Source organism: Heptranchias perlo, chromosome 2 (assembly GCF_035084215.1).
Source record: "Heptranchias perlo isolate sHepPer1 chromosome 2, sHepPer1.hap1, whole genome shotgun sequence".
Classification (NCBI taxonomy): domain Eukaryota; kingdom Metazoa; phylum Chordata; class Chondrichthyes; order Hexanchiformes; family Hexanchidae; genus Heptranchias; species Heptranchias perlo.
This window is the reverse complement of record NC_090326.1, coordinates 156,036,883-156,273,157: the sequence shown is the minus strand read 5'-3', so window position 1 is coordinate 156,273,157 and position 236,275 is coordinate 156,036,883. Positions and strand designations below refer to the sequence as shown.

General features: G+C 45.9%; 1 protein-coding gene across 1 annotated transcript; it reads right to left on the bottom strand.

The window, feature by feature from the left end:
• Positions 1–19,272: 19,272 nt before the first annotated feature.
• On the bottom strand, positions 19,273–230,907 carry acvr2ba (activin A receptor type 2Ba). The gene is made up of 11 exons (XM_067999328.1): positions 230,789–230,907; positions 81,199–81,406; positions 72,026–72,132; positions 68,768–68,919; positions 65,040–65,183; positions 55,267–55,410; positions 52,026–52,174; positions 32,537–32,651; positions 25,625–25,763; positions 23,625–23,755; positions 19,273–20,070 (listed from the first exon to the last, which is right to left on the bottom strand). The coding sequence occupies exons 1-11, from the start codon at positions 230,835–230,837 to the stop codon at positions 19,876–19,878; spliced, it is 1,533 nt and encodes a 510-aa protein (XP_067855429.1). The 5' UTR covers positions 230,838–230,907; the 3' UTR covers positions 19,273–19,875.
• Between the last annotated feature and the right edge of the window lie 5,368 nt (positions 230,908–236,275).

The following is a 236,275-nucleotide window of genomic DNA, read 5'->3' as shown; positions in this document are numbered from 1 at the left end:
CGACGATTTTGCGTTGTCGTGTGTCTCGAAGGCCGCCTTGGAGTACGCTTACCCGAAGGTCGGTGGCTGAATGTCCATGACTGCTGAAGTGTTCCCCGACAGGGAGAGAACCCTCCTGTTTGGCGATTGTTGCGCGGTGTCCGTTCATCCGTTGTTGCAGCGTCTGCATGGTCTCGCCGATGTACCATGCTCTGGGGCATCCTTTCCTGCAACGTATGAGGTAGACAACGTTGGCTGAGTCACAGGAGTATGAACCGTGCACCTGGTGGGTGGTGTCCTCTCGTGTGATGGTGGTATCTGTGTCGATGATCTGGCATGTCTTGCAGAGGTTACCGTGGCAGGGTTGTGTGGTGTCGTGGACGCTGTTCTCCTGAAGGCTGGGTAATTTGCTGCGAACGATGGTTTGTTTGAGGTTGGGTGGCTGTTTAAAGGCGAGTAGTGGAGGTGTGGGGATGGCCATAGCGAGGTGTTCATCATCATTGATGACATGTTGAAGGCTGCGGAGAACATGGCGTAGTTTCTCCGCTCCGGGGAAGTACTGGACGACGAAGGGTACTCTGTTGGTTGCGTCCCGTGTTAGTCTTCTGAGGAGGTCTACGCGATTTTTCGCTGTGGCCCGTCGGAACTGTCGATCGATGAGTCGAGCATCATATCCCGTTCTTACTAGGGCGTCTTTCAGCGTCTGTAGGTGTCCATCGCGTTCCTCCTCGTCTGAGCAGACCCTGTGTATTCGCAGGGCCTGTCCATAGTGGATGGCCTCTTTGACGTAGTTAGGGTGGAAGCTGGAAAAGTGGAGCATCGTGAGGTTGTCCGTGGGCTTGCGGTAGAGTGAGGTGCTGAGGTGCCCGTCTTTGATGGAGATTCGTGTGTCCAAGAAAGAAACTGATTCTGAGGAGTAGTCCATGGTGAGCTTGATGGTGGGATGGAACTTGTTGATGTTATCGTGTAGTCTCTTTAGTGATTCCTTGCCGTGGGTCCATAGAAAGAAAATGTCGTCGATGTATCTGGTGTATAGTGTTGGTTGGAGGTCCTGTGCAGTGAAGAAGTCCTGCTCGAACTTGTGCATGAAAATGTTGGCGTATTGGGGTGCGAATTTGGTCCCCATGGCTGTTCCGTGTGTTTGGGTAAAGAACTGGTTATTGAAGGTGAAGACATTGTGATCCAGGATGAAGCGGATGAGTTGTAGGATGGCGTCTGGAGATTGGCTGTTGTTGGTGTTGAGTATTGATGCTGTCGCAGCGATGCCGTCATCGTGGGGGATACTGGTGTAGAGTGCCGAGACGTCCATCGTGGTGAGAAGTGTTCCTGGTTCAACTGGTCCGTGGGTACTGAGTTTTTGTAGAAAGTCTGTAGTGTCGCGACAGAAGCTGGGGGTTCCCTGCACGATGGGTTTCAGGATGCCCTCGATGTATCCAGAGAGGTTCTCACACAGGGTTCCATTGCCTGATATGATAGGACGTCCGGGTGTGTTGGCTTTGTGTATCTTTGGGAGGCAGTAGAAGTCTCCCACGCGGGGAGTACGTGGGATGAGAGTGCGTAGGATGTTTTGAAGGTCTGGATCGAAGGTCTTGATCAGTTTGTTGAGCTGATGGGTGTGTTCTTTGGTCGGGTCTGTGGGTAACCGTCTGTAGTGTTCCTGGTTGTCCAGTTGTCGGTATGCTTCTTTGCAATAGTCCGTTCTGTTCTGTATGACGATGGCTCCTCCTTTGTCCGCTGGTTTGATGACGATGTTGCGGTTGGTCTTGAGAGCTTTGATGGCGTTGCGTTGTGCTCGGGTGACATTCTGGACTGTCTTCCGAGTGCGGCTGATGAATCTGGCATAGATGCATTTCCTGACAGCTTGAGCATACATGTCAAGCTGAGGGCAGCGACCCTCTGGAGGAGTCCAGTGAGACTCTTTCCTCTTCGGTTGCTGTACCGCGGATCCCTCTGTCTGCTGTTCCGGATCGTCGATTGTCTCATTGGGTTCGCTGCTGAAATTTTGTGGTTTGTGGTAGAATTCCCGGAGCCTCATTCTCCTGATGAATTCCTCTGTGTCTGCCGCGAGACTAGTGGGGTCCATTTTGGTAGTGGGGCAGAAATTGAGCCCTCGGCTGAGAACTTCGATTTCGTCTGGTTGAAGGGTGTGGTCGGACAAATTGACAATAGACTTCCCTGTGGATTCCTGGTTAATACAGTCCAGATCTAATTAGGTTTCCTAATTGTCGGAGACTGATTGTTAAAGGAGCATCTCTAAATTATATACACAAGCTAATCCGTAAAACTTTAGAAACCATCTATAAATAAATACTAGTAAGCAAGTGCAATGGTATTAAAGCCATTTAAAATTTCCAAGTTTTGCAACATGTCTTCAATCAATTGGAGCCACCTACACCTGACCATTGGTTGAATTGGGAGTTTAAGATTACCAATGGGATTTGTGCATTAATCCAACATCAAAATATGCAGAGAGGTCTTTATAACTGGGCAAGTATTGTTCGCTGGTACTAAATCAGCATAAAAATGCCCAAGCCTCGGATTATCAGCTTCATGTGATCCTACATGAAATCTATATTCTTATTTTTAGAATCATAGCAGTGCATCTGAATCAATCATTGGCTGTCATTACCAGCATTCTGCGTCATAATCTCTGTGCGTCATTGCCTTGCTAAAAGGTGCCAGTCACCTAACAGTGAATCGAACTCTTCAATCTCCATAGTGATTCAGGATGGTAGAGGCTGCAAAGTCCCAAAAGACAGACGTGAGCTTTGTTATATTGCAGCCTGTTTGGATGTAAATGTGAGATTTCCCCATTCTCTATGCTGCCAGGTTGAATATCAAGGCAAGCGGTTTTATTTTTGAAACCTGCAGTGAATGAAGTGGATGGAGTCCGTTTCCGAGGCCTAGGTCGATGATGAGAAGTGCACAGAAGCCGTGGAATAGCTGTTAACCCAACTGGACTGCTTTAAATGGAAAACCTCCACCAACCAGTGGTCGGGGTAGGATGGATTCCATTGATCGAAGACATTTTGCAATATTTGGAATTTTTAACTGGCTTTAATACCATAGCACTTGCTTAATAGCAAAATAGGAACAGGAGTAGGCCATTCAGCCCCTCGAGCCTGTTCCGACATTCAACTAGATCATGGCTGAATTATATCTTAATTCCATCTACCCGCCTTGGTTCCGTAACCCTTAATACCCTCGACTAACAAAAACCTATCAATCTTAGGTAGGGAGTTCCAGGATTTTGACCCAGCGACGATGAAGGAACGGCGATATATTTCCAAGTCGGGATGGTGTGTGACTTGGAGGGGAACTTGCAGGTGGTGTTGTTCCCATGTGCCTGCTGCTCTTGTCCTTCTAGATGGTAGAGGTCGCGGGTTTTGAAGGTGCTGTCGAAGAAGCCTTGGCGAGTTGCTGCAGTGCATCCTGTGGATGGTACACACTGCAGCCACAGTGCGCCGGTGGTGAAGGGAGTGAATGTTTAGGGTGGTGGATGGGGTGCCAATCAAGCGGGCTTCTTTATCTTGGATGGTGTCGAGCTTCTTGATTACCTTATATTTATGATCCCTAGCTTTGATCTCCCCCACAAGCAGAAACATTTTCTCTACGTCTACCCTATCAAACCCCTTCGTCATTTTAAAAACCCCTATCAGGTCACCCTTCAGCCTTCTCCTGGGTGAACTGCATTTATGGCCCATACTTGGTTGCTCTGGGAAGATGATGGCTCTTCTGTGCACTTTATAGCGATCATTATAGGATTGTTAAGAGAATACCTTGCTAGGCCACTTCAGAGGGTATCGAGAGTCAACTAGGTAGAGTGAGACTGGATCACACGCAGGGTAGGTGTGGTGAGTTCCCTTCCCTGAAGGGCGTTAGTGAACCAGTTGGGTTTTTACGACAAGCCCCCAGCTCTGCGTGGCCATTCGTTCTGGTACCAGCTACAAATGATCAGAATAATTGAATTAAATTTCACAATTGACCACGGTGGGATTTGCATTCATGATCTCTGGGTTGTTAATACAGTGCCGTAACTACTGCTTTACTGTATCCATACTAAGCCAGTGACTTAGGACTAATTCATCACCTGAATACATTCACCCCTTAAAGTTTACCTCGAAAGGAACAATAAATCTACAAAAACTGGGCTAAGTGAAGTGCGTGGTAAAGATACATTACAAGATTAAATTTCTACAGGATACGGTTACATTTTCACGAAGCCAAAATTGTGAAATGTAATGGATATTTTGAAGCCGTCTGGACCACTTACAGTTTCACCCTACCAGTTAGATGAGATGATGTCATGGGTTCAACGGGTGGTCAAATTGCTACAAGGAAGAGGAGGTTAAGGAGATGCACCACCCATGCCTGGCTCATTAATGTCATTGGATCCCAGGATGAAAATGCCTACGGCAACGTACAAGGATTTTTAATTAACAATACTCTGACAGTCTGGCTCAGAGATGCTGGAGAGATAGGCAGTTTAGGGGATGAAGGTGCTTCTTTTCACACTATAGGTTTGATCTTGACTTTGTGCGATAAGAGTAGACTGGTTGAAAGCGAGTCAGCAGCCCGTTTTACATCTCTCCTGATTTTTATTTCCATTGACTGGCCATCACCCGTTTTACACTATCGCACAAAGTCAAGATCTACCCCTTATATGTCAGTGTTGCCCAACAGAAATTGCTGACCAGCCACAGGTGTGGTTACGACAACACCATTTTAACCAAATGCACTAACTTTAGTAGAAAACGCTTTATACACACTAATACGGGTAAATTTTTTTAAAAATTCGTTCATGGGATGTGGGCGTCGCTGGCGAGGCCGGCATTTATTGCCCATCCCTAATTGCCCTTGAGAAAGTGGTGGTGAGCCGCCTTCTTGAACCGCTGCAATCCGTGTACTGCACACGTGTATATTTACTTAACGTCGACCGCCATTCAGTAACCAAGGAAGTAAAGGACAGAAACACTCGTGCACTCTGCTTTTCATCTTACCGTTTTACCAAGAAACGGAATAAAAGGTTAAAGTTCACATGCGTACGCCATGCAAATATGCACATTGAGATCACATGCCCAACGACGGTGTCTATTACTCATCCTTTATTTACAAATCAAAAATGCAATAAGCCACATCTGGATTCCCAATTAGCCACATGTGTCTCTGTGGCTAACGTAATGGACAGCACTGCAACATGACCTGATCACAGCTAACTTGAAGCTCTAGTATTAGGGGTTTTTTTTTGGGAGTGTCATTTTTGTGTATTTCTATCCTGTTTCTCAGTCTCCTCCTGCTCCCTTGCTGCATCTCTCTCTCTCTCTCTTCTCTCCTCTCATCAATCCAAAACTTGAGATGCCTGTTCTTTGTAAGCAGGCAGGTAACAGGGCCCCACTGACCCCTGTACAATGGCAGACTGGTAATGTGGGCAAGAAAACTCACAACAGTGACTACACTTCAATAATACTTCATTGGCTGTGAAGCACTTTGGAACATCCCGAGGTCACGAAAGGCACGATTTAAATGCAAGTTCTTTCTTTCTTTCACCTGATTTTACAGGGAGCTCCTGTTAAGTTCGAGGCTCCCTCTAGATAAAGGATTACCAAGAAGGGTTTATTTTTAAATTGTGAAAACACTCGGTATTGAGCGTTGCAGGTTTGTCACGCCCTCAAATGATTTAGCCAGCAATTAATGTGAGTCCCAGAAGAATTTTTTAAAAAAGCACTATTTGTCTAGAAAATTCTACCAAAGGTTCAAATTGGCCTGTCCAGCAGATGAAATCTGTCAAGCAGCCAGTACGTTTCAAATTAAAACATACGTTTTTAGTTGGATGGCCTGCGAAGGGATAATTTGGCCTAAACCATTTAATTTTCCTTATTTTCTGCTATTCCTTGCCGTCTTCACCAACCGAGATGGTAGCTAGCCAGCTGGGCAGACGTCAACAGAAAATCATGCATGTTGTAAAACAGGCTGCCAATTCCCCAGCGCCCATTTCGCACTTTCCACAGAGACCAATTTCACCCCCAGTTTCTCCACATCCGCCCTATCGAACCCCATCGTAACTTTATAAGACCTCTATCAGGTCTCCTCTCAGTCTTCTCTTTTCCAGAGCAAAGAATCCCAGTCTGTTCAATCTTTCCTGATAGTTGTGTCCTCTCAATTCTGGTAACATTCTTGTAAATCTTTTTTTGTACTTTCTCCAATGGTTCAATATCCTTTTTGTAGTTATGGAGACCAGAACTGGACACAGTACTCCAAGTGTGGTCTAACCAAGATTATATATAAATTTAATGTTACCTGCCTACTTTTGTATTTTATGCCTCTAGAAACGAACCCCAGTATTTTGTCTGCACTCTTTACGGCTTTATCAACTTGTGTTGCTACTTCTAGCGATTTATGTATCTGTATTCCCAGATCTCTCTGCTCCTCCACCCCATTTAATTTCTTACCTTCTAAAGACTGAGTGGCCTCCTTATTCCTTCAACAAAATGAACCACCTCACACTTCACTATATTGAATTTATCCGCCCATTCTGTAAGCCTGTTTCTGTCTTCCTGTATTTTGGTGAAGTCCTCCAAATTATTAGCTATACCTCCCTAATTTGGTATCATCTGCAAATTTTTACGCCATACCTCCAATTTCTGAGTCCAAATCATTTATGTATATGGTGGACGAGTGATCCCAGAACGGATCCCTTGGGGGGGGGGGGGGGTGCGGGCAGGGATCCCAGCACGGATCCCTTGGGGGAACAACAGTGATCCCAGCACGGATCCCTGGGAGACACCACCTCCCACTGGGGGAACTTTCAAAAGGCATGTACTTGCAAAAGACTACTTTGCAGGGTTATGGGGAAAAAAAGCTGGTGTGTGGGACTAAATTAGATCGGTCTTTCAAAGAGCCAGCACAGGCACGACAGGCCAAATGGCCTCCTTCTGTGCTGCAAGATTCTACGATACTGTTGACATTTCCTCTTCGTTAGCCACTTCAGTGAAAACCGAGGCAAGATATCCATTCAGTATTTCTGCCATTTCGCTATCACCTGCTGGGTTTGTCTTGCTCATCCCTTAGTGGCCCTATCCCTATCTTAATTCTCCTTTAGTTACTTACGTGCCCTATAGAATACTTTCCCGTTTCTTTTTATATTCTTTGATAGAGTCATTGTCAACGAGGACAAGGATTTTGAATTTGGTGCACTGGGGGATCAGGGAACCAGCGGAGGTCAGTGAGGACAGGGGTGATGCACAAGCCAGACTTGGTACAGGACAGGACGCAATTGGAAGACTTCTGGATAAATTGCAGTCTGTGTAGGGTGGAGTTCAGAAGACTGGCAAAAGCAGAGAGAGAAGAGATTCAGGGTGAGGCAAGATGTTGGAGAGATGGAACTAAGTGGTCCTGGTGATGGATAAGAAGTGGAATTTGAAGCTCAGCTGATGGGCCAAACGAGAGATTACGGTAGTGCACCATCTGGTTCAACCCGAGTGAAAAGCCAAAGAGGTGAAAGAATCGGGAGGAAGGGGACATAGTTTTTTTTTTTGGCAGAAGCAGAATAAGGTGGCTTGGTTTTCTCAACGTTCAAGCTGGAGAAAGTTCGGCGGCTTCCGTAACTGGATGTCAGACAGCCCAGTTCCGGTAGCAAGCGTTCTTCAGTGCTGCCTCAACCTTTCGTAGAATCACGATACACCACAGAAGGAGGCCATTTGGCCCATCGTGCCACGGCCCTGCAAATTTTTCTCCTGCAGGAATTTATCCAAATTCCCTTTTGAAAGTTATTATTGAACCTGCTTCCACCGCCCTTTCATGCAGTGCATTCCAGATCATCACAACTCGCTGTGTTAAAAACATGTCTCCTCATCTCGCCTCTGGTTCTTTTGCCGATTACCTTAAATCTGTGTCCTCTGGAGCCTTCTGCCCACTGAAACAGTTTCTCATTTACTCTACCTTTACTCTTTTTGCTCTTTCCTTGGGGAAAGGCAAGGTTCAGGTCAAATAACATGCTAACGCACCAACAATGATATCACCCAGATCCAGTGCTCTGAACTGGTATCTAGGGTAGGACCAAACTTGCTTGATTGGGAAAAGCTCTCCATACTCAATCTCTTCAGTACAGAACAAGTCTGAACTCAAGGTCTTGCGGAGTCAGGTTCCATTTTTGGTCCCACTAAAATCTAGTTCATCCAAACCAATTGTAACTCTTCTTCTTTTTCAAAAAGCAGCAGTGGAGCACTACAATCTGCCTTTATGCCCCTGGGTGAGGGGAGAGATGGGGGGGGGGGGGGGGGGGGGTGGAAGGGGGGAGTATGGAAATTCATCCAGGCAACCCCTCACGCTCACTAGCCACCAACCCCCAATTACAAGTGGATATCAGGTGCGGGCAGAGTCGAGCTCAGTTATGGTACCATCCGCAGTTGAACAGGCTGTAGAAAGTCAGAGATGATGAAGAATGTTTACTTAATGATGCTTGGGGCAGACTGCTTCCCATGCAACCAGTCCAGCAAGAAATCTTACCATAACAAGAATAGCAGGGAGTACAAACGGGTAAAGAGATATGAAAACAAGCAAGAACTCCTGACTGCTGACGTGAGAATTTAGATGGTTCAAGGCTGATCAGCTCATGTTCAATTTACTTAAATGCATGACTGGTCGGCCCAGCCATGGACCAACCTTTATTTTTTTCCTGCCCTTCATCTCCTGAAGGCACTGACAAGTTGGCCTTCCTCCGTGCATGTCAGCAGACTATTTGACCATGGGGGCATAACTACAACAACTTGCATTTATGTAGCAGCTATAAAGCAGTAAAACGTCCCAAGGCGCTTCACAGGAGCGGTTATCAAACAAAATTTGACACCGAGCCACCTAAGGAGATATTAGGACAGGTGACCAAAAGCTTGGGCAAAGTTGTAGGTTTTAAGGAGTGTCTTAAATGTCTAGAGGGGTAGAGAGGCGGAGAGGTTTAGGGAGGGAATTCCAGAGCTTAGGGCCTCTACACAACTGAAGGCACAGCCGCCAATGGTGCAGCGATTAAAATTGAGGATGTGTAAGAGGCCAGATTTAGAGGGCGGCAGATATCTCAGAAGGTTGTAGGGCTGGAGGAGGTTACAAAGATAGGGTGTGGCGAGGCCATGGAGGGATTTGAAAATAAGGATGACAATTTTAAGAACAGCCAAGCCATGTCCTCGACGGGCATCCAGAGGTGAACATGTTCCAGTACGGAGGGAGTCACCGAATGGTGGAACCTTGGAGAACTTTTCGTCATGCCTAACCTGGGAGATCGACCGACCGACTCAGTGCAGACTGGGTATTGAACCAGTCACCTCTTGATCTGTTTGGCTCAGTCTGCACCTTGTGGTACATGTACCCACTGAGTTGTCTTGTGAAGCAACAAGCAACCGTGCAGAATTCTTTCAAGAGGATAAAAAAATAACACTAGGAATCCATGGTTTATCAGTTTTTTATTGTTTATTTTCATATACAAAAAGATAAAGTTGAAATAATCCTTTCTAGTTTCTCCTACTATTGTGGTGTTGCTGCTTCAACATGGGGTGATACTACATTCATACTGGTTTATTCTGGCACCCGGTCCAGAAACCCGAAACAGCAACACCCCAACATAGCATCTAGTCAAACGTTTGATACTCATTTCTAAAATTACCACAGTAAAAAGAACAAAGATCACTGCAAATTGTATGAAGTATGTTACAATGATTGTTAAGTGTTCTGCCTAAAATGTAGTCCTTTCGGAACTGCAATACAATGGATGGATTGTTTCAGGGCGTTTAATTTTTTAAAAATCAACATACTCTTTTTTTTCCAATTCAAAGGGGTTACATCAAAGAGCCTAACTCTCTGTATATTTTTTTTTACAGTTTTTCTTTTTTTTTTAAGTATAATTTCTGTTAAATCAGTAGTACAAGCTATCACTGTCCTACAATTTCAACTACAATAGTGAATTATAACCTACACATTTACAACTCACATCCTGGTAAAAAGAACAGTACTTGAGTTTGGCCCAAAGATCAAGAAACCTTTCAAAATCTTTTCCAGCATCAATTTTCAGAGCATTGCAATAAATTCCTCCTTTAAACTGTTCAGATCTCATGACTATTTTTTTTTCCTTCATCCTAAGTCACTTCCTTTCAATATACTCTTTCTTAAAAAAAAAATCCAAGTTCATTCTGGCAAATTCACCATCATCTTACCATTGCTCTGGTAAATAAATACAATTACTAAAAACAGAATTAAATATCGTAAATCAAAAAAACAAAATTTAAAATGCAAAAAAAAAAGCTCCATGTTTTTGTTTTCCTTGAGAATTTTGACAATGGCATTGTGTGGAATTATGGCATAGAATAAGGGGATTCCTGGCTATGTGAAGAAGTCAGAAATACCAAAGAGATTCATGTCACAGCTCTCAAGAGTCTGCTTTACAAGGCATCCCAAGGCCAAAAAAAGGTTATTGGCATCAGTCCAGCCCCATTTGGAACAGCTAATACTATTTGTAACAGTAGGCCAATGTAGGCTTGTCCTAGTCCCATTGGCTGAACAGTATTTAAATTTTTTTTTTTGACACTTGCTTGAAATACTGAAAGGTTCTCCATGTAGTGAGTTACGAGACAGTACTAATGAGTTCCCGGCAAACCACACAGCGTTTACATCCTTTGATTGTGCACGTTTTGAGCATGTGACAAACAAGTTGCCTCCAGATTAACCCCTTCCTACAGAGATGGTGGGCCACAGCGTAGGGTCGAGAATCACTCAATGCTACAATAGACTTGCTTCTCATATTTTCTTTTGCGTTTAGTTTTCTACAATCATGATGCAGCAATCTTAACGTTTAAGCACAACCGTTTCACTGTTCATTAAATTCTGATTTTTTTTTGGACTCTGCACTGGCAGTGAGATGAGGCAGCGTCTTTTGGGAAACAATGAAGCCATATTTAAAACCGATTACATGGATAGAACTAAGGAAAAGAGCCTCGGCTTTTACTAATAACCCCAGGGTCAGAAACCACTCTGTTACTATGGGCCCCATCCAGACATTAGTTCCGTGACAGTGACACAGGCTCCAGGAGAGCCCAGAATGTGGATTAAAAGCAGTGACTAGCTGAACTTGATATGTGCCACTGAAAAGATAAAACCACAATTTCACTAAAAGGTCTGAACAACTTCACAAGTTTTATGGCACTGCAGCCTTGAATAATTCACCTTAAAGAACCAAATAATTTATCCACTGCACTAAATCACTATCAAAATGCATTGGTCCACATTACCTCTCTTATATACACAATCAATTTTTAAAAAACATGAATTACCAAGGTCAGGGAAACGACAGGAACATTCAATGCATTAAAGGAGCTACGCTGCTTGAAACAAAAAAAAAAGAAAAATCTCTTCGGCAAATTTACAATTGAATTAATAGCTTTCAGAGTGGGGCATCCTCCAGTACCTGGTCCCAGCAACACGGAAAGGTCTGTCTGGGTCATTAACAATGACAAACGGTGGCGAGTTCATAAGGCATCACAGACATATTGCCACTACATCCATGAACATAGTTCACCCGATGGGCTGGTCTCTGCTTTTCAGAACCTCAACAGAAAGAACGTTTAGAATTGTTCAAATTCTATTTTAACAATTCCATTGCTAATAACTAAACCTGAAAAGGGTGACATTTAAAAAAAAATAAAACTTTCTGCCTTCAGCATAATTGGCTTACACAGACTTACAATGTGTTCATCTATCCTCTTGTATGCAGGTAAGCAAAGTTTAGTCCACAGGATAATACTGACTTCAATCTGTATTTACAAAACCCATGCAGACTTACTTAATGTAAATTCCATTGACAATAAATGGGCTTCACACAACACAACTGGGCTATGTATTTTGTGAATGCAGATTCCGTGATTCTCCAAATTCACGTGGGCAACATCAACTTTTCCTATTTCATTTCTTAAAGATGAATGTAGGCGATCTTTAACTCCTTCCTGGGCTCCTTTTTATGTTATTGGAAATTGAATAGGGTTGGGAGGAAAGTGGGTTCTCTAGGCATTGCTTAATCCCAATTTCTCTGCAGGGTTCCTACGTTGGGACCAGACTGATGGGATTCTGCATTTTGTTTTGTCTGTGGGAGTGGGATGTTATCTCACCCGTGTCCTGGATACTGGCTTCTCCTGCTTTGTTCGTATTTGGGTGTCTCTGTGCTCTCTCTCTCTCTCTCTCAGCCCTAACGTCGGACGCTTTAGCTTTCAGTTCTCAGCACTGGCATCTCTTCTCTGTCTGTACCTAATCATTTATTCACATACTTGGGCAGTTTATTGTCCTTTACTTACAATTATTCTGTTTTTGTGTCTTTGTTCTAATCTGTTTCAGGTTACCATTTGGTTTTTGCATTTGGGCTGTGGCACACACTGACATTTAAATATGTTACGTCCCGAGATAAGAATTTAGGCCCATTCGGGGCCAACTGCTGTGTGGTTTCCCAAAGGTCCCCCAAAAGCAACTTCTAATACAAAAATGACAGGGCTACGTAACAATCCAAAAATGGGAATAACACATCCCAGGAAACACATTTAGTCATCACTGCCCTCAAAAAATAACACTTTCAACACAATGCCATTTCAGAGCTTAGCAAAGCTCTTTGGTTTTTTGATGCTGGACCTATGAGAAAGGATTTTTCAATCCCTGGGGAGTGTTTTACAAGTGACAATCCAGAGAGGTTCTCGTTTGTTTACATTTGTGGTATCAAGGAGTTCCAGCTAGCAACACTGTTTAATGAGGTTTGAGGTAATTAGTTCCTGAAATACCTGGATCACAAACTGCATCCAGACAAAATGGCTGGCCAATGGAAAAAAATACAAAAGATGTTGGTTTCAGTTAGACCAAACACAAGCTAAGAGACACACAGCAGTTGCTCGTAACGCAAAGAAAAAGCAAAAAAAGGAGGAGGAAAGTAAAGGAAAGGCACAATATCTGATTACTCTTCACCTTTCCATCGGTCATATAAGTGTTGGCATATGGAGAACACTAAATTAAAATTAGCCAGAGATGAGCGTTTCCTTTCAAGGGTACGGTCCAAGTATGGATTGGTTCCAAACACTTTACATAATGTACAGTTGTTTTGTGAAAGACTTTAGAAGAAGCCAATCTGCATGGTCTGAACATTTTAAACCTATCGATGGATTAGATAGAGCAGTGTAAAAATCCACTAGTGGTCGTGATCAATTAGCATCACCCAAAAATTTCTCTGTTTGGACTTGCTGGATCAGTTTGCAATACTAATGCAACACCGCAGTCTGATTTGCACAGAGGGTGGATCAGATAAAGTTTCATACGAACGAGCCCTTGACTGAGATTGGCACAACCATACATGTGTGTGTGTGTATATATATATATATATATTATATATAAAATATACACATACACACGCAGATGCATACTGTGCATGTCTTGCTTCAGCAACTGAAGGGTCTGTCCAAAAAAGAATTGCACAAGACAAACCAGCCTCATTCCACTGATAAACCATGACCAGTGCCAACATGTAGTCTGAAAGTTGCTGCCCCACTGCAGCTGCAATTCTGGAACCACCCACCAGGTGGCGGCTGTGTGCAGCATATCAACATGCAACACAGTCCTGGTCATGGAGGCTATTCTGGATTAAAAATAGCTGGAGCTAATTTAGCCGTTCGGCTGTCGAATTCAACCACTGGTCATTTTGAGCAATTCTCTTCCAAAGCAGATTCTGACGCTGGTCATGGTTTATATTGGAAGTATTAAAAAAAAATCAAACTGGTTCCAATGGGTGTGAAACCTGCAGTCTTTGAAATGAAAATCTCTCGGGACCTCTGTCAATTGGAGAGGAGGCCTGTGCCCAAATAAGACTTTAACTTACAAGGTGAACGTGGAAGGGAAAGGTGCACGATTAGAACAGGACCTTCCAACTCACCCTCGATTTCTGAAAAAAAAAATCACCCGCATCTTTTAATATACATTCACTTATCTCATTGTTCATTTTACTGGTACGTCCTGTATCAAACTGAATAAACGAAAGGGGGTTTTTGTGACGACCCAAAGCTACTGGAGGCCTTACAGCAGCCCCTGAAACCCCAGCAAATTCAATTACCACCTCGCACCGACGGCACTTGGCGGAGTCTTCACCATGGTAACATTTACCCCTTGGGGTCAGGTGGTCTGTTGGGAGTGAAGCACTGGAATTGGTTCCTAGATCTAGAAAGCGTCTTTGAAGAATGACTGCCACTGCTTTACAGGCAGGAGTTTCAGTAGGAAGCTCCATGGAGTCAGTCGGGCTGGTCATTGTTGGCGAAACACACACACACACAGTGTCCCCACTGTTGCCGGGTCTTCTTTAATAATGTACTCTTGGTAAAACTTGGAATACGTGACTTACGGTTTCACACCCAAAACCCATCTTGGACAGTTATTTCTCGACTGGTACAATAAAAACTAAAATTCAGAACCTTTCTGGGATGTTGATTAGGTCCAACGGTTACGTTCCTTTTTCACCTGTTTTCGAAACACATCATCAGCTAGTAGCTGTTAACCCAGTCCACAACTTGTCCCTTGCAGCAACGTAGCACTTGGCTGACTTTTTCCAATTGCAGTACAGAAAAAGGACTAGAGAAAGGAATTCATTCGTTCCCATCAAAACGAGATGGTCAGGAACTGACCCACCGAACATGTTAAAATACAAAAAGCTCCCGGGCTCCATTGTTACCCCTGGTCTGGGTGTCATCTCCAGAGTTTTATTTCATCGTTTCAAGATCAGATTAGCATAAAGTCGATTTTAAAACTTGAAAAAAAAACGTTTGGCGGCATAAATGAAACACCTTCCATGTTGCAAGTACTTTATTAGTTAACACTATTGGTGATGACCAGAGGTACTTAAAAAGGAGCCGACTCTCGCTGCATGCCTGCCTGTAACAACCTGACCAGGGCCGAGAGTTACAGAGATGTCAGAACTAATCTGGGTTTCCTTTAATGGGGAAAAAGGATCCCCCTTCTACCACGTTAATCTTACGACCCAAGACTTTGATGCATTTATTTTTCTGCCCCACCTTTTCCACCAATGTATTCAGTTCCTTCCTCAATTCGTGGCTTCTTACCCATCGCTAGTCTGGACTCAATTTTGGATCTTGGCCTGCAAAAAAGGCCAAGACTACCGGAAAGGCTATGTACAGCGCTCCAAACCTTGCCACGTGTTGCTTTGATATTTCTACTTTTAAATACAGTAAAAACGAGACCGTGAATATTTACAGTACCATACAGTGACAGAAGAATAGGACGAGAGACTTCTGAAAACACCAGCCGGACTGGTAAAGCCGGTGCCTGTTTTTTTTTTCCCCCAAAAGGTCCCCAAGACACAGTTACATTTTTGCCAATTTTCAACGTACACTTGTTGTATTAAACTTTTACTCTTGTGAAAAAATAAAGAAGAGATCTTTTAAAACAACAGAAAAATCTAAAATGGAACCACAACCAGCAAAATGCCACATGACTGTTGTATCGCCTCATGTCAAAAAAAGGTACGGTTTTAAATTAAAATCAGTAACACATCTGCATAGTCTTGTGGTAGTGTGGATCATTAGTTACGTCTACTGACATGTTGGAATTCAAGTCAATCATATTCCAATGCACAGCACTGAGAATTAAAAGAAATGATTCTTAACACAGTTGATGCGATATCCCGAACGGTGCTGTTGTAAGTTGGGCCTCTTTGTGTCGAGTGCCATTTCAGTATTACAGTGGCACACAAGAGCTTTGGACAATTTAGCACCTGCTTTATACAGAAGGAAGCACAGTCAGGCATGACTCAGCAAAGCATTCCGTACAAATAGGCTCAAACACTAGTCTGATTTTCCTACAAGAGGTCGAATTTAATCGAGATTTAAATGCAAAGGCTGAAGTATCTGGGCTGATTTTTGCACTTCCTTCCTCCTCCCCCCTCTCTCTCTCTCTCTCTCTTTTAAGACGTTATCTCCTCTCCTTTCTGCCTCCTGAAAACTCAAAGTCGGATATACACAATTCTGTCTTGAGGGACAAGCCGGGAAATAAAGTGAAACAGAAGTTGGCTGGTGAAGGAATACTGTACCGGTTGCTGGGCAGAACAACACTGCTTAGGCTCTACCTTGTGAAAGGGTTGTTATTGCCACAATCCAGGCAGTGCTGCCAACTCCCACTCCTTTCTGCTTCCCCAAGAGGGTCTCCCCACCACCACCACCCCCCCCCCCCACCCATCTTTCCATACTACAGACCCGGCTCCATTTCTCAATCGCCAATGAAACACTCTCAGTCCTTGTGTGAGAATGCAACAGCAGAGTAACGAACAAAACACAGCAAGTTGTTCCTATCTGGGAGAAGCACAGTCGTCTTCTGATCTCTGCCTCGCCTTTGTTTGTAATATTCAATCCAGGGACTGTGTAATTGTATACCCACACGGCCACGCAGAAGACACACACAAATCAGAAAGCCTGCATGATCCACTCAACAACTGGCCTATAAACACATCTGTTAACAGCTGGCTATTTAAATATATATCAAAATCAACACAAAAAAAAAAATTAGCAAACTGAGCTTATTAGTCACAAAGGAAAGAAAATGGAAAAAAAAATCAGAAATTTCTTTGTAAATCTCCATGATGTACAAAGAAAGTCTGAGTCGAGGTTTTGTATCAATGGTGCTCAATAATTCCATTCAAACGTACAATTTTTGGTGCTACAGCATCTTACTCATGAGATTTTCTTTCGTTTAAAATTATCCTACAATGTTCACAGAAACAAATACAACTTTGTGGGTTTTTTTTTGTCTACTTCAGGTGTGCATGTCCTTTATATTTAAAACGTATCCTTTTAACGTTCGAAAACTTAGTTTTAAACTTTCAGAGAACTGCGCCCGCATTAAATTTAATTAAAAAATTACCCTTAAATATACACAAGAAAGTGTCCTAACTCGAAACAGGACACTGCAAAAATACCTGAAAGTTACTACTCCGATACACGGTCCAGTGTTGCTGTAAAAAAGGGAAGGAATGAAGAGGGTCAATTAAGATGGAGGCCAGAACAAATGAAGGCTGTGAGCAGGCCGAGAGGTGAGTCAAGGCATATTGGTGCCACTGACTAAAGGCTCGGAACATCCTTCAGAAAATGGAACTGACAGGTCAGTGGCTTTCCCCCGATTCTCAAAAGGCAGCAGCGTGCAAAGAGCCCTGCTGCCGATGTGGGATCTTCGGCTAATTCTAGCAAACTGCACTGAGCTACTCAGCCCTAAACATTTACCCGACTGTATCATCAGCTGGAAGTGAGCAGCACGGGCTATATCCGAGAGAGAGAGAGAGAGAGAGAGAGAGAGAGAGGGGACAAAGCTTTCGTAGGGAGCCAGGGACACCCCTGCAGCAATGTCCAAATCGCCAAGCACAAAAACTTAGACTTCATTGTTCGCCATCTCTAAACTACACAGGAGTTAGGGCGAGCACAGTACAGTAACCAGCATATAATGTTTACAATGAGGAGTTGAACTTTCCCTCTTCGTCCTATCACCCCCTTCCCACCGTCACCTCTCCAGCTTTCTCCTTCAGCACAGCGATAGGATATCCCGGGATATCCTGTCACAGCCGGGAAATATGCTACTGTGAGACTAGCTGAAAAGACACGTGGTCCTGCAAGGCTGGTCCGGCCAGTTTCTCCATCCCCCTCGGAGTTGGAGCGCTTCAGTGTCATGTCGGGTTTTTTTTCTTAAAAAAAAAGCACATTTGCTTAATTTGAAAAAGAAAACTCAAGTCAATGCACTGCCTGAAAGGCCGGTGGAAGCAGACTCAATTATAACTTTCAAAAGGGAATTGGATAAATACTTAAAAAATAAAAATGTGCAGGGCTACGGGGGAAAGAGCAGGGGGAGCGGGACTAATTGGATAGCTCTTTCAGAGAGCCGGCACAGGCACGAAGGGCCGAACGGCCTCCTGCTGTGCTGTATGATTCCGTAGTTCGATCGTGTCCTGCCTCTGTCGCAGATTATAAAATCCGTAACTAAACCTACACATTTCTTTGCCTGAAAATTACACTACTGGACCACACCTGTATCTGCATTCGCCAATTTTAAAATGAATTAAAACAAAGTGTTGTAAAAAATTGACCTGAAAGTACACGCATAGAATGAAGAACTAAAGGCTGCAGTTTTCGAGATCTATTTGACAGCGCTTGCCCCTCAGTAGACAAACATTTGTTTTAAAAAAAACAGTAGCTTAGTATTGGCATTTTTGTGAACATTTAGCACAAAGAGATCACGCTCAATAAAACCTCACTGATCAATTTTTAAAAATATAAATCTCACACCAGCCTCACGTTGCCTTTGTGATTCTTCCTGTTAGTTAACAATATGGCACCTAGGGAAGGAGGAGGGGAATAAAGAGAAAGACTTAAAAAGCTTCTGGAAAAAAAAGGAAGATTTTCCAAACTTGTGTTGAGAAGGCAACTGCTGCACAGCGAGATTTAACCACGAGGGAAAAAAATTATTATTTGTTTTTTTTTTAAGAAAAGAGAGAAATTAAAACCTTCACAAGAGCGAAATATTCACGAGTTCATAAGAGTTACAAAAGTAGAAGGAGCAGAAGTAACAGGAGGAGAAGCTAGCACAAAAAATGAGACAAATAATGCCCAAGTACCTTATAGCCAATATTCTACAACTGTATACAGTTATTTACAATGGTGCTTTACAAGGTAAATGGTAGCACTTCCTAAGAATTTGGAACTTATTAAACTCCCTTGTCATAAAAAGCCAACTTACATTAAAATAGCACTACAAAGACAACACAACTAACAAAATATATAATAAAATCATACAGGTAGAAAAAATCTGAGGTATTTCTGGTTTTGAGGTGGTTTGTGGTCGTGAATTTTTTTTTTCTCGTTAAAACCTCGGAAGCCACGTTATTTATGCGTTTTTTTTTTGTTGCGTGTGTTTTCGTCTTCTGAGCGTTGCATGTCGCAAATTAAAACTTGAGTTGAAAGAGCAGCATTAGGGACATTCACTGACTAAAACTGCTTATGGCATACATAAATGCGGCCATAAAATATGCACCTCTTTTTTTTTTATTAAGACAAAATAAACTAATTTTTGTGGTTGTGGATGATGACGCACCCCGCCTCTCAAAAAAAAACCCTCCCCAATTTACCGGTTACCTGAGAAGTACTTTCGTAGCTATTTAAATTTTTGTTTTGTCCAAATGCTGCAAAGTTTGTTAACTCCACCCGCCCCGTTTCTCTCTTTCCCCCCTCAAAAACCACCCACTGAAGAGCTCATTACAACCTCTTCCTCCGTGTGTGTGCGTGTGTGTGTGTGTGTGTGTGTGTGTGTGTGTGTGCGTGCGTGTACAGTGACACCCGTTCAATCCGTAAAAGACATGTTTACCATTTAAGCACTCACTGTCAAAATGTAGATCCCTTGAGGAAGGTAAATCACGTGTAACAGTCTAAAAATTTCCTCCTATAATTGCAGCATTTTTTTTTTGTTGTTTTTTTTTGCAGGTGGTACAGGTTTCGTATTTGTTTTTTTTTATATAAATGTCACAAACATGCTGTCGAGAAGACAGAAAAGCTACAAATGAGTGGGAAAAAAAAACTCACACGGCTGAAATGGACTCGAGTCTCTGAGGTACCTGCACCTTGTTTTTTTTTTTGCTGCATTCACTGGTCGGCTCCTGAATGCTTTTTGCTGAGATGTCCATTAAATACAGTAGAGTAGTGTGCTGGTAAATTGTTCCGAATCCAAAAGAACAACAAAAAAAGTCAGGTTAAAATAGCAGCTGTGTTGTGTGTGGTTCGATTTTTCCACTGAGTCTGGGAAAGACACAGATCGTTATTATTCATTTTTTTTTCTTCTTCTTTTAAATGAGACTCAGATACTGGACTCTTTGGGTGGCAGGTCCACGTTTGTGACGGCTGTTACCATTGTCACCAGGCAGTCAGAGGTAGTGCCATTGATCAGTCTGCGGGTCTGTGAAATGCGCTCAACAACGCAGCCCGCCGAGAGCCGAGCCTCTGCATCGTGGTCCCAGCATTCTTCAATTGTCTCACAAAACAGCGCCAACCCCTGTAGGGAAAGTGGGGGGGAAGAGAGAAAGAACACAATGTACATTTAGCAGATTGAAGAACAAACACATGAACCATTTGCCTTACGGTAGTACATGCACAGCACAGGAGGCTGCCATTCGGCCCATCGTGCCTGTGCCGGCTCTTTGAAAGAGCTATCGAATTAGTCCCACATTCCCCCTGGTCTTTCCCACCACCCCCCCTTTTCAAGTATTTATCCAATTCCCCTTTTGAAAGTTATTATTGAATCTGCTTCCACCGCCCTTTCAGGCAGTGCATTCCAGATCATAACAACTCGCTGCATAAAAAAATTTCTCATCATCTCCCCTCGGTTCTTTTGCCAATTACCTTAAAATTAAATTCAAATTCCCAATCTGCTACGGTGGGATTTGAAGTCATGTTCTCTGGATTACTAGGCCAGTAACATAACCACTAGACTAGGCCCAAGACGTTCCAATTTCAGAACGATTACTCGGTTAATATTAACCAAGAACTCTGGGCTCCTTCAATTCTGGCCTCCTGTTCATCCCCGATTTCCTTTGCCCCCTCCATTGGCGGCCGTGCCTTCAGCTGCCTGGGCCCTAAGCTCTGGAATTCCCTCTCTAAACCTCTCCCCCTCTCTCTCCTCCTTTAAGACTCTCCTTAAAACCCACCTCTTTGACCAGGCTTTTGTTCACCTGTCCTAATATCTCCTTATGTGGCTCGGTGTCAACTTTTGTCCGATAAAACTCCTGTGAAGCGTCTTGGGATGTTTGACTACATTAAAGGCGTTATATAAATGCAAGTTGTTGTTGACACAAAGTCTGCTATCTTTGTCACATTTTAACAACGAGGAGGTGACTTCCTCAAAAAATATTCACCACAGGCATGGCTCCATTTTCCAGAGTAAGATCAACAAGTTATTTTTCGTTAATGTTTTAAGTCGACGACCTTTCATCAGAAAGGTCATCGACCTGAAACGTTACATCCGTTTCTCCCTCCACAGACGCTGCCTGACCTGCTGAGTGTTTCCAGCATTTTCTGTTTTTATTTCAGATTTCCAGCATCTGCAGTATTTTGCTGTAGTTTAAGTTATTTCTCGTGTTAGGCCTAGCACTCTGGGTTCATCTTTAGTGTCAGCTTGGCTCCGCCGGTAGCACTCTCGCCTCGGAGTCAGGAGGTTGTGAGCTTAAGCCCCGTTCCTGGACTTGAGCGCATGAACCTAGGCTGACATTTCAGTGCAGCGCTGAGGGAGCGCTGCACTGTCTGAGGTGCCGCCTTTTGGATGAGATGTTAAAGTGAGGTCCTGTCTAATAGGATCAGGTGGACATGAAAGATCCCACGCCACGTCTTGGAGAAGAGCAGGGATTGCTTCTGGTGTCCAGCGACCTTGCTGTGTGCAAACTGGCTGCCGTATTCACCTACAAAACAGCAGAACCTCACTGGATACTAAATGTTTTAGGACATCTTGAGGACACGAAAGATGCTTTAAAAATGCAAGTTCTTTCTTCCTCTTCCTTTACTGGGACCTAGATTGTCACTTGTTTCTCTCATTTAAAAAAAAAATTCTGAAACCAAGGTGAACAATCACCGCCACTGCACAGAACCTCGACTGAAAAGCAAAGAGGCAAATCAGGAACCAGCGATGAGGTGATGCCTCACTTGATTTACACACTCGAAGACTTAAGAGAAACAAAGGACTGAGGGAGGTAAGGGGTTACAGAGCTTTGATATCCTGCGAAAGAGTTAATTTTTTTTTCTTCGTTCATGGGATGTGGGTGTCGCTGGCAAGGCCAGCATTTATTGCCCATCCCTAATTGCCCTCGAGAAAGTGATGGTGAGCCGCCTTCTTGAACAACTGAGTGGCTTGCTAGGCCATTACAGAGGGCGATTAAGAATCAACCACAGTGCTGTGGGTCTGGAGTCACATATAGGCCAGGCTGGGTAAGGGCGGCAGGTTTCCTTCCCTAAAGGACATTAGTGAACCAGATGGGTTTTTACAACAATCTGGTAGTTTCATGGCCACCATTACTGATACTAGTATTTTTGTATTCCAGATTTTATTTAATTAATTGAATTTAAATTCCCCAGCTGCCACGGTGGAGATTTGAACTCATGACTCTGGAATATTAGTCCAGGCCTCTAGATGACTAGTCCAATAACATAACCACTATGCTACCGTACCCAACTTAAGTTTGAGTAAGAGACAATGTGAAGAGTCTTGATTTGGGAACATGAAAACAGGAGTAGGCCATTCAGCCCCTCGAGCCCGTTCCGCCATTCACTTCGATCACGGCTGATCTGCACCTCAACTCAATTTACCCACCTTTGCTCCATATCCCTTGCTGACAAAAATCTATTGGAACGCAGTCTTGGAAGTTCCAATTATCCCAACATCCACAGCCTTTTGGGGGTAGAGTTTTCCAGATTTCTACTACCCTCTGTGTGGAAAAAGTGCTTCCTGATTTCACTTCCGAACAGCCTAGTTCTAATTTTAAGATGATGTCGCCTTTGAACACAGTTGGGATAGAGAGAGGAAGAATGGTCTGTTTGATGGTGTACTTGGAGTTTAGAAGGAATCAGAGAGGAATGCGGCATTCATAATGCCCTTTTGCTGCTTGCCGAATCTCCCCCGGCGGCAGCAAGCCAGCAATATCAACGAAGAAGTGGACTGTGGCCACGCACCTGCTGGCAGTGCCGCCATCACCACGGCAACAAGGTGGGCTGGCCATCGGGGGCGGCCATGTTTGGCTGTCAGATGGCCGAGTGCGCTTGATCCTGCTACGTACAGCCCAGTGAAGTGATCCTGTGATCGCCGTTCTGTACACGGACCATCCCCAGCAGTGGAGGGAAGTACCGCGTGGGAAACTTAAAATAGTTGCAGTGGCCAAGCAAGTCACTCAGTTGTATCCAACTGCTACAGCGGCAGTTCAAGAAGAAGGCATGCCCCATCGCTTTCTCGGGGCCATAAATCCTTGCCTGCGACACCCACATCCCGCGAGTTAAGAGCGTTTACCCACTAAACCATCGGGGCGAGCTGACCGAATATGTTAAAAGAGCACAGGATAGCTCGTATAAATCGGTAGCACCTGTCCAGTCGTGGGTAGCACCCCTGCAGTGAAATATAGTTAAGAGATAGTTCAGCAAGATCCAAGAGGTTTAGGATATCAGAGTAGTGGCAGTCGGGCGGAATCCTCACAAAATTAAACCTGAAGTTTAGGGTTAAACCCATGAATTCAACATCTATAGCATAACAGTATATAAAAAAAAACTTTAAAATAACTTTTTTTTTAAAAAAAGCTTTGCTGGAGAATTCGATAGGGAACCATTAATATTGGAGGGAAATGCTTTAGCTTCCTTTAGTTTGAATATGCACGCACAGCTGCATCCAGACAGATGTTCGGCCCCCAGGATTAACAAGCTGAGAGTCACAAACCCTGGTCAGAGGTCATTTCCTTTCTATTTTTAAAATAAGTATAGTTAGCCTTTTTCCCACTGAAGTTATCATTGCGTGACATGGCTGAACAAATCCTTTATCAGGCAGCAATCAAGCAACAAAGGGCTCTCGATACGTACAGGATGCTTATACCAGCATTCTTTCAGGACAGGCCTCAGCTTTTTGTGGACGACCACATCCTGCAGGTCCTCCAGCGTTGGGTGTTGGCCAATCTCTTCTTCAAATGGCAAAATGTACTCGTCAACGGGCCCTGTACAGACAGAGAGGTAAGAAAAGATTACTTATCTTTGAAGGGTCCAGCACTGCAGTGGTTATGTTACTGGACAGAGAACACAAATCCGAACCCCGTCACCATGGCAGTTCGAGAGTTTGAATTCCGTTCAAAAAAAAAAAGTCTGGAGTTAAAATAGTGACCGTGTAGCAGTCGGGTTGTCGTAAAAACCCAACTAGTTCACTAATGTCCTTTAGGGAAAGAAATCTGCCGTTCCTTACCCAGTCTGGCCGATATGTGACTCCACAGCAACGTGGTTGACTCTTAACTGCCCTGTGAAGTGGCCTAGCGAACCATTCAGTTTTATCAAACCGCTACCAGCGGCTCAAGAAGTAGGTTCATCGCCACCACCACCACCACCGCCGCCTTCTCAGGACAACTCGGGATGGGCAATAAATGCCGGCCTTGCCAGCGACTTCCACATCCAGAGAATAAGTTTTTTTTTAAAACTCCAGGACAGTGCCTTTTTAGGACAGGCACGGTCTAGAGCAAAGCTGGCCTCACGATCCAGGTCGTTTCTGCTCTTAAGTAATCAAAATGGGCGGTTTGACCCCCGTGGATTGCACATGGAACCTGCGACCCATGAACTCACAATCGAGGCCTAATTCCTGAACCAGCCACTCGATTCCTTCCAATTTCGACCTCGCAGTTGCGTTAGGTCGGTGTCAAAATAGTTAGGCTCCGATAATTGTTTTTAAAAAGAAGAAGCAGACATCTTCCCCAGGAACTCCCCGTCATGAGAATGAATACCTTCTGGATACAAATTAAAGTACGAGGAAAGCTGCCATGGCCCTGCATGTCTCCACAGCGGCTGGCAGATCTCCCAGTCACTCCGCACGCAGCAGACAGATGAGCAGGTGGGGGCCCTGACCGCAGCAAATAAATCGCCAGCCTCCCTGAAAACCAGAGGCGGAATCCAAAACGGTGGCTCCAGTTGTGAAGCCAGTGGCTGATGCTGAAGACGTTTCAGCTGGAAACACTAACTCCAGGATTCGGTCACGATCGAACCGTATCCTGGAGAATTCTTGCTAAAAAGGCACAAGTGCAACCAGAATTAACAAACCAGAAGGAGAACGAACTCGCATTTATATAGCGCCTTACACTGCCTTGGGACGTCCCAAAGTGCTTTACAGCCAATGAAGTACTTTCGAAGTCTAGTCACTGTTATAATGTAGGAAACGTCCAGCAGCCAATTTGCGCACAGCAAGCTCCCACAAACAACAATGAAATAAATGACTAGATCATCTGTTTTTGGTGATGTTGGTTGAGGGATAAATATTGATGTGGAGATGCCGGTGATGGACTGGGGTGGACAAATGTAAGGAGTCTTACAACACCAGGTTATAGTCCAACAGTTTTATTTGAAATCACAAGCTTTCGGAGATTATCTCCTTCGTCAGGAGGAGGAAGCCTCCGAAAGCTTGCGATTTCAAATAAAGCTGTTGGACTATAACCTGGTGTTGTAAGACTCCTTACGGATAAATATTGGCCAGGGCACTGGGGAGAACTCCCCTGCTCTTCTTCAAAATAGTACCATGGGATCTTTTATGTCACCCTGAGAGGGCAGACGGGACCTCGGTTTAACGTCTCATCCAAAAGACGGCACTTCAGACCGTGCAGCACTCCCTCAGTACTGCACTGGAGTGTCAGCTTGGATTTTGTGCTGAAGTCTCTGGAGTGGGACTTGAACCCACCACCTTCTGACTTAGAGGCGAGCGTGCTACCCACTGAGTCACAGCTGACACTGGAGCATAAAATGAAGCAGAGATCTAAGCAATGAGGCATCAAATTACTCGTCAAGTTGAACATGGACGGTCTTTTAATCAAGTAGTGGAATCAAACACTTGCCGTCAGCTGCGGTGCATCTCATTATCAGCTCCCAGAGCACCAGCCCCACGGCATACATGTCTATCCTGAGGAAGGCATCTCGCTGGAAGTTAATTGCCCCTTCCAGTACTTCGGGGGCCATGTATCTTCGTGTCCCGACCTGTGGACAGAGGAAGGTCCTCGTTTAACAAATTGTAGGCTGTGTGAAGGTGCCACACTGGCATACAGCTCCCTTTCTACTAAATTAACTGGTGGCCTGTTTGTGCCACTGTTTCACCCCACCCAACAGGGCACGCCAATGGTATGGTAACTGTCCAATCTGATGCCGCAGTAGCCCGTCTCAAACCATCTTTCTATTCTTGCCCCCACCCCCCCCCGAAGGTGCTGCTCTTGGCGGCGGGACAGTTCTGCAGACAGCTCTCCAGCCTCTTATCCAAGTTGCCATTTCGTATACGTGTCTGGACAGTGAGTGCAAACGAGGTATTCGCCACAGGAGATCGCAGTAAGACTCTCACACATGCACCGTCCGACAGGGTATTCACCACAGGAGATCGCAGTAACACTCTCACACATGCACCGTCCGACAGGGTATTCACCACAGGAGATCGCAGTAACACTCTCACACATGCACCGTCCCACAGGGTATTCACTCACCACAGGAGATCGCAGTAACGTTCTCACACATACACCGTCCGACAGGGTATTCACCACAGGAGATCGCAGTAACGCTCTCACACATGCACCGTCCCACAGGGTATTCACCACAGGAGATCGCAGTAACGCTCTCACACATGCACCGTCCGACAGGGTATTCACCACAGGAGATCGCAGTAACGCTCTCACACATGCACCGTCCCACAGGGTATTCACCACAGGAGATCGCAGTAACGCTCTCACACATGCACCGTCCAATGGGGTATTCACCACAGGAGATTGCAGTAACGCTCTCACACATGCACCGTCCAATGGGGTATTCACCACAGGAGATCGCAGTAACGCTCTCACACATGCACCGTCCAATGGGGTATTCACCACAGGAGATCGCAGTAACGCTCTCACACATGCACCGTCCAATGGGGTATTCACCACAGGAGATCGCAGTAACGTTCTCACACATACACCGTCCGACAGGGTATTCACCACAGGAGATCGCAGTAACGTTCTCACACATACACCGTCCGACAGGTTATTCACCACAGGAGATCGCAGTAACGTTCTCACACATGCACCGTCCAATGGGGTATTCACCACAGGAGATCGCAGTAACGCTCTCACACATGCACCGTCCGACAGGGTATTCACCACAGGAGATCGCAGTAACGCTCTCACACATGCACCGTCCAATGGGGTATTCACCACTGGAGATCGCAGTAACGCTCTCACACATGCACCGTCCAACAGGGTATTCACCACAGGAGATCGCAGTAACGCTCTCACACATGCACCGTCCAATGGGGTATTCACCACAGGAGATCGCAGTAACGCTCTCACACATGCACCGTCCAATGGGGTATTCACCACAGGAGATCACAGTAACGCTCTCACACATGCACCGTCCAATGGGGTATTCACCACAGCAGATCGCAGTAACGCTCTCACACATGCACCGTCCGACAGGGTATTCACCACAGGAGATCGCAGTAACGCTCTCACACATGCACCGTCCAATGGGGTATTCACCACTGGAGATCGCAGTAACACTCTCACACATGCACCGTCCAATGGGGTATTCACCACAGGAGATCGCAGTAACACTCTCACACATGCACCGTCCGACAGGGTATTCACCACAGGAGATCGCAGTAACACTCTCACACATGCACCGTCCGACAGGGTATTCACCACAGGAGATCGCAGTAACACTCTCACACATGCACCGTCCGACAGGGTATTCACCACAGGAGATCACAGTAACACTCTCACACATGCACCGTCCGACAGGGTATTCACCACAGGAGATCGCAGTAACACTCTCACACATGCACCGTCCAATGGGGTATTCACCACAGGAGATCACAGTAACACTCTCACACATGCACCGTCCGACAGGGTATTCACCACAGGAGATCGCAGTAACACTCTCACACATGCACCGTCCAATGGGGTATTCACCACAGGAGATCGCAGTAACGCTCTCACACATGCACCGTCCAATGGGGTATTCACCACAGGAGATCGCAGTAACGCTCTCACACATGCACCGTCCAATGGGGTATTCACCACAGGAGATCGCAGTAACGTTCTCACACATACACCGTCCGACAGGGTATTCACCACAGGAGATCGCAGTAACGTTCTCACACATACACCGTCCGACAGGTTATTCACCACAGGAGATCGCAGTAACGTTCTCACACATGCACCGTCCAATGGGGTATTCACCACAGGAGATCGCAGTAACGCTCTCACACATGCACCGTCCGACAGGGTATTCACCACAGGAGATCGCAGTAACGCTCTCACACATGCACCGTCCAATGGGGTATTCACCACTGGAGATCGCAGTAACGCTCTCACACATGCACCGTCCAACAGGGTATTCACCACAGGAGATCGCAGTAACGCTCTCACACATGCACCGTCCAATGGGGTATTCACCACAGGAGATCGCAGTAACGCTCTCACACATGCACCGTCCAATGGGGTATTCACCACAGGAGATCACAGTAACGCTCTCACACATGCACCGTCCAATGGGGTATTCACCACAGGAGATCGCAGTAACGCTCTCACACATGCACCGTCCGACAGGGTATTCACCACAGGAGATCGCAGTAACGCTCTCACACATGCACCGTCCAATGGGGTATTCACCACTGGAGATCGCAGTAACACTCTCACACATGCACCGTCCAATGGGGTATTCACCACAGGAGATCGCAGTAACACTCTCACACATGCACCGTCCGACAGGGTATTCACCACAGGAGATCGCAGTAACACTCTCACACATGCACCGTCCGACAGGGTATTCACCACAGGAGATCGCAGTAACACTCTCACACATGCACCGTCCGACAGGGTATTCACCACAGGAGATCACAGTAACACTCTCACACATGCACCGTCCGACAGGGTATTCACCACAGGAGATCGCAGTAACACTCTCACACATGCACCGTCCGACAGGGTATTCACCACAGGAGATCACAGTAACACTCTCACACATGCACCGTCCGACAGGGTATTCACCACAGGAGATCGCAGTAACGCTCTCACACATGCACCGTCCAATGGGGTATTCACCACAGGAGATCGCAGTAACGCTCTCACACATGCACCGTCCAATGGGGTATTCACCACAGGAGATCGCAGTAACGCTCTCACACATGCACCGTCCCACAGGGTATTCACCACAGGAGATCACAGTAACACTCTCACACATGCACCGTCCAATGGGGTATTCACCACAGGAGATCGCAGTAACGTTCTCACACATGCACCGTCCAATGGGGTATTCACCACAGGAGATCGCAGTAACGCTCTCACACATGCACCGTCCAATGGGGTATTCGCCACAGGAGATCGCAGTAACGCTCTCACACATGCACCGTCCGACAGGGTATTCACCACAGGAGATCACAGTAACGCTCTCACACATGCACCGTCCAATGGGGTATTCACCACAGGAGATCGCAGTAACGCTCTCACACATGCACCGTCCAAAGGGGTATTCACCACAGGAGATCGCAGTAACACTCTCACACATGCACCGTCCGACAGGGTATTCACCACAGGAGATCGCAGTAACACTCTCACACATGCACCGTCCGACAGGGTATTCACCACAGGAGATCGCAGTAACGCTCTCACACATACACTGTCCGACAGGGTATTCACCACAGGAGATCGCAGTAACACTCTCACACATGCACCGTCCCACAGGGTATTCACCACAGGAGATCGCAGTTACGCTCTCACACATGCACCGTCCAATGGGGTATTCACCACAGGAGATTGCAGTAACGCTCTCACACATGCACCGTCCGACAGGGTATTCACTCACCACAGGAGATCGCAGTAACGCTCTCACACATACACCGTCCGACAGGGTATTCACCACAGGAGATCGCAGTAACGCTCTCACACATGCACCGTCCGACAGGGTATTCACCACAGGAGATCGCAGTAACGCTCTCACACATGCACCGTCCAATGGGGTATTCACCACAGGAGATCGCAGTAACGTTCTCACACATGCACCGTCCAATGGGGTATTCACCACAGGAGATCGCAGTAACGCTCTCACACATGCACCGTCCAATGGGGTATTCACCACAGGAGATCGCAGTAACGCTCTCACACATGCACCGTCCAATGGGGTATTCACCACAGGAGATCGCAGTAACGTTCTCACACATGCACCGTCCAATGGGGTATTCTCCACAGGAGATCGCAGTAACGCTCTCACACATGCACCGTCCAACAGGGTATTCACCACAGGAGATCGCAGTAACGCTCTCACACATGCACCGTCCAACAGGGTATTCACCACAGGAGATCGCAGTAACGCTCTCACACATGCACCGTCCAATGGGGTATTCACCACAGGAGATCACAGTAACGCTCTCACACATGCACCGTCCCACAGGGTATTCACCACAGGAGATCACAGTAACACTCTCACACATGCACCGTCCAATGGGGTATTCACCACAGGAGATCACAGTAACACTCTCACACATGCACCGTCCAATGGGGTATTCACCACAGGAGATCACAGTAACGCTCTCACACATGCACCGTCCAATGGGGTATTCACCACAGGAGATCACAGTAACACTCTCACACATGCACCGTCCGACAGGGTATTCACCACAGGAGATCACAGTAACACTCTCACACATGCACCGTCCGACAGGGTATTCACCACAGGAGATCACAGTAACACTCTCACACATGCACCGTCCAATGGGGTATTCACCACAGGAGATCGCAGTAACACTCTCACACATGCACCGTCCAATGGGGTATTCACCACAGGAGATCGCAGTAACACTCTCACACATGCACCGTCCGACAGGGTATTCACCACAGGAGATCGCAGTAACGCTCTCACACATGCACCGTCCAATGGGGTATTCACCACTGGAGATCGCAGTAACGCTCTCACACATGCACCGTCCAATGGGGTATTCACCACAGGAGATCGCAGTAACGCTCTCACACATGCACCGTCCAATGGGGTATTCACCACAGGAGATCACAGTAACACTCTCACACATGCACCGTCCAACAGCGGTCACCAGGAAAGGGAATCCTGATCGATTTTCCTCTACTTTGCCCAGATTGCTCAGACCAATTGCATCATCCCAACTGCTGCCCTAGCTAAGATTTGTTAATTCAGCAAAGACGGGGCGGCGGGGGGGAAATCGAAACTTGGGACATTCTGCGGTTTGAAAGGACACCGGATAATGTTTTCCCCTTTACGATACAGAGGAGCTGTGTCTTTCAACACCACCCTCCCTCCGCTTTCTGCATTTCTCTCCCTTCCTCATACTAATACACTATCTTGCAGATCCACCTTCCTTTCCTCTCGTCAAATCTTTTGACCTACCACATAGCTTAACAGCGCAACAATCTAGGAAAGCTACGTGCAGCATCTTTAAACATGTATACCGCAAACTAGGCAACAAGGGGGCCTGGATTGAACTCTGACCTTAACGCTCTCATGACAAGGCTCCCCCACACCTCACCACACAGCTCCCCAGAGCTGGACGCATCATACGGTGCAGGCAAAAAAAAGCAGGTCCTGGCCAGTCACATCTGCGAGCAACCAGTGAACTGTGCTGCTAGCAAATCACTCAAACAGTGAGCGTGGGGCCAGCACTGTGCTGCTGAACAAACAAGCAGAAACTGCAACACGGCTTAACTCAGAGTTCCCAAATGCCCCATTCAGCTTCAAAAACATAACAGAGAATTTACATTGCTAGACCACCGGGCTTCTGTGCTGCTAAGTGGCCACTTTTAAAAATTTATTTATTTATTTTTTCTTAAATAAAAAGAGCTGCATCTGGTACATATCGGCCAAGACAGCCCTCGTGTCTTCTGTACGAGTACTTGATCCTCTGCTGTTGCTACACAGATGACTTTACTGGACTGGGTTGAATTGCTTGGCAGTTACATTGAGAAACGATCCTGGCAGGTACCCACATCGAGTCTCCTCCAATATTTATTACGCATTCAGTATCTGGCTGGAGTACCTCGTTTCTTTCGTGTAGCACAATTGTGTTTTTATTTTCTGAAACAGATGGATGGGCCTTGCAGTCAGAGCTGAGGGGTGGGGGGTGGTAGTCGCTGCTTCTGTGTCCTATACAGATGCCTTTTTGCACTGCAGGGACCGAGAGATTCCCATTATACAGGAGTGAAAGTATTAATCACTATGTCACTGCACCTATTCACCAGTCTCACAATGGGGGTTTCGAACAATGCAACCCTTCCAACTCTTCCATCACAAGCCCTCAACATGATGAGCTTGGTGCGAAGGGGAGGACGACCATATGGTAGATGTAAAAAGACTCTCTATATTCAATGGGTGTCAATGAAGGAGGGTGAAACCACAAAAGGTTGTCGGGGGTGGGGGGCAAGATTTATTTCGAAATTAAAGATCTTCATTGCACTGTCAATGTGCACCCCCAGTGAAAAAATTATAAATTCCAGTTTCATGTTTCCCTTTTACTTATCTGATTATCTTTGGATGGATACTCCAAGGGTATTACTGCTAGTTAAGATTTAATGCCTTGATTTCTTTATTCTTGGTACCTTTAATAACACGGCTGTGCTCCTGTAAGAAACTAGTAAAGGTTTCGACCCCGAGAACTGAAACAAGGGTCACGATTTCACCCGTTGACCTTCGACCCTTTTAACTACGTGGCACGTCCCATAGCGTCCGACAGTGCCCACAACCAACATCCCTCCCAGCCTTTACATTACCTGGCCGTGCGTGTCCCCAGGAGGCTTTCCGGGTTCAAACCTGACGGCCAGTCCGAAGTCGGCTATGCACGCCGACAAATCGGTCTTCAGTAGCACGTTCTTACTTTTAAAATCCCTGCAAAAAGGAAGAGGCAGGTTTTTAGGGCAATTCTCCACACTCCTCGCACAGCATGCTGCACTCTGTATCCTAGGAGACGCAATGTGAAGCAAGAAAACGCAAGGCCATCACTAACGCAGCCGTCAGCACCTTAAATCGAGCTCCTCGACCAAATGCAGCTGCAAATCTTTTTCTACATTTATACTGACCACCTCGGCCAAAAAGCATAAACCTGGAGAAGAGGTTCTGTGAGACGAACCAAGGACAACAAAAATATACATTAATGTAATGCCTTTAACATAGATAAACAACCCCAGGGTGCTTTACAGAGGTGAGAGAGGATGGAAGTGGACAGTGAGCCTAAGGAGGAGAGATTAGGAGGGGACAACCAAAAACTTGGCTTTGTAGGTAGGCACGGCATAGAATTATCAGGGACAGAGTGATCTCGTGGTCTAGTTTCGATTGCCAGGGGGGGGAAGGGGGATTGGCAGAGGAATTTCCCAGATTTTCCCCCAAATTGGCCTGGGTTTTTTTTCAAATCTGGTTTCTCACCTCTCCCAAGAGATGGTTTTGGGTGGGGTGGAGAGTGTATGTATGTATATATATATATATATATAGGGTATCACAATTGTGTGGGACAGGCCAGATGGACCAGAGGGTCTTTTCCTGTCCGTCATTGTTCGTATGTCTTAAAGGAGGTGGAGAAGCAGAGGAGCTTGCAGAGGGAATTCCAGAGAGCGGGGCCTTGGCAGCCGAAGGCACAGTTGCCAAGGGTTGAGATGAAAGGAATGGGGACGTCACAAGAGGCTGGAGTCAGAGGAACAGAGCGGGGGAGGGGGGTGGGAAAAGAGGAGCTGGAGGAGATTACAGGGATGGGTTGGGAGCAGGGCTACGAAAGGATTTAAACGGCGAGAATTAAAAAATTTGAGGCATCGGGGGACTGGATTGTCAATGTGCATCGGCAAGGACAGGGGAGATTGGGACTTGGTGTGAGATGGGATACAGTCAGCAGAGTTTTGATGAGCTAAAAGTTTATCACATTATCAAAAAGACATTCTGAGATTGGGGAACTGCTTTGTCAAACTGAACATATGGCCTGGCAAAATTAATAAAAGGCAAATGGGGACAGTAGCTCAGTCGCTGAAGGGAGATCCAGAGAGAAAAAAATAAAATCACCTCATACTTTAAGTGATACAAACCAATATATCTGGTGGTCCCTCCAGCAAACAACCATCAAGCGTTACAGCACAGCAGTTGTTTGAAGTGCAGTCGTGATAACTGGTGTTTAAAAAAAATGGTGACATGATCTTTTAACTCATCTTCCCTCCTCCTCCAACTCCATTTTCTTATTTATTTACTTTCCTCTGCAGGTCCCAAATCCACTATTTCCCGATTGGTAACTAGAAATCTAACAAAGTCACTGTACACCTGTCCAGCAGGGGGTAGTAAGTGTCTGATTTCCCCCATGCTTCCTTTTCCAGCTGGGGCCCCACCTAGTCTTGCCTACAATGTTTTGATCCTAGATTTCAGGAAGGCATTTGACAAAGTTCCACATGAAAGTCTGTTAAACTCAAAGCTGTGGGGATTTAGGGTAAAACTTGCATATGGATAATACATTTGATGAAAGGTAGAAAACAACCTGTACTTGTTAGAGGAGTACTGAGTGGGATGTCCCAGGGATTGGTGTTGGGACCACTACTGTCTCTAATGACTTGGACTCGGAAACTCAATGTAAATCCGTCAAATTTGCAGATGATTTGAAATAGGAGGGGCAGTGAAATCGGAGCAAGTGGCAAGGAAATTACAGAATGAGTTGGACAAGATATGTGAGTGAGCAGAACAAATTTATTGCAGACCAATGTACGCAGGAAGGAAAATGGGCAGCACTTGTATTCCATGAATGGTGTTGAAATAGCGAAGGAAAAAGTTAGAAAAAGGCCCAACAGCCCTGGTAGACTCAACGATCCATCTTTGTTCAATGCTTCTCTGTATTGATCGTAAAACGATCAATACAGAGAAGCAATAAGCAAAGCTAACTGAGTGTTGAACAGTACAGCCAAAAAAATAGAATACAAGTCTGAGAATGTGGTCTGGTCAGTCTCCAGTGCTGCAGATACAAGTCTGAGAAAGTGGTCTGGTCAGTCTCCAGTGCTGGAGATACAAGTCTGAGAAAGTGGTCTGGTCAGTCTCCAGTGCTGCAGATACAAGTCTAAGAACGTGGTCTGGTCAGTCTCCAGTGCTGCAGATACAAGTCTGAGAAAGTGGTCTGGTCAGTCTCCAGTGCTGCAGATACAAGTCTGAGAAAGTGGTCTGGTCAGTCTCCAGTGCTGCAGATACAAGTCTGAGAAAGTGGTCTGGTCAGTCTCCAGTACTGGAGATACAAGTCTGAGAAAGTGGTCTGGTCAGTCTCCAGTGCTGCAGATACAAGTCTGAGAAAGTGGTCTGGTCAGTCTCCAGTGCTGGAGATACAAGTCTGAGAAAGTGGTCTGGTCAGTCTCCAGTGCTGCAGATACAAGTCTGAGAAAGTGGTCTGGTCAGTCTCCAGTACTGGAGATACAAGTCTGAGAAAGTGGTCTGGTCAGTCTCCAGTGCTGGAGATACAAGTCTGAGAAAGTGGTCTGGTCAGTCTCCAGTGCTGGAGATACAAGTCTGAGAAAGTGGTCTGGTCAGTCTCCAGTGCTGCAGATACAAGTCTGAGAAAGTGGTCTGGTCAGTCTCCAGTGCTGGAGATACAAGTGCTGGATGCAAAACAGAGAAAGGCCACAGGGCAGATCCCTAAGTTTCAGAAATCTGATTTATGAAAAGATCTTAGAGGCAAACAAGATTGTAAATGGTATGGACAAGGTAAATCCAATAAATTACTTCAAATTGAACTGCAGGAGTAGGACGGGGGCCACAGGTTCAAACTCGTAAAGGGTACATTTAGGACCGATATCAGGAAGCTTTTCTTCACAGGGATCAATACGTGGAATGGAGTTCCATACAGAATAATGGAGAAAACCCTAGAATCATTTAAGGACCAATTGGATGCTGCAATGGAGTGATTTTCGAGTCACTCTGGAGGGACGAACTAAGATGGACCCAACGGCCTTCCTCATCTGTAATTATCTTGTGATTTAAAGTGGTATTACCACTAGGAATGCCCAGCAGCCTGGCAGAAGTGACAAACTCGGAGGACTAGGAATTATAAGCGAGTGTCCACATTACATAGAATTATATAGAATGTACAGCACAGATACAGGCCATTCGGCCCAACAGGTCCATGCTGGTGTTTATGCTCCACATGAGCCTCCTCCCTCCCTACTTCATCTAATCCGAGCAGCGTTTCCTTCTATTCCTTTCTCCCTCGAATAACTAGGGAGGTAGATAGGGCTTTAAACTAAATAAGTGGGGGGGGGGGGGGGGAGCGGGGGAGGGTCCCGGTGGAGAGAAATCTAGAATGCTAAAGAGAAAAGACAAGGAAGCAGTGCAGGAAAGTGATTGGGGTAAGGATAACCAGATTGTGTCAGGAAGGGACAGAGCGTACAAGCAAAAGACAACAAATAGTGTCCGGGTAAGAAAAAATGGTAATAAGACAAATAGGGCCATTGTACAAAAAAATGTTGAGATGTCTAAAAATGTTTAAAAAGACAGATCTAAAGACACTATATGTGAATGCAGGAAGCATTTGTAATAAGGTAGACGAATTAACAGCGCAAATAGATATAAACGGATATGATATAATTGCGATTACGGAGACAGGGTATTCGATATTTAGGAAGGACAGACAAAAAGGAAAAGGAGGTGGGGTGGCGTTGTTAGTAAAGGATGAAATCAGAGCAATAGTGAGAAAGGATATTGGCTCAGAAAATCAAAATGTAGCATCAGTCTGGGTGGAGTTAAGAAGCACCAAGGGGCAGAAAACACTGGTGGGAGTTGTCTATAGGCCTCCAAACAGTACTGGTAATGTAGGGGATGGGATCAAACAGGAAATTAGAGATGCATGTAACAAGGGTGCTACAGTAATCATGGGTGACTTTAATCTACATATAGACTGGCCAAACCAAATTAGCAATAACACTGTGGAGGATGAATTCCTGGAGTGTGCACGAGATGGTTTTTTTAGACCAGTACGTTGAGGAGCCAACCAGGGAACAGGCTATCCTACATTGGGTACTGTGCAGTGAGAAGGGGTTAATTAATAATCTTGTTGTGCGGGGTCCTTTAGGGAAGAGTGACCGTAACATGATAGAATTCTTCATTAAGATGGAAAGTGATGTAGTCCAATCCGAAACTAGGGTCCTAAATCTAAACAAAAGGAAACTATGAAGGTATGAGGAGTGAGTTGGCTATGATAGACTGGGGAGCTTCATTAAAAGGCATGATGGTGGATAGGCAATGGCCAAAATTTGAGGAACAAATGCATGAATTTCAACGGTTATACATTCCTTTCTGGCACAAAAACACAAAAGGAAAAATGACCCAACCATGGCTAATAAAAGAAATTAAGGATAGTATTAGATCCAAAGAGGAGTCATATAAAGTTGCCAGAAAAAGTAGCAAGCCTGAGGATTAGGAGCAGTTTAGAATTCAGCAAAAAAGGACCTAGACATTGATTTAAGAGGGGAAATATAGAGTATGAGAGTAAATTTGCAAGGAACATAAAAGTGGACTTTAAAAGCTTTTGCAAGTATGTAAAAAGAAAAAGATTATTGAAGACAAATGTAGGTCCCTCACAGTCAGAAACGGGAGAATTTATAATGGGGAACAGGGAAATGGCAGAGCAATTAAACAAATACTTTGGTTCTGTCTTCACCGAAGAGGATAAAAATAACTTCCCAGAAATACTAGGGAACCAAGGGACTAGTGAGAAGGAGCAATTATAGGAAATTAGTATTAGTAAAAAAAAGTGCTGGAGAAATTAATGGGACTGAAAGCCAATAAATCCCCAGGGCCTGATAATCTGCATCCCAGAGTACTAAAAGAGGTAGCCATGGAAATAGTGGATGCATTAGTTGTCATCTTCCAAAATTCTATAGATTATGGAACAGTTCCTGCAGATTGGAGGGTGGCAAATGTAACCCCACTATTTAAAAAAGGAGGGAGAGAAAACAGGGAACTACAGACCAGTTAGCCTAACATCAGTAGTAGGGAAAATGCTAGAGTCTAATATAAAGGATGTGATAACAGAACACTTAGAAAACATCAACAGGATTAGACAAAGTCAACATGGATTTATGAAAGGGAAATCATGTTTGACAAACCTACTGGAGTTTTTTGAGGATGTAACTGGTAGAATAGATAAGGGAGAACCAGTGGATATGGTGTATTTGGATTTGGATTTTCAGAAGGCCTTTGATAAAGTCCCACATAAGAGGTTAGTGTGCAAAATTAAAGCACATGGGATTGGTGGTAATATACTGGCATGGATTGAAAATTGGTTAACAGACAGCAAACAGAGTAGGAATAAATGGGTCTTTTTCGGGGTGGCAGGCAGCGACTAGTGGGGTACCACAGGGATCAGTGCTCGGGCCCCAGCTATTCACAATGTATATCAACGATTTGGTTGAGGGAACCAAATGTAATATTTCCAAGTTTGCTGATGTCACAAAACTAGGTGGGATTGTGAGTTGTGAGGAGGATGCAAAGAGGCTCCAAGGCGATTTAGACAAGTTGAGTGAGTGGGCAAATACATGGCAGATGCAGTATATCATGGATAAATGTGAAGTTATCCACTTCGGAAGGAAAAACAGAAATGCAGAGTATTATTTAAATAGTGATAAATTGGGAAATGTTGATGTACAAAGGACTGAAAGCAAACATGCAGGTGCAGCAAGCAGCTAGGAAGGCAAATGGTATGTTGGCCTTCAATGCAAGAGGATTTGAGTACAGGAGCAAGGATGTCTTATTGCAGTTATACAGGGCATTGATGAGACCACATCTGGGAGTACTGTGTGCAGTTTTGGTCTCCTTATCTAAGAAAGGATACACTTGCCATAGAGGGAGTGCAGCAAAGGTTCACCAGACTGATTCCTGGGATGGCAGGACTGTCGTATGAGGAGAGATTGGGTTGACTCGGCCTGTATTCACTCGAGTTTAGAAGAATGAGAGGTGATCTCATTGAAACGTATAAAATTCTGACCGGGCTAGACAGACTGGATGCAGGGAGGATGTTTCCCCTGGCTGGGGGTTCCAGAACTAGGGGCCACAGTCTCAGGATACGGGGTAGGATATTTAGGACTGAGATGAGGAGAAATTTCTTCATTCAGAGGGTGGTGAACCTGTGGAATTCTCTACCACAGAAGGCTGTGGAGGCCAAGTCACTGAATATATTTAAGAAGGAGATAGATAGATTTCTAGACACAGAAGGCATCAATGAGTACGGGGAGGGAACGGGAATATGGTATTGAGATAGAGGATCAGCCATGATCATATTGAATGGCGGAGCAGGCTCGAAGGGCCAAATAGCCTACTCCTGCTCCCATTTTCTATGTCAATGTCTATGATTCTAGCTTCCCCTTAAATGCATCGATGCGAGGTGCCTCAACTACTCCTTGTGGTAGTGAGCTCCACATTCTAACCACTCTCTGGGTAAGGAAGTTTCTCCTGAATTTCTTATTGGACTATCTTATATTTACAGCTACCTTAGCACTCAAAGGCACAGCATTAAACCGTGGCCAGTTTGGAACAGTAGAAAAAGCTTAACCACGAAGGTCACACTTTTGGAAATGATCCTCAGGAGGTATTTTGTAACAACTCGGATGATTACAGCTATCCGTAGTTCGAGGACTGGGACAGGGACGTCTGCCCTCCGAGCCAGAATTCCAGTTAAAAAGGGGAGAAAATCCCTGTAGTATCTACTCGCGCAGAGCCAATCATAGAATCATAGAAGTTTACAACATGGAAACAGGCCCTTCGGCCCAACATGTCCATGTCGCCCAGTTTATACCACTAAGCTAGTCCCAGTTGCCTGCACTTGGCCCATATCCCTCTATACCCATCTTACCCATGTAACTGTCCAAATGCTTTTTAAAAGACAAAATTGTACCCGCCTCTACTACTGCCTCTAGCAGCTCGTTCCAGACACTCACCACCCTTTGAGTGAATAAATTGCCCCTCTGGACCCTTTTGTATCTCTCCCCTCTCACCTTAAATCTATGCCCCCTCGTTATAGACTCCCCTACCTTTGGGAAAAGATTTTGACTATCTACCTTATCTATGCCCCTCATTATTTTATAGACTTCTATAAGATCACCCCTAAACCTCCTACTCTCCAGGGAAAAAAGTCCCAGTCTGTCTAACCTCTCCCTGTAAGTCAAACCATCAAGTCCCGGTAGCATCCTAGTAAATCTTTTCTGCACTCTTTCTAGTTTAATAATATCCTTTCTATAATAGGGTGACCAGAACTGTACACAGTATTCCAAGTGTGGCCTTACTAATGTCTTGTACAACTTCAAGACATCCCAACTCCTGTATTCAATGTTCTGACCAATGAAACCAAGCATGCCGAATGCCTTCTTCACCACCCTATCCACCTGTGACTCCACTTTCAAGGAGCTATGAACCTGTACTCCTAGATCTCTTTGTTCTATAACTCTCCCCAACGCCCTACAATCAGCACTTCTTTAACAGAACTGCAGCACCAGTTTTGGTTGTCAGTTCCCTTTAACTCCTTTCTGCTTTGCCAGTTCCTCCGTCAATTAAAAGATATGTAACATCCATATTCATGAGGCTTTGAGGTCAATTGTTGTCTGTGGGAAATTTCAGCTTATATGCTTAAACACTTCCCAAAATGAAGTCTAACCTTTTGCTGGGCGTCTGTAAATAGTGCAATTACGTTTCAGGCCAAAAGGGCCAGATGGCTTCGCTAACTGGATTGGGTATTACAATCACATCGCCTGCAAAGTATTTAATCACGCCACTGATGAGGAGCATGATGCAAGGCCTGTATTACATAATTAACAAAGGCAGGCTGGGTCATCATTCAGCAGCCCTCACCCCCACCCCGAGTAGATGGGAAGATGATCAACCATGTTGACAGTAAGATTTTCATTCCGGCCTTGTGCTGGTGTCAGCTGAAACGCTAGCTGCAGATAATGGGATAGGTGGATATTTTGACCCCCTCTGATACAATAAAGAATTCTAATTACAACCTACACTGCTCACATAAGCTGTTTCTACCACCCCCCACCCCCACCCCCAAACATCCAGCTCTATCTGATCTGGCTAACTGAGATGCCATTTTAAATTCCTTTTACCCCTACTGTTAGTCTGCGTAAGTGGAAAATCATAGAACGAGCTTGCTCTGACACGGAAGCCCCCAGAATGTAGATAACAGCACCTCGCTGACATAGACTCGCTCAGCCTTTGTTAAGCCCAGAAAAAACGGGAAACAAGCCACCATGTTTTAAATGCAGTTAGCTGCTAACAATTTCACTTTTTTTGACTTGTCAAAACAGGCGCTCACGGTAGACAAATGGAAGGGGGCGGCCACAAAGTGCAGCACTCGGGATTTGTACGATAACGGCAACAAGCCCCGAGAAAGGCCGCGTTATTCCAATCCCGAAACTTGAGGCTCCAACCAGCTTTTTATTCCAGGTAATTGCATGTTTGACCAAGCTTTGAGTCACCTGTCCCAATACCTCCTCCTTCACAAAATCTAGGCTGACACTCCCAGTGCAGTACTGAGGGAGTGCTGCACTGTCGAAGTTGCCGTCTTCTGGACAGGCTGGCAATGCAAAAACTGTCCACGATTAGACGAAAATACGTCAACGTTTATATTTGGCTCCAGGACCTATTAGAAACCTCCCTCCGCTTATGGGGATGCGTCTAAGAGGCTTCCAGCGACTTTAACTTAGGAAAACATCTCACGGTGCTTCAGAGGAGCGTAATCAGATAAAAACTGACAATGAGCAGAAGAAAGAGAGAACTTTCATTTATAATAGCGCCTTTCACAACCTCAGGATGCCCTAAAGTGCTTTACAGCCAATGAGGTACTTTTGAAATGTAGTCATTGTTGTAATGTAGGAAACATGGTAGCCAACTGACGCACAGCAAGATTCCACCCCGATCCTGCTACTTTAACAACTTGTACTTCTATCGCCATGCTCACGTGCAGGAAGAAACCTCAAAGATCTTTACATTAAGGAGGGCAAAACAAATAAGTGCCGAGCAGAAGGGGAAACATTAAAAGGAAGATGTTTGGGGTGGGAGACCAAAGAAAGGGGCTTTGAAGTATTAAGGTGGAGGGTAGTACAGGAGCATAGTGACTGACAAATTAATATATGCAACTTGGGGTCCTGGATAGCATTTTAATGGCCTACTGAGCAGGGTATCCACTGTGGACACTCCGTTCAGTGAAACCTGGAGGGGAAGAAGAGGAGGCCCTCCACGGAATGTCAGGAGTGTTTGTCTCGGCCACACCTGGAAAGTCTGGGCCTCTGCTCCCCTTCACCCTCTCCCTCCTCCAGCGAAACAGCCCTGATTTCACCCACCCCCCCACCCCACCCAAAACAATAACTTACCTTGGGGCCCATTGGCAGCCCCCATGATTCTGACCTGCCAGAAGCCGGCCAGCTGCCTCTTTCCCCCCGCCCCCCCCCCCCGCCCGATTTGGGCGGCCAGCTGGCCGGCAGGATGCAAATGAAGCCCGGGAGTTAAAGAAAAAAAAAATGCCCAGGCCTCAAACTGATGATATCAGGCAGGTTTGACGCTCGCCCCGTCCACCCCCAAAATCCGCTCCGAATTAAAATTACCCCCCAAAAGTGGAGAGACTAGAGAAGCTGGGATTGCTCTCCTTAAAGCAGAGAAGGTTATGGGGAGTCATATCGAGTTACATCAAAACTATAGCACAGATATGGGCCATTCAGCCCAACTGGTCTATGCCGGTGTTTATGCTCCACACGAGGCACCTCCCTCCCTATTTCATCCTTTCTTAGAATCATAAAAAGGTCACAGCACGGAAGGAGGCAATTCGGCCCATTGAGTCCGCGCCAGCTCTATGCAAGAGCAATCCAGCAAGTCCCACTCCCCCGCCCTATCCCCCTAGCCCTGCAAATTTTTTCCTTTTAAGTACTTATCCAGTTCCCTTTTGAAAGCCATGATTGAATCTGCCTCCACCACCCCCTCTGGCAGTGCATTCCAGATCTTAACCACTCGCCGTGTAAAAAAGTTTTTCCTCATGTCACCTTTGGTTCTTTTGCCAATCACCTTAAATCTATGTCCTCTGGTTCTTGACCCTTCTGCTAGTGGGAACAGTTTCTCTCTATCTACTCTGTCGAGACCCTTCGTGATTTTGAATACCTCTATAAAATCTCCTCGCGACCGTCTCTGTTCCAAGGAGAACAACCCCAGCTTCTCCAGTCTATCCACGTAACTGAAGTCCCTCATCCCTGGAATTATTCTAGTAAATCTCTTCTGCACCCTCTCTATGGCCTTCACCATCTTTTCTAAAGTGCGGTGCCCAGAACTGGACACAATATTTCAGTTGTGGCTGAACCAGTGTTTTATAAAAGGTTCATCATGATTTCCATACTTTTGTACTCTATGCCTCTATTTATAAAGGCCAGGACCCCTATGCTTTTTTAACTGCTTTCTCAACCAGCCCTGCCAACTTCAATGATTTGTGTACAGATACCCCCAGATCTCTCTGTTCCTGTATTCCTTTTAGAATTGTGCCCTTTAGTTTATATTGCCTCCCCTTGTTCTTCCTACCGAAATGTATCACTCCGCATTTTTCTGCGTTAAATTTCACCTGTCACATGTCTGCCCATGCCACCAGCCAGTCTATATCCTCTTGAAGTCTATCACTATCCTCCTCGCTGTTCACTACCCTTCCAAGTTTCGTGTCATCTGCAAATTTTGAAATTGTGCCCTGTACACCCAAGTCCAAGTCATTAATATATATCAAGAAAAGCAGTGGTCCCGGCACCGACCCCGGGTAACACTACTGTACACCTCCCTCCAGTCTGAAAAACAACCATTCACCACTACACTCTGTTTCCTGTCCCTTAGCCAATCCTGTAATCATATTGCTACTGCCCCCTTTATTCCCTGGGCCGCAGTCTTGACGATAAGCCCACCATGTTGCTCTTTATCAAATGCCTTTTGAAAGTCCATATACACCACATCAACTGCATTGCCCTCATCTACCCTCTCTGTTACCTCATGAAAAAACTCTATATCAGGTTAATTAAACATGATTTGCCTTTAACAAATCCGTGCTGGCTTTCCCTAATCAATCCACACTCGTCCTAGTGACTGTTAATTCTGACCCGGATTATCGTTTTTAAAAAAGTTTCCCCACCACTGAGGTTAAACTGACTGGCCTATAGTTGCTGGGTTTATCCTTACCCTTTTTTGAACGAGGGTATAACATTTGCAATTATCCAGTCCTCTGGCACCACCCCTGTATCTACAGATGCTTGGAAGATTATGGTCAGCACCTCCGCAATTTCCACCCTTACTTCCCTCAGCAACCTAGGATGCATCCCATCCGGACCGGCTGACTTATCTACTTGAAGTACAGCTGGCCTTTCAAGTACCTCTTCTTTATCAATTTTTAGCCCATCCAGTATCTCAACTATATCTTCCTTTACTGAGACTCTGGCAGCATTTTCCTCCTAGGTAAAGATGCAAAGTACTCATTTAGTACCTTGGTCATGCCCTCTGCATACATGAGTAGCTCTCCTTTATGTTCACTAATTGGCCCCACCCCCTCCTCTTACTACCTGTTCACTGTTTACATGCCTGTAGAAGACTTTTGGATTCCCTTTTATGTTGGCTGCCAGTCTATTCTCATATTCTCTCTTTGCCCCTCTTAGGGTGGATAAAGGGGAACCAGTGGACGTAGTGTATTTAGACTTTCAGAAGGCATTCGACAAGGTGCCACATAAAAGATTATTGCTCAAGATGAAGAATCACTGGATTGGGGGTAATATTCTGGCATGGGTGGAGGATTGGTTATCTAACAGGAAGCAGAGAGTTGGGATAAATGGTTCATTCTCGGACTGGCAACCAGTAGCCAGTGGTGTTCCGCAGGGGTCAGTGCTGGGTCCCCAACTCTTTACAATCTATATTAACAATTTGGAGGAGGGGACCGAGTGTAACATATCAAAGTTTGCAGATGATACAAAGATGGGAGGGAAAGTAGAGAGTGAGGAGGACTTAAAAAACCTACAAGGGGATATAGACAGGCTGGGTGAGTGGGCGGAGATTTGGCAGATGCAATACAATATTGGAAAATGTGAGGTTATGCACTTTGGCAGGAAAAATCAGAGAGCAAGTTATTATCTTAATGGCGAGAAACTGGAAAGTACTGCAGTACAAAGGGATCTGGGGGTCCTAGTGCAAGAAAATCAAAAAGTTAGTATGCAGGTGCAGCAGGTGATCAAGAAGGCCAACGGAATGTTGGCTTTTATTGCGAGGGGGATAGAATATAAAAACAGGGAGGTATTCCTGCAGTTATATAAGGTATTGATGAGACCGCACCTGGAATACTGCATACAGTTTTGGTGTCCATACTAAAGAAAAGACATACTTGCTCTCGAGGCAGTACAAAGAAGGTTCACTCGGTTAATCCCGGGGATGAGGGGGTGGACATATGAGGAGAGGTTGAGTAGATTGGGACTCTACTCATTGGAGTTCAGAAGAATGAGAGGCGATCTTATTGAAACATATAAGATTGTGAAGGGGCTTGATCGGGTGGATGCGGTAAGGATGTTCCCAAGGATGGGTGAAACTAGAATTAGGGGGCATAATCTTAGAATAAGGGGCTGCTCTTTCAAAACTGAGATGAGGAGAAACTTCTTCACTCAGAGGGTAGTAGGTCTGTGGAATTTGCTGCCCCAGGAAGCTGTGGAAGCTACATCATTAAATAAATTTAAAACAGAAATCGACAGTTTCCTAGAAGTAAAGGGAATTAGGGGTTACGGGGAGTGGGCAGGAAATTGGACATGAATTTAGATTTGAGGTTAGGATCAGATCAGCCATGATCTTATTGAATGGCGGAGCAGGTTCGAGGGGCCGATTGGCCTACTCCTGCTCCTATTTCTTACATACGACCCTTTTTTCTGTTCCATCTTACTCACTATCTCTTTTGTCATCCAGGGAGCTCTGGCTTTAGTTGCCCAACCTTTCTGCCTCGTGGGAATGTACCTAGACTGTACCTGAACCATCTCCTCTTTAAAGCTGCCCATTGTTCAATTACAGTTTTGCCTGCTAATCTTTGATTCCAATTTACCCAGGCCAGATCTCCCTCATGTGCTTATCTAGCTTCCCCTTAAATGTATCTATGCTATTTGTCTCAACCACTCCTTGTGGTAGTGAGTTCCACATTCATACCACTCTCTGGGCAAAGAAGTTTCTCCTGAATTCCCTATTGTATTTATTAGCGACTATTTTATATGGATGACCTCTAGTTTTGGACTCCCCCACAAGTGGAAACATTTTCTCTACGTCTACCCTATCAACCCTTTCATAATCGTAAAAGACCTCTATCAGGTCACCCCTCAGCCTTCTCTTTACTACAGAAAAGAGCCCCAGCCTGTTCAGCCTTTCCTGATAAGAATATCCTCTCCGTTCTGAGCCAGGAGATTTAACAGGTATTAAAAACCATTAAGGGTTTTGATAGAGTAAATAAGGAGAAACTATTTCCACTGGCATGGGGTCAGTAACCAGAGGACACAGATTTAAGATAATTGGCAAAAGAACCAGAGGGGAGATGAGGAGAATTTTTTTTATGCAGCGATCTGGAATGCACTGCCTGAAAGGGCGGTGGAAGCAGATTCAATAATAACTTTCAAAAGGGAATTGGATAAATACTTGAAAAGGGAAAATTTGCAGGGCTATGGGGAAAGAGCAGGAGAGGGGAACTAATTGGACAGTTCTTTCAAAGAGCTGGCACAGACATGATGGGCCGAATTGCCTTCTTCTGTGCTGTACGATTCTATGAAAATGCATCTAGCCTGCACTTCAAAACAGCAACAAGGTCAAAACAATGAACACACAAGTGGTCATAAGAACAGAAAAACATTTAAGTATAAGGAAAAGCCACTGGGCACTCTGTATCTCAATCACACCTCAACCACATCTTTCAACCAGTTCCCTCTTCCTAAAAATGCATCTCTAAGTTGCCTCTTGAAAATATAAATACAAGTTTATTTCTTTGAAACCATTTACACTGCCTCCCCATGTAACTTACTCTACAAGACGGCTACCCTAGTTGTATAAAAAAGTTCATGTCCCATCTTACTCTCAACTCGCTCATTTGAAATTTTTAAAAAAAAAGACACAACCATCCAGCCCAATGAAACCTCTATCACAGTCAACAACTTGCCTGGGTCAACTTTTCGTCAATTCCCTTCAAAAATTTTCCTTTATAATATTAATCATAGGACAATTCAGTGGAGCGTACTTCCCCTTTAAGTGGCCTTTCGGAATTTATACACGTATAAATCGGATGCTTTTAGGATGGTTTTGTAATAGGACTCTTTGTACTTTTGCGAAAAACGCAATTATAGATTATCTCTAAAGTGCCTCATGCCATTGCACTTTGTGCCATTTTCCTTCAAGAGCAGAAACATAAATATTAACAGCACAGGGACTGCCACGACACACTCGTTTCAACAAGAGATCACTTAACCACCTAACCCTGCTCGCTTGTAGTCAGGTCTCCAGTGTCGCCATTGTGCAATTAAGAGAGGGAGGAACTGGACTGTAATCTGATTGATGTCACCGGGGGTGTCGAGAAGAAATATCAGGGGTCGAGAGTTTTATTGTCCAAATTACTCTCAAAGGCACAGGCGCAAAAAAAATAATAATTACGAGTTTGGTTAGCAGCACACACAGTGATTGGGTGGAGGAACTTAACTGCAGACAGATATGAAACATCTCATCTCTCTGATGAAAAAAAAAATTGTGCTTTAATCAATAACCAATGGCAATGAACAGCACTTTCCACTTTGCTGGAGGATTCTATTTTTAATCTTTGTCGGGTTGGAACGAAGATCAGAGGTTCTTCGATTGGAACATTTTCACCTTTTAACGCTCCGTTACTGCAAGCTGCACTGAACTTTGCAAAGTGTTGCCTCCAGCTCAAAATATCCTTTTACCCTTATCGAGGCTGGCGTACTGCACAGACTGAAGCAACCAGCTCGAGGAGGGAAAGACTGTTAAAGGTAAGGCTACAGTGTTTAGTAATCTGAGAGATAAGAAAGAAAAAAAAAACCCTGAAAATTCTCAAACGATGATGGAAGACACTGGAGCTCCAAGAGCATTGTCCGGGGGGGGGAAGGACAGGGGGTAAACACATTTTGCGTAGGGACCCTTCCTCATAACCGTTCTGAGGAGGAGACTCCACTGCCCCCAAAAACATTAACCCGCCCTTTCCCTTTTCAGATGCTGATGGGCTCCTGCTGTGTATTTCCAGCACTTCCTGTTTTTATTTTAGTAATTCCAGTTCAGCTCCTTAGCAACGTACGAAATTGACGGGCAGGAAAAGACCAGCTGGTCCATCTAGCCTGCCCCACCCCTCACGATGGCCGCAGCATCCTGACTATAGACTTCTAGGTTGATTCCTGAGGTGAGAGGGTTGTCCTATGAGGAGGGATTGAGTAGAACGGGCCTATACTCTCTGGAGTTTAGAAGAATGAGAGGTGATCTCATTGAAACATATAACATTCTTAGGGGCCTTGACAAGGTAGATGCTGAGAGGTTGTTTCCTCTGGCTGGAGGGTCTAGAACTGGGGGGCATAGTCTCAGGATAAGGGATCGGACATTTAAGACTGAGATGAGGAGGAATTTCTTCACTCAGAGGGTTGTGATCTTTGGAATTCTCTACTCCAGAGGGCAGTAGATGCTTCGTTGAGTATATTCAAGACTGAGATCGATAGATTTTTGGACTCTAAAGAAACCAAGGGATACGGGATCGGGCGGGAAAATGGAGTTGAGGTCGAAGATCAGCCATGATCCGAATGAATGGCGGAGCAGGCTCAAAGGGATGTAAGGCCTATTCCTGCTCCTATTTCTTATGTTCTTCTGTTCCTCCCTCCTCTCCCCCCCGCAGCCATGTAATTTCCTGGGAAATGCAAAAAAAAGAGGAAAAAACCCAGGGCCAACAAGGGAAAATACACTCTGGAAAATTCCTCTCCGACCCCCTCAGGCAATCAAACAACTTTTTGTTTAAAACTAGAAAATGCCACAAACATAGGGTGAGTCGACGGGCATTTGAAAGAGAAAGAAACGCCAACGATTTGGTTCTGAGAAATACTATTTGGTTCTGAGAAATACTATTTTATTCTTCTCCGATGACGGTAGACTCGTTGGGCATTTCCAGCCATACTTGTTATTTTACTCCAAACTTCCAGCAATCTTTTCCCCTCTGATATTCTGCAGATATAATTTTTTAAAATACAATCTGTGAAAATCTCAGGAGGGCTCTGCCAGAGACAATATTCTGGCCCAAAATGGTAAGAGTGCAGAACAAGGCTCAAAAGAAAGAAAAAAGATTTGCATTTAAATCACGTCTTCAACAACCTCAGGATGTCACAAGGCGCTTTACAGCCAATGAAGTACCATTAAAATAATGCAATCACTGTTGTAATGTAGGAAACACGGCAATCAATTTGCGCACAGCAAGCTCCCACAAACAGCCACGTGATAAGGACCAGATAATCTGTTTTTAGTGATGTTGGTTGAAGGATAAATATTGGCCAGGACATCAGGGAGAACCCCCCTGCTCTTCTTCAAATAGTGCCATGGGATCTTTTATATCCACCCGAGAGGGCAGACGGGGCCTTGGTTTAATGTCTCATTCGACAATGCAGCACCCCCTCAGTGCTGCACTGGAGTGCAAGTCTAGATTGTGTCCCTGGAGTGGGACTTGAACCCACAACCTTCTGACCGAGCCACGGCTGACACCATAAGAGCTCTCGGAGGAGGTAGCTTGGTAGGTCTTCAGCAGACTGCACCTCAATAGACAGAGCATCAGGTGATACAAGGCATAAATAACAAAGTTCCAGGGAGGTTATCCCTCCCATAGATGCATCCAAGGGGTATGCTGTGGTTTTGGAGAAGGGTCACTTGAGCACTGATGTAACTTAGTAACATGGTGCCTGTGTGTGGGATCTGTAATTACACTAAATCTCCTCTAGGAGGTACCATTTCACTGTCCAAAAAAAATTCCATTTTCTGTTACCCCGTATAATCAGCAAAGCCACTTGCTTGCGGCTTTCATGGGAAATTGCACAAAATTACTGAATGCAATCCCTCAAAACACCAGCCGGAATTACTTCCTATGTAACAATAACAGAATTTAAAACTTAAGTCAGTTGCTGTGTAGCAGTGACCCCAATTGTAAAAGGACAGGAATCCTGGAATGCAATCCCAAAACACTGGTTAAAAAGCCACAGAATTATATCCTACGTACCAGCGACCCCAGTTATAAAAGGACAGGAATCCTCAAATTCAATGCCCAAGAACACTGGCAAAAATCAACGGAACTATATTATATCCCGTGTCACAGAAACAGAATTGAAGAGTCATTCAGTCTTTGTGTACCAGTCTTTGATCCTCAGGCACTGTCAAAAGAAACCTCCCCAAATCAGAGTCCTAGTTATTGGGGGAAAATACAAGCCAGGTTAGGAAAAAAAAAGAGGGGGGGAAAATAAACTGAAGCAGGTCTATTCCTTGTAATCCGAAGTACTGGATCGTTCAAACTTGTGTTTTTTTATTTTTTGCACGATTGCCATTTTAATTACATTATTTAATTCGAATTACTCGATAATTCAACTTTTTTTTTTGCATGCAAACCCCGCTGGAATGATCATTGGTAGACTGTGGCAGTTTAATATTGGATAACACTCTCAATTTATGACAGGATACTTGATATTTTAACCTGTTGCCAATCTCCTGCTGAGCTGACACATGAAAGAAACATTTGCAGAAAATAGACCGATCTCGTCAAAAAAAAACCCTGTGTAATTTGAAACCTCGGAATGCAGAGCTCCCTCCTCGAGTTCACATGCTTGCAGGCCCTGGGTGGAAAGCTCTTTAGATTTGCTTCATTCAGTGAATGTTTCTATGCACCCGATTCTCACAGTGGGACTTTGCCCAAGGATCAGAACTGAAATTAGTTTTATCATGAGGCTTTTTAAAAAAACGTATTACATTTTTTAAATTTAAAAAAAAAGACTCTTCATAAGTGACTTACCATTGCAATGCTAAGAATGTGGAACTTGCTACCACATGGAGTAGTTGAGGCGAATAGCATAGATGCATTTAAGGGGAAGCTAGATAAACACACGAGGGAGAAAGGAATAGAAGGATATGCTGATAGGGTGAGATGAAGTAGGGTGGGAGGGGGCTCGTGTGGAGTATAAATACTAGCATGGACCTGTTGGGCCAAAAGGCCTGTTTCTGTGCTGCAAATACTACGTAATATATCCGATAAGCTAGGTATTAAGCAAGTCTAGTACTTTCTAGGGTAGTACAAATCTGCAACTCTCCCCTCCGAAAAGCCTATAGATGGTGGGACAGTTGGAGCTTTTGAGACTGAGATCGATAGATTTTTGTTAGGTATGAAGGTATCAAGAGATATGGAGCAACGGCAGGTAATTGGAGTTAAGATATAGGCCAGCCACGATCTAATTGAAGGGCAGAACAGGCTCGTGGGGCTAAATGGCCTATTCCTGTTCCTATCTTCCTAATGTTCCTATAACATTTAATGAAACAAGTCGGGAGGTTGCAACACGAATTGTCTCCTCGCCTTGCCACAGGCCCTAGCTATCCCTCAGGTATTTCACCCAAGTGACCACTGTGTGTCTCTAAGCCTTTGAAAGTGAAGAGTGGCAGGCTGGTCCCAACTGTGGCACAGTCATCACAGATGGGCGAAAGGATTAGAGGGGACATGAGGGAAAACTTCTTTACCCAGAGGGTGGTGGGCGTATGGAATTTGCTGCCCGAATTGGTGGTAGAGGCAGGGACCCTCAACTCTTTTTAAAAAGTACCTGGACCTGCACCTAAAGTGCTGTAAGCTGCAGGGCTACGGACCGGGTGCTGGAAGGCGAGATTAGAATGGGCACCTGGTTGTTCTTTGAGCCGGCACGGACACGATGGGCCGAATGGCCTCCTTCTGTGCTGTATCCTTTCTATGGTTTCTATGGATAGGCCGCACGCTCTGACCTCACCTGGCACCCACATACCGTGCCCTGTCAGCAGGGGGTGCTAATGGGCGCCACAGCTGAAGATTCCTTCCTTAACCCAGGGCACTGAGACCTATCGTGGTGCCCCTACCACCCCTCTGGATGATGACCTCCCTGCACTGCATTGCTGAGCAACTCACTGGATAAACTCACAAAACCAATCCCCCCACCCTCAGTGGATCCTTAAAACGACAGTACGTCCCTCGCTCAGTACCTGTGGGCGATTGCAGGTTTCGGCCCTTCTCCTTTGCATCGGGGAACGTCTTCATGAAGGAAGGCCAGTCCGCAAGACATCGTCTCAGCAATGTGGCCGAGTTCGTTCCAGCTGATCACGTTCCCCTTCAGGTAGTCAGACAACGAGCCCTGGGTTTAAAAAAAATAGAAGAGACCAAAGTCAGTGGATTGGGGTTTTTGCTCATCACTCAGACTGACAGCAGTATTTACCAAATCAATCTTGAAGGTTTCGCCATAGTTTATTTATGCCCCCCTCTACCCAACTTTGGGGAAACAAATATCGCCCAGTGTTCCTGTTCCCGATCGTGGGTCGAGTGACTCCTGCTGCCGAGAGCAGGCGTCAGGCGAGGGCAGAGTCAGTCTCGGCGCCTGCAATGGCCTCTCTGTGCTGGAACACTCTGCCAATGCTCTCTGCCAGAGCTCACACATGAATAGTGACCACTTGGATGAGTTACTGGGGGCGGGAGGGGGAAGGAATTGGAATGGAATCAGAATCGGTCCCTGAAGCTCCTTTAGGAGGCAACAGGAGAAAAACCGGGGTGGGAGGGGAGTCTTTGCAAAGAGACGCGAGGGAGGGAAGAGTGAACCCAAGGAAAATCAAGCTGTTTAAAAACATGTACGGCAGGAATATCTGCCGTTTGGGGGGAGGGGGGGTGGGGGGGGTGGGGGGGGGGAGATAGGGGCTCACAAGATCTCCTGCCCCTAACATCAGCACAAAAATCGACCGAAACAGTTTCTCTGCTGTTTACGCCATTTCTCCGGAGTTTCTACCAGGAGATCAGGGAATCCTCCCTCCCGCGGAAATTCAATATGCAAAATAACATTTCTTAAACGTAAAGGGAAAAAAAAAAAGATATTCCTGCCGTATATGTTTTTAAACGGCTTGATTTTCATTGGGTTCACTCTTTCCCCCCTCGCGTCTCTTTGCAAAGACTCCCCTCCCACGCTGTTCGAGGATTCTCACATTTTTAGGCACCGTGCCGTATTTCAAGCAAATTAGCCATTTGCAAGTCATTTGCAAACTGCAGTCGGTGATATGAAGCCTCACCCACCCACTCGGGGACACCCCTCTTGTGGGGTCTGGTTCACAGGCACTTTCCCACTTCATTATAAAGGTATTTTGAGGAGTACAAGGCAGAGGTCCCAGCGTGGGCCTCCGCAGCACAACACTTGGCTTCTAAGTTTGCCTTTCTTTTAAAAATTCATTCGGTCGGCACCACTGGCAAGGCGGGCATTTATTGCTCATCCCCAGTTACCCCGACAAAGTGACGATGGGCCTACTTCTTGAACTGTTAAGGTTACAGATCAGCCATGAACTAATTGAATGGCAGAACAGGCTCGAGGGGCTGAATGGCCTCCTCCTGTTCCTACGTTCCTAACCGTTGCAGACTGTGTGGTGATTCTGGTTATTCTTTGTGGCGGTTTCATTCAACTGAGTGGCTTCACTGAGCGACCACTTCAGAGGGCAGTTAAGAGTCACACTGGAGTCACATCTAGGCCAGACCGGATAAGGACGGCAGGTTTCGTTCCCTAAAAGTGAACCAGTTGGTGTTTCCCACTCCTATTTCTTATGTTCTCATAGGCCGCAGATCAGCCATGATCTCGTTGAATGGCGGAGCAGGCTCGAGGGGCCGTATGGCCTACTCCTGCTCCTATTTCTTATGTTGTTCTTATGCTTTGCGGTCACTCTTACCGATACCAGCTTTTTATTTCCACATTTTTAAGACTGAATTCACATTCTCACAACTACCATAGTGGCATTTGAAGTCACGCTCTCTGGATTATTAGTCCAGTAACATAACCACCACTCCACCGTGCCCGACTTATATCACAACATGGAGATCCTCGTCTACTTCAGGGCTATCGTTAATATGTTCAGACTTCATATTTACAACCATGGCGATTGTATTACAAACGTACAAAGTTGACGGGCACGAAAAGACCAGCTGATCCATCAAGCCATGTAGGGTACGGTAGCGTAGTGGTTATGTTACTGGGCTAGTAATCCAGAGGCCTGGACTAAAATCCAGAGTCACGAGTTCAAATCCCGCCACGGCGGCTGGCGAATTTAAATTCAATTAAATAAAAAATCTGGAATTAAAATACTAGTATCAGTAATGATAGCCATGAAACTACCGGATTGTCGTAAAAACCCATCTGGTTCACTAATGTCCTTTAGGGAAGGAAACCTGCCGTCCTTACCCGGTCTGGCCTATATGTGACTCCAGACCCACAGCAATGTGGTTGATTCTTAATTGCCCTCTTAGGGATGGGCAATAAATGCCGGCCTTGCCAGCGACACCCACATCCCGTGAACGAATAAAAATTTTTTTAAAAAGCCTGCCCCACACCTCATGATGGCCAGAGTATCCTGACTAAAGACATCCCCCCTCTCCCGCCCCACCATATAATCTTCTGGGAGAGGCAAGAACATAGGAACAGGAGTAGGCCATTCAGCCCCTCGTGCCTGCTCCGCCATTTGATAAGATCATGGATGATCTGTGATCTAACTCCATATACCTGCCTTTGGCCCATATCCCTTAATACCTTTGGTTGCCAAAAAGCTATCTATCTCAGATTTAAATTTAGCAATTGAGCTAGTATCAATTGCCGTTTGCGGAAGAGAGTTCCAAACTTCTACCACCCTTTGTGTGCAGAAATAAAGAGAAGAAAAAAAAAATCACAACATGGACACATCCATTTACTGTAAAATGGTCTGTTTTACACTGGCTGCTTTGAATGTTTTTACATGTGAAAGAGAGGCTCGTGTAAGTACTGTGTCGAATCCCCCCCATGTCAGTTTGAGAATTTGAAATCAGTTTAAAAAATCTGGATATAAAAAGCTGGTTATCAGTAAAAGTGACCATGAAACTGCTGGACTGTAATGAAAACTTGGTTCACTAATGTCCTTTAGGGAAGGAAACCTGCCGTCCTTACCCGGTCTGGCCAATAGGTGACTCCAGACCCACGCCAACATGGTTGACTCTTAAATGCCCTCTGAAGTGGCCTAACAAGCCAGTCAGTAGGGCAACTAGGGGATGGGCAATAAATGCCGGCCTTGCCTGTGACGCTCGCGTCCCGAGAATTAATTTAAAATATATACTTTTCCCTTCCTGGACTCGGGTGCTAATGAGCATTTTCAGACAGATCTTCTGGTGGTCACATAATGCATCGATGGGCCCGCGGTATCCAAGTGCTGACAGTGCCTACATTGCCCCTACCCACTCATGGAAGGAAGAGATGAGCCAGAGCTCCATCTCAAGGTTTGATCCACGTTTTTCAGATCCAATGTAGCGCAGGACGTTCTCGTGTTTCATCCCGGGCGTGGTGTAAATATCCCGTTCGTTCTGCCAGGATAGCTTATCCTTGTTTAAAAAAAAAACATGAAACATTAAGTACTTCAAATATCCAGTCAATAATCCAGTCCTTCTATAAACTAGCGTGGAGGCAGGATCTCTGAGCAAGACCACGGCAACCACATGTGGTGATTGCGTCCTGCGGTATAGGCAGGAATTCCTCCACCTCACCTTCGGTTATCTCCCCATCTCTCCTGGAGAGGCCAGCTTGTGGTGGAGTATGGATCCACCGTTACCGGCTGCTCCCCCCGCCCACCCCCCAGAAACTCACCCAAATGGCCGTTGTTCATTCGCGTTTGGCACAGGTGGTGAGTGTCGGCAGGCTATTCGACTGTGGGTGGAATGACAGCCCAGCTCACCAGACATGCATTTTGCAAAAGGGCTCACCAGATAGCGATGGCTGGTTTTCTCCTTCCCTAGCACGGGGGCACTGAGCCTATTTTAGCTCCCCCCACCCCACTGCCGCTCCCCCTCCCTCACCACAACTGCTGCCTTGGCTGACATCAGCTAGTTCAAAACGGACTGAAGATCAAAACTGCCATCTTCCTGGTCTCTATGGGTTTGTATCACACCAGACGGCACATTTACCCATGCAGCACCGGCAGGAGTTGGGAATTTTGTAAACACTACATTACAAATAAAACATTACAAATAAAACAGAAACAACATTTGAAAGCAATCAATCAATCAAGATTAGCTCAACACAACACCATACAAAATGAGTTTAAAATCCAGTGGGCTCAACGCTGACTGTTCCTGCACTTTGTAGCTGTGTTAATGAGACAAACTCTGCAAACGAGGAAACTATGCATGGGGCTGGATGAACGAACGAATGCCGGGGCAGCCACTCCTCCCCTACCACAGCGCACGGTTGGTTTTACAGGAAAGGGCGCAGGCCACGTCCCCATTAAGTCAACATGTTCTACTGCAGTACATCACCTGATGGGAGGAAACTCCTAAATTACGCAGTGTCTGTTTTCCGTCACTTCATTCCTGCTGCCATTTAAGCAGGCCCCATCTGCAAGGTGCTGCGACGGCGTCAGCCGTGGCTTAGTGGGTAGCACTCTCGCCCCAGAGTCAGAAGGTGGTGGGTTCAAGTCCCACTCCAGAGACTTGAGCACAAAATCCAGGCTGACGTTCCCAGTGCAGCACCGAGGGAGTACTGCACTGTTGGTAGGTGCCGTCCTTCAGATGAGACGTAAAAGATCCCACAGAGGCATTTTGGAGAGGAGCAAGGGAGTTCTCCCCAGTGTCCTGGCCAATATTTACCTCTCAACCAACATCACTAAAAAACAGATTATCTAGTCATTATCACATTGCTATTTGTGGGTCCTTGCTGTGTGCAAATTGGCTGCAGAGTGTCCTACATTACAACAGTGACTACACTTCAAAAAGTATTTCATTGGTTGTAAAGTGTTTTGGGACTTCCCAAGGTCATGAAAGGCGCTATATAAATGCAAGTCCTTTCTCTTCTTGCCGTACAGTCCGAGTGCGCCATAGGCTCTGGTGTAACTCACCGGGGCAAAACTTTCATTCCATCTGACCCGATCACAAATCAATGAACTTAGTGAAAACCACAAATTGGAGCTACTGTAAACCTTCCCGGTGTTGGGCGGTGGGATTCGAGGCAATAGGGAGGATCGAAAGAGAAAGTAGAAATACATGTTTTAAAAAAAAGCCGACCCCACCTCCAGTGGTTCAGTGTGTCAATGCACTGAGTTATATAGAATCATACAGCATAGAAGGAGGCCGTTCGGCCCATCATGCCTGTGCTGGATTTTTGAACTATCCAATTAGTCCCATTATCCCTGCCTTTTCCCCATAGCCCTAAATTTTTCCCCTTCGAGTATTTATCCAATTCCCTTTTGAAAGTTACTATTGAATCTGCTTCCACCACCCTTTCAGGCAGTGCATTCCAGATCATAACAAAGCACAGCGTAAAAAAAGTTTCTCCTCATGTCGTCTCTGGTTCTTTTGCCAATGACCTTAAATCGGTGTCCTCTGGTAACCGACCCTTCTGCCACTGGAAAAGGTTTCTCCTTATTTACTCTATCAAAACCTTTCATGATTTTGAACACCTCAAACAAATCTCCCCTTAACCTTCTCTGTTCTAAGGAGAACAATCCCAGCTTCTCCAGTCTCTCCACATAACTGAAGTCCCTCATCCTTGGTACCATTCCAGTAAGTTTCCACTGCACCCTCTCTAAGGCCGAATGTGGTACTGACTCTCACAGATCAGGGCAGTCCCATGATGTCTGATGGCACCCCATTCACCACCGGCCGCTGTGGCTGCAGTGTGTGCCATCCACAGGATGCACTGCAGCAAATCACCAAGGCTTCTTTGACAGCACCTGCCAAACCTGCCTCTACCTCTACCACTGAGAAGGACAAGGGCAGCAGGCACATGGGAACACCACCACCTGCACGTTCCCCTCCAAGTCACACACCATCCCGACTTGGAAATATATCGCCGTTCCTTCATCGTCGCTGGGTCAAAATCCTGGAACTCCCAACCAAACAGCACTGTGGGAGAACCTTCACCACACGGACTGCAGCGGTTCAAGGCGGCGGCTCACCACCACCTTCTCAAGGGCAATTAGGGATGGGCAATAAATGCTGGCCTTGCCAGCGACACCCACATCCCATGAATGAATTTAAAAAAGTGGAGCTCTTTGATCTTGGCCTGGGCTCCGGCTTCTAATTGCTATCAAGTGAGCTCTGCTCAAAAGAGCAGCAAAGAACAGACAAGCAGGTTCTTTACAGAGAGGAAAATAAGTGCTGAACACACGTCATTGTATACTCTATCCCATGCCTCTTCTCGTGGTCAGTGACAAGGCTGCGGCTGGCAGAGTAACAGGGCAGGGGCGTCTGAAGGGCAGAAGAACAAAAATAACTGGACACTCGCAGGAACCCATCACTGTGCTCAAGAGCCTCCAAACCAAAGGAAACGAGAAATCCACACAGGTAGAGTATGTCTTTCCCTGATATGGAATACACGCTCCCTCCCATAGGGAGCCACTCGAACTTGTTCCACCATTTAATTAGATCATGGCTGATCAGTATCTTAACTCCATCTACTCGCCTTGGTTCTGTAACCCTTAATACCCTTACCTAACAAAAATCTCTCAATCTCAGTTTTGACATTTTCAATTGACCCCCAGCCTCAACAGCTTTTTGGGGGAAGAGAGTTCCAGATTTCCACTACCCTTTGTGTGAAGAAGTGCTTCCCAATATCACCCCTGAATGGCCTAGCTCTCATTTTAAGGTTATGCCCCCTTGTTCTGGACAGAGGAAATAGTTTCTCTCTATCTACCCTTTCAAATCACTGAATCATCTTAAACACCTTAATTAGATCACCCCTTAATCTTCTATACTCAAAGGAATACAAGCTTAGTCTATGCAACCTGTGTTCATAATTTAACCCTTTTAGCCCACTTACCTAAGTCCAAACTTAAGCAAAGGCCGGCAACAGCCCAGGCTTATTTAGCGCCCCTCCCTACCTTCAATTGTGGGCAGGGCTACTGCTGGAATTTAACCAACTAAAACCATGCAGCTTACCATTACAACAGTGACTACACTTCAAAAGTACTTCATTTTTTTTTATTCGTTCATGGGACGTGGGTGTCGCTGGCGAGGCCGGCATTTATTGCCCATCCCTAATTGCCCTTCAGAACGTGGTGATGAGCCACCTTCTTGAACCGCTGCAGTCCGTGTGGTGAAGGTTCTCCCACAGTGCTGTTAGGAAGGGAGTTCCAGGATTTTGACCCAGCGGCGATGAAGGAACGGTGATAGATTTCCAAGTCGGGATGGTGTGTGACTTGGAGGGGAACGTGCAGGTGGTGTTGTTCCCATGTGCCTGCTGCCCTTGTCATAACAACTCACCGCGTAAAAAAAAATTCTCGTATCGCCTCTGGTTCTTTTGCCAACTGCCTTAAATCTGTGTCCTCTGGTTACCAACCCTCCTGCCAGTTTCTCCTTCTTTCCGCCTTACTGCCCCCAGTGCTGTTAATTATACGTAGCAATAAATAATAGCATTGCAAGTTTGAGTATAATTTGTTAGTTGGATTGTGGTTTACTTCAATCAATTACAGACTTGCAGCTTCAGTACGTTTGAAGCTACTAACAGTAATGTACCTGGAATGGCTGTGCAACTGGACTGAGTTCCAATCTACCAAAACCACATCCAATTCACTCTCACTGAATACAGTTCCTAGCTGGAAGAGAAAATGTTTCCCCGACTGCTAATAAAAAAAAAACCTGAACAAGCTAACCAGAACTGGAACACTGAAATGGTTCCCCAAGACAAGCAGATCTTAGGAGTAGAATCCCTTCAGTGCAAGTAAATACATATTTTGTTAATCAGTTTTTTTTTTGTTGAATTGCTGAACAAGCCATTAAATTCCCTGTCGGATGAAGATTTGGAGACTGGCTGTTTTCATTGGTTTATATATAAACCTGGCACCACCAGTACATCTCTCAGCAAACCAGCCAGGGGTTGACTGGGATCCAACTGTTATTCACATTTCTCCACACCAAAACAAATCAGCACTCCAAGCCCAATTTTTCAGCTGAAAACTTTACATCGTACGTTTTGTGAAGTGCTAAACACCCAGCCAGTAATCTGAACTAGGGTTCGACCATTCTACCCAGTCCTCTCTCAAAGAGCCTTCCGTTATGTATTTATCACCTGGGTCTGGAATATCGAACAGAACATCCTTCTGCTAATCTGAAGTGACAGTAACAAAGACCCACTCGTTTTTAAAAAAAGAAAAGAACTCTCATTTATACAGCGCCTTCCACAACCTCAGGACGTCCCAAAGCGTTTTACAGCCAACAAAGTACTGGTTTTGCCAGGACCGTAGACATTCCCTGACAAACCCTCTCGGCTGCAGTGAATTGCTGTTTTGAAAAAGCAGTGGTGCTAATCCACAATCAATCTGTGCACAAACAGGAGTCACAACAATGCTCGTCAACACTGATATTGGCTAGAATAATGAAGAGGAAACCCTGCATGATCATCGGTTTCACTGTAACAGGAGCTTCACTAGCATTCAACCAAGTTGGGAACACAAGGCACAGAGCTCTGCAACTTCTCCCATTGTATATATTACATCTTGTTCCTGCAAATATTGCATCCCCCACCTCCTATTACGAATGCAACGACTCCTTTCGGAGGTATAGTTCCACAGTTGCTGGTTGCCCTCTGGAACCTCAGCCGAGTGGCCATTCTTCACATGCGATCCCGAGAGAGTGCGCGACAGCAGGCTGTCCGTCCATGGGAGGATAAGGGAGGAACGACATAGCAGTGCCAGATCCAAGTCTATCACTTGACGTCCACTTTACAGCAGCAGTGACTGGATAACAACGGCGATGAGAAAATTAGCTGATTTTCCCCATTCAAACCCAGGGTCACTGAGCTCAATACATGGGCTGACTGGTCTGGGACCAGCTAACTCACCACAGACCAGCAATCAAACCAGGAACCTGTGTCTGTGCATTCCCTTGAGTATAGAAGATTAAGGGGTGGTCTAATTGAGGTGTTTAAGATGAGTAAAGGAATTGACGGGGTAGATAGAGAGAAACTATTACCTCTGGTGGGGGAGTCCAAAACAAGGGGGCGTAACCTTTAAATTAGAGCCAGGTTGTTCAGGAAGCACTTCTTCACACAAAGGGATGTGGAAATCTGGAGCGCTCTCCCCCAAAAAGTTGTCGAGGCTGGGGGTGAATTGAAAATTTCAAAATTGAGATTGATAGGTTTTTTTTCGGCAAGGGTATTAAGGGTTACGGAACCAAGGTGGGTAGATGGAGTTAAGATACAGGTCAGCCATGATCTAACTGAATGGCGGGACAGACTCGAGGGGCTGGATGGCCTACTCCTGTTCCGATGGCTCAATTACACATGGCCTTTACCAAATGAGCCATTGGCGGGGGGCTGCATAATGCTCCATGAACAGACTTAGAACAAGGCAGTCCTCCCCAGTGCCCTGGCCAATATTTATCCCTCAACCAACATCACTAAAACAGATTATCTGGTCATTATCACATTGCTGTTTGTGGGACCTTGCTGTGCGCAAATTGACTGCAGCGCTTCCTTCATTACAACACTTCAAAAGTACTTCATTGGCTATAAAGCACTTTGGGACTTCCTGAGGTTGTGAAAGACGTTATATAAAATACAAGTCTTTCTTTATGAAGTAAAATGATCAGGACTAAAACTTAATTTACATTAATTATACCGCTGCTGCTGACAGTAGCCTCAGTGTCAGCACTGCAACTCGACGAGGGAGCGTTACTGCCTCCAGAGGCTTGCAGACCTACTAAAGAGCTGCGAGGGGGAAGAATAAGAATGTAAATATTGGCACTAGATACAAAGGCAGCCAAGTTCTGTGGCTGCCTGCAGGCTCAGTCGCTCATCCTACCTATGTATCCAAGAGGTCTTCTCCAGCTACGGGGGAAAGAGGTACTAAAGCAAAATCACGAATTAGTGATTTTAAAACCTACTGCGGAGTCAGATTTTTCCTGTTGTTTTGAGGCAATGGTCTCCATCTCAAAAATAAGCACTGTTGGGGGATGGGGAAAAAGAACCTAAGGTTCAGCAATAGGAGTGTGCCATAAAATATCAGGTCATTTTCCAAGAGGGTCGCCAACTCTGGTTGGACGTATTCTTCACATGACCTCCAACTGTCCCGCTCCCACTGTCCCGCTCCCACACTCCCGCCACTGGTCACCCAACATGTCCATCCTCACAACGCTCCGCCTTCCCACACCGATTGGAAAGGGAAAAGACTCTTCATTGACTGACTGGAATCATCCAGTCAGTTAAACAGCTTTTAATTCCCACCTGCAATATTTTTCAAACTAATATTTGAAAGTGTTCAAAGAAAATTTTAAAACACCGAAATACAGTTTTTTTTAAAAACTCTCCTATGCTTTTTCTCCTGGGTTGCTCGCGGCAGTGTCCTGAAGAGCAATCTTTAATTCCTGGAGACAATCCTTTTAGGGTTGGTAATCCAATGTGATAATTTGGAGGATTAACGTCTTTTACACACCCCTTCCACTCATCCCGCCCCAATCCTCGCTCCGGGCCTCAAACTAGGCAGGTGGGCTCCTAATCCCCTTCACTGGGAATGGCGTGCCTACTGATTCCTTCTTCGTCAACTTTGGGACAATGCAGTAAGTGCCAGTGCGTTGTCCCAAAAGGATGGCCGGTGTGGATTGTGGGCCATTCACATTAGCGCTGTAGGGCGCGCTCTCTGATGTTAGGGCAGAGGCACATTGTTGGGCCTAGGCTGACACTCCAGTGCAGTACTGACGAGGTGCTGCACTGTGGGAGGAGCCATCCTTCGGATGAGAGGTTAAACTGAGGCCCCATCTTCCCTCTCAGGTGGACATAAAAGATCCCATGGCAGTAGTTCGAAGAAGAGCAGGGGAGTTCTCCCCAGTGCCCTGGCCAATATTTATCCCTCAACCAACATCACTAAAATACAGATTATCTGGTCATTATCACATTGCTGTTTGTGGGACCTTGCTGTGTGAAAATTGGCTGCCACATTTCCTACATTACAACAGTGACTACACGTCATAAAAGTACTTTAATTGGCTGTAAAACGTTTTGGGACGTCGTGAGGTCGTGAGAGGCGCTGTATAAATGCAAATTATTTCTATCTTTTCCAAAGGGAGCTTTACTCTGCATCTAACCCATAATGAGCCGTAGCTGGATGATCAACAGTGGCACTGGGTCCAAAAAGGAAACATACCATTCCTCATAGCAGAAGTCATTGATTTTGATGAGTACAAAAATACATTTTTTTTTAATAAAATGACCTGGGGCTCCTTTAAGGATATGTTCTTACCTCTACACTAAAGCTCCCCACTGACAAGTTCCTGCTACAACTAAATATGGGAGCTCAAGTGAAGATGCCTATATCACAAATACCCTACATTTTAGTGTGCCAATGTTTTTATTAGGTTTCTATCAAGTTTCTTCTTGGACTCCTTTCCTGAAGGCATTGACCCTCAACAGTTCCACAGGCATCATGCAGCCTCTATTTCTTTGGCCAAGTGGCCATTATTCATGTGACAGCAATTTTCAGAAGCTATTCGACTGCAGGGGGATCATCACAGCTGGGCCTAGTCCTGTGGTCATCCAATGTCACTTCCACATGAGTGCACTTCGCAGGACAGATCTCAAGATCTGGCACCCTAACTTCCCTCTCCCCATAAAGGTGCACTGAGCTCAATTGCAGCATCCCAACTGAGATCCACTGACTTGGGATCCAACCTGGAAGCTTCCTGCTCTGTATGAGTCAAGCTACCCTAAAAAAATAATTACACCCTTATCCCTCAGAACTCCTGGCTATTCACTAGGTCGAGCCATGACGCATTAAACGAGATGGCGCTCATCTCCGCCACTGATGTAAAAAGCCAGCATTCCTGAAATGGAACGTGGCGCCTACAGTTTCTCAAAACAAAGTCACGGAGCAGGTCAACAAGTCCAAGGAACTAGCTACGACATGAACTAGATCTTGGCTAAAGCACAGCATTTGGAAGTTAGTCAACCAGAAAAGCTCAAGCTTCCTGCGGGAAAAGAAAAACACAATGTGAGGTACAGTGCACAGACTGGGAGAGTGCCTGTGGCTTGCTGTAACCACGCAGTTACTCCTGCTTTAGGTTTGATTGTTCATCCAAAACCCATAACAACCTATTCTCTTGGCCTGAGGTACGATTTGATTTTAATCAAATATTCGACGAGAGTAAACTCTACTAAACTAACCTCCCCTGCAACACCAAATGGATATTTTTTCCCCTTTAACATACTGAATTTCTACAACACTCTGCAGAATATGCAGCCGTTCACCGGTTTAACATTAGGACGAGACGGCTGAAAAGAAGCAGAGCACCAACATTTTAAAACACGCTGTTGAGTGCAGAGCTGCTGGAGCAGAGAAATCAAGCGGCCGCATCCGGCAGCCTATCTTCTCATACACCACCAGTACTACTGACCGCTCAGTCTATCGGTCCGGACCACTTTGGTGGGATGGGGTTGTAGTGTACTTTCATTCAGATATATTTATTCACAACAGAAGTGCAAACTAAGTGGTGTTCAAATGAAACGTTCATTATTAATAATGGCGGGGAAGGACGATTTACTGTTTCACCCATCCCCCCCCCCCCCCCCCCCCTCAAAAGGGCGAAGGGATTTCCTTTTTGATTGAAGTTTTCAGAGCGCACAATCTTTTTACAATGATCGACAACCATAATTCATGTTTTTGATGGTCTCCGCGTTAAATTTTGAGAGGGCAACTGCGATGGGACTGCTCCAAAAGTAAACCCTTCACACCCCCTGTCGTAATCACCAGAGAAAAGGTAAAAGCAAAGTAACCATAGCTGGCAATACCGCTGGCATCATCGAGCTTCTGTATCGACCATCAGCTACAACACTTTCCACTGGTCCAAGTGGGAAACGCACTGTACGGTGAGCAAAGAAGTTCAAACCTCCACAGGTTTTGAACTGTACAGTCCAACCTGGCGATAAATTCAAGGGAGCCGAGGATTCAGATTTGAACATCGCAGAGTTTTTAATCAAATCCCGAGTGCGTTGCTAGAGAATTACTAAACCGAACACCAAACAGCCTTACCTGAACAGGGAAGATTTTTACAGCCACATATTCGTTCATTAGCCGTGCCTTCCAGACGCAGCCGAACCGCCCTCTGGCTTTGATCTCAAGTAACTGGAGGGGCTTCAGGCCGACCAGAGGCGAGGGAGATGGCAGACTTGGGTCCTAGACAAAATACAATTAACTGTGAGGCTGGTTATACACTCCAAAATAAAAAAAACCTTTAAAATTACGACATACAACAGCGTCCAGAGTTTTTAAACACATTGTAAATCAAGGTACATTGAGGGGAGACACAGAAAGACAGCTAGAGACAAAAATGGAGATACATAGAAACAGATATTGCTAGATATGTACAGGAATGAGCACGTGTGTGATAGAGAGAGAAAGAAAGAAAAAGGGAGAGAGAGAGAGAGAGAATGAAAAACAGAAAGAAAGAGAATGAAAGAGAAAGAAATAAATCATAGAATTTATAGCACAGGAGGCAGCTTAGCTCTAATGAAGGGTGCATGTCATAGCCTGTCTTTTCTCCTTACAGATGCTGACTGACCTGTGTATTTCCAGCATATTCTGTTTTTATTATAGAAGAAAGCCATTTGGCCTTTTGAGCCTGACAATGATAGCTCTTTAACTGGAGCTACCAAATCCAATTCCAGTTCTTGTCCTCTATCCTTTTGTTCTTTTACACTAAGTTTCCAATTCTGTTTTAACTGATGATATAGTCTCTGCCTCAACAGCCACTTGTGTTCCATGTTCTAATAATCCTCCGTGTGAAAAAAAATTCTTCTACCTTCATTCTCCTACCGATAATCCCGAGTCTAATACTGATTTTCTGTCTAGTGGAAACAATCTTTTACCATTTATCCTCTCAAAACATTATTACAATTTTTCCCAGAGGAAAAGGGCCCAATTTCTTGAGCATTTCTTCATAATTATAACTTCTTCTTCCTGCTATAATTCTAGTGGATTTTCTCTGTACCCTTTTCATGGCTCTAATATCCCTCCTGTAATGGGGTGTCCAGAGCGTCACACACTACTCCAAATTTGACCTACCCAATATCTTGTAAAAATTCAACATCACTTCAGTGCCCCTATGTATAAAAACACAATTACATTTGTCGTTTTAAAGGCCTTTTCGACTGCACTCCCACCTTTAAAGATCCACATATCTGCACCCCTAGATCACTCTGTTCAAATTCCTACCATTCAGAATACACTTCTTTTCACTGTTCTTTTTCCCAAAATACACATCTCCACATCATCTGTTTTTTTTAGTTCTGGCCATTTGTATATTCGGTGGCCTTGTAGGTAACACCTATCTGTCTGAACATTTTGGTTGCCTTGGCAACGGGCAGTTGAAAAGACTCTCTGTAATCACCAGGCATTGTTCTGTGATTTATAAATGCGAAAGGTTCGAGGATTTCATTTCCACATTCACCTGAGGAAGGAGGAAGCCTCCGAAAGCTTGTGGATTTTAAAATAAAATTGTTGGACTATAACTTGGTGTTGTAAAATTGTTTACACTATTGAATAGAGAGAGACAGATAGAGATATACAAAGAGATAGTGAGTGAGAGGAGGGGCAAGGGAGGGGGGAGGGGGAAGAGTGAGAGAGAAAGAGCGCGAGAGAGAGAAAGGGAGGGAGAGGGAGAGATAGAAAGAGCCAGAGAGAGAGAAAGGGAGGGAGAGGGAGAGATAGAAAGAGCCAGAGAGAGGGAGAGAGAGAGAAAGGGGGGAAGAGAGAGAGATAGAAAGAGCCAGAGAGAGAAAAAGAAAGAGCAAGAGAGAGGAGAAAGAGAAAGGGAGGGAGAGGGGGAAAGAGAGAGAGAGAGAGAAAAAGAAAGAAAGAAAGAGAGAAAGAAAGAAAGAAAGAAAGAAAGAAAGAGAGAAAGAAAGAGAGAAAGAAAGAGAGAAAGAAAGAGAGAGAGAGAAAAAGAGAGAAAAGGGAGGGAGAGGGGGAGAGAGAGAGACAGGGAGAGAGGAGGGTTGGCGGGAGAGAGAGCACGCCAAAGGGAAAGAGAGAAAGAGAGAGGGGAGGGGGAGAGAGAGAAATACTGATATGCTCATCACAGGTTAGAAAGTGTTCCCGTTATAACAGGGTCCCTCGGGATTGTTCACACTGGCCCACCTATCTTTTCAGATGTCCGGAATATGAAGGCAATAAAAAGTACATTTAAACAAACAAGGCTTGCTAACCAAGTATTTTTTTCTAAAATACATTATTGGTGCACTGGGAGCCCATAAACTGCCAACCCAGTAAAATTACAGGTTCAAACCCAAGGCCAAAGGCTTGGGAAAGAAAAGTGGTCAGGATCAGTGCTGCAGGAACAGACTTGCATCGACTGATCACAGAGCAGCAACAACTCTGACCAAAGTGCAACATCCGGCTGGTGCTAACTGGTGAGAAGGGCGCGTGGCAGGGCAGGGGAGGGGAGAAAGAGAGAAGAGAAAATGTACATGTTTTTTGGGCTCCAGAACTTAATTCGTGTAGCCATATGTTTTTAATTCTTCGTGGCTCATTTTTTTTTAAATTAGAAAGGAAGCAGAACCTTAATCCTACCACTCAGTGAATTGGCATTGCCCGAGATTAGAAACTAGAACAATTTTTGCAGTTACTTTATGAGGATCTGTAATTTAAACAGAACTCTTGTTGTTTGAAATCAGAGATTAGTTACTAAATCACGGCAAGCGTAACACCAACCCGGTACGTTCAACACTCTGTTGTGTCAACATTCGTGCATCAGTCATTTGAGAGGATGCTACATTGGAAGGCGGGAAATTGTCACGTGTCATTAATCTCCCTCGTCACTTTACCCTCACCCTCACTCACTAACTCTTCAGCTTGACTCAGTTGCGTCAGAAGGCCGACGGTTGAAGCCCCACTCCAAGACTTGAGCGCACGATCTGGACTGACACTCTGGTACGGAGCGAGACGTCAGCCGTGGCTCAGTTGGTGGCACTCTTGTCTCCGTGTCAGAAGGTCATGGGTTCAAGCCCCACTCCAGAGACTTGACCGTATAATTCAGGCTGACACTCCAGTGCAGTGCTGAGGGAGTGCTGCACTGTCGGAGGTGCCGTCTTTCGGACGAGACGTTAAACCGAGGCCCCGCTTGCCCTCTCAGGTGGATGAAAAACATTCACGTGGCAGCATTTTGAATAAGAACAGGGGAGTTCTCCCCAATGGCCTGGCCAATATTTATCCCTCAACCAACATCACAAACAGATTATCTGGTTATTATCTCGTTGCTGTGCGCAAATTAGCTACTGCATTTCCTACTTTACAACAGTGACTACACTTCCAAAGTGCTTTGCAGCCAATGAAGTACTTTTTGGATGTCCTGAGGTTGCGAAAGGCGCTACATTAATGCAAGTCTTTCTTTCTTTTCGTTACAGGGCTGAGGGAAAGCTACACCATCAGAGGAGGCACCGTCCTTCGGATGATGAATTAAACCGTGGCCCGACTCAGTTCAAGCAGAGGTTAAAGATGTCATGGCAGTACTCGAGAAGAGCAAGGAGCCTTCGGGGACCTGGCCAACATTCCTCCCTCCACCACAAAAAGATCAACAGGTCATGCGTCTCATTGCTGCTCATGGGACCTTGCTGCGCACAAAAGTTACGCCGACATAATGACAAGTCACAACACTTCAAAGTGGTTCATATCACGAGACGCTCCCCTTTTTGGGGAAAGCCTTCTTTTCAGTAACTAAGCCCAGTGCGTGCAGGTCAGCCGGTGTGGTGCGCGTTACAAACCTCATTCAAGTCCACGTGTCCGTACGGAGGCTTGCGGTGGCGGTACATCCAAAAGGCCAGCAGGATGATCATGGACAGGCCAGTGATGGGAAGCAGTGCATACACCAGAATGTTCAGCAGCGAAGGAGTTGGAGGCGGTGGCTCAAACACAACTAGGGTGAAAATTGGAAATGGGGGAAAGAGAAGAGAGACACAGTATTTTATGTTTATTTTTCCCCAGTTCCTTCTCCTTCCCCGAACTCGCTGCACACCCGGAGGCTCGTGATGTAGGCCTCAGGGCTTTCCTTCATCCGCCAGCCTGATTCTCTCCTCACCTGATGTCCACAAGAAAATACCTACTTCTCCCTTTTCCTGAAGTACAGTGGAACCTCCACAATCCGCAGTCCGATTATCCACCAGACTTTCGGTGGGATTGGGGCCATGCAGGAGCAGCCACCTCGTTGCGAGCGATATTATTTCTTTGGTAATATGTGTTATACTTGTCATCATTATAGAATCATGGAATGATACAGCACTGAAGGAGGCCATTTGGCCCATTGTGCCTGTGCTGGCTCATTCTCGGGAATCCTGTACCACACGTGTAATACCAGCCAATTACCATGATCCTTTTTGGGTTTTGGGTCCCTACTCCTTTCTGGCAGATAACAAAGGTTTCACCAGACCTGATTTGTTCCAGTAAGGTACAGATAAGCGAGAGTAGGCCGATGTAACCGTAGCTGCATTTTCCTCCCTTACCTCATGCCCATGGTGCTGGAACCCCATTGTAGTGCTTCTATTTATTGCCCTGGCTGAGGTCAACTAACTCAGTACAGAGCAAGGATTGAACATCTCTGTGGCTCAGTACCACATCACACCACACATATCCCTCATTCAGAGAGTCTTCGGGCACCAGTCAGTATTAAATTTAAGAGACATTTGCGACAGATGTGCAAATTTTTAGTTAAACATGGATGAGTGCAGCTCCAACAAGCTCGACACCATCCAGGACAAAGCTGCCCGCTTGATTGGCACCCCATCCACCACCCTAAACATTCACTCCCTTCACCACCAGCGCACAGTGGCTGCAGTGTGTACCATCCACAGGATGCACTGCAGCAACTCGCCAAGGCTTCTTCGACAGCACCTCCCAAACCCGCGACCTCTACCACCTAAAAGGACAAGAGCAGCAGGCACATGGGAACAACACCACCTGCACATTCCCCTCCAAGTCACACACCATCCCGGCTTGGAAATATATCGCCGTTCCTTCATCATCGCTGGGTCAAAATCCTGGAACTCCCTTCCTAACAGCACTGTGGGAGAACCTTCACCACACGGACTGCAGCGGTTCAAGAAGGTGGCTCACCACCACCTTCTCAAGGGCAATTAGGGATGGGCAATAAATGCCGGCCTCACCAGTGACGCCCACATCCCATGAACGAATAAAAAAACCCACAAAATTTAAACATTTTGACAGAGGTGATAGGAAGTTAAGTAGGCTGGAAGAATCTGTAGGTCCAGACATATCGACTGTAACTAGAGGTAAAAGTATCGGTGTCAGTGTTCTGCATGCAATAAATTTCTGATCATAGAATCTTATAGCACAGAAGGAGGCCATTTGGCCCATTGTGCCTGTGCCAACTCTTTGAAAGAGCTATCCAATTAGTCCCACTCCCTCGCTCTTTCCCCATAGTCCTGCAATTTCTTTTCCTTCTCTCGTGATCTTGGTCACGAGAGGAGGGAGCTGATCACAAATCAGGTCTGGTGAAACCTTCGTTATCAGCCAGAAAGGAGTGGGGACCCAAAACCCAAAACAGATCATGGAAATTGGCTGGTATTACACGTGTGATACAGAACACCTGAGAATGGGCCAGCACAGGCACGATGGGCCAAATGGCCTCCTTCTGTGCTGTGTCATTCTATGATTCTATAACAAAGACAAGTATAACACAAATAACCAAAGAAATTATATTGCTTGCAACGAGGTGGCTGCTCCTGCATGGCCCCAATCCCACCGAAACTCTGGTAGATAATCGGACTGCGGATTGTGGAGGTTCCACTGTACTTCAGGAAAAGGGAGGAGTAGGTATTTTCTTGTAAAATTGAAACCATATCCCTCTTTGCTGCTTTGTGGAACCATCCAATAACTAGTCAGGCAGCAGTGCAGACGCAGGATCGGAGAGCCCAACTTAAAGCCTGACCCTGCACCAGATTCAAATAGGGCAGGACTGGGACGATGTGTGTTAAGCAGACACTACAGAACTGCGACTGAGATCAATTCAGAGGGGCGGGGAAAAACGAAGAGAATTAAAGTTTTCTGGGGAAAGCAGAATGCTAAGTGAAGGCCGGCTTCTCTTTGCCTTAGGCGAGAAAAGCAAACGCCATCGCTTTTATACACGTTCTGATATCACAACGGTCCTGTCAGCTCACAACTTGAGGGCCTCACCCAGCCCGCGGCAACACCATGGTGAACATGCCTGGTTCTCCAAGGCCAGCAGTTGGGAAGACCCAGTTCAAGAAAAAAAAAATGGTCTTCCCCACCCACTGGCAAACCTGACAAGTCGACTTTGGTGTTGCCACTGACTGCTGAGGCCCATGCCTTGGAGGCGGCTCTAGGGCGATATAAAGGCATTCCTTTACTGTGTCATCTCCTTTCCAACTTAAACTTTTATCTTTCTTTACAACTTTTGGTTCTGACCATCGTGTGTCTCCAACCACAGTGGGATTTGTGGGAGGGTGGGGGCAGTAGGGAGGAAAGTGGGGTGGGGGGAGGGGGTGGAGAGAAAGAAGGGGTCCTTTCTCCAAAACTGATGTTTCTCATACTGCTCAAATAACCGTACCCTACCTTCAAATAAACAAAACAGGTGTTGCCAACAGGCTCCTCTCTCAAAGGGCACACAAAGCCAGCAGAGGCCCAGTCAAATCCCCATTTGGAGTCTGATCCCCATATCTCACTGATTTGGATACCAGGTGGGACTTGGCTGCAAATTATTATTATTTGTATATTTTCTTTAAGTGGGCCACAGGCCTCGTCCACTCCTGCGTAATACAGGCAGAGGTGGTGCCCTGTCGGCAGACGGATGAATCTAGATCAGGCCAACTTGGGATCCATTCAGCTACCTCGGGAGTTTGGAACTCAGGTGCCCCTTCTCCCAGCTCGGAACCAGAAAGCACTTGGAAGTCGACGCTTGCCTGCTCGGCGCACACTCGTATCACGCACACACACGCCCACACACACGTGCACACACACGCACAGAGACAAACCTAGCAAAAACCTACCTTCTGGCACAGACTCTGGGAAGTGGGAAAACTTGTCATTACAATAGTTCCCCTCGCAGCAGCAGAAAAATACCTGAGGGTTCTCCTCCGTCGCTACACACTCCACTCTGTCAGGAGAGAAGAAGAAACAAAGAGCACATCAATCACACGCTGCACTGATCCATCACCCACAGGTGCAGGTGTGGAACCTGGCACAAGACGGTGAGTAATATGTCAAAAAAAAAGACCACAGATCACCTCAAGGTTCATTACATAATTAATTCCATTATATATGTTGCAGCACATTGGGCCTGGAATTCTGATGTATGATTTAATTACTTTGCACAATGAAGACAAGCACTGAACCGACCCTGTATTCAATCTACATTAACCCTTGGAGGCCAATTCCTGCGGTTCCTTTACTTTTTTTTTAAACTCAAATTAACTCCTTCCCCCCCCCTCCCCCCACCCCCGGCCCAGTAATTACGAAACATTTTTCATTTCAGGCGCCCAGCTGTCTGTATCCCCATATCTCTCAGATATCTCACTGCCGGTTCAGGCACGGCACAGTGAAGAGGTTTTTACATTTAGCGCATCCGTAGCTCAGTAAGCAGGAGAGGGTGACGTTGGTGTACCAGCTCCCCTCATCCTGAACACCTGAGCCTACAATTTGGGCGTTGGGATAGGGAAGCCACTTTTCGAAATGCACTGTGGGAGAACCTTCACCACACGGACTGCAGCAGTTCAAGAAGGCGGCTCACCACCACCTTCTCAAGGGCCATTAGGGATGGGCAATAAATGCTGGCCTTGCCACTGATGCCCACGTCTCATGAATGAATTAAAAAAAACATAGTGAGCCAGCACGTGGACATCGCTCTCCTGTAACTGGAACTACAGGAGTATATTCTTCTACAAAGGATATACTTGCCATAGAGGGAGTGCAACGAAGGTTCACCAGACTGATTCCTGGGATGGCGGGATTGTTGCATGAGGGGAGAATGAGTAGACTGGCCCTAAATTCTCCAGAGTTTAGAAGAATGAGAGGTGATCTCATTGAAACATACAAAATTCTTGCAGGGCTCGACAGGGTAGATGCAGGGAGGATGTTTCCCCTGGCTGGGGAGTCTAGAACCAGAGGTCACAGTCTCAGAATAAGGGGTAGGCCATTTAGGACTGAGACGAGGAGAAATTTCTTCACTCAGAGGGTGATGAATCTTTGAAATTCTCTACCCCAGAGGGCTGTGGAGACTCAGTCATTCAGTACATTCAAAACAGAGATTGATCGATTTCTAGATATTAAAGGCATCAAGGGACATGGGGATAGTGCAGGAAAATGGCGTTGAGGTAGAACATCAGCCATGATCTTGTTGAATGGCAGAGCAGGCTCGAGGGGCCGGATGGCCTACTCCTGCTCCTATTTCTTATGTTCTAAGTGCCCAAGTGTAAAAGTGTCTTTAAGTCGAGCTCACTCCGCTCTGCCCCAACAATGCACCTCAGCCCTAACTTTGGAGAAACGCTCGCTGCTGAAGGGGGATGACCAAGCTTTTTGTCTTCATGGCACGCACCGATGCCTACGAAAGAGCCTCAGACGCCGCATAAAAAGTTTAAATCCAATTTACCCGCCAATGAGGCAACAACACGAAAAACGGCTCTTTCTAAACCTCCAGGCCCACTAAATTCTAAACAGAACAAACCAGTGACAAACACAAGCACAAACAGGACCAAGTCGCCTGGGTTTTTAGGGGTGGCTTGACAGTGTCTGAGGGCCATAGGTTGGGACACCACCACCCCAACGCACCAGGTATGATATCTTCTATTTTGGAACTAGCCACCTTTGACCTCTCTGATTGCCAATTAATGCCAGCGTTGTGCTGTAGACTATCCCAAACTCATTTCAAGTAGGACCCCTGCAGCCAGCAGTCACAGGGTACTTTCATCCCACTCTGGACTGAATTTGAACTCTAGTCCAAGAGATGAAAAGCTAGCATCTATCCCACAGCCCCCAGCCAGTATCCCTCCCCTCCGTTTCCCTCCCCTCCCAGTGATTTCAGAACAATGAACCATCACCCTCGAATACCTCATGGACTATTAACATTTTAGCCACTGGCAAACTGACTATAGTTCTGTAGAATGCGGAAAAATGTAGATGCATTTTCTTTGCGCCCAGCCCAGCCCAGATGATCCTGTCTAACATGAGACAGTGGCAACTGTGCAATATTATCCAGTTCCCACTCCCCACCCCCAGGCCTAACCCAATTTACTAATTCTAGGCTTCAACCATCACATCTCAGAGCAAAGTAAACCAGCGATGGTGTAGAAATCCACGTTAAATGAATGGTCAGCATTGTATCGAGGTCCTACTACATTGTATTTCCAATTACAAACACACTCTGAAATTACACTTTTTTCCCCCACACAACAGCAGAGAAACATTGCACTTTAAGCTTATTCAGCCTGTAATCAATTGGTGCTGAGTGTTACAGCAATATAAACAGTCACTTTTTAAGGTTGCAATAGTCAGCAATATATTCCCATAAAAGCCCAAAATGATGCTTGGGCACGGCGGGGGGGGGGGGGGGGGGGGCTCCTCGTGGGACAATGAAAATCTTACTGCTTTCCATTCTTTAACAATATAGTTTTGTCACATCTTTCACGAGTCTAACTAACAGCTTCCTTTCCTCGCCTTCGAGGGCTCCACCCTTAGCCCCCCTTCATTTATTGACATTCTTGGCTGCACCATTTCAAGTATTAAATGGAATTTCTACAACTCCTCCATTGCTACAGTGAAACTCGGTTTCCTCTTTTATTCCGAGCACTTCTTTTACCCTCAACAACTACTCTATAAATCCAAGGCTGTCCAAGACTTGAAAATTGCTCCCATATCGACAGAAACTCTAATGCCACCCTCACACTCTTGGAACAGGGTACAAGAGAAAGCTGGTCACTAGATAAGTAATCCTTTTCACAGAATCTTCCAGCTCAGAAGGAGGCCATTCAGCCCATCGTGCCTGTGCTGGTTCTTTGCAAGAGCTCTCCGATTAGTCTCACAGCCTGCTCTTTCCCTACAGGCCTGCAATTTTGTTTTGAAAAGTACATACCCAATTCCATTTAGAAAGTTATTATTGAATCTGCTTCCACCACCGTTTCAGGCAGTGCATTCCAGATCATAACAACTCGCTGCGTAAAAAAATGAGTCTTGATATGGGGTGGGGAGTACACTACATGATCAGAGTCTTGATATGGGGTGGGGCGTACACTACATGATCAGTGTCTTGATATGGGGTGGGGCGTACACCATAAGATCAGAGTCTTGATATGTTTTTTTTAAAATTCGTTCAAGGGATGTGGGCATTGCTGGCAAGGCCAGCATTTTTATTGCCCATCCCTAATTGCCCTTCAGAAGGTGGTGGTGAGCCGCCTTCTTGAATCGCTGCAGTCCGTGAGTGAAGATTCTCCCACAGTGCTGTTAGGAAGGGAGTTCCAGGATTTTGACCCAGTGACGATGAAGGAACGGCGATATATTTCCAAGTTGGGATGGTGTGTGACTTGGAGGGGAATGTACAGTGGTGTTCCCATGTACCTGCTGCTCTTGTCCTTCTAGTAGTAAAGGTCGTGGGTTTGGGAGGTCCTGTCGAAGAAGCCTTGGCGAGTTGCTGCAGTGCATCCTGTGGATGGTACACACTGCAGCCACTGTGCGCCGGTGGTGAAGGGAGTGAATGTTTAGGGTGGTGGATGGGGTGCCAATCAAGCGGGCTGCTTTGTCCTGGATGGTGTCGAGCTTCTTGAGTGTTGTTGGAGCTGCACTCCTCCAGGCAAGTGGAGAGTATTCCATCACACTCCTGACTTGTGCCTTCTAGGTGGTGGAAAGGCTTTGGGGAGTCAGGAGGTGAGTCACTCGCCACAGAATACCCAGCCTCTGACCTACTTTTGTAGCCACAGTTAAGTCCAGTTAAGTTTCTGGTCAATGGTGACCCCAGGATGTTGATGGTGGGGGATTCGGCGATGGTAATGCCGTTGAATGTCAAGGGGAGGTGGTTAGATTCTCTCTTGTTGGAGATGGTCATTGCCTGGCACTTGTCTGGCACGAATGTTACTTGCCACTTATCAGCCTAAGCCTGGATGTTGTCCAGGTCTTGCTGCATGCGGGCACAGACTGCTTCATTATCTGAGGAGTCGCGAATGGAACTGAACACTGTGCATTCATCAGCGAACATCCTCATGTCTGACCTTATGATGGAGGGAAGATCATTGATGAAGCAGCTGAAGATGGTTGGGCCTAGGACACTGCCCTGAGGAACTCCTGCAGCAATGTCCTGGGGCTGAGATGATTGGCCTCCAACAACCATTACCATCTTCCTTTGTGCTAGGTATGACTACAGCCACTGGACAGTTTTCCCCCGATTTCCATTGACTTCAATTTTACTAGGGCTCCTTGGTGCCACACTCAGTCAAACGCTGCCTTGATGTCAAGTGCAGTTACTCTCACCTTGGGAATTCAGCTCTTTTGTCCATGTTTGGACCAAGGCTGTAATGAGGTCTGGAGCCGAGTGGTCCTGGCGGAACCCAAACTGAGCATTGGTGAGCAGGTTATTGGTGAGTAAGTCCCGCTTGATAGCACTGTCGACGACACCTTCCATCACTTTGCTGATGATTGTGAGTAGACTGATGGGGCGGTAATTGGCCGGATTGGATTTGTCCTGCTTTTTGTGGACAGGACATACCTGGGCAATTTTCCACTTTGTCGGGTGGATGCCAGTGTTGTAGCTGTACTGGAACAGATTGGCTAGAGACGCGGCTAATTCTAGAGCACAAGTCTTCAGCACGACAGCCGGGATGTTGTCGGGGCCCATAGCCTTTGTTGTATCCAATGCACTCAGCCATTTCTTGATGTCATGCGGAGTGAATCGAATTGGCTGAAGACTGGCTTCTGTGATGGTGGGAATATCGGGAGGAGGCAGAGATGGATCATCTACTCGGCACTTCTGGCTGAAGATGATTGCAAATGCTTCAGCCTTGTCTTTTGCACTCATGTGCTGGACTCTGCCATCATTGAGGATGGGGATGTTTACGGGTGGGGAGTATACCATATGATCAGAGTGTTGCTATGGGGTGGGGAGTATACCATATGATCAGAGTGTTGCTATGGGGTGGGGAGTGTACCATATGATCAGAGTGTTGCTATGGGGTGGTGAGTGTACCATATGATCAGAGTGTTACTATGGGGTGGGGAGTGTACCATATGATCAGAGTGTTGCTATGGGGTGGGGAGTGTACCATATGATCAGAGTGTTGCTATGGGGTGGTGAGTGTACCATATGATCAGAGTGTTACTATGGGGTGGGGAGTGTACCATATGATCAGAGTGTTGCTATGGGGTGGGGAGTGTACCATATGATCAGAGTGTTGCTATGGGGTGGGGAGTATACAAACAACAGCTGACTGTACTCACTTCAGATCAACATGAAGATCCAAAATGAACACAATCTCCAGGTGTAAACCAGCCTTGTAAGCAGTAAGTAGTTAATATACCTAGGCTCTTCAAGACAAGTAACTTTCGGAAAAAACAGGACAAATCGCAAAAAAAGGGCAAACATTTTCTGTCAGAGTTTATACAAGATTAACAGTGTGTTTAAGGCCTCTCATTGGGGGTCACAATATTAGAACTCATCTCTCTCCAGCTCTGATCACTATCCTTTGCTGTTGACATTTATGAATTGTGCTTTGATAACTGTAGAATCCACTCACTGCATTGGAGTTCCCTTCTTTAAGCATCATCGGAATTAGATTTGTGCTGTGTACAAACACCGAGAAAATTAAACTGCAGCCTTTTCATTATCAGAGTATCAGGTGACTGAAGAAAGGATTGGCAGGAACATTTATAACTCTGCCGCCCAGCTTTGCAAGAGACTGACTAAAATAATTCCAAAGATTATTAAAAAGGAAGGCAGGACGTCAGGGAGAATGGCACGGATGTATACACATCTCTGGCGCAGCCCTCAATTCAGCCAACAGTTCGCTCCCTGGTGCATTCCTTTGTTATTGTGGAACGTTCTGCCTTCAAGCATCAGTCCAGGGTCCCTTCTGCTTCCCCACATTCCTCGCTCAGACAGCAGTTCACACTCGAAAGGTGCGCGAGCAGCAAATTATACTTTGGTTTGACACCAATAGGCCTGGCAACAGCTGCTTTTGTATGGACCAAAAAAAAAAGGATTTATTTCAGTTCACAACTGTGTGAGGCAAAAGAGGAGATTGCGGGGGCTCTAACACATATATTCATACTGTGTGAGGCAAAGGAGGAGATTGCGGGGGCTCTAACACATATATTCAGAACCTCTCTGGCCACAGGGGATGTGCCAGAGGACTGGAGAACCGCTAATGTAGTACCATTATTCAAGAAGGGGAGTAGGGAAAAACCGGGGAACTACAGGCCAGTGAGCCTAACATCAGTGGTAGGAAAATTATTGGAAAAAATTCTGAAGGACAAAATTAGTCTCCATTGGAGAAGCAAGGATTAATCAGGGATAGTCAACATGGCTTTGTCAAGGGAAGATCATGTCTGACTAATTTGATTGAATTTTTTGAGGGGGTGATTCGGCGTGTGGATGAGGGTAACGCAGTGGATGTGGTATACATGGATTTCAGTAAGGCCTTCGATAAAGTCCCGCACAGGAGACTGGTCAAGAAGGTACGAGCCCATGGAGTCCAGGGTGCCTTGGCACTTTGGATACAAAACTGGCTTAGTGGCAGAAGGCAGAGGGTGATGGTCGAAGGTTGTTTTTGTGACTGGAAGCCTGTGGCCAGTGGGGTACCACAGGGATCGGTGCTGGGTCCCTTGCTGTTTGTGGTCTACATTAACGACTTGGATATGAATGTAAAAGGTATGATCAGTAAGTTCGCTGATGATACAAAAATTGGTAGGGTGGTAAATAGTGAGGAGGATAGCCTCAGTCTGCAGGACGATATAGATGGGTTGGTCAGATGGGCGGAACAGTGGCAAATGGAATTTAACCCGGAAAAGTGCGAGGTGATGCACTTTGGAGGGACTAACAAGGCAAGGGAATACACAATGAATGGGAAGACCCTAGGCAAGACAGAGGGTCAGAGGGATCTTGGTGTGCAAGTTCACAGGTCCCTGAAGGCGGCGGAACAGGTAGATAAGGTGGTAAAGAAGGCATATGGGATACTTGCCTTTATTAGCCGAGGCATAGAATATAAGAGCAAGGAGGTTATGATGGAGCTGTATAAAACACTGGTTAGGCCACAGCTGGAGTACTGTGTGCAGTTCTGGTCGCCGCACTACAGGAAGGATGTGATCGCTTTGGAGAGGGTGCAGAGGAGATTCACCAGGATGTTACCAGGGCTGGAGCGCTTCAGCTATGAAGAGAGACTGGGAAGATTGGGTTTGTTTTCCTTGGAGCAGAGGAGGCTGAGGGGGGACATGATTGAGGTGTACAAAATTATGAGGGGCATAGATAGGATGGATACTAAGGAGCTTTTTCCCTTCGTTGAGGGTTCTATAACAAGGGGGCATAGATTCAAGGTAAAAGGCGGGAGGTTTAGAGGGGATTTGAGAAAGAACTTTTTCACCCAGAGGGTGGTTGGAGTCTGGAACTCACTGCTTGAGAGGGTTGTGGAGGCAGGAACCCTCACAACATTCAAGAAGCATTTGGATGAGCACTTGAAATGCCATAGCATACAAGGCTACGAACCAAATGCTGGAATATGGGATTAGATTAGACAGGGCTTGATGGCCGGCGCGGACACGATGGGCCGAAGGGCCTCTATCCGTGCTGTATAACTCTATGACAACAGAACTTCACGAGCAACCTTTCCATCAGCAGCATCACTGTTCCTTGCTGTGAAAACTCCAGTAGATATTTTTTTTCTCCCTTCCGTGCCAATCCCCCCCCTACATCCCCGCTACCCGGCCCCCCTCCATATTCTCTCTCTCTCTCTCTCTCTCTCTCCTGGAAGACCCAGGCTTTTGCTGGAGTACGGATCCACAGGTGCCAGCAGCTCTTTTGTATCTCACCCAAATGGCCAACCTTGACAAGGAGAGGCAATATAAACTAAATGGTTCAATTTTAAAGGGGGTGCAGGAACCGAGAGACCTGGGGGTGCACATACACAAATCTTTGAAGGTGGCAGGACAAGTGAAGAAGGCTGTTAAAAAAGGCATACAGGATCCTTGGCTTTATAAATAGAGGCGTAGAGTACAACAGCAAGGAAGTTATGCTAAACCTTTATGAAACACTGGTTAGGCCCCAGCTGGAGTACTGTGTTCAATTCTGGGCACCGCACTTTAGGAAGGATGTCAAGGCCTGAGAGAGGGTGGAGAGAAGATTTGCTAGAATGATACCCGGGATGAGGGACTTCAGTTTTGTGGAGAGACTGGAGAAGCTGGGGTTGTTCTCCTTAGAGCAGAGAAGGTTAAGGGGAGATTTGACAGAGGTGTTCAAAATCATGAAGGGTTTTGATACAGCAGATAAACTGTTTCCAGTGGCAAAAGGGTCAGTAACCAGAGGACACAAGAGTTACGGCAATTTGCTAAAGAACCAGAGGCGGCATGAGGAGATTTTTTTTTAAAAGCAGCGAGTTGTTATGATCTGGAATACACTGGCTGAAAGGGAGGCAGATTTAATAACAACTTTCAAAAAGGGAACGGCATATATTCTTGAAAAGCAATAATCTGCAGGGCTATGGGGAAAGAGTGGGGGTGCGGGACTAATTGGACAGCTCAGAGAGGACCCTGGGCAAGATATGATCCTCTGTGCTCTCTGCCCACTCGGAAGGATGTGGTGCAGCAGTACAGGTTCAGCTACCTGTCTGAATTCCCCACCTTACTTGTCCAAAGACAGGCACAACTCAAAAGCAGAGCTGAGCAAAGCTGGTATCACAGCTCCAGCGTACAGCCCGTGGGATGGTGCTGTGCCAGCACGCCCGAGCTCTGAATAGCCGCTACAGACCTGCTACGTCAGATCTCCATTCACTTTTTTTTGGTGATTTTCTCCCCTTTGCCTCTCCTGAAGGAGCCGATTCCCGCTGGGCTGCAGCTTCACGAGTTAAAACGTATCCGACCCTGAGCCGCACGGCTTCGCTCCTGCTGCGATACCTGAAGTAGCACTCTGACCCCATCATCCCAAGTTTTTTTTCCCGTGGCCGTGCCAGGCTCCTTCCTGCGTTTCGGACCTTACCTGTCGTAACAGTTGAAATCATCCAGCCAGCAGCCTTTCTTGACCAGTTCGATTGACCCGGAATTATTCCGCCAGGAAGCATAGCAGTGACGGCGTTTATCCTTCTCCCCCTCACACCTTTCCACAGTACTCTGGTTCGTCTTCTCCTGCTCCCAGTTTGCATTGTAGAAGGCACACACTCTGGTCTCGGCTTCTCCGTGTCCTGGACCTGCGAGGTTACACAAAGTTAACAGAACAGGTCAGGAGAGGTTACACTCAACACAAGTGAACATCTGTTGGACACTGATTTTTTTTTATATAAAACCGCAAGCTTTAAGTTTGGGAGTGGGGAAAAGGTGAGGCAAAGATCACATGCTGCTGTTACGACGTTTCCCTCCTCCTCGCCCCCCCCCCCCCGCCCCTTTAAAGAAGCACTTTGGCAATTTTCTCTCTTTCATTTTGTGACTCATTTTCATGCTATATTTTTACTAAAATTAGTGAACAGAGCGGGGAACACTCACCATTCATAATCTAGCACGTTTAAGGCAAAGCACTTCAACATTGCGAAAACATGCTTCTCCTGCGAAGCCCTCAATTTATCACTTGAAGCTGCTCAAGTTGCTTCCATCACTACTCCAGCCCTGCATTACACAGAATTGCTTGGTACTAACAGCACAGAAACAGGCCATTCAGCCCAACAGGTCTGTGCTGGTCTTTTTGCTCCACACGAGCCTCCTCCCACCTTACTTCATCTCGTCCTATCCTTCTATTCCTTTCTCCCTCTTGTACTTTTGCAGTTTCCCCTCAAGTGCGTCAGTGCTATTCATCTCAACTACTCCCTGTGGCAGCGAGTTCCACAACTTCACCATTCTCTGGGTCTCCTGAATTCCTTTTAGGATTTATTGGCGACGATCTTATAATTGAGGCATGCACATCAAAACACTCCACGTTTGGTGGGGGGGACACAGTCTGCAGTTGGGTGTTCTTCACAGTTCAAGTAAACGAGATGTGAAAAGCCTTTGTTAAAATCGGAGTTGGGGGGGGGGGTTCTTTTCTTTTATTCGTTCACGGGATGTGGGCATCGCTGGCAAGGCCGGCATTTATTGCCCATCCCTAATTGCCGTTGAGAAGGTGGCGGTGAGCCGCCTTCTTGAGCGAGATTTTACAACTGAGTGGCTCGCTAGGCCATTTCAGAGGGCAATTAAGAATCAACCACATTGCTGTGGGTCTGGAGTCACATATAGGCCAGACCGGGTAAGGGCGGCAGGCTTCCTTCCCTAAAGGACATTAGTGAACCAGATGGGTTTTTACGACAATCCGGTAGTTTTCATGGCCATCATTACTGATACTAGTATTTTTAATTCCAGATTTTTATTTAATTAATTGAATTTAAATTCGCCAGCTGCCGTGGCGGGATTTGAACTCATGACTCTGGATTTTAGTCCAGGCCTCTGGATTACTAGCCCAGTAACATAACCACTATGCTACCGTACCCGCTTTACGGAAACACAAATGGCAAACCCTGAACTTGGGGTATCACAGACACGGCGTGTGCATCCCGACCCTTGGGAGTTCCACATCTCAACACAAGCTATTGGAGGAGGTGCCCAATGGAGAATGGGGTCAAGGAGTGTTCGGCAAGGTGGGAGAGGGAAAGGGAGGGAGCAAAAGAGGGAAAAAAAATAAAACTCGCCAAATACCGCAGTCTCTGTAGAGACGCTGACAGAGGACCGGGAGAAGGAATCGGACTTGCCTGAGATCGGGGAAAACCGAAAAACAGGTGGGGGGAGGGAGGCTCTCAAAATCACATCTCTGAAACGCTGTCCAAATGCACACAAACAATGCTCTGCAAGATTAATATAAATTTAAACTCTCTTAGGAGCAGCTACCTTTTCAATTGAGTCAAATGGGGAGGTTGGGGGGGGGGTGGGGGGGAAAGAGGAGGAAGAAAAGCAGCAAATGCCAGGAGTTTATTAATAGCGACGCTGGTAACATGTCATTGGCTGAACTTCAAATAGCCAGTGTTTCAAGCCCCAGCCTTGATCTGCCGGTGAGTGTTGCTGTAATAAACACGGCTCCCAAAAAACACTGCTTTTAACTGTACATAGTTACATAGAATGTACAGCACAGAAACAGGCCATTCGGCCCAACTGGTCCATACTGGTGTTTATGCTCCACACGAGCCTCCTCCCTCCCTACTTCATCTCACCCGATCAGTATAACCTTCCATTCCTTTCTCCCTCGTGTGTTTATCTAGCTTCCCCTTAAATGCATCTATGCTATTCGCCTCAACTACTCCCTGTGGTAGCAAGTTCCACATTCTAACCACTCTCTGAGTAAAGACGTTTCTCCTGAGTTCTTTATTGGATTTATTAGTGACTATCTTTTAAATTTATGACCTCTAGTTTTGGACACCCCCACAAGTGGAAACTTTTTCTTCACGTCTACCCTATCGAAGCCTTTCATCATCTTGAACGCCTCTTTCAGGTCACCCCTCCGCTTCTTTTTTCTACAGAAAAGAGCCCCAGCCTGTTCAGCCTTTCCTGACAAGGATATCCTCTCAGTTCTGGTATCGTCCTCGCTGCCTTCCTGCCCTTCTTCACAGTAATGAAGACACAAATAGAAACAGCAGCTCCACGGGCAGACATCAAGATGAAACGCTGGGACCAATTTTACTCGTGTTCACGCCCATCAGTGGGCGCTGGGGAATGGGGGGTGGGGGGTGAGGGGTGAGGGGTTAGTTTGCCAGCAGATCGCAGTTTTAATGTGAGATTTACAATTTGTCGCAAAATTTGAGTAAATGTCTTTTTTTTTTCTAAAAATAAAACATGTTCCCCCTCCACCAAAACCAAGTCTCAGTCCATTAACGCAGTGAGTTTTTGAGGTATATTCTCAACTACAGGTCAGCGAAGTACCAGGTTTGGCCCTAGGTTTGCGTTGACTTTCACTGATGTCAGCCTGGAGACGGTAGGAATACCACAAGCTGCCTCAGTGGCCCCCCCAGCCATGGCGGAGGGTGGCTGCCATTGAATATTTTTTTTTATTCGTTCACGGGATGTGGGCGTCGCTGGCGAGGCCGGCATTTATTGCCCATCCCTAATTGCCCTTGAGAAGGTGGTGGTGAGCCGATATTATCCTTCGACTCCTGTTGAAAAGCGCACACACACGCGTGTGGATGCTGGTTTAGAGACAACTCTGGACTCCGCTATGATGCACCCTATGATCGTATGGCCTGCCCACACTTACAGTCTCGGCTCCCACAAGTGTCAGGTAACCAGAGGGCAGCCCGTGCGCACAGAGCCACATCTCTGTAGGGAAGATACCCCTCACGTTTGAATGGCCAGTCTATATTTATAGTCAAGACTCAAACAGGTGCCCTGTACTAGTGGGCAGGCAGAGTATCTCCTGTGTACCGCGGCAGCAGTCTGCATCTTTTGGACAGGAGGAAACTGGATAAGGAATTATTTTTAAACTAAGGCTATCTGTGAAATTCAACAAACCTGGAGGAAGCTGTGAAATGAGAAGTCCATGTAAATACCACTGGTTTTACAACACTAAGCTTTAATTATGCTTTTTCCTCGAAGTTTTACTCCCTGTTTTAAAGCTGCTTTTTCTCAATCAGACCAGTCTTCACCTTTTCTTCCTCCCGGCCTCTAGAAACCCCACTCTACCTCAGCAATGTTCTCCAACCCTAGCTCGCACCCTCTGCTCTTTGGACTCTGGTCTTTTGTGCACACTCCCCTCCCCTCCCTCCCCGAGCCTCGCTCCCCTCCCCTCCCCGAGCCTCGCTCCCCTCCCCTCCCCGAGCCTCGCTCCCCTCCCCTCCCTCCCCGAGCCGCGCTCCCCTCCCCTCCCCTCCCTCCCCGAGCCTCGCTCCCCTCCCCTCCCTCCCCGAGCCTCGCTCCACTCCCCTCCCTCCCTCCCCGAGCCTCGCTCCACTCCCCTCCCTCCCTCCCTCCCCGAGCCTCGCTCCACTCCCCTCCCTCCCGCCCCGAGCCTCGCTCCACTCCCCTCCCTCCCTCCCCGAGCCTCGCTCCACTCCCCTCCCTCCCTCCCCGAGCCTCGCTCCACTCCCCTCCCTCCCCGAGCCTCGCTCCACTCCCCTCCCTCCCTCCCCGAGCCTCGCTCCACTCCCCTCCCTCCCTCCCCGAGCCTCGCTCCACTCCCCTCCCTCCCCGAGCCTCGCTCCACTCCCCTCCCTCCCTCCCCGAGCCTCGCTCCACTCCCCTCCCTCCCTCCCCGAGCCTCGCTCCACTCCCCTCCCTCCCCGAGCCTCGCTCCACTCCCCTCCCTCCCCGAGCCTCGCTCCACTCCCCTCCCTCCCCGAGCCTCGCTCCACTCCCCTCCCTCCCCGAGCCTCGCTCCACTCCCCTCCCTCCCCGAGCCTCGCTCCACTCCCCTCCCTCCCCGAGCCTCGCTCCACTCCCCTCCCTCCCCGAGCCTCGCTCCACTCCCCTCCCTCCCTCCTCGAGCCTCGCTCCACTCCCCTCCCTCCCTCCCTCCCCGAGCCTCGCTCCACTCCCCTCCCTCCCTCCCTCCCCGAGCCTCGCTCCACTCCCCTCCCTCCCTCCCCGAGCCTCGCTCCACTCCCCTCCCTCCCTCCCTCCCCGAGCCTCGCTCCACTCCCCTCCCTCCCTCCCTCCCCGAGCCTCGCTCCACTCCCCTCCCTCCCTCCCTCCCCGAGCCTCGCTCCACTCCCCTCCCTCCCTCCCTCCCCGAGCCTCGCTCCACTCCCCTCCCTCCCTCCCCGAGCCTCGCTCCACTCCCCTCCCTCCCTCCCTGAGCCTCGCTCCACTCCCCTCCCTCCCTCCCTCCCCGAGCCTCGCTCCACTCCCCTCCCTCCCTCCCCGAGCCTCGCTCCACTCCCCTCCCTCCCTCCCCGAGCCTCGCTCCACTCCCCTCCCTCCCTCCCCGAGCCTCGCTCCACTCCCCTCCCTCCCTCCCCGAGCCTCGCTCCACTCCCCTCCCTCCCTCCCCGAGCCTCGCTCCACTCCCCTCCCTCCCTCCCCGAGCCTCGCTCCACTCCCCTCCCTCCCTCCCCGAGCCTCGCTCCACTCCCCTCCCTCCCCGAGCCTCGCTCCACTCCCCTCCCTCCCTCCCCGAGCCTCGCTCCACTCCCCTCCCTCCCTCCCCGAGCCTCGCTCCACTCCCCTCCCTCCCTCCCCGAGCCTCGCTCCACTCCCCTCCCTCCCTCCCCGAGCCTCGCTCCACTCCCCTCCCTCCCTCCCCGAGCCTCGCTCCACTCCCCTCCCTCCCTCCCCGAGCCTCGCTCCACTCCCCTCCCTCCCTCCCCGAGCCTCGCTCCACCTTCAAAAGCCTTCTCAATACAGACTTCTTCAGCCAGCCTTTGGACACTCCTCACCCCCCCACCGCAATGTCCAACTCCTCTTTGTCTTGGCACATTTTGCTATGTTAAAAGGCACTATATAGAAGTTCATATTGCAAAAAATGAAGAATATTAAATCTTCCAAAGGACTGCAAACCCAATGCTGGTCAGGCCTATTTTTGAATCCTGGGACCAAATCGCCCCATTGCCTACAGCATGTGCAACTCGAGCAATTAACAGGTCTGATCGATCATTTCCCCAACTCTGTGGGTTGACTGTATTTATACCAAAACTGTCTCATCCACAAACACATCAACAGATAGATAAGATTACAGTAGACGGTCTCCCTCCCCACGCAGCTCAGTCTTTAGGTCCAGCCAAGAAATCTTGCTCCCAGGCTTCTGTCAGCATTGGTCTATTATCAGTCACTAGGAATCCCACCAGCACAGTCCATAGTGAGTCACTCACCCTCTCTCCACATTTATAATTCAACTAGAGACAGTTCTAGAAAAGTCAAGGTTGGTGGAATTTGCCCCGTTTATGTTGCGAGGTGGATTTCAGATATTGGTGGCAAGGCTGCATCTACGAATATCTAAAAGTCACAATTCTAAGGTTCTGACTGTGGCTGACCAATACTGAAGGAAAGGTCTGGACATGCCAGCAAGGCAAAACCGAGTGGTCAGAACAAGTACCATAACTTAGGTGTGGGTTTTCATAGGTGGTGTGGGGAGAAAGCATTTTTTGGATGGAGGTTCCCCGTGTTGGTAGAGGCACCAGTGCTGATGCCTTTATATATTCCAGAAGCCCATTATCACCTGCCTCCTAATGGGAAGTGTCTCCCACAGAGACTGGGCAGGGATGTGGGTGGGGTCGGCACCTACGAAGGATGAACTCAAATGGGCAAAAGGGGCTTTCTTTATCTGAGCCTAAGCTGTGATTGGGTTATTTGCCTGGTGGGAAATATTCTACCACTTTGTGTCACACTAAAATATTTATTTAATGCACCATTAAAGGAGGACAAATTAGGTGCATGGTTAAAAGCTCGTGAGGTTCTCTGGATCAGACATGCTGATTTATTATAGACCACATGCCGCTGGGAGGCAACAAGTCATCTCGCACAGACCCAGTTATGTTAGCGACCGGCCAGGTTCTGGACCAGACAGTCCGATTTACAGACGTGTACCCATACAAAGGCTAGACACCAAAAGTCTGGTTTTAAGTAGAATTCCATTCCCCCTTCCCCATTTACTTCTGTGTCCAATGATTCAGAATTACTGAGGTTTTCAATTAGTCATCATCAGTAGCAAAACAAACAGTCGAACTCAAGCCATAATTCCAACCCTCCCCCACCCCCTCACCTCCCCCACCCCGCTTATCTGGTTTTAGAAGTTACAACATGGAAACAGGCCCTTCGGCCCAACATGTCCATGTCGCCCAGTTTATACCACTAAGCTAGTCCCAATTTCCTGCACTTGGCCCATATCCCTCTATACCCATCTTACCCATGTAACTGTCCAAATGCTTTTTAAAAGACAAAATTGTACCCGCCTCTACTACTGCCTCTGGCAGCTCGTTCCAGACACTCACCACCCTTTGAGTGAAAAAATTGCCCCTCTGGACCCTTTTGTATCTCTCCCCTCTCACCTTAAATCTATGCCCCCTCGTTATAGACTCCCCTACCTTTGGGAAAAGATTTTGACTATCGACTTTATCTATGCCCCTCATTATTTTATAGACTTCTATAAGATCACCCCTAAACCTCCTACTCTCCAGGGAAAAAAGTCCCAGTCTGTCTAACCTCTCCCTATAAGTCAAACCATCAAGTCCCGGTAGCATCCTAGTAAATCTTTTCTGCATTCTCTCTAGTTTAATAATATCCTTTCTATAATAGGGTGACCAGAACTGTACACAGTACTCCAAGTGTGGCCTCACCAATGCCCTGTACAACTTCAACAAGACATCCCAACTCCTGCATTCAATGTTCTGACCAATGAAACCAAGCATGCCGAATGCCTTCTTCACCACCCTATCCACCTGTGACTCCACTTTCAAGGAGCTATGAACCTGTACTCCTAGATCTCTTTGTTCTATAACTCTCCCCAACGCCCTACCATTAACGGAGTAGGTCCTGGCCCGATTCGATCTACCAAAATGCATCACCTCACATTTATCTAAATTAAACTCCATCTGCCATTCATCGGCCCACTGGCCCAATTTATCAAGATCCCGTTGCAATCCTAGATAACCTTCTTCACTGTCCACAATGCCACCAATCTTGGTGTCATCTGCAAACTTACTAACCACAGGGTGAACATTTGACAGACAACAACTTACAGTTATATAAGCGCATCTCTCAACAAAAGAAAATGTCTGAGCACCTCCCTCAGTGGCCCCGATATTGTTTCCAGGCCTAATTTATTTTTTGTAGTATATAGAGAAACATGGTGACTTCCTGCAATCTCCTGATGGTTCAGTAGCTGCAAGTCTGGCTTCTTGCACATGATTTATTGAGTTCATCTTAACATGCTCGCCGGTTCACTGCGTTTTATCTGTCCAGCGAGGGAGATTTGAACTGCGCTGGGCTAGCTGGAAAATTGTTGAGGGCTTTGAATCAAGGTCATTAAACTCTGTGTATGGACCAGTTTTCAAATCATACTTTATTGACTGGCACAAAACAAGACCATGCCCATAGTAACACTCAACACGTTTAGGATATTTCCTAAGGAAGTATTACAAAATAATGTACGACAATGGAATAATCCCCTTAGTAAGCAAGCAGAATACAGATCGGATCGAATATAAATGCCTTGCTGCTGATTCAATGCATGTACCAAGAATTGGTTAGAGAAGGAGGAGGTTGTAAATATTTTTTTTTCTTTTGACTCCCTACATCTCCCATTTTTTTTTTCTCTGCTGAGTGATTACTCTTGTGGTTTCTGACCTTCTCTGAACTCTGACTGGATTACTGGATTGTAATCCACTCCCTTCCATCTGATGTCCTTGACTTTGACTGCAGTGGCTTTTTCATTAAGAGCTAGATGTATGCTACTACAGTTCCCTCCCTGTCAGAATACAGATGGTTGAATTAGGAAGTTGGACCAGCCTATCACCAATATCAATGACCAAGTCAATTCAGGAGGAGTGCTTTTTCCCCTCAACTCTGTTCCCTCAGCCCTAATTTTCTCATCTCCACCACTGAAGGTGTTGAATCTTGCTCAGAGAACTCTACGTTCCTCCAACCATGGTCTCTTGTGCATCCCTGCCACTTCCTTCACCCCACATTCAGCCATCTAGGCCCGAAGCTCTGGAGTTCCCTCCCCAAACCTCTCTCTCTCTCTCTCTCTCTCTCTCTCTTCCTTTAAGACTCTGCTTAAAACTTACCTCTTCCACCAAGCTTTTAGTCACCTGTCCCAATGTCTCCTTCTTTGGCTCGGTGTTAATTTTTGTCTGATTACGCTTATGTGCAGCATCTTGGGACATTTTACTACGTTAAAGGCGCTATATAAATGCAAGTTGTTGTTATGCTTGCAAAGACACCAATATCCTCCCAGCACCTTGCTCAAGTGGCCATTCTTCATTGTGAGCTAGGATAGGTAGTGACCATAGAACGGTGGGTGGAGAGAGGTGGGGGGAGAAATTCATAGGTGTCATCATAGGAACAGGAGTAGGTCATTCAGCCCATCGAGCCTGTTACGCTATTCAATAACATCATAGCTGATCTGTATCCTAACTCCACCCTTGGCTCCATATCCTTTAATACCCTTGGCTAGCAAAAATCTATCGATCTCAGATTTAAAATTATTAATTGAGCTCGCATCTACTGCTTTTTGTGGGAGAGAGTTCCAAACTTCTACCACTCTTTGCGTGAAGAAGTGTTTCCTAACTTCTCCCCTGAATGGCCTGGCTCTGATTTTAAGGTTATGTCCCTTTGTCCTACATTCCCCTACAGCGGAAAAAGTTTCCCTCTATCTACCCTATCAATTCCTTCCAAAATCCTAAAAACCTCAATCAAATCACCCCTTAACCTTCTATATTCCAGGGAATACAAGCCTACTTTATGTAATCTCTCCTCATAATCTAACCCTTGGAGCCCTGGTAACATTTGGGTGAATCTGCACTGCACTCCTTTCAAGGCTAATATATCCTTTCTAAGATGCAGTGCCCAGAACTGTACGCGATACTCCAGATGTGATCTAACCAGGGCTTTGTATAGCTGTAGCATAACTTCCTCCCCTTTAAATTCTAGCCCCCTAGTTATAAAGGCTAACATTCCATTAGCCTTTTTGATTATTTTTTGTATCTGACCACTACATCTTAGTGATCTATGTACATGGACCCCTAAATCTCTTTGGACCTCCACTGTTCCTAGCTATTCATCATTTAAAAAATACTCGGACACTTTTTTGGTCCAAAGTGGACGACCTCACACTTACTTGGATTGAAATCCGATTTGCCATAGTTTTGCCCACTCACTTAATCTATCAATGTCTCTTTGTAATTTTATGTTCCCATCATCAGACATCCATGAAGGTGCAAGGCTCACTGGATAGCGATTAGGAATGGGAACAACGACAGATTTCTTTTCCCTTCCCTAGCCCAGCTGTGCCGAGGCCAAAAGCAGTTCCCTGTCACCATCCCAGCTGGGACCAGATAAGTTAAGATAGACCAATAATCGATCGTAGCACCTTCTGGTCTCCATGGCTCAGTGCCTTTACTAAACCGTATGGGGAACTCTCAGAAAGAGTTTTTGAATTCAGAAGTCTGATGAGGAGATGGCTCCAAATCTGGGCTCTAGTTCACTGCCTGTTATGAGTCAGCTCCAAGCGCCCAGCGACTAATGAAAATAAATGTCAGCACACCAAGGACACAGACTCCGCTACATTTGTTGAACGTAAATGGTCAACACATGCTCACACTCCTTTCGAAGTCGCTATTTATGAGGTCGCAAAACAAACTTCGCCAACTGAAGGCCACTAACCCTCGAGGATGTGCAACCTCTATATAAACTGACACCTCGTAAAGATGAGTAAATGGCGTCCCTTCACTTTTACAAGGACTGATGAACTCCATTATGTCAACTTAAGTTACATTAAACACTGCCTGTAAAGGCACTTACTGCACAGTGGTTTCATCAGAAGTGAAAGTGTCAAAAACCCTGCAGTGGGCGAGAGGGACAGCGAGAGGGACAGCGAGAGGGACAGCGAGAGGGACAGCGAGAGGGACAGCGAGAGGGACAGCGAGAGGGACAGCGAGAGGGACAGCGAGAGGGACAGCGAGAGGGACAGCGAGAGGGACAGCGAGAGGGACAGCGAGAGGGACAGCGAGAGGGACAGCGAGAGGGACAGCGAGAGGGACAGCGAGAGGGACAGCGAGAGGGACTTGCGTTTATCACAGTAGCTACAGCACAGGAGGTGGTGATTCGGCCCATCATGCCTGTGCCGGCTCTTTGAAAGAGCTATCCAATTAGTCCCATTCCCCTGCTCTTTCCCCACAGCCCTGTAAATTTTTTCCCCGTCAAGTATTTGTCCAATTCCCTTTTGAAAGTTACTATTGACTCTGCTTCCACCGCCCTTTCAAGCAGTGCATTCCAGATCATTACAACTCTCTGCGGAAAAAATGTTTCCTCATTTCGCCTCTGGATCTTTTGCCGATCACTTCAAATCTGTGCCCTGTGGTTACCGACCCTTCTGCCACTGGAAACAGTTTCTTGTTATGTACTGTGTCAAAACCGTTCATGACCTTGAACACCTAGAAGAAAGAACATAAGAAATAGGAGCAGGAGTAGGCCACAATGCCCCTCGAGCCTGCTCCACCATTCAATAAGATCATGGCTGATCTTCGACCTCAACTCCACTTTCCCGCCTGATCCCCATATCCCTTGATTCCCCTAGAGTCCAAAAATCTATCTATCACAGCCCTGAATATTTTTCAATGACTCAGCATCCACAGCCCTCGGGGGTAGAGAATTCCAAAGATTCACAACCCTCTGCGTGACGAAATTCCTCCTTATCTCAGTCTTGAATGGCCGGCCCCTTATCCTGCGACCATAGCCCCTAGTTCTAGACTCTCCAGCCAGGGAAAACAATCTCTCAGCATCTACCCTGTCAAGCCCCCTCAGAATCTTATGTGTTTCAAAGAGATCACCTCTCATTCTTCTAAACTCCAGAGAGTACAGGCCCATTCTACTCAACCTCTCTTCATGGGACAACTCTCTTATCACAGGAATTAATCTAATGAACCTTCATTGCATCGTCTCCAAGGCAAGTATATCCTTCCTTAGATAAGGAGAACAAAACTGTATGCAGTACTCCAGGTGAGGTTTTACTAAAGCCCTGTACAACTGTAGTAAGAGTTCCTTACTCTTATACTCCAACCCCCTTGCAATAAAGGCCAATATGCCATTTGCTTTCCTAATTGCCTGCTGTACCTGCATACTAACTTTTTGTGTTTCTTGTACACCCAAGTTTTGCTGCACACCAACATTTAATAGATTCTCACCATTTAAACAATATCCTGTTTTTCTATTCTTCCTACCAAAGTGAATAACCTCACATTTCTCTACATTATACTCCATCTGCCACCTTCTTGCACACTCACTTAATCTGTCTATAGCCCTTTACAGACTGTGTCCTCCTCACAGCTGGATTTGCCACCTAGCTTTGTATCGTCAGCAAACTTGGATACATTACACTCGGTCCCTTCATCTAAGTCATTAATGTAGATTGTAAATAGCTGAAGTCCAATCACTGATCCTTGCGGCACCCCACTACTTACAGCCTGCCAACCTGAGAATGACCCGTTTATCCCTACTCTCTGTTTTCTGTCCTTTAGCCAATCCTCTATCAATGCGAATATATTACCTCCAACCCCATGAGCCCTTATCTTGTGTAACAACCTTTTATGTTGTGGAGATGCCGGTGATGGACTGGGGTTGACAATTGTAAACAATTTTACAACACCAAGTTACAGTCCAACAATTTTATTTGAAATTCACAAGCTTTCGGAGGCTTCCTCCTTCCTCAGGTCCACAACATTCACCTGAGGAAGGAGGAAGCCTCCGAAAGCTTGTGAATTTCAAATAAAATTGTTGGACTGTAACTTGGTGTCGTAAAATTGTTTACAACCTTTTATGTGGCACCTTATCGAATGCCTTTTGAAAATCCAAATAAAAGATATCCATTGGTTCCCCTTTATCCTGCTGGTTACATCCTCAAAACACTAATAAATTTGTCAAACATGATTTCCCATTCATAAAACCATGTTGACTCAGAAAATCATAATATGATTAGGCAAAGTGCCCTGTTACCACTTCCTTAATAATAGATTCCAGCATTTTCCCGACGACTGATGTCAGGCTAACTGGCCTTTAGTTTCCTGTTTTCTCTCTCCCTCCCTTCTTGAATAGCGGGGTCACATTTGCTATCTTCCAATCCGCTGGGACCGTTCCAGAATCTGGAGAATTTTGGAAGATCATAACCAATGAATCCGCTATCTCTGCAGCCACCTCTTTTAGAACCCTAGGAGGTAGGTCATCAGGTCCAGGGGATTTGTCGGCTTTTAGTCCCATTAGTTTGTCCAGTACTTTTTCTCTAGTGATATTAATTGTTTTAAGTTCCTCAATCTTATTTACCCCCTGGTTCCCTACTATTTCTGGTATGTTTTTTGTGTCTTCTACTGTGAAGACAGGTACAAAATATTTGTTTAACGTATATGGCATTTCCTGATTCCCCATTATAATTTCTCCTGTCTCAGCCTCTAAGGGACCAACGTTTACTTTTGCTACTCTCTTCCTTTTTCCATACTTGTAGAAGCTCTTACAACCCATTTTTATATTTCTTGCTAGTTTACTTTCATATTCTATTTTCTCCTTTATCGTCAATTTTTTGGTCGTCCTTTGTTGGTTTCTAAAACTCTCCCAATCCCCAGGCTTCTAACTCTTTTTGGCAACATTATAGGCCTCTTCTTTCAATCTAATACTCTCCTTAACTTCTTTAGTTAGCCATGGGTGGATCACTTTTCCCGTGGAGTTTTTATTTCTCAATGGAATGTATATTTGTTGAGAACATTGAAATATTTCTTTAAATGCTTGCCATTGCTTTTCAACTGTTAAACCCTTTAATTTAATTTCCCAAACTACCTTTGACAACTCGCCCCTCATACTTATGTAATTGGCTTTATTCAAGTTTAAGACTCTAGTTTCTGACTTAAGTAAGTTACTTTCAAACTCAATGTGAAATTCTATCATATTATGATCACTCTTCCCCAGAGGTTCTTTTACTGTGAGATTACTAATTAACCCTATCTGATTACATAATACAAGATCTAAAATGGCCTGTTTCCTGGTTGGTTCCATGACGTATTGCTCTAGGAAACCGTCTCAAATACATTCCATGAACTCATCCTCCAAACTACCATTGCCAATTTAATTTGCCCAGTCTATTTCTAGATTAAAGTCCCCCATGATGATTGCATTTCCTTTGTTACAAGCTCCTATCATGTCATGATTAATACTCTGTCCAACGGTATTGCTACAATGAGAGGGCCGATAAACTACTCCCACCACTGTTTTCTGCCCCTTGTTATTTCTTATTTCCACCCATACTGATTCTACTTCCTGATCTTCTGAGCTAAGATCCTTTCTCACCACTGTCCTTATGTCATCCTTTATTATTAGGGATACACCCCCTCCTTTTCCATTCTGCCTGTCTTTTCTAAATGTCATGTACCCTGGAATATTTAGTTCCTAACCATGGTTATTTTGCAACCATGTCTCTGTAATGGCTATTAGGTCAAACCCATTTATCTCTATCTGTGCAATTAATTCACCTATCTTGTTACGAATGCTCTGTGCCTATAATTTTGACTTTTTACCATTTTTTCCTGCTTTGACCTTATTTGTTGTTGCACTATTATTGGTAAACTCTCTGTCCCTTCCTGCCACACTCTGCTTATCTTTACCCAAAGCACTACACTGTTCTATTGTCTTAACTTTTCTTATTAGATTTCTCAATTTCACCTCACTGACCACCCACCCCCCCCTCCTTTTTTTAGTTTAAAGCCCTCTATCAAATCTCCCCTCAACCTTCTCTGCTCTAAGGAGAACAACCCCAGCTTCTCCAGTCTCTCTCGATAACTGAAGTCCCTCATTCCTGGCACCATTCTAGTAAATCTCTTCTGCACCCTCTCTAAGGACTTGACCTCCTTCCTAAAGTGCGGTGCCCAGAATTGAACACAGTACTCCAGTTGAGGCCTAACCAGTGTTTTATGAAGGTTTAGCATAACATTCTTGCTTTTGTACTCTGTGCCTCTATTAATAAAGCCCGGGATCCCATATGCTTTTTTAAAAAAAAACAGCCTTCTCAACTTGTCCTGCCACCTTCAAAGATTTGTGTATGTGCATCCCCAGGTGGAGGGCGGGGGAGGGCACGGGGCAGGGCGAGCGCAGGCGAGAGCGAGACTCAAGACCAGGTGCCATTTCCCATCAATTGTTGAGTGGAAGCAAATTATAGATGTTACAATAACACACCGATGTTACACTGTAGTCTGTGTATTAGCATGGCCACTGTGTAGTGTAAACACATCAATGTTAGCCACTTTGTTGTAGTTTTTTTTCTCCACTCCTTTGCTACTAAGGGCTTGACTTTTGTCTGGCTTTCTCCTGACAATTTTCTCACTTGTTCCACTGAAAGCTATTGCTGCCTGCTGCAGCATTATTTGACAGGTGTCAGGCACTTTCTCCTGGTTCCTCAACAAGGCGGCAATGCTCCATGTGAGAGCGTAGAGAACAAATGTCTGCAAGCTATTCAATTGTGCTGGGGGAACGTGTTCCCAACGAAATATTAGGAAGACCGAAGCCTTTGTCTTCGGTCCCCACTACAAACTCCGTTGCATAGCCACCGACTCCATCCCTCTCCCTGGCCACTGTCTGAGGCTGAACCAGACAGTTTTGCAACCTTGGCGTCCTATTTGACCCTGAGATGAGCTTCCGACCACATATCTGCTCTGTCACCAAGATCACCTCCGTAACAGTGCCCGTCTCCACCCCTGCCTCACCTCATCTGCTGCTGAAACCCTCATCCATGACTTTGTTACCTCCAGACTCGACTATTCCAATGCTCTCCTGGCCGGCCTCCCATCTTCCATAAACTTGAGCTCATCCAAAACTCTGCTGCCCGTATCCTGACTCGCACCAAGTCCCGTTCACCCATCACCCCTGTGCTCGTTGACCTACATTGGTACCCGGTCCGGCAACGCCTCGATTTTAAAATTCTCATCCTTGTTTTCAAATCCCTCCATGGCCTCGCCCCCTCCCATCTCTGTAACCTCCTCCAGCCCGACAACTCTCCGAGATCTCTGCCCTCCTCCAATTCTGGCCCCTCATGCGTTCCTGATTTTAATTGCTCCACCATTGGTGGCCGTGTCTTCAACTGCCTTGGCCCTAAGCTCTGGGATTCCCTCCCTAAACCACTCCACCTCCTTTAAGACGCTCCTTAAAACCTACCACTTTGACCAAGCTTTTGGTCACCTGTGCTAATATCTCCGAATGCGGCTCGGTGTCAAATTTTTTGTTGATAATCGCTCCTGTGAAGCGCCGTGGGATGTTTTACTGTATTAAAGACGCTATATAAATGCAAGTTGTTGTTGTTGTTAATGACGTGGGGCATTGGTGATGATGGGGAGTATGGGTGGGGGTGGCAGTGAGGGGGAGTATAGGAAGTTTGGGGGGGGGGGTGCGGAGTGTATGTTCAAAGTAAACGAGTCGTAGCAGCAGTGAACTGCAATAAAAAAAACACCCAAAGCAAGTTTTTTGCCATTGGCTCACATCACTGAAATGAAACGGCGGATATTAACCCTTTTGAGCACTGAATGTCTTTTGGAACTTGCACGTTCCTTACCTGGCAAAAATGATTTGTGTGTGTGTGTGTGTGTGTGTGTGTGTGTGTGTGTGTGTGAAGAGGAGTAATGAACGGGGGGGCGGGGGGAAGAGGAGTAATGAACGGGGGGGCGGGGGGAAGAGGAGTAATGAACGGGGGGGGCGGGGGGGATGAGGAGTAATGAACGGGGGGGCGGGGGGGAAGAGGAGTAATGAACGGGGGGGCGGGGGGGAAGAGGAGTAATGAACGGGGGGGGCGGGGGGGAAGAGGAGTAATGAACGGGGGGGCGGGGGGGAAGAGGAGTAATGGAAGGGGGGTCGGGGGGGAAGAGGAGTAATGAACGGGGGGGCGGGGGGGAAGAGGAGTAATGAACGGGGGGGCGGGGGGGAAGAGGAGTAATGAACGGGGGGGCGGGGGGAAGAGGAGTAATGAACGGGGGGGGCGGGGGGAAGAGGAGTAATGAACAGGGGGGTGGGGGAAGAGGAGTAATGACGGAGGGGTGGGGGAAGAGGAGTAATGAACGGGGGGGTGGGGCAAGAGGAGTAATGAACGGGGGGGTGGGGCAAGAGGAGTAATGAACAGGGGGGCGGGGGGGAAGAGGAGTAATGAACGGGGGGGGGGGGGGGGGAAGAGGAGTAATGAACGGGGTGGTGGGGGAAGAGGAGTAATGAATGTGGGGGGGTTGGGGGAAGAGGAATAATGAAAGGGGGGGGTTGGGGGAAGAGGAATAATGAAAGGGGGGGGGTTGGGGGAAGTGGAGTAATGATGGAGGTGTGGGGGAAGAGGAGTAATGAACAGGGGTTGGGGGAAGAGGAATAATGAAAGGGGGGTGGGTTGGGGGAAGTGGAGTAATGACGGAGGGGTGGGGGGAGTAGTAATGACGGGGTTGGGAGGTGGCCCCCTCCTCTTCCTCATCAACTTGCCCCGTCATCTGCGGGTCTGAGGTGAGCTTCCACATGTACGCTCTACCCCTCCACCACCTGTCGTCTCAATTCCTCCCGTCTCCCTGCTGTCTCACTAGGTGGATGTGTTTTAACTTCCATCATCCTCAACCCCTAACACAAATGTTACTGGATCCCACCCCAGGTATTCACTCAGGCTGAACCAGGCTGTTCACAATCTCAGCGTGCTGTTCAAATCCCAAGATGAATTTCTGATCCCATTTCTTCTCCATCACAAAGACCGTTTATTTTTACCTCTGTAACATTGTCCGTCTCTGTTCTTACCTCAGCTCATCTGCTGCTGAAACCCACATATATTGCCTTTGCCACCTCCAGACTCAATTACTCCAATAGTCTTGGGGCTGGCCTTCTATTCTTCACCCTCTAAATTCCAATTCCTCCAGAACTCTGCTGCCCATATCATTTCCCACACCAATTCGCTCTCTCCAACAAGAGAGTATAACCACCTCCACTTGACATTCAACGGCATTACCATCATCAAATCCCCCACCATCAACATCCTGGGGGTCACCATTGACCAGAAACTTAACTGGACCAGCCACATAAATACTGTGGCTACAAAAGCAGGTCAGAGGCTGGTTATTCTGCGGCGAGTGATTCACCTCCTGACCCCCCAAAGCCCTTCCACCATCTACAAGGCACAATTCAGAAATGTGATGGAATACTCTCCACTTGCCTGGATGAGTGCAGCTCCAACAACACTCAAGAAGCTTGACACCATCCTGGGCAAAGCAGCCCGCTTGATTGTCACCCCATCCACCATCCTAAACATTCACTCCCTTCACCACCGGCGCACTGTGTCTTCAGTGTGTACCATCCACAGGATGCATTGCAGCAACTAGCCAAGGCTTCATCGACAGCACCTCCCAAACACGCGACCTCTACCACCTAGAAGGACAAGGGCAGCAGGCACATGGGAACAACACCACCTGCACATTCCCCTCCAAGTCACACACCATCCCAATTTGGAAATATGTCGCCGTTCCGTCATCATCACTGGGTCAAAATCCTGGAGCTCCCAACCTAACAGCACTGTGGGAGAACCTTCACCACACGGACTGCAGCGGTTCAAGAAAGCGGCTCACCACCACCTTCTCAAGGGCAACTGGGGATGGGCAATAAATGCTGGCCTTGCCAGCGACGCCCACATCCCATGAACAAATTAAAAAAAATTCCTCCTCACCCATCACCTCCCTCTTCGCTGACCAATATTGACTTCTAGTCCCTCAATACATCTAATTTAAAATTCTTGTCCTTGCCTTTAAACTCTTATCTCCTCACTCTTATCTCTGTAACCCCACCCCCCAACTTCCAAACTTTCCAGTCCTCTGCATCCCCTCTTCCTTTGCCCAGACATTGGTGCCCATGTTTTCAGCCACATGGGTCCCACCTTCTGGAATTTCCTCCCTACACTCCTCCACCTCTTCAGCTCCCTCCTTTAAAGACCCACCTCTTGTCACCAAGTTTTAGTTTAGCCCTCTGAATCGCTCCTCCTTTGGCTCAGCATCTGTCTCTCTCACGCCAGTGTCAGGCCCCTTTTTGACGTTAAGAAAAGCAATATAAATGCAAGTTATTGTTATTGGGATGTCTGTGCCTGAATGGCCCACTTCCTCACCAGGCAGTACATTTACTATCTAAACCATCAGGGGAGCACAAGATTCACAGTAAATCAATTGGCCCAATATTGAATGTATTCCACTACAGAAAAATCAAAGTTGTGAAAGTAGACCTCAGGACGCCAGACTCTGTTGACATAATTTAGTGAAGGAGTCTGTAGAAACATTTGCAGCTCAAGTTACCTACGTTATTAACTACAATTTGCATTTATATAGCACCTGAGTCACTTCACAGTGGCGTAATCAGACAAAAAAAATGTGCGCATTACAAAGAGGCAAAGACCACAATGAAAACTGGGAAGAAAATTTGCCTTCTAACATTTCCTTTGGTATCACAGAAAGCGTTTCCTTGCCCAGGGTGCAGGGCGGTGGTCAGCAGTTCCGCAGACTCTCCTTACTTATTCCACATTACAAATCAAAAACGGCCGGCGAGGACCTCCCGCAAGATTTCCACAAGACCCTTCGCTCGTGGAGCAGACCAAGGGGGCGGCATTGGGATTCAGAACACCGTGGCCCGAGCTGCCCTGAATTGAAACTTTAATTTCCAGCCTAACATCGATCGCAGAGAGCAGTACGTTCGCTGATTAAACATGAACACCCCCTCGGTCTTCTGAACAAATGTCAAAAAACTCCCGGATTAACAAGAACAAATATGGAATGCTGACTGGATGAACGTGGCATTTGCCAGAGACACAGGGCGGACTGCGCACTTTCACCCGTTTAACTGATGCATTCAATTCGCTCACCTTTCAACCCAAGAGTCATTAAAATGCAGGCCCTGATCTCCGGCATTACTAATGCAAATGAGGTCGAACACTCAGCTCCAGAAGGCAGGAGCCATCGATCCAACCTCTGCAACACCAACGCCACCAGGATTTCTGGGGACTGCTAAACTGACAGCCTCTGACCAAACCCACGATTCAATGTCTATTCATTCTCGCTCTCACTTTCTCTCGTGGCTGTGCCGATTCCTTAGCCAGGGTGCTGAGAGATATACTATCAGGTCTTCACACCTGTGGCTGTTGTGAGCAAAATAAAAAAAGAGACGACACACGAGAGTAAACTCTCATCGGGAAATCAACGCGACCTGGGCTGTGACTGAATAGAGGGGTTCAAATAAGGTCATATCGTCTTACATTTCTATAGTGATAACGTTGAGACATTTCAGAGTGCTTTACAAAACGTGGACACCCAGCGAAGGAAGAACCAAAGAACTTGCATTTATATGGCACCTTTCACAACCTCAGGACGTCCCAAAGCACTTTACAGCCAATTAAGCACTTTTGAAGTATAGTCACTGTTGTAAGTAGGAAACGTGGCAGTCAATTTGCGCACAGCAAGCTCCCACAAACAGCAATGTGATAATGACCAAATAATCTGTTTTAGGTGTTGGTTGAGGGATAAATATTGGCCAGGACACCGGGGAGAACTCCCCTGCTCTTCTTTGGAATAGTGTCATGGGATCTTTTACGGGAATGACAAACAGGGTAACCGTCTTTTTCAGGAGGATGTTCAAACTGGTAAAGCAAAACTTTGCAATACCAATTTGGACATGATTTAGTTCATTACAAAGTTGCTTTCCCTCCAGTGTTGTCCCTTTTTTCTTCTCTTACGAAGGTGATGGATGCTGCCACAGGTGGTCATCTGGCATTTCATCGAAATGGCCATGCTCAATCTCACGTCCTCACCCATGCACTGTTGAGCAGGACTGGTGATCCAGCTCGATTCCTTCCCTTCTCTCTCCACCCCATCACCCTAAGGATGCGGAGGTAAACTGTAGAACTCAACGGCTGCCCTACACTGGGAGCAGCTAACTCCCGCACAGGCCAGAAAAATCAAAGCTTGGACTCTCATGGTCGGTGTGGTTCAACTAGGGGCAGCGTTAATACCGTTCAAACTGCAATTACACAGGACCCCAGTGATACAAGATCAAGTAGTACTTAGTGTCATTGTCTAGTACAACGCCTCAATTTTTAAAATTCTCATCCTTGCTTTCAAATCCCTCCATGGCATCGCCCCTCCCGATCTCTGCAACCTTCTCCAGCCCTATAACTCTCCGAGATCTCCGTGCTCCTCCAATTCTGGCCTCTTGCGCATCCCCGATTTTAATCGCTCCACCGTTGGCGGCCGTGCCCTCAGCTGTCTAGGCCCTAAGCTCTGGAATTCAGTCACTAAACCTCTCTCTCCTCCTTTAAGATGCTCCTGAATACCTACCTCCTTGACCAAGCTTTTGACCACCTGTCCTAATAACTCCTTAAGATGCTCGGTGTCAAATTTTGTCTGATAACGCTCCTGTGAAGTGCCTTGGGACGTTTTACTACGTTAAAAGCGCTATATAAATGCAAGTTGTTTTAAGAAATTTATCTTATTAACGAGTGAACCTACTCTGGAAAAGTTTACGTTGCACCGAATATCATCACCGACCATTGTTATGAAAGCTTCTCAGCCACTGACGGTACCATGCATTGTTGGAATTTTCTAGATATTAGTGGCTCTTCCATGAACTTAAGAAATAAGAGCAGGAGTAGGCCATACAGCCCCTGCTCAGCCATTCAATAAGATCATGGCGGATCTTTGATCTCAACCCCACTTTCCTGCCCGATCTGCATATCCCCTGATTCCCTTAGAGTCCAAAAATCTATTTATCTCAGCCTTGAACATGTTCAACGACTCAGCATCTACAGTCCTCTGGGGTAGAAAATTCCAAAGATGCACAACCCTTTGAGTGGAAAAATTCCTCCTCATCTCAGTCTCAAATGTCCGACCCCTTATCCTGAGACTATGCCTCCTAGTTCTAGACTCTCCAGCCAGGGGAAACAACCTCTCAGCATCTACTCTGTCGAGCCCCCTCAGAATCTTGTATGTTTCAATGAGATCACCTCTCATTCTTCTAAACTCCAGAGTACAGGCCCATTCTACTCAACCTCTTCTCATAGGACAACCCTCTCATCCCAGGAATCAATCTAGTGAACCTTCTTTGCACCACTTCTAAGGCAAGTATATCCTTCCTTAGATAAGGAGACCAAAACTGTACACAGTACTCTAGATGGCATCTCACCAAAGCCCCGTACAATTGTAGTAAGACTTCCTTACTCTAGTACTCCAACCCCCTTGCAATAAAGGCCAACATGCCATTTGCCTTCCTTATTGCTTGCTGTACCTGCATGCTAAATTCTTGTGTTTCTTCGACGAGGACACTCCAATCTCTCTGAACACCAACATTTAATAGTTTCTAACCATTTAAAAAATATTCTATTTTTCTAATCTTCCTACCAAAGTGAATAACCTCACATTTCCCCACATTATACTCCATCTGCCACCTTCTTGCCCACTCACTTAACCTGTCTATATCCCTTTGCAGACTCTTTGGAGGTGATTTTAAACCCCAAGAACGGGTGGGTGGGAGTTGAAAACTGTTGTTTTTTGGGTCGTGACCACAACCCGGCTTTATTTCCAGGTTTAACGTCGGCGCGGAAAAGTACAGGCTCCCCACTGGGAGCGCAAAGTCCGAAAATTTTGCGGTTGCGACCCAAAAATACAACTATTTTCAACTCCCACCCCCCCCCCCCCCCCAACCCACCCGTTCTTGGGGTTTAAAGTCACCCCCCTCGAGTCCTCCTCACAGCTTACTTTCTCACATAGTTTTGTATCATCAGCAAGCTTGGATACATTACACTCGGTCCCTTTATCTAAGTCATTAATATGGATTGTAAATAGATGAGGCTCAAGCACCGAGCCCTGCGGCACTCCACTGCCAACCTGAAAACGACCCGTTTATCCCTACTCTGTTTTCTGTCCGTTAACCATTCCTCTATCCGTGCTAATATATTACCCCCAACCCCATGGCTTTGCATATAGCACATCAAGACCAAGGGTAGTATTTAGGCTAAAGAAGGGGAGGATAATTGTACACAGATAGGGGAGGGGCGAAGGGACAAGGGGTAGCGGAGGAAGAGGGGGGGTGGGGGGGGGGGGGGGGTGGGGAGGACAGGGAAGAGGAAGGGGCAGAGGAGAGGGAGGACCAGGGTAGGGCGAAGTTGATGGAGAATTGGGGAGGGGAGGGGACTGGGGACAGGGAAGGATAAGGTTATGGCAAGGAAATTACCTCAGTTTGTACAGAGGGGGATGCTCCCTTCCTTACACCAGGCCCAGGTTATCACCCTTGCAGGGCTGGGTTTGCTTTTCAGTGGGGTGTGAGGAGATGACACCGAGCAAAATATTAGTGCTCTCATCTTTCAGGTTGCCATGATGTGGAGATGCCGGTGATGGACTGGGGTTGACAATTGTAAACAATTTTACAACACCAAGTTATAGTCCAGCAATTTTATTTTAAATTCACAAGCTTTCGGAGGCTTCCTCCTTCGTCAGGTGACCTGACGAAGGAGGAAGCCTCCGAAAACGACCCGTTTATCCCTCCGAAAACGACCCATTTATCCCTACTCTTTCGGAGGCTTCCTCCTTCGTCAGGTGACCTGACGAAGGAGGAAGCCTCCGAAAGCTTGTGAATTTAAAATAAAATTGCTGGACTATAACTTGGTGTTGTAAAATTGTTTACAATCTTTCAGGTTGGGTGAGCAGAAAAGGAAGTTTCTAAATATGGAATTCATTCAGGGATAAGAACATAAGAAATTGGAGCAGGAGTAGGCCAATCGGCCCCTCGAGCCTGCTCCGCCATTCAATAAGATCATGGCTGATCTGATCCCAACCACAAATCTAAAGAACACAAGAAGTCGGAGCAGGACCCGGCCACATAGCCCCTGGGCCCTCTCCGCCACCCACAGGGCATTGACCGATCCGAACTCAGCTTCATGTCCAATTTCCTGCCCGCTCCCCATAACCCCTAATTCCCTTTACTTCTAGGAAACTGTCTATTTCTGTTTTAAATTTATTTAATGATGTAGCTTCCACAGCTTCCTGGGGCAGCAAATTCCACAGACCTACCACCCTCTGAGTGAAGAAGTTTCTCCTCATCTCAGTTTTGAAAGAGCAGCCCCTTATTCTAAGATTATGCCCCCTAGTTCTAGTTTCACCCATCTTTGGGAACATCCTTACTGCATCCACCCGATCAAGACCCTTCACAATCTTATATGTTTCAATAAGATCGCCTCTCATTCTTCTGAACTCCAATGAGTAGAGTCCCAATCTACTCAACCTCTCCTCATATGTCCGCCCCCTCATCCCCGGGATTAACCGAGTGAACCTTCTTTGTACTGCCTCGAGAGCAAGTATGTCTTTTCTTAAGTATGGAGACCAAAACTGTATGCAGTATTCCAGGTGCGGTCTCACCAATACCTTATATAACTGCAGCAATACCTCCTTGTTTTTATATTCTATCCCCCTAGCAATAAAAGCCAACATTCCGTTGGCTTTCTTGATCACCTGCTGCACCTGCATACCAACTTTTTGATTTTCTTGCACTAGGACCCCCAGATCCCTTTGTACTGCAGTACTTTCCAGTCTCTCGCCATTAAGAAAATAACTTGCTCTCTGATTTTTCCTGCCAAAGTGCATAACCTCACATTTTCCAATATTATATTGCATCTGCCAAATCTCCGCCCACTCACCCAGCCTGTCTATATCCCCTTGCAGGTTTTTTATGTCCTCCTCACTCTCTACTTTCCCTCCCATCTTTGTATCATCTGCAAATTTTGATATGTTGCACTCGGTCCCCTCCTCCAAATCGTTAATATAGATTGTAAAGAGTTGGGGACCCAGCACCGACCCCTGTGGAACACCACTGGTTACTGGTTGCCAGTCCGAAAATGAACCATTTATCCCAACTCTCTGCTTCCTGTTTGATAACCAATCCTCCACCCATGCCAGAATATTACCCCCAATCCCGTGATTTTTTATCTTAAGTAATAATCTTTTATGTGGCACCTTGTCGAATGCCTTCTGGAAGTCTAAATACACTACGTCCACTGGTTCCCCTTTATCCACCCTATACGTTATATCCTCGAAGAACTCAAGCAAATTTGTCAGACATGACTTCCCCTTCATAAAGCCATGCTGACTTTGTCCTATTAAATTATGCTTATCTAAATGTTCCGTTACTGTCTCCTTAATAATAGACTCCAAAATTTTACCCACCACAGATGTTAAGCTAACTGGCCTATAATTTCCAGCCTTCTGCCTACTACCCTTTTTAAATAACGGTGTTACATTAGCAGTTTTCCAATCTGCCGGGACCTCTCCTGAGTCCAGGGAATTTTGGAAAACTATCACCAAAGCATCCACAATCCCTACTGCCACTTCCCTCAAGACCCTAGGATGGAAGCCATCAGGTCCAGGGGATTTATCCGCCTTGAGTCCCATTATTTTACTGAGTACCATCTCCTGAGTGATTTTAATTGTATTTAGCTCCTCCCCCCCCGCGAGTCCCCTGTTTGTCCAGTGTTGGGATATTCTTAGTGTCCTCTACTGTAAAGACTGAAACAAAATATTTGTTCAGCATTTTTGCCATCTCCATGTTTCCCACCATTAATTTCCCGGTCTCATCCTCTAAGGGACCTATGTTTGCCTTAGCCACCCTTTTTCTTTTTATATAACTATAGAAACTCTTGCTATCTGTTTTTATATTTTTTGCTAATTTCTTTTCATAATCTAACTTCCCTTTCTTAATCAATCCTTTAGTTACTTTTTGCTGTCTTTTGAAGAATTCCCAATCTTCTATCCTCCCACTAAGTTTGGCTACCTTATATGTCCTTGTTTTTAGTCGGATACTATCCTTGATTTCTTTACTTAGCCACGGGTGGCTGTCATTTCTTTTACACCCTTTTTTCCTCAGTGGAATATATTTATTTTGAAAGTTGTAAAATAACTCCCTAAATGAACACCACTGCTCATGTACCGTCTTACCCTTTAATCTATTTTCCCAGTCCACTTTAATCAATTCCGCTCTCATACCATCATAGTCTCCTTTATTCAAGCTCAGTACGCTTGTTTGAGAATCAACCTTCTCACCCTCTAATTGGATATGGAATTCAACCATGTTGTGGTCGCTCGTTCCAAGGGGATCCTTAACTAGGACATTATTAATTAATCCTGACTCATTACACAGGACCAGGTCCAAGGTTGCCTGCCCCCTTGTAGGATCAGTTACATACTGCTCAAGAAATCCATCCCTGATGCACTCAATGAACTCGTCCTCAAGGCTGCTCTGCCCAATTTGATTTGTCCAGTTAATATGATAATTAAAATCCCCCATAATTATGGCTGTTCCCTTATTACATGCCCCGACTATCTCCTGATTAATACTTCTTCCAGCAGAGTTGCAACTATTAGGAGGCCTATATACTACGCCCACTAATGTTTTTTTTCCCTTATTATTCCTTATCTCCACCCAAACTGTTTCATTATCTTGATGCTTTGTCCCAATATCATTTCTCTGTATTAGTGATTCCTTCCTTTATTAACATAGCCACCCCACCTCCCCTTCCTTCCTGCCTGTCCTTCCTGATTGTTAAATACCCTGGCATATTTAATTCCCAGTCGTTGTCACCCTGCAGCCATGTTTCTGTAATGGCCACAAGATCATACCCATACGTGGGTATGGTATGCCCACTAACACTTCAAAGTGCAATTATGGGGGAGCTCAGGGATTCTACAGTGGGGCTGCCAAGTAACATTAGTTGAGCCCCACTGTGCTTCATGGGTCACGAACTGTGACCCTGACCCTACCGGTACAACCAATATAATGTTGCAGCCACTCAACCTTTTGTTAATATACATATAATGGATGAGCATAGCCAAAACTCCCCATTGAGATAATTATAACTTGCCTTTACCTAGAGGCAACATGGGCTCAGAGATTTATATTCTGATCAACAGGACATGGTGGCAGATACCTCTTATAAAGCAGATAACTCCAATCCCAAATATTCCAATCTTAAATAAGTAGCCAGAACAAGAACCCTCTGATCGTCACAAAGTGTAGCTCAAGTTTCTGACTATTGCCTGCGTGTTCACGAGCAAAGACTAATGGGGTTTTACATTTGCAACAAAAAGGGACTGTGGGACATCTTGAAGACATTCGCACTGACTAGACTTCCAGTAGTTAGTGAATAATGAAGCGTTACACCGGCTGCATTAGATGAACAAAGAGCAGATTAGCATCTCTAAAGGTGAAAATAGGCGTCAGTCTCCTGCTTAAGTGCGCATTGTGTGTATGGGCAATATAACTGCACGCTTCTAGAGAAATCACCCCTATTAAACACACAGCACAATGGACTTCTACCCAAGTGAATGGGGTGGGTGTGGGGGGGGGTTAGTAGGTTGGGAGGTGGGGAGGGGGGGGATTACCTTTTCTCCTGGTTAATCCTCAGGATGGGATAAATCAGTTGACATTTTTGCAAAAGCAATTATTGCACAGGCACCCCTTAAAGATCATTAACTGGTATCTTGTCGTTCTCTCTCCGTGAATTAACATTTGATTCCCATTTATAATTACGGTTGAGGCAGGAACTATGTCAACATTCAAGATTAGATTGGATAGATGGATGAAGGAAAAAGGGAATAAAGGGATATGGGAACAGGTTGGGTAAATGTAGTTTGGGCTATTTGCTTGTGTGGATGGTAAACTCTGACACCCACTGATTGGGCCCAATGGCCCGTTTCTGGGTTGTATCTCCCATGTATTTCTATAACTGTAATGTGTGCATACACAATGGTTCAAAAAAAAAACCACATGCACTTCAGATCCCTGTTGTAACTTTACCCTCTAATTTATTCTGAATATCCGTGTGCAGTCTGCAAGCGCACTTGGTCTAACAGCACATTTGGGACTTCACAATTCAGACGTCGGCTGAAACCCCATACAAGCCAAACCCTGATAAACTGTATTGCTGGCCTGTAACAGGCAGGCTGAAAAGGTAGGAACGGCCATTTACCAGCGACAGGTGCAGTGCTTTGCCCCTAGGGACACGAAGCAAAACCACTTTGCAAGTTGACTTTTTGAGACGTCAGGAAAAGACTTCATAGAATCTTACAGCACAAAAGGAGGCCATTCGGCCCATCATGCCAGTGCCGGCTCTTTGAAAGTGCTATCCAATTAGTCCCACTCCCCCTGCTCTTTCTCCCATAGCCCTGCAAATCTTTCCTTTTCCTTTCCACATATATATCTAATTCCCTTTTGAAAGTTACCATTGAACCTGCTTCCACCACTCTTTCAGGCAATGCATTTTACGTCCACCTGAGAGGGCAGATGGGGCCTCGGCTTAATGTCTCATCCGAAAGGCGGCACCTGGATTTATACAGTGCCGTTCACGTCCTCAGGTTGACCCAAATCGATTTACAGACGATGAATTAGTTTTTAAGTGTAGTTACCGTTGCGTAGGCAAACTCAGCAGCCAACCTGTGCACAGCTGATAGATGAACAACCAGTTAACCTGCTTTTGGTGGTGCTGGTCGAGGGACAAAGGCTGAGCAGGATACTGGGAGAACTCCCTGGCTCGCCTTCGAATAGTGCCATGGGATCGTTTTTGAGCATGCAGACGGGGCCTCAGTAGAACGTCTCATCCGAAAGACGGCAGCTCTGACAATGCAGCACTCCCTCAGTATTGCACTGAGAGTGTCAGCCTAGATTATGTGCTCAAGTCCCTGGACTCGAGAAGTAAGAGTGCTACTGTTGAGTCGAGGCTGACACTAGAGAGAGTAGCACTGGGACATGAATGGGGTATTAAAACACAGTGCCTCATGGCTGCCTTGAGATCATTCCTTCCCTTTCAAACATTCAGTTAAGTGCTACAGAAGGTGATCTGCCGTTTAAAATAAAAACACATGGTTGTTTCTGTCTAGCGTAGTCGGTTGTGACAGTGTTAAAGCTTTTGCACCAGAGGTCAATTTGTGGAATGTGTGGTTTGTGTACTTGCTCCATTAACCTCCACTCCTCAACCCAATTGTTGCTGCCAATCACAGAGGCAGAGCTCAGGGCTGAAGAACAAATCCTGGTCTCTGCCATAAAAACTCAAGTACTGTTGGCACCAGGAAGATCAGGCCAGTTTTTCCAGCTTTCACTGCAAGTCGGCTTAAAAGCTTCAACTAACTTTACAAAGTCCCTATGTCGCAACTCAGAGTAACCTGTCATTTCAGATACTGACGGACCTGTGGTGCACTTCCAGAACCTTTTTTGATTATATTTCAGGTTTCCATCATTTTCAGGGTTTTTCTGTTTCATCTCTAATGCAGAAATGTTATTTAAAGACCACCTTGTTATGGTGTCTGAACAAGGGAACAAGGGACAAAACAATATTGATCAGGCCCTCAGGCATTAGCACAGTGCTTTAATGAGTTTGAGATCCTAATCCACAAAAGACACAGCCTGTTCCTGCCCTACGCCCCCAATAGATAGTTAGGAATGAGGTCTCTTTTAACAGCGTGTGTTGTACAAGGCAATCCTGTGATGCTCTTTGTACCATGAGTAGCACCGAATCTGCAGGTACTTTTTACACTGCGTTCACATTTTTGGGAGAGTGACGTTACACACTCCTGCTCCTCCTGGCCCGCAAGGAATTCAAACAGAAGGAAATTTCTTACACTCACCTGGGCCTATTCTGGCCAGTCGACTTGCCCCACCGTGATTCTGCACTGGGGCATCAGTCAGTGCGGAACTCTTCCCGGCTTGATGTTAATGTTACGTCGCGACGCCGATGGCTTTTGCATATTTTGAGTAGGACCCCCGCTTGCTTTTAGTGGGGGGCCACATCAAGGGCACCTCTGGTGTAAAAGCTTTAACACTGTCACAACCGACTACGCTAGACAGAAACAACCATGTGTTTTTATTTTAATATTACAGCCACTGGGAAGTTGGTGGGTTTGCAACTTTCAAGATTTGAACCCTTCGCCCAACCCTTTCCTGCCTGTCCCGGGGTGGGGGGGGGGGGGGGGGGTGGTTAAATCAAGGCCACTATCACAATAGAACACTGAAAACTACATTAAAATTCTATTAATTCCTATCTTCAAAAACAAGACATGGAAATGTAGAGCTGGAAGTTAAAACAAATAATTTAATGCCAACTCAAATGTGCAACTCACTTAAACCTAAAGATGGGTCTGTGCCAATGAAAGTTGAAGCTTGCTCAGCAGCCAGATTGGCCAGTGTCAATTACAGTGGAATCTCCATTATCCGCACTCCAACTATTCACCTTCCCCAATTAACCACAAAGCCTCGTAGTACAGTACACTAACACCAGTCACTTCCTGTCGATGACATAGATCAACCTCAAAGTACAAGGAAGATTCAGGGATTTTTCCTTCTTCATTCCCATGTCTGGGGTATTGCTGTGAACCTTGTGTAAGACCAACATTTTCAGACTCTTGATTATCCATCACTTCCCGTTATCTACTGAGGTGGACCTTCAGGTAACAGAGGTTCCACTGTACCAACCAAAACAGGTACACCAAATTTGGAAGAACCAGATTTCACCTTGCTGTTTGGTTACCCTCGAGTGCTGAAGTCTAGAACCTCCTCAAAAACCACCTCTTCAATCAAGTGTTTCGTCAACCCTCCTAGATCTCACTCGAACTCTCCTAGTATCTCCTTTCCTGACTCGGTGTCCATTTTCCATATGCCATTGGCGAACTGCCATGGGACTTTTTTTTTCTTAACATAAAAGACACATTATAAATACAACTGGTTGTTGTTGATCAGGAGCTGATCTTATCTGGTTCTTGCTGGTTACATTCAGCATTTGCTAACAGGTTACCAGGCTCTGCTGAGAGCACTCACATCCGTCCAGTTTTGGATCAAATTCTAATTTTTAACCTGTAAACCAGTCACAAAACTATGGCTTTCAAATCAATTTCCTCCCCCACCCACCAAAACACAATTTTCCTCTCTCAAGATGTGGAGCCATTTGTTAAGGTTTTCAATGAACTTTCAACGTCAAACCAAAGCGCACATCAGAATTTAAATGACGATCTCACCCCCTTGCCTGCTTCTTTCCTGCCGCCTGTCTGATTACAGAATTGGCAAATGGTGGCAACCTGATTTTCCAACATTGTAGAACTCCCCGAAGGCCTACACTTCTCCTTCTTTAAGACGTCAGCCGTGGCTCAGTTGCAACACTGGCCTCTGACTCAGAAGGTCGTGGGTTCAAGTCCCACTCCAGAGGCTTCAGCACAAAATCTAGGCTGACGCTCCAGTGCAGTGCTGATGGAGCGCTGCACTGTTGGCGGTGCCGTTTTTTTTTGGATGAGACGTTAAACCGAGGCCCCGTCTGCCTTTTCAAGTGGACGTAAAAGATCCCACAGCACTATCTCGAAGAGCAGGGGAGTTTCTCCCCGGTGTCCCGGCCAATATGTATCCCTCAACCAACATCACTAAAAACTGATGATCTGATCATCACATTGCTGTTTGTGGGATCTTGCTGTGCACAAATTTGCTGCTGTGTTTCCTACACTACAACAGCGAGACTTCAAAAAGTAGTTCATTGGCTATGGAGCGTTTTGGGACATCCCGAGGTCGTGAAAGGCGCTATATAAATGCAAGCTCGTTCTTTCTTTGCCATTTTGTCCTTATTCATTTCTCCTCTTCCCTCTCCCAACAATTGCTACTGTGCTAGATTCTATAGAAGGAAATGCAATATCTTATCATTTGGCAGAGGCCAGTACTACAGCTCTTTCTCCCAGAGGGATGGGAAAGGGACTCCAATGCATTCCCTTCAACATAAACAAAACGTCTCCTTTGTTATACATTGTGCATTAGATTAAATTCTTGGCACCGTTTTGTTTATCCGAGTCTGAACTCTTTAGACCTTGGTAGCCGTGAGCACTCTGAAATACTTCCACTCAGTCACACAGCCAAGCCGGGGAGGTGATGACAAGAAGTGCATAATCAGACAGGAAGACGCGGGATATTTTATACACAAATGCGCACAATGCACCCCTTATGAAACTTCAGAGTGATGCCAGGCCCTACGATAGTTAGGCACTGACATTCAGTAACGCTGGAGCAATGCTATGAGCTCATTTGCTGGTCACAGGTTTTCAGTTTTTATTGCGCCTCATACATGACTGCAGACAGGCAATAAAATTGTTTTTAACAACGGACGCAGACAACGACTGCTATTTGGCCCATATTAGCTCATCTACAAGGATCAACACTATCTGCTTTACTGCCTCAGCCTCAGCCTCTTCCTCCCAGCTCGTGCACCAAGCTTGTATCACTCTAGTTTCTCTCCCAATTTTCTTCCATCCCTCATCTCCCTCCATGGGACCCATATCTCCTGCATCCTCGTGCCTCTCCCATCCCAACCCAACAAAGCACACTACTTCTCCTTGGCCCAATGCTTGCTGATGTCATCTGTGGCTCACTCTTCAGTTTCTGTAACTTACAAAAATGAAGGAGGTAAGCTCCGAAAGCTTGTGATTTTCAAATAAAACTGTTGGACTATAACCTGATGTTGTAAGACTCCTTACATTTGTCCACCCCAGTCCATCACCGGCATCTCCACATCATTACAAAAATGGTGTCATCGCCCTTTTCCTCAAAGGCCCCACCCTCAACCCCTCAGTACTTTTCTACGTTGCCCCAGCTCCAATCTCCCTTTTCACTCACGTCCAGTGAGCGTGCTGCTGAAACCCAGCTGCCAGCCCACCTTTCCCTCTTCGAATCCCTTTGGTCCAGTTTCTGCCCTGCCCAGCCCACGGCACCAAAGTCACTGTAACCGCAGCGCACTATTCCTCCCTGCCCTCAGCTTCTTTTTTGGTGAAACCCTCATTCATTCATTCATTCTCCTCTTTCCCCTGTGGTTTCCAAGGGCTGCCTCTGCTTGATTTTACAGCCCCAATGTAGCTGGCATATCTCCTGCAGTGGCTTCACCTCCATTTCCTTCCGTAGCCCCTTCCTTTTCCTCCTTTACGTGCTGCCTCACTTTGCCATCTTCCGTAAGCACGGGCATCAGTTTCCACATACGTGCTCTCGACACCGAACTCCACCCCTCTGCTGCCACCCTCGACTCCAGATCACCGCTGTGCTGGCTGGCTGACTGCTCGGCTAACATTAAGTTCTGGATGAGCAAAGATTTTCTCCGACTTAAGTCATTCAGTTTGGCTCCTGCCAGAAACTTCGCAAACGAGCCCCCTCCCCAACCGCTCGCTCACATTAAACACGACGGTGTGTAATCTTGGCTTCCGGTTTGACCCGGAGCTGGGCTTCAAACCCCATATTCTATGGGCCAAGATTATATCCACCCCCATAACATAGTCTGTTCTCCTTCATCTTGACCTCAACCCCAAGCACTGTTGAAACCCTCATTCATACCTTCACTACCATCGGGATTGGAGATACCACCTCCAATCTTCTCACTGGCCTCCTAGGTTCTATCCTACAACTCACCCCAAATGATGCTGCCTGCATCCCTTCCCTCACTAAGTCCTGTTCCCTTAACACCCCTGTCTTTACCAACCTCCATTGGCTTCCTCTCCCTCCATGTATTGAATTTAAAATGTTGCCCTGGTTTACAAATCCCTCAATGGCCTTGCTCCTCCCTACTCTGCGACTTCTGTTAACATGCATGCCATGATGTGTCCTATGCTTCTCCGACTCGGACCTCCTTTGTATCCTCCCCACTCCACCTTCAGTGGCACAGTCTTCAGCCATCTTGATCTCGCATGAACCCATCCATCTTGCTGCTTCTCACTCTTCCTTCAAAAGCCTCCTCTAGCCTACCTTTTTGACCACGGTTTCGTTCTCCTCCCCTATTGCATCACTGTTAAATGTTCTTTTCAAGGCCTAGGAAATTTCACTTCATCAAACTACTGTAGCTACATGCCCCTTCGTCCTGTCATGGTTTACCTTCAAGTAGCAATCCATATTTATCTTTTCTATATCATTCACTATTTTCTATACCTCAATGAGGTCATCTCTCAGTCATCTCCTTTCTATGTCAAAGAGCCCAGTTTTTCCTTCTAACTTAATCCTCTGATGCTGAGATTAAGCTTCACTGCACTTCTCTGCACCAACTCCAGTTTCCCTTGTGTCTAGGTGATCAGAACTGAACACCAGTACTCAAGGTAAAACCTCACCAAAGCACTGTACTGGGTTCAGGAAAAATGTTCTACATTCTATTTGATTTGTTTCAGTGACTAGATGCATTTGTAAGGAATCTTACAACACCAGGTTATAGTCCAACAGTTTTATTTGAAAATCACAAGCGTTCGGAGGCTTTCTCCTTTGTCAGGTGTGTGTGAGATTCCTTGAAAGTTACCGCATATATAGTCAGAGAACAATGCCTGGTGATTACAGATAATCTTTCCAACTGCCCGTCATCAAGGCAATCAAAGGAATTGAATAGTGTTCAGACAGAGAGACATTAGATACAAGACTACTGAATATACAAACGGCCAGAACCAGAGAGAGAGAGAGAGAGAGAGAGAGAAACATCTGAAAGGAAGAGAGAGAGAGAGAGAGAGAGAGAGAGAGAATGACCAGTTGTATTAAAAACAGATAACTTTTTTTTCCGCTGGTGGGGTTACGTGTAGCGTGACATGAATCCAAGATCCTGGTTGAGGCCGTCCTCATGGGTGCAGAACTTGGCTATCAATTTCTGCTCGATGATTTTGCGTTGTCGTGTGTCTCGAAGGCCGCCTTGGAGAACGCTTACCCGAAGATCGGTGGCTGAAGTGCTGTTAGTGCTAGATCTACTGATACCTCTAGATCTCTATCAACTTCAACACTCAACTAGTTCAATACTTTTCACAGAGTATGTATGTCACCCATTTTGCAGCAATGTGCAGTACCATACACTTATCTATATGGGGTTTCATTTAGCTCATTTTATAATACATTGGCTGCCTCATCAGACTTGACTTTCTCCCCAACTTATCTGCAAACATGACCAATTTGCCTTTCTTCTGTCAGATTGGTTCACCTCTGAGTCAGAAGGTTGCAGCTTGATATCTATCACACTTCTGCAATTGAGCATATAACCTAGGCTGACATTGCAGTGCAGTGCTGAGGGAGTGCTGAATTGTCAGAGGTGCTGTCTTTCACCTGAATCATCAAACCTGTTCCGCTGGAAGTAAAAGATACCATGGCACAATGCGAAGACGAGCAGGGAGGTGCTCTGGGTAACATTTAAACCTCAACCAACACCACCAAAGAACATTAAATGCTGTTCGTGGGACCTTCTTGTGTGCAAACTGGCTGCCGTATTTGCTTACAACAGTGACTCCACTTCAAAAGTAATTCATTGGCTGTGAAGTGCATCAGGCGTCAAAGGTCTCAGAAAAAGGCTAATGCAACAAGAGCAATCAGTGCTTTGTGAAACTGCAGATTCAATCCCAAACCAAGAGTGCAACTTTGTAAAACGTCAGTCGGATTTTCTTCGAGTAACTGATCCACAGCACCCTTTCATTCTAAGCCAAGTACACAGAGAGCTGGAGTTTAAAAAGAAACTTTAAAAAAACACACAGCAAGTCTGATCAGTGAGGAATACGGGTTACACAGCCACAGATATCGGCCAGGAGGTGTCACAGATTTCCACAGACCCCAGCTACACCCGTACATCTAAAACATTACGGTTCTGTCTTTACATAAAGATCGAGTTTAGTCAATTTAAACAACTTGAAACTGACTTGAAATTAATATTGGGGGAAGATTGAAATAGCAAATATTATGCATTCAGAATTTTGCTATAAATCTCACTTAAGAGGTAATATTTCCTAGGCCAACAACTATTTGCCCACATTAACACTGAAAAACTAATTTAATGGATGCGAACTGCTTTAGGATGGCCTGCTAGATAAATGCAAGTTGTTTCTTTCTTATTACTACTAGGAATAGATCATCTAAATAAAATGTGCATAATCTAGGCTGACACTTCAGGGCTTTTGAAAGAAGGCAGAGCTTTGTGCATTCTTAAAGAGAAGGCCGTGCCAATGTCATCATATTGCAACAAGTTGCATTTATATAGCGCCTTTAACATAGTGAAACGTCCCAAGGCGCATTACTCACTTTCTGTTTCATTACAGTACTGTCATTTTTAAAAACTTTATTTGAGTAGAATGGGCCTATACTCTCTGGAGTTTAGAAGAATGAGAGGTGATCTCATTGAAACATAAAAGATTCTGAGAGGGCTTGACAGGGTAGATGTTGAGAGGATGTTTCCCCTGGCTGGATAGTCCAGCACTCAGGGTCAGCCATTTAGCATTGAGATGAGGAGGAACTTCTTCACTCAGAGGGTCTCAAAACTGAGATCGATAGATTTTTGGACTCGAAGGGAATCAAGGGATATGGGGATGGGGCGGGAAAGTGGAGTTGAGGTCGAAGATCAGCCATGATCTGACTGAATGGCGGAGCAGGCTCGACGGGCCGTATGGCCTACTCCTGCTCCTATTTCTTATGTACTGAGGGAGTGCTGCACTGCGAGAGCTGACGACCTTCAGATGAGATCTGAAACCGAGGCCCGTCTGCCTATTCAGGGGAATGGCACTATTTTGAAGTTGTGCAGAGGAGTTCTATTGGTGTCCTGGCTGACATTTATCGCTCAACCACCACCACCAAAATCAGATTAACTGGCTATTTATCTCATGGCTGCTTGTGCGACTGCACGGCGAGCAAACTGCTGTGTTAGCCTACATAACAATAGTGACTACACTTCACAGAGTTGTAATTCATTGGCTGTGAAACACTTTGGGACATCCTAAGAAAGAGAAAGGAGCTCTATCGATGCAACTTCTTGCTATTTTTCCTTTGTTTGCATTTGACAATTTGTTTTTTTTTTAGGGGGCGGAGAGAGAGCTTGCTTTATTTTTCATCATGTGTAACATGACTGTTTGTTTTGAAGTGATAGGTGCCAATATGCCACCTGCTCAGCAATTTTTTTAAAAATTAGTTGTTTGAAAAGAACAATTTATATAGCCCTTCGTCACATCCTCAGGACTCAGTTAATCTATTTATTAAGTATTGGTTGAGGGACGAATATTGGCCAAGACACCAGGAGAACGTCGTTCTCCTCTTCAAATAGTGCCGTGGGATCTTTTACTTGCACCTAAACAGATAGACGGAGGCGGAGGGGGGCTTCCGTTAAGGTCTGACTAACGACAAGACAGCGTTCCCTCAGTACCGCACAGTAGTGTCGGCCTAGGTTATGCGCTCATGTACCTGGACTGAGGCTTGAACCCGCAAACTTCCCACTCCAGCACAGCTTCAAACTGACACACTGCCCTCCTTCATACTTAAGAAAAGACATACTTGCTCTCGAGGCAGTACAAAGAAGGTTCACTCGGTTAATCCCGGGGATGAGGGGGCGGACGTATGAGGAGAGGTTGAGTAGATTGGGACTCTACTCATTGGAGTTCAGAAGAATGAGAGGCGATCTTATTGAAACATATAAGATTGTGAAGGGGCTTGATCGAGTGGATGCGGTAAGGATGTTCCCAAGAATGGGTGAAACTAGAACTAGGAGGCATAATCTTAGAATAAGGGGCTGCTCTTTCAAAACTGAGATGAGGAGAAACTTCTTCACTCAGAGGGTAGTAGGTCTGTGGAATTTGCTGCCCCAGGAAGCTGTGGAAGCTACATCATTAAATAAATTTAAAACAGAAATAGACAGTTTCCTAGAAGTAAAGGGAATTAGGGGTTACGGGGAGCGGGCAGGAAATTGGACGTGAATTTAGATTTGAGGTTAGGATCAGATCAGCCATGATCTTATTGAATGGCGGAGCAGGCTCGAGGGGCCGATTGGCCTACTCCTGCTCCTATTTCTTATGTTCTTATGTTCAGCTGGTGAAACTGCTTTAGCTTACATTGGGTGCTTTGTCACGTGTTGCGAGTCCCTCCCTCTCTCCTATACCAAAGTCTCATAATAGGACATGAAAGGCCAATTCAACTCCCCTCCTTAAAAGGAAAGTGGTTATCCAGTGTAAAGCCAACTGCAAGGATTAGCACTCCTCATCAGCACGTCTGTCGCCTGCCAATCTGCTGGCTCCCCACAGGATCTCCTGCTTTAATCCCCCGGGGGTTTTCAAAGCTGACGACACGAGACGGTCACTGGAGACACCGAGACAGAGTGACGACAGTCTGGGCAAGGTGCCCTACTTTAGCCCGAGTGGCAACGTTACTTACTCATTCTCTCAAAAATAAACTGCCCCACCACAGCTTCTATCGGCAGCGATGCTTCCCATTAGAAGCACACCATGACCTAAATAAAAAGGTTCAGATCGAGCAGAGTGCTTTGATAACAGAGGAGAGTTAAAAAGCAAGAAACTTTGACATCATCTGACCATAAAGGGCAAAAGAAATTCCAGGGGCAGAAAACCAGAAACATGAAGAAAAGAAACATTTACTTAAGCTGGTGCCTCCCTCCCAATTAAAGCCCCTTTAAGGGGCTGGGAACCTGCAATTCCAGTAATGAAAGGGGAGTGAATCCAAGACCACAGTTTTAGTTTCAAGCAGAGATCCTAACAGCAGCTCACGAGACCCGTGAAAACGTGACTCTCTGATCCCGCTGGGACCTTAACAGTACAGACTGCTGCTACTGATGATTTGCCTTGAACAGAAAGGGGCCCCAGCTCGTGGTGGGTGTGATCGCGCACTGTTCACTTCATGCCGGACCATGTGTCTCTTCCCTTCACCACATCCCCCGGACCCTCAGTGCGGCTCCAAATTGATTTTTTTTTTAACCCCCAGCAACCAGCTGCTCGTACAGTGACACGTCTCTATTTCCTAATCGCACCGAGTAATTAGCCCTGGGCGCGCACTGTGCCTCAATAATTAAGCATACACATGGTGTGTCGCTGAGCTATACAGATCAGGTTCCATTCCTGCTCTATGCTGAGTTGCACGGTCACAGCGAGAGCAGTAACTGGGGCGCCAGTATTGGCCTGGACTAGCCAGAGAGAGAGAAAAAAAATATCAGCCCAGCTCCCACTCCTGATTGCTATCCAGTCACCAGTGGTCAAAAGTGTATCTGTGTAGATCTCAAGTGAGGACAGGATCGGACTCAACAGTTTGATGCCCTCCCTCCACAGTCCTGCCAACCATCGCCATCCTTTTTTTAAAATTCGTTCACGGGATGTGGGCGTCGCTGGCGAGGCCAGCATTTATTGCCCATCCCTAATTGCCCTTGAGAAGGTGGTGGTGAGCCGCCTTCTTGAACCGCTGCAGTCCGTGTGGTGACAGTTCTCCCACAGTGCTGTTAAGAAGGGAGTTCCAGGATTTTGACCCAGTGATGATGAAGGAACGGCGATATATTTCCAAGTCGGGATGGTGTGTGACTTGGAGGGGAACGTGCAGGTGGTGTTGTTCCCATGTGCCTGCTGCTCTTGTCCTTCTAGGTGGTAGAGGTCGCGGGTTTGGGAGGTGCTGTCGAAGAAGCCTTGGCGAGTTGCTGCAGTGCATCCTGTGGATGGTGCACACTGCAGCCACAGTGCGCCGGTGGTGAAGGGAGTGAATGTTTAGGGTGGTGGATGGGGTGCCAATCAAGCGGGCTGCTTTATCTTGGATGGTGTCGAGCTTCTTGACTGTTGTTGGAGCTGCACTCATCCAAGCAAGTGGATGCACTGCAGCAACTCGCCAAGGTTTCTTCGACAGCACCTCCCAAACCCGTGACCTCTACCACCTAGAAGGACAAGAGCAGCAGGCACATGGGAACAACACCACCTGCACGTTCCCCTCCAAGTCACACACCATCCCGACTTGGAAATATATCGCCGTTCCTTCATTGTCGCTGGGTCAAAATCCTGGAACTCCCTTCCTAACAGCACTGTGGGAGAACCGTCACCACACGGACTGCAGCGGTTCAAGAAGGCGGCTCACCACCACCTTCTCAAGGGCAATTAGGGATGGGCAATAAATACTGGACTCGCCAGCGACGCCCACATCCCGTGAACGAATAAAAAAAAAAAAATTTCCATCACACTCCTGACTTGTGCCTTGTAGATGGTGGAAAGGCTTTGGGGAGTCAGGAGGTGAGTCACTCGCCGCAGAATACCCAGCTTCTGACCTGCTCTCGTAGCCACAGTATTTATATGGCTGGTCCAGTTAAGTTTCTGGTCTGGTTCTGAGTCAGAAGGTTGTGGGTTCAAGCCTTGCTCCAGAAATTTGAGCATAAAAATCTAGGCCAGCATTCCCAGTGCAGTACTGAGGGAGCGCTGCACTGTCGGAGGTGCCGTCTTTCGGATGAGACGTTAAACCGAGGCCCCGTCTACCCTCTCAGGTGGACGTAAAAAATCCCGTGGGCACGATTTGAAGGAGAAAGGAATAGAAGGATGAGCCGATAGGGTTAGATGAAGCAGGGTGGAAGGAGGCTCATGTGGAGCATAAACACCGGCATGGACCTGTTGGGCCGAACGGCCTGTTTCTGTGCTGTACCTTCTATGTAATTAGCAATTGGCAAACGTCCAGGGTAATCACTAATGGGGGGGGGGGGGGGGGGGGGGAAGAAAGAGACCGAAACAAGACTTGAAATAAAGGCTAAAATGCCATTTGGCTTCCTAATTGTTTGCTGCACCTGCAATTATATAGAGCCTTGGTGAGACCACACCTGGAGTATTGTGTGCAGTTTTGGTCTCCTTACCTAAGAAAGGATTTACTTGCCATCGAGGGAGTGCAACATAGGTTCACCAGACTGATTCCTGGATGGTGGGATTGTCGTGTGAGGAGAGATTGAGTAGACTGGGCCTGTATTCTCTAGAGTTTAGAAGAATGAGAGGCGATCTCATTGAAACATATAAAATTCTTACAGGGCTTGACAGGGTAGATGCAGGGAGGATGTTTCCCCTGGCTGGGGAATCTAGAACCAGGGGTCACAGTCTCAGAATAAGGGGTAAGTCATTTAGGACTGAGATGAGGAGAAATTTCTTCACTCAGAGGATGGTGAATCTTTGGAATTCTCTACCCCAGAGGGCTGTGGAGGCTCAGTCATTCAGTACATTCAAAACAGAGACTGATAGATTTCTAGATATTAAAGGCATCAAGGGACATGGGGATAGTGCAGGAAAATGGCATTGAGGTAGAAGATCAGCCATGATCTTGTTGAATGGCGGAGCAGGCTCGAGGGGCCGGATGGCCTACTCCTGCTCCTATTTCTTATATTCTTAAGACTTCAAGATGACTGGAGTTTTTTCCAACACAAGAAAAATAGTAGAAAGGACCTACAGCCAGCATCAACTATATTTCTCATACTGTACTTATTTTGTGTTGCAAGGCAATGGGCTTTACTTACTGTTCACCTTGTAATTGCATCATGTTTCGGCTTAAACATCTATTCCTTCAGTGACTTACATCTGTCGGGCAAAAATGCTTGCTGTGGTAGATGATGATTAAACCAACACATCTTCCAATCAACACCTGTCCAGAGTCAATACGTCATTCTTCCGTTGCGTTAATATTTCTTATTTTTTGAGATCAGTGAAAATAAGAGAGAAAAAAAATCCTCCAGATATACAAGAGAGAGAAAAAAAAATCAATCCGTATCACGTCACAAGATCTAAATCAATAACATGAAACCACAAACTGAATGTGAAACTTGCACCTCTGGGCTTCAGATTGTGTCAGTGGTCAGCGATTGGTGCTACACATGGTGCAGGGGACACCACTGGCTTAACAACAAGTGCCGTTACCGGTGGGACCCTGTAAATCATTAGCAAAGATCACTAGCAGGTGAGCTAACTGCTGCAGAGTACTTTTTTTGTGCGGCAATCACAGCAACAAACCTCTGCACCGGTTGGAAATGTAAAAGTTTGCAATTTCTAATTCGGAGTGGGAGAAAGAGAAAAAGAGAAAGGAGAACAAGAGAGAGAGAGAGAGAGAGAGATAGAGGTGGCTGGATGGATCACTTGGTGTGGTGCTTAGATGTGCTTTTCAGGAAGGCCCTCAGTTCAACTCCTTGTCTGTACTGAGTCAGCTGATTCCAACCGGGGCACAATTATTTCCAGCGCCCCTGGGCAAGGAGCATGGGGGAGACAGGGAGGCAATCACACAAAGTTTCTGCTCCTGATTGGTATCCAGCAACTTGGACATTTGGTGAAGCTATGATTGGATTCAGTTCTCAAGCCCCTCACGGTCGAACAGTATTCCGCCTTTCACCATCTAAGCTCTCACGTGAAGATCGCTCACTTGAGTAGGTACTTTGGACAGCCTGTGCCCACGGCATGAATCAATAGGCAGCAAGTGTCAGTGGGCTATTCGACTGAAGGAGGTGTCAGAAGCCAGCTCAATCCTGCCCTGAGCCCACGTTCACGCCTGCATAGTTTCCAACAGGGCTCAATGTTAGGAGTAGGAACTCTGATATCACCCTTCTCAACCCAGGGACTCCACGGCTCCAAATTGCAGCAGCCTTTGTCTCTTAATCGAGGGATCAGCCAACTCGGAACAGACCAGCGAACAAAGCAGAGACCCTGATGGGGCCTGTACGGCTCAGTATCTCATCAGGCTTTGCAGTTATCCACCAAGCTATCAAGGGAAACCAAATTACTTTCGGTAATCGAACTAACTGAACAATTATATTGTTGAAAATATCACTGAATGTGTATGGTACAAAGTTCACATCGGGGTTGAGGGGTTTACAGCGAAGTGAAGCACCACCACAAACAGTAGTAGGTGAAAGCCAGCACTGTGAGGACCACGTGTGTATTAATGGGTCCGACTGACATGGGATTAGAGTGTACTGAATAAAGGCAGGGCGGGGGGGGGAAGGAGAGAAGAAAGCCTTGCATTTATCTCAAACTAAACATTGCCCAGGTTTTCAGAGCGCATGAAGCTGTGGGGAAAACTCATTAAACCTCCTCCCGTTTACTTCCTCCAATTTTCACCCTTCCCCCTCCTGGTGGGAAGAGGTGCCACAGGTGCCTTCCTTGACCTCAGCCAATTGAGTATTATTCATGCATGAACCTCAACGGTGAATACTGGCAGGCTATTCAACTGTAGAGGACATCACGGAAGAGGCCGATCCTGCCCACCTCACCCAGCACCTACGCACGAACGTGCATTGTGGTCACTGGGTAGTGATCAAGGACGATAATCTTGGCCAATTATTTCCTTCCCTAACCTGGGGCACTTGAAGCCAACTGGAGCAGCTCACCAGAGATCAGTCCAGTCAGCCTGTGTGGCTCGGTGATTTTACCTCTGGGCCATTTAGGACACTGCCTCATTCAGAGTTTATAAATGGAAAAAAGGTGTCACTTAAAAGGACTTCCACAGTTTTCAAAGTATCTGAACTGAGGGGGGGAGTGGAGGGGGTAAAAGAGACACAGGCAGAGAGAGAAAGAGAAAGAGAAAAAAAAAGAGAAAAGAGGAAAGAGAGAGACACACACACAGGCACAGAGAGAAAAAAAGACAGCCCATCACCCTGTGTGTCTTAGAAGGAACTACAAAGCAGTAAGTTAATCATAGACTGGTTTCAGCAGAGAAGGAGGCCATTCGGCCCATCCAGCCTGCGCCGGCTCTCTGCAAGAGCAATCCAGCTAGTCGTGCTCTCCCGTAGCCCTGCAAATGTTTTCCCTTCAAGTATTTATCCAATTCCCTTTTGAAGGCCACGATTGAATCTGCCTCCACCATCCCCTCGGGCAGTGCATTCCAGATCATAACCACTCGCTGTGTAAAAAAAAGTTTTTCCTCATGTCGCCTTTGGTCATTTTGCCAATCACCTTAAATCTACGTCCTCTGGTTCTTGACCCTTCCACCAACGGGAACAGTTTCTCTCTATCTACTCTGTCTAATGTAAGGAATCTTACAACACCAGGTTATAGTCCAACAGTTTTATTTGAAAATCACAAGCTTTCGGAGGCTTTCTCCTTCGTCTGGTCACCTGACGAAGGAGAAAGCCTCCGAAAGCTTGTGATTTTCAAATAAAACTGTTGGACTATAACCTGGTGTTGTAAGATTCCTTACATTTGTCCACCCCAGTCCACCACCGGCATCTCCACATCATGGCTACTCTGTCTAATGTGCGAGATGCTCTGACGAAACGATCCAACTGTACAGCGTATAAATGTAAGTATGGTGGGTATTTCCTTTGCGACACTACAGTGCTAAGTAGGAGAAGAGGGGTTGCACTCGTGTGTTGATTTGGGAGAATGAGCCCAGCATTCCCAACAGATGAGGAGCGACTTGCAAAAAACAGTGGGAGCGAAGTATTGAACGGCTCTGAATCAGCACTGATTGCCAGGGCCATCACCATCATCATAATACTCTCTATATCATGGTAATCGGAGGTCCTGCCAATGATTATGTTAGTCTGCTAATTCTATCCAAGTCACAGTTCTTGGCAAGCACTGCGCTGTCTCACTTGGGCTCCCCTGAAGCCACCTGTGCTCCTTCCTCTCTGCTGAAATGTCACATAAACTGATCCAAGTCTGCCCCTGTGGTAGGATCTGAAACCGGCAACAAAAAATATTTTACAATTAAAGATAAAGCCCATAGTTTGGGCGAATTGCAGACACATTTATACAGTCCTTGAATATTCTTAGCTTTACAAGCAGCAGTGGCCTCTACCTGAGCAGCAACTCTGTAATATAAACGAGGTGACATCGCTACCTCTGAAGAAGCAAAAAAAAAACCCCACACAACTCAACAAGTGGTTTTCTCAGCAAGTAAAAAGCTCACTGCCACCGACTAAGACCACCTCAGTCCTTTCCGTGCACAGACCATCTGACCTGTACGGAGCTTCCATTTAACCATCAGGGAGGCTCCCAGGTCTCCAACGACCTCTGCATCCACTGCTGGCACCAGGACGGAATTTGCCGCCGCAATAGAAGTGCCTTAAATTCCACGGCACTGGGATTGCGAGCGTCTCGAAAGGAAAAGACCTGCATTTACATAAGCATCTTTCATGACCTCAGGACGTCCCAAAGCTCTTTACAGCCAATGTGCAGCAGGTGATCAAGAAGGCCAACGGAATGTTGGCTTTTATTGCTAGGGGGATAGAATATAAAAACAGGGAGGTATTGCTGCAGTTACATAAGGTATTGGTGAGACCGCACCTGGAATACTGCATACAGTTTTGGAGTCCATACTTAAGAAAAGACATACTTGCTCTCGAGGCAGTACAAAGAAGGTTCACTCGGTTAATCCCGGGGATGAGGGGGTGGACATATGAGGAGAGGTTGAGTAGATTGGGACTCTACTCATTGGAGTTCAGAAGAATGAGAGGCGATCTTATTGAAACATATAAGATTGTGAAGGGGCTTGATCGGGTGGAAGCGGTAAGGATGTTCCCAAGGATGGGTGAAACTAGAACTAGGGGGCATAATCTTAGAATAAGGGGCTGCTCTTTCAAAACTGAGATGAGGAGAAACTTCTTCACTCAGAGGGTGGTAGGTCTGTGGAATTTGCTGCCCCAGGAAGCTGTGGAAGCTACATCATTAAATAAATTTAAAACAGAAATAGACAGTTTCCTAGAAGTAAAGGGAATTAGGGGTTACGGGGAGTGGGCAGGAAATTGGACATGAATTTAGATTTGAGGTTAGGATCAGATCAGCCATGATCTTATTGAATGGCGGAGCAGGCTCGAGGGGCCGATTGGCCTACTCCTGCTCCTATTTCTTATGTTCTTATGTTAAAGTACTTTTTTGAAGTGTAGTCACTGTTGTAATGTAGGGAATACGGCTGCCAATTTTTCGCATGGCAAAGTCCCACAAACAGCAATGTGATAATGGCCGGATAATCTGTTTTTAGGTGTTGGTTGAGGGATAAATATTTTTACCTGAATTTCCCACCCTATAACGGTGGCTACACTACAAAAGTACTTCATTGGCTGTAAAGCGCTTTGGGACATCCTACGGTCATGAAAGACGCTATATAAATGCAAATCTTCCTATTTTAAAAAAAAAAATCATTTCTGGAATATAAAGGAAGCATCGAATATTCCCTGTATCGGTTGGAGAGAGTCTTATTATTTTTTTTTAAAGTCCCGACGGGTAACCTTTTGTACACAACAGCACATTCAGATTGTTCTCGTGGAACTCCAGTCAGAGCAGACTCCCCACTGTAACTGGTTGGGTGCTAAGATTAACTGGTCTCACGTCTGGCAGTTTAAAGCCCTGCGATGGAAAGATGATCTGAATAATCTTCCGTTTCCTTACAGTGGCAGACGGGAGGATGCTCACACCAGGGTCACTCCTGGGCCTCAAGTTTACAAAAAAAAAGGCCCACCAACCGTGTGGGTTGAAAGCAATTAGACAACAACACCCAGCACGGAACTGCTGAACTCCAAGGAACCCAGTCTCAGATTCTTGAAACGTACGTTAAAATGTTAAAGTAAAACTGGATTTTATACTCTTTCTCTGCCCCCCCCCCCCGAATACCTAAGGATTGTTACAAGATTAGCACGCTGTAATCTCAGCTCAGCATTCGAACAACGGCACTTGGGATAAGCACGCCAGCCCCAGTATCAGTGACGCTGTGGCACAAATCCATTCGCCTTCCCAGGCTATAAGGGTTAAATTACGAGGACAGGTTGCATAGGCTAGGCAAGGCTAGGCTTGAATTCCCTCGGGTATAGAAGATTATGATGTGGAGATGCCGGTGATGGACTGGGGTTGACAATTGTAAACAATTTTACAACACCAAGTCATAGTCCAGCAATTTTATTTTAAATTCACAAGCTTTCGGAGGCTTCCCCCTTCGTCAGGTGAACGATGTGAAATGAAATCCTCGAAATGAAATCGCATTTATAATTCACAGAACAATGCTTGGTGAGTACAGACAGTTTTTTCAACTGCCCGTTGCCAAGGCAATCAGTGTGCAGACAGACAGGTGTTACCTGCCAGGTCTCACAGAATATACAAATCACCAAAAAAAAACAACAAACAAAAAAAAACAGAGATAGAGAGGTAGAAACATAGAAAAGACAGCAACTGACCCGTTATATTAAAAACAGATAACATTTGTTCGCTGGTGGGGTAACGTGTAGCGTGACATGAACCCAAGATCCCGGTTGAGGCCGTCCTCATGGGTGCGGAACTTGGCTATCAATTTCTGCTCGACGATTTTGCGTTGTCGTGTGTCTCGAAGGCCGCCTTGGAGAACGCTTACCCGAAGGTCGGTGGATGAATGTCCATGACTGCTGAAGTGTTCCCCGACTGGGAGGGAACCCTCCTGTTTGGCGTGCGCGGTGTCCGTTCATCCGTTGTCGCAGCGTCTGCATGGTCTCGCCAATGTACCATGCTCTGGGGCATCCTTTCCTGCAACGTATGAGGTAGACAACGTTGGCCGAGTCACAGGAGTATGAACCATGCACCTGGTGGGTGGTGTCCTCTCGTGTGATGGTGGTATCTGTGTCGATGATCTGGCATGTCTTGCAGAGGTTACCGTGGCAGGGTTGTGTGGTGTCGTGGACGCTGTTCTCTTGAAAGCTAGGTAATTTGCTGCGAACGATGGTCTGTTTGAGGTTGGGTGGCTGTTTAAAGGCGAGTAGTGGAGGTGTGGGGATGGCCATAGCGAGGTGTTTGTCCTCATTGATGACATGTTGAAGGCTGCGGAGAACATGGCGTAGTTTCTCCGGTCCGGGGAAGTACTGGACGACAAAGGGTACTCTGTTGGTTGCGTCCCGTGTTAGTCTCCTGAGGAGGTCTATGCGATTTTTTGCTGTGGCCCGTCGGAACTGTCGATCGATGAGTCGAGCGTCATATCCCGTTCTTACTGGGGCGTCTTTCAGCGTCTGTAGGTGTCCATCGCGTTCCTCCTCGTCTGAGCAGACCCTGTGTATTCGCAGGGCCTGTCCATAGTGGATGGCCTCTTTGACGTGGTTAGGGTGGAAGCTGGAAAAGTGGAGCATCGTGAGGTTGTCCGTGGGCTTGCGGTAGAGTGAGGTGCTGAGGTGCCCGTCTTTGATGGAGATTCGTGTGTCCAAGAAAGAAACTGATTCTGAGGAGTAGTCCATGGTGAGCTTGATGGTGGGATGGAACTTGTTGATGTTATCGTGTAGTCTCTTTAGTGATTCCTTGCCGTGGGTCCATAGAAAGAAAATGTCGTCGATGTATCTGGTGTATAGTGTTGGTTGGAGGTCTTGTGCAGTGAAGAAGTCCTGCTCGAACTTGTGCATGAAAATGTTGGCGTATTGGGGTGCGAATTTGGTCCCCATGGCTGTTCCGTGTGTTTGGGTAAAGAACTGGTTATCGAAGGTGAAGACATTGTGATCCAGGATGAAACGGATGAGTTGTAGGATGGCGTCTGGAGATTGGCTGTTGTTGGTGTTGAGTATTGATGCTGTCGCAGCGATGCCGTCATCGTGGGGGATACTGGTGTAGAGTGCCGAGACGTCCATCGTGGTGAGAAGTGTTCCTGGTTCAACTGGTCCGTGGGTACTGAGTTTTTGTAGGAAGTCTGTAGTGTCGCGACAGAAGCTGGGGGTTCCCTGTACGATGGGTTTCAGGATGCCCTCGATGTATCCAGAGAGGTTCTCACACAGGGTTCCGTTGCCTGATACGATAGGACGTCCGGGTGTGTTGGCTTTGTGTATCTTTGGGAGGCAGTAGAAGTCTCCCACGCGGGGAGTACGTGGGATGAGAGTGCGTAGGATGTTTTGAAGGTCTGGATCGAAGGTCTTGATCAGTTTGTTGAGCTGGTGGGTGTGTTCTTTGGTCGGGTCTGCGGGTAACCGTCTGTAGTGTTCCTGGTTGTCCAGTTGTCGGTATGCTTCTTTGCAATAGTCCGTTCTGTTCTGTATGACAATGGCTCCTCCTTTGTCCGCTGGTTTGATGACGATGTTGCGGTTGGTCTTGAGAGCGTTGATGGCGTTGCGTTGTGCTCGGGTGACATTCTGGACTGTCTTCTGAGTGCGGCTGATGAATCTGGCATTGACGCATTTCCTGATAGCTTGAGCATACATGTCAAGCTTAGGGCAGCGACCCTCCGGAGGAGTCCAGTTTGACTCTTTCCTCTTCGGTTGCTGTACCGCGGATCCCTCTGTCTGCTGTTCCGGATTGTCGATTGTCTCATTGGGTTCGCTGCTGAAATCTTGGGGTTTGTGGTAGAATTCCCGGTGTAATGATTAAGGTGAGATCTAATTGAGGTGTTTAAGATGATGAAAGGATTTGATAGGGTAGATAGAGAGAAACTGTTTCCTCTGGTGGGAGAGACCAGGACAAGGGGACATAACCTTAAAATTAGAGCTAAGCCGTTCAGGGGTGATGTCAGGAAGCACTTCTTCACACAAAGGAAATCTGGATCTCCCTTCCCCCCAAAAGCTGTTGAGGCTGGGGGTCAATTGAAAATTTCAAAACTGAGATTGAGAGATTTTAGTTAGACGAGGTTAAGGAACCGAGGCGGGTAGATGGAGTTAAGATACTGATCAGCCACGATCTAGCTGAATGGCGGAATAGGCTCGAGGGAATGAATGGCCTACTCCTGTTCCTATGTTCCTTTCCCCACCTTTCCTGCCTCCACTGGGATGGGGACAGGGAAGAGAAACAGCAAGGATTTGACTGTTCAGCCTGGCACAGCCTGCAACAGGTGAACCAGCAGCAGGGCGTGAAACACCCCCCCACCCCCACCCCCACCCCACCCCGGGTTTCTCTGGCTACCTGGCACCTATCTAGGAGTTGCCAACCCTCAAGTCGGAGGTGACGTTGCCCAGTCTTCCCTCCCAGGTGGACGTAAAAGATCCCACGGCACTATTTCGAAGAAGAGTAGGGGAGATCTCCCCCCGGTGTTCTGGCCAATATTTATCCCTCAACCAACACCTAAAACATTATCTGGTCACCATCACATTGCTGTTTGTGGGATCTTGCTGTGCGCAAATTGGCTGCCGCGTTTCTTACATTATAACAGTGATTACACTTCAAAAGTACGACATTGGCTGTAAAGCGCTTTGGGACGTCCTCAGGTTGTGAAAGGTGCTATATAAATGCAAGTTCTTTCGTTACACAGCGGGCGTCAGTCGGTCATTTGTTCGCAAGGAGCGCCGTGGCCTAGCTCGATCCATTTTGCCGGCGGAAACAGGGAACCTCCGGCAGCTTCTTCCTCTCCTTAGCCCAGGGGAACTGAAGCCAATTAAAGCACCGTCACTGTTCTCATAACCAGATACAACAATCGGCCGTAAACTTTGAATGGCAAATCACTCGCCTATTCATATAGTTGACTTTTGGAATAAAATAAAAGTCACTCCTTTACGTTTAAAGGAGGTAAACTGGGATGAAGTCACGGCTGATACAAAAGGACCCAAGTGATGGAAATTGAATGTTTCTGTCATGAGACTCCAACTTTCGAGAGGGGAGGATATTTATTATATATTTCGCATGGATACAAGATTGGCGAAGTGACAGGAAGTAGTGGTGAACGGTTGTTTTTCGGACTGGAGGGAGGTGAACAGTGGTGTTCTCCATGGAACGGTATCAGGACACTGCTTTTCTTGATATATATTAATGACTTGGACTTGGGTGTGCAGGGCACAATTTCAAAATTTGCAGATGACACAAAACTTGGAAGTGTAGTGAACAGTGAGGAGGATAGTGATAGACTTCAAGAGGATATAGACTGGCTGGTGGCATGGGCAGATACATGGCAGATAAAATTTAACGCAGAGAAGTGATACATTTTGGCAGGAAGACTGAGGAGAGGCAATATAAACTAAATGGTATAATTTTAAAAGGTGATGAGAGAACAGAGGGACCCCTTTCTCAACCTTGTACCACCTTCAAAGATATGTCCACAAATCTTTGAAGGTGGTAGAAGGTTGAGAAAGGGTTAAAATGCATTCATGATCCTGGGCTTTATAATTAGAGGCTGAGTACAAAAGCAAGGAAGTTATGATGAACCTTTATAAAACACTGGTTCAGCCACAACTGGAGTATTGTGTCCAATTCTGGGCACTGCACTTTAGGAAGGATGTGAAGGCCTTAGAGAGGGTGCAGAAAAGATTTACTAGAATGATTCCAGGGATGAGGGATGAGGGATGAGGGATTTCAGCTACGTGGATAGACTGGAGAATCATAGAATCATAGAAGTTACAACATGGAAACAGGCCCTTCGGCCCAACATGTCCATGTCGCCCAGTTTATACCACTTAGCTAGTCCCAATTTCCTGCACTTGGCCCATATCCCTCTATACCCATCTTACCCATGTAACTGTCCAAATGCTTTTTAAAAGACAAAATTGTACCCGCCTCTACTACTGCCTCTGGCAGCTCGTTCCAGACACTCACCACCCTTTGAGTGAAAAAATTGCCCCTCTGGACCCTTTTGTATCTCTCCCCTCTCACCTTAAATCTATGCCCCCTCGTTATAGACTCCCCTACCTTTGGGAAAAGATTTTGACTATCGACTTTATCTATGCCCCTCATTATTTTATAGACTTCTATAAGATCACCCCTAAACCTCCTACTCTCCAGGGAAAAAAGTCCCAGTCTGTCTAACCTCTCCCTATAAGTCAAACCATCAAGTCCCGGTAGCATCCTAGTAAATCTTTTCTGCATTCTTTCTAGTTTAATAATATCCTTTCTATAATAGGGTGACCAGAACTGTACACAGTACTCCAAGTGTGGCCTCACCAATGCCCTGTACAACTTCAACAAGACATCCCAACTCCTGCATTCAATGTTCTGACCAATGAAACCAAGCATGCCGAATGCCTTCTTCACCACCCTATCCACCTGTGACTCCACTTTCAAGGAGCTATGAACCTGTACTCCTAGATCTCTTTGTTCTATAACTCTCCCCAACGCCCTACCATTAACGGAGTAGGTCCTGGCCCGATTCGATCTACCAAAATGCATCACCTCACATTTATCTAAATTAAACTCCATCTGCCATTCATCGGCCCACTGGCCCAATTTATCAAGATCCCGTTGCAATCCTAGATAACCTTCTTCACTGTCCACAATGCCACCAATCTTGGTGTCATCTGCAAACTTACTAACCATGCCTCCTAAATTCTCATCCAAATCATTAATATAAATAACAAATAACAGCTGGGGTTGTTCTCCTTACAGCAGAGAAGGTTGAGAGGAGATTTGATAGAAGTGTTCAAAATCATGAAGAGTTTAGATAAAGTAAATAAAGAGAAACCGTTCCCATTGGCGGAAGGGTCAAGAACCAGAGGACACAGATTTAAGGTGAATGGCAAAAGAACCAAAGGCGACATGAGGATAAACATTTTTATGCAGCGAGTGGTTATGATCTGGAATGCGCTGCCTGAAAGGGTGGTGGAAGGAGATTCAATCGTGGCTTTCAAAAAGGAATTGGATAAATACTTGAAAGAAAAGAATTTGCAGGGCTACAGAGAAAGAACAGGGGAATGGGACTAACTGGATTGCTCTTACAAATAGCCGGCATGGGCTCGATGGGCTGAATGGACTCCTTCCGCGCTGTAACCATTCCATGATTTGTTTAAAATAAATACAATACAATATTGCAACCATAGGGCTCTGTGCAAGCCAGTATTTATAGACCAGTATACTAAACAACAACTTGCAATTATGTAGCACCTTTAACGTAGAAAAATGTCCCATGGGGTTTTGTTTTACAGAGGCACACTCAGAATACACATAATAGAGAATTTACAAATGTAAGTGGAACTATCTTGGTGCTGTCACATTGCACGGTGAAATCAGGTTTAAATTGAAAGAGGGAGAGGCGGAGAGAGGGAGAGAAAAAGCAAGGGAATGAAAGAGAGAGAGAGAGAGAGAGAGAGAGAGAGAGAGAGAGAGATAAACAAATGAAAGATAGACGTGCATTTAGATAGTGCCTTTCACAAATTCAGGTCATCCAAAAGCTCACAGGCAATTCAATAACTTTTCAAACAGTGGTCAGTATTCTTTTGCAGGCAAACTTCAGCCATTCCACTGCTGAAGTCTTCACCAAGAACACGTAAAACTGATTTCAACAGCTCAAGAAAAGGGTGTGGATCTGAGGCGACAGGTTCGGTCAAATTGCCCGTCAGTGCTTATTGTATGAAGAACGACCACTCATGTTGTTGGGGGGGGGGGGGGGGTGGAGGGGTGGAGGAGGAGGAGGTAGTGGAGGGCTGCAGCCAAGCATGGAATAGACCCCAGCACGATCAGTGCCTCCAGGAGAAAATGGGAGTGGGGGGAGAGGGGGGATGGGGGGGAACCATTACACAGCACCACCTCGGCAAACACAATTTGTGCTTTGACACACCACCCATTAAATTAAATTAAATGGCCTGCTCGTCAGACACGCACAGAGGAGAGATCCACTGCAATTCCTCCTGAAGCTGGTTATTTATTTATTTATTTTTTTCCCTTAAACCGCTGACCCGAGTTACAGAAGCCTCATTAACTAGCTGATGAAACTCCTCGGGGCCTCTCTGTTAACTGCGCCGAGCAGTCCTGTATAAACACAGGCGGCCCCCCTCGCATGCATTTCTTTTGGCCACAAATCGAGCACCTCTTTGTTTAGTTGAGCGCGTGCCAACCCACGCAGGCCAAAGCTAACTGGCACCCTGCTTTACACACTGTCCGCTCGACGGCTCGCAAGTGTTGTTCTTGGCAGCCTACACCTGGCCTGGAGAGCTGCTATTTTCCACAAGACTTAATAGAAGCCCTTAAATAAATCATCAGCATAAGTACAGGGAAAGCAGAAGATAAAAGCTGGTAGCAAAAAAAAAACTTTAGCGAAGCGAAGACACGCAGCAGGTAACAAAAGAATCCTAGAGGGGGCTTATTAAGTTCTGGCGACGTGCAGCGTAGAATTCCAAACTTTCTATCTGCGATTACAGATGTTGCAGCCAGCACTGCTTGCCAGGAAGATGCGAACAACCTCCGATAGACCATAATTTACATTGAGCATTCTACAAGCTGCGGCTTCTCAGCCATCAGCCTCGCGAGCCAGAAAGACAGTGAATGAGCGTTACTGCGAACTAAGGATCACAAAGCACTTCGAAATCTGGATTTGTTATCTTGTAATTAATAATGTCTGATACGGATGTCAAACAGGATTACCAACTTCCAGGATTTCCCCATGCACCGCCCTCTTTGTCTGGTCTCTCAGTGTATTAACCAGCCCTTTCTCAGCCCACCCACTGTGCTGAATTTTTTTCCAGCTCCTATTATTTTGGATTCAACTTAAAAACAAAGAGATGATGAACATAGCTCATTAAAATTATACGGACAAGATAAAGTGCCCTCTCTAATGATTCATGCCGAAACATCCTTCCATCCCTGTTTTAAAATTATATTTTATTGTTGTAACGATGTTTTTTTAAAAATCAGCAGTACAACGGATGCCAATCTCCTCCTACTGGTACATGAGGCAAACAATGCCAATCTCCTCCTACTGGTACATGAGGCAAACAATGCCAATCTCCTCCTACTGGTACATGAGGCAAACAATGCCAATCTCCTCCTACTGGTACACACTGTGCAAACAATGCCAATCTCCTCCTACTGGTACACACTGTGCAAACAATGCCAATCCCCTCCCACTGGTACACACGTTATGAACGATGCCAATCTCCTCCCCTCCCTCTGGTACACATGGTGCCAATCTCCTCCCACTTGTGTACACAGTGCAATGGATGGAATGGAACTCTCCTTCCCTCCCACAGGTACACAGTATAACCATTCCCCACTGCTCCCCAAAGAAACCTTCAATTCCCTTTCAGCTATTGAAACATCTCAGATTTAAACAAGGAAAGAAAGAACTTGTATTTATATAACCTCAGGATGTCCCAAACACTTTACAGTCAATGAAGAACTTTTGAAGTGTAGTCACTGTTGTAATGTTGGAAATACAGCAGTGAATTTGCACACAGCAAGGTCCCACAAACAGCAATGAGACAATGACCAGGTAATCTGTTTTAGTGATGTTGGTTGCGGAATAAATATTGGCCAGGACCCCGGGGAGAACTCATCTGCTCTTCTTCGAAAAGTATTGTGGGATCTTTCACGTCCACCTGAGGGCAGACAGGGCTTCGATTTAGCGTCTCGTCCAGAAGTCGGCACCTCCGACAGTGCAGCACTCCCTCAGTACTGCACTGGAGTGTCAGCTGAGATGTTTTTGTGGAGTGGGGCTTGAACCCACGACTTTCTGACTCAGAGGCGAGAGTGCTACACCACTGAGCCACGGATGACAAAAGCCACCTTGGTGCCCAGAGACAATTTGCACTGGTGCAGAAGAACAGAGACTTGTGTAAATGCTCTCCGTTTGCTCTCTTGGGCTGATGGATTGGGAACGCGGGCCTTATCTGCCTGTATTGACCAGTGCCGCTAAAAACGAGCATCCGACTGCTATCAAGTCTTATCCGGATAAATCTTCTCACAACCCCTGAGAGAAGCGCTCACAGTCCGTTTCTTTCCTGAAGGCCATCTTTTGTGGCAATTTCTGGCACAAGTTTCAGTCCACAAAGCTGCTCATCAACTTCGAATTCCAGTTCAAGAGGAGATTTTTTTTTTAAAAAAAGACCAGACTCCTTCAGAAAATGAATCCACGCGACATTCAGCTGCTTTCAACATGAAGTAGTTTCAAAAATAAATGCTGTATTCCTGCTGGAAACAAAAGGAATCTTCCGTTCTACTGGTGCACTGCAGGAATCGAACGAGCGGCCCTTCAAAGACTTTCAACGCTCAGGCTACTTATCTCAGGGTCACGTTACTGCCTGACTGGCTGTGAAATATCAGGTCCAGTAACGGGCCTTAACCCCTCGGAAAAAAATGCTCTGTTTCAGCGCCTCACCCGCGACTTAAAAACCAATCAACTCCCTTCATGCAGATTCAATTCTCCTCAAGGAGGCACGGCTATAAAAGAGAGGCTTGCCGGCCAGATATTTTTGCACGTTTATAGTAGCAAAAAAGGTCGACAGGGAAGGGGGAAAAAAAAAAGAATTTGTATTTAATTCATCACATCTTGAGGATGTCTCAAAAGCTCTTTCACAGGCACTAATGAATTGCAGTCAAACATGGCAGCCAATTTTTGCACAAACAGCAAATGAGATGACTGACCAGTCAGCCCGTTCTGGTGTTGCGATCGCTGAGGGAGGAATATTGGCCAGGACAACTCCCTTATCTTCTTTGAACAGGCCGCACTCTTCTATGGGGATGCTCCAGTCAGTGGTGTCGAGACCCAACTGCTTGTGAGAACACTGTAAGGAATCTTACAACACCAGGTTATAGTCCAACTGTTTTATTTGAAAATCACAAGCTTTCGGAGGCTTTCTCCTTCGTCAGGTGAGCGAGTGTGGGATTCCATGGAAGGTTACCGCATTTATAGTCAGAGAACAATACCTGGTGATTACAGGTAATCTTTCCAACTGCCCGTTGTCAAGGCAATCAAAGTGTTCAGACAGAGTGATGTTACCTACAGGACCACCGAATACACAAACGGACAGAACACAAAAGAGAGAGAGAGAGAAACATCCGAAAGGAAGAGAAAGACAGAGAATGACCCGTTGTGTTAAAAACAGATAACTTTTTTTCGCTGGTGGGGTTACGTGTAGCGTGACATGAACCCAAGATCCCAGTTGAGGCCGTCCTCATGGGTGCGGAACTTGGCTATCAATTTCTGCTCGACGATTTTGCGTTGAGAGAAGACTGACATGGGGGTGGGGGGGTGGGGGAAAAAAGAGTGTATAAAGTACATATTTTCTTTCTATGTTAAATCGTTTTTTAAATCCCTGCAGATTTTCCTACCCGTTAACCCACAGAAGGTACAACTGTGCCTTTAAGCTGTTTATGGTGTGTCAGCCATGGTTCAGTGGTGGCATCCTCACCTCTGGAGTCAGAAGGTTGTGGGTTCAAGTCGCCCTCAAAGACTTGAGCACTTGAGGGACAAACAGAATTGATTGTAAGCTGAGAAACTATGATACAAACATTATATAAAACGACAGCCCTACACTCCCTTCCTGGTTATCACTTACCTAATTATGGGGCTTTCAACTTTTCCCCTCGTGTTTCTGTTGAAATACATTAAAAGTGTTTATATCAGCGCTATAGGGTTAATGTTAACTGAATGGATTAAGTCTGATCACATCTCTCAAACATCCCAAAGTATTTCACATACAATGAATTACTTTTTTTTTAAAATAAGTCAGTCACTGTTATTATGTAGGCAAATGCAGCAGCCATACTGCGCACAGCATGATTCCTCAAATAGCACAGTGAGTGATCAGTTCATTGGTTTATTACTGGAACTACAGGATTTAACAGTCACAGTGTTAAACTGGGCTGAGGAATCTGGTAGTACATTAACCGGTCAGTAAGTTGAGGGTTAATAATTAGCCCATATTTGCAATATATCAGCTGACATGTTCTCAATTTAAAAAGAAACTCAACACAATTCTGCTGTTAACATCAGCAGTTGTACGTAAGAACATAAGAAATAGGAGCAAGAGTAGGCGGTACGGCCCCTCGAGCCTGCTCCACCATTCAATAAGATCTTCAACCTCGATTCCACTTTCCCCATTGCCCTCGATTCCCCTAGAATCCAAAAATCTATCGATCTCAGCATCCACAGCCCTCTGGGGTAGAGAATTCCAGAGATTCACAACTCTGAGTGAAGAAATTCCTCCTCATCTCAGTCTGAAATGGCCGACCCCTTATCCTGCGACTATGCCCCCTAGTTCTAGTCTCTCCGGCCAGGAGAAACATCCTCTCAGCCCCCTCAGAATCTAATACGTTTCAATGAGATCCACTGAGGCCCAATTTACCCAATCTCTCCTCACAGGACAACCCTCTTATCCCAGGAATCAGTCTGGTGAACCTTCATTGCACCGCCTCTAAGGCAAGTACATCCTTCCTTAGGTAAGGAGACCAAATCTGTACACAATACTCCAGATGTGGTCTCACCAATGCCCTGTACAATTGTAGCAAGACTTCCTTACTCTTGTACTCCAACTAAAAGGAATATATCCCAATCAGCACGCTTTGGTCAACAGAAAATGTCAATTCACAATTATTAACAATTTGCATTTATATAGCACCTTTAAAACGTCCCAAGGCACTTCACAGGAGTGTTATCGGACAAAATTTGACACCGAGCCACATAAGGAGATATTAGGACAGGTTGGTCAAAAAGGTAGGTTTTAAGGAGTGATTTGAAGAAGAGAGGGGTAGAGGTTTGGGGAGGGAATTCCAGAGCTTAGCGCCTAGACAGGTGAAGGCAATTGATGTAACTACTCTTCCTGGGATTCCCCTTTCTACCCCCACATCTCTAACCACCCAATTAATCACCGTCAATTGTTTTTTTGACATGGAATCACAAAGCAATTACAACATGGAAACAGGCCATTCACCCCAACCAGTCCGTGTTGGTGTTTATCCCTCACATGGATAGTCGTCCTAATCCCATGTGCTTGCCCAGTTCTCATAACATTCTATTCCTCTAGTCTTTAACCACCTGTCTAACCTATTCTTAAATGCTATCATGTTTAACGGGTAAGTCTCCATGGCCAGGCATATTTTCCTTTAGGAATTTGTTCAGAAGGACAATTTCCTTATGAGAATAAGTTAATCACATTTTTTTCCTTTCTCTTTTAATTAAAAGCAACATTCTCCCCAATTCTCTTACTGGAGTGTGATTCCATGCTCACAGTCGACCATAACAGTACCTCACTCCAGTGCGAGAATTAACTGTGAATAATGGAACGCTATTTGACCACATGGAGGTATCACAGCCGAATGCAACCCTACCCACGCCCGATATCCACAGACGCACATTTCCAGGAAGGGGCTCACTGGATGGTTCTCGGGAGCAGAAACCACGATTTGATTTTTCTCTTCGTAACCCAGGAGGTGCTGTGACCAACTGTGCCGTCCGAATCAAGTCAAGGTCAGCTCAGCCGACACTGAGCTGGAACCGAACCTAGCTGTTACTCGCTGGACAAACTGCTTAAGCCGTCGAGTTTAACTGAAACACACGCGCATACAACACAACTCAACGAAAACGTTACAGATCTTCACAAGTCACTAAGAAAGCGGGAGGTTTATGGGGTATTAAGAGATTGTTAGCCTCAGGTGGATGTAGAGTTAGGTTTGACCCAACATCAAGAGCACATTTGAAATATATGTCGACGAAACGTTAGCATCTGTGGAGAGAGAAACAGAGTTGAGTAGTCTCTGTTTTTATTTCAGATTTCCAACATCTGTAGCATTTTGCTTTTTGAAACATATGCCTATTTGCGTTTCTCTGCTCAAGAACGGTGATGGAAGAGTATGAGAGTCTGTTGTTTGACTGCAAAAAGGTACGCTCTTAATTTCAATAGAATGAGTCGAGCACCTTCCGGAATTGTACTTTTTCTTTCCCCCCTTGTACACACCGCCGGTCCGGGATCTGACGAGATAGGAGGCCTGCGAAGTCCTCTGACAGAACATTCCATTGATAGGCTCAGTTCTCACAGCCCGGCCCCCTCCCACCCCCCACAAGGTTCGGAAGGCAGGCTCGAGGGGGATGCTCCCGCGTGGCCTGGTTCACCAAGTACAGCGAGGGCCGCATTCGTCTTCACTCTATAACCCAGGCAAACCGGGTATTTTGAAAAGTTACACCCGACAAATGGGACTTAGAGCCGCTGCCTCTGACTGCACCTCGTCAACCGCTTAACGTGTGTCGAAAGGAAAAGCAAGCCTTTGGGACAAGGCTCAAAAACCATAATATCAAATGCATCAGTAACCCCTTAATGCAGATTTTTGCAATCCAAATGAGCAATGTTTGCAGCTGTGCAACACACACACACACACACACTCGTTTTAATGGAAGAAAGCGAGAGAAAAAAATATCTCTTTCCAACTGCCTGGTCAGCACTTTTGCTAATTAGGTGCAATGCTTCTATTCTGAAGGTTTGGACACACACACACACGCAGCCTTTAGACATCACAAACACAGTTAATCACAATATAATTATTGCAGTTGTCAATCAATATCCTTTAACGTTTGGAAAGAAAGAAGTTACATTTAGTATTTGTCCGCATCCTGCAAGTGGCAGGTCCTGATTATTAAATAAACAAGAAAGTGTGGGGGGGGAAGAAAAATACCATCAGTACAAAACATTTCAACCAAAGTTAATGAGACTCAATAAAATGTACCCGGTGGCAGATGATAAATTTACGAGGCCTAATTTCCTCACTGGCAAAATGGTAAAAAGCAACAATGCGGCCCTCCCTTCATAAATGTGATTCAGAGATAAATTTGCTGGCCCTATCAAAGCTCAGGAGGAAGCAGAGCTCTTAAATCTAGCTCACTTTAGTGTTCCTCTTCATCTGACTGCAGGTTATAGGTCAACAGTGTACTGTCACAGTACTGGCTTTCGGCCACTGAAAGCTGCTCGTGAGCTATGCACTTGCAGGAGTGAGTGTAATACTGTAAGTCCCACTGCCCTCTCCCCTGCCCTCCCCCAATCCCTGAATCTGAAAGCTGCGGTGAGGAAATGAAAAATTTCCACACCGTTCACCTGACGAAGGAGGAAGCCTCCGAAAGCTTGTGGGATTTAAAATAAATTTGTTGGACTATAACTTGGTGTTGTAAAATTGTTTACAATTGTCAACCCCAGTCCATCACCGGCATCTCCACATCCTGAAAGCTGCGAGCAGCCCCTATTCCACCCTGCCCCCAACCAGAGAACACTGCTTGACCTTTGAGAGGCCGTTGGGTTTTGGCATTTAAGCTCTGACCTCAATTAATCCATTCCGACCACAGTTATTTACTGCCACCAAAAAAGGGAAAATTTCCATTAGCTGCTTCTCAAGTTTATCACTACATCACATTTGCCTCAGAGCCAGATCATTAATGCAAGTCAAGCAATTAAAAAAAAACAATACAAGGGCAAGGGACTCCCAAAACCCCACAGAACTAATCATGTTTTTTTCTTTTAAGACATTTTCCTCAAGTTCACTTGAACTTTTTAAAGCAGATATCCACCAATTAGTTGCTTTTAAGTGGAATCATAATTTAATATTTTCCTGTCAAGTAACTTTAAGCTGCAGTAGAGGATTCAGAGAGTCATCTTCTTTGTGGAGGAACACGAGACACACGCTCAACACTACAACTGCACTAGAAGTAAAGGGAATTAGGGGTTACGGGGAGCGGGCAGGAAATTGGACATGAATTTAGATTTGAGGTTAGGATCAGATCAGCCATGATCTTATTGAATGGTGGAGCAGGCTCGAGGGGCCGATTGGCCGACTCCTGCTCCTATTTCTTATGTTCTTATGTTCTCGTGATGAAAGGTCCCAGATGCTTTCTCGTTTTCAGACGCTGGTTTTGTTTTTATTTGATTTGATTTTCAGCAATTTTTTGCTTTTCTTTTCATCTCTATTTCAGTGCAGTGCTGAGGGAGTGCTGCACTGTCAAGAGGTGCCATCTTCTGGAGGAGATGTTAAACCCGTGCCCCATCTCCCCCTCAGGTAGATATAAAAATTCCCATGACACCATTCCAAGAGGAGCAGGGGAGGTGTCCCAGTGTCCTGGCCTAGATTTATCCCTCAACCAGCATCACCAAATCAGATTAACTGGTCATTTATTTCATTGCTGTTTGTGGGACCTTGCTGCCCGTAATTTGGCTGCTGCATTTCCCTACTTTACAACAGTGACTATACTTCAAGAGCTAATTCATTGGCTGTGAACCACTTTTGAGACGTCCTGAGGTCACGAAAGGTGCGAAATAAAAGCAGGTTCCTTCTTTACATTGGGACATCTGGTGAAATTGTTGTCAGTCAGTTCACAAAACTAAAATCTGAAGGAGCGGGAACCTAATGTGGGAGACCAAAGTTTAATATCTCAATTCTGCCATTGCGTAAAATAAAAGTTCAATGCCTCGTGAGTAAAAAGCACCACATTGAGAATATTTTAAACGATTAAAAAAAAAACACACGCATGACTGGAAAATGAGCAGTCTGCGTTTGGCAGTTGGCCAGGAGACACCCCATAATATCCATTTCTCAAGACAGGTGTGAAGCGCAATTTGTTAAAAATTAATTTTAATTTTGAAAGGATGCATTTGGACAAGACAATTTTAGCAAGAAACCGTACACTTTGGAAACAAAGGGGGCTACTCTTCAGATGGCAAACTGTTCTTACAAGCAACTGATGAACAATGGGAAAGTGGAGGGATAGATGGTGTGCTGAATGGGCCACAATGCTATCACTGGAAGGGCTACATCTTACATAGAAATGCCAGTTCACACTGCCTAGAGAGAAAAAAAAACGGTCTTCTCGTTAATAACCTCTTCATTACCGAATGTCTTTGCGTCTTTTCCCGCCTTGGTTACAAGGGGACAAAAAAAGGTGTCAGTTTCATCACTAGAAGAATGAAAGGGGAAGTTAGAAGGTGTTTTTTTTCACACAGTGGGTTATACCACAAGTGGCTGTCGTTGCAGAGAGCATTACATCATTGAGAAAAAAAGAAATTTGCAAAGCAAGAATATAAAAAGGGTACAGGGAAAGGGCAGGAAAATGGGACTAGAGTATACGGGTCCAGGATTAAAGAATCGGTACCAGCACAGGTACAATGGGATAAAGGTCCTCATTCAGTGCTGAAATTTCTATCATTAGTGATATATATTAAAATGAAGATTATTTTAAAACTGTGCAAAAATTTCCGAGCCGGTTTTGAAATCTGGATTATTACAAAACAGCAAAATAACAGGGATATCTTCATTCCTCATTGGAATTAATTTTTATTTTAATTTTTACTTTAGGTGGAGGACTGCTACTTCAGTTCGTAAGGGATTAACGAGAATGAAGTTGCCTTCGACCCAGTAATGTGGAATGATCATTTAGGCACAACAGCTTGCATTTATATAGCGCCATTAACGTAGTAAATCGTCCCAAGGTGCTTCACAGGAGCGATATCAGAGGGGTTTTTTTGCGGGTGTACCAAGGATCGGGAATAGTCAGGAGCAAACTCCACTGCAAGTCTACTAAGGACTGCCCAGATTCCCAGACACCGATAAACTCAGTGTTGTAGTTTTACTTGCGAGATCTTTGACACAGAGTTTCTGGCACTCTCGCCCCCTATCTCAGCCCCATGCAAAGGGCTCCCACAAAAAAACAATGGGAGTATCAACAGGGCCACACGCAAAAGGGATGCTGCAAAAACCTCAGTATGCATTCTGAATGATACCGAAGATCAGTGTCGCAAAAGGGTTAAAACGATGAATTCTTGGAGAAACTAGAGCTGGTGATAGTTAAGTTTCATTAGTTATAATAGCCAACCATTTTACTTCAGCAAAATTGACACCGTCCCCAACTGCCACAGCAGTTTAGGGTTTTCACTGAACAATTCGCCAATGAGGAAAACGACAAGAGCACGAGCAGGGGGAAGGAAAGAAAAAGTGAATGCAAATTAAATCAATTAGCATAAAAGGACTGTGGGATTGGTCCGAGCTTCGAGCGGCCATTTGCACAGATGTCCTACACAAACACAAATGTCAAGGGGATTCGCATAACTGACCTCCCAAAGCTGTCTCACGGGGCAACCAAGTTAATTGAGGCCTGACCGTATTCTTGCAAGACAATGTGGCAGAGCAGCCTACGGTCTTGAAATTTTTCTCCTCGGGCAGATTAACATACACACAGAGTTTAAAAGCAGAGTATTGTTAACACAAAGTATCGCCAGCTATATAGTCGACACTTTAACGGTTCATTTTCACAGGGAGAATTTCTCTCTCTCCCCACCGCCCCCTCCCCCAAACAAGGGGAGGGGTAGAGAAAGAGAAAGGAAAAAGAAGTCCATATAAATTGGGGCCTTTTCTGAAAAGGACAAAGGATTAATCCACAATAGTCTTCCTCTAGGAGGCATAGTTTCTCAATGGAGCACCCCTGAGCATAGCTGCGCTGAGTTCAAAATGACTCTTTAAGGGTCAATTCACTTCAGAGACTACAGCTAAGTTTGAATGTCTAATCAGGATTGGAGGTGCCACGATTAAAATCATGAAAACCAGAGGCCTGCAAACTAATTTCCAGATTTCCCCACCCCGTTCTCCCCCCACCCTACCCCCCTGTTCTCCCCCAACCCAGGTAGCACCTAACCCCAGAAGTTCCAATGATGATAGATTCTGAAGACAGCAGTGAGGCTACTGCACAGAGTCAATAAAATATCGGCTTGTCTATGGACTTATTGAACTAAGAGGGAAAGACCCCTTTGCTCTAACCCATCTTGTCACAATACTACCACTGACCATATTGGTAACTATGTGGATTATTACTTAAAGTGGCTACTACCAATACACTACAGAAAAAACTGCACCTAAGCCAATGTTTTGTTACACAATAAACTTCTTAATTCATTCCCATTGGTAAATTATACAGCTCAAAATGTTTTTTCCACACACGGCCCACTTTTCGGTGGGAAAAAATCTCTTCGCAGTTCAAGTAGACAAAGTATAAGCATTCCATGAAGCCCATCATTACATTTCCCAAAAACAAATAGCTCAACTGCCCACTCCTTCATAAATCCAACACCGACTATCAACTTAGTCAACGGGACATTCATTACAAATAAAGGGCAGGTTGGCCTGTCCTGGAGCATTGATTTCAGGTGGGGTAACAGTAATATATAAAATGTTTTGCCATTTTATTGAGCCTTTCATGATCCCAGGACATCCGAAAACGCTTTACAGCTAACAAAATACTTTTAAAGTGTAGTCAATGTTGCAATGTAGGAAATGTGGCAGCTAATTTGTGCACAGCAAGGTTCCACAAACAGCAATGTGATAATGAACAGATCATCTGTTTTGTGATGTTGGTTGAAGGATAAATGTTGGCCAGGACACAGGGGAGAACTCCCCTGCTCTTCTCCGGAATAGTGCTGTGGGACCTTTCACGTCCACCTAAGAGGGCAGACAGGGCCTCGGTTTAACGCCTCATCCAAAAGACAGCACTCCCTCAAACACTGCACTGGAGTGTCAGCCTAGATTTTGTGCTCAAGTCTCTGGAGTGGGGCTTGAACCCACAACCTTCTGACTCAGAGGCAAGAGTGTTATACACTGCTGGGGCAGTCAATGGCCTGGCCTATGGCAGCAAAGAGCTCGAGTTTTTGTGGCCATCAGAACAATGACTGTCTCCTATAGTTTGGCTGTGTCAGTGTGGTTGCAGAGTGAATCAAAAGAAGTAGCGTCAGGACGTCAGCAAGCTGTGGCGTGGAACCCACTCAGATGTAAGGCTTTCAAAAGAAGCAGTTAACTTATAATAACTCTGCGGACAATATTACATAAAATACAATGACATTGGATATTCCCAAACATCCGCAGACAGGACACTCTGTGCACGTGCAGAAGTACTGGTGCGTCATATCAAACCTCCCCATGCCCCTGTAGTGACAGACTTCCATGACGTGGACTATACAGAACTAGAATGCAAAAGTCAGGGGGCGCGCGAGCGGCAGGCAGACGGGCGGGGGGGGGGGGGGGGGGCGCGCGAGCGGCGGGCGGGGGGGGGAGCGCGAGCGGCGGGCGGGGGGGAGCGCGAGCGGCGGGCGGGGGGAGCGCGAGCGGCGGGCGGGGGGAGCGCGAGCGGCGGGCGGGGGGAGCGCGAGCGGCGGGCGGGGGGGAGCGCGAGCGGCAGGGGGGGGGCGGGGGGAGCGCGAGCGGCAGGGGGGGGGCGGGGGGAGCGCGAGCGGCAGGGGGGGAGCGCGAGCGGCAGGCAGACGGGCGGGGGGGGGGCGCGAGCGGCAGGGGGGGGGAGCGCGAGCGGCAGGCAGACGGGCGGGGGGGGGGGCGCGCGAGCGGCAGGCAGACGGGCGGGGGGAGCGCGAGCGGCGGGCGGGGGGGGCGAGCGGCAGGGGGGGAGCGCGAGTGGCAGGCAGACGGGCGGGGGGGAGCGCGAGCGGCAGGCAGACAGAGAGAGCAAGTGAGGGCGTGAGTCAGACGCCAGAAAACCTAACCAATCAGTGCCTGCCACAAACAAACTCTGGTAATTTGTCTCCGCAATCTGCCAACACACCGAGTAAATACAAACAAACAGTGACTCGTGTTGTTTACTAACTGTAATGACTAGTTTCACTATAATCCAATCACAATGACTACATGGCAAGCATTAAAAACACAGACTACAAATGAGCATGGGCCACATCATCATACACACACTTAACGAGCCCAACTCAAACTCTTCTGCCTACTGTCTTATCATTGACATTAACTAATTTATGTTAAATGGTTTCATGCTTCCAGCAAAATTATGTACAAAGGAATGGGATACTAACTGTGCCAAGTGTTCACGTTACAATATCACGCAGCATAATTCCATGCTCAAAAAAAGCCCTCAGATTTGGTTTACAACTTTCTGTAAATAGCCTAAACGAACGCATTTTATCGTATTCACTCAGACAAATGCACTGGGGGGAAAATACTTTGAACAGAAAAAAAGAGAGGAAAAAAACGTCTCAAGGCTAAAGGTTTAAATAATTTACAGTGTATAAAGAATGTGTAAAATTTACATTGCATGGAGGATATCTCTCTGGTGAACAGTGAGTTATGGCAGTTTTCCCAGGAGTCTGAAAGACCCATAACTCATGGGCGCGGCAGCTGTGGGCAAGTCGGGCCCATTTCAGATCAATTCCGCGTTTGCAACAAGGAAACCGAAACCCGAGTGGGAGGGAGGGCAGGCACCAAACAAAAACATACATACAGACAACCTCCGGAAGGAAAGGTCACCACACTGCCCCCTGTAAAAATAATAAATCCTTGCATTTATCTATCACCTTTTCTCAAAGAGCTTCACACAGTTGGCTACCTTTGAAGTGCCGTGACTTGCGTGGCTGCTACGCTGTGTAAATCAACATCGAACAAGCAGCGAGCTGGATGACCGGATGACCAGATGACCTGCTTTCTGGTGGTATTGGTTGAGGAAGGATTGTTGGGATTGACCAGGATACTTGGGGACCTTTGTAATGCACATTAACCAGAAGCTGTGTTTCTGTGTCCTGGTATTTACATAAAGCATGGTTGGAATTGCAAGGGTGTGTGAGGGGTGCGAGATTTGCGGCGGGGGTGTAAGAAGAGGGAAGTGATCCCCCCCCTCTTCCCCTCCTCCGACAACCTATTGAGTAAAGGCACTGGCTGATGTGATACAAAGCGATACAGACGAGCGAGGTCCTAGGCCCAATCCACAGAACCTCACATTAAGGAGGAGAGAATACAAGTGAACCAAAGTTGCCACTCCCGATCACTATCTAGTGACTTATATTGGAAAGTGCAGGCCTGGACAGGATCGGGTTCCGCTATGATATCCCCCCAGAGTCGAATAGCCTGCCAACATTTATTGCATCAGGACTTACAAGAAAATGGCTACTTTGGAGGGGAGGTGGGTTGTGGTGAGGGGGAGGGTCCAGGTCCACCAACATCTCGAAAACAGATCATCTGGTTATTATCACATTGCTGTTTGTGGGAGCTTGCTGTGCACAAATTGGCTGCCGCATTTCCCACACAACAACAGTGACTAGACTTCGAAAGTACTTCACTGGCTGTAAAGTGCTGCGGGACGCCCTGAGGTCAGAAAGGCGCTGCATAAATGCAAGTTCTTTCTTTCCTGCAATTATGAAACAGTATCCGAAGCATGAGTGAGAAGCTTCAAGTGGGACAAACCCCACCACCACCCCCAACAAAATATAAAATCTAAGTATGAAGGAGGTGATGCCAAACACAGAATTAATTTGGGACACGCCTCTGAATGTCTTCTGCGTGAGTGGATGAATGTTTGGAACGCTCCATCATCACCACCAGCCATATTCTCCTTCAGCTAACGGTCAACTTGGCTGTGGGCAAAACTTTCAGTGTATCTTTAGAGTTAATTCTGGAATATTATGTGTACCGTTGCCAATAGCCAGCAGCTCCCATGTGTGAAAGATTTCTGAGTTGGACGCGCGTGAAGCATTAATCCTGTGGGCAGTGGCATTCGCCATCACACGATAAAGTCAGGGTTGATTTTCGGAAATCCAAAGCCAACTGGACAAAGCCGCATATCGCCGCTGGAGGGGGTGAGGGAAAGAGGGGCATGGAGCAGGATACCACCTCGGCAGCAAATAAAAAATTGTAAGCAAGGTGTCATTCCGATGTTTTGTGTTAACGGAGGCTTTGTGACTTTTTAAAGTCAAAGTGGTGGAGACTACTGAAGGATTCAGGAAGCTGCTTTTCTGGTTATTCATTTTGGTTTTTTTTTTATATACTGCATTCAAGCCCAAACTCCTGAACGGTGAGCCCTGATCCTCGGTGACTCTTAGGGTCCACGGATCGGAGAGTGTGCGACCTTCTCGACCCAGAGGTCACAGTGTGATTTGACAATCCGAACCACCAGCCTCAGTAGGTCTCTCGGTCAGGCCAAGGGTGGAGTAAAGCTGCATTCAAACATTATACTTTTTGTGGCCACCTACAGTACGATCACTACGCTTCAAAGTAATTCCCTGTATTTGAAGCAAAGGCCAATGTTTCTAAGAGACGTGAAAAGGTGCTGTGTGCGGGCTTGCAAAGGTGTCAGCCGTGGCTCAGTGGGTAGCACTCTCGCCTCTGATTCAGAAGGTTGTGGGTTCAAGTCCCACTCCAGAGTCTTGAATACATAATCCAGGCTGCCACTCCAGTGTAGTATTGCGAAAAATGCCGACTTCCAGGTAAGATGTTAAACCAAGGCCCCGTCTGGCCCCTCAGGTGGACGTGAAAGGTGCCACAGCATTATTTCGAAGAGGAGTGGAGCAGTTCTCCTCAATGCCCTGGCCAACTTTAACATCACTAAAAGATTTAACTGGTCGTTTGTCTCATTGCTGTTTGTGGGACCTTGATGTGCTCAAATTGGCTGCCGCGTTTCCTACGTTACAACAGTGACCACACTTCAAAAAGTACTTCATTAGCTGTAAAGCGCTTTGGAACATCCTGAGGTTGTGAAAGGCACTATATAAATGCAAGTTTTTCTTTTTCTTTAATGTACACGAGCCGACCTCCCATGACATTGCGCACAGGGAGCCCAGACCAGGTGTAGTCTTCAGCTGAAGTAGGACAAGGGGGTGGGGAATAATTGGGCCACCAGGGCACATGGATACAATTCTGTCCCCATTCTAACATCGCACATTCTGTTCTTATTTTTAGATAATACTTTGATTTTATAATATTTATATTTAAATAACTAAAATATTCAGCAACCTGGGAGCCAGTTGGTTGGAGTCTAGCACCGGCCGAGGAGCTGGGAGACACAAAACTTGAGGTGCTGGAGCAGGGAGTGTGTAGTAATAGTGTGACAAGCACACATACATAGGAACAGGAGGAGGCCGTTCAGTCCCTCGAAGCTGCTCCTCCATTCAATTAGATAATGGCTGATCTGCATCTCAACTCCATTTACCCACTATTGTTCCATATCCCTTGATATCTTACCTGACAAAAATCTATTGAGCTCAGTCTTGAAAGCTCCAACTGACCCCCAGCATCCACAGCCTTTTGTGAGGGGGGTTGGGGGGAGATTTCCACTACTCTTTGTGTGGAAAAACTGCTTCCTGATTTCCCTGCTAAATGTAAGGAATCTTACAACACCAGGTTATAGTCCAACAATTTTATTTTAAAATCACAAGCTTTCGGAGATTATCTCCTTCGTCAGGTGAGTGGCGAAGGAGATAATCTCCGAAAGCTTGTGATTTTAAAATAAAATTGTTGGACTATAACCTGGTGTTGTAAGATTCCTTACATTTGTCCACCCCAGTCCATCACCGGCATCTCCACATCATCCCTGCTAAATGGCCTAGCTCTAATTTTAAGATTACGCCTCCGTGTTCTTGATTCACCCACCAGAGGAAATAGTTTCTCCTCCAAATCCTTTTAACATTATACACCTCGATCAGATCTCCCCTCACTACACAAGGGAATAGAAGCCAAGTTTATGCAACCTGCCCTCATAATTGATGACACACATTGCCCACCTATGTGCAATGGGATGGGGGGGATAATCGGTCATGAGACTGATTTATCACATGAAACCCAACTTCAAATAGAAAGCATCTCATCCTCTTGGACACCTGGCTGTAAAGTAAAAGAAAAGTTGCACAAAAAGCCAATCTAGAATTCGAGCTGCTCAGTACAGCAATAAAGAGACACGATCACCGCTACATCCCCCATTGCACAGGGAAAGGTTAATGTAGAAGTAATTAACTCTCAGGTTGTTAATTTTGTAATCAGAGCATGTATTCCCTAAACTGTCCAAAAGGAAATAATTCATTCCATAATTCATGATAGATATGAATTTGGGATTATTACCTGTACTACCTGTAGGAATGTATTACTTGGTGCATCCATATTTGTATGAATTCAACATCCATTTCAAGGCATTTTGTATCAAAGTGTATGTTCATTAGCTATTATTAATATGACTGCTGATAATTACACCACTAAATAAATTTGAGTTCATTAACTTTTCAGCTAATTCTGTTTATTTAAGTATGATCAAACTAGTAGTGATTTTTTTTTTAGTAACACCACATGCCTTTCCATTGAACAATCAAAAGGCCAGAACGTTACATAAGACTGGGAGGGTGGGGGTAATGACTGGCACATAGTAACTTTCCCTTTAAATTGTACAATCCTAGGATCAGAGGCTTTGCTACAAAATCCAGCGATAGAGTGAAATGGCCAGAGGGTCAGACCCATTTGCCCAAACTCCTTGCACAGACCTAACTGGGTTTCCATTTGAACATGCACCTCCAACAGGGCCTTCTCAATCAGTGCAGCATCTTTTCAGTGAGTCTGAATGCCTAGATATTGTAGATTTCTACTCAGCATTCCACATTTCCGGTATGACTGTGTCCATTAAAGAGCAGCTAGCACAACATCTTAATGACAGTGAGCAGGCCTGTGAATTCACCACTCCACTGAGTGAATGTGATGCTCACAAAAGAACTAACTTGTATTAACACAGCACCTTTCACGACCTCAGGACGTCCCAACGCACTTTACAGCCAATGAATACTTTTGAAGTGCAGCCACTGTTGTAATGTAGGAAACGCAGCAGCCAATTTGCACACAGCAAGGTCCCACAAACAGCAATGAGATAATGACCAGATCCTCTCTTTTTTGATGTTGGTTGAGGGATAAATGTTGGCCAGGACACAGGGGAGAACCCCCCTACTCTTCTTCAAATTGTGCCGTGGGATCTTTTATGTACATCCGAGGGGCCAGATGGAGCCTCGGTCTATCATCCCATCTGAAAGACAGCACCTCCGACAGTGCAGCACTCCCTCAGTATTGTCAGCCTAGATTTTGTACTCAAGTCTCTGGAGGTGAAAGGGTGCAACCGACTGAGCCAAGGCGAAACAATGGTTAGTGCACTCCAAGAGTAATTCATTGTGGGAAGTGGCGAGTTCGACAAAGGGCTTCATAAATCCAGGTACATGTTTCTTTTTCAGTTACTCGTTGGGTTTCAGAACCCGGCCACCTGCTCCAAACTAGGCTGAAGACGAGGACCTCCAAGCACAGTGGCTCAAGTCTCAGTCCCACTCCCTTCAGGGCTAAGATGTTTAGCACAGCCTCATCGATCACTATTCATGCATTCACCTTAAAGACTTAGAGATTACTGGAATAGCGTCTTATGGAAAATTATTTGCACACATCTACACACAAATGACATTACAACTACTGCGACACTATACTAAATCGCACAGTGTACGCAGAATTCTAAAATAGTTTCCCATCAAATGTTGTGTAGAGATCAGCATTTATCTTAAGCTGCTCTTATTATACGGTGCTGGCTTAGGTCGGATCTCAGGAGACTGGTGTCCGTGAGCTGGTTCCCAGCATTTACAATTCTAAATCCAAGTCACTTATCCCAGTGGCAGAATCGTAAACCACTAAAAACTGGATCCATCACTGTGCTGCCAGGATAGGGGAGCCCAATTAAGTAGTGCACACACTTGGGAGCCGGCTAATGAATGCTGGTCTCCCCGGGATCTGACCTAAATTAAAGCCCTTAAGATATTAGTTTTATGGCCATGTATACAACAGGTAACGGTGTCAGACCTGCAGAGTTGGTCTGGGAGCAAGGAGGTTCAGATTACAGTGTCTACTCCCAGTGTTATTTTCTGCCCAGCGACAGGTAGCATAAAATGAGAACACAAAATGCTGGGAATCGAAAGCAGCTATGCCTGTTCTGACGAAAGAACTCCAATTGTTCAGTAGCACAGTGGTTATGTTAATGGACCAGTACCTCAGTAATTCAGAGAGCATGAGTTCAAATCCCACCACTCAGTTCAATAAATCTGGTGTCAGTAAAAGTGACCATGAAACTGTCAGGACTGTTTAAAAACCCATCTGGTTCACTAACGTCCTTTAGGGAAGGAAACCTGCCGTCCTTACCCGGTCTGGCCTATATGTGACTCCAATCCCACACCAACGTGGTTGACACTTAACTGCCCTCTGGAGTGGCCTAACAAACCACTCAGGTGTATCATCACCTTCTCAGGGCAACTAGGGGTGGGCAATAAATGACTTGCCACTGACACCCACATCCCAAGAACAAATCATTTTAAAAAATTTCAGCTGCTTATTGACTCACTGTGTATTTCTGGCATTTTCAGATTTTGAGCACTTTTCCCCCCTTTTTTTCTTTGCCAGTTAGTATAATCAGCCATTAAGGAATTCTCTCCCCCTTCCCCCCGCCCCACCTTCAAATCACACAGACTGCTCACGAGAGCTTCTGGACAACAAATACATCTTAGCCGATTTTAATTAAGACAGGTAACTCATTTACTAAATGACTGTCACAAATGAAACCATCTGAACATAGTCTGACAAATCAACAGTTGGCTTTCGTACAATTTTTTTTTTAAAAAAGGAACAATTAAATCTCCTTCATATTACCATCACTTCATATTAAAAGCCAAAACCTGAGAAAACATTCAGAGCTTGAGGCCAGGATCATATGTTTCAATGTGATGGGCTGTGCCAAACCACATACTCAGTCTGTGATATGTTTAATTGGTTAAAAGAATTGTAAGTGCCATTTAAACTTATTCAATTTATTTTTAAAAATTTTTACGCTACAGCAGTTAGCATTCATTGTTAAATCCTCCACTTCCCCACACTCTCATCTGCTGTAATACTTAAATCATTTGGCAGGCAGCCAGTTGGACACCAAAAGGGGCTTTCTTTTCCTGACGCTCCCCCTCATTCAAAACCACTCTTACTTACACAATGCTATTTATAGGGAGCTGGCAGGGAAGCAGTCAGGGCTCGGCTGTGGGCTGCAAAATACATATTCTGATGGATGGAGGTCGAATCTCCCACATTTCCACGGAGTAACCAACTGGCAGACAGGGAAAGAGAAGGGGAAAACAGAGGGAGGAGAGAGGGTGAGCGATAACCAGAGGGAGAGAGGGAGAGAGGGCGAGCGATAACCAGAGGGAGAGGGAGAGGGCGAGGGCGAGCGATAACCAGAGGGAGAGGGCGAGGGCGAGGGCGAGCGATAACCAGAGGGAGAGAGGGCGAGGGCGAGCGATAACCAGAGGGAGAGGGAGAGGGCGAGGGCGAGCGATAACCAGAGGGAGAGAGGGCGAGGGCGAGGGCGAGCGATAACCAGAGGGAGAGGGAGAGGGCGAGGGCGAGCGATAACCAGAGGGAGAGAGGGCGAGGGCGAGCGATAACCAGAGGGAGAGGGAGAGGGCGAGCGATAACTAGAGGGAGAGAGGGAGAGAGGGCGAGGGCGAGCGATAACCAGAGGGAGAGAGGGAGAGGGCGAGCGATAACCAGAGGGAGAGGGAGAGGGCGAGGGCGAGCGATAACCAGAGGGAGAGGGCGAGGGCGAGCGATAACCAGAGGGAGAGAGGGAGAGAGGGCGAGGGCGAGCGATAACCAGAGGGAGAGAGGGAGAGAGGGCGAGGGCGAGCGATAACCAGAGGGAGAGGGCGAGGGCGAGCGATAACCAGAGGGCGAGGGCGAGCGATAACCAGAGGGAGAGGGCGAGGGCGAGCGATAACCAGAGGGAGAGGGCGAGGGCGAGGGCGAGCGATAACCAGAGGGAGAGAGGGAGAGAGGGCGAGGGCGAGCGATAACCAGAGGGAGAGAGGGAGAGAGGGCGAGGGCGAGCGATAACCAGAGGGAGAGGGCGAGTGCGAGGGCGAGCGATAACCAGAGGGCGAGGGCGAGCGATAACCAGAGGGCGAGGGCGAGCGATAACCAGAGGGAGAGGGCGAGGGCGAGCGATAACCAGAGGGAGAGGGCGAGTGCGAGGGCGAGCGATAACCAGAGGGAGAGGGCGAGGGCGAGCGATAACCAGAGGGAGGGGGCGAGGGCGAGCGATAACCAGAGGGAGAGGGCGAGCGATAACCAGAGGGAGGGGCCGAGGGCGAGCGATAACCAGAGGGAGGGGGCGAGGGCGAGCGATAACCAGAGGGAGGGGGCGAGGGCGAGCGATAACCAGAGGGAGGGGGCGAGGGCGAGCGATAACCAGAGGGAGGGGGCGAGGGCGAGCGATAACCAGAGGGAGGGGGCGAGGGCGAGCGATAACCAGAGGGAGAGGGCGAGGGCGAGCGATAACCAGAGGGAGGGGGCGAGGGCGAGCGATAACCAGAGGGAGAGGGCGAGGGCGAGCGATAACCAGAGGGAGAGGGCGAGGGCGAGCGATAACCAGAGGGAGAGGGAGAGGGCGAGCGATAACCAGAGGGAGAGGGCGAGGGCGAGCGATAACCAGAGGGAGAGGGCGAGGGCGAGCGATAACCAGAGGGAGAGGGCGAGGGCGAGCGATAACCAGAGGGAGAGGGCGAGGGCGAGCGATAACCAGAGGGAGAGGGCGAGGGCGAGCGATAACCAGAGGGAGAGGGCGAGGGCGAGCGATAACCAGAGGGAGAGGGCGAGGGCGAGCGATAACCAGAGGGAGAGGGCGAGGGCGAGCGATAACCAGAGGGAGAGGGCGAGGGCGAGCGATAACCAGAGGGAGAGGGCGAGGGCGAGCGATAACCAGAGGGAGAGGGCGAGGGCGAGCGATAACCAGAGGGAGAGGGCGAGGGCGAGCGATAACCAGAGGGAGAGGGCGAGGGCGAGCGATAACCAGAGGGAGAGGGCGAGGGCGAGCGATAACCAGAGGGAGAGGGCGAGGGCGAGCGATAACCAGAGGGAGAGGGCGAGGGCGAGCGATAACCAGAGGGAGAGGGCGAGGGCGAGCGATAACCAGAGGGAGAGGGCGAGGGCGAGCGATAACCAGAGGGAGGGGGCGAGGGCGAGCGATAACCAGAGGGAGGGGGCGAGGGCGAGCGATAACCAGAGGGAGGGGGCGAGGGCGAGCGATAACCAGAGGGAGGGGGCGAGGGCGAGCGATAACCAGAGGGAGGGGGCGAGGGCGAGCGATAACCAGAGGGAGGGGGCGAGGGCGAGCGATAACCAGAGGGAGGGGGCGAGGGCGAGCGATAACCAGAGGGATAGAGAGAGCGTTAGAGAGAGAAATAATCAAAGGCTTGGGGGGGGGGCAGAGGGAAAGGGAGAGAGAGAGAGTGAGAGATAACCAGAGGGGAGAGAGCAAGAGTGAGCGGCGAGATAAATAGGGAAGAGAAAAAGAGGTGTAGACGAAAGAGGAAAGAGAGAGAAAAATCACGAGAAACAAGGGAGAGAGAAGGTGGGTTCTCAACACAGTGCCAGTCCTCATCAGACTATGGTGGCAAAACTCATCTGCTATTCCACTTCCATGCAAATTTGTCTTTTGTCCGCACCCCCTCCCCCTCCCCCTCCCCACCATGTCAGGTGCTTCCCATCACAAAGACCCTGCCATTTAGTCACATACACATCTTATTTTTAGAGGGAGAGTGTGAGCTCCAGCACCATGTGACAATGTCAGGTCACACTGGATGGTGTTTAGAAAAGTAGCTCTCCAAACACAACCAGCTGTTCAGACACCCGGGAAATCGGCAGGCATAGATCCCCAACATCTGAATATTTATAACAGATATTCAGGAGTATTTGGAGTGACATCCATCATGTATCTGAGCTACACTTCAAATGTCTTTCCATCCTTCCCTTTCCCTACACAATTTCTCCTGATCTGGGATTCAATGTAAGGAATTTTACAACACCAGGATATAGTCCACAGGCATCACGGCACTCTGCCCGAGAGAGAGAGAGAGAGAGACAGACAGAGAGAGACAGACAGAGAGAGACAGACAGAGAGAGACAGACAGAGAGAGACAGACAGAGAGAGACAGAGAGAGAGGGGGGGGGGAAGAGAGAGAGAGAGAAAAGGGGGAGAGAGAGAGAAGGAGAGGAGAGCAAGAGTGCGTGAGGTGGAGGTACGGGGAGGGGAGAGAGGGAGGGAATGTGTGTGAGAGTAGGAGTGTGTGAGGGGTGTGAAGAGTAAAGGTGGGGGGGGGGTGGGGGGGGGGGGGGAGTTGGGGGAGGGGCAGGCTACAGACTGCGATGGTACTGGGCGAGGGGGAAAAAATCACAGCCGAGCCAGACGTGTGCGCCCTACGGACAAGCATTCATTACTATCCAAGAGGAGGATCCCGAGTGCGGAAACTGGCTGATTGGAAGAAGGAGGCAAACTTGCAGTGATGCAACCTCTTCCCCGGTTACTAAACGACAGCCAATGACAAACTGTAAAGCCGCAACTTTTTGCAGTAAACGCTTAGCCTGTAATCTCCCAGTTACAGCGGGTATACAACGGGCCTCTGACCACCTGATTTTAAACACAAAGCGCTCTTATAGCAGGAATGCAGGAGAAACACCGGATCTCCTCGCGGGTGGATAGCCGCGCATTAAAGAAAAACTACACACAGCGTGGAACCAGAGACCCGCGCAGACACCTGAAAGGGTGGGTCTGAGGATCGGCCAGTGTATTCCTGCAACATAAGATTTCTCCTCTGCACTCTGGGTCTCCGTGTTTGGTGGTGGAACCCAGCCATGCATCATCATAGAATGATACAGCACAGGAGGTGGCCCTTTGGCCCTTCGTGCCTGTGCCGGCTCTTTAAAAGAGCTGTCCAATTAGTCCCACCAGCCCTGCAAATATTTTCTTTTTCAAGTATTTATCCGATTCCCTTTTGAAAGTTATTATTGAATCTGCTTCCACCGCCCTTTCAAGCTGTGCATTCCAGATCATCACAACTCGCTGAATAAAAAAACACTCTTCCCATCTCCCCTCTGGTTCTTTTGCCAATTATCTTAAATTTGTGTCCTCTGGTTGCCGACCCCACCTGCCAGTGGAAACAGTTTCTCCCCATCGAGGAAGGAACAGGAGTGGGCCATTCAGCCCCTCGAGCCTGTTCCGCCATTCAATTAGATCATGGCTGACCTGCAACTCAACTCCATCCACCCTCCTTGGTTCCGTTACCCTTAATAACCTGCGGTGCAGCACCCAACCGAAGTGCAAAGGGAGAGTGGAATGAGGAGCAAACCAAGCTCACTCTATCCTACGTTTCAAGGGCAACTACTCTTCAAAAATACAGAGTTAGCTGTAAAACGCTTTGGGACGTCCAGAGGTTGTGAAAGGCACCAAATAAATGCAAGACCTTTCTTTACCCTCAAACAAGAACAAAGAGAGCTGGAAGTGCAAAAGCCCAGAAACCAGAATAGTAATTTCTCTGTGGTTTCGTTAAGTGATTTCAGGAACTACATTTGACAGTAAAGCTTGCTTTCCTTCCCACTTTGTAGGTAGGTGAGGAGGAGGGGGCGGTGGGAAGAATCAAAGTGTAGTTGAATATAAATCATCAAACTGGGAGAACAAAACACACTTAAAAGTATTACAGCAGTTCAAAAAAAAACCAAGCGTGTGCCATCTGCTGTGAACAGGTTAGTGACCGACTGCGTTTACTGATATTGTAACCCCACGGGACTGTGCTCCTGAGAAACGGCCCCAAAAGCAAAGGGAAACACTTGTTGATGCATAAAAAAAATACAACCTCTTTGTATTTTTACAATGAACGTACGGCTGAAAACATGCAGTTCAGAACACACCCCGGCAATGGAAATGAGAAATGTCATCCTTGGATTGATGAACACAGAATGACTCCCACGATCAGCCACTCAGTGACTGGAGTATTTATTCTTGACGGGAATGTGCAACCTTGCACTCTAACAGCATCACACACCAGCACTCCGTTACAAATAGACTACGTTTTAGAAAAAGTGCCCGAGTTTGCTACGTAACAAGTCACTGCACGTCAAACATAATTCGTTGCATGATGCACATTTTGACAGGATATGGCACTTTGCAATGTAAACATGTATTTATATAAATGCAAGTACATGCATTTAAAAGCCCAGCATCATACAGAGTTCACTGAAAATTCTGATGTAGGTTCCTCATTTCATGCTGGTACACGTAGGTGGAACTGCTGTTAGGCATACTGCTATCTTCCAACCTCTGTAAACCTCTCATTCAAAACAATGCTGCCCATATCCTGACTCACACCAAGTCCCATTCACCCATCTCCCCTGTGCTCGCTGACCTACATTGGCTCCCGGTCCTGCAACGACTCTATTTTAAAATTCTCATCCTTGTTTTCAAATCCCTCCGTGGCCTTGCCCCTCCCTATCTCTGTAACCCCCTCCAGCCCTACAACCCTCTGCGCTCCTCCAATTCTGGCCTCTTGTGCATTTCCTTGGCAGCTGTACCTTCTGCCATCTAGGCCCCAAGCTCTGGAATTCCCTCCCTAAACCTCTCCGCCTCGCTCTCCTCCTTTAAGACCCTCCTTAAAACCTACCTCTTTGACCAAGCTTTTGGTCACCTGTCCTAATATCTCATGTGACTCAATGTCACATGTTAAAGGCACTATATAAATGCAAGTTGTTACTGTTGTTCTGCTCGTGCACTGTCTGAACTGGGATAAGTCTAAATAATATGCAGCACTGCACAGTTCTGCAGCAGTGCCTAGCCATGCCTTTCTCAAGTCGACCAGCAAATTCTAGAGAAGGTGGCAAATTCCATAGCTGGCTGACAATTCTACAGCCAAGTTGCTATAAAATGGAGAGAGATGGACGATTGTCAAACAACGATAGTATGGACCAGAGTGTGTGGGGAAATAGCACCGTGGATTAACAGAAGGCGTTAACAGTAGTCATTAACACTTGCTTAGTTTGGATCACAGGAGGCTGGTGTCTGCGTTGCTTACCCATGTTCACACTGGTAAATCCAGCTCCCCTGTCCTAGTGGACAGTCCACTTTTGACAGTCTACAATTCTGTCACTGGGACAAGGGAGCCGTTTTAGCGGTGTAAACACGGGGAGCCCAGATCCAGGATCAAATCCAATCAGGACCAAAAGTCTCTCCCTTTCTGCTACGTGCCAGAGTCCAGTGAAATGAGTTTGGACAGTCTCAACCCACTTCCTACTGGGTGTGGGGCCCACACAAGGCTGAACTGATTGGAGTTCTGACTCCAAGGGCCTATTTTGACCAATAAGAGCGACACCAAGATGCCCCACAACATGTCCCCCTCTAAGGGCATTACTAATAAAATAAACATATGGTCCAATCAATCTAAAAGATGCCAAAATAAGCAACAAAGTTCCAACAAAACCAAAAGGAACCTTACCAAGTAAACGATAATATTATGACACAGTGACAGCCGTGGCTCAGTGGGTAGCCCTCTCGCCTCTGAGTCAGAAGGTTCCGAGTTCAAATCCCACTCCAGAGACTCGAGCACACAATCCAGGCTGACACTTCCAGTGCAGTACTGAAGCAGCACTGCACTGTTGGAGGTACTGTCTTTCGGATGAGATGTTAAACCGAGGCTCTGTCTGCCCTCTCAGATGGAGGCAAAAGATCCCAAGGCACGATTCGAAGTAGGAGCAGGGGAGTTCTCTCTACTGCCCTGCCCTCAACGAACATAACTGAAAAAAGATTATCTGGTCAATATCTCATTACTGATTAATCAGTGTCTATATTCCCTGTGGTGCCCACCAGTGGTGAAAGGCCTCATGCATGCACAGGGTACTCCCTTTCCAAGGCCATCCAGACATGGACAATACCACGATAGGTCCAGGAGGTTGATACTGAAGTTGGGGAAAAAAAAAACAATTCAGACTGGCTCACTAAGGGACGCTCGCCTGACATTGGAGGCAAGACCTTTACTGGGCAGAGCCCAGTGATTTCAAATTACTTTGTCATCATAAGAAAAGTTCAAGGACACAGTTTCCCCACTGTCGGCCGCACTCAACAGTCACAACTATCTTTTTCCTGGTTCTTGTAAATGGTCGCCAGCTTTGCTGCCTCCGTTTGACGCACAATGCTGTGTGGAAATGTGTCCGATAGTGTAACGGTTATATTACTGGACTACTAATCCAGAGAAACAAGTTCAAATTCGACCATGGCAGTTTGAGAATTAGAATTCAGTTTAAAATAAAATGGAAGTAAAGAACTGGACTCATTAAAAGCTGTCAGATTGTCGTAAAAACCCAACTGGGGTCACTAATGTCCTTTAGGGAAGGAGACCTTAACTGGTCCTTACCCGGTTTGGCCTATATGTGACTCCAGTCCCACAACAGTGTGGTTGACTCTTAACTGTCCTCTAAAGTGGCCTAGTAAGTCACTGAATTCATAGAATCATACAGCACAGAAGGAGGCCATTCGGCCCATCGTGCCTGTGCCAGTTCTTTGCAAGAGCTATCCAATTAGTCCCACTCCCCTGCTCTTTCTCCATAGTCCTCGCAAATTTTTCCATTTCATGTATTTATCCAATTGCCTTTTGAAAGTTACTATTGAATCTGTTTCCACCGCCTCTTCAGGCAGTGCATTCCAGATCATAACTTGTTATACCAAACCACTACAAAGAATAACAAGAACCACGTGGATTGCAACAGTTCAAGAAGATGACCCACCGCCACCTTTTCAGGGCCACTTGAAATGGGCAATAAATGCCAGCCTTGCCAGCAATACCACATCCTGAGAATTATTTTTTTTTAAATGGGAGATTGAAACGTGGAGGTTGGTACAACAGTGCTCTCCGAAAACCAGAACAACTTCGAGCACCTCCAGTCCACATCTGGTCGTGGTGCCTGGGAGGGCTTGACGTCACCAGTGTGTGCCCAAAATAGAGAAAATAATCCATTCCTCAGCCGTAAAATGTCTCTCCTTGACAGGCTCATAAATTAATCTATCCACTACACCCCCCCCCTCCCAAAAAAAGCAAATTATAGTATGATAATAGACTAATAAGAAGCAGCATCATATATCACAATTATTGTGAAATTTCATTAATCTTCCTCCTTTTCAGGAAATGTCATTTTTGTCCAAAGTCTTGTTACAGTTGTCTCAACCATTTTGCCTATGGATTTATCAAAGTTACAATAATAATTTATGATTACCCAACGGTGAAAAAAAATGAAACAAATTATAGGCTTGGCATATTGCGATGCAGCCCCACTCTACAACACTCTGATATACCACCACCTCCATATTATTGCACACTGTGTACAGCCACCGCATTCTAAAATTGACCACGTATCACAAATAGAGTATTACATAGAATTTACAGCTCAGGCCATTCAGCCCAACTGCTCTATGCTCCACGCGGGGCTCCTTCTTCCTATTTGATCTAACCCTATCTGCTAATCCTTCTATACCATTCTCTCTCATGTATTTATGTACTTATCTAGCTTCCCCGTAAATGCATCTGTGCCATTCTCCTCAACCACTCCATGTGGTAGCAAGTTCCACTTTCAACAACAACTTGCATTTATATAGCACCTTTAATGTAGCAAAACATCCCAAAACACTTCACAGGGGCGATTATCAAACAAAATTTGACACCGAGCCACACAAGGAGATATTAGGACAGGTGATCAAAAGCTTGGGCAAAGAGGTAGGTTTTAAAGAACTTCTTAAAAGGAGGAGAGAGAGGTAGAGAGGCGGAGAGGTTTGGTGGGGGGGATTCCAGAGCTTGGGGCCTAGGCAGCTGAAAGCACAGCCGTCAGTGGTGGAGCGATTAAAATCGGGGATGTGCAAGAGGCAAGAATTGAAGGAGTGCAGAGATCTCGGAGGATTGTAGGGCTGGAGGAGGTTATGAAGATAGAGATAGAGAGGGGTGAGGCTGTGGAGGGATTTGAAAAGCAAGCTTGAGATCTTTAAAATCGAGGTGTTCCCGGGCCGGGAGCCAGCGTAGGCCAGCAAGCTCAGGGATGATGGGTGAACGGGATTTGGTGCGAGTTAGGCTATGGGGAGCAGAGTTTTTGGATGAGCTCAAGTTTATGGAGGGTGGAAGATGGGAGGCCAGCCAGGAGAGCATTGGAATAGTCAAGTCTAGAGATAACAAAGGCATGGATAATGGTTTCAGCAGATGAGCTGAGGCAGGGGTGGAGACAGGCGATGTTAGGGAGGTGGAAGTAGGCGGTCTTGGTGATGGAGTGGCTATGGGGTCAGACGCTTATCTCAGGGTCAAATAGGACGCCAAGGTTGCGAACGGTCTGGTTCAGCCTCAGACAGTAGCCGGGGAGGGGGAAGAGAGTCGATGGGGAGGGAGCAGAGTTTGTGGCAGGGACCAAAGACTATGGCTTTGGTCTTCCGAATATTTAGTTTTAACCATTCTCTGGGTGAAGAAGTTCATCCTGAATTCCCTATTGGATTTATTAGTGACTATCTTATATTTATGGCCCCTAGTTTTAGACTCCCCTCCCCCCCTCCCCCAGAGTGGGTATTTCTTTTTTAAAGTTAAGAAACTGAGGTGAAGGAAACTTTCAAATGCACACAAAGCAGCAGAGTTGAAGCTTGCGAGGGGCAAATTTAGGACGTATATCAGGGAAGTGTTTCTTTACACAGAGCATGATAACGTTGGGTTGCTTGAGGCCAGGACACTGGACTACTTTAAGAAACAGCTAAGCACTATAAATGGGAAGATGATCACGTTAATCATAGAATCATACAGCACAGAAGGCGGCCATTCGGCCCATCATGCCAGCTTTTTGAAAGAGCTATCCCCCTGCTATTTCCTCATAGCCCAGCAAAGCCCTCCTTTAGTGGTCCCTGCATCCTGCAATCTAAATGCTTGGAAAACCCAATGTTGGCATCAAAAAGCCACCACTCTGACTAACTCCATCTTCTTTCTTCCAAGTTAGTACAGCCCTTCACCTATGAGCCATAATTACCAGATCACAAGAAGGATATCGAGTGCCAACAACCCATTTGATCCCATTCTTCCAGAATATTAATATACATATTATGATCTGGCATGGGAGTGGGACTAATTGGATAGCCGAATGACCTCCTCCTGTGCTGTACCTACCATGAGACTATGATGATAATCTAGGCTGGCATTTCAGTGCTGCATTGTTGGAGGTGCGGTCTTTCCAGTGAGACATTAAACCAAGTGTAACGGAGGATGTACAAAATCCCATGGCTTCATTATTCGAAAAAGAGCAAGGGAGTTCTCCCGGTGTCCTGACTAATATTTATCCCTCAATTAACAGCAATAAAAACAGATTTATCTGTTATTTAACTCATTGCTGTTTGTGGGACCTTGCGTTTTGCAAATTAGCTGCTGTGTTTGCCTACATTACAAGTGACTATGCTTCATTGAATCATAGAAAGGTTACATAAGAACATAAGAAATAGGAGGAGTAGGCCGATCGGCCCCTCGAGCCTGCTCCGCCATTCAATAAGATCATGGCTGATCTGATCCTAACCTCAAATCTAAATTCATGTCCAATTTCCTGCCCACTCCCCGTAACCCCTAATACCCTTTACTTCTAGGAAACTGTCTATTTCTGTTTTAAATTTATTTAATGATGTAGCTTCCACAGCTTCCTGGGGCAGCAAATTCCACAGACCTACTACCCTCAGTGAAGAAGTTTCTCCTCATCTCAGTTTTGAAAGAGCAGCCCCTTATTCTAAGATTATGCCCCCTAGTTCTAGTTTCACCCATCCTTGGGAACATCCTTACCGCATCCACCCGATCAAGCCCCTTCACAATCTTATATGTTTCAATAAGATCGCCTCTCATTTTTCTGAACTCCAATGAGTAGAGTCCCAATCTACTCAACCTCTCCTCATATGTCCACCCCCTCATCCCCGGGATTAACCGAGTGAACCTTCTTTGTACTGCCTCGAGAGCAAGTATGTCTTTTCTTAAGTATGGACACCAAAACTGTATGCAGTATTCCAGGTGCGGTCTCACCAATACCTTATATAACTGCAGCAATACCTCCCTGTTTTTATATTCTATCCCCCTCGCAATAAAAGCCAACATTCCATTGGCCTTCTTGATCACCTGCTGCACCTGCATACTAACTTTTTGATTTTCTTGCACTAGTTCCCCCAGATCCCTTTGTACTGCAGTACTTTCCAGTTTCTCACTTTTAAGATAATAACTTGCTCTCTGATTTTTCCTGCCAAAGTGCATAACCTCACATTTTCCAATATTGTATTGCATCTGCCAAATCTCCGCCCACTCACCCAGCCTGTCCATATCCCCTTGTAGGTTTTTTTATGTCCTCCTCACTCCCTACTTTCCCTCCCATCTCTGTAGCATCCGCAAACTTTGATATGTTACACTCGGTCCCCTCCTCCAAATCGTTAATATAGATTGTAAAGAGTTGGGGACCCAGCACCGACCCCTGCGGAACACCACTGGTTACTGGTTGCCAGTCCGAGAATGAACCATTTATCCCAACTCTCTGCTTCCTTAGATAACCAATCCTCCACCCATGCCAGAATATTACCCCCAATCCAGTGATTCTTTATCTTGAGCAATAATCTTTTGTGTGGCACCTTGTTGAATGCCTTCTGGAAGTCTAAATACACTACGTCCACTGGTTCCCCTTTATCCACCCTGTACGTTATAAAGGAAGGAGTGGATTCGGCCCATCAAGTCCACGCAGGCTCTATGCAAGAGCAATTCAGCTAGTCCCACTCCCTAGCCCTATTCCCCTATGCAAATTTTTTCCTTTCAAGTATTTATCCAGTTCCCTTTTGAAGGCCATGATTGAATCTGCCTCCACCATCCCCTCAGGCAGTGTATTCCGGATCCTAATCACTCACTGTGTAAAAAAGTTTTTCCTCACATCACCTTTGGTTCTTTTGCCAATCACCTTAAATCTATGTCCTCTGGTTCTTGACCCTTCCGCCAATGGGAGCAGTTTCTCTCTATCTACTCTGTCTAGACCCTTCATGATTTTGAATACCTCTATCAAATCTCCTCGCAACCGTCTCTGTTCCAAGGAGAACAACCCCAGCTTCTCCAGTCTATCCACGTAACGAAAGTCCCTCATCCCTGGAATCATTTACTCGCATACTTCAAAAGTACTTCATTGCCGTAAAGCACTTTGGAATGTCCTGAGGTCATGAAAGGCGCTATATAAATGCAAGTTCTTTCTTTCTCTTCCCTTTCAAACAGTCCGAAACACCTTCATTTATATCGCGCTCTATCACGCCACTGAAACATCCTGAAAGTGCTTCACACAATTGCACATTTGCCTACAAAAAAAAAGTATGTGTTTGGCAGCAACAAAATCTCTCAATCTCTCAATGAGCAACAGGGTCAACCAGCAGTTCAGTTTCTTTTCATGGTGGTGATTGATGGAGAACTACTGGCCAGGATACCAGGAGAAATCGCTGATCTTCTTCAAGTAGAGTTATGGACTCTTCAACGTCCAGCTGAATGAGCAGACGGAGCCTAGGTTTAGCATTTCATCCAAAGGATGGCACTTCCATACAAAGCAACATTCCCTCAGTGCTGCCCGGGTATGCCATCCTAGATTACATACTGGTTTGAGACTTTAAACCCACATTTTCTGCCATGTAAATATAAATTTATATTATACACACACACACACACACACACACACACACACTTCTATCACTATGGTATGCACATTTTCACATGTAACGGGGAAGGGGGAGGAAAGAGAGATGGGCGATAACTAAGAGACATAGAGACTTCAGTTTGACGCTGTCCTGCCTTTGCCTCTTCTCCACCATCAGTCACCGACCACTGAGGTAAGCTCAAACTTACAGGGGGAGACATGATGTGGAGATGCCGGTGATGGACTGGGGTTGACAATTGTAAACAATTTTACAACACCAAGTTATAGTCCAGCAATTTTATTTTAAATTCACAAGCTTTTGGAGATTTCCTCCTTCCTCAGGCAAATGTTACAGGGGGAGGACAGAGCCTGCAGCTTGTGGCTCACAATCAAGAATCCATTCCTGCATGTGGCATCTGGTAATCAGTACATTCAAAAAATCTCCTCAGAGCCCAGCTAATCAGCACTTACATCAGCCCCCTGCTGTTGCCCTCAAGCATGCAGTTTGTCTCTTTTCAGGCACTCAGAGGTCACTCCTCACCACCTCTCTCGCATATTTTACACCTTTCTACTAGTTTTTTTTAAAAAAACACAAGAAGCTTTGTAGCTTTCCTTCTCCCCTCAGACATTTCAGCATGTCCTGCTTTACAAAGGAACTGTTCAGCACTCCGTCGTATCACTCACACACACGACAATTTGCTACCTCCGAATGATGAAGTACCTGCCTACTGAAAACAGGAAGCAAAAAAAAAAACTGCTGGCGATGCCCATTATCAGTCAGAAACAAATCAGAGAAAAGACAGGTTAACACTTCGAGTAGAGAACTTTGGTCAGGCATTTATGGAAGCAGAGAGCTCTGACCAAAGTGTCGGCCAGAAATGTTCAGCTCTCTTTTCCCTTCAAGTTGCTTGCCTACGTTTTATGTTGCTGTCTCTAATTTGGGTCCAATGGGCAGTCGGTGCTGCTCGTTTCATACAACTGTTGGCAACTCCAGAGGGGGCTTGAGGCATTCACCACGGTTGGCCGTAATTGTGGTCAACTTTAGTTTGATAATCACTCCTGTGGAGCTTCTTGGGGCATTTTACGACATTAAAGGCGCTATATAAATGCAAGTTGTTGTTGTTGTAGTAGAGAAGGCCATTTTTTTAAAACCAGCAGCCAACAAACATCATTTAGACCTCACTAAATCCAATAAAGAAACAGGTTTTGACTGCAGAAATGTCCCAGTTAGCTACACTATTTAGTTTTCTACTGAGAAACCAGTTGAAGAGACAGAGACTCAAATGTGAAAGTGTTATATTTATATCAGGGGGACAAAAAAAAAGACCGTGACATCTAATAACTTAAGACTGATCTAAGGCAGTAGTTAGATTACAGATGCTGGTCTCACGACACTGCGACCCTCAGTGAGATAGACCAGTTACATTGTCCATTGCTCCTTGTTGCTAGGTCACACACAACGCAGAGACAAAAGGGTACTGTGCACCTGCTCCTGGGGGGCTAATTTTTGATGTTAGTAGAGTGCGTGAGTGGGACCGTTCTCTTTGCCTTGACATTATGAATGTTGAAAGGTCAGGTGGTCGGTCAAAGAAAGTGCCTGGATATTTTTACAACGTGTCTTTGGGTTAGAGTTATACTGCAGCCAGTTTGAGATACTTACTAGATTGAGGTGATCTCACAATTCTTGCTTCAGTGCCTCAGACGGCCAGATCACTGGTTTGACTCCTGAATTATACGGCCACTTTTGCATTGGTCGTACACCTGAAATGGTTTCACACCAACACCAAAACGGTATATTAGGTCAGGCTAAAACTACTGAAAAAGCAAGGCTCATTTTAAGTCAGAAAGTAAGTCAGAAGAGTGGGGGACTTATTTTCTTCGAATAGTGCCATGGGATCTTTTACGCCCACCCCAGAGGGCAGGCGGGGCCTCGGGTTAACACCTCATCCGAAAGGCAGCACCTCCGACAGTGCAGCACTCCCTCAGTACTATACTGGGAGTGTCAGCCTAGATTATGTGCTCAAGTCTCTGGAGTGGGACTTGAACCACCTACTGAATCAGAGGTGAGAGCGTGCTACCCACTGAGCCATGGTTTTTACTGATTTTACATTGGTACCAGTGGCACAGCTCCCCGGCAGAAACTCCATGGTAAACCTACCAGGCAGGCATCCATGAAGTCCCTCAGGAAGTGACGGCACCAAAACCACAGTGGCACCAACCTAAAAACTGCTCCTCCCACCGATGAGCAAACCAAACGGCAGCTCTTTGCCGTGCAATTTTTTTTGTTGTTGATGGATATATTACGTCTACGAATAACCCAGGGCAGGACTGCACTTGAAAAGGATATGGAGGAACATAAATAAATAAGAACACCCAGATGTAGAAACAGTTAGCCCGAGGGCCAGTCAGATCTACAGTAAGCTCTCGCCCCAGTAAATATTTAGAAGGGGAGCACGGCAAAAAAAGAAAAGGAAAATTATGTTGGGAGGTGAGGCGACATTTGCGGGATGGGAGGAACCAGCCCAGAGTAATGGAACGCATGCCTACAGCGCAAAACTGCCGCCAATTCAGAGCAAGAAAAAGAATCGATGATGCTGTTCACAGAAAGTGGGGAGGTGAACCCCACATGTTGGTGTAGTAGGTTGGGGAACGTTAGAGGTTGCTTGAAGGTGCTTTATCACAGTAACGTTTCTGTAGTTTGGACCGTGGAGAACGGTACCCAGACGCCGACTCCTCAGATACATAGCGCAAAGTGACTCCCTTATTCCCAACAGTGGAGCCGTAGACCCACAGAAGCACGCATCGATGATTCCGCCATCGGGAGGGGGAGGGGGGGGCCAAACGAGAGGGAGGAGGAGGGGGGAGGGGGAGGGGGGGGCCAAACGAGAGGGAGGAGGAGGAGGGGGGGGGGGGCCAAACGAGAGGGAGGAGGAGGAGGAGGGGGGGGGGGGGGGGGACAAACGAGAGGGAGGAGGAGGGGGGGGGGGGGAAACGAGAAGGAGGTGGAGGAGGGGGGGGGGGGGAAACGAGAAGGAGGTGGAGGAGGGGGGGGGGGGGGCAAACGAGAGGGAGGAGGGGGGGGGGGCCAAACGAGAGGGAGGAGGGAGGGGGGGGCAAACGAGTGGGAGGAGGAGGAGGAGGGGGGGGGGGGCAAACGAGTGGGAGGAGGAGGGGGGGGGGGGGAAGCAGGCATGAGTTTGTCAAAAACTTCAGGTAAATTATTTCAAGATAAAATTGTCCCCAATATTCATCGTGGTACAACCTTAAGCTGATTAAAACAAACAAACAGACAGTGCAGCAGTAAATCAGCACCTGGCTTGCTTTTTTTTTCTATCTTTAAAAGTCTTACGTGCAGCATGCACATCCCACAATTGTCACCCTTACTTCCTCTAACACTTTCCCCATCGCACTTTGCTAATAATACCCATACTGTTCAGAAAACAGGGTAGCCTCCAACCCACCTCCTAGCAATAATTGGAGTCAAACACCCCCCCCCCCCACCACCCTCAGACCTATAGATTTGCCAGCCAGGAACTGAGAAGAGGCTTTCACTAATCATTGGGCTGTGCAACCTCTGGCAAATAAGTCTGTAATTTGACCCCTCCAGAAAGCTTTTCACACACAACCAATGCTTGCCTGTAGCGATATCTCCCCAGTGTTGGCCAAGATACTGGTGCTGTGTGTCATTTATAACCGTAGGCCTGTAGGGCCACAATAGCTATAACTGCATTTTTAATAAAAAGAGTGAGTTGCATCGCAGTCTGCCATGTTTGACGTCTCAACAGCCTGTTTTCACAGTATCAACGTTTTGCAAACAGGAATTTTGAGCCATAAATTCCTAAGAACACAAAGCTTTCAGTACTTCATGTCTGAATCCTTTGGAGGGCTGCAGTAAGCATTCCTCAGTCATCATGAAAAAGAAATATAAATATTTCAGGAGCTCTGCAGGAATGAACAATAATGCTTAACATTATTCTAATTCTGCTTTAAATTAAAAACATTAGTTTTGATTTTTAGTAAATAGTTTTTGCATGTAGCAAAGCACGGTTGTTATAAAAAGGCATTTTATTTAAGCTCTGTACGGACTGGACTTTTTAAAATTCTCTCTCCTGCTAACTTTTATTCTGTCACCATCTCTTCCTTCCTTTGAACAGATGTTACGAATGTACAAAACGTGCGAACGTATGAAAGTGACGGGTAGGAAAAGATGAGCTGGTCCATCAAGCCTGCCCCACACCACAATGGCCGAAGCATCCTGACTAAACACTTATTCCCCCCACCCCTGCAGACATGTAATCTTCTGGGAGAGGCAAAAAAAGAGAAAAAACCCAGGGCCAATAAGGGGAAAAATACACTGGGTAATTCCTCACCAACCCCCCCCCCTCGGACCTCAGGCAATCAAAACCAGTCCAGGAGATGAGACAGTCCAGCTTGCAGATATGCTCTGAAGGGTGTAGTTCCACAGAGGGTCTTGCTAATTTCTCTGCCCCTCACTTTAGTAACACACAAAGTCGCAAGGCAAAGCTCCACCAGATAGTAGCCAGTCCAACAATGGTTGAAATTTACCCTACTAGGACTGTTCAGATTTAGTGAAGATCATAATTCCCAACCCTCCAAGTTTGGGAGAGCACCATTTTACTGCTGGGACATTGGATTCTGCTCGGTTTTGCTAAGATGCTTATGGACGTACTGAGCCCCACTTAAGGCAAACTGCTAACAGGAGAGCGACTAAAAATTAAATATCCAAGAAAACTGCCGCCAACAGCAACTTGCATTTATACAGCACCTCGAACGTAGTAAAACTTCCCAAGGCGCCAAACCCGAATAATGATCAGTGACTTGGACCTCACACTCGGAACTGTTGAACGCTAGGAATATCTCACCAGCGTGAGGACTGCACAAGTCACAAGCAACAAAAGGCCTTTCACGCAGGCAAAATGACAGCTGTATTTTAAGTTAGAATCAATTATATCCCCCCTCCCTCTCTCTTCCACTCCGAGCCCATATTAGAAAACTGGGCTTGCATTTATAGAGGTCAAATTATCTTGTTTAGTGGCAAAATAAACACAATATATTAATAACTGGAACACTACACACACCTGTTGATAGGAATGATCATTTAAAAGAAAACATTTACACAGGCACTCACCCACCCTGTCTATTTGATCAACAGGAACACCAGCAATAAGAGAAGATACTGCTGCAAGAAGCTAACAGTCATCTCCAAAATAAATCATCGGGTTGCAAGGGTGAAGGAGAGTGTTAGGGTGTGGAAGGCGGGGAGGGTCACAAATCTCCATCGAAAGAATGTGGAGAGAAGTTTGTAAGAAATCTTCCTAGAGATAGTGAAATGCTTTTTTTTTAAGTCCTGCAAAAATAAACAGTGTGAATAGTTCCTGCAAAATAAACAGTATTTCCCTCACCCGCTGAAGGGTAGATAAATAAACTTGATTCCTCACATATTACACTTACAAAAATAAATCTCCGCGTTCACTATGGGGGAGTAGCTCCTTATCTTTACTGTCCATCTGTTAGGCTTTTATAGTGAAGGCCACAAAATCCAAACTTTAAATTAATTTGTAACAATACCTACCTTACTAGGTACTCCCGCAAAACTATCACCAAAAGGTTCCAACCAAATCTAAAAATCTTTAAATTCAGGAATTTATTCAGAACTTTCCTCTAAGCATGAGTAATGATATTCTTACTTCCACAACTCATCACTATTATCTCAACTCATTTAGCAGCGACCTCCATCAATATAAATAAAAGAACCACAGCTGGTGTAAACATTTAGAACACGACGAAAGATAAGAGTTGTGCTCATCGTCGCTCCCGCACTGGTGCCCCCGCCTTGCCCCAGTGCCCCCCACTCATCGTCGCGCCTCGCCCCAGTGCCCCCGCCTCGCTCCCGCCCCAGTGCCCCCGCCTCGCTCCCGCCCCAGTGCCCCCGCCTCGCCCCAGTGCCCCCCCACTCCTGCCCCAGTGCTCCCGTCTCGCCCTAGTGCCCCCCACTCACCTCACTCCCACCCCAGTGCCCCCGTCCTCGCTCCCGCCGCGGTGCCCCCGCCTCGCCCCAGTGCCCCCCCACTCCTGCCCCAGTGCTCCCGCCTCGCCCCAGTGCCCCCCCACTCCTGCCCCAGTGCTCCCGCCTCGCCCCAGTGCCCCCCCACTCCTGCCCCAGTGCCCCCCCACTCACCTCACTCCCGCCCCAGTGCCCCCGTCCTCGCTCCCGCCGCGGTGCCCCCGCCTCGCCCCAGTGCCCCCCCACTCCTGCCCCAGTGCCCCCCCACTCCTGCCCCAGTGCCCCCCCACTCCTGCCCCAGTGCTCCCACCTCGCCCCAGTGCCCCCCCACTCCTGCCCCAGTGCCCCCCCACTCCTGCCCCAGTGCCCCCCCCACTCACCTCACTCCCGCCCCAGTGCCCCCGTCCTCGCTCCCGCCCCGGTGCCCCCGCCTCGCCCCAGTGCCCCCCCACTCCTGCCCCAGTGCTCCCGTCTCGCCCTAGTGCCCCCCACTCGCCCTAGTGCCCCCCACTCGCCCTAGTGCCCCCCACTCACCTCACTCCCGCCCCAGTGCCCCCGTCCTCGCTCCCGCCGCGGTGCCCCCGCCTCGCCCCAGTGCCCCCCCACTCCTGCCCCAGTGCTCTCGCCTCGCCCCAGTGCCCCCCACTCACCTCACTCCCGCCCCGGTGCCCCCGCCTCGCCCCAGTGCCCCCCCACTCCTGCCCCAGTGCCCCCCACTCACCTCACTCCCGCCCCGGTGCCCCCGCCTCGCTCCCGCCGACCTCGCCGCACCCCAGTGCCCCTGCCCCAGCCCTCCCTTAACTGTACTTGCTAACCGAAGTTGCAGAAGATCAATTATATTGCGTACATTTTGTTTTTCCCTTTCAAACTTACCTCAGGAAAAGTTGAAGAGTTCATGCTTCACCCTCTGATGTTGTATAGAAGAGGTTCCCTTGGTACTTTTGTCCTCAGCAATGTTCCAATGAAACACCGGAATGTTGGAAGTGTTGAGGCTCACAATCAGCAAGTACAGGCAAGCTCGGTGTACGGCTATTATTTATGTTTGGAGGAGAGTTCTGAACAAAATCCTAAATTTAAACATGTATATATTTAACCAGAACCATTCGCAGAGGTATTTAATAAGTCTGCTTCGATACAGTCACTCATGAAAAAAAAATCCCAGGAGTTGCAAGCACAACTTATTCATTGTCAAGTCTCTTCAGCTGAAAGTAATGTCTCTTGGAACTTCATGAACACAAGACAGGTACAGGACGCCCACAAAAGATGTTGTTTAATGCCTCACAAACACACAAAAAATGCCAGGGTAGATAGAAACATACTGTTTCCATTAGTTGAGGAGTCATGAATGAAGGGCTACAGATACAAGATCATGCACAAGAGATTTAGAACAGAGGGCAGGAGAAACTTCATCACAGAGTTGTGGGGCAGTGGAATTCACTTCCAGGGTTAGAGGTCGAGGCAGAAACTAAGTCAACATTCAAGATTAGATTGGATGGGTGGATGAAGGAGAAGGGGTTGAAGGGATATGGGAACTGGGTGGGTAAATGTGATTAGAATTATTCACTTCCATGGCAGGTAAAACGCCAACACTGTCTCGTTGGGCCGAATGGCCTGTTGCTGCGTTGTAACTTCTAGGTATTGACAACAACTTGCATTTATATAGCACCTTTAATGTAGCAATACATCCCAAGGTGCTTTACAGGACCTTTATCAAAAAAAATGACACTGAGCCACATAAGGAGACATTAGGACAGGTGGCCAAAAGCTTGGGCAAAGAGGTAGGTTTTAAGGAGCGTCTTAAAAGGAGAGGTAGAGAGGCAGAGAGGTTTAGGGAGGGAATTCCAGCACTTAGGGCCTAGGCAGGTGAAGGCACGGCCACCAATGGTGACACGATGAAAATCGGAGATGTGCAAGAGGCAAAAATTGGAGGAGCGCAGAGATCTCGGAGGGTCATAGGGTTGGAAGAGGTTACAGAGATAGGGAAGGGCAAGGCCGTGGAGGAATTTGAAAACAAGGATGTGATTTTTTTTTAAATCGAGGCGTTGCCAGACCAGGAGTGATGGGTGAACAGGACTTGGTACGAGTTAGGATAAGGGCAGCAGAGTTTTGGATGATCTCAAGTTTACGGAGGGTTAATATCTATATATAAATATAGATAATAGTAGATAAAAGATGGAAGGTTGGAGGGGAGGGTAAATACTATCTTAAATAAGCTTTCCAGTTTGCAGTTCTTTAACACTTATCAAGAACTCATGACAAGCCGAGAGGTTGAGATTCTGACAATTGGGATCTGAATAATTCGAGAAAGAATGTTCTTACTCAGATATACTGCCTGTGCCAGATGAAGCTACCCCTGGGTAGAATCAAGATCAGCTGTTGTTTGCTAGTTATATATAGAGAGCATGCTCGTTATTAAGAGTCCTCATTAAAGTGGCTTCTACTGTGCTGGGTTTATGGTTAATGTGCTAAGTTGCTGTCAGAGAGCCAGAAAGCTCTTGAGCTTCCAAGAACAATAATTTAAATCATAACATCTTAATCGTAATTGGGTAGTATTTTTATAGCATCGTACCCATGTTGCTGTGCCTCTGTGGTTGCCTAAAAACCCACTGTGCAAGACAAATACAAATAAATCAGGCCCACGTGGAGGTTTGGAATACTGACCAAAGCAGAAGCAATGCAGTCCCACCTCTGGAGGCTTTAACTAGTGTTTCTCCCCATCCCCATCCTCATTTTCTCTCTTAAAATCACCTCGTATCCGTAAAGTGCTGACTTTTGATGGTGTAAGATTCCAACTGCACTGGCAGTCCAAGTGGCCATTCTTCACACGTGGGGGTAAGATCCTGAGGGTCGACAGGATATTTTTTTTTACACGGGGGAGATCATACCCGATGCCCACGTATGCGCACTTTCTTCTTCCGTGCATTGGAATCTAAAGGGATGTAGATCTGGCCCATATTACTGAGCTCCCCACGGGCGCTGCAGTAATGCACTGTCGGAGGTGCTACATTTCGGGTGAGACGTTAAACCGAGGCCCCGTCTGCCCTCTCAGGTGGATGTAAAAGATCCCACGAAGACAACCGGGGAGTTCTCCCCCTGTGGCCTGGCCAATATTTATCCCTCAGACAACATCACTAAAACAGATTACCCGGTCATTATTTCATTGCTGTTTGTGGGATCTTGCTGTGCGCAAATCGACTGCTGCGTTTCCTACATTACAACAGTGACTACACTTCAAATGTACTTCATTGGTTGTAAAGCACTTGTGGACATGCCGAAAATGGACATTGCGAAAGGCGCTATATAAATGCAAGTTCTTTTCTTTTATTTAACCACAATAGACTATTAACTTGTGCCACCTCCCTTGAAAGATTTGACAGGGGCCTTAGACTATGGCAGCCCCCTCAAATGGCACGACATGCACTGTTTTGCTTGGGGTAACACAGCACCTCACAATGACTCCAACGCTGCACTTTCACACTGAAGCCCAAATGACGGCCACACATTCGACAGACCAGCTCCCTTCCACACAACTGCAACTCGCTTTGATGCGGATGAACTTACTCTCGTACGTGTCAATTAGGCCACTATGTAAAGAGAGGAAAAAGTGGTTCACACACAGCTGTTTGCAGAATACACATAAAAAGCCCCATTTTTCAATTACAGACTGCGAACTTCAAAGAGCACAGCATCACAGCAGATATTTGCGAGGAGTTAATGCCTCACAACATGTGAACAAACCAGCAGGCTGAGGCGTTACACAACAGGCGAGCAATGTTTGTTGGTGATCTTTGGGCTCCATTGGTAAAATATTAATTTGATTTAAAAGCCACAAAGCAACCCGGCAACAGAATTACACCAAAATTCTCGTAATCCCACTAACATGGTTACTTCATATTTTGGTGCTGCAGTTCCCAATAACTTTTTTTCATATATGTAAAAGAGTCTTTTATTTAATAAATTGGGAGATTGGGAGACACCAAGCGGGAAGTGGGAGATCAAGGGGCACTGGGGACAAGAAGTGGGAGAGATGGTAAGAGGAGGCGACGGAGGGTATGTTTGGACAGATAAGGGTTTGAAGATGGGAACAACAAAGGGGGATAGGGCGGGACAGTGGGATTAGCTGGATTGCTCTTGCATAGAGCCGGCACGGACTTGATGGGTTGAATGGCCTCCTTCCGTGCTGTAACGTAAAAAAAAATACCTGGACCTGCACCTAAAGTGCTGTAAGCTGGGATTAGAATGGGCACCTGGTTGTTCTTCGAGCTGGCGTGGACACGATGGGCCGAATGGCCCCCTTCTGTGCTGTATCTTTTCGATGGTTCTAACAACTCGCATTCATATAACACCTTTAACGTAGTAAAATCTCCAAAGGCCCCTCACAGGAGCAATTTGCAAACAAAATTTGAACAGAGATGGAAAGGTACAGGGGTTTGGGAAGAGTTCCAGACTGTGGATTGTCATGGCTAATGACTCTTCAACCAACAGTGGAGTGGGTGGAGAAGAACACTCTAGGTATGCTTATTTACAGGCGTTTTTAATTTCTTCAGAATTTTTCAATTTGCGTCTCAAAAATTGAAACCAGGTAACAGTCGTGAGCAGAATAAGAGGACAAATTTTCCACGTGAAAAGTAGATAGAAAGTGTCACTACACGGAAAAATAAAATTCAGCAGGGAAAAATTCAGCACTGGACACTTCAAAGAACGATGCAGCACAGAAGGAGGCCATTCAGCCCATTGTGCCCGAGCTGGCTATCCCATTAGTTCCACTCCCCTGTTCTTTCCCCATAGCCCTACAAATTTTTTCCCTTCAAGTATTTATCCAATTCCCTTTTGAAAGTTATTATTGAATCTGCTTCCACCACCCTTTCAGGCAGTGTATTCAGATCGTAACACTTCATAGAATCATAGAATGGTTACAGCACAGAAGGCGGCCATTTGGCCCGTCGAGCCCATGCCGGCTATTTGTAAGAGCAATCCATTTAGTCCCATTCCCCTTAGCCCTGCAAATTTTTTCCCTGCAAGTATTTATCCAGTTCCTTTTTGAAAGCCACGATTGCATCTGCTTCCATCACCCTTTCAGGCAGTACATTCCAGATCATAACTACTCGCTGCGTAAAAAAAAGTTTTTCCTCATGTCGCCTTTGGTTCTTTTGCCAATCACCTTAAATCTGTGTCCTCAGGTTCTCTACCCTTCTGCCAGTGGGAACAGTTTCTCTTTATTTACTTTACCTAAACCCTTCATGATTTTGAACACTTCGATCAAATCTTCTCTGCTCTAAGGAAAACAACCCCAGCTTCTCCAGTCTATCCATGGAGCAGAAGTCACACATCCCTGGAATCATCCGAGTAAATCTTTTCAGCACCCTCTCTAAGCCCTTCACATCCTTCCTAAATTGCGGTGCCCAGAATTGGACACAATACTCCAGTTGTGGCCGAACCAGTGTTTTACAAAGGATCAACATAACATCCTCGCTTTTGTACTCTATGCCTCTATTTATAAAGCCCAAGATTCCAAATGCTTTTTTAACCGCTTCCTCAACCTGTCCTGCCACCTTCGAAGATTTGTGCACATATACCCCCAGATCTCTCTGTTCCTGAATCCCTTTTAGAATTGTACCATTTAGTTTATATTGCCTCTCCTCATTCTTCCTACCAAAATGTATCACTTCACAATTCTCTGCATTAAATTTCATCTGCCACGTGTCCGCCCATTCCACCAGCCTGTCCATATCCTCTTGAAGTCCATCGCTATCCTCCTCGCTGTTTACTACACTCGCAAGTTTTGTGTCATCTGCAAATTTTGAAATTGTGCCCTGAAATTGTGTCATTAATATAGACCAAGAAAAGCAGTGGTCCTCGTATTAATATATATCAAAATGATATCAAAATCACTTAAAAAGGGTGAAAGGCCTGATCTTGACAACTTTAGCCAACAGGGTGGCCCATGCATTAAACATTTTCACTAAAATTTTGCCCCCTTTACCAGTTACATCTGGTTTTAAAGTCTCTTCCCCCAACAGGCTGCTTTTCTTTATTCAATCTAGGTTAAACAAATATTTAACATTGTTCGATGAAGTGCGACAAATACAAATCATGGTCTAGGGTGTGGGTGTGCACAGAGCCACATCCCATCATGCTCTCCAAAAACACAGACATTTCTCAAAACTGAGCAGCTTGGCGAACCCGCAGGTGAAAACCAGCACAAATTGAGTCAAGAATCTTTTTACATTTTCCCCTCCCTAAACCCTTCCAACTCCCTCTCCTCTTTTAAGACCCTCCTTAAAACTCAGATCTTCAACCAAGCTTTTGGTCACCCCTCCTAGCATCTCCTTCTTTGGCTGGGAGTCCATTTTTTAAAAATAAATTACGAGTATTTTATAAATGCAATTTATTTTTCCTGAGCATTTCACCCAGTTTTGTTATATGGTTATGATAAGTACATGCCCTTTAATTCTAACTTTCAGGGTCCGGTATAGATTTGTGGAAGGACATTTAGCTGAAATAAACAAACAAACGAAAAACACAAACTCAAAAAAAAGGTCGGAATTTTTACGGTCAGTTTTTTTTTTGTCAAACTACTTCCCTCCGAACCCACCAAGATCCTCCAATTCTGGCCCTTTGCGCATCCCCAATTTTCATCGCTCCACCGTTGGCGGCCGCGCCTTCAGCTGCCCAGGCCCTAAGCTCTGGAATTACCTCCCTAAACCTCTCCTCTCCTTTAAGATGCTCCTTACAACCTTCCCCTTTGACCACCTGTCCTAATATCTCCTTATGCGGCTCGGTGTCAAATGTTGTCTGATAACACTCCTGTGAAGCGCCTCGGGACGTTTTACTGCATTAAAGGCACTGTATAAATGCAAGGTGTTGTTTTTTATTAGAGAAAATGATATTCTCATCCCATATTTCTTCAAGGTTTAGTTTTTAAAAACATCAATGTTAGCACTGACCTGGCATACCTTTGAGTAGGGCCATGCTTCCTGCTAGGTCGTTCCAGTGATGTTAACAACAGGGAGCTTCCTGAAGCAGCTCCACTGCAAACAGTGGCATCTGGAAGTTGAGAGAGGCCGGAGGGCTGCTCTAGAGCTGCCTGCCCTGGGAAACCCTGTTGCAGGCCTGGAATTCGGATTTCCCCAGCGTTGATGAGGGTTTCCTGGGATCGGGCGTCTCAACAGCTGCTCCTGACGTTGCACTCCCGCTGACTGCAGCGGAGCCGCTGTAGGACAAATGGGGCGATTCCCTGTAATGAAGTTCACAACTTGGCATCTTTTGCTGCAGATAAGACGGCCGTACTCAAGTTTCCTGTTCAGTGCTGAAGTAGATTTTTTTTTTAAATCAAATATGTTAAGAGCGTAATTTTCTTTCATAAAAAGGGGGAGTGCGTTGAAGAAAAGGTCCTGCCCCCTTATAGTTTCTTTTCCAATTTTCATCCCTCAAACAGATGATCTGGTCATTATCACATTGCTGTTTGTGGGATCTTGCTGTGCGCAAATTGGCTGCCGCGTTTCCCTACATTACAACAGCGACTACACTTCAAAAGTACTTCATTGGCTGTCAAGCGCTTTGGGACGTCCTGAGGTTGTGAAAGGCGCGATATAAATGCGAGTTAGTTCTTTCTTTTTGTGAGCATCACATTAGCTCAGCGGAGTGGTGAATTCACAGGCTTGCGCACTGCGACGGTTGTTATTAGGGCTGTGGCTGCTCTTTAGTCATACTGGAAATGTGGAAAGGCAAGTAGAAATCTACAACATCAAGGCATCCAGACTCACTGAAGAGATGCTGCACTGATTCAGAAGGCCCTCTCCCCTTCCGGTGCTTTTGTGACAAAGGCATAATTTGAGCCCCGAGTGTTGTTGCCACCACGGTCCATTTGCCTTCTCCCTCCTGTTGGTGAAACCAGCTCTTTCTTCTTTCTTTCTTTAAGGTTGCCAGCAGCAGCACCCACCCCGCCCCCCCCCCTCCCCCCCTCCCCCCAAGTACCTCTGTCCATTACCCATTCTGCATCCATTAGCCTAGGCAATGAGTGTCAGCAGGCTATTTGACACGGGGAGCATCACAGCTGAGCTATGAGGTACCTCATTATCCTTTTAAAACACAAATGTAAGGAATCTTACAACACCAGGTTATAGTCCAACAGTTTTATTTGAAAATCACAAGCTTTCGGAGCTTACCTCCTTCGTCAGGTGAGGAAGGAGGAAAGCTCCGAAAGCTTTTGATTTTCAAATAAAACTGTTGGACTATAACCTGGTGTTGTAAGATTCCTTACATTTGTCCACCCCAGTCCATCACCAGCATCTCCACATCATGGCTACTTTTAAAACACAGGAATACTTGGTTTAGAAAATGTGTTAAATGAGAAGAGAGAGAAGAACAGTCAGTTGAGTGAGTTGATCATTGTCATTAGCGATTTCTGGAAAGTAACATTAGGACTATTTAGTGGGTTCATGCTCCCTAACCGTGTGCTCCTCCACAAAGGGACTCAACAGACAAATGGGTTCATGGCCACCGGTGTCCAATTACAGATTCCTTCACAAGACTGATGTGTTGATGAGTTGGATGTTAACCAATCATCTGGGCTTATCAAACAATAAAAAGTAGTTAAAACAAAAAGCAGAATACAGCGGATGCTGGAAATCTGAAATCTTGAAAGTCTGGGGCAGTTCTGATGAACGGTCATCGACCTGAAACATTAACTCGTTTCTCTCTACACATACTGCCTGACCCGCTGCGTGTTTTCCAGCATTTTCTGTTTTTATTTTATTAAAACAAGAGTTATATTTGAGAAGATACCACCCCTCCCCCGATAGCTGATTTAGTAAATGGACTGCGAGATATGAAATTGAAGGTCCCAGTCAGCTGATCTCATCCGGGGTGTCGTAACATTGTCCTCGGCACCCTAATCTAGAGGGGGGAGGGGCATATGCCAAGGTCCGCACTCCCATTCACAATCAGGCAAACCTTACTCTGTAGCAATGACGGGATCAGGCTCGGCTCAGACACCCTCCTCTCTTCGAAACATATAAAATTCTAACAGGACTAGACAGACTAGATGCAGGGAGGATGTTCCCGATGGCTGGGGAGTCCAGAACGGGGGGGGGGGGGGGGGGGGGGGGGGTCACAGTCTCAGGATACGGGGTATGCCATTTAGAACCGAGATGAGGAGAAATTTCTTCACTCAGAGGGTGGTGAACCTGTGGAATTCTCTACCACAGAAGGCAGTGGAGGCCAAGTCATTAGATGTATTCAAGAAGGAGATAGATATATTTCTTAATGCTAAAGAGATCAAGGGATATGGGGAAAAAGCGGGAACAGGGTATTGAGTTAGACGATCGGCCACGATCATTTTGAATGGCGGAGCAGGCCCGAAGGGCCGAATGGCCTACTCTTGCACCTATTTTCTATGTTTCTATGTTTCTTCTCTCTCCCCTCCCTTCCTCCCTCTTCTCTCTTCCCCCTGTGCTCCACCATACATTTAAAAGGCCAGCTCACAGGTGAGGGAGGAATGGGCACTTGGGCACCCCTAGAGGGACACCAGGCAGCTACAGAACTAAATATCAGCAAGGAAGGAGTTAATAACTTCAGGAGTTGGGGGGGGGGTGGGGGGAGGGAAGAGGAGAGAAAATTGACGAGAAAAAAAGTTACGTTAAAGAAGAAACCAGGTTATTAATATACGAAATTGACGGGCAGGAAAGGACCAGGTGGTCCATCAAGCCTGCCCCACACCTCGTGATGGTTGGAGCATCCTGACTAAACACTACCTCCCTCCCTAGTCATGTAACCTCCTGGGAGAGATTAACATCCAAGTGAATAAGGGAGAGGGAAAAAGTACCAAAATCAAAAGCAAGATACTGTGGATGCTGGAAATCAGAACTACAAACAGAAAGTGTTGGAAATATTCGCAAGTGAGGCAGCATCTGTGGAGAAAGAAAGAGTTTACATTTCAGGTCGATGACCTATACCAGAGATTGACTATCTATTGAAGTGTGCAATTACCATTAAACATTTCCATCTATCAGACGTTACATACAGATGTGATTTAAAACGTAAATAAGACAATGCTGTTTTTAATTTAATTTTTTTTTAATACACACACACACACACACACACACACACACACACACACAAAACATAATTTGCTCTCTCTTGTTTTCAGAAAATCCCAGCCGTATCCAAAGGCTGGCACCAATTAACACCAAAACACTGTTTAGCCGAGAAAAGGCTCGACAGCTGCCCTTTCTGGTACTTTCCTGCCACAAACAAAAATTCATGAGAGGGAAAAGAATCCCTCCTGTGGACTGCCATGAGCCCCGCTCGGAGTGCACTGGGACGGTTACGTTATTGTACGATAAAAGCTTCAGTATTTACACATTCCAACTATCCAGAGTCCAAGGACTGGGCCGTCATCTAAATCGTTCAGTCCAACTCACGTCATCAATTCTCAGTCAGGGCGTCAAACTGGAAAGAGGTCGAGAAATAGACTGATCGTGGCTGTCTGATTGAGGAAAGAGTCACAAAAAAAAAATCCACCAGGTATTTCAAGTCTTCTACTTGTTTCAGGATGCCAATCTCCTGCTTAAAGACACTCAATCACTAGACATTTAGACCATATGAAAGAACCATCGAGGTTGGGGACCTTTCACTGGGGGAGCTATTGGGAACAGAGACCCTGGCAGATTCCCTCTGCACCCCCGCCCCCCGCCCCCAGCTCAAGGGCACTGAGGTAAATTGGGGGCTGGACCTGCAAGAAGGAAAGAGGGGAGCGGAGGAGAAACGCAAGATCTCTTGGAATGCTTCACAGATACTCAGAATAATTTTAAACCCAAACCCAATTCTACGTGACAGGGTGCAATACCTGTGAGACCTACCCAGCCTCTCTCAACAAGACATGGAATTTTAAAGTAACTTCTCTTTAGGTCAGTGGTGGGAAGGGGGCAGTTGGATTTTGATGTAGTAAGGAGAAAGTGAGATGACGATCTGGTCTGTCCTGTTCTCATACACACCAAAATATAGATTTCTGTCTTAAGAACCAAAAGAGAGACCTGATGCGAGGGGTTTTGATAGAGTAAATAAGGAGAAACTGTTTCCACTGGCAGGAGGACACCGATTTAAGGTGATTGGTACAAGAACCAGAGGGGAGATGAGGAGAACTTTTTTCTTTAAAACACTGAGTTGTTGTGATCTGGAATGCACTGCTTGAAAGGGTGGTGGAAGCAGATTCAATAATAACTTTCAAAAAAAGGGAATTGGATAAATACTTGAAACAGAAAAATTCTCAGGGCTATGGGGAAAGCGCAGGGACTAATTGGATAGCTCTTTCAAAGAGCCGGCACAGGCACGATGGGCTGAATGGCCTCCTTTTATGCTGTATGATTCTATACAAGGGATAATCTAAAAAGCAGAGGTAAATGGGGGCGCACACACACACACACAGCTTTTAAACTAAAAAGTGCAGGGGAAAAAAAAAATTACGATTCTGATCTTCACCGCACTAATCCCCAAATCTTTATTGATCAGCTCTGTTATACGCTATGTAATGTGAATCTAAAGCCCCCATATTCGCTGGGACACTCGCTAAAGTCAGCTGTGTGGGAGAAAAAAAACACTCCTGGTCCCCTGGCCATATTTCCACAAACAAAAATAATTGCACGACCCAACATACTTGAGAGCAGACTCTATGGCACCCCAAAAAAAGAAGCCTGGACGGGGCACATGGCTTTCGAACACTGGGCTTCTACCCCAGAGAAGGCACTGCCACTGCTCTGGCCTCCCCAGTTTCCTAGAGTGCAGGATCAAGCACAATGAAGGAAACACGGGAGTTTAAAAAAAAACAGGAAACTCAGATTCTTCCTGTCAAAGTTAATCACACAGGCCACTTGAAAGCTAGCTTCTTTCCTTTTATGATTGCTGGTTTCTAACTAGCCAGGTAAGACTTAACAAATACCGGTCATACGGTGCAGGAACTGGGAAATAAGGGATGGGATCGCATAGACTGACACAGGAGAGTATATTAACCCTCACCCAAGTCCCACCACTGCCAGCTCCCAGTCAGGAGTCTCAACAAAACCTCCTCAACGGATGATGGAACTTGCCAGGAGACTGAGAATCCCCAAATCGCCTTTTAATTTAATTAACTTTTTTTAAAAATTAAGAACAAATCCGGACCGCATCCCCCCACCCCCACCAAAATCCAAAACCCCGACTCCGGTGAAAATTCCGGCAGGTAATCTAGAGTACAGACATTGGAAGTGTAGATAATCAAAGTTCCATTGTATAAACAAAGCATGGTCAATGCGAACCTCCTGCCCTAGTAATTTGTCTGTGAAACGATTAGGCCTGTCTCAGTAAGAGGTGATGGCACAACAGTTCAATAGAAGACCATGACAGGTACTCCACTGTACAGCCTGCACCATGATTGGCTTTAGGGTATTGTTTTTCTGAAAGCTCAAATTATTTTCTAGATTAGGCTCCATAGTTGCCTTTAGGTGACTTTCAGTTAAGCTTACATTTCCGCAGCCCATGCACAGTGCAAAGTGACAAACTCGGGCTAAAACAACATCAATGATACAAAAAGGAAAAGATTCTACGACAGCCACCCAAATTATATATCACTCACAAGCAGGCATGTGTGTACGTATGTACGTATACACACACACACACAGCTTCAGAACGGATGACAATATAAAGACATAGGAACAATAGTAGGCTATCCAGCCCCTTGAGCCTGTTCCGCCATTCAATTACATCATGACTGATCTGTATCTTTAACTCTATCTACCCGCCTCAGTTCCTTAGCCCTTACCTAACAAAAATCTATCAATGTCAGTTTTGGAATTTTCAATTGACCCCCAGCCTCAACAACCTTTGTGAGAGGGGGGGCTAGAGTTCCAGATTTCCACCACCCTGTGTGTGAAGAAGTGCTTCCTGACATCACCCCTGAACGGTCCAGCTCTAATTTTAAGGTTATGCCCCCTTGTTCTGGACTCCCCCACCAGAGGAAATAGTTTCTCTATATCTGTCCTATCAAATCCTTTAACCATCTGAAACACCTCAATTAGATCACCCCTTAATTTTCTATACTCAAGGGAATGCAACCAGTCCTCATAAATTAACCCTTTTAGCCCCGGTATCATTCTGGTGAATCAACACCGCACCCCCTCCAAAGCCAATATGTCCTTCCTGAGGTCCGGTGCCCTGAACTGAACTTCTTTCAACTAGACAGATTCTCTTTGGGTTACATCTCTCGCGTACAGATTTTTCGCTATTTGGACGCATAAAATGTAACCCAAAGTGTCAAGTCTGAATATTCACCCATCTGGGACCACGCACACACTATTGTTTATGCTATAGAGTAACAGCAACGATGGTGACTAAAGGGAGAAACTAGACTAATGTAAACCCTCTATGGTCTACCTACTTTAATCAAGTTAAACATTTAGAGTCATAGAAGTTTACAACATGGAAACAGGCCCTTCGGCCCAACATGTCCATGTCGCCCAGTTTATACCACTAAGCTAGTCCCAGTTACCTGCACTTGGCCCATATCCTTCTATACCCATCTTACCCATGTAACTGTCCAAATGCTTTTTAAAAGACAAAATTGTACCCGCCTCTACTACTGCCTCTGGCAGCTCGTTCCAGACACTCACCACCCTTTGAGTGAAAAAATTGCCCCTCTGGACCCTTTTGTATCTCTCCCCTCTCACCTTAAATCTATGTCCCCTCGTTATAGACTCCCCTACCTTTGGGAAAAGATTTTGACTATCTACCTTATCTATGCCCCTCATTATTTTGTAGACTTCTATAAGATCATCCCTAAACCTCCTACTCTCCAGAGAAAAAAGTCTCAGTCTATCCAACCTCTCCCTATAAGTCAAACCATCAAGTCCCGGTAGCATCCTAGTAAATCTTTTCTGCACTCTTTCTAGTTTAATAATAATATCCTTTCTATAATAGGGTGACCAGAACTGTACACAGTATTCCAAGTGTGGCCTTACTAATGTTGAAGTTCAACTTCAACAAGACATCCCAACTCCTGTATTGAATGTTCTGACCCATGAAACCAAGCATGCATTTATACAAAAGATGGTCAACCATCTCTGCCTGTCCATCAGATGACGAACTCACTGCTCCCCAAGTGTGTGCCCCACAAACAAGCTGCTACTGGGCTGGCAGAGCAGCCTGACCGACCAAATCTACAACGTGTGGTTTCACTATTGTCAAACTGAGGCGCTCGCTAACTCAGCATTCCAATATTCCAGTCACTCAGTATTAAACAATAAAACTTGCATTTTAAACAAGTATTTACAGCTCAGCTCAACGCCTCATTTTTCTTCGCCGACTCGACTAGTGTCTCGCCAGCAATAATTATCTCACTCGTAAGCTCAGAGAAATGCTTCAAACTCAACTGTAAATATAGAAACGTTTCCCCCCATCCTCCCTGCTGGAATTTAAAAATAACACGGCTGCTGTTCTGAAACACACTACGCGCACTGCTGGTAAGTTTACACCCTGGAGAGTGGTTGAAGTCAGTCAGTCAGAAACACACTCCGACAAGAGTGCACTGTGCTCTGGAGTCTCATGAATCCTGCCATTTCCAACAGAGCCTCTTTCCCTCCCCACACAAAAATATTAAAATTGGTCTCACCAATAATGGAGCGCCTTTTTTTTTCAAAAAAAAATCGCCCCGATCTTTCTAGAAATTACAGATTATGCAAGTGGTCTTGCTTTTTCTTCTTGCTTTGTCTGTGCGTTTATTTACTCCTCACTGATACCCTTACACATTTCCACTGGTGCACAATCCAAGTATCAAATGTGTTTTAACTCCCCTCAAGTCTACAAACTACTGTATATCCAACCCAATTTTCCTGCTTTTACATTGCATTTTACTAAAGTGGCCATCAGATTGTTCCTTGAAACACCATCTGGCCTCAAGTCACAAACTGGTTTGACTATTATACATTCCAAGAGCGAATACACAACCCTCCCTTCTCATCTCCAGAAAAAAAAACAAATTAAAACGGCATAAATAAACCAAATTTTGAACAGTGTTGCAGTCTCCCAGCACTGGTTAATGTGAATGGGTCACACTGATGTTCACTTAATGTGAAAGAACTTGCATTGATATATCATCTTTCATGTCCTCAGGACACCCCAAAGTGCTTCACAGCCAATTATTTTTTGAAGTGTTATTCTGTAGGCAAATGCGGCAGCCAATTAGCGGACTGCAAGGTCCTACAAACAACTAAATAATCTGTTTTTGATAACGTTGATTGAGGAATAAATGGGCACCAGAAAAAAACAACCCAGCTCTTCTCCGGATAGTACCAAGGAATCTTTTACATCCACCCGAGCATGCAGACGCCTCGTCTTGGTTTAACGTCGCATCTGAAAGGCAGCGGCTTGAGTGCGGAAGCGTCAGCCTAGATTTTATGCTCAGGCCCTGGAGTGGGGCTTGAACCCAAGATCTTCTGACTCTAGAGGCAAGAGTGCCTGTGAGCCAAGCTGATGAGACGCATCATTCGTTATTCTCCGAAACATATTTAGAGCTATTGACACAAGGTGCCATTTTGTATTTCCTGATGTACAGCTCAAGATAATGACCCCCCTGACCTGTGACACCTCGGTAACCACCAGGCGTGTCTTCAAACCAAAGTTTGTTTCTATTACTGTCCCCTCCATTACGTTTCACACAAACTGATCCTCTTTACTAACAGAATGCAAATTACATACCTGTAAGACACCACAAACATTTCAAATGGCTTAAAAAAAATCAAAAATACAGAGCATGCAAATTGAATACAATCCTAATGAGACTGTTTCTATTTTAATATACTCAATACAACCTGATGGAAAGAAATAAGTACAAAACAATGGCATAGTTGTTTCAATTGGGGTAACTTTGACTTTGGGCGATATCGGATCAGCCGCCCGTTATAAATCTCTCCCAATTTTCATTTCAATTGACTTCCAATATTCTCGATCCCTGATTTACATAATTTAATGTGTAAAGCCCATGTCCACAACAGATACACTTTAAAACCAAAAGCATAAAAATATCCAGGGAATGTATGCAGATAATGAGACCAAGTGGATAGCTCTTTAAGAACTGACACAGGTGTGATGAGCCGAAAGGCTTTCAGAGCTGTAAAATTCTACGATGCTATAAAATAGATGAGATGTATCTCCAGTCTCTCCTCATAGCTTTAGTTTCTCATCCCCATTAAAGGTTATAGGTCTGTGATTATATCAAGGAACCCAGGCTTTTACTGCATAAGCATAGCTGAGGAGCGGGGGAAGCAGGGGGTGGGGGGCGGTGAAGAGACAGGTGAAGAAGGAGATGGGAACTACATCCTTGGATGTTCCCAATATCTCAGTGAAGATCTACAGGTGAATGGAGACACAACATTTGGAAACTTAACAAAAACATCCACGTAAATAAACGCACCCAAGCGCACACACAAGTCATCTGGAGTCAAATTCATGCAATTCCTAGCAGCCAAAGAGCAGCAATGATAAGCCTCTTGCCTTGAGCAAGCCCCTCCAAGACAGAATGGTACTTGAGCAGGGAACTCAAGACAATGACTCTTGGAAACTATGGCGCTGCGATTCCTTGGGCTGCGACCCGTGGTTGTGCTGGAGTCGTGACTGCTGGTGCCCTCTAACAATAATCGCCATTGGAAGTTAGCAGGGTCATTGAGGGGGGGGGGGGGGTTTGTCCCATTTGCATGACGCCGACATCACTTCTTTGGCGCCCGTCATCCCCATGCACCCAGAACCTCCGACTGCTGCCCCTGCCGGGGCGGGGGGGGGGGGGGGGGGGGGGGCGGGGGAGGAAGGTGTTGCCCAGCCCATTCCCCCCCAACTCTAAACAAGGGGACCGGTCCTTTTTGGGGTTGCCAGGCCTGGAATCCACGGGGGGCCCATGTGCGTTCCTGCAGAGGCTGAGACCCATGCAGGGTCAGGAATAGCAACTCCCAGCTCAGGAAGTGTACTATACACAATATTTGTGATATATCATAGATGATCCGTACCTTACATAGTCTGGGAAGGTGGGGGGTGGGTTGTCGGGAAACTAGAGGGCTCGAACAACCTCCAAATAGCAGTGAGTATCATAGTCAGACTTCAATAAATCATACGGGAGATAAAGAAAAATAATTAAAACATGATTAAAAACAGATAAGCATAAACAACAAACAGGAGAAGGGATAGCAAGCCAAAAACTTACAAGAGAAAATACAGCCAAAAGAAACTAGCTGTGGAAACCACAAAGTAGAAACAGAGCAGAACCAACAGCACAAGTGAGAGCTACAGAATCCGAGGAGAGTTGCACCAAACGTCACCGCAATGTAACTCTGTGATCACGGCACTGTGATCTAGTCCTGTCTTGTCCAACTGAAACCCCTGACCAGCCACAGGTGTGGCTATGCCGACACCATTTTAACCACATGCACTAACTGCGGTAGAAAAGGCCTCACACACACTCACACAATACAGGTAAATGTACTTCAGGCGTGTATACGTACTTAACATAAACCACTGTTCAATAATCAAGGAACTAAAGCAATCACAATGATCAAAAAGAAAACACTCGCACTCTCTGCTTTTCGTCTCACCGTATTACCAACAAACACACAAAAAGGTTAAAGTTCACACGCATACGCCATGCCAAAAAGAGGATTGAGGTCACATGTCCAGCGACTGTGTCTAATACTAATTTTTTGCGTTACTAATCAGAAATGCAATTAGCCACATCTGGATTCGCAATTAGCCACATGTGGGTCTGTGGCTAACTGGATTGGACAATAATGACCCATTCGTATTGAACACAGTGCAACCCAGCACCAAAATTCAATGTACAAGGAAAGGACAGATAAAAAAAAACAATCTAGAAATAAAAGTAAAACATTCAACACGCTCAAATATATGTCTATTATTACTGTTTTCCTCAAGAATACATTTGTGAATAAACTACAGGTTTATTTTGTTGTATCAAAACTGGTTTGAAAACTCAATAAAAGACACTAAAGAATCTTACACCCCAGCAGATGTAAAGTGAAAGCACACACTCCATTAGCCCTGGGCGTTCTGATAAGATACCGTTCAGTTGAGGAGCAGAAGATGGTAGCAGCATATGGGGGAGGGAGGGGGATGGAGAACATGCTGAGACTTCAATGAGCTTGAACAATTGATTGATCGTTTTAAAACAAACAATTTCTAATGCAAGTTAATGTAGTGTAATGTTGGTTGGAAGGAGAGCACAGCCCATTGCACGGGTAGGTCCCAGCATCTCACGTGTCTGGGTACCAGTGAGGGAAGTTTTGAGATTACTCAACGAGAATAAACCCCCCTCAAACACAAAGTTAAACGGAATTAAAGACAAATAAGAGGAAAAACAAAAATCTTCTGGGCATTGGCATGACCCCGAGAAGCAAGACAAATGTAAGAGGCGGTTTTAAAAACAGAACAAAACAGGGCACGGGTTTAACTTGGATAATGCGTGGGTTCACACACTGGCACTGTGGTTTTACAGTGCATCCCAATTAAAAGCTCAAGGAGCCACAGGGGAAAGTGGCACCGCTGGCGAACGTGAGCCAAACTATCGCTGCACAGGACGGCTACCCAATGGCAGGCTGTGCGGTAACACGATACCCCACCACCAGCGCACAACAACTGCAGAAACAATCGCACCCTGCAGCTCCACTGGGAGCAAAAATTAGTGCGTTCAGCCTAATAATTGGAGTCTGCCGGTCTGCCAGCTTCAACATCTACCTCTGCTCTCATGGACTTAGGTTAACCAGGGAAAAAAAAGTACTTCAGTTATAATGCACCTTTCACGTCAAAGCGTCTCAAAGCACTTCACGTGATTAATTACTTTTTTTTTTGAAGTGCAGTGACTGATGTTATATAAAGTTCCCTCCAAACAGACCCTTCATCGTCGCTGGGTCAAAATCCTGGAACTCCCTACCTAACAGCACTATGGGAGAACCTTCACCACACGGACTGCAGCGGTTCAAGAAGAAAATCCACCATCACCTTCCCTGGGCAACCAGGGATGGGCAATAAACGCCGGCCTTGCCAGCGACGCCCACATCCCAAGAATAATTTTTTTTTAAAAACCAAAGAACTTGCTTTTATACAGCACCTTTCATGTCCTCAGAACATCCTGAAGCACTTTGCCAAGTGTAGTCTAACCTCTCCTCCTTTAGCGAATTATGGTTACGCTTCTGTGAAGCACCTTGGGATCTTTCTCGATGTTAAAGGCAATATATGAAATGCAAGTTGTTGTTGTAGTCACTGCTGTAATTGAGCCAAATGGGGCAGCCAGTTTGCGCACAGCAAGGTCCCACAAACAGCAACATAGGTAAAAGTAGACTCGTTCATGGATGTTCAACCAGCAGCCTGAGGGCCACATGCAGCCCCCACCCCCCTCCCCGGCAACCCAACCCTTGAAGCTCAGACAACTCAGTAAGTATGAGCGCAAATGGGACTATTTTCTAGTTTGTCCTGCTTAGAATTTTGTGGGTCTGGAGGTTTGGAAAGGGCTATTTTTAGCATTGTACCCTCAGCGGTGGATAAATCCTTAATTAAAACACCACAATCCCACTGGCAGAAGGATGAAGAACCAGAGGACATAGATTTAAGGTGATTGGTAAAAGAACCAAAGGTGACATGAGGAAAACCTCTTTCTTTTTTACACTGCGAGCAGTTAGGATCTGGAATGCACTGCCAGAGGGAGTGGTGGAGGCAGATTCAATCACGGCCTTCAGAAGGGAACTGAAAGGAAAAAAAATTGGAGGGCTACGAGGATAGGGCGGGGGAGTGGGACTAGCTGGATTGCTCTTGCAGAGAGCTGGCATGGATTCGATAGGCCGAATGGCCTCCTTCCGTGCTGTAACCTTTCTAAGATTCTATCTGTTGATATCAACAACTGGAGATACTCTCGCTGATTCCAACTCCTTATTTGCATTAAAATAGAACTATCCAATAATTTGAATTAAACAAAGTAAATAACACAACAGAAATGGGAATTTTACCCTAATCTTTTCTGACAATCTGAATTAAGATATGTGCAAATGAATGCAACATAGATTTAAACTCCAAACATCGCCCCTATTGCTCCATGGTATGTTCCTGTACGGCCCATCAAGGCATAGACTTGGGCATTCCTGATTGGAAGTATTTTTGGAGTTTCGTAACAAACACGTAGGGGCTGTCCAAGCAGGTGGCGATATGGAACAGGAGGGTATTTGAGTGGGAAAGATTTAAATTCGATCTCCCCAGGCAGTGGGTGGTGCACAGTGGGTGGTGGAGTCAACCCACAAACATCTCCAGGGCCACAGTTTAATCCCTCACCAGACGGGAAGATAAAAGTCTCATCCCTCTTGAAGCTGTCAAGTGTCCAAAATGAAATGAGTATAATTTCCAGTGGAAACAATTCTACAAAGTTACTCGCATGTTTTCTATTAAATATGCGCTGAAAAAAACAAATTGTAACGGGAAGCACACAATTGCTGGGTGGGTCAATCAGTGGAGGCAATCACTGAGGATGTATTCCACATACCATCTGGCACAGCTCGATAACAACACGATTAATTATACTTTCGAGATGGAGGAGCACACCTCCAAGTCACTAGAAACTAAATCATTGTTACAGACACATGACGAACAAAGCATTACAGTTCTTCAAAATTAACTATTACTAAAATTGTTTGCAGTCCCTCACTGTCTCCATAGTTGGATTTTAAGATAAGGAGAATAATGAATCCGGGCAATTATAAAACTGTAGTTTAATTGGCAGTTTCTGTTCACACTCACAAATCACAGGAGCCATTCTCTCCCAGTTATGACACTTAAGTATCCCTTGCTTAAAATGCAACGTTGGAGTTTCCTCCTCAGCGTGGTTACTCGACGCCGCGTGTAGAGCTAAACAAGATACATTTTAAAAGAAACACAACATTGTTGTGCCTTTTCACCATTTGTTCATTGTACTGCACAGTTCTCCTTATGAATAAAAACAAAGTTTGGCAGCTTGCTTGCGAGCTACTTAGCCACGTTACTGACAGCTAAAGCACAGTGCCGATTCTGCCCTGCAAAAGGGCACAATATCATACAGTGCCATTACTGCTGTTAATTAACATTACACAATTGATAAAGTGATCTCATCAACAGTGACTGGATGGAATACATTTAACAGTGAATGTCTCAGATGCAAATGTTCTTTCATGAATTTCACACTCAGGAAATTGTGTAGTGATTGTTAAATTGCTGCAAGGATGCCATTTTTTTTTTTAAATCATTTTCGGGATGTGGGCGACGCTGGTATGGCCACAGTTATTGCCCATCGCCTCACCCCCTAATTTCCCTGAGAAGGAGGTGGTGGGCCTTCTCCTTGAACCACTGTAGTCCTTGCGGTGTGCTCCCACAGGGGAATTCCAGGATAGGGACTGTGAGCTGGAGTAGGTTGCAGAGGTCGGTTTTGAGGAAGGACTCAAGAGATTTGAAGGCAAGGCCAGGGATTTTAAATTCAAAGCATTTTGGGGCCAGCGTTAGGGTTAAAAAGTGTAGATCAGCGAGGATGAGGTGATGGGTGAACGCGACTTAATGTGGAGCAGCACACGACGAAGCAGAATTATGGACAAGCTGGAGTTTATGATGGGTGGGGGATGAGTGGGAAAGCAAGTAGGACAGGTGACAAATGCCACTTGGATTTAACACCTGTGGAAGAGGAAGCAACACGAGCTGCTCCTTGAAAATTGGAAAATAAATCGAAGTAACCTGCGACTTGTACCAACAACCACCTCTTGCCCATTAAGGGAGTTCCACATCCTTACGCTACATTGAAGCACAATGTTTACACTGTGAAGTCCTTACTTAATCCTGCCCTTCAGCGTAAAGGTGTCAGCTGGTCTGCTAGATCCAATCTCCATCTCTCCCAGACCAATTATGAACTTTCCACCTTCCATAAACTTCAGCTAATCCAAAAATCTGCTGCCCGTGTCCTAACTCGCACCAAGTCCTGTTCACCCATCACCCCTGTGCTCGCTGGCCTACATTGACTCCCGGTCCGGTCATGTGGCTCAGTGTCAAATTTTGTTTGGTAATCGCTCCTGTGAAGCGCTTTGAGATATTTTAACCACGTTAAAGGCGCTATATAAATGCAATTTGTTGTTGTCGAGTGCACTGGCTGAAAGTTGAACTATCAGTCCCAACTTTTAACAGTACGGCGAGAAAATAATTAGAAAACTACTGAACTCCACCTCTACCATCAGAGTTATCTCTCTCGTGTAATGAACGCAGGATAACACGTAGGCTGAAGGTGTGTTGCGAGACAGTAACGCATCAAGGGCTCCAAACAACCTGATAAAGCCACAAGAGAAAAAAATGTCAGCAGTTTATCAGAACTCCTGAGGCGTCGAGTCCCTGAGGCCCACCACAACTGGCCCTACTCTTTCTAAGGTGCACACAGCCTACGGGCAAGTTTTCAGCTGGATTCCTCTGGGCCGACAGCAAACATCACGGTCGACAGCAACAAATAGCAGGTTCCCGCGATGGAGGTGGCAAAGCTGAACTACAGCCATTTTTATTCCACTACTTTACAAATGAACGGTAGACAGCACTAATACCATATGCGTTGGTCCCTTTAGCAATATCCTCTAAATATTGTACAGCAACACCAAAAAAAATTACACAGAACAATAAAGCAGCACAGACCAGCTCCCCACCAGTCAGTTGATTAGTGGGCACCCCTTCTCTCGATCGCTAGCCACCCATATTTTGCTGGCAGTTGCACGCGTGTCAGTGTTTGGAGAGACGAGAACATAGCTCGGCTGTGACGCACCCCTGGTGAAAGAGCCTGCTAACACTCATTGCCAGGGCTGACAGGTGAGGGATGGTTATTGGACAGAGGTATCAGGGAGCTGAGAGAAGAAGAAAAAGAAGAGAAAGAAAAAGGAGAAAGGAAGAATGAGCTTTCATTTATAAAGCGCCTTCAGGGTGCCCCAAAGACACCACTTTTGAAGTGTAGCCACTATTGTAATGTAGGAAACGTGGCAGCCAATTTGCATCGCAAGGTCCCACAAACAGCAATGTGATAATGACCAGGTAATCTGTTTTAGTGATGTTGCTTGAGGGATTAAATATTGGCCAGGACACCAGGGAGAACTCCCCTGCTCTTCCTTGAATAGTGCCATGGGATCTTTTACATCCTCCTGAGGGGTCAGACGGAGCCTCGGTTTAACGTCTCATCCGAAAGATGGCACATCCAACAGTGCAGCACTCCCTCAGTCCAGCACTACGAGTGTCACTCTAGATTATCTGGTATGTATAGCCCCATATGCACAGCAAAAGGTAATAGCTGTGCAAGAACACCATCACTAGGAAACTGGCAACACATTTTCCCCACCCACAATGACAAACAAAGAATACAGATTCTCTCTCTATTGGCTGTCACCCATAGGGAACCTCTCGGATGGATGTAAAAGATCCCTTAGCACTATTTCGAAGAAAAGCAAGGGAGACCTGGCCAATATTTATCCCTCAACCAATGCCTTCAAAAATGATCTGGTCATCACATTGCTGTTTGTGGGACCTTGCTGTGCGCAAATTGGCTGCCGCGTTTCCTACATCACAATAGTGATTACACTTCAAAAGTACTTAATTGGCTGGGAAGCACATTGGGACTTCCAGAGGTCGTGAAAGGCGCTATATGAATGCAAATTCTTTAGTCCTTTATAAACCCCGAGGCGCAGAGTCGGTCTAGCAGTTATCTGCCCCCTTCCCCACTCCCTTGCATGGCCAGCACTGACTGGCTCAGGGTACAAAAGCACTTGCCTCTGATAGCTCGGACAACCGGCTTTAGCTTTTTAATGGTTTTTTTTTGTTACTACTCCAGAGTTCCTAATATTGTGATTCTGACTGAGGGCACCAATCGTTTATATTTTCCTTTAGAAAAAGTACAGCATCCCACTACATCCCCTCCGCCCCTCACCCCCGACGGACCAGGCTACGGCCGTACGGACTCACTGAGGTGCATCTTACTGCAACTCGCCCAGGAGGCAGACAGCAGGTTTTGGAGCAGCTCCTTTAAGCAGCCAATGCCATGGCATGTAGACATATAGCCAACAGAAAAGTTGGCAAATACATCAGAGTGTTATAGTAGCGAGGACCCATTGGTTACCCTTCACTGCGGTACCTATTAAATTGCCTTTAAACCACACGTTTCATAATCGAATGCCACCAATCCCCAAAGATCACATCACCTATCCCACATTAACGGGGAAAATAGCTTACTGGCAGCTTACAGCCACTGAACCTGTTCACCCTCACAACGGAGCCTTAGGACCGACTTCCAGTCGACACGGGCTCCAGCCGAGGAAAGGAGACGAGAGGGAGAAACAGCTGGAGACGCCGAGGGGTTAATTACACTACATTGCTTGCCTTACAAATTCTAGCAGTGTTTTAACCCCTCGTATGGATCTGTAGTGACCACGGGGGGGAGGATTTCCACCGGTGACTCTATACAGAGAAATCGTCAATACGATCTTTATACACGAGATCACGATTTCACTATAAAAGGCCAACAGGAGAAATTCCTCTCCACCCATCCTACAATAGGTTTTAATTTTCTCTGGTAATGCAGTGGCTATTGAGTTCCAACAATATTCCTCTGTGTGTGTGCTACTTTAGCTCAAGTCATTAACTCCTTTCAAAAGCAAAAGCAAAATACTGCAAATGATCCCTTTTGTCATTTAATCACTCCTGCCCTTCGCCCTATCACAAACCTTCCCTTTTGTTCTTTCCTTCCTTCTCCTCCCCATCTTTCCCACCATCCCCCCACTTTCCCTGGCTCTGTACTTGCTTAAAAACTGTTAATTCATTAACTTCCAGTTCTAACGAAAGGTCATCGACCTGAAATGTTAACTCTGCTTCTTTCTCCACAGATGCCGCCTGACTTGCTGAGTATTTCCAGCATTTCTTGCTTTTATTTCATTAACTCCTTTACATAGAAACATAGAAAATAGGAGCTGTGCCATTCAAAATGATCGTGGCTGATCGTCTAACTCAGTACCCTGTTCCCGCTTTTTCCCCATATCCCTTGATTCCTTTAGCATTAAGAAATATATCTATCTCCTTTTTGTATACATCTAATGAATACATCTAATGACTTGGCCTCCACAGCCTTCTGTGGTAGAGAATTCCACAGGTTCACCACCCTCTGAGCGAAGAAATTTCTCCTCATCTCGGTTCTAAATGACATACCTCGTATCCTGAGACTGTGACCCCTGATTCTGGACTCCCCAGCCATTGGGAACATCCTCCCTGCATCTAGTCTGTCTAGTCCTGCCAGAAGCAGTAGTAGAGGTGGGTGCAATTTTGTCTTTTAAAAAGCATTTGGACAGTTACATGGGTAAGATGGGTATAGAGGGATATGGGCCAAGTGCAGGCAACTGGGACTAGCTTAGTGGTATAAACTGGGCGACATGGACATGTTGGGCCGAAGGGCCTGTTTCCATGTTGTAAACTTCTATGATTCTATGAGATCATCTCTCATTCTTCTAAACCCTAGTGAATATAGGCCTAGTCGACTCAACAGGTTTATTTATTTTGCAACAGGTTAGCAACTGCATTAAAATTGTGCAAAGCAATTTCAGATTTAGATACATTAAACCAGCGGAAATCAAGCTCCCAGAGAAAGGTTGCAGGTAAAATCTAGATTTTAAGAATAAGTGGGGAAAAAAATTTAAACTAAGCAGCTTCTTTTAAAAGATTGCAGTGGTTGAAACTCTTTAACAATCAGGAGCTCTATTAGGCGGTATGATGGGATGTATTGGTTACCTCTTACCATGTACATTTTGAGAGATTAACATGCAATTCACAACGGACTTATCAGAGGTGCAAGTATCACACCACCTAGCATGACGAGCAGTACATTTTACAGCTCCTCGTCGCTGCATCAGTGCAGCACGGGGGATGGATGGAAAGAAACTCGCATTTATAGAGGGCAGGGTTTCAGGGGCAAAAACGAGCCATCAGACTTCTAAAATAAGCGAGACACAGACGTTTATTTCCTCAGGCTACTTTATTCTGGGAGTTACAGAACCTCTGGTACAGCTGGGCGCCACAGCATGAATCTGTCCTAGCCTGTTTATACTACAGTCACAGCGGGGAGACTTGGATAACAAGCACGCGGGATCTTCAGCCGTGTAGCATTACAGATGACAACTGTTTCCAGGCAACAATATGGCCGGCAGGGCAGTTATACTGAGGCACCCCCCCCCCCACCGGCAAGGGTGATTTAAGCTGCCTTTAAACACACCGATGCCAAACCCGTGCCTGTCCTTCCAGATTGCGGTGAGCCCCATTTATCGGAAACCGAGGATGCGGCATTCCATGCTGGTCTTACTTGTCCTGGGGACCAGATAGATTTAATCTGAGCTGTCTAAGTCATTGCCAGTCCTGGCTCTTCTTTGGCCACCAGTTGCTGTAGTCAGATGGAGGTATTTACATTTTTTAAAAAAAGTTAAGACTGGTAGCCAGGAAGACATACTTTTTTTTCCCTTGGATCTTATTTTTCTTTTATTCGTTCATGGGATGTGGGCGTCGCTGGCAAGGCCAGCATTTATTGCCCATCCCTAATTGCCCTTGAGAAGGTGGTGGTGAGCCGCCTTCTTGAACCGCTGCAGTCCGTGTGGTGAAGGTTCTCCCACAGTGCTGTTAGGAAGGGAGCTCCAGGATTTTGACCCAGCAACGACGAAGGAACGGCGATATATTTCCAAGTCGGGATGCTGTGTGACTTGGAGGGGAACGTTCAGATGGTGTTGTTCCCATGGGTCTGCTGCTCTTGTCCTTCTAGGTGGTAGAGGTCGCGGGTTTGGGAGGTGCTGTCGAAGAAGCCTTGGCGAGTTGCTGCAGTGCATCCTGTGGATAGTACAGACTTTTAGCACCCGCGCTGGCTTTCCTGTTCAGTAAAAGCATTGTACTGGCAGCAGCGTGACCGTCGCTGTGAATATTCGAGTCCTGGTCAATATTTATCCCTCTACCAACATCGCTAAGAGCAGATTATCTGGTCATTTATCTCCTTGTTGTTTGTGGGACCTTGCTGTGCACAAATTGGCTGCTGTGTTTCCGACATTACAACAGTGACTATGCTTCAAAAGTACTTCAGTGGCTGGAAAGCGCTTTGGGACCTCCTGAAGTCATGAAAGCCGCTGTATAAATACAAGTTCTTTCTTATAAAGGCACACCTTGGTGATGACATTACACCGTGACATCAAGTAAACAAACTCGTCCTGTAAATGTTTGCGTGTCACAATGTCACGAGATGATGAAGGCCGACACGATGACGTTGCTCATGCACTGTGGCCAAGTTGTTACAACCACTCACTCTCCTTGGAATGCACTTTGCCTCCGCTTTAAAAGGGAGCTGCAAGTAGGAATTGAAGGCAAATTCGGGAGAGGAGGGCTCGTATCATTATTTCAAGACCCAGCCTGTAATATAAAAGGCTCTTTAATGACACAATACCACCTATATGTGCACATCTCTTTTCTTTCCCTTCTCCCACACCCAAAATAACGTATGTATTTTGGACAGCGAAGTAAAGTTTTATGCAGGTGCAGGATTGACACTGGAAACTTTCAAAGCAATACCAGGATTACTTTTGATCTCTCTCCCCTCCCCCACCCCCCCAAAATGATCCAATCACAGCCTTTTAAACCATCTACCGCTTATCAGACTCACGAATCCAAGCCAAACAGTAGTTCATATAAATTGAAGATTTGAGTGTGAAAAACTTAACAGACACCTTATTCTTGCCCCACCAACCAAGAATAATACCCATGCTTTAATACACACCGTAGCCTGTGACTTGCCTTATCATTTCCTCTCAGCATCCAGCTAAAGGGGGTTATTGGAGTAATACTCTCCCCTCTCAGCATCCAGCTAAAGGGGGTTATTGGTGATTGTCTGGGTGCAGATTGCACCCTTGCGGGCAGACCCAGGGTCATTTTGCGTGCTCTCACATTTTTTTTTTAAATGCACTACCCATCAAACCAGTGCCATTTTCCCAGGGGAAAATAAAACACTTCAGCAAAGCACTTCCTTTAGAATTTAGAAACCACAACTGTATTGTAGTCCTGACCTAAACAGATTCACTCAAGCCCTTCCCCTTACTGTGAGTCATAGATTCAGTGCAACAGACAGAAACTCCCGGTCGCTTCACAATACCTGGAGTATTGTGTGCAGTTTTGGTCTCCTTATCTAAGAAAGGATATACTTGCCATAGAGGGAGTGCAGCGAAGGTTCACCAGACTAATCCCTGGGATGGCAGGACTGTCGTATGAGGAGAGATTGGGTCGACTCGGCCTGTATTCACTCGAGTTTAGAAGAATGAGAGGGGATCTCTTTGAAACGTATAAAATTCTGACAGGGCTAGACAGACTGGATGCAGGGAGGATGTTTCCCCTAGCTGGGGGGTCCAGAACGAGGGGTCACAGTCTCAGGATACGGGGTAGGACATTTAGGACTGAGGTGAGGAGAAATTTCTTCACTCAGAAGCTGGTGAACCTGTGGAATTCTCTACCACAGAAGGCTGTGGAGGCCAAGTCACTGAATATATTTAAGAAGGAGCTAGATAGATTTCTAGACACAAAAGGCATCAAGGGGTATGGGGAGAGAGCGGGAATATGGTATTGAGATAGAAGATCAGCCATGATCATATTGAATGGCGGAGCAGGCTCGAAGGGCCGAATGGCCTACTCCTATTTTCTATGTTTCTATGTTGGTCCCACTGGGGCAAGAACCTAAAACCCTGCCCCGCAAGAAAACAACAGGAAATGCATCCACAAGAAAATGAGAACGCCAAGGATCAAATAATTTCTGTCGTTTGCTGAAAGAAGGTAGTGTTCAGCGGAGGAAGTCACACCTCATACGAAAGCTGGTTGTGGGGTGAGGATGGAGGACAAGAGGGAAAATTCTCCCAACGTTTTTCCGCACAAACAGCTGAAAAATTGTACTTACTTAAGTCAGTGTCCAATAAGTACTGAATTACAAGCAGGTTTTTGCATTGTGCACGTTGACTATTTCAAAAGTCAATGCTCTATTTGTATTTCTTATTAATTGTAAACAATTTTACAACACCAAGTTATAGTCCAGCAATTTTATTTTAAATTCACAAGCTTTCGGAGGCTTCCTCCTTCGTCAGCTTGTGAATTTAAAATAAAATTGCTGGACTATAACTTGGTGTTGTAAAATTGTTTACAATTGTCAACCCCAGTCCATCACCGGCATCTCCACATCATTTCTTATTAGGCCTTTATATTGGTCTCCGACAGCCAGCTCCCATCGCATACGTCTCATGCAGCCACACTGACAGAAACCAAATGGGGGGGAAAAAAAAAACATCGGACAAGACCACCCATTACTTTGAGGTGTTTCTGATGATTAAAAGGAGTTGATAGTTTCTCTCTGCAAACCCTATTTCCTCTGCTCGGAGAGTCCAGTTCAAGGGGGCGTATCTCGCAGCTCGAGCCGCAGCGGTGCCGACAAGATACTCGCCCCGCTGTTCCTTCTGCAGTGATGTCATAGGAATAGGAGTAAGCCATTCAGCCCCTCGAGCCCGTTCCACCATTCAATTCGATTGTGGCTGATCTGTACCTTAACTCCATCTACCCGCCTGGGTCCCGTAACCCTTAATACCCTTGCCTAACAAAAATCTATCAATCTCAGTTTAAGTTCCAGATTTCCACTCCCCTTTGTGTGAAGAAGTGCTTCCTGACATTATCCCTGAACGGCCTGGCTCTAATTTTAAGGTTATGTCCCCTTGTTCTGGACTCCCCCAACCAGAGGAAATAGTTTCTCTCTATCTACCCTAACAAATCCTTTAATCATCTTAAACACCTCAATTAGATCACCCGTTAATCTTCTATAATCGAGGGAATACAAGCCTAGTCTATGCAACCTGTCCTCATGACTTAACCCTTTCGGCCCCGGTATCATTCTGGTGAGTCTGCACTGCACCTCCATCCACGTCGCGACTGAGCATCATGATGTCGCTATGCCACACCCACATACCGGCTGAAGTGTCAGGGCCAGTCGGCGCACACACGCAACGGCAGGCCACCACAGTGCGGCTGGTTTACAGGAAGACGGAGTGCGTGTTACAAAGGTATGTGTGGAAGAACGGCTCAGCTACAAGGTTCAAGTCGGGGGGAGGGGGGGGGGGGGGGATGCGATGGAATACTCACCATTTTCCTGAATGGATGCAAGCCTCAGCACCACTCAAGAAGTTCAACGCCATCCGGAAGAGAGCGCCCTGCCTCCGGACTCAACGTCCGCCCCCTTGCGTCATCGACGCACTGCGGCAGCAGTACTTACTTTCTATAGGGTGCACTGCAGCAACTCACTAAGGTCACTTTAACGGTACTGCCCAGCCCTGCGACCGCTAACACTAAGAAAAACAAGAGCAGCAACGCCTTAAGAACACCAATCACCTTTGAGGACAGAAGGCAGCCATTCCACCCATCGGGCCTGTGCTGGCTCTTTGGAAGAGCAATCCAATTAATCCCACTCCTCCTGCTCTTTCCTCATAGCCCTGCAAATTTCTCCTTTTCAAGTATTTATCCGATTCCTTTTGAAAGTTACCATTGAATTTGCTTCCACCACCCTTACAGGCAGTCCATCCTAGATCGTAAGAATTCATCGCTCTTGATAGTCTTACAAACTGGTGCTAGTCCGACTCTGACCAGTGCTAGTACTTGGCGTGATCGGATTACGATCGTTGCATATACTGGGCACCCCAGCCTCCTCCAACTCGGAAAGGCCACTGGCGACGGTGTGGTCTATGTGTGCGCAACACATCATAGAGTTCAACAGCACGAGAGCACACACTCTAACATGGACACGTCAAGTACTGGCAAATGCAACTGATCCAAGGAGTAAATACAGGCGGAAAAGTCACAACACGGTGGTTTCTATGGCGGTCGAGGGGCATATTCTGCCACAGCGGAATTTCAATGCTGTGCTCATGACCATAACCTGCACTGTACCTCAGCTTACCAACTATACCAACAGCAGGCTTAAGTGTAGTTCTATTTCCAATATGCTTTCATGCGTGATACTCTTAATTCATCAGCACAAACTGCTTCTTCCACTACCCCACGAGAGAGGCCTGAGACCACATTCGCTCAAACTCTGGTTGAGTACTTCAAGCTATTAAACACCAGGGTCGAAGGGCAAAATCTAACTGTAGCGCTAGGTGTTTTTCCATACACAATAAGGATGATTTCACAAAGCTCTGCTAAGCGTGGAGCTTGGTTGGACATGAATCAGAGATAGGGCTGTAACACTTATTGCCCTGATCTCCAAACCACAGGAAAGGTGCTAAAGGTGTTAAAGGGGGTGCAGGGCCAGAGAGACCTGGGGGTGTACGTACACAAATCTTTGAAGGTGGCAGGACAGGTTGAAAAGGCTATTAATAGAGTATAAAAGCAAGGAAGTTATGCTAAATCTTTATAAAACACTGGTTAGTCTCAGCTGGAGTATTGTGTTCAATTCTGGGCACCACACTTTAGGAAGGATGTCAAGGCCTTAGAGAGGGTGCAGAAGAGATTTACTAGAATGGTACCAGGGATGAGGGACTTCAGTTATGTGGAGAGATTGGAGAAGCTGGGGTTGTTCTCCTTAGAGCAGAGATGGTAGAGGGGAGATTTGATAGAGGTGTTCAAGATCATGGACGATTTTGATAAAGTAAATAATGGCAGAAGGGTCAGTAACCAGAGGACACAGACATAAGGTGATCGGCAAAAGAGCCACAGGCAGCATGGGGGAAACATTTTTTTTTAAACGCAGTGAGTTGTTATGATCTGGAATGCACTGCCTGAAAAGGTGGTGGAGCAGATTCAGTAATAATGTTCGAAGGGGAATTAGATAAATACGTAAAGGGAAAAAATTTGCAGGGCTACGGGGAAAGAGCAGGGGAATGGGACTAAATGGATAGCTGTACCACAAAGAGCCGCCACAAGCACGAGGGGCCGAACGGCATCCTCTGTGCTGTATCATACTATGATATAAATGCAAGTTATTTCTTAATGGGACAACACATTTGCTGTTAACCAGGCTACACGCTTATCCCAATATGAACATAACCATTGCTAAGACACCCAATTTGCACGTTCAGGTGTTTGCAAAAGATCCCCAGGCAATATCTGAAGATGACTAAAGTTCTCCCAGTGTCCTGGCCTACATTGCTCCATCAACCAACATCACTAAAAACAGATTAACTGGTCGTTCATACATTCCTGCTTGTGAGACCTTGTGGTGTGTGCAAACTGCCCACCGCATTTGCCTACAAAATGGGTGACTCATTTCAAAACAAATCCACTGGTTATAAAGAGCTTTGGGAAGTCCTGAGGACATGAAAGTCACTTATATAAATGGAGGTTCTACCTCTCTTTCAAATCCTACCATTGCGGACAGTAGTCTGAAAGCAGTACAACTCAAACGCAGCAGAGGCAACGGGGTTATCACAAGCCACTCAATACAGTCGCTTTACGAAAACCAATCACACCTCTAGTTTTAAGCTTAAAACAACAACAAAAAAAAATCCCTCTGCCCAGTCAGTATCGCTGATTTCAGCTGAAATAGATACCCCAAAACTGCAACACATTCTACCTCCTCACATTCACCTTAGAAATGAGCTCGGAGTCACTTCTTCACTCTTGCTGTACACAGAGTCTCTGCCAGCTCAACTCACAATGCTGCTAACCGCGCAGGCAGACTGGAACAAGTCAACAAGTCATGCACACAGCGACACTGCACAAAAAAGGTCAGGAGGATACTTTCTCCTCATCGTACCCAGCCTCGGGCTACTCTCATGCAAGTACAATGTTCAGCTAGGACAATGGGAATAACAACGTATGAAAACAGTCCAAAAGCAAGTAACTGCATAATTCTCCTCATTCCAACAAAAATATTCAGCACCGTTTCATAAGCCTTTGGGCGATACTTCACTCTATTACACAAAACTACAAGAGGAATCATGTCTCGTGTAAAAGTGCATTCTTTTTCTACAGGGTAATAAAAATAGGAAACGCTGAACAAAAAAAAACCACACAGCGACTCCATCAGCATCTACAACGAGAAGTAGATTTACATTTCGGGTAGAACCAAGGTCGATTTGGAGAAAGGGACAAATTTCAGTTGATGATAGACTGGCTGTGCGTTTCTGGTATTTAATGCTTTTATTTTAGGTTTTTAAATCCCATCACTGCTTTTACACAGAGTTTCAAGAGCTTACACATTCTCAAGTATTATAAATTTTATACAAAAAGCAGCACACTTCTCAGCTGACCAAGAAAGCCCAGCTTTTTGGAGGGGAAATCATCGCAAAAGTGAGTTTGCAACAATTTAATCTTAACCGATTTTTTTGTCCTGACAAAAAGTGTTTTTCATTTCCACATTTTTTTGTAATTTTAAAAACAACTAATGAAGTTGACACGTTAGGTGTTAGCTGTGGCTCAGTGGGTCGAACTCTCAGCTCTGAGTCAGAAGGTTCTGGGTTGAAAAGTCACATTCCAGAGACTTGAGCACGTAATCTAGGCTGACACTTCCAGTGCAGTGCTGAGGGAAGTGCTGCACTGTTCAAGGTGCTGTCTTTCGGATGAGACATTAAACCGAGGAACTGTCTGCCCTCTCGGGTGGATGTAAAAGATCCCAAGGCACTATTCAAAGAAGAGCAGGGGAGTTCTCCCCAGTGTCCTGGCCGATATTTATCCCTCAACCAACATTACTAAAACAGATTATCTGGTCATTATCACGTTGCTGTTTGTGGGATCTTGCTGTGCGCAAATTGGCTGCCACATTTCCTACATTACAAACAGTGACCACACTTCAAAAAAATACTTAATTAGCTGTAAAGTGCTTTGGGACGTCCTGAGGTCATGAAAGGTGCTATTGTTTTTTTAAAAATGTGGACTCCACCTCTAAAAAAAAAACACGAGTCTAGAATTGTACCCAAAACTTATGCTTTTTAAGTTTTGAGACAGTGGGAACAATCCCATAACTTGCTGCTGTATATGGTTTCAGTCACTGAACAATTATAAAAGTGGTAGCTTTGCTACTTCACGTGTACCAGGCCCAGATTACAATACAGTGCGACACCAGCATACTGAACTCTCGTTCACACAGTGAGCACCCAATCATTAACTCCCCTTCTCCTCAGCCTAACAGTATTCACAAGTATACTATCGCTATTCCATCATACTTTTGCACAATTTGAGCATTTAACATCATGGACCTTTTATCAGGGGGTACGTCTTCTCTAAGTCTACCCTAACAAACTCCTTCATAATTTTAAAGACCTCTATTAGATCACCCCACAATCCTCACTTTTCTAGAGAAAAGAGCCCCAGCCTGTTCAGTCTTTCCCGATAGTTATATCCTCTCAGTTCTGGTATCATCCCTGTACAAATAAATAAAACACACCTACAAATGAAACTCAGGCACATGACAAACGTGTCTGATTGTTTCTACTGGTAAAAGACTCCTTGCAACGACTCAGCAAGAGAAAGATAGAAAGATACCAGAGGGCCACCATTGCTTGTAGCCGTACGAGTCAGGGCAGGATGAGCAAAGCACAAGGAGTCTGGCAAAAATACGTACAGCCTAACACAAGGAATCAGGCCTTACATTTGGCTAAAGAAAGGCACCACGACCAACTCTGGCACGTAACCATGCAGGAACGTATCGTGCATCTCACGAAGGTATCTCACTAGAGTTAAGAGTGGTATGTGACAGCTAGTCAGAATCCAAGATTAACCGAAACTGAATGAGTGCTTTTGAAACCAAATTTAGCACCAATGCTGTGGCAACAAGCCCAGTCTCTCTGGTTCGGCTGCATAATTGTCACAAAAATTCTGCTAAGTATTCAAAATATGTAGGGCCCCAATGTCACCTAGCGGGGTGATCGCAAACTTGTAATCCTCACCATACAACCCAAATTGAGCAATTTCACTCTATGGTATTTGATGGCAATTTTACACAACATGTTTGGAAATTGGTCCAAGTTTGGACCCCTTAGGTTTATTTTGGGTCAGCGAAACACTCGAAGCACATGGTACCTCATCACCATGCTCAACAGTATCTAAACCCAGGTCCAGAGCTCCAGACAGGTAGAATTCCTGTTTGCTTAATATGGTATGCAAGTTTTATCTCCGTAGGGACACATAGTATCATAGTAGGCACAGCACACGAGGAGGCCATTTGGCCCATCGTGCCTGTGCCGGCTCTTTGAAAAAGCTATCCAATTAGTCCCACTCCCCTGCTCTTTCCCCACAGCCCTGTATTTTTTTTCCCCCTTCAAGTATTTATCCAATTCCCTTTTGAAAGTTATTATTGAATCTGCTTCCACCACCCTTTCAGGCAGTGTATTCCAGATCATAACAACTCACTGCATAAAAAGATGTTTCCTCATTTCACCTCTGACTCTTTTGCTGATCATCTTAAATTTGTGTCTTCTGGTTACTGATATTTCTACCACTGGAAACAGTTTCTCCTTATCTACTCTATCAAAACCATTCATGATTTTGAACACCTCTATCAAATCTCCCCTTCTCTGTTCTGAGGAGAACAACCCCAGCTTCTCCAATCTCTCCACATAACTGAAATCCCTCATCCCTGGCACAATTCCAGTGAATCTCTTCTGCACCCTCTCTACAGCCTTGACATCCTTCCTAAAGTGTGGTGCCCAGAATTTAACAACACAATACTCCCGCTGAGGCCTAACCAGTGTTTTGTAAAGGTTTAGCATAACATCCTTGCTTTTGTATTCTATGCCTCTATTAGTAAAGCCCAGGATCCTATATACTTTAACAGCCTTCTCAACTTGTCCTGCTACCTTCAAAGATTTGTGTAGATACAACCCCCGGTCATCCTGTTCCTGCACTTCCTTTAACATTGTACCATTTAGTTTATATTGCGTCTCCTCATTCTTCCGACCAAAATGTATCACTTCACACTTCTCTGCGTTAAATTTTATCTGCCATAGGTCTGCTCATTTCACCAGTCTGTCTACGTCCTCCTGAAGTCTGTTACTATCCTTCACATTGTTTACTACATTTCCGAGTTTCATGTCATCTGCAAACTTTGAAATTATGCCCTTTATACCCAAGTCGAGGTCATTAATACATTTCAAAAAGAGCAGTGGTCCTAATACTGACCCCTGGGAACACCACTGTATACTTCCCTCCAGTCTGAAAAAAAATTGTTCACCACTACTCTCTGCTTTCTGTCCCCTAGCCAATTTTATATCCACGCTGCCACTCTCCCTATAATCCCATGGGCTTTAATTTTGCTAACGAGTCTGTTACGTGATACTTTATCAAATGCCTTTTGAAAGTCCATATACACAACATCAACCACATTACTTCGCTCGGTAGCACCACCACTGACCGAGCTGGCTGAATCCTGAAGGACACAGCTGCCAGATTGGGCCTGCGGCAGGTGGTGAGCGAACCAACACATGGGAGAAACCAAGGGATCGGAGGTATAAAAGGCAAGGCCCGAGAGCGGGAGAATCACCGAGACCAGAGACCGGAGCGGGATCGGATCGGAATTATAAAAGGCGAGGCCCGAGAGCGGGAGAATCACCGAGACCAGAGACCGGAGCGGGATCGGATCGGATCGGAATTATAAAAAGCGAGGCCCGAGAGCGGGAGAATCACCGAGACCAGAGACCGGAGCGGGATCGGATCGGAGGGATAAAAGGCGAGGCCCGAGAGCGGGAGAATCACCGAGACCAGAGACCGGAGCGGGATCGGATCGGAATTATAAAAGGCGAGGCCCGAGAGCGGGAGAATCACCGAGACCAGAGACCAGAGCGGGATCGGATCGGAATTATAAAAGGCGAGGCCCGAGAGCGGGAGAATCACCGAGACCAGAGACCAGAGCGGGGATATAAACAGCGCGGAGAGACCAGAGCTTACTCTGAGAGCGAGACTCTGAGACCAGCGGCAGAGTTCGGGGTGATGTCACCAGTCAGAAATTGACGCGGCACAGGGGAGGCAGCTGATTGGTGAGTAGGTTCAGGTGAGTATTTCTACCATTTTACTGTAAGTAAAGTAATAAGAAAGGGAAGATCTGCAGGTTTTATAGCAGGCAGTGTTTTTTTTTTTAGTGAGCCTAGGTCCCTAGTATAGTTAACATTTTCTAATTTCAACGTAATTTAAAAGGGGTAACTAAGCTAAGGCAAGTCATGGCAGCAGACCTCGCACCCGTGATATGCCCCTCCTGCAAGATGTGGGAAGTCATGGACACGACCAGTGTCCCTGCCGACCATGTGTGCAGGAAGTGTGTCCACCTGCAGCTACTGACCGATCGTATCTCGGAGCTGGAGCTGCGGGTGGATTCACTGTGGAGCATCCGCGATGCAGAGAAACTCGTGGATAGCACGTTTAGCGAGTTGGTCACACCGGAGGTAAAGGGTATACAGGCAGGAAGTGAATGGGTGACCACCAGGAAGAATAAGAGGTGCAGGCAGGTAGTGCAGGGGTCCCCTGTGGCCATCCCCCTCTCAAACAGATATACCACTTTGGATGCTGTTGGGGGGGATGACTTATCAGGGGAAGGCAGCAGCAGCCAACTTCCTGGCACCACGGGTGGCTCTGCTGCACAGGCTGGGAGGAAAAAGAGTGGAAGAGCTATAGTGATAGGGGACTCAATTGTAAGGGGAATAGACAGGCGTTTCTGCGGCCGCAACCGAGACTCCAGGATGGTGTGTTGCCTCCCTGGTGCAAGGATCAAGGACGTCTCGGAGCAGCTACAGAACATTTTGGAGGATGAGGGCGAACAGCCAGCTGTCGTGGTGCACATAGGCACCAACGATTTCGGTAAAAAAGGGGATGAGGTCCTAAAAGCAGAATATAGGGAGTTAGGAGGTAAATTTAAAAATAGGACCTCAAAGGTAGTAATCTCAGGATTGCTACCAGTGCCACGTGCTAGTCAGAGTAGAAATAGGAGGATATTTCAAATGAATACGTGGCGAGAGGAATGGTGCAAGGGGGAGGGATTCAAATTCCTGGGACACTGGAACCGGTTCTGAGGGAGGTGGGACCAGTACAAACCGGACGGTCTGCACCTGGGCAGGGCCGGGACCGCTGTCCTAGGGGGAGTGTTTGCTCGTGCTGTTGGGGAGGGTTTAAACTAAAGTGGCAGGGGGTTGGGAACCTGAGCAGGGAGACAGAGGAAAGCGTATCAGGAAGGGACAGAAGGTATAGAGTAATAGGTATAGTGTTAAAAAAGGAAAAAGCAGCAACTAAGTGTCACAAAACAGATTTGAAAGTTCTTTATCTGAATGCACGTAGCATTCGTAACAAAATGGACGAGTTAACGGCACAAATAACTACGTATGGGTATGATCTTGTGGCCGTTACAGAAACATGGCTGCAGGGTGACAACGACTGGGAATTAAATATGCCAGGGTATTTAACAATCAGGAAGGACAGGCAGGAAGGAAGGGGAGGTGGGGTGGCTATGTTAATAAAGGAAGGAATCACTAATACAGAGAAATGATATTGGGACAAAGGATCAAGATAATGAAACAGTTTGGGTAGAGATAAGGAATAATAAGGGGAAAAAACAATAGTGGGCGTAGAATATAGGCCTCCTAATAGTTGCAACTCTGCTGGAAGAAGTATTAATCAGGAAATAGTCAGGGCATGTAACAAGGGAACAGCTATACTTATGGGGGATTTTAACTATCATATTAACTGGACAAATCAAATTGGGCAGGGCAGCCTTGAGGAAGAGTTCATTGAGTGCATTAGGGATGGATTTCTTGAGCAGTATGTAACTGATCCTACAAGGGGGCAAGCAACCTTGGACCTGGTCCTGTGTAATGAGTCAGGATTAATTAATAATGTCCTAGTTAAGGATCCCCTTGGAATGAGTGACCACAACATGGTTGAATTCCATATCCAATTAGAGGGTGAGAAGGTTGATTCTCAAACAAGCGTACTGAGCTTGAATAAAGGAGACCATGATGGTATGAGAGCGGAATTGATTAAAGTGGACTGGGAAAATAGATTAAAGAGTAAGACGGTACATGAGCAGTGGTTCAGTTAAGGAGTTATTTTACAACTTTCAAAATAAATATATTCCACTGAGGAAAAAAGGGTGTAAAAGAAATGACCGCCATCCGTGGCTAAGTAAAGAAATTAAGGATAGTATCAAACTAAAAACAAGGACATATAAGGTAGCCAAACTTAGTGGGAGGATAGAAGATTGGGAAGTCTTCAAAAGACAGCAAAAAGGAACTAAAGGATTGATTAAGAAAGGGAAGTTAGATTATGAAAAGAAATTAGCAAAAAATATAAAAAAGATAGCAAGAGTTTCTATAGTTATATAAAAAGAAAAAGGGTGGCTAAGGCAAACGTAGGTCCCTTAGAGGACGAGACCAGGAAATTAATGGTGGGAAACATGGAGATGGCAAAAATGCTGAACAAATATTTTGTTTCAGTCTTTACGGTAAAGAACACTAAGAATATCCCAACACTGGACAAACAGGGGCTCTAGGGGGGGGGGGGGGAGGAGCCAAATACGAATAAAATCACTAAGGAATTGGTACTCAGTAAAATAATGGGACTCAAAGCGGATAAATCCCCTGGACCTGATGGCTTACATCCCAGGGTCTTGAGGGAAGTGGCAGTATGATTGTGGATGCTTTGGTAATAATTTTCCAAAATTCCCTGGACTCAGGAAAGGTCCCGGCAGATTGGAAAACTGCTAATGTAACACCGTTATTTAAAAAGGGTAGTAGGCAGAAGGCTGGAAATTATAGACCAGTTAGCCTAACATCTGTGGTGGGTAAAATTTTGGAGTCTATTATCAAGGAGACAGTAACGGAACATTTAGATAAGCATAATTTAATAGGACAAAGTCAGCATGGCTTTATGAAAGGGAAGTCATGTCTGACAAATTTGCTTGAGTTCTTTGAGGACATAACGTACAGGGTGGATAAAGGGGAACCAGTGGACGTAGTGTATTTGGACTTCCAGAAGGCATTCGACAAGGTGCCACATAAAAGATTATTGCTTAAGATAAAAAATCACGGGATTGGGGGCAATATTCTGGCATGGGTGGAGGATTGGTTATCTAACAGGAAGCAGAGAGTTGGGATAAATGGTTCATTCTCGGACTGGCAACCAGTAACCAGTGGTGTTCCACAGGGGTCGGTGCTGGGTCCCCAACTCTTTACAATCTATATTAACGATTTGGAGGAGGGGACCGAGTGCAACATATCAAAATTTGCAGATGATACAAAGATGGGAGGGAAAGTAGAGAGTGAGGAGGACATAAAAAACCTACAAGGGGATATAGACAGGCTGGGTGAGTGGGCAGAGATTTGGCAGATGCAATATAATATTGGAAAATGTGAGGTTATGCACTTTGGCAGGAAAAATCAGAGAGCAAGTTATTATCTTAATGGTGAGAAACTGGAAAGTACTGCAGTACAAAGGGATCTGGGGGTCCTAGTGCAAGAAAATCAAAAAGTTAGTATGCAGGTGCAGCAGGTGATCAAGAAGGCCAACGGAATGTTGGCTTTTATTGCTAGGGGGATAGAATATAAAAACAGGGAGGTATTCCTGCAGTTATATAAGGTATTGGTGAGACCGCACCTGGAATACTGCATACAGTTTTGGTGTCCACACTTAAGAAAAGACATACTTGCTCTCGAGGCAGTACAAAGAAGGTTCACTCGGTTAATCCCGGGGATGAGGGGGTGGACATATGAGGAGAGGTTGAGTAGATTGGGACTCTACTCATTGGAGTTCAGAAGAATGAGAGGCGATCTTATTGAAACATATAAAATTGTGAAGGGGCTTGATCGGGTGGATGCGCTAAGGTTGTTCCCAAAGATGGGTGAAACTAGAAGTAGGGGGCATAATCTTAGAATAAGGGGCTGCTCTTTCAAAACTGAGATGAGGAGAAACTTCTTCATTCAGAGGGTGGTAGGTCTGTGGAATTTGCTGCCCCAGGAAGCTGTGGAAGCTACATCATTAGATAAATTTAAAACAGAAACAGACAGTTTCCTAGAAGTAAAGGGAATTAGGGGTTATGGGGAGCGGGCAGGAAATTGGACATGAAGCTGAGTTCGGATCGGTCAAAGCCCTGTGGGTGACAGAGAGGGCACAGGGGCTGAGTGGCCGGGTCCTGCTCCTACTTCTTGTGTTCTTTAGATTTGTGGTTGGGATCAGATCAGCCATGATCTTATTGAATGGCGGAGCAGGCTCGAGGGGCCGATTGGCCTACTCCTGCTCCTATTTCTTATGTTCTTCTGTTCTTATGTACTTGACCTCATCCTCACCAATCTACCTGGCGCAGATGCATCTGTTCATGACAGTATTGGAAGGAGTGACCACCGCACAGTCCTTGTGGAGACAAAGTCACATCTTCACACTGAGGACACCATCCAATCTGTTGTGTGGCACTACCACAGTGCTAAATGGGATAGATTCAGAACAGATCTAGCAGCTCAAAACTGGGCATCCATGAGGCGCTGTGGGCCATCGGCAGCAGCAGATTTCTATTCCAGCACAATCTGTAACCTCATGGCCCAGCATATTCCTCAATCTACCATTACCAACAAGCCAGGGGATCAACCTTAGTTCAATGAGGAGGGTAGAAGAGCATGCCAGGAGCAGCACCAGGCGTACCGAAAAATGAGGTGCCAACCTGGTGAAGCTACAACTCAGGACTACATGCATGCTAAACAGCAGAAGCAACATGCTATAGACAGAGCTAAGCGATTCCACAATGGATCAGATCAAAGCTCTGCAGTCCTGCCACACCCAGTCGTGAATGGTGGTGGACTATTAAACATCTAACGGGAGAAGGAGGCTCTGCAAACATCCCCATCCTCAATGATGGCAGAGTCCAGCACATGAGTTCAGCCATCTTCAGCCAGAAGTGCCGAGTGGGTTATCCATCTCAGCCTCCTCCCGATATCCCCACCATCACGGAAGCCAGTCTTCAGCCAATTCGATTCACTCCACGTGATATCAAGAAACGGCTGAGTGCACTGGATACAGCAAAGGCTATGGGCCCCAACAACACCCCAGCTTTACTGCTGAAGACTTGTGCTCCAGAACTATCCGCACCGCTAGCCAAACTGTTCCAGCTACAACACTGGCATCTACCCAACAATGTGGAAAATTGCCCAGGCATGCCTTGTTCACAAAAAGCAGGACAAATCCAATCCGGCCAATTACCGCCCCATCAGTCTACTCTCAATCATCAGCAAAGTGATGGAAGGTGTCGTCGACAGTGCTATCAAGCGGCACTTACTCACCAATAATCTGCTCACCGATGCTCAATTTGGGTGCCGCCAGGACCACTCAGCTCCAGACTTCATTACAGCCTTGGTCCAAACATGGACAAAAGAGTTGAATTCCAGAGGTGAGGACAGAGTAACTGCACTTGATATCAAGGCAGCATTTGACCGAGTGTGGCACCAAGGAGCCCTGGTAAAATTGAAGTCAATGGGAATCAGGGGGAAAACTCTCCAGTGGCTGGAGTCATACCTCGCACAAAGGAAGATGGTAGTGGTTGTTGGAGGCCAATCATCTCAGCCCCAGGACATTACTGCAGGAGTGCCTCAGGGCAGTGTCCTAGGCCCAACCATCTTCAGCTGCTTCATCAATAACCTTCCCTCCATCATAAAGTCAGAAATGGGGATGTGCGCTGATGATTGCACAGTGTTCAGTTCCAATCGCAACCCCTCAGATAATGAAGCAGTCCATGCCCGCATACAGCAAGACCTGGACAACATCCAGGCTTGGGCTGATAAGTGGCAAGTAACATTCGCGCCAGACAAGTGCCAGCCAATGACCATCTCCAACAAGAGAGAGTCTAACCACCTCCCCTTGACATTCAACGGCATTACCATCGCCAAATCCCCCACCATCAACATCCTGGGGGTCACCATTGACCAGAAACTTAACTGGACCAGCCACATAAATACTGTGGCTACAAGAGCAGGTCAAAGGCTGGTTATTCTGCGGCGAGTGACTCACCTCCTGACTCCCCAAAGCCTTTCCACCATCTACAAGGCACAAGTCAGGAGTGTGATGGAATACTCTTCACTTGCCTGGATGAGTGCAGCTCCAACAACACTCAAGAAACTTGACACCAACCAGGACAAAGCAGCCTGCTTGATTGGTACCCCATCCACCGCCCTAAACATTCACTCCCTTCACCACTGGCACAATGTGGCTACAGTGTGTACCATCCACAGGATGCACTGCAGCAACTCGCCAGGTCTTCTTCGACAGCACCTCCCAAACCCGCAACCTCTACCACCTAAAAGAACAAGGGCAGCAGGCGCATGGGAACACCACCACCTGCACGTTCCCCTCCAAGTAACACACCATCCCGACCTGGAAATATATCGCCGTTCCTTCATCGTCTCTCGGTCAAAATCCTGGAACTCCCTTCCAAACAGCACTGCGGGAGAACCTTCATCACACGGACTGCAGCGGTTCAAGAAGGGGGCTCACCACCACCTTCTCAAGGGCAATTAGGGATGGGCAATAAATGCCGGCCTCGCCAGCGATGCCCACATCCCATGAACGAATAAAAAAAAAAATCTACCTTCATCAACACTCTCCGTTACTTCATCGAAGAACTCAATCACGTTAGTTAAACACAATTTTCCTTTAACAATTCCATGCTGACTTTCATTTATTAGCCCATATTTTTTCCAAGTGCCAATTCATTTTGTCCCGGATTATTGCCTCTCGAAGTTTCCCCACGACCGACATGGGGCTGACTGGCCTGTAATTGCCGGATTTATCCCTCTCCCCTTTTTTGAAAATGAAATGAAGAATGAAAGAAAGATCATACATAGAGCCTTTCACAATCTTAGCAAGTCCCAAAGTGCTTTACAGCCACTGAAGTACTTTTTGAAGTGTAGTCACTGTTGTAATGTAGGAAACGCAGCAGCCAATTTGTGCACAGCAAGGTCCCACAAACAGCAATGTGATATTGACCAGATAATCTGTTTTAGTGATGTTGATTGAAGGATAAATATTGGCCAGGACATCGGGGAGAACTCTCCTACTCTTCTTCAAACTAATGCCATGGGATTTTACGTCCACCCGAAATGGGCAGGGTCTTGGTTTAACGTCCCATCTGAAAGACGGCATCTCTGACAGTGCAGCACTCCCTCAGTACTGCACTGGAGTATCAGTCTAAATTTTGTGCTCAAGTCTCTGGGGTGGGACTTGAACCCACAATCTTCTGACTCAGAGGCGAGAGTGCTACCACTATGCCACGGCAGACACACACCATTTCCCAAAGTTCAGAGAGCTTACCAACAACCAAGGGTTATGGCTCCCAAGTTAATCAGCTAAAACCAGCACAAGGCGCTAGCAAGCTTCGAGCTGACCAGGCAGTGAGGACAACTCCACCTGTTAGGGTATTGGCTTGTAGGATTATCTGAAAGCCAAGCCAAAGAACCCCAGCCCTGAGTCAAGGGTCTACTCTTCCAGATCCCATTAATGAGCTAGGATGGCTGGTCGATCATTACCACTTCCCCCAAGAGTACTGTGGATCTGCCTAGCTAAATTAACAGATTACCACCATCTTGTCACAGAAGTTTGACTCAATTCCAATCTACCATCACCAAGAGCATCAACTTGGAACCACCTCAATAACAAAGAAAACCTAATTACCTCCTCCTCACAAAGGGGATAGTCACCAGTTAATCATTAGACAAGTAACAAAGTTTAAGCCCTTGCTCGGCAGGCAGAATACCACTGCTACTCACAAGTGGCAGTCTACACAACCCAACTCATTGCAAAAATATATGAATGCATTGCCTGATCTCAACCACTCCCTGTGGAAAAATATACAATGCTCCAGCAACCTTGTGTGTAAAGACATTTCTCCTAGCCTCTCTTCTCACTCGCGTAGTGACAATTTTAAATTGATGATCACCAACCGGAGGAAATAGTCTTTCCTTATTCACCCTATCAAAACCCTTCATAACGTAAAACATCAGAGAAGACTTAAAACATTTTTTGGATTAAAAAGAGATTCTGGAAGCTCTACAGTGTTTATTCAGCTCCCTTGGACTGTTGGTTATAGTTAACATCTCTACCAGTTCTTTCCATATAGTTCAAACAGGAGTCAACAGCCAAACAGAAGTTGAAAGTAATAACCATCCTTCTGCAACGTTGCCTTTTATACAGGAGTACTGGTCATTGAAAAGCCCCCTTTAAGCAGTATTGAAATGTCCCATTACTGAGATTGCAAGAGCATGTTTCTGTCCTGTGTTGTGGCACTAAACCCAGACTCACTAGTTTGGCTACATTACTGTCATACAAAATTCTGCCTCGTCTTCAGAATGTGTTGAAGGCCCACAAAACCTCACGTCAGAGGCAAAACCTCTTACATGAGGATTAAACAGCTGGGTGTCAAATGAGCCTGGAACATGGCGCTACACGTGGATGTCTAGAACATCAAGGTGAGGGCCTGGCATAATGCAAGCTGCCCTTCCACCTGAACTGAGATGTCTCCCAAAAAGAGCCAAAGAGGAAGCTCTGACTCTTGGCACAACGGCTGCTGGAAGCAATCACATGGAAACCGGGTACGGGAAGGTGTGCCTATGTTATCCAGGGCTTGGTGCATAGCATGGCTGGGTTGTAGAGATGAACACAGCTGCTGTTGAAGCTCCACACCTCCAAACAGTGGAATCTCTTCAATAGGATAGAGTGTGTGTATGTTTACAGAGTAGTCAGGAGGATGGTGGCAATTCATTGATACAGATTGCCGCTTGTGAGCAGTTCCTGCTATCCTGTCTGCCTCATAAGGGCTTAAACCTCGTCACTTGTCTAATGATTAACTGGTGACTATTCTCTTTCTGGGGAGGAGATAATGAAGGTCAGTAGGACAAGATATCAGAGCATGACTGCCCATGGATCTTGACCCCAGTAGGGATCAGCACTCGCCTGTCACCCATAGTGCTGGACCTCAGTAGGAGTCAGCACCTGCCCAGCACCCATAGTACTGGACCCCAGTAAGGATCAGCATATGCTCAACAACCATAGTACTGGACCCCAGTAAGGATCAGCACCTGCCCAGCACCCATAGCACTGGACCCCAGTAAGGATCAGCACCTGCCCAGCACCCATAGTACTGGACCCCAGTAAGGATCAGCCACCATAGTACTGGACCCCAGTAAGGATCAGCCACCATAGTACTGGACCCCAGTAAGGATCAGCCACCATAGAACTGGACCCCAGTAAGGATCAGCACCTGCCCAGCACCCATAGAACTGGACCCCAGTAAGGATCAGCACCTGCCCAGCACCCATAGCACTGGACCCCAGTAAGGATCAGCACCTGCCCAGCACCCATAGAACTGAACCCCAGTAAGGATCAGCACCTGCCCAGCACCCATAGTACTGGACCCCAGTAGGAGTCAGCAACTGCCCAGCACCCATAGTACTGGACCCCAGTAGGAGGTCAGCACCTGCCCAGCACCCATAGAACTGGACCCCAGTAAGGATCAGCACCTGCCCAACACCCATAGCACTGGACCCCAGTAAGGATCAGCACCTGCCCAACACCCATAGCACTGGACCCCAGTAAGGATCAGCACCTGCCCAACACCCATAGCACTGGACCCCAGTAAGGATCAGCACCTGCCCAACACCCATAGCACTGGACCCCAGTAAGGATCAGCACCTGCCCAACACCCATAGCATTGGATCCTAGTAAGGATCAGCATCTTCAGGAGAGAATGAGAAAAATATTGTTCTTTTGGTGGGGATGGATTGGGTAAGTAGCCCAGTTACTAAATGCCTATTCCCCTCAGACATATTTCCTATGGGCTCGTGAAGCATTAGGTTATAAAAAGCTATGTTTATTTCTGTGTGTAGTTAGTTTCTAGTTTAAACACTTTGTCACCTTTGCGAATGCAAATTTGTTAAACTGACCCAGTTAGATGATCAATTAATGCCTCATGTTTATGCAGGAACTGGCCTAGTGAGTGTAAATGTATTCTAAGCTCTACAAGCAACTCTTTCAGGTCTTGTTATTGAAAAGATGAATCATTTTTTAAATTTTGTTTTAAAAAACAGGTTTCGAACAGTGTCACCAATACTCCAGATTTACTGATGTTAGGCTGTTGTTTTATTGGATATGATTGCCCAGGATGGGGGAAAGAATGGCGATATTTTCTCTCTTTTATCCTAGGTGAATTGAACACATTAAAACATTACAGTAAGAATCATTAAATTAATTGCGAGAATCTGCAATTCTGTCTGAAAGCAGTAGCAATCTTTACTTGATTTAAAGAAACATTAAAATTATAATTTGCCCAGAACTTTTTGAAGGTTCATTTCCATCCCCCCTACACCGCCACCCCCCAAAGAAATTCTGATAACGTATTGTCAATCCAGCCAGTTGCCTCCGTGCATGGTGCCCCGAGATCAGTCACAATGGCAGAAGTGATAGCGAGCCTCACCGTCCCTGTGAGCACACAGTCACAGCCCACTCCTGCGCAAGCATTTATCCGCATTGTACCCTTGTCCACAATTAAAGGCTAATCTGGAGCTCTACAAAGGCCACGTGGTGCAAAAATTAACACTGGTGTAGCACAAACGTTCTTTCGAGGCGGAGCAGTGAACCCAGGGCAGTGTTACGTCATATAAAAAAAGTGATCCCAAGGGAGAGGCGCTCAAGCAGAGACCCGCGACCTTTGTGCATCACAGTCCGCGAGTTTATATTTCTTCCTGCCACCACTCCACGTTAAGGCCAGAGATCCACAATTCCTACTGCTTAAAAAAAAAGAGAGGGAGTTCGGTTCCTTGCCTTTATGTTTAATTAAAGACCCGAAGGGGCTTGAGACGCCAATGAACATGTGGGAGCCTCCAATGCCCTCAGTAATTTATATTAAACAGCGACGTTTATGGCGGGAGTACTGAGCTCCACCAATGTGAAGGCACCCTTACTCTGTGCCTGGCCCGAGACTGTACGGTGCAGACACTGGGTGTCATTCCCTGATAACCCCACCAGCTGTGTGTGTGTGTTTGCAAAAATAAACTAGCCAAGTGACACCAACCACCAGCTCATATGGCACAGGAATCAGTGAATTCTGATCGTGCGTTGTATCACAACTAATTCACTTTCTGTAAACCACCCAGACCCTGATGTACACTTTATTCACATGGCAACGCTACTTCGAGGGATTTTTTAAAATTGTTTTGGGGTGATGCATAAATAATTAATGCTTACCTCAATGATTTGATGAATTTGGCAGCCGTGTGCATTGTTGCATGAAAGAGGTTCCAGGGTCTCTTGTGGCAAGCACAAGCCTAGAGGAGTGCACACTATGTAACACACACAAGCCCCCCCGCCCAAACTTGTGAAAATTCATGTATCACTAAAGCTCTGCTTTTATATTGGCATCAGTGGGACGTTTGTGCTGTCAGTTCCTAGCAGCAAACCCAATGTAAATCTGCAGCATTTCCTGAAAGACTCTATTGGCCGTAGCAAATCCAGGAGAAAGAAGAAAAAAAAATTACACCTTTCATAGCCAATGAATACTCAAAAGTGTAGTCACTGAAGGCAAATACAGCAGCCAATTTGCGCACAGCAAGGTTCCACAAACAGCAATGAGATAATTGCCTAGTTAATCCATTTTGATGGCGCTGGTTGTGGAATGAAAATTGGCCCGGACACCGGGAGAATTCCTTGCAAATTTCTTTGGTAAAAGTACCACCACACCTCTTACATCCACCGGAACAGGTCCCTCGGTTTTAATGTCTCGTCTGAAAGACGGCACCTCCGACAGCGCAGCACTCCTTCGATTGAAGTGTCAGCTTAGATTGTGTTCTCAAGTCCTGGAGCGGAGCTTGAACCCACGAACTTCCAAGTTAGCTGGCTGCATGAGACCAGCACTTTGGCGACCGCAGCACAAATACCCCACCGACAAGTGACTCGGTAGGTAAATGCACTGCCCTGTGTGGTGCTGATCCATAAAGATCAGAAAGGCACCAGGTTCAATCACTGGTCTGTGCGGACTCTGCCGATTCTGGCCAGGGTGCCAAAAAGGAAACGGTCACCTTCCCTTCCAAGTTGGGCGGGGAGGGGAAGAGGAGAACAACATACGAATATATGAATTAAGAGCAGGAGTAGGCCACTCGGCCCCTCGAGCCTGCTCTGCCATTTGATAAGATCATGGCTGATCTGATTGCGACCTCAACCCTACTTTCCCGTCTACCTACTATAATCTTTGACTCCCTTCTTAATCAGGAATCTATCGAACTCAGCCTTAAAAATGCCTCCACCGCTCTTTGGGGAAGGGAGTTCCACAGACTCATGACTCTCAGAGAAAAAATTTCTCCTCATCTCCGTCTTAAATGGGAGACCCCTTATTTTTAAACTGTGGCCCCTAGTTCTAGTCTCTCCCACAAGGGGAAACATCCTCTCAGCATCTACCCCTTCTAATCCCCTCAGGATCTTATATGTTTCAGTAAGATCACCTCTCATTCTTCTAAGCTCCAGTATATACAGGCCCAACTTGTCCAACCTTTCCTCATAAGATAACCCCCTCATCCCAGGAATCAGTCGAGTGAACTGTCTCCAAAGCAATTATGTCCTTTCTTAAAATAAGGAGACCAAAACTGCACACAGTATTCTAGATGTGGTCTCACCAATGCCCTGTACAACTGTAGTAAAACATCTCTAAAGAAAAAGTGAACCCATTCCTGATCTTGAGCCAGTGATCCCTGCTGGACGGTGTGTGTGTGGTTACTGGGTGAGGACAAGATCAGGCCCAGCTGTGATGCCCAGCCCAGATCAAACAACCTGCCAACAATCAAGCATCTATGCTCATACAGCAGCAACTTGCATTTATATAGCGCCTTTAACATAGTAAAACATCCCAAGGTACTTCACAGGAGCGTTACCGGACAAAATTTGACACCAAAGAATAGCCAATTGGGTTGCCAATGTGCACCACAAACTACCACCTCAACCAGATATATATTTTTTTTAAATGCATGTTTTAACTGCTTTTCTTGGGAGTCCACCTACATATTCACCACTAAGGGAGAAAAAAGTTAGTATTGATTTCCAATTTTACTTGAGCCTTGTTAGTGTTACCATATTCTCGATTCTGATGCTCACAGTCTACAGTTAATAGCCTACTTGCATTTGCATTGGCTGTTCCTTTCAGCATTTTAAAAGCTTGGATCAAGTCCCCTCTCAATCTTTTATCCAGTGAAAGTAAGCTCAGCAATGCAAATTTCTGCTCATAACTTGGAGCCCTTGTTCCTGCGATTAATCTTGCTGCTCTTCTCCGAGCCCTACATCAATGCCCCTTTTCAAATTCCAAACATCTTCAATCTCTGAGAATTGGAGCGGTCAAATAAAGTGAACGGATTTATCTTTCCCCTTCAGAAAAATGCCAGGTCAAGATGCAAGGAGTGCAGCGTGCGCACGTTATCTGATATTTCCACAGTCCAGAGATGGTACAACAAAATACTTTACTGAAAGTTTTCAATTTTTCCCCCTACAAGCTCTCTTATCCATATGAGAAATTAACATGACACAACTGAACAATGTCCTATAATCCACCTTCTCTTTCAAATAGCATTTAAGACTCTATAAAAGGATCAAGGATTATCCTCTAAATCCGAATTCGTGCTTTTCAACATGAGAAAATGTTCATCAATTGCTATTTTGCACACTGCCTCAATCAATCGACAGTACAGGCCAGGTCTCCCCAACAGCAATGGCACCTTACTGGAAGAAAGGAATATGCCTTTCCCTAGCAATGAAGCCAAAGTCTGAAAATACTTCAGGAACAACGGCCTCGACTCCCAGGAACAGCCTCCAATTCATGCCTTCCGCATGTAGATCACCCCTCACATACGAAGCTTTGCGATGAGTTTACTTTATTTTGGTGAAGCAGTCAAATGTTGCAGAATACGAACACTGCGCTCACACTTCACCAATGCACCAGTGGTTATAAGTTCTACGGCATGTAGCATTAATGATACCTTTATGAGCTTTGTAAGCGAAGGAAATATAGTTCTGCTTTCCATAAGGAAAGGACCCCTTTTATAACTAATGTGACTCCATGCGTGTGATTAATTCAACTGCTCCACCTCACCCTTTCAAACAGGCTGGTTATGTATGGAGCACAGCTGTGACACTTATAACTCTCGATATCCACTCTCCCCCTTCAGCCAACCAAGAACTGCACTAAAAAAAAATGAAACTTTAGAATTATCATTTTTTTTTAAAAAAAACTTAAGACAACTGGCTGGGAACTCAGAGGCACTGGCAAGAGAAAGATATACAATTGCTGAAAATACCACAGGTGCTAAAATATTCTGGTGACAATATTGATTTCGCACACCAGTGAGCCCGATACAGAATCAATCCACTGTGAAGTGAATCTGGCAGAGCAAACCCTTCATGCGAACGCCTCTACAGGCAATTTTTGTGCTCCTTTCAAGAGAGGAGGGCCATGTCAGCCTTCCACTGTTGCTCTCTCCTATCTTACTTCACCCAGCCAGCACCATTCAGGCACCAAGCACAAGTGGAGCTGGCAAATCTGGTGACAATTCCCAAGGCTCCAAGAAAGTGGGTCCCCACTGCTCCCTGAACAAGGCACACGTGCCCGTTTACATTCTTACGTGCCAAAAATGGAAGAGCTAAAAGAATAAAAAAGACTTGCATTTATATAGCACCTTTCACGACCTCTGGATACCCCAAAGTGCTTTACAGCCAATGAAGTATTTTTGACGTGTAGTCACTGTTGTAATGTAGGCAATGTGTTAGCCAATTTGCACACACAATCAGCAATGTGATAATAACCAGATAATAAGCTTTTTTTAAAAAAAAGTGATGTTGATCGAGAGCCAAATATTGGCCAGGACACCGGAGAGAATTACCCTGCTGTTCTTCGAAATAGTACCACGGGATCTTTTACGTCCAACTGAGAGGGCAGACGGGGCCTCAGTTTAATGTCTCATCCGAAAGAATCCACCTCCAACAATGCAGCACTCCCTCAGTACTGCACTAAAGTGTCGGCCTAGACTTTGTGCTCAACGCCGTGGAGCGGGACTGTTAGGCGAGAGTGCTACCACTGAGCCATGGTTGACACCTAAACTGGGTAGCAGGCCATTTTCTCCAGTTTTACAAGTCAAAAACATCCTTAGAAAAGCTCGCCTTTCAAACAGGTACAATGTCCATATGGAGAGCGTAAAGTCTGGTCACCTCAGAAATCTCAAGGCAACAAAACACGCTGACCAATATAATTTAACGTCACTGCATCTCACAATGGCTAAATCAGTATATTTACTGCCAGCAGTGAAACAGAGCCGTAAAGAAGGGGAAGCTCCCAGATTTGATAACCAGTCCGTGCTGCGCCAGGGAGGCAAAAAGGCCTCTACAATTGGCTTCAACATTGGATTTTTAAAAAATTTGCCTGTGATGCTGCCGCCCCGCCCCTCCCCCCAGGTTGAATAGCCTGCCGACATTTGTTATCCAAGCTCACAGTCACTTGTGCAAGACGTCAGAGAACAGTCAGCCTTATGGAACCATACCTCATTATGAGTCAGCACCTTCCGGGGTGTGAGTGGGACAGAAAGAAGATGGGAGGGAGAAAATTGATAGGATTTGACGTTCCATAGCAATGTGAACGGATTTTAAGAGATTGCAAACTGCTGCAGTACAGGCAATGCAGACTTCAGATGGGTACCAGGAATGAGTCACTCCAGCTACCAATAGAAATCAATCACTTCAACCTTACCCCAGTGCTTCAAACTCTTAAACTACTTCCTAGTTTTACGACCAGAATGAATTCTACAGGAAGTGTTCAAAGATTTTAAGTTTAATTGATGGGTTCTGATAGTGTCACAAGCTGCAACAGCAAAAGCTCAGTCGATTTAGGTATGTCAGCAGAACTGAGATCTAATCAAAGCCTCTAACTCTCCTAGTGTTTTGGAGATATTTGTTTTCGCTCAAGACAATTTTTGCATCACTGGGTCTTAGCGTTGTCGCTGTTCTGTGAAATAAAGAATGTGTTTGTTTGACAGCTTCCCTGTTCATCAGTTGTTGATTTTGGTTATGTTAGCAGAAGACAGGTGTAGTGCTGATTTTATGTCATTACTGTCAAGTAATATGGTTGTGTGATTGACAAGAGTATAATGGGCTGTTTTCTGTAGTAAACAGAATGGAGAATTTTGGTATTCAGGTATACATTACAATAATCTTCAGTAGGTGCCATATGGGTCCTGTTGGGCAGCTAATCATGAAATAGATCTAAAAAGAATCACACACTGCCAGGCAAACACACAAGAAAAAGGTAAAAGCAGCATAATGGAATAAAGATTAAGCCATTCAGAATGATCTTGTCTAAACCAAACTGCCTGTGCAGCTTATTTGTCACACGACAGATTTTTAAATAAAACACACTCAGGTCAACACGCTTCAATTTTGTACAACAAGTTTCTTTGGCAATACTCGAATTGCTTCCATTAGTGACAGATCCATAACCGCCATAGCATTAGACAGTTCAAAACACTCTCCAAACACCAACCGTGTGTGGAAGAACAATGTCTGTGTTGGACATGGCCCAGAAATTGCACCCACCCACCCACCATTACACTTTAGTCAAAATGTGGTGACAGCACAGCAGAGCTGTCATTCTAAATAGATTTATCAATCTGATTTGATACTTGTTTTTTGTGCAAGCAGGGATAACTTTAATTTTTTTAAATCATGATTTGAATTATTCACAATGTCCCCACTCTGCTGTAGAGACAGATTAGAATGATATCCAACTTGCTCTACTGAACTTGCAAAATTCACTTCAGAAATTCAAAATATAAAAACCTATTAAGAATTTCAAAAAACAACCTAGTGTAACATCAGGTGGCTCATGTTTTTTGATATTGCATCTTGTAAAATGTTATGGCAAAACAAAGTTTGAAAACGTAAAGTGCAGCTAGTGTATAAGAAAGTGCATTTCAAGAAATGACAATGACTTTTCCAATTTAAGTTGCACGTTTACTTCTTTCCAGCTGGACAAATGGTTGAATTGACCGATTTGAAAGCAGGAATGGAGTAAAGAAGCTCGCTTAGTGAATCTGAAAAAAATATAATTCACTTTATATAGCTGCACCAAAAACCAAGAGCTATTTTTTTGATGTGGAAAAAATGGTCATGGCGTTCAGGGGCAGAAAAATGAATACATATTTTGAATAGTTACCTTCCCAAAATTAAAATGTTACAGTTTATTTTAATAAAGTGTCATCATTGACCATTTAGATCGTGCCTGTGGGGCTGGTTGCCGAACACAGATGAAAAAAAGCACCAGGAGGATGCTAGCAGTTCTACAAGTGTGTGCAATATAATTGTATGCAAACACAGGCAGAACAATGATGTCAACCTGACTGCGGGCCAGTATCACAAATCCAATGTAAACACGCGTCACACACCTTGCTTTATAAACTCTTGAAACTTCGGAGTTAATTTTTTTTAAAAACAAAGCAGCTTCCAAAGTTTTGGGAGTAGGATTACATTTCACAAGTACAGTGTTGGACAGGAACTGCTCTACAACAAAAACATCCAGGATTCTTTATTTAACATGCATTCATTTTTTTTAAGCCAGCAGCATTGACTCTCGTTTTACCGCCCAAAACTGTTTTGCCTATCAAAACCCATTACATGACAGCACAGACCATTTCTCTCCAAATCTTTCTTCGAGATTTCCCCGGACCACCTACTTTGAAAACTGCTGGATGAGCAACACCACAAAAGAGCTTTGGTCTAATTTTCAGGATGAGTTTACAAAAGAGTGAATATAGATCAGTCTTTTGTCCATCAGTTCATGGCACTGATCCGGCCAAACAAATCATTGCTTTGCAACAACTTTAGAATATAATATATACACATTTCATCTCGACCACTCTGTTTAAAAACATAATTACCAACAGAGAAATTACACAGAATTTACAGCACAGAAACAGGCCATTCGGCCCAACTGGTCTATGCTGGTGTTTATGCTCTACACGAGCCTCCTCCCCCTCCATCTAACCCGACTAACATACCCTTCTATTCCTTTCTCCCTCATGTCCTTATTCTGCTTAAATGCATCTATGTAAAACTGGAATGTAGATCTGCCTGTTAATAAGAAAATCCATCACTTTTGAAGGTTTTCAAACTGATCCAGACTTTTTATACAAGTTAATAACATCACACCATTAAATGTATCTAGTCCATTCACTTCAACCACTCCATGTGCTAGCGGAGTTCCACATTTTCACCGCTCTCAGAGTAAAGAAATGCATTCATTTTTGCAGAGGCTGACAGAATTTTTTTAAATAACTAACAGATCTAATGCAGCGAGACTCGATGACAATGCTGACTGTTTGAACAAAAGGAGTTTCAAGACGGGAAGGTTTGGGAAGGTCCTGTAAACAGGGCACAAGTCATTAACATTTTAAAATATAACTCTAGTTCTTCATGTTTTAAAAAAAACAAGATTGTAGTCAGACAACAATGTTCCCAACATTGCTGTTCACCTTGTTTGAAAGTTTAAATCTGATGCAGCCACACCAGTATCAGATCAGTGGAATCATGTTTTACTTTGAACTTGTTATATTCAACTAAAGTCCACATAGAATGTACAGCACACAAACAGGCCATTCGGTCCAACTGGTCCGTGCCGGTGTATATGCTCCACACGAGCCCCCTCTCACCCCTCTACATCTAACCCTATCAGCATATCCTTCTATTCCTTTCTCCCTCATGTACTTATCTAGCTTCCCCTTAAATGCATTGATGTAAAACTGGAACATAGAGCTAGCTGCCTGTTAATAAGAAAATGCATCACTTTTGAAGGTTTTCAAACTGATCCAGGCTTTTTATATAAAATTAATAACATTACAGCAGCAGACAACAGAAACCATGATTTTTTTTTCTTCAAATATATTAATAAATGTGTTTTTAAAATTCAAGTAATAAATAAACCACTCAGGCAGGAAGCTAGAATTGCAACTGAACCCTTTCAAAAACCAAAAAGACCACAAATGACCAGATTTATTTGTGAACTGACACCTAAAAAAAATGACCATGAAAGCTGCCAGATTGTCACAAACACCCAACTGGTTTACTTCAGGGAAGGGAACCTGCCATCCCTACCTGGTCCCATACTCTTAATTCCCTCTCAGGGCAACAAAGGACGGGCGATAGTTACTGCCTTATTGGTGTTGCCCACATCACAGGAACAAATATTTTTTTAAAAAAGCATATTTTGATTAAAGTTGCATGAACTAAATCACATTTCACAAGCCTTAATCTGCTGAGACGAAGTGAATGAAGCACAATCCTGCAAAAACTGAAAGAAAGCTGTGGGTAATATATACATGTAATTAACACAAACCAGGAATCCAACTATCACAATTCAAAAACCACTAGCATAACACAAGGGGCCGGATACACACAAAAGACGACTGGCATTTCATTTTGATTTTTTTCCACGTCAGTTGTGCGTCGATTGAGGATTTTGTAAAAAGAAGAAACTTTCACGTAAACATAAACAGCATTAAAAAAGATAAAGGGAATAAAAACAGTTTGAGAAACCACGCAAATAGTACATTTTTAAAAAAACACTGTGCCTTACCCATGCCCGCCACAATGTTTTGCATCAAACACCCAAATCTAACCAAAAGCACTGAAGCACATCCAAGAAATTACACCAGATGACCACAAGCTTCCGCAGCCAAAGAATGAATCAGATTTTTTCACTCGAGCGGCTCAAAACTGTTACAACTCTCCTCCACCACGTGTCTCTCTTAAAACACAATGTTTCCCTTCTCCTTCCTCCCTTCCCCCCCTCTCCTCTCCTTTCGGTGGCTTTGATTCGGATCCATAGTTGACACACATCCAACAGCCATGTGACAAATCCACCCCCTCCCTCACACACATACACACACACCCAAGAACGTAAACACAATGTGCCTTTTTTTTTTAACAAAAGCTAAATCTTAACACATGCAAGTTTGCGTGAACAAAACCGATCGCCGCTCACTTAACATTATCGAGGGGAATTTAAAAATAAAAGACGAAATTGATTTAAAGCCAAACGGGAACATACGTTACCGTAAATAAAAGGAACTGAGACTTGGTGCATATTTAATGACGGGAACTAAATAAAGCCATTTCCTAGATAGAGGGGCCAGTGTATGTGTGTGTTTGCAAGGCTCAACTCATCCCTGTGACTATATTACAAAATTGTTTCAATTTGGCTGCACGACTCTTTGTTTCAAGCCCCACTGGGTTACTTTCTGCTGCTACCCTCTCCAGCTTGAGATCAAACGTGCTGGGATCTCACTGTCCCCCAAGTTAAAGGGTTCACAGTGTTTCACTTTGTTGTATATATATATATATATTAAAAAAAGACACAAATGTGTGCCTGCATCTTTTTGAAAAGTTGGAGCCGTCGAATAAGCCAAAGTAAAAATAGGAAGGACGGGATTTTCTCCCCCTCCTCTAATATATCAAAACAAGGAGGGAATTACACAACAAAAGCAGCGATTCAACCGGCAGGAAGAGAAAGGGGGAGGGGGAGAATCTGCCATTATTTCACACACACAACCTCCCCCCCCCCCCCCTCTCTCCACCCCCTCCTTTTTAAAAAAACATAGATTGTGTTCTTTTTGTGTATTGGACTCGCAAGCCAAGATTTGTTTACATTACAAGCATCATACAAGAGGAGTAAAATCATCCAGAGAGGGGATTTGTGTTGATTTCCAGCCCTTTGCAACTTCCACCATACATCTACTCAACTCTCCTACTACAAAGCAAAAAAAATGGTACATATATAAAAATAAGAGCCTCACACTGCTCGCCAGTATTTTGCAATTGAGCAAAAACTTTTCTTTTTTAAAAAAAAACACAAAAGATGCTTTGTTTAAAAACTTACACACCGGATCGCACGCTTACAAATCACGCCACATGAATCAGTCAGAAGAAAACAAATAGGAAAACCACAATTACTCTCCAACATTATATATTGGGAGAACTACTACTACACACAAAATCAGTCACCCCCGCAAAACAAACCGCAAGCATCTGTAGCCATTTAGAAAGAATTTTTAAAAATCCGAAACCAACAAAAATACAATCTCAATCCACCCCCCACTTTATCCACAGTCCTGAGGTTAATCTCATGCTGCACAAGAAAAAGAGACAAGAGAGATGGGGAGGTTCTCATAACCGCCAATCCTTACCTGCACAAAAAGTTGCTAAAAGTGCAAAAGTCAGCCAGCAAGCAATCATATTTAAATGCACCAATGTTGTGTTAATTTCCTGCGGTAGGGATCCGTTCAGTTCGACCACATTTAAAGCATTTTTTCCCCCACCCAAAAAAAAATTATTTTAAAAAAAAGAGAAGAGCTGGACAAACTAACACAGTGACCCGGGCCCGTTGATATCCACGCCGAGCCGTCCAACACTCTCAGGCACAAGCACATAAAGCAGTACGGAGTTGTCTATTTTTTTTGCAACCACCACCACCTCCTCCTCCTCCTCCTTTGGTGTGTTTCTTGTTTTTTTTTCCCTTCTCTCCTCCTCCTTTTTTGACGCGTGTGTGTGTGTGTGTTTTTTTTCTCTCTCCTCCAAAATAATGATGATATATATATATATTATTTTCTTGTTGAAAAAAATGCAACAAAGTTCACTCTTTCCTCAGCAATCCCAAATGCACAGCAGCGACCGCAGGCGAACGAAGGGTTGGATCGGTCTTCTGGAGCGGCAGAGATTGGCAAAGATTCAGTCCTCGCGAAGGATGAGGCATAATTTTTGAATGGCCGGGCGGTGTGGCGAATCCACGGTGGAAAAAAAAACTGAACCCAGTCCAAAATGGCTTCTAAAAAAGCTTGTCCAGCAACGAGCAGGGAAACCCGGATGTTTGCTTCAAAGAGAGAGAGAGAGAGAAAGAAAGAGAGAGAGAGAGAGAGAGGAGAATAACAGCACCATGTGTCAGCTACACAACCCCTGGCTCAAAGTGACACAGGGAGAGAGAGAAAATCTCCCCACAATAATGCATTATAAATACAAAAAAATACAGGAGAGGGAGAAAGCATAACAACACCATGTGTCAGCTACACAACCACTGGCTCAAAGTGACACAGGGAGAGAGAGAAAATCCCCCCACAATAATGCATTATAAATACAAAAAAAAATACAGGAGAGGGAGAAAGAATGAAAGAGAGGAGAGAGAATAACAGCACCATGTGTCAGCTACACAGCCCCTGGCTCAAAGTGACACAGGGAGAGAGAGAAAATCCCCCCACAATAATGCATTATAAATACAAAAAAAAATACAGGAGAGGGAGAAAGAATGAAAGAGAGGAGAGAGAATAACAGCACCATGTGTCAGCTACACAACTATTGGCTCAAAGTGACACCGGGAGGAAGAGAGATAGAGAGAAAAAAAATGCCCCACAATAATGCATATAAATAAAAAACTGTAGAGAGAGAGAGAGAATAACAACACCATGTGTCAGCTACACAACCATTGGCTCAAAGTGATACGAGGAGAGAGAGAAAAATTCCTCCAGAATAATGCATATAAATTTTAAAAAACTGGAGAGAGGGGGAGGAGAAAATATCACTGCTGCCCTCACTTCACTCATTGCTGTTGAATTATCTTTAGAGTTTAATCTCAGCTCCTTTCCTCCCCCGTTATTTCTCCCTTTGAATTCTTGCTACTGCTATTTTAGAATGATTCAGATCACCGCGCTGATTTGTACGGGGAAGGCAATGGTTTTTATTTTTATTCTTGCAATTTCAGATTGCACGCCTTGTGGATTGCTGTCAGCCAATCTTTGCAAAGCTTCTTCTTAAAGCTCGCAGCCCAATTTTAATGGGCTTGTGTGTGTGTTTTGTTGCCTCTTCGGGTTGTTTTCCAGAAATTCACACTATTTGGAATCCCCGACTGGTGCAAACAGATGACACGGGTACGTAACTATAGTCTCCAGTGACCCACAATTCCAGTTAGGTGATCGTTACACATTCTCTCTGTTTACTAATTTCCCTGCCCCCCACCCCCCAACACACACACACATACAGCAGATTAAATAAAACATGGTGGCGTAGATTATTTATATATACTGGAAAATATTAATTGGTGAGCGTGTGATGCCGTAGATTCCAGCTCCTTGAATTCTGTTATTCTGCAATGCCTGTTTTTCTCGTTCTCAATGCATTTCCACTGTTAAGCAGGAGGTTGTAAACTTGCTGACACACTATGTGCTATTCTTTGATTGTATCTCCTGCCTTAAATTCCATTTAGTTGAACATGTGATCTGCAAAATATTTTTGGTAGAATGCAACAGATTGCTCAATGGCAGGCTCACTGTTTACTGTAGATGGGAAGGGGCAGAATTCCTTTATGTGGTAATTTATCCCTAGGGCAAAGTCATGGTGGGTGCAAGGCTTTACTCAAGGGATAAATGTAACGTACAGAGGAATTTTCTTTCTACGTTGTTAATTTTATCCTTCAACCCACAGGGTAATTTTGAACGCTATAACTTTCACTACCTCCCACTAGCTGATTTCAGCAGGTAACCTCACTCGTCGCAAGATTATAGGCAGACAACAGAAAGATTGCTTACAACCAGCATTACAAGCATCAGTTTGTAAAACCTGCAGAAAAATTTCCAAGAGGTATTTTAGCTACTGCCTTGCACGAAACATGAGGTGCCAAGTTGTGGAAATTACCTCACTTTGATGCAGTGCTGCAGCATATCCTCACTAATGAAACTCACAAGTCAAGGTGGGATAGGGGGATAGGGCTGGGGAATGGGACTAGCTGGATTGCTCTTGCATAGAGCCGGCACGGACTCGATGGGCCGAATGGCCTCCTTCCGTGCTGTGACATTTCTATGATTTCTAAGGTGCATAGGGTGTTAGATTATCTTTGGCACTAATGGACAAACCGTTTCCACTCAGCATTGCGTTAATACTTTCCCACACCGTTACCTCTGGAGTCCTCCAAGGCTCTATCCTTGGTCCCCTTCTATTTCTCATCTACATGCTGCCCCTCGGCGACATCATCCGTAAACACCCAGCTCGACCTCACCACCGCCTCTCTTGACCCCTCCATTGCCTCTGATTTGTCACACTGCTTGTCCCACATCCAATATTGGATGAGCAGAAATTTCCTCCAATTAAACATTGGGAAGAACAAAACCATTGTCTTCGGTCCCCTCCACAAACTCCGTTCCCTAGCCATCGTTTCCTTCCCCATCCCTGGCCATATTCCCAGGCTGAAGAAGACTATTCACAACCTTGGCATCCTATTTGACTCTGAACTGAGCTTCCGATACCATATCTTCTCCATCACCAAAACCACCTACTTCAACCTCCATAGTATCACCTGTCTCCACCCCTGCCTCAGCCCATCTAGAATCACAGAATCATAGAAGTTTACAACATGGAAACAGCCCTTCGGCCCAACATGTCCTTGTCGCCCAGTTTATACCACTACGCTAGTCCCAATTGCCTGCATTTGGCCCATATCCCTCTATACCCATCTTACCCATGTAACTGTCCAAATGCTTTTTAAAAGACAAAATTGTACCCGTCTCTACTACTGCCTCTGGCAGCTCGTTCCAGACACTCACCACCCTTTGAGTGAAAAAATTGCCCCTCTGGACCCTTTTGTATCTCTCCCCTCTCACCTTAAATCTATGCCCCCTCGTTATAGACTCCCCTACCTTTGGGAAAAGATTTTGACTATCGACCTTATCTATGCCCCTCATTATTTTATAGACTTGTATAAGATCACCCCTCAACCTCCTACTCTCCAGGGAAAAAAGTCCCAGTCTATCTAACCTCTCCCTATAAGTCAAACCATCAAGTCCCGGCAGCATCCTAGTAAATCTTTTCTGCACTCTTTCTAGTTTAATAATATCCTTTCTATAATAGGGTGACCAGAACTGTACACAGTATTCCAAGTGTGGCCTGACTAATGTCTTGTACAACTTCAACAAGACATCCCAACTCCTTTAATCAATGTTCTGACCAATGAAACCAAGCATGCTGAATGCCTTCTTCACCACCCTATCCACCTGTGACTCCACTTTCAAGGAGCTATGAACCTGTACTCCTGGATCTCTTTGTTCTATAACTCTCCCCAACGCCCTACCATTAACGGAGTAGGTCCTGGCCCGATTCGATCTACCAAAATGCATCACCTCACATTTATCTAAATTAAACTCCATCTGCCATTCATCGGCCCACTGGTCCAATTATCAAGATCCCGTTGCAATCCTAGATAACCTTCTTCACTGTCCACAATGCCACCAATCTTGGTGTCATCTGCAAACTTACTAACCATGCCTCTAGACTTTTCCAATGCTTTCCTGGCCAGCCTCCCATTTTCCAACCCCCACAAACTTGATGTCATCCAAAGCTCTGCTGCCTGTATTCTAACTCGCGCCATGTCCAGTTCATCCCCTGTGCTAACAGGTCTACATTGGCTCCCGGTCCAGCAACGCCTCGAATTTAAAAATTTCATCCTTGTGTACAAATCCCTCCATGGCCTCACCCCTCCCTTCTCTGTAACCTCCTCCAGCCCTACATCCCTACGAGTACTCAGCTCTCCTCAAATTCTGGCCTCTTGCGCATCCCCAATTTACTTTGCCGGAAGTGCCTGGAATGAGAGGGTTGTTCTATGAGGAGTGGTTGAGTAGAATGGGCCTATACTTCCTGGAGTTTAGAAGAATGAGAGGTGATCTCATTGAAATGTACAAGAATCTGAGGGGGCTTGACAGGGTAGATGCTGAGAGGTTGTTTCCCCTGGCTGGAGAGTCTAGAATTAGAGAGCTTGGTCGGAGGATAAGGGGTCAGCCATTTAAGACTGAGATGAGGAGGAATTTCCTCACTCAGAGGGTTGTGAATCTTTGGAATTCTCTACCCCAGAGGGCTGTGGATGCTGAGATAGATAGAATTTTGGACTCTAGGGTAATCAAGGGATATGGGGATCAGGCAGGAAAGTGGAATTGAGGTAGAAGATCAGCCATGATCTTATTGAATGGCGGAGCAGGCTCGAGGGGCCATATGGCCTACTCCTGCACCTGTTTCCTATGTTCTTATGCCTTCTGCCGTCTGGGCCCTAAGCTCTGGAATTCCCTTCCTAAACCTTTCCACCTCTCTACCGCTCTATCCTCCGTTAAGACGTTCCTTAAAACCTACCTCTTTGACCAAGCAATTGGTCACTTGTCCTAATATCTCCTACTTTGGCTCGGTGTCAATTTTTGTCTGATTACGCTCCTGTGAAGCGCCTTGGGCCCTAGTACCACGATAAAGGTGCTATATAAATGCAAGTTGTTGATGTTGGAAGTGGAACTGTTGGAATTTAAGTGTCTCTAATATCTTCCTTTTCAAGAGCTTTTCCATCACTTGGGAAGCTCTGTGGGCTGCATTGCTAGAACTGACCGTTCAGCTGGGATCCCTACAAGCTGGTCAGCACTGGGGACCAGGTGATCAGAGATTCAGGTCAGTCTTCAGCAAGAGGGATTTATGGGGATAACGACCACAATGCCCAACCATACTAGGTGAATGACCCATGCTGTAAGTGAGAATTGGGCAATAATACAGAATCTTCCCCTGCCGGACGATTGACGGGATCGCTGGCCCGACATCTCATAGCTTAACTCTATCCAGCAAGGAGTCAACATCTTCATGAGGGGAGGGAGCAAACTGATGGA

What these genes read in the sequence shown, in the direction of transcription:
- acvr2ba (XM_067999328.1), bottom strand. Translation starts at nt 230,837, where the DNA reads ATGATTGCTTGCTGGCTGACTTTTGCACTTTTAGCAACTTTTTGTGCA. An exon ending in TTTAGCAACTTTTTGTGCAG is followed by an intron (nt 81,407 to 230,788) that starts GTAAGGATTGGC and finishes GTAACCTCGCAG; the next exon opens with GTCCAGGACACGGAGAAGCC. An exon ending in AAACCTGCAATCGCCCACAG is followed by an intron (nt 32,652 to 52,025) that starts GTACTGAGCGAG and finishes TCCTTTTTGCAG; the next exon opens with GGATTTTAAAAGTAAGAACG.